Source organism: Salvelinus fontinalis, chromosome 38 (genome assembly GCF_029448725.1).
Source record: "Salvelinus fontinalis isolate EN_2023a chromosome 38, ASM2944872v1, whole genome shotgun sequence".
NCBI lineage: Eukaryota > Metazoa > Chordata > Actinopteri > Salmoniformes > Salmonidae > Salvelinus > Salvelinus fontinalis.
The window spans coordinates 9714641-10002998 of record NC_074702.1 but is presented as its reverse complement, the minus strand read 5'-3'; the positions used below and the strand labels follow the sequence as shown (position 1 = coordinate 10002998).

The following is a 288358-nucleotide window of genomic DNA, read 5'->3' as shown; positions in this document are numbered from 1 at the left end:
GAAGAGGGAAGCGTACAACAGATTAATTCAAGGACAGAGAATAGGGGATGAAGGAGAGAGGGAAATGTGGAGAGAAAAAAATAGGAGAATTTTCCCTTTTTGTAAACGATAGGTACATTCAGTGTGGTTGTGGATTTAGGTGTGTGTGTGTGTGTGCGTGCGTGCGTGTGAGAGGGAAGGCCCAACATTGGCTGGTGATGGTTCACGAACATCTCTCTCTGATACACCAATGTAATTTCAACACAACACCTCACACATTCTTACATAGCAGCATCCCCAACACACACACACGCACACACACACACACACACACACACACACACACACACACACACACACACACACACACACACACACACACTGAAGGACGGCAGATGAACAACAGAGGTTAATAGGACATCTTCATAATCATAAATCTTATCAGCTAAATGAAATGGAGAGAAGCTCCCCTGATTCAGGCCGGGCCGGGCCGTGCCGGGCTGGGGGGTGGGACCCAATCAAACCTCTGGACTTTATTGGTCTTTTTATTGTCTAAACGCACCGGCACACGGGCCACAGGCAGGAGAGAAAACCATCAGCAATCAACAACAAAACAGACAGCAGTATCAACAGTCAACAAATCTGTGTTCCACATACAATCAATAGTCAACAAATCTGTGTTCCACATACAATCAACAGTCAACAAATCTGTGTTCCACATACAATCAACAGTCAACAAATCTATGTTCCACATACAATCAACAGTCAACAAATCTGTTTTCCACATGCAATCAACAGTCAACAAATCTGTGTTCCACATATAATCAACAGTCAACAAATCTGTGTTCCACATACAATCAACAGTCAACAAATCTATGTTCCACATACAATCAACAGTCAACAAATCTGTGTTCCACATACAATCAACAGTCAACAAATCTGTTTTCCACATACAATCAACTGTCAACAAATCTGTTTTCCACATGCAATCAACAGTCAACAAATCTGTGTTCCACATACAATCAACAGTCAACAAATCTGTGTTCCACATACAATCAACTGTCAACAAATCTGTTTTCCACATACAATCAACAGTCAACAAATCTGTGTTCCACATACAATCAACAGTCAACAAATCTGTGTTCCACATATAATCAACAGTCAACAAATCTGTGTTCCACATACAATCAACAGTCAACAAATCTGTGTTCCACATATAATCAACAGTCAACAAATCTGTGTTCCACATACAATCAACAGTCAACAAATCTGTGTTCCACATACAATCAACAGTCAACAAATCTGTGTTCCACATACAATCAACAGTCAACAAATCTGTGTTCCACATATAATCAACAGTCAACAACACTGTGTTCCACATACAATCGACAGTCAACAAATCTGTGTTCCACATATAATCAACAGTCAACAAATCTGTGTGTTCCTCACACAATCAACAGTCAACACACTGAAAATTGATTTCCAATAGTTTCTGGCCTCCTCTGATTTGTGTGATTGGACGTATGCCTCTCCTTCACCTCACACACTAATCAGACGTTGACCAACACACACACGATGTGCGACCACACACACGCACACAAACACACATAAACGCACATACTCAACCCTCAATCTGTCAATCTGTGGCACCGCGGGATGCCTTGGTGCCCTTTGTGGAGGTCAAGTATGCTTGAGAGAGAGAGAGAGAGAGAGAGAGAGAGAGAGAGAGAGAGAGAGAGAGAGAGAGAGAGACAGAGAGAGAGAGAGAGAGAGAGAGAGAGAGAGGGGGGGGGGGGAGGAGAGAAGGACGGAAAGAGATCGAAAGAGAGAGAGCGACAGAGAGAGAGAGAGAGCAAGAGAGGAGAGAGAGAGAGAGAGAGAGAGAGAGAGGAGAGAGAGAGCGAGCGGTGTAAAATCAGCATGTATGAGTGTATTCCAGGTGATGTGTTGATTAAGAGCCTGGACCCCGTCCGTCTCCCCCCTCTCTCCCCCCTGCCTCACCCCTCTCTCCCCTGGTCCCAGAGGGATAGGTCTGATGAAGTGGCCTGCTCACCCAGTCTCTGATTAGAACTAATGCTGGGATATATTTCAGTGGACACACACACTGACCCACCATACATAGAATACCTTGCTGTGTGTGTGTGTATTATTGTGTGTATGTGTGTGTGGGGGGGGGGGGGGGGGGGGGCCATGCATGTGGGGTGTGTATGTGTGTGTAGGGGGGGGGGGGGCATGCATGTGGGTGTGAGTGTGTGTGTGTGGGGGGGGGGCATGCATGTGGGTGTGAGTGTGTGTGTGTGGGGGGGGGGGGCATGCATGTGGGTGAGTGTGTAGTTGGTGGCTTGACCTTTCCTTCCAGGGAGAAATTCAATACCACTCACTGCTGTTAATGGGAGGACTTCATCAGCATTGGTACTACATTAGTCTGAGTCTGAAACACACACACACACGCACACGCACACGCACACACACACACACACTGCAACATACACACAAGCCCACACACATACTGCATCACACACACAACAAACACAACAAATACTGCAACACACAAGCTGCATTCCCTGTGTATGGTGTACTGTAAATGTTCTTCCCGTGAACAGAGATCTTGACTCAGACATCATCTACTGGGGACAGTGAGTGAGGTTATCCATGTCAAGAGCATCTGTGTGATGCCATAATATATAACTCTGTAAAATCCACATGTCGGGTTTCATTATGACTAGCAGCATTCTGCTACCAGACCAGACTAGAGCACTGCATTACTGACGACTGACTGTGGGCGCATCATACTGTAATCTAATAACGGAACACACACACAGGCAGAGGAAGAGATGGACAGAGGGAAGAAAAGGGGGAGAGAAATGCACTGTACTGTGGAATAGGAAGAAGGGATGGAACGAGAGAAAATTAGAAAGAGAGGGGAAACAAGGAGGCAGGAAGGGAAGCAGAGAGAGAAAGAGCAAGAGAGAGAGAACTTGCTTTGGCAATGTTAACATGTGTTTCCCATGCCATTAAAGCCCTTGAATTGATTTGAAATATAATGTGGAAGGAAGCAGTAGAGAGAGCAAGAGAGAGAGAGGGAGAGAGAGACAGAGGAAGAGAGAGAGAGAGAGAGAGAGAGAGAGAGAGAGAGAGAGAGAGAGACAGAGAGACTGAGAGGGAGATACGCAGAGAGAGAGAGAGAGAGAGAGAGAGAGGAAGAGAGGGAGAGAGAGACAGAGAAAGACAGAGAGTCAGAGAGAGAGAGGGAGAGAGAGAGGCACAGAGAGAGAGATACGCAGAGAGAGAGAGAGAGAGAGACACAGAGAGAGAGCGAGAGACACAGAAAGAGCGAGAGAGCGAGAGAGAGACAGAGAGAGAGAGGCACAGAGAGAGAGATATGCAGAGAGAGAGAGACAAACAGAGAGAGAGCGAGAGACACAGAAAGAGCGAGAGAGCGAGAGAGACAGAGAGAGAGAGAGGCACACAGAGAGAGATATGCAGAGAGAGAGAGAGACACAGAGAGAGAGAGCAAGAGAGAGAGCGAGAGAGAGACAGAGAGGGAGCAGTAGCCTTAATGCTATAGACCATGTTGTATTGACATCTTTCGTGTGTCTATTGATTCCCCATTACGTTCCTAACAAACCCAGGTTGACATTTTGTCATTCGCAATCATGTTAACACTGGGACTCACACACTCCCCTCCACGCTCCAATCTATACACACACGTGCAGGTTTGGACACAGACACACAAGAACAAATGTAAGCATATGCATCGGCCTTCATGCACAATCAAATCATTTCTCATACAGGCACCGGCACCGAACATGTCCCTATACTGTACAGAACCATACAGGATCTTGACACAAATATGAATGGAAAACTATAGCTTGTTAATGAACATACATCATATGAAACAGAAATGCATACACAGCATAGCATAAACAGTAGATATTGCCTACAGCAGTACCTGTGTGCCTGTGGCTTAATGGCTCTACAGCCACGAAGCTATGAAGCTAAATTAGTGGGATTAAGTGTGCGAGAAGGTGTGTGTGAGTGTGTGTAATGGTTTGTCGTGTGTACAAGCGATTAATTGAAGCCGAAACCATACAGAGACAAGTCAAAATTTGCATCAAAGCGGCATCAAAATTTGCACGCCAGAGTTGAGCGCGTCAATTCCCAAACACTGCGTAGCCAACTCAACTGTCATGAGAATCCAGAATAAACAGTTGTACTTATTATGTTCGCTATGTAGCCCTTGTGAATTACTGTGTCTTCCTTTTGACTCACCTTATAGTGTCTGTCCTACAGAGCCATCGCAATGCATCCTGTTATGTTGGCTCATGAAAATGAAGAGAGTTGTAACTAATACACCCTAGCAGTTTATAAAGAATTTGTCTCGTTCTTTCTACTTAACCACATTCTCTCTTGAACACAGTTCCTCTTGTTTCCCAGCCGTAGCCTGCCTAGGCTATATGCCTGGGATCTAAATCAACACAGGTAGACATAAAGTTATTGTTTTCAAATATGTATTATTGGCACTGGCAGCTAAACTTATCAACACTAAATCGACACTTTTTAAATATACACGTCACAATTCCAGACATAACAATACACAAAGTATTTTCTGGCAATTTATCTGCTCACTTTACCTGCATTGTTTCACATAGACGCGAAAAAAATTGACTTGCTTTATAATTTGAGGCGCATGACAACATTGACAGCATTGTCGCTCCTGGCCCGTCTGTTTTCTCTCATTCACTACCGCGCATTCTAATTCTAGCGTGATCGCGCGTGTAACAAAACAACAACACTTTTTGTTTGATTTCGGCTTAAGTGTGTGTGTGTGTGTGTCTGTGTAAAGGAAACTAATGTAAGGCTACAGTTTCAGTCCTATTCCATCATATCAAGCCCGTTCCTCCTACAGCAAGCCTGCCAGTCCTTGTTCGGGCCACAATAAAGTTTCATACAGCGGTTAATGATGATGGTGTCACAAACCACTTTACTCTGTACTAGACTACACAGGGGTGGCAGGTAGCTTAGAGGTTAAGAGCGTTGGACCAGTAAGCGAAAGGGTGCCGGTTCGAATCCCCGAGGCAGTTAATCCCCAACAACTGCTCCCTGGGTGCAGATGACATCAATTAAAGGCAGCCCCCTGCACGCTCTGATTCAGAGAGGTCGGGTTAAATGACACATTTCGGTTGAACGCAGTCAGTTGTACAACTAAGTATCCCCTTTCTTACTATACACTCCTGTCCCAGACACAATACCATTACATATAGACCAAAACCACTATCACTGAATGAATGAATGTCTGCCCAGCTGGAAAACAGTCCAACACGTGTAATATGTTACATGATGGCTAGTGTGCTAGGTGACTTGAGGTGAGGGTCTGAGATGAGGCCTATGTAATGTGGGAGCAAAATAAAAAGTACAGGCTGGTGTCACGTTCCTGACCTGTTTTCCTTTGTCTTGTATTTATTTTAGTTGGTCAGGGCGTGAGTTGGGTGGGTTTGTCTATGGTTGATTTTCTATGTTGGGATTTTTGTGTTCGGCCTGGTATGATTCTCAATCAGAGGCAGCTGTCAATCGTTGTCCCTGATTGAGAATCATACTTAGGCAGCCTGGTTTTCACGTGTGTTTTGTGGGTGTTTGTTTCCGTGTTTGTGTTTTTCACCACACGGTACTGTCTAGGTTTCTGCACTTCGTTTATTTGTTTTGTAATTCAGTGTTCAGTTTTGTTATTAAATCATTATGAACACTAACCACTCCGCGTATTGGTCCGATCCGTCTCGCCTCTCCTCGTCCGAGGAGGAGGAATATGACTACCGTTACAGAAACACCCACCCCAAAAGGATCAAGCAGAGTGGGAACAGACAGCAGCAGCAGCAGAGACCGAGGACACAGGACTCGTGGACTTGGGAGGAGATCCTGGACGGCAAAGGACCCTGGGCTCAGCCAGGGGAATATCGCCGTCCCAAGGCGGAGTTGAAGGCAGCGAAGGCAGAGAGGCGCTGGTATGAGGAGGCAGCGCGGCGACGCGGTTGGGAGCCCGAGAGTCAGACTCAAAAATTTATTGGGGGGGGTCGGGGGGGTGGGGGGGGCACACGCGGAGTGTGGCAAAGCCGGGTAGGATACCTAAGCCAACTCCCCGTGCTTACCGTGGAGTGAGAGGGCGTAGTACTGGTCAGACACCGTGTTATGCGGTAAAGCGCACGGTGTCCCCAGTACGCGTGCTTAGCCCAGTGCGGGCTATTCCACCTCGCCGCACTGGTAGGGCTAGGTTGGGCATAGAGCCGGGTGCCATGAAGCCGGCCCAACGCATCTGGCCTCCAGTGCGTCTCCTCGGGCCGGCGTACATGGCACCAGCCTTACAAATGGTGTCCCCGGTTCGCCAGCATAGCTCAGTGCGGGCTATTCCACCTCGCCGCACTGGCAGGGCTACGGGGATCATTCAACCTGGTAAGGTTGGGCAGGCTCGGTGCTCAAGAGCGCGTGTCCTCCTTCACGGTCCGGTATACCCGGTGCCACCTCCACGTACCAGTCCTCTAGTGGCAGCCCCCCGCACCAGGCTGTCTCCGGTGGCAGCCCCCCGCCGGGTTCTCTCCCCAGTTGCTCCCACCTGTCCAGCGCTGTCAGAGCATTCCTCTTCTCCAGCGCAGCCAGAGTCTCTCATCTGCCCAGCACTGTCTGAGCTGCCTGCCTGCACAGCACCGCCTGTCCGCCTGTCCGTCTGTCCCGAGCCGTCAGAGCTGTCCGTCTGTCCCGAGCCGTCAGAGCTGTCCGTCTGTCCCGAGCCGTCAGAACTGCCCGTCTGTCCCGAGCAGTCAGAGCTGCCCGTCTGTCCCGAGCCATCAGAGCTGCCCGTCTGTCCCGAGCCGTCAGAGCCGTCCGCCAGACAGGAGCAGCCAGAGCCTTCCGCCAGACAGGAGCAGCCAGAGCCTTCCGCCAGACAGGAGCAGCCAGAGCCTTCCGCCAGACAGGAGCAGTCAGAGCCTTCCGCCAGCCATGAGCAGACAGAGCCGTCAGCCAGCCAGGACCAGCCAGAGCCGTCCAGCCAGGACCAGCCAGAGCCGTCCAGCCAGGATCCGCCAGAGCCGTCCAGCCAGGATCCGCCAGAGCCGTCCAGCCAGGATCAGCCAGAGCCGTCCAGCCAGGACCAGCCAGAGCCGTCCAGCCAGGACCAGCCAGAGCCGTCCAGCCAGGATCCGCCAGAGCCGTCCAGCCAGGATCCGCCAGAGCCGTCCAGCCAGGATCCGCCAGAGCCGTCCAGCCAGCATCCGCCAGAGCCGTCCAGCCAGGATCCGCCAGAACCAGCCAGCCAGGATCCGCAAGAACCAGCCAGCCAGGATCCGCAAGAACCAGCCAGCCAGGATCCGCCAGAGCCAGCCAGCCAGGATCCGCCAGCCAGCCAGGATCCGCCCCTCAGTCCGGAGCTGCCCCTCAGTCCGGTGCTGCCTCTCAGTCCGGTGCTGCCCCTCAGTCCGGTGCTGCCCCTCAGTCCGGTGCTGCCTCTCAGTCCGGTGCTGCCCCTCGGTCCGGTGCTGCCCCTCGGTCCGGTGCTGCCCCTCAGTCCGGAGCTGCCCCTTAGTCCGGTGCTGCGTACATGGAGGGTGGTTGTTAGGAGGAGGCCACGGGGGCGAGTAAGTAGGCGGACAAAGACATTGTTAAGGTGGGGTCCACGTCCCGCGCCAGAGCCGCCACCGTGACCAGACGCCCACCCAGACCCTCCCCTAGAATTTATGGTGGTGCGCCCGGAGTTCGCACCTTAAGGGGGGGTTCTGTCACGTTCCTGACCTGTTTTCCTTTGTCTTGTATTTATTTTAGTTGGTCAGGGCGTGAGTTGGGTGGGTTTGTCTATGGTTGATTTTCTATGTTGGGATTTTTGTGTTCGGCCTGGTATGATTCTCAATCAGAGGCAGCTGTCAATCGTTGTCCCTGATGGAGAATCATACTTAGGCAGCCTGGGTTTCACGTGTGTTTTGTGGGTGTTTGTTTCCGTGTTTGTGTTTTTCACCACACGGTACTGTCTAGGTTTCTGCACTTCGTTTATTTGTTTTGTAATTCAGTGTTCAGTTTTGTTATTAAATCATTATGAACACTAACCACTCCGCGTATTGGTCCGATCCGTCTCGCCTCTCCTCGTCCGAGGAGGAGGAATATGACTACCGTTACAGCTGGGGAGAGAGTGTGTGTTACAATAGGTTATGTTGAATTGTATATGATAGAGAATAAACTAAATATGAGAGAGATTGCAGAATTAGCAACATATCATGCATCACTATTGTCACATTGACTCCTAGGCCAACAAACTGTACATGCAGATGCCTTTCCTGCCATAATGACTCTGGTACAGTTTACCCTCACCTCTCCGTCTCAAACTGGGTTTTCCTCTCCAGCCTCATTTTTCACTCTGTCATCTGCTTTTACTTTCACCGGCTTCTCTCTCCCTCTTTCTCCATTTTTTTTATCTCACTCTGACATTCGCCATTTTTCAACGTGCAGATCTCGAAAACTCCTCCTCCCAGTACCCGCTCCCTCTCTCGCTTCTCTGTCCTTCCTCTCCACCCTCTCCTCTATGTGCTAACTCTAGAGATACATCTAGGTAACAGGTCACTCTCATCCCTCTACGCTCCCCTCTGCCCTCTCTCTCTCTCACATCCCCTCATCTTTACATCATGGTGTATAAACACCCTTCTAGTGACAGATAGTAAATGGTGGAGAGAAACTCGCCTTTCTGAAATCAAATGAACTTGAACTGATCTGAAAATTACACATTGGAAAAAGAGAGAAAAATAAAGTCTTACACAGATAAATGTGTGCCTGTCTCTTTAAGAACGCAGACACCTCCAAGGTGCACACCAAGCTGTATTTATGCACCATTAAACCGTGACAGGCAAATATGTGCATGCATTCTGAATGGCTTTAATACATCGGGAGGGTGGAATATAAACGCTCAGTGCATTCATATGGTATTTTCCACCAACCCCCGCCTCTACAGACACATACACACCTAGATCAGGGACATTACGCATACTTCCACTCCCTACTGATGATGAAGAGAAAAGCTGTAAACCGCTGCTGTTTCACGTCGGGGCGGCTGCCTAATTCCAGAGCTAGACGACGCCACAGTGACACACTGGCAGCGACACACGGAAGCCGGGCTGGCTGCTCCCACCATGTGTCCTTTTATTCCGCTTCAGCGCAGATGAAACGCAGACGGCGCCACAGCCGCCCTCCCCAGTCCAGCCTCAATGGTCCCGCCTTCCCCTGCCGGGTTTAGCGACCAGCCACACTGCCACCACACGCAGACAAGCATCTGGACAGACAAACGTGGTCCTGAGAAATCAATGTCTGTCATGTTTAGGCTACTGAAATAAAGGCGTTATCCACACACACATAACCATTGTCTCGAATTGAGACAGAAGAGGCCTATTCGACAAAAATGTCAGTTCAATGTCTGAATCACAACACAGATATACACACACTGTCGAAAATGAGTGAAATAAAACGAAATAAAGACAGTATGCTCCCTTCTCCTCGTTCACCGTCCTTCTCCTTTCACCGTATCTTTGCCTCTTTCTCCCCTCTCCCTCTTTCCACCAGCCCAGGAATCGATCTCCGCAAGATCGATAAGTTGGCATGAATATTCCCTGTCTGCGGAGAGGGTAGTTCGGGAGAGACGGAGGCTGAGCCACAGGCGTACGGAGCGGATGAGAGGGGAAGGATGGAGAGAGGGGACAGAAAGAGAGGGATGCATCACCGGGAGAAAAGGAACGTAAATAAACACAAGATGGACCCGTCGCACATTACGAGCACGTGTTCTTCCAAGGGAATGGAGAAAATTACGTTTACGCGCAATTATTTGCAGTCTAACTATGGACGTATGTGTCTGTTTATTTACACATTTAAACCAGGAGAGAAGAGGAGTGTATTCCAGCCTTCAACACAGAAGTGTGTGAGTGCCCAGAGCACATTCCAGTTCCGAGTGGATAATCGGCACCGAAAAGCGCGCTACATGGGAGTCGTTAAGGTGGGGCGGGTATGCATGACTGAACCTCACCGACATGGCAAGAATAACAGAAAATGTCTTACCGGAGTCGGAACGTAGAGCCAACGGGGACTTGAGACGCCAGGCGTTGAGGTCAGGGGCAGTTCTCTGAAACATGAACGGCACCGGCAAGGGAACAAACATGATCTTCCTCCGTCTTCTGGTTTTGTTTCATATAATTTTTCAGTAATATTGTGACAAGATGTTTCCTCTTCTGTGTGTCTTCGTTCGTTTGAAATATATTTGGTATCGAAAACTTAGAACATTCGTTGTTTAGCTTACCAGTTGATGGCGCGTACACATCTAGGCTATGCTGGATAGCTCTATTTACATTTTTGGATGTCTGTTTCTCTTCCGCAGGATTTTGGGTGTAAATGTGCATAAAATATATATATATATATATGGTGCTCCCTTGAGTGTGCAGCAATCAGGCTAAGGAAACAGACCAGACCAAACACACAGACGGATAGAACCACAACTGAACTCCCACTACTATATCAGAAGAAAACTATCAGGACTAATATAGTAATAATACTTTTATTATAAGCCTGATTTTTGCTCCAGTCTCTCTCGTATGCCGTGGCAAACTGTAAGTAACCATACAATAGTCTAATCGTTCTATTTCTCATGTATGCGTTTATATTAGCACAGTCTCAATGTTAGCCCACTGTTTTCCTATCGACAGGCCTGAGAACAGACACCGTAACAGTCGCTAGTTTCTTAGCGTCACTCACCGGGGTTAGCTTTGGTTTGCGCTGGTAAATAAAATTGATAATATTACAATAAAAACAGACGAACCCCGAGTCACGCTGAAGTGCGTAAAGTCCAACAATTATTGTGGTCTATTTGGATTTGTTATTTTTGGTTAATCTACTTTATTTGGTTTATAGCTGATCGCACTCGCTCACTGTCCCTCACATGTAGGCTATATACACACACATTCACCCATACGCAGACTACAAAGCAGCGAATCGTGTTTAAAATGCATGTAAAATAGCCGCATTACGCTAATCAACAGAAATAAATGAAAATCTGGAAAGGCACCCAACGTGCCCGCTTGGCCTACGCTCCTCCTCCCTCACTCCCTGTCACAAGGCAGTAATTAAAACGCAATCAATCGATAAAGAAATAAATAAAGCCAAATAAATAAATAAATAACGGAAACAACATAAAAAGAAAGCTGAATATCCGTTACGTTTCTGGTTCTTGTCGGAGCACTTGCCTATCTTTCCGTCCATCCGCCTGTGTGTCTCTCTGTCTGCCTGTTTGTCCCAGAGATTTGGGAACCCCAATAGCTCACTCGACCCGGCCCCTCCAGTATTCTAGCGAGCTGCCACTACGCTGGCTGCAACATTGAAGCGAGAGAGCACCCGCTACTCACACATTACCACCACCTTACCCCCCCCCCCCCCATGCTCTCTCTCTCGCTCTGCTCCCTCGCTCCATCCTTCCTCCCAACCGCCTCTCCCTCGTTTTCACCACCGCTGCTAAAGGTATCCTGTATTGATTCCTGTCTTTTTTCCTCTTAATAAGACCATGCTATAATGATGCGAATGGTGATCATTACATTACTGCTTGTCTGGGAGACTGAGATCACAGATAGCTGGAGAAGCCAACCAATAGGCACATACAGTATGTTATTATACTGAACAAAAATATAAACGCAACATGCAACAATTTCAAAGATTTTACTGAGTTACAGTTCATGAGGAAATCAGTCAATTGAAATTAATTAATTAGGCCCTAATCTATGGATTTCACATGACTAATACCTTAAAAATGGGCCTCAGGATCTCCTCACGGTATTTCTGAGCATTCAAATTTCCATCGATAAAATGCAACTGTGTTCATTGTCTGTAGTTATGTCTGCCAATACCATAACCCTACCGCCACCATGGCGGACTCTGTTCACAACGTTGACATCAGCAAACCGCTTGCCCACATGACACCAAACACATGGTCTGCAGTTGTGAGACCGGTTGAACATTCAAAATCTCTGGCAACAGCTCTGGTGGACATTCCTGTAGTCAGCATGGCAATTGCACGCTCCCTCAAAACATGAGAAGTCTGTGGCATTGTGTTGCATAACAAAACTGCACATTTTAGAGTGGACTTTTATTTCCCCCGCACAAGGTGCACCTGTGTAATGATCATGCTATTTAATCAGCTTCTTGATATGCCACACCTGTCAGGTGGATGAATTATCTTGGCAAAGAAGAAATGCTCACTTACAGGGATGTAAACGAATTTGTGCACAACATTTGAGAGAAATAAGCTTTTTGTGGCTATGGAACATTTGTGGGATCTTTTATTTCAGCTCATGTAACATGGGACCAACACTTTACATGTTGCGTTTATATTTGTGTTCAGTGTATAATACGACAAAAGTTGATAGTCTACAATTTTTCCCCATCCCCATGTTAACTATTGAAATGCATTTGTTTAGAAAGATAATACCTATGATAAAATTTAGATTTTAATCAAATCATGTTTGCATTTTCTTCTCTCTCTTATGGAATTGCGTGAGGGAATCTTTGCATTAAGACATCTTTCAGCCTTAAAAATTCAGACAGTTGAACCTTCATTGACTAACGCACTATAAACGCTTTCTTGGTGATTTCTGACACCCATATACAATGTTCTACAATCATTATGACGGTCATATGAATCTAGTCTATACGTTCAGGCAAAGGCATTGTGAGACCAGCTATAAGCATTTCTAACAAATCATGGCTGTTTAAATTCTCCCTGCATCCATGACTTTAACTTCAAAATGACTGACATGTCATGATCTAATTTAATCAACATAATTCCTGTGACTCAGAAGATGCTACTATTCTATGTGGAGAAACGTCATCTGCTACAGGTAAGGCTTGTGTTTGACCATTAGCAAAATCCCACTCCGGTAAGGCCAGCAGAGGCCGTATAGCTACCGGCTTCACGCGGAAGAGCACCGGTTCAACCAACATCTCACCTCCCGCATGCAGGCCACATCTTGGAGTATTGCCGTGCACGGAGCGCGCGCCCTCTTTCTCTACTTCATCGCCTCATCTCCCTCGTGCCAAACCGATATATAACACGCTGTCAATTACCACGCTATACACTAGATTATTGTCGATATAGATTTTTAAAAAGTAAGATCCATACAAACATCTAAGTCAATACAGGCAAATCAATAGCATTGAGTAAGACCTCCGCCCCGCACACACACGTCACAGTCTATAGGCCTCTTGCTACCAGTTAAATATGAAATGTTAAACGTTATGACTGATTCATAAAAAACACATAGTCCTATCGATATAGTCATACAATATATTTATTATTATTATTTGTATTATTATGATGATGATTATTATCATTATTATTCCTTCGCCGTTTTGGTTTCCCTGCAGGCCAGGGATATGTGCTAGTTCCTAATTATGAGAAATGTGTCCTATTTCCAGCTTTCATCTCTATCTCTGAATACACCACAATACAACACGGTTTACTGTCCCTCTCCCTCCGCTCCACGTATGACAGATGACATCCGCAAGTCCAACGAGAGGAAGGAGGGATGTGATTGAGGAGAGGATGGAGGGAAGGTGAGAAGCGACTAGTTGTCCTTCACGCACCCCCTTTCCGAACAGAGGTAGCCGCGCGCGCCCCGATCCTTCCTCCTCCCCATACTCCTTCCAGACAAAAGCAATTATTTCTTGTAGAATGTAGTGTGGTTGTGCGCGTCTGTGGGAGAGGGGGATAGAGGTAGGGTGTGTGAGATTGAAGGAGGGGAAAATAAGATGGTGTTGGAGGGGATGGGAGGATGAGGGGGGCTCTAACACCTCCAGCATCCCCCCATCCTCCTCGCACACCTCCATCCAACTCTTCTCTTTCCTTTATCTGCAAATGTCATCGGATGTCATCTGTCATAAGTGGAGCTGACAGCCAACCAAATAAACTCTGTGTCCTACCCAAAGCTGTACCCCAAATACCCACTCCCATATGCACCTTACTAAAACGTTTATCTCATTTTTTAAACATGGTGTTACATTTGGGCACTTGATTGTTCAGTATTTACCTGCAAAAAACTTTGGCAAAAAAAATTATACAGATGCAAGTAGCCAGCCAGCCAGCCATACAGATACTAATTTCCTACTTTGCAATTCATCTAAGAACTATACTGTGTATTGTTCTTGCCATGGAAAACAGTAGTCAAGCCTCAGGGCTATACCCAACCATACTATACACCTGGTCCAGGGCTATACCCAACCATACTATACACCTGGTCCAGGGCTATACCCAACCATACTATACACCTGGTCCAGGGCTATACCCAACCATACTATACACCTGGTCCAGGACTATACCCAACCATACTATACACCTGGTCCAGGACTATACCCAACCATACTATACACCTGGTCCAGGGCTATACCCAACCATACTATACACCTGGTCCAGGACTATACCCAACCATACTATACACCTGGTCCAGGGCTATACCCAACCATACTATACACCTGGTCCAGGGCTATACCCAACCATACTATACACCTGGTCCAGGGCTATACCCAACCATACTATACACCTGGTCCAGGGCTATACCCAACCATATTATACACCTGGTCCAGGGCTATACCCAACCATACTATACACCTGGTCCAGGGCTATACCCAACCATACTATACACCTGGTCCAGGGCTATACCCAACCATACTATACACCTGGTCCAGGGCTATACCCAACCATACTATACACCTGGTCCAGGACTATACCCAACCATACTATACACCTGGTCCAGGGCTATACCCAATCATACTATACACCTGGTCCAGGGCTATACCCAACCATACTATACATTTGGTCCAAATACAAAGCTCCTCTCTTTGCAAGTCTTTGTGGCTCCCCTCTCTCTCTATGTGATAATGCCTAGGCAGGGAGCCTACAGGGAGGCTGCTCCAGACCTCCCCTCCCCAGTGGCCTCCATGGACCCCTGGAGCCCAGAGAGAAAACCCCTGGGGGACCTCACCATCCAATAACCCCTGCTGCTCTGGACCATTCTCACCAGGGGCCCAGACGGCCTGGGACAGATTTTCCACTGATGGGACTGGTACTTCGTCAAACAGAGGAAATAGAGAGGCTCTTCTCATCCCCTTTTTTAATGAAGAAGGAAAGGGGGACACCTAGTCAGTTTTACAACTGAATGCATTCAACTGAAATGTGTCTTCCGCATTTAACCTAACCCCTCTGAATCAGAGAGGTGTAGGGGGCTGCCTTAATCGACATCATCGGCATAACAACATATTTGTACCTTGTCAGCTCGGGGATTAAATCCAGCAACCTTTCGGTTACAGACCCAACACTCCTACCCACCAGGCTACCTCTGAGATGGAGATGGAAAGGAGTCATTGTCACTGTTAATATTCTGTAATGTTATGTTATTGCATGGTACTGTATAGTAATGGCTATATGGATGCCAATTTCAATATTGGGGATTACATTATTATTGGCCCCATTGTCATAAAAACGGGATCTCAGATATGTTTAATTTCATTACAATTGTGACAATGACAATGTTATTACAAATACATAGATTTAATTTGTGCAAAAATCTTACATGTTCTCTCCATTTAAATAGGCAGTAAAGGATAGAAATAAAATGCCCAGGCTGATTACAAGGTCGTTGTTTTTTAATAGATGTTGCACACTTTATTGTGTGTGATAACATGTTCTGATTAACGGTTAGTTCATCTGCCATTTTCTCTGTAGAACGATATATTGCTATTTATAATCTGGATTTTGATTTACTAAAAATAAATTAGATATTTTTGACAATAAATCAAAGCTTCATCTATGCATTCAGGAAAAACAAATAATATCCAACAAAATTGACAGCAAATTCTATCAATCATCAATGACATTCATAGAATGCAGAATGTTCCTAAAAATGTCATACTGGTATATCCTTCTTGAAATATCAGTATATTTAATCATATTAACTTAGACGTAATGGTTACACATTCAGCACATATAGTCTGGTCATCCTGCCCCATCTGTCCTTTAGTCTAGTATATTACTGGTCCTCGTAGTAATAGCATGTCATTTTCATCTTCAAAGAAAGCAAGAAAAAACACTATGGCAATTACGGCAGAAATAAGGAATAGGAAGCCGTGTGGTTAGAACCCATGAGCCTTCCAAAAGAAGTGTTTAACTAGTACGAGCTGTGTGTGAGTGTGTACTGCATGTGTGCATGATGTGTGTGTTTGACTAATTATTTGTCTGTGTCTACTGTCCATGTGCATGCCATGTCATGGTTATTGTTAAATGGTCATGTCACACTGACAAATGAGCTGGTTGAATTCAATTCTTACTCATCAATAACACCCATGTCCCCGAATCAATATCAGGCAACAGCTGTGTTACTGTCGCCGTCAGAGTGGTAACAAGACCACATTACAATGAACAATACTCTCTCACTGTGACACTGCCTAGATTCAATCCAATACCACCTAGCACCACCCCAGACCTCTCACATCCTCTATCACTACACTTTCACTCCATTACCACCAACACAGACTTCTCACATCCTCTATCACTACACTGTCACTCCAATACCACCTAGCACCAACCCAGACCTCTCACATCCTCTATCACTACACTTTCACTCCATTACCACCTAGCACCAACCTAGACCTCTCACATCCTCTATCACTACACTGTCACTCCAATACCACCTAGCACCACCCCAGACCTCTCACATCCTCTATCACTACACTGTCACTCCAATACCACCTAGCACCAACCCAGACCTCTCACATCCTCTATCACTACACTGTCACTCCAATACCACCTAGCACCACCCCAGACTTCTCACATCCTCTATCACTACACTGTCACTCCAATACCACCTAGCACCAACCCACACCTCTCACATCCTCTATCACTACACTGTCACTCCAATACCACCTAGCACCAACCCATACCTCTCACATCCTCTATCATTACACTGTCATCCAATACCACCTAGCACCAACCCAGACCTCTCACATCCTCTATCATTACACTGTCACTCCAATACCACCTAGCACCAACCCAGACCTCTCACATCCTCTATCACTACACTGTCACTCCAATACCACCTAGCACCAACCCAGACCTCTCACAACCTCTATCACTACACTGTCACTCCAATACCACCTAGCACCAACCCATACCTCTCACATCCTCTATCACTACACTGTCACTCCAATACCACCTAGCAGCAAGCCAGACCTCTCACACCCTCTGTCACTACACTGTGTAGGACATACACACACAAAATTAGGAGTTCAACAAGGGTTCTTCTAAGATCCTCAAAGTTATTTGAAGAACCTTAGGGTTGGCACTGAAAATGGCTCCCAAAAGGTTCTTCCAAGAACCCCATAGGAGTTGGGGTTCTTCGAGGAACCTCCTTAGTTTGTGGGGTTTCTTGCCGGAACCTAACTGCCCAATTTGAAATGACAACAGGTGCAGGCACTTAACTGAAAAATGTAAAGATCTCCTCCATTTAAGGTAAGGTTTGTCCCTTGTATGATCTAAATTGATATTGTCTTATAATGATACCATCTATCTTTTCATATTTTTGCAAATCTTTCTAAAACAGAAAATGGACACAATTCAATGGATATCAATCAACAAAGAGGTGAGAATATGTAGGCTATAAGAATATGTTGAAGGCTAGCTGTATTGGGTGCAGATGACTGAACTGCTCACTTTTGTGTCTGTGTCTGCAGGTATACAGACAAGGAGGCATACAAAGGTATGTCAATTGGTATTGGTATGTAATACAGATCACATGTACCATCCTCCTCCCTTACCTCTTCAATGAATATCCCAGAGGCCTCTACATTATGGACAAGGTATGTGTTTGAAAACCATTATCAAAACTGTTTTTATCATTCACATTCACCACAAAAACCAAGGTATGAATTCTGTCATGTCATATTTTGTTAATCATCTGTATAATTACACATTTTTGGATTCACAGACTTCCCCCTCTCTACACCTCTGATGAATATAACAGGAAACCTGTTCGATCCCCATGCACTGCTAAATCATTCTGTCTATGGATACAGAGAACATCAACACATGAACATCAACAGGACAGAGGATAAACCCATTAGACTTGGGGGCTGCTGGGAGTTTACCTCATATTGAGATCTTTATTCTGCTTTGCCACTAAAATCATAATAAACACTGAGAACTAAAATATTGTTGTTATTGTTACGTGTATTATTATTAATAATAATAACAGAGGAGGGGGTACAATAACAGAGAGAAGATGCAAAATTCACACAAATCCATATGCTGACCTGATGTATAGATTTATCAAGATAATATGGACATGATGGATGGTGTTATGTTGTGTGTGTGTAGGTGGGGTCCATGTGTTGATCTACAGTATCTAGCGTTAGTGTACCATGCAGAACTGAAGACACAAAGCAAACACTGGGAAAGAAATAATGTGTGAGCATACAGCAGACTTACATACTCCATGTAGACATACACACGCATGAAAGTACACACACGCAAACACACACACACATCCCACACACACACCCACACACCCACACACACACACACACACACACACACACACACACACACACACACACACACACACACACACACACACACACACACACACACACACACTCATGAAAGTACACACACACACACACACACACACAAGCATGAAAGTGCACACACACACACACACACACACACACATACACACACACACACACACACACACACACACACACACACACACACACACACACACACACACACACACACACACACACACACACATACACACTCCTGATCCCTATCTCTGTCTCCCCTCCTCCTTCTATAGTGAATAAGCAGCCAGTCCATCTTAAGACCTTGTTCTTCCTGTATTTCTTGTCTTTTTTTATTAGTTTTTATTAACTTTGCCTCCCTCTCTCTGTCAGCACTTTCAATAATCAATGCTGATATATTGCCAATATCCAGCAAAGTCCCTGGTGTCATCTTTCACTAAGGCTGCGTTATTGGGGGAGATTGGCCCAATAATAATGATATTTATTACAGATATTTATTATCTGGATCTTGGCAGTACAGAGGGCCACACCCTGCTGCTAACTTACAAACACACACTCTCCTCTCTGACTCCACACACACTCTCCTCTCTGACTCCACACACACACTCTCCTCTCTGACTCTACACACACACGCTCCTCTCTGACTCCACACACACACTCTCCTCTCTGACTCCACACACACACTCTCCTCTCTGACTCCACACACACACTCTCGCTCAGACTCCACACACTCTCTCTCAGACTCCACACACACACTCTCCTCTCTGACTCCACACACAGACTCTCCTCTCTGACTCCACACACACGCTCTCCTCCCTGACTCCATACACACTCTCCTCTCTGACTCCACACACACACTCTCCTCTCTGACTCCACACACACACTCTCTCTCAGACTCCACACACACACTCTCTCTCAGACTCCACACACACACTCTCCTCTCTGACTCTACACACACACTCTCCTCTCAGACTCCACACACACACACTCTCCTCTCTGACTCTACACACACACTCTCCTCTCTGACTCCACACACACACTCTCCTCTCTGACTCTACACACACACTCTCCTCTCAGACTCCACACACACACTCTCCTCTCTGACTCTACACACACACTCTCCTCTCTGACTCCACACACAAACTCTCCTCTCAGACTCCACACACACTCTCCTCTCTGACTCCACACACACTCTCTCCTCTCTGACTCCACACACACTCTCCTCTCTGACTCCACACACACACACTCTCCTCTCTGACTCCACACACACACTCTCCTCTCTGACTCCACACACACACTCTCTCTCAGACTCCACACACACTCTCCTCTCTGACTCCACACACACTCTCCTCTCTGACTCCACACACACTCTCCTCTCTGACTCCACACACACTATTCCTCTCTGACTCCACACACACTCTCCTCTCTGACTCCACACACACATTCTCTCTCAGACTCCACACACACACTCTCCTCTCTGACTCCACACACACTCTCCTCTCTGACTCCACACACACTCTCCTCTCTGACTCCACACACACACTCTCCTCTCTGACTCCACACACACACTCTTTCTCAGACTCCACACACACTCTCCTCTCTGACTCCACAAACACTCTCCTCTCTAACTCCACACACACACTCCTCTCTGACTCCACACACACACTCTCCTCTCTGACTCCACACACACACTCTCTCTCAGACTCCACACACACTCTCCTCTCTGACTCCACACACTCTCCTCTCTGACTCCACACACACACTCTCTCTCAGACTCCACACACACACTCTCCTCTCTGACTCCACACACACACTCTCCTCCCTGACTCCATACACACTCTCCTCTCTGACTCCACACACACTCTCCTCTCTGACTCCACACACACACTCTCCTCTCTGACTACACACACACACTCTCTCTCAGACTCCACACACACACTCTCTCTCAGACTCCACACACACACTCTCCTCTCTGACTCTACACACACACTCTCCTCTCAGACTCCACACACACACTCTCCTCTCTGACTCTACACACTCTCCTCTCTGACTCCACACACGCACACTCTCCTCTCTGACTCCACACACACGCTCTCTCAGACTCCACACACACACTCTCCTCTTTGACTCCACACACACTCTCCTCTCTGACTCCACACACACACTCTCCTCTATGACTCCACATACACACTCTCCTCTCTGACTCCACACACACACTCTCCTCTCTGACTCCACACACACACTCTCTCTCAGACTCAACACACACACTCTCTCTCAGACTCCACACACACACTCTCCTCTCTGACTCTACACACACACTCTCCTCTCAGACTCCACACACACACTCTCCTCTCTGACTCTACACACTCTCCTCTCTGACTCCACACACGCACACTCTCCTCTCTGACTCCACACACACGCTCTCTCAGACTCCACACACACACTCTCCTCTCTGACTCCACACACACTCTCCTCTCTGACTCCACACACACAATCTCCTCTATGACTCCACATACACATTCTCCTCTCTGACTCCACACACACACTCTCCTCTCTGACTCCACACACACACTCTCCTCTATGACTCCACACACACTCTCCTCTCAGACTCCACACACACACTCTCCACTCTGACTCCACACACACACTCTCCTCTCTGACTCCAGACACACACTCTCCTCTCTGACTCCACACACACACTCTTCTCTCTGACTCCACACACATTCTCCTCTCTGACTCCACACACACACTCTCCTCTCTGACTCCACACACACTCTCCTCTCTGACTCCACACACACACTCTCTCTCAGACTCCACACACACACTCTCCTCTCTGACTCCACACACACTCTCCTCTCTGACTCCACACACACACACTCCTCTCTGACTCCACACACAATCTTCTCTCTGACTCCACACACACTCTCCTCTCTGACTCCACACACACACTCCTCTCTGACTCCACACACACACTCTCCTCTCTGACTCCACACACACACACTCCTCTCTGACTCCACACACACACACACTCTCCTCTCTGACTCCACACACACACACTCTCCTCTCTGACTCCACACACACACTCCTCTCTGACTCCACACACACACTCCTCTCTGACTCCACACACACACTCTCCTCTCTGACTCCACACACACTCTTCTCTCTGACTCCACACACACTCTCCTCTCTGACTCCACACACACTCTCCTCTCTGACTCCACACACACTCTCCTCTCAGACTCCACACACACACTCTCCTCTCAGACTCCACACACACTCTCCTCTCTGACTCCACACACACACTCTCCTCTCTGACTCCACACACACTCTCCTCTCTGACTCCACACACACACTCCTCTCTGACTCCACACACACACTCTCCTCTATGACTCCACACACACACTCTCCTCTCTGACTCCACACACACACTCTTCTCTCTGACTCCACACACACACTCTCCTCTCTGACTCCACACACACACTCTCCTCTCTGACTCCACACACACACTCTCCTCTCAGACTCCACACACACACTCTCCTCTCTGACTCCACACACACACTCTCTCTCAGACTCTAAACACACACTCTCCTCTCTGACTCCACACACATTCTCCTCTCTGACTCCACACACACACTCTCCTCTCTGACTCCACACACACACTCTCCCTCAGGCTCCACACACACACTCTTCTCTCTGACTCCACACACACACTCTCTCTCAGACTCTACACACAAACTCTCCTCTCAGACTCCACACACACACTCTCCTCTCTGACTCCACACACACACTCTTCTCTCAGACTCCACACACACACTCTCCTCTCAGACTCCACACACACACTCTCTCTCAGACTCCACACACACTCTCCTCTCTGACTCCACACACACACTCTCTCTCAGACTCCACACACACACTCTTCTCTCAGACTCCACACACACACTCTCTCTCAGACTTCACACACACACACACACTCTCTCTCAGACTCCACACACACTCTCTCTCAGACTCCACACACACACTCTCCTCTCTGACTCCACACACACACTCTCTCTCAGACTCCACACACACTCTCCTCTCTGACTCCACACACACTCTCCTCTCAGACTCCACACACACACACTCTCCTCTCAGACGCCACACTCTCTCCTCTCTGGGGAAAGTTAGACAGAGAAGGCAGGGAGATATTAGTAGTTCACTAGCTGTTTCTATCCTAACCATATACAGTGGCATTTTTCTATAACACTTCTATATTGGCCTATTTTGGACCAGCAGTTCATCTGTGTAGTTGGTCCTGGTAGTGATACACATTTGAACAACTAAAGGAAAGACAGAGAGAGGAACGGTGTACACTGGGACCTGGTCTGAGGACTTGAGGCTGAGGACTGTACATCTTGCCCAATTTGTCTCCCCCCTCCCCATACCTTAGGTCGCCCAACCTCAAATCTCCAGTCCAAGGCCCCCAAAGCACCCCCCCCCCCCCCCCCCCCCCCAAACCCCCCTGGCCTGCTTGACCCCCTGACGTTAATCCAGCCCAGCCCAGCGCCCCTCATCGTTTCAGTTATTGATTTCCTCTCCAGCGCCATGGTTACATGTCGCACCACGTCATTGGTCCAGGCTGCTGCTCCAGCCAGCCCCCCCTAACCTAACCTATCCACACGGGAACCAGGGAATGGGAGAGAGAAGGGGGAGAGGGAGAAGGAGGAGATGGGAGAGGAGAGGGCAGCGTCGTTGGACAAAATCGTGAATGGGAGAGAGGGGAAAAAAAGAGAGAGATGGGGAAGAGAGGACACAAAATGGGTAAGAGACGAGGGGGAGAGAGAAGGGGGAAGAGAGGGCACAAAATGGGTAAGAGACAGGGGGGAGAGAGAAGGGGGAAGAGAGGACACAAAATGGGTAAGAGACGAGGGGGAGAGAGAAGGGGGAAGAGAGGAGGAGAGAGGGGGAGCCGTAATAAACACTGCAGTATTTCAGCAAAGCAACCAGCGTTTCACAGGGATAGAAACAATCGGAAGCAAGGAAATAAAAAATCTGCCCGGGGTGTTGCAGGAGAAATTGTGGAAATGATCAGAATGCGACACTAGAGTTCAGGGCGACAGATTTGTCTTGGGAAATGTATAACTGTTTGTCTTGCAGTTGTATACACATAATTATAAACTGGCTGGTTTGAGCCCTGAATGCTGATTGGCTGAAAGACATGGTATATGAGACCGAATACCACGGGAATGATAAAACATTTATTTTTACTGTTCTAATTATATTTGTAACCAGTTTATAATAGCAATAAGGCTCCTCAGGGGTTTGTGGTATATGGCCAACATACCACAGTTAAGGGCTGTATCCAGGCACTCCGGGTTGCGTCGTGCATGAGAGCACATACTACAAACCACAGAGATGCCTTAATACTTAATTACACAGAATGAAAACGTATTGTGCTGCATGTAAGTGCATATATGCAAAGACAGGTATATTACTATGAGTGTCTTTATTAGTGTGTTTGTGTTTTGAGGCTGTTTAAATGTGTGTGTGTGTGTGTGTGTGTGTGTGTGTGTGTGTGTGTGTGTGTGTGTGTGTGTGTGTGTGTGTGTGTGTGTGTGTGTGTGTGTGTGTGTGTGTGTGTGTGTGTGTGTGTGTGTGTGTTTGTTGTAATCTTGGCAGCAGAGCAAACAGAAGTCCTGTCACCATCACCACAATGTAAAAGGCAGCTACAGCATTCTACACACCTCTGATGATATAAATACAGACTGACTCCATGCCACAAAGACAAACTGACTCGATAAAGACAAACCAACTCCATGCCACAAAGGCAGACGGACTCCATAAAGACAGACCAACTCCATGCCACAAAGACAGACGGACTCCATAAAGACAGACTGACTCCATGCCACAAAGACAGACTGACTCCATGCCATAAACACAGACTGACTCCATCCCATAAAGACAGACTGACTCCATGCCACAAAGGCAGACTGACTCCATGCCACAAAGAAAGACTACCTCCATAAAGACAGACTGACTCCATGCCACAAAGACAGACTGAGTCATGCCATGAAGACAGACGGACTCCATAAAGACAGACTGACTCCATACCCCAAAGACAGACGGACTCCATAAAGACAGACCAACTCCATGCCACAAAGACAGACGGACTCCATAAAGACAGACTGACTCCATGCCACAAAGACAGACTGACTCCATGCCATAAACACAGACTGACTCCATGCCATAAAGACAGACTGACTCCATGCCACAAAGGCAGACTGACTCCATGCCACAAAGAAAGACTACCTCCATAAAGACAGACTGACTCCATGCCACAAAGACAGACTGAGTCATGCCATGAAGACAGACGGACTCCATAAAGACAGACTGACTCCATGCCACAAAGACAGACTGAGTCATGCCATGAAGACAGACGGACTCCATAAAGACAGACTGACTCCATACCCCAAAGACAGACTGACTCCATAAAGACAGACTGACTCCATGCCACAAAGACAGACTGACTCCATGCCATAAAGACAGACTGACTCCATGCCATAAAGACAGACTGACGCCATGAAGACAGACTGACTCCATGTCATGAAGACAGACTGACTCCATACCACAAAGACAGACTGACTACATGCCACAAAGACAGACTGACTCCATGCCATAAAGACAGACTGACTCCATGCCATAAAGACAGACTGACGCCATGCCATGAAGACAGACTGACTCCATACCACAAAGACAGACTGACTCCATAAAGACAGATTGACTCTCTGCCATTAAGACAGACTGACTCCATATCATAAAGACAGACTGACTCCATACCACAAAGACAGACTGACTCCATAAAGACAGACTGACTCCATGCCATAAAGACAGACTGACTCCATAAAGACAGACTGGCTCCAAGCCATAAACACAGACTGACTCCATACCATAAAGACAGACTGACTCCATGCCATAAAGACAGACCGACTCAATGCCAAGAAGACAGACTAACTCCATGTCACAAAGACAGACTACCTCCATAAAGACATACTGACTCCATACCACAAAGAAACACTGACTCCATAAAGACAGACTGACTCCATGCCACAAAGACATACTGACTCCATACCACAAAGAAACACTGACTCCATAAAGACAGACTGACTCCATGCCACAAAGACAGACTCACTCCGTGCCATAAAGACAGACTGACTCCATGCCATAAAGACAAACTGACTCCATGCCATGAAGACAGACTGACTCCATGTCATAAAGACAGAATGACTGCATGCCACAAAGACAGACTGACTCCATGCCACAAAGACAGACTACCTCCATAAAGACAGACTAACTCCATGCCATTAAGACAGACTGACTCCATATCATAAAGACAGACTGACTCCATACCACAAAGACAGACTGACTCCATAAAGACAGACTGACTCCATGCCACAAAGAAAGACTGACTCCATAAAGACAGACTGGCTCCATGCCATAAACACAGACTGACTCCATACCACAAAGACAGACTGACTCCATCAAGACAGACTGACTCCATGCCACAAAGACAGACTGACTCCATGCAATAAAGACAGACCAACTCCATGCAATAAAGACAGACTGACTCCATGCCAAGAAGACAGACTGACTCCATTCCATAAAGACAGACCAACTCAATGCCATCGAGACAGACTGACTGCATGCCACAAGGACAGACTGACTCCATGCCACAAAGACAGACTACCTCCATAAAGACAGACAGACTCCATGCCATATAGACGGACTGACTCCATGCCATAAAGACAGACTGACTACATGCCACAAAGACAGACTGACTCCATAAAGACAGACCGACTCCATGCCACAAAGACAGACTGACTCCATGCAATAAAGACAGACTGACTCCATGCAATAAAGACAGACTGACTCCATGCCAAGAAGACAGACTGACTCCATTCCATAAAGACAGACCGACTCAATGCCATAAAGACAGACTGACTCCATGCCACAAAGACAGACTACCTCCATAAAGACAGACTGACTCCATGCCATAAAGACAGACTGACTCCATGCCATAAAGACAGACTGACTACATGCCACAAAGACAGACTACCTCCATAAAGACAGACTGACTCCATGCCATAAAGACAGACTGACTCCATGCTATAAAGACAGACTGACTCCATGCCATGGAGACAGACTGACTCCATGCCATAAAGACAGACTGACTACATGCCACAAAGACAGACTACCTCCATAAAGACAGACTGACTACATGCCACAAAGACAGACTGACTCCATGCTATAAAGACAGACTGACTCCATGCCATGGAGACAGACTGACTCCATTCCATAAAGACAGACTGACTCCATACCACAAAGACAGACTGACTCCATGTCATAAAGACAGACTGACTCCATAAAGACAGACTTAATCCATGCCATAAAGACAGACTGATTCCATACCATAAAGACAGACTGACTCCATGCCATAAAGACAGACCGACTCCATGCAATAAAGACAGACTGACTCCATGCCAAGAAGACAGACTGACTCCATTCCATAAAGACAGACTGACTCCATGCCATAAAGACAGACTGCCTCCATACCATACATGTTTTTCAGGTCCATGCAGGACAGACTTCACTAAGTGAAAAGCAGCAAATTACTTTAGAAAAAGGTTACCACAATTTTGGTCAAGTACTGTAACTGTAGCTAAATAGAGAAACACTATCAACTGAAGGATTTGAGCCCAGGGCCAAAAGACAAGCAAATGTCACACACGCACGCACACACACGGAGACACACGCACACGGCTGATTAGTGGCACCACCTTCACTAACAATGACACAGTAATATCCATGTAATGTAATCTATCTATCTATCCATCCAACTATCCATCTATCTATCTAACTATCTATCCATCTAACTATCTATCTATCCATCTAACTATCTATCCATCTAACTATCTATCTATCTATCTATCTATCCATCCATCCATCCATCTATCTATATATCTATCCAACTATCTATCCATCTAACTATCTACCCATCTAACTATCTATCCATCCATCCATCTATATATATATCTATCCAACTATCTATCCATCTAACTATCTATCCATCTAACTATCTATCTATCTATCATCTCATTGCCAGCAGCATACCACCCTGCATACCACTGCTGGCTTGCTTCTGAAGCTAAGCAGGGTTGGTCCTGGTCAGTCCCTGGATGGGAGACCAGATGCTGCTGGAAGTGGTGTTGGAGGGCCAGTAGGAGGCACTCTTTCCTCTGGTCTAAAAAATATCCCAATGCCCCAGGGCAGTGATTGGGGACACTGCCCTGTGTAGGGTGCTGTCTTTCGGATGGGACGTTAAACGGGTGTCCTGACTCTCTGAGGTCATTAAAGATCCCATGGCACTTATCGTAAGAGTAGGGGTGTTAACCCCGGTGTCCTGGCTAAATTCCCAATCTGGCCCTCAACCATCACGGTCACCTAATAATCCCCAGTTTACAATTGGCTCATTCATCCCCCTCCTCTCCCCTGTAACTATTCCCCAGGTCGTTGCTGCAAATGAGAACGTGTTCTCAGTCAACTTACCTGGTAAAATAACGGTAAAATAAATAAATAAAAATCCATCCATCCATCCATCTATCCATCCATGTCACGACTTCTGCTGAAGTTGGTGCCTCTCCTTGTTCGGCGGTCGACGTCACCGTTCTTCTAGCCATCATTGATCCATTTTTCATTTTCCATTGGTTTTGTCTTGTCTTCCTACACACCTGGTTTCAATCCCATTCATTACCTGTTGTGTATTTAACCCTCTGTTTCTCCTCATGTCTTTGTCAGAGATTCTTTTTATGTCAGTGTAGTATATTTCTGTATAGGTGTGCGACGGGTCCTCGTACCCACTTTTGTTTTGATGTACTTTTAGTGTTTGGAGTATGTTTATTGGACTTCTATTAAAAAGACTCCATTTCACTCCATTTGACTCTCCTGCGCCTGACTTCCCTGCCACCTATACACACGACTCTGACAATTCATCTATCCATTCATCTATCATCCATCTATCCTTGCATTTCACTCCATTTGACTCTCCAGCGCCTGACTTCCCTGCCACCTATACACACGACTCTGACAATCCATCTATCTATCCATCTATCCTTCCATCTATCAATCTATCTATCTTTCCATCTATCTATCTATATTTCCATCTATCTTTCCATCTATCTATCTATCTATCTATCTTTCCATCTATCTATCTATCTTTCCATCTATCTACCTATCTTTATCTATCTTTCATCTCTATCTATCTCTCTATCTATCTATATTTCCATCTATCTATCTATCTTTCCATCTATCTATCTATCTTTCCATATTTCCATCTATCTTTCCATATTTCTATCTATCTTTGCATCTATCTATCTATCTTTCCATCTATCTATCTATCTATCTATCTATCTATCTTTCCATCTTTCTATCTATCTTTCCATCTATCTATCTATCTATCTTTCCATCTTTCTATCTATCTTTCCATCTATCTATCTATCTTTCCATCTTTCCATCTATCTTTCCATCTCTATCTATCTATCTTTCCATCTCTATCTATTTATATTTCCATCTATATATCTATCTTTCCATCCTTCCATCTATCTAACTATCTATCTTTCCATCTATCTAACTATCTATCTTTCCATCTATCTAATTATCTATATTTCCATCTATCTAACTATCTATCTTTCCATCTATCTAACTATCTATCTATCTTTCCATCTATCTAACTATCTATCCTTCCATCTATCTAACTATCTATCTTTCCATCTATCTAACTATCTTTCCATCTATCTAACTATCTATCCTTCCATCTATCTAACTATCTATCTTTCCATCTATCTAACTATCTATCCTTCCATCTATCTAACTATCTATCTTTCCATCTATCTAACTATCTATCCTTCCATCTATCTATCTATCTTTCCATCCATCTATCTTTCCATCTATCTAACTATCTTTCCATCTATCTATCTATCCTTCCATCTATCTATCTATCTTTCCATCTATCTAACTATCTTTCCATCTATCTATCTATCTATCCTTCCATCTATCTATCTATCTTTCCATCTATCTATCTATCTTTCCATCTATCTATCTATCTTTCCATCTATCTAACTATCTATCCTTCCATCTAACTATCTAATAGTTGTGCCCACCCATGAAATGTCGGTCTCTAGGTTAAATGGAATCTCTCTCATTCTCTCTCGTTTCCCAGTTCATCCTCACATTCTCTCTCTCTGTTTCTCTCACTTTTAATGCACTGTAGTGTCTCTGGCCAGTGTGTGTACCTAACCCTCTCTCTCTTCCCCTCTCTCCTCTCTTCTTCACTCCTTCGTTCCCTCTGCGAGCAGCCAGGCTGTGTGTGGGAGACTTAGAGCGGGGATCAATAAGAAATGTAAAAATCAATGCACTTAGTGCCAGGAAATCAATGGGACTAATCGGGATGCCAATCAGCCCAGTCAAAACAATTAGGGGGAAGAAAAATGTTTAACAACCTCCTCTCTCTTGCTTACACACAGAGGCAGGAAGAGAGGGATGGAGGGGAGAGAGGAATGGGGATATCAGAGGCAGACAGAGAGGGATGAGATGAAGTGATAGATGGGAAGGAAAGGATCAGGAGGGAGAGACCCAAGCTTAGTCTGGGGGAAGAGAGGAGAGAGGGATGGGTGGAGCGAGGCTGGGAGGAGTGAGGGATGGGTGGAGCGAGGCTGGGAGGAGTGAGGGATGGGTGGAGCGAGGCTGGGAGGAGTGAGGGATGGGAATGGAAATAAACAGAAGTCAACAGGGAACAGATGAGGTGGTCACACCAAAGACAACTGGGTTCTGGCATGCATCAAGTATCAGTCTTTTACGATGAATTCATGTTAAATGTATCTTCTTGGCTTTTTCTAACTCTCGTGTAACGCTAGACGAAACCAAACAATAAAAATATGATCATAAAAGCTGATGCTTTTATCCAAAGCAAATATCCAGAATACTGTATGTGGCCAATGTCAGACACAAACCCAGAACTGTGGTGTAGTCAGAACCAAGCACAGGGCTCCACAGTGTCATCAATGGGATCATTCTCTTATCAAATGGTTTGATTCGTAAATCTGATCACAACCTGATCCCCCAAGTCATCAAATACAGTCAGAGTGGAGGAAGGCAACAACATACACGACTGGTTGGATTCTGACATACAGACAATTCTGACTTTCATTCAGTTGAGTCAATCTTCCAGGAAATCCAGAAATTCCCACTGTCTTTAATCCAACACAACAACACATTGAACCCCATGACACGATCCATCAACAATACACTGAACCCCATGACACGATCCATCAACAACACACTGAACCCCATGACACGATCCATCAACAACACACTGAACCCCATGACACGATCCATCAACAACACACTGAACCCCATGACACGATCCATCAACAACACACTGAACCCCATGACACGATCCATCAACAACACACTGAACCCCATGACACGATCCATCAACAACACACTGAACCCCATGACACGATCCATCAACAACACACTGAACCCCATGACACAATCCATCAACAACACACTGAACCCCATGACACGATCCATCAACAACACACTGAACCCCATGACACGATCCATCAACAACACACTGAACCCCATGGCACGATCCATCAACAACACACTGAACCCCATGACACGATCCATCAACAACACACTGAACCCCATGACACGATCCATCAACAACACACTGAACCCCATGACACGATCCATCAACAACACCTGACTCACCTCCAAAAACAACCAGCTCTTTACAAATCTGGTAGATCCAACCAAGAAACTCTACCTCACTGAACCGTCCAATCAGATTGAGTGTTTTTCAGGCCAGACGTCCAATAAGGAGGCAGGAATTGAGCGAGGAGACATTGATGGGGGGGTGGGGGGTAATTTGGGGTCAATCAATAGAGCTGGCCTCCCTCTATCTTGTGGCTGCTCACCGTGCTAAAATCAATAGGGAGCCAATAGTTCCCAGGCTGGGTCTAGATTAGTGAGCACACAACTAATCAGGCAGTCTGTGACACTGACACCACGGCTATTAACCTATTGATACGCCAGGAGACACCAGTTGAAAATACACAGATGCGCCAACACTGACACACGCATTCCACCACAGATTGACATTCTGTCAGACTCTGATTCCCTGTAAGAGAACTTCATACAATAGTTCAGTTTAAAGTGGCACTCCGGTCTCCTTTTCAGTTCATTTAACACCTGATCTTCTTAACAAAAGGCACATCTCAATAGGTGGTACAGGTAAGTCATGACATGGTACAAGTGGGGGGGGGGCTTTCCTCTTTTGTTCTCTATTGTTCCTCTATTATTCCTCAAGAAAGGGGGGAGGCTGATGACATCAGAGGGCTTCATCAGACAAACTCCTTGAATGGCCTAATCCATAAAGTTAACACTTTCCTTGCTCAACACTATTTTACACCCCTGGGTGTGTGTACATTACTGTATTTACACGCGAGATAGTGTTTTTCAACAAGAAAAGTTCCAAAATAGCTGGAGTGCATCTTTAATACAGGTCCCATGTGGCTCAGTTGGTAGAGCATGGTGTTTGCAACACCAGTGTGGTTTGTTTGATTCCCACAGGGGACCAGTATGGGGGGAGTAAGAAAATGTATGCACTCACTACTGCACGTTGTTCTGGATAAGAGCGTCACCTAAATGACTGAGATGTTTAAGTAGATCTAATGTATGTCTCCAACCCCCCCACTGCTGTGCTCTGTATTCAGGCCTCATTGTCTGTCTAGTCAGAAACAGGATAGCATGGATGTTACCTCTGGAGCTAGACCGCAGGGTCAGAGAGAGGACTCAAAATGGCTGTGAATAGATGGCAGTTTCACTCTAATGCAGGTGTCTCTGATTGGTGCACTGGCCTCCATTAAGGGGAGTGAGTGTGGACCGTAAGTGTCTTCTCATAAATAGATATCCATGGGTTATATTTCTATGGTAGTAACTCTATCAATGGTAATTCACATAGACCACTGAAATAAATATTTAGACATTAATTATGTAATTGTCATTGACCATCATACCACATAGACCTATATTTTAATCAAACGGATAGAAATGATGGTCATGACATACAAATTGGTCTTAAAAACTGGAAAAATAGCATGTTTCAAATGTGTTACTACTGTGTTATTCAGTCTTCAGCCAAAACTAGCCACAGTGTTCTCAAGTAACAAAACATTATGTACCACTACCTGTCTCTTTAGGGCTGCACCACACAAGGATCATTTGTCAAAAATAACAGCCGGACTAGCTTCCATCCTTTACTTTTGAAAGACCTCTTGTTTTTATAGATTGCCTCTCCTTCCTCTGTTCCTCTCCCTCCTCTCCTCCCTCTGTCTTTCTCTCCTCTTTGTCATGTTTTAGTTTTCATATGTTGCTTTTGTTCTCTTCCTCATTTTCCCCTTGTGTAAAAAATGAAAGGCTGAAAACAGGATGAGTTACAACAAACACAGCAGCTAGCCGCAGTACATCAGTGAGATCGCTCTGACAGACAGCTACAGGCTACATCTAACAGTACAGCCCTGAATCAAACTCATATACATGATATTTAAAAAGCTCAATATTGATGTGCATGATATTTAAAAAGCTCAATTTTGATGTGCATGATATTTAAAAAGCTCAATATTGATGTGCATGATATTTAAAAAGCTCAATATTGATGTGCATGATATTTAAAAGCTCAATATTGATGTGCATGATATTTAAAAAGCTCAATATTGATGTGCATGATATTTAAAAGCTCAATATTGATGTGAATGATATTTAAAAAGCTCAATCATATTCATATGCATGGTATTCAAAAGGCTATCTATCTCCAGATAAACAGGGTTCATTTATGAATTAGTTTCAATCTACTGCATGATATACATCATACATGTCATATCTTCAAAGCTAAGTAGGATTCATGCATGTTTGGAAATAGATTTTCTACAGATCCGTCAAATCATATTGATATTCATGATAAAGACAAACATAAATCATATTAAAACATGATATCTCCATAACGCAATAGGATCCGTGCATGTGTTTGGAATTTGATAATCATCCATACACATTGCTCTGTGACAGCTCAGCCAAAGCACCCAACAGAACTCTCTCTCTCTTTCTTTCTGATATTCTTTTCACCAATCCCTTTTCACCAATCCCTTTTCAGACGTTTAACACACAGGGAAAATGAAAGTGAGAGGCGTATGAATTGAACTGGATTTATTTTCCAGTCAGATATACTTCCATGGTGTTGTCTATCCAGCATAGGTCCATCATGGACAGCATGCAGCCAGGGCATAGCAAACATGATTCTGCTTTACAGCCTAATCATAACCCTTCCCTCTACGCTGCCATGGCTATGATGGGGAAGGAGACATCAGGGAAAGGGGAAGAAGGAGAGAGAGAGAAAGGAGAGGCAGGGGAGAGAGGGAGAGGGAGAAATGGTGGGGAGGCAGAGAAATGGAGAGAAAGAGAGAGATGGAAAAAGGGCCTACTGAGAGGAAGGGTAAAGTAGTCTGGATACATTGGTTCCGTATAACAGACCTATTTCAGTCTGACAGACACATGTTTCCATTACAAGGAAACGGAATCCAAATTTCTCGCTTTAGGTCCAATATCTGCACCATACAAAGTAGGAGGATATGGGGAAATGATCCAGACTCAGTATTTGGCTCTCTCATCCCTCTCAGAGATATTTTCCCCTTAAGCGTCTTTCTCCGAACCTCTTTCGTCTCAAGTCTTTCATTGCTTGCTTTACACAATGAAATGCTGCACTATTGAAACCATTGACAGATTTTAAAAACAACATTCCATTTTGATTTGATAACCGACTGACAGAGCCACGGATCCCACCGAATCAATTTAAAAAGAGCTGAGGTATATGTTTAAGTCCAGTGTATTGCCACTAAGCATAACCCTAACCCTTTTGAAGTGGCCATTTAGAAGAGTGTAGACATTTAATCCCAATGACACATCTCTTATGTTCACATAATTGATTATATAAAGGTAAGAACACTGTAATATCAATAGTTACGTATCTTTGTACCACAACAGAATCCAAACACAATAGAAAGCAACACTGGCCAACTGGAGAGACTGACGACTGCAGACAAATCACAGAAAATTTAACACATTCTACAAAATGGCTGCAGAGTCTAAAATGGGTGTGAGCTCGATATTTCCACGCCAAGATAAGAACACTCTCCCCTAGCAGGTACACTGAAGAGAATGAGGTTCAGACTGTGGTAACAAACTCTATAATAATTTATAAATGTTATAATTGGTATGATTTAATTCACTTAAATAGCAACTGAGTCAATGGTGATTGAGGCAATTTGTCACAGCCTAACAGATTAATATGAACTACACATAGAGAAACAGAAGAATACGAGAGGTAAGCAGCGGGTGAGAAGAGACCAAAACAGTATGGATGGATGATGACAAAGAAGAAAATAAAAGACTGAAAGGAGTAGACAGTAGAAGAGAGAAAGAAAAATAAAGCAATATGTAAAAAATAGACAAATGAGTTTAGTACAGCAACATTAACTGCTGCTACACTACTAGTACAACTACCACACAAAAAACATCATAATAACATATATGCAGTACTTGTACTATCCAATCATCAGCATCACTATATCTGAAGTGTTTAAAAGGGGTTATACTGAGAGGTGGCATGTTTGGGAGTGATAGAGGAGGAGTAGAGAAAGGTAGAAGCAGAACAATTGAGAGAGGGGTGGTGAGAGAGATATATTTGGGATTAAGGAACAAGTGCGTGGAAAAGGATGAGGATTAGGGGAGTGGGAGAGAGAAGGACAGTGAGAGGAGGAGTGAAGGATGAGACAGACAAAGAGCTTTGACAGAGAGGGCAGGGATAAAGTAGGTATTGTTCTGCTTCATCTATTTTCCTTCCTCTCCTCTGTGCTGCTCCCTACCTCTTTACTCCCTTCCTCCTCTGTCTAACTGGGAAGATCGTTAGGAAACCTAACCGAGCCAGACCACCTGCTCTCTACTGCCACTCACAGGTCAGAGGCAAGTACTGCACCATGTAATGACCGAGGGACCATTGGACTGTTTATCACACAGTGTAACCATCAGTCCAGCAGAAGACAATGAGGTTAGGAGACTGGACTGGGGCTGGGGTTGGAGCAAGGGCATATTGGACCCAGGGCTAGAGCAAGGGACGGGACTTGGTGGAGTTGCGTGGAGATAAGACTATTATTTCATGGTCATTATGGTCTAAGGCAGTGACACTGAGATCTCTCAGGATTGTGACTGTGGGATTAGAAGGGAGAATCTTGCGGTTGTGACTGTGGGATTGGAAGGCAGGATCGGGGGGGTTGTGACTGTGGGATTAGAAGGCAGGATCGGGGGGTTGTGACTGCGGGATTAGAAGGCAGGATCGGGGGGGTTGTGACTGTGAGATTGGAATGCAGGATCGTGTGGGTTGTGACTGTGGGATTGGAAGGCAGGATCGGGTGGGTTGTGACTGTGGGATTGGAAGGCAGGATCGGGGGGGTTGTGACTGTGAGATTGGAAGGCAGGATCGGGTGGGTTGTGACTGTGGGATTGGAAGGCAGGATCGGGTGGGTTGTGACTGTGGGATTGGAAGGCAGGATCGGGGGGTTGTGACTGTGGGATTAGAAGGCAGGATCGGGTGGGTTGTGACTGTGGGATTGGAAGGCAGGATCGGGGGTGTTGTGACTGTGGGATTGGAAGGCAGGATCGGGGGGTTGTGACTGTGGGATTAGAAGGCAGGATCGGGTGGGTTGTGACTGTGGGATTGGAAGGCAGGATCGGGGGTGTTGTGACTGTGGGATTGGAAGGCAGGATCGGGGGGTTGTGACTGTGGGATTGGAAGGCAGGATCGGTGGGTTGTGACTGTGGGATTGGAAGGCAGGATCGGGTGGGTTGTGACTGTGGGATTGGAAGGCAGGATCGGGGGGTTGTGACTGTGGGATTGGAAGGCAGGATCGGGGGGTTGTGACTGTGGGATTATAAGGCAGGATCGGGGGGTTGTGACTGTGGGATTATAAGGCAGGATCGGGGGGTTGTGACTGTGGGATTGGAAGGCAGGATCGGGGGGTTGTGACTGTGGGATTATAAGGCAGGATCGGGGGGTTGTGACTGTGGGATTATAAGGCAGGATCGGGGGGTTGTGTGTAAAGAGAACATCTTCTCAATCCACTTCCTCATATATTCACTATATAATTCACTACACAGTGTGCTTGTAAGCGTGTGTGTGTGTATGTGTGTGTATGTGTGTGTATGTGTGTGTGTGTGTGTGTGTGTGTGTGTGTGTGCGTGCGTGCGTGCGTGCGTGTGTGTGTCCAGGCTAGATAACACACATTTGCTGCTGCTGCTGGGGGTAGCTGTGTGTAGCAGTGGGAAGGGGAGTGGGGTCAGAAGCCAGGGTCAGGTGTTAATTCACTGCATCTAGCAGCAGGAGCAGGAGGGACCACATCCAGACCAGACCGCTGCTGGAACATACATGGACAAACCAAGTTATATTCAATGATCATCCCTGTGGGTGGATCTATCTGTCTCACCTCTCACCTTCAACTCCCCATCTCACTTCTTCCTCCCTCTCTCACCACCTTTCAGTCCCTAACTCACTCCTTCTTCCCCCCGCTCTCCTCATCTCCTTCACCCTGTCCCTCGGTCTCCTACCCTTTCCTCCTTCTCCTGTCCCTCTCTCCTTTCCCTGTCCGTCTCTCCTTCCCGGTTGTCCTCTCTCTCCTCCCCCACCCCAGTTTAAACGCAGAGGTCACTCTGTCTCCCAGGGTCCTGTCTGTCTGGGATGATCCTGAACTCTGACCCCAGGCTTGATCATATTCTAACCACACACAGACCACAGACACACTCACAGAAAGGGCATGTGTGTCCTCACAAGAGCCTTTTCATTGTGGTCATTGTTGATCAATTTATCACTTCTTTCCTGTCACCTACTGAAAACCTATATTGTCAGATAAAGCTGGTTTGGCAAGAAAGTCAACGCTTTTGCCAATGCGAAAATGTCGGGTGATTACAAGGATTTATCAAGCCAATCGATCGAGCAATGATCGTGATTTAGTCATGAATTTGCTCGGAATCGGATACTATTCAATAGCAACCGACGCTGGAAACTTCATGACATTTATATCATGTGGTGTGGAGTGGGAAAATAACGAGCGATATCTTGAACAACCGCAGCATCAAAGTATCACAAAAACAAAAGCATCACGATCAATTACATTAACATATATTACAATAGGCTAATAGCCTACATTCCACCCAAAAATGTGCGTAATATTTCCACTGTTATTCATTCATCGACTTTATTTATTTAATATTTCCCGAAAAATATTTCCAACTAAAAACAATGATAGCCTACTGACTAGGGTATGTAGCAGCTTTTATAAAGGCATAACCTACAACTTCTAACATATATGCCTCTCTACATAGGCCTACTGCAGACATTTTATATTGCTAAATTACTTAAAATAAAATATGGGCTCTATATGTTAAATACAATCCAACAAAAGGAATTGATTTAACCCATGTTATAATGCATTTTTAAGTCGAACAATGTGGAGAAGTATGGTGGGAAAAACGTAGAGCAAAATGGCACATATCCCGAAATATGGTCCCTTCTTGTCGCAGAAAGGCTGCAACGTGCAATTGCAATTTTTCCGCTTTAATTGAGGGACTGGCCAAGCGGCCTTTGACCCGCGGGTCATTACTGCATTGTGCTCCGGGCCGCGGAGAGACCCAACACCATTTGCTGGGAGAATCGTGCGCAGAAAATTGATTCATTTTAAACGGCCTGTGGTGCTGATAATGACTGGAACTATAACGAAAAATCTATAGACAATGTATCCTTGTTTTATAAGTTATCTTAGCCTATGACTTGTAAAGTTGAGACACTGAAAATAGTTGGTGCAATAAACCTATGAGGATTTGTGAAGTACACCTGCCAACTGAGCTCTAACAAGGTCCCAAGAAACGATTTAGGACTTGGTTTCAGATATTAGGCTACATTGCATAGCCCAATCCTTTTAGCCTGTTCGGTTGCATAAAAATATCCTATATAGGCTACTCATCAACCACAACCACCATTTTAGATAAATTGAGGGTTTTATTTTGCAACATCACAAAATAACTTATGACTATACAATTGAAAGACAGTTTAAAAACATGTGTAACCTCTAACACAACAGGCTACGTTTACCCTATATTTGGATAGGTAGCCGAAGTATTCTCTGACATACAGTAAGCCTATAGAACATATTTACAAAAGAACAGTCCAGGAAAATAGATTAACAACAGTTTGTTTCACATCAGTTTGATTGAATATTTAATATCGTATGGTATGTATGACGACGTAGACTTGTAGGCTACACAGCTTGTGCTTATTGGAATTATAATATCGTAGTTCATTTAATTCTGATCATTAGTTCAATTTCAAAAACTTTTGGTCCGATAACATCTATTGTAAACGACTTATCAACACATTTTAGTTAATATTTGAGGTATATGGAGTTTGTGTATAATTTAAAACTCCTCCTAATCTCAGAGATATGTTTAGATCGATTGACTAAGAGAATGAAGACTCTCTGATATTCCTTCTGAAAATTGTTATTATTTTTAAAAATCTATATGCAAGTTTCATTGCGAAGTGGTTCAACTTTGTCCCGTTATGCATGGTGTATATCTTGATATTCGAGCAACAATAAATGAGTACAGCCTGTGTACATGTCCCCATGAATTTGCAAGTGGGCAATATAAAATAAAAGCATTTAAAATATATATATATGTAGATTTGAATATTATGTATGAACAATTCTCCATTCATCCTCCAAAAATGCTTTCTTTGAAATATCTCTCCTGTGTCATTATGCTAAACTAATGCAGATCCCTTCCGACATGTTATAAGCTTTTTCACACGTTATAAGCTTTTTGCAGCATCTGAGCTTCATGCAATAATTTACGTCATGCAGGCTAAACTTTATAATTATAGGGTAGCCTATGTGAACAATCAGTTTTTTTTAAGAGAAGTCCAATCTCTTTGAACGCGTGCGAAAGAATGCACACCAACAAATGGTGCAAAACACCTTCTTGCAGATAGTGTCAAAGTTACAAAACGCAAATGAATAAGCAGAATGAAACGTAATGTAGCCTAGTGCACAAGAAGACATACATATAAATATACAAAATGAATATAGGCCTACATAGCTAATGCTAAGGAATATATATTTCACATGACAGAAATAACATCGTTAAAGTCTTGTTTCATGGTTTTTAAATATTCCAGATATAGGCATAAAAACACTGAATCTCAGAACAGCCATACTGTGGTTGGAATCACTCAGAACAGCCATACTGTGGTTGGAATCACTCAGAACAGCCATACTGTGGTTGGAATCACTCAGAACAGCCATACTGTGGTTGGAATCACTCAGAACAGCCATACTGTGGTTGGAATAACTCAGAACAGCCATACTGTGGTTGGAATAACTCAGAACAGCCATACTGTGGTTGGAATAACTCAGAACAGCCATACTGTGGTTGGAATAACTCAGAACAGCCATACTGTGGTTGGAATAACTCAGAACAGCCATACTGTGGTTGGAATAACTCAGAACAGCCATACTGTGGTTGGAATAACTCAGAACAGCCATACTGTGGTTGGAATCACTCAGAACAGCCATACTGTGGTTGGAATCACTCAGAACAGCCATACTGTGGTTGGAATCACTCAGAACAGCCATACTGTGGTTGGAATAACTCAGAACAGCCATACTGTGGTTGGAATAACTCAGAACAGCCATACTGTGGTTGGAATAACTCAGAACAGCCATACTGTGGTTGGAATCACTCAGAACAGCCATACTGTGGTTGGAATAACTCAGAACAGCCATACTGTGGTTGGAATAACTCAGAACAGCCATACTGTGTTTGGAATAACTCAGAACAGCCATACTGTGGTTGGAATAACTCAGAACAGCCATACTGTGGTTGGAATAACTCAGAACAGCCATACTGTGGTTGGAATCACTCAGAACAGCCATACTGTGGTTGGAATAACTCAGAACAGCCATACTGTGGTTGGAATAACTCAGAACAGCCATACTGTGGTTGGAATAACTCAGAACAGCCATACTGTGGTTGGAATCACTCAGAACAGCCATACTGTGGTTGGAATAACTCAGAACAGCCATACTGTGGTTGGAATAACTCAGAACAGCCATACTGTGGTTGGAATCAGGGAATTGAATCACATTGCCTAAGCATTTGAAGACATGCTATAAAAATGTAATGTAGGGCTGTTTAAAACGCAATATCGTTCCATATTCACAGAAACATGGCCATTTTACATGTCTGCATTCGGAAATACAGCCTATTATAAAAGCATGAAAAGGAAATCCTAACGTTCTCTGGTTAAGGGTTAGTTCGTCATTTTAGAGAGGCCTACTTTGTTCCTATGACTTTCCTAAAACCACAATAATATGAACATTCTGAAAATTACCTCTGGAAGTTCTGAGGGTTCTTGAAACTATATTACATTCAATGACTTTCCTTGTCTTCTCTCTCATTTGCGTTCAAATAGGCCTATCGTATTAAGAGCATGAAATTCTGCATTCAAATATTATTATTATTATTATAGGGTAGTGCAATTGTAAGACTTTCCTTTCGTTTTTTGATAATCAACTGAATGTTGAATGCAAATATGCATATGCTATTACATAACCATATTCAGGAAATCGTGTTTATTTGCATTCCAGTGCACATATTCAAGTGCTTTAACACACACACACACACACACACACACACACACACACACACACACACACACACACACACACACACACACACACACACACACACACCACCGTTTTTCACTTGACGTTTAAACTTCACATATTGTATTCTTACTAGTTAAAGAGAGATGTATAGCCTAATCATACAACCAACCCTCGAATTATCATCGTTAGTCAATTGACTGGATTAAGAACAGAGCAGAGTGGGTTTCCCCTTTACCGAATTTAAAAGAGATTGAGGGAAAACGCTAACCAGACTTGCTTCATATGCTTATTGAATACATAGCCTATGTATCTGCAGGCTAACTGAATACTTTTAAAACTCATCACCATCACGACTTTGAAATGTAAAAATGAGAGAGCTATACAGTATAGGCCTACTTTATGTGGAATGTATTAAATCACATTGGAATATTTTAGGTGCACACAATTCTTTCACAGTTTTTACAAAATAATTAATACGCACGGCACTACACACGAACATACTATATATTTTAAACCACATTATTAGATAATATTGGAGGCCTATGTAGGCAGATATAGAGATGTAAGCCCATAATATTAAAATAGCCTACACTGGACTGTACACCTGTGTATTGTGTGGACTTTAACGAAATATAGCCCATAGAAGCAAGATCGTTCATATTTAAAAATTATATTCCAGCTAACAAACTATCACCCAATATCGGATTAAACGTGTGTTTGCGTGGTTAACAATTAGACCTATCAATGGCCATAACTAATAATATGATATTGCTTCTCTCTCTGTCTCAGCTTAAACCCTGTCTGAAACATCTGCCTCTGACCACTGACCAGTGTCTGTTGCTTTTTAACCAGTGGACTACGGTTTGGGGGGCTGCCGGGGGCATATTTCGTGTATCATGTCTTCGGGGGCATATTTTGTGTATCATGTCTTCGGGGGCATATTTTGTGTATCGTGTCTTCCTGTACCTTTTCTTCTCGTGCCTGTCTGTCTGTCGCTCCAAGTCCTTAGTCCCTCTATTTACACCGCACGTTGTCCGTGAATCAACCACTGCACGTGGAGCCACATAATGACCTCTAAATGGCAATAGGTTCTCGGAATGTTAGCGGCCCAACACCAGTAATATATGGACACTTGCACATGCACGCACACACATAGCAACTGTGCAGCAGAGGTGTGGTGTGTGTTGTAGGCACACACTGCTGCCCAGTTCCTGTTATGTGTGAGAAGAATGTGTTTCAAATAGCAACGATTCCCAGGATGATACAATCCTTAATATTACATTACATTAAAACACAAAACACAACTAGCCTACGTGACAATCATCATTTCAACACAGTGATCAATACTGTATTTCATGAATAGATTTTGGTTAAAAGAGATAAGATCACATTGCCTTTGTTCAATTACATCACATGGAACGCTCAGTTTCCTAGAGTCAGGAGCGAGATGGAAAAGCAGAGCCGGGCAGACAGAGGATGAACCTCCGCCAGCCCTGCAGCCTGAGTGTGTCCGCCCGTCCCCAGCTCTCCTCTGCGGGTGCTCTGTCTCAGTGCTCGGCCTTATAAAGGCTCAATCCCCTCCTCTTAATTGATTTTCTCATAATTAACTCACTCTGTCCATCGATTTCCCTTCTGCGGTCTATCTGCCCTACAACGGCACTAACACTCTTACTGGCCGTGTAGGGGCCGTGTTATTGTGGAAGGTAGCCTATTATCTGCGGCGATCGGGCAAGCTGCCGAACAAATATCGACCACATTGATTAACAATCCCACCCAATAACACTAAATACACATAGTCTTTATACTGTCACAGTCAAGGGCAAATAATAGCCTATTCGTGTCCACTGAGTGGGTGAACATATAGGTTTTCTCTCATGGCAGACATTTGAAGACTATACACAATTAAACAACAAACGGCTCATAGCGGCATCAAGGGATTCCACTGAATTGGGGTTGTAGCCTATTTAAAAAACGACTTTAAATAACCACTCATTGTTATGCAACGTTCCGGCTGGATATCTGAATCAAATGACTCATCGCAAACCCCAGTCATGTACTCTTGCTATGTAAATAGACATATGACATTATAATCAAAACACACAGCATATCATATCAATAAACGATAAGAGGAAACATTCTGTGCGTAATGTTCGCATTCAACGAATGCAAGCACAGACAGACACATGATGCACGTGCATACATAATGTAGAGCGAACTCATATTCCAAATCAAATATTCGCGCGATTCACAACCAGAAATACAGCATGCAGAGCAGGTGAATGACAGCGCCATTCGCCCACCGAGAGAAGGAAAGCGGGGGTATGAGAGGGACAGAGGGAAAGGGTTGCCATGAATTTATTTATTTTCTAATCAATAAAAAGAAAATCACTGTCCGCGCAAGAAATCACTAAGGCCGTTATTTCTCTGTCCATCGCCTTCTCTCTCTCCCTCTCTGCAAGTTGGCCTCGAAATTGGACTAAAGTCTTTCTGGTTGTGGATTGAAACAGAAAAGCAATATACTTGAGAAGGTGGAGGGTTTAGAGAGGATGGGGAGAGGCAGAGGGGAAACATGGGAAGCAGAATGCAAAGATAAGTTATCACTATGCAAAGTTGAGCCCTTATATGAAATCTTTATCTTTTTTGGAGGTGAAAATTTACCAGAGCTTCCATCGGTGAACGTCTCTATCCCCGCCATGCGAGCTGCCTGTCTGAACACGAGAGGGATGGAGTGCAAAGATGGGGAGAGGTGTGTGTATGGGGGGCCAGGGAAAAAGGGAGGAAGGGCATAAGGGTAACACAATCTGGGGTGGGGGCTGTGAATTAGAAATTGGGAGAAGGTTAGAGGTGAAGGCTGGGTTTTGGGGTGCGGGGGTTGGGAGCACGCGTCCGCCCTGTTATGGTAGGTAACACCCTAACCTTTCATGTCTCCCTTGCTGTCCTAATTGTGCCCCCCTCTCCTCTGCTCTCCTCTCTCGCTCTCTCTCCACAGCTCGCGTTCCCTTCCCATCTTTCACTCTCGACGTCTCTCAGCGGTTTCCATGGCGACGTGGTGTTTGTGGTGCTGCTGCTGAGGAGAAAGAGGCGCGTGCATGTGAGACCGGGGGAGCAAGAGGAATAGTGTGTGTGTGTGTGAGAGAGAGAGAGAGGCAGAGATTGTCATTTAAGAGAGTGTGAGGACAGATTTCGAAATTTCGAAGAAATCAAATTCAAAATGGACATGTCATAATATGGTAATAACACACAGTAAAATCATCAGTGTTGGCTGTATTCTGTATTCTGCGGAATATATGATTTCATACAGTATAAAGAAGGCATATAGAATAAAAGGTATACGAAAAAGGTGTCCTGACATGCTTATGAGAGGTGACACATTTGTTGTCACAGATCATTTTGAAGGGTCAGTGGCTGTTGTAAGCTGATTAATTAATAGACAATAGCCTCTTAATAGCCTAGCAATCAATTAACATTAAATGGTCAATATTCATGGTCCATCAATTCCTAAAACGCAATGACCTGGAACAGAAGTTAGATCCACAGTTCCTAGACCGGACATATAGGCCTAACTCTGGATATTCAGTGAGGCTTTTTCTATATGCAGCTCTCTTCAAATGGACTATTCACCTCATGCTGCCATCTGCAGGCCAGAAACAGTGTTATTTAACAGAAAAAAAGAATGAATGAGAACCTTGTTTTTGGTGGATTTACTTATTTGTGTAACATATTCCTTGATGATAATGGTAGACATCTGTGTGCACGAACATAGACACAGCAGAATTTACCGCACAAACAGAATGGGAGATAGCCTAGCCTGCTTCAGGTGGACATACAGTAATCCCTTCCCCAGAGAGCTCCAGCTCTATTATCTTTAGACCGTCGAAGACCTAGCCCCCAACAATTGTGAGCGCGGTGTAAAAAAAGCACACCTGTCCTTTCCGGAGATGAAAAGCGGGGACCAGGGTGGACAGACCAAGCATAATGTCCAGAATAAGACCAAGATGTGAGTTGTGAAATATGCATATAAATGTATGTTTATGTTTAGCTAATCCTTATCCTTTTTTATGCATTGTAACCCTATGGTGGAGGTAGCTACCAGGCCTGTTGGCTCCAATTTGCATGCATCTAGTCTCGGACCAAACATGTCCAGAACTGATGAAATAACCGAGCAATGCTTCCATTTCAGTTCAAGGTTGCCTCGTATGAAATTATATAGAACTTCGAAAATGCCAAGTTTTAGGAAATTGTAGCCCACATTCATGTTTTTAAGAATGCCCTGATGAATTGAGGCCGTTCTGAGGGCAAAAGGGGGTGCAACTCAATATTAGGAAGGTGTTCCTAATGTTCTGTACACTCAGTGTAAATCATACAGTATAGAAACACACAACAGATAGAAATTGAATTTAAAAAACGAATACTGCTTTTTATTCATTGCTCTGTTTTGCTCGACATGCAAGAGAAGAAACAGCACCCTTCACTCCAGCAGCGTCCAGGCTTCTCCTTCTTCTTCTCATCCCCCTCTTCCTCTCTCACTGCATTCTCTGGCTGTTCCATCACCAGCTGGCAGCACGACGACTGGGGCGCCATGGTCATCAGGCTCTGAAGCTCCTCTGCCTCCTCTCCTTCCACCTCGGTCACCATGACAACCACCTCATTGACCCCGGTGACATGGATGTGGATCTGGCCGGCGTCCCTGGTGCTCATTGACAGAGGGCTGCTGGGCTGGGAGAGCAGAGTGGTGGTGTCAGTGGGTTCCATGGGGTCGGAGAGATGCACGGTGGTGGGAGCCTGGGGGGTAGCATCAAACTTCACCATCTGGGGCCAGAGGTGGGATGGGCTAAACCCTGGCTCAAAGATGTAGTCTCGGCAGAGCTGAAAGCACTGAGCCTGTTCCACCTGTGGCAGGGCATGCTGGGATAGTAGCGGTGTTATCGGGGCTGAGTTCGTGTCCAGACTGAGGTTGTTCATAGAGCCCCTGTTGGGTCCATCATCACCCTGGGTGGATCCACAGGCTGGTGAGTAACCAGGAGGGGGTGTGCTGGTAGGCAGCAGCAGGTCAGTGCTACTTATACCACAGCCTGGTCCGAACACTTCAGGGAACATCTGTGGCTGGAAGAGCTCCTGAAGGGAAGGGGCAGTCTCAGCGGCCAGGTCCACAGGGAAGACAGTTGGCGGTTGGCTTGGAGAGCCAGGCTCAGGGGTGTTGGTCTCCAGGAGCATGGTGTTGGTCACAGCAGGCTGAGGCTCCTCCATGGTTGAACATGTTGCCCCAGAGTTCTCCAGGCCTAGATCCCCTAACTCTTTGAAAAAAACATTTTTTAGAGAGACAGGGTCTTCATTAAGGAAGTCACTGCTCAGAGCTGGACCATCAAAGCAGCCTTTCAGTTGACCCTTCAATTCTCTGCAGAAGTCAGAGTTGGTGCGCATGAGCCTGGGTGTCCCTGGTTCCTGGCTTTGTGTTGAGAAGGACAGGCCTCCAAACATCCCTCGGTTCATCAAGGGATACCTCTGGCAGTCTGGCTGGCCATCAAATAATACCGCCTCTTAGAAAGGCAGTGAAGGCCCAATCAGATTTTTCTCTGGGGGTTGGTCCCCCTTGCTGTTCTCCATGTCTGCTGATCAAACTATGGAGACATTTGAAAATTCCTAGGCTTTATTAAGGGTGGGCGTGGTCAGAACGCAACATTATTACCCATAACATTGTTACATCAACGTTGTGATCCACACTAAAACAAGGTAGTCATCATAACTGTGAACCGCGAAACACGTAATAATGTGTTTCACGGTTCTAAGACTTTTACCGTCATGGTGGAAATTGAGAGAATAGGAAAATAATTCATGTTTTCACCGCTGCAGAACACACACAACATAGCCTACCTGTTACCCAAATTGCCAGAATAAATGTTAATGTGGTAGCCTAGGCTATTTTCGTAGCTTCATACTATAACTAAATGCTACTTTGGAACAGGCACATAGAAAGGTGGTTTTAGGCAAAATCAGGAGCTGTGGGTCTTTATTTATATGTAACCAAATTTGCACCACATATTTTTGGTACAGTAAGTTTACACACAAAATGGATGGATCTTCCTACCTTTTCAAATTCACTAGTCACTCGCACAATGACCACAGGCCCACCTGGAAGAGATGGGTAGATTATATTTTAACCTTGGTTGTTTATATTTGAACTGTGCATAATAAAGATTTCAGTACATTGAGTTAAGAATACTGCAATGTTATTTTAGTCTTTCTAACTTTAGATAGTAGCCTATGTTGAACATTAGAAACGCCGTGGAACTAATTTACCAACATCAGTGAGTCAGCGCGCGGATTAATTGTATCGTTGTTGGACATCGGATATTATTCCTGCTGGCACCAGTCGAAAACCTAGACCCCAACTATTGTGAGCGCGGGCTGAAAATGCCCACGTCCTTTCTGGAGATGAAAAGCGAGGACCACAGTGGACAGACCAAGCATAATGTCCAGAATAAATCCAAGAGGTGAGTTATGAAATATACATATACATGTATGTTTAGCTTATCCTTTTTTATGCATTGAAAAGCTGTTAGCTCCAATTTGCATGCGACTCGGCTCGGACCAAGCATGCCCAGAACTGATTAAACAAAAGAGCAACACTTCCATTTCAGTTAAAGGTTGGGTATGAAATTAGAATTTAGAAAATGCCGAGTTTGTAGGAAATTGCAACCAACATTCATGTTTTAAGCACATCTGCTATTTAAGAAGACGTTTGGACACAGGCGCTCTGGATCCTCTGACGATATCTCATCAAACAGTGGATGCCTTGACACTAAAGAGTTTCTGTTTTAACTAAACGAGTTACGATTAAAGACCTTCACATTTAGGTATACTCTACACATGTATCTAAATCTATTTACTTTGTTTTAGTCCAAAAGTCACCAGACGACTGAAAAGGTGTCTTTGGCTTTTCCCACCTCTTGACCTGTGAGTAAATGTGAATTAATAGGCTACACGTGCCTGTACTGTACTGTTTTCTATATAAAAGGTAGACTCAGCGAAATGACGTTGCCACAAGCAGCACCACAGATATTGAGATGAGCCAGATGCAAGACTTTCCTCCCCATAGACATCAAAACCATTAGATAGCACCGACGTCATCCTCGTATCCCTATGGAAAAATCCCGATGGCTCATGAAGTCGGAAATATTTGAATTTGAAACGCCCCATATTGCTGAATGGGTCAAGACAAGATGGTATCCAGCTTTTGTCAAATTAACATCAAAAGTTGAATCTTTTGGGATTTTAGATAACTCTAACCATTTTCCTAACCTTACTTTAACCATATTATCCTAACCAGCTATTAATTATCCTAACCTGCTTTGTAATTTTTCCTAACCTGCTACGAAGTAAAATCTGATGTTAATTTGTCAGAAGCTGGATCCCTTCTAGTCATGACCTGCCTATATGCAACCTTTATTTAACTAGGCAAGTCAGTTATGAACAAATTCTTATTTACAATGACGGCCTACCAGGGAACAGAGGGTTAACTGCCTTGTTCAGGGGCAGAAGGACATATTTTTACCTTGTCAACTCAGGGATTCAATCCAGCAACCTTTCAGTTACTGGCCCAACACTCTAACCACTAGGCTACCTGCCGCCCCATTGGGCTGAATGGCACCAACATTGCTAAGGATCATCGAGAAAGTGGCCAAAATCAGCAAAGGATAATGTTCGATGTAGTCATTTTCATCCTGCATGAGAGACACGTGCATGAGGGCGCACGCCTCTTCGTAGCCTGCCGGCCTGTGATTAGTCTGTGTCAGTGCATTGGTCTGGTCTGTGTCGGGCTCCCGATTGGTTCAGCGGTCTAATGCACTGCATTTCAGTGCTAGAGGCGTCACTACAGACACCCTGGTTTGAATCCAGGCTGTGTCACAACCGGCCGTGATTGGGAGTCCCGTAGAGTGGCGCACAATTGGCACAGCGTTGTCCAGGTTTGTCTGGGGTAGGCCGTCATTGTAAATAAGAATTTGTTCTTTACTGACTTGCCTAGTTAAATATTGTTTATTTATTTAAACATGGTCATGTGTGAGGACTAGTAGTCAAAATGGATCCGTATTTAATTTCATATATCGTTTTGTATCGAATTTTTAAATAATTCACTGTGGGATCGAACTTGATCATAGTAAACACATTTTAGAGGCAAAACCAGCTGTTAAAAAAAAAATGTTAGGCCATTCTAGCTATCATACTTTATATAGACTTTCTAAGTCAGACCAGGGGATTTGGCACCGCTAGGTTGCTATGCAGTAGCTGACCAGCAGAGCACTTGGCTTCACGCTCTCACACAGTCACACAAAGTCACACAGTATCTGCACATGTGCACAGGTTTGCTTCACACTGTTACAGCGTGGTAGCCAGGGGGCCAAAACAGCAGAAGAAGTTGAGCCTTGCACTTCAACGCTTAGTTGTTGTAGAAATTGACGTACTATGCTGTTTACTTTCTGTATCTACATCATATCGCTGAGTCTACCTTTAACTCAGTTCTTGTAATACATGTCCTCTCTCAGGGAAGAGGACGCAGCTCCGGTCCCTGTGTCTGACTCCACCAGAGAACCACCAGAGACCAGGATGTCAAAGAAGAAGACGACTTTCCCCAGACCACCTGTCTCACAGGATGCAGAGAAGTTTCATGATGGCCCAACTGACACCAGTAGGCAAGTCTCAAACATTCTAAATGCTCAGTTCTCGTTTTTTGTTATAAAAAATCGGATTAACACATCTGACATGCATCTAAACCCATTTCCATTGTTTTAGCCCCAATACCATCCCAAAGAGAAGGTGCCTTTTCCCAACCCTGTGAGTAACAGAGTTACATGATTCAATTAAATGAACAATTCATGATTTGTGAGTGTGACTGCGCATTTGACCACCTCCTTCAGGATGTCTGAGCCAGACCCAGTCCCTCTCTCTGAGCCAGAGCCAGTCCCTCTCTCTGAGCCAGACCCAGTACCTCTCTCTGAGCCAGCAGAGACCAGCGAGCCCCAGCAGAAGGCAGGAATCTTCAACCCACCTGCCACAAAGCGACTGAAGAGGACCAGGTCAGGTTACACTTTAGTCATAGTTATTTCATACTATATTCACACCATTAGTTAGTTGAATCCCAATTTCTAATTCCACATTGTCAATATTGTTTTCTGTTCTAAGATTTTCTTTTGTGTCACTTCTACCTCAGAAAGTTGGAGCCAGCCCCAGGCCTCTCTGAGCCAGCCCCAGGCCTTCTCTCTGAGCCACCAGAGAGCATGAAGTCAGCGGAAATGGAGATCCCAGGTCCACCTGCCACAAAGAGACTGAAGAGGACCAGGTCACTCTCTAGTTCTCATATTATAGTCACACTATTATGTAGTCAGTTGAATCTCCATTTCTTATTTTCAGATTCTATTGTCCACATTGTTTTCTGTTCTAAGATTTCTGTTTAATTTGTGTCTGTTCTATCATGTTCTACTTCAGGAAGTTGGAGCCAGCCCCTCTCTCTGAACCTCCAGACACCAGGAAGTCAAAGAAGAAGAAAATAATCCCTGGCCCACCTGCCACTCAGCAAGTGAAGAGATCCAGATGTCCTCCCAGCCCCTGGACCCCTAACCTAGTGGAGATTAGACGTAGGCCACCTACAGCCACACCCCCTACCTGTGAGATAGGTGTAACTACATTTACCTTGAGATCTAAGGTAGCGACAAGCCCTACCTTGAAGTCAGGTGTAGCCACATCCCCATCTAGTGGTGAAGCCTTTTCCACATCCCCTGAGAGGAAGAAGATGAGGAAGAAGAACAGGAAGAGAGCCAGGTGCAGTGGTGCGGCCGTTCCCACCCCCCCTGAGAGGAAGATGAAGAAGAGGGCGAGGTGCTGCCCTGTCCCGCTGAACAACCCCTTGTCTGTCTGTCGGTCGCAGAGGGCCACCCAGGGCAGGAAGGCCTGTGTGTGGTGTAAACAGGAGAAAGAGTGGATGAAGACCATCTGGCAGTGTGAGGCCTGTCAGGTGGCCCTCTGTCTCATACCGGGCAGAAACTGCTTCAGGGCCTGGCACAAGACTCACAAGTGGAACGATGAAGTCATGTTCAGTCTGTTTTCTTAAATGTTGTCAAATATGTGGGTCTGGAGCCTCAGCATGAGATGTTAGTGGTTTGTGGTCAAAAAAGCCCACGTTCAGTTCCTAGTTCATATGGTTTTAGTAGAATTCAGGCATACATGCATTAAATAAGAAATATTTCCTTTCTGGGTGTTTTTGCAAAAAAAGGAAGTTAAAAAGTTTGCTACATTTTCTTCAAAGCCCTTTTCCTCATGTTGTTTAAGTTGACGTATTAAATACATTGCTAAAAAACAAATATGCCTCTTTCAAATGTGTGCACTTTGTACATTACTTTACAGTTCTTGTTCTTACAACAGTGGTCCAAACAGTATCTTTCAATGCTACTTACAAAGACAGATGAACCAAAAAAACAACCATGCACAGTGCCTTAAGTATTCATACTCCTTGACTTATTCCACATTTTGTTGTTACAGCCTGAATTCAAAACGTATTAAATACATTTTTCTCACCCATCTACACACAATGCCTCATAATGAGGAAGTGAAAATGTTGTTCTTAACTGACTTGTCTGGTTAAATAAATGTATATAAGTATTCACACCCCTGAGTCAATACATGTTAGAATCACCTTTGGCAGTGATTACAGCTGTGAGACTTTCATGGTAAGTCTAAGAGCTTCGCACATGTGGATTGTACAATATTTGCACATTATTCTTTAAAAAATTCTTCAAGCTCTGTTAGGTTGATTGTTGATCATTGCTAGACAGCCATTTCAATCTTGCCATAGATGTTCAAGCTGATTTAAGTTAAAACTAATTAGGCCACTCGGGATCATTCAATGTCGTCTCGGTAAGCAACTCCAGTGTATATTTGGCCTTGTGTTTAAAGTTATTGTCCTGCTGAAAGGTGAATGTCTCCCAGTGTCTGTTGAAAGCAGACCGAACCAGGTTTTCCTCTATCATTTTGCATGTGCTTCGCTCCATTTAGTTTATTTTTATAAGTAAAAACTTGCTAGTTCTTCCTGATAAAAAGCATACCCATAACATGATGCAGCCACCACCATGCTTGAAAATATGATAAGTGGTACTTTGTGATGTGTTGGATTTGCCCCAAACATAACACTTTGTATTCAGGACAAAGTTAATTTTGTTGCCATTTTTACTTTAGTGCCTTATTGCAAACAGGATGCATGTTTTGGAATATTTGTATTCTGTACAGGCTTACTTCTTTACACTCTGTAATTTAGGTTTGTATTGTGGAGTAACTACAATGTTGTTGATCAATCCCCAGTTCTCCTATCACAACAATTAAACTATGTAACTGTTTTAATGTCACCATTGGCCTCATGGTGAAATGCCTGAGCAGTTTCCTTCCTCTCTGGCAACTGAGTTAGGAAGGACACGTATCTTTGTAGTTACTGGGTGTATTGATACACCGTCCAAAGTTAAATGAATATCATGCTCAAAGGGATATTCAATGTCTTTTTTTTTCTTTCTACCCATCTACGTATTGGAAAACCTCCCTGGTCTTTGTGGTTGAATCTCTGCTTGACTGAGGGACCTTACAGATAATGAATTGTATGTGTGTGGTGCAGAGATGAGCTAGTCATTCAAAGGTCATGTTAAACATGTTAAATTGCATAATTATTTTTTAACTCCTGAACTTATTTAGGTCTGCCATAATAAAGGGGTTGAATACTTTGAAGGGGTTGAAGACATTTCCGCTTTTAATTTGTAATACATTTGTAAAAACATTATCCCACTTGGACATTATGGGATATTGTGTGTAGGCCAGTGACACATCTCAATTTAATACATTTAAAATTCAGGCTGTAACAACAAAATATGGAAAAAGTCAAGGGGTGTGAATATGTTCTGAAGAAACGGTTACATCATAGATGCAATAAACCTTTGATAAATCATTTATTTTTATTTGAAATAATTCCAACTTTCCACTAATATATTAAACTAATATACAGCACTTTTGCAGTGCCTAAATAAAATATCCAGCTACTTAAACAAAAGTTCACCCTAAGTTAATGAACTAGAACACACAGTATTTTTGTTATTTTCTCTTATGAACAATACAAAGCTACACTAACGAATCCATATACCAAAACACAGAAAAAGCAAAACACTACTAAGGTTTTCCTGAGTGCCTCCATCCCTGGTCTCATAGGGCTGTGTGAACCAGACACAGTGCTGTAGCAGACCAGGCAGCCTGGTTGCATCAGGAGACTTATCCTGCAGAGGATGAGGCGGCTGTCCAGGAGCTGAAAGGCGGGATGGAGGTGGGGATCCTTCCCCCCTCTCCCTCTTCTCCTACCTCTCCTCTCTTTCTTCTTCCTCTCCTCTCTTTCCCCTTACTCCTTCTCCTCCCACGGTGGTGGTGGAGAGACAGAGGGGGTTATTGATCCCACTCAGAGGAGTTCAGGCATTAGTTCCACCAGGGTGACTAGACTAGAGACAGACAGCGCTCTGTGAGCCACTCTAGTGGGGCCTACAAGGCAGGACTGAGTGGAACTAGGATGTATCCTTCTGATTTTGATCTCCTCCACATCAGTTTTATTGACTGAAGCACTGTCCTGTGCTCCAGTTCCAATGGGAAAGGCAGTGGCCTTGCTGGAAGCCGGGGTGAGCACAGCCTAGTGTGTGTTATCCCAGCTGCTGTTCAACAACTTGTGGTGATGTGATGAGTTCTCCATGGTTGGCTGAGGTTGAGAGGTAATCACTCCCATCATCTCCTGGCATCTGAGATGAGATGGCCACTGACCACAGCTATCAGGCCCTGGGTTAGCATGGCACAGTGATGGGACTACCAGTGGCTTGTAATCATGGTGTGTGTGTGTGTGTGTGTGTGTGTGTGGACTGGAGTTCTCGAAGGACCAGCGATTTGTCCACTACACTGTCCTCAGGTAGTCTTCACTTCGCCATCTATTTCTAATTCTCTCCCAAAAGGTCAAAACATAATCTCATTTTCCCATCATCTCTCCCTCAGTGTCTGAGAGCTGCAGTCTCGCTCATCTTTTCAAAATCATACATTTCAATGGAAACGCAAACTAATATTTAGGCGGGTGAAGTTCGCCTTGCAGGGCATCTCACACGCTCCTCAAACATAACCAGAGATTCTCAGCATTAGCGCACAGTCTAGTTGGTATCTGGGCTGTCACTGTTAGCAAGAAATGTCTCTAGGCTTCAATGAGTCTTACAGGCAGCGCTGATGGTTCATCGTGTGGATGATTTTACAGAGCGTGTATGTTAGATACAGTGGTAGTTTGTGTGTGTGTTACAGTGGAAGTTTAGTTTCTCTCTGTGTGTCTCAGAGGCACTCTCTTCCTCAGTGCCGTGAGGGCATCTAGGCTCTGTGCAACTTGTGTTATCAATTCCAAACAGAACCGTGTGTCAAGTCTTTTAGTCCAGTTTGCCTTCACTTCAAGTTTGGCTGTTTTCACTGGGGACTATTCCCCTGACCTAGGAGTGGCTGTATTCTCTGTTCTCAGCATGAGAGACTTAAAAAGGAGAGAAAAAAGAAAATGTTCCTCTTCATGTTTTATTCTCCTTTTCATTCCTCTATCCTTGGGCTCATGACCTGCAGAGGGAACATAGTGGAGGACGGTGGTTAGAATTACAACTATTATTCATTGTCTCTGAGGATTCTAGAACTGTTGTGTGAACTGTCGTGAGCCGAAAATGATTAACACAACCTCGCACAGCTGCCTGTCTGTCTGTCAGAGCCGAACGTCCATAACCAGCTTTCTCAGGTTGCGTCTAGGAAGTATGACAACGTGAGACCAGGTAGTTGTTATTGGCTCTGATGCCTGTGGGCAAAGTTTGCCATCTAGTGGTTATTGGTGGCATTACATAGCTATTCCAATTCATGACCACCAGTCAAGTCCATATCTATGACCCCCCCCACCCCCTGTAGTGGTCAGCATGGCCCCAGTACATACCACATAACAGATAAGTACTTTAAGAAACCAGCTTACTAACACAGTATAACAGAACCAGAATGGAGAGAGCAATGAGGCTCACCTGTTTCGTCCCCAGCAGCCGGCCTGTTGTTCCTGTGCATCCAGCAGCAGTCTGCGACCCTCCTCGTAGTCATCCTGGTCCACACTGATCAGCAGCCGGACCCCCTCTCTCCCCGCCGCCCTCCGCAGAGAGTCTGTGATGAACACCCCCTTCAGGGCCTCTAGCAGCGCTCCACTCAGATAGTCCCCCCAGAAGGCCTCCAGGTTGTCCAGCTCTGAGAACTTGATGTCGCAGATGATGGAGCCCAGGTCGCGGGCGCGCAGCACGGAGGTGGCACGACTGAACAGCTCAAACTGCCGCTCCAGGGGCTGCTGCTTGTCCGAGGAGACCCCGCCGCGCAGAGCCGACTCATGCTCCCAGTATTCTGCTCGCACACGCAGACGAATGTCTGTAGGGAGGGGGAGGGTGAGGAGATGGAGGTAGGGGAAGAGTGAAGGGAGGAAAGGGGACAGAGAGAGAGAAGAGGAATGGGTAGAAGAGGGAGGGAGAGTGGTGGAGAGGAAGGTGTAGGGGAGGAGAGAAGAGGGGTAGATGTAGAGGAGGCACAGGAGAGGTGATTTTAGGGTGCAAAGAGGTGAAACATATTCAAAAAGGGACAGAGGGAAATTGTAGAAGCAGGAGATTGAGCGGGGTGAGATATATCAAGTACATGTGAGAGTGAAAATCAAATATGAGAAGGAGGGTGGGATCAGAGTCAGAACAAAGGGAAGAGAGAGATAGAGACAAAAACACAAAATAAAATGATAAGAAAACTTTTCAAATAAAGCCGTAATCACAGAATATTATCCCAAAAATTGTCAAGAACAGGCTATGGGAGGGTTGATAGACAAGTGCCAAAGTAAAGAATATTTAAGGGGAGCATACTACATTCAACAGGACTGTATCTGACATTAAACTAGTGATTAGTGTAGGATACCACATAGAAATACTTACTGGTATTAGATTTTCTTAACTCTTCTTGAACTGCACTGTTGGTTACGGTTTTGTTAGTAAGCATTTCACGGTAAAGTCTACACTTGTTGTATTTGGTACATGTGACAAATAAACTTGGATTTGATTTGGTGTAGGACACTGCTGTGTCATTAACTACAGTTGATAACAAAAGTCTGTCTTTAAAAGTGATACAGGCAAGGCAGAACTGAAGACAGCTGTGGAGCACAGAGGTGAATGTAATACCAACCAGGCCGTCTACTATCACTAACCTGACAGTGGGAACAAATATGACCTGGTCCGGTCAAGTAGTAGAGTGAAATCAGAGGATGGATAACAAGCATATTCATCAGGGAAAAACACCACCACACCACTCTGTGCAGTTCTAATAGTCCACCCCCCATCATTATTCGCCCAGGAGATTTCAGCCAGGCACTGTAATCTACACAAAACCTCTACGCACTGAAAGATAGAGCTATAACTATGTAATCCATTTCTCTGAGTAATTACAAAGCTCGTTACACTGTACTAATAATGAGTTATAGGTGGCACAAAACAGGCATAAATAAAATGCTACTTGTTGTGAGGGTTGGAGGATTTTGTTAGGTCACTCTAACACTGTAAACAGCCCTTGAGATGGATAGCAACCTTTCAGTGACATGTTTTTGTTCTGTTTCAGAAACAGAAGAATTAGCAGTCATGCAGCAACAGTACAGTTAGATGGGTCAGGAGATACATACTGTACTGAGCAAAGGCAAGCAGACCTCTGTCTCATCCTCCTCTACTGCCATTATTCACCAAGCGCCCAGCAGAACCAGCGGCCTTCCGACTTCGCTGCAACAAAAAATCCAAACCTTCCCAGTCCCACACTACCCCACCCCACCAGAGATGTAAATAGATTGGCAAACTTTGTTTGAGACTACTTTCACGGCAACATGTTAGCACCAAACGTTCCAAGAAAACAATTATTCAAATTAGAATATTCTTGTCAAAGAATGTTTGTTGCCAACATGGAGGATAATTTGTCAAACTGTGTATCTGGATTTACCCCCACCGATCTTGCTCTCCCCAACTTCATGTAACAGAAAATGGAGGAACGATAAAGAGTAGAACTGGATTTTTTTTTAAGTGTGAGAGACAAGGAATATGGAACGGAAAGGGCAGAAAGGAAAGGATGGGGGGGGGGGGGTAGTAGTACCATACACAAGGAACTGGGTACCTAAACATACCTTGGTCTCTGAAGACACTGAGCCAGGTTTGGGTAAAGGAGAAACTGACAAATAGTTGCTTCCTCTAACGAGGACACAAGACATAAAACCAGACAATTTAAACTGGAATGTTGTACCAAATGAACCAGGGACATGACTGTTCCTTAGAATATGTGATTCATTTGAGTTCTTTGTCTCCATCCACATTATTGTTCAGGGCCATGGGGGACAGCCTCTGGAGGGGGCAGCTTTGGAAAATGCCAACATTAGAAATGCAAATGTTGAATTGATTCTGAATTTCTTAACATTTGTAAGAGAAAACCAAACACTGGTTCCTTCTTTCTTTGCTTGGTTGCAATGAGGAGGGGATAAAAACACATACTACTTGGACCATCGGGGAGGTTAGACATCCTCCGGTTAGACAGATCTCCTACATTTGCTGCCAACATTGAAAACATGCTCTGATGTACAACACAGTAACAATAATGTATCTTAAGATCAACTGCAAGTAGATAGCTAGAATATGTCTTATATCACATTAGGCCAAATATGATAATCATGATCATATTTCATGAAGTTCAACTGTTAGTTTGCACACAAAGAAATCGGATACAGAAGGTGTTTTGAATATTTTTTTTCTCCAGGAGGCAAAGTTATGGTACAAGGAACATTTCTGTCTCTATTGATACAGCAGCTCTTAGGACATTTGTCAATGAGGTTGATAGAGAACAGTAAGACGCATACAGTCCCGAAAATAAGACTAAATGCACACAGCCCTATAATCTGACATGTTGTGAAAAATAGTTGAAGGGTTGCCTTCCCTCATCACTACTCCAATGTCTCACCAACATCTCCCCATTGTTACTCTGGGGAGATGGTTCTGCATGTAAAATCATGGACCCTTTCAGGAAATACATTGTCAATTTGAGGGCATTTTGTATCAGAAAATACATGGTTTGTTCCTAAGGCAGTATTTCCAAACTCGATCCAGGGGACCCTAAGGGGTGCACGTTTTGGTTTTTGACCAAGCACTATACAGCTGACACAAATAATCAAAACTGGATGATTAGTTGATTATTTGAATCAGCTGTGTAGCGCTAGGGCAAAAACCTAAATGTGCACCCAGGGGGGGCCCCAGGACCCAGTTTGGGAAGCCCTGCTTTAGGGGATACATTTATCTCTCCCTGCCAGCAGGGTGTCAAATCAGCTAAAACAGGATGTGCAGCTGACAAGGCACAGTACTGCTCTGAGAGGAAACTGAAAGTCAGCTTCAAACTAATAACATCTGAAAGTTACCTGGACTGCATAATACCCCTGTCAATTGTCGATATGGTAAAACATGTCAGATAAATAATAAACTGAGTAAAACTGTAACAATTGTGCACTTTTGCAATGTACAAGTCTAGCGACATGGGTCACATACTGTGTGGGAACTGTGACATCAACACCTACTACACAATGTCCCCATACTTCTAAATGACTGCTCCTTCCTACCTACTTGTGAAAAATGGACTTGCTGAGAGCACCAGGAAAGGAAGGCCCTTTAAAACAATGGGTACATAGTGATTTTGTTAAGGTTACAGAGTACTTTACGCTTCATCAGAGACAGATAGATCCATTTAGACAGAACATTAGGAGGCACAACTTTCTTTTTCTCCCTTTAAAACAAGGAGTTGGTTAGATTCTCCATTCACCCCACAGAAAAGTACCCATTTACGAGGAGTCACTTGGTGCGAAGAGCTTCAACTCTTTATCGATCCGTTTTTCTGCTGAATGACAGACCAAGAGAGGGAGGGAGGGAGAGAGGTCGGGATAGAGAGAGACAGGTAGATAGACCTCTCTCTATTCCCCTTTGACCAAAGCTCTCTTTCTTTTTTTGGTTTGTGTGGTTTGAGCATTTAGTGTTCGTTCTCTCCCTCTCAGTGTGTGTGAGAGGATGTTTTTTCCTGACACACGAGTCGGTCTGTTTTGAACTGCGAACATAGAGAAAGGAGAGAAAGAGAGAGAAAGAGACAAGCACAGTTGGATTGGATATCTGTCAATTTGGTTGTTTCTCAAGATCAAGCAGGCAAGCTTAACACTGGTTCAAAGGCAATCACTTGGAGTTTGAATTGTTTTTGATGCCTCCAAATCCACTGTTTAACATTACGGTTTAGGTGGACAGTTTTACGTCGCTTCTAAACGTAGGTTAGTTTGGCATGAGAAATTGTAACCACAAATAAGTGAAATACTGTAACTGAAACGTTTGAACTGAGAAAAGGAACTGATTATGTGAAAACAAACTGACTGGTAAGATAGTAGAGGTAGTAATGGGTTTGGTCTGAATGCTGTGAGGCAGCATTGGACTGGACTGTCCCATCTATCTCTGCTCCCCACACTGGGAGCTCATTCAGGGGTCAGAGATGAGATACAGCATGCGGTTACACAGCCCTTAACACAACACTGTTGGGTCATTTTCCTCAGAACTGCTCGAGCAAAGGTTCCAGAGAAGCTGTCATTTTATGTTCATATAAAGGATAGAATTCGAGTTCAGACTGACAAGAGGACTGAGATCAATGGATCTCTGAGACCAGTTTGACATTTTTTAATTGAGATTCCAGAATGGGTTTAGTCTCTTTTTGTTTTAGTAAACCAGAATCAGTTGGGTTGTTTGAATTCTGAGAAAGGTATTTGTGATCACTGACCAGAGGTATCTACTGAAGTTGATGCCATAAGAACCATTGGGACTCAGTTAAAAGGCTCCATTTTGATGGCTGCTTTAGAAGAGTAGTTTACCCCAAAACTAAAGTTAATCAGATGTTTTCGTTATGCATGTAGTGGGATATACACCAGACTAGACAGTGTGGAATATTTAGTTATTCCAGTTATCACTTTTGAGGAAAACATCTGTCAAACTTTGGCTTTGAAGTGAACTACCCCTTTAAGAAAAAATGTTCAGGTCAGTTTGAGCTTTGAGTCATTTGGAGAGTCAGAGCATGGTATTCAGAAGAGGGGTCAGGTTCAAGGTCGCATTACGGTGATTAAGAAACTTCTGGAATATTCTACGCATATTTCCGAGGACACTTTGGTCAGTTCTGTGAAACACTGAGGCCAACACCCCTCTTTAGAGTAATAGACAAATCATGGAACATTCCAGAACACTTTGTGGAAAGCATACTGTTTTTTCTGAATGGTGTAAGGAGGAACAGGATAGCTAGAATAATACACAGGCATTGAACACAGAGCATAGTGGCAGCCCCCCCTCGTTCTGAAGGGGAGGGCCTCTTTACCTTGGGCATCGGGCCAGACTGACGAGAGAGCGAGCGACTGAGGTGAGCACACACTGCAGATCGTACGGACAGAGTGAAAGGCCAGACCAGACTTTTATTTTTGTCCAGCCTTTCTCTCCGCTCTCTAGGTCCGCTCTCTAGGTTACTCGATCTGAGTCACAATCCTGAGTCAACCTGGTGGGGATCAAATGCGGAGTCAAGACAGCAACATGTTCAGAGGCAAAGCAACAACACTGTGTATGGTACATGGCTGGGACTGTGAGGGCAAGGCTACTGCAGAGGGCAAGGGGCAGATATCCCTCGGTAGATTGTTTTGGGTTTGATCACAGGGCACTTAGTGCAGTTGATTTAGAGAAGGCTGTTCTGATCGACGGGGACAAAATGGCACATTTGAAAGGGTTGCAGTGTTATGTTTGAGCGCTACGAAGCCAGTGTAAAATCATAAACATCTTTGTCTCCCTGAAGAAGAGACTTCATGGATTGCGAAAAGTTGTTAAAAATCAGATCATATTGATAAATAAGCAGTATCATTCATTAGTACGTGTCAGGCTGTGGCAGTGGCTGTGTCTGGGATAGCCACAGTACGAGGGGTTAGTTGGCTGTCAGGTAGGGTAGGTACAGCAACAGAACTGGAAGGGCTAAGGGCCTATTGACCTGGGCCCGGTTTCCCGATAGCGATTGAACTTAGGTGTTTCCAAAAACACCGCGCAGAGAGAACGTTCGCCAAGTGTGTCGTTGAGGCTTGTGTCGATACTGATAGTATTGAAAGAAAGGAAACTCTGCTCTCGGATCAGCTTTCTCCATTCAAATCTAACCTTAACATTAGGGGCGGCAGGTAGCCTAGTGGTTAGAGCGTTGGGCCAGTAACTGAAAGGTTGCTGGATCGAATCCCAGAGATGACAAATGACAAAATCTTTCGTTCTGCCCCTGAACAAGGCCGTCATTGTAAATAAGGATTTGTTCTTAACTGACTTGCCTAGTTATATAAAACATTTGATAATCAAGATTTGGCACATCATTGCACACATTAGGCATGAAATATATACAGACAAATTACAAGTAGCAAAATATAACTCCATAAATGATTGAAATAGGCCTACTTATATGTATATTTTAATGTAGACATCTCACGTTTTAATTTCACCAAAATTTGTATAAGCTGCTTGTTTGTATCAATTGCAAAGACATTGTCAACTTTGTATTTGTAGTCGACTTTGTTCGGAAGTTATAAGCGGTCACAGAGGCGGATAAACCATGTGATTCTATGTTTAGCGGAGCTCTTCTGTGTACAAAGTGACGCGGGAGGGCAAAAAATGCATCTAAAGACCCACTTAGCTGTTCTATGAGTGGTCTGAGACAAGCGTTAGATTACAAGTGTAACGTTAATAACGAAGGTTTTGGGAAACAGCTCTGAGATTTAATAATGCTCCTACAAAGATTCTAACAAACTTAGCTTTAAGATGCTTTTGGGAAACCGCACCCTGGTCTGGGAAGATGTCAGCAAGTGTGAGGCTATCAATTCAACTTATATGTTCAGTACACATTCAGAAATTCAGCGGGACTTTCTCTAAACTTTGTTAGGGATAGAAGAAGACAGACAGTACTACCAACATAAGAGACAGGAGACCTACCAGGCAGGGTTCTTAAGAACAGGAGCTGAAAAAAACTGGGTAAGTGCGAGAGAGGGAGATATGTCGGGGGAGATGAAAAGTGAGAGAAGAAAAATGGAGAAAGGGATAGCACAAGCAGTAGTTTTGTAGCCTGGGTACCAGTCAATTTGAGATATCATTCCACTCCTTGTCATGCAAAATGAGTGACAAGGAGTGGCATGATCACACAAGCAGATCTGGGACCAGGCTAGTAGTTATGCTATATGAAGAAGAAAGACAAGCTCGGTTGACAAGTATATAGTGGACGTATAAAGTGAAAGACCGAATGTAGAAGACAGTAAACCACCTAGCTGTCCTTCCCCTGGGCCTCAGTCTGGACCACAGGCTAGTGATTACGAGGCAGCATTCCAACCATGTGTGGCAGCTATGGTATGTAGGTCTAAAGCATACATTTTTCCCACAAGTATTGTCACAAAAGAGCAAGGCAGCTTAACATTATTTTGGTCTGCACAGAACAGACTAAATTGTTCCGTTTAACGAGCTTGTGGGTTGACGCCGAAATGTCCCATTGAAACATTACACGCTTGTGAGTTTATGGTTGAATGCCACATTGAAATGCCATGTCCCACTACTACACTAAGCCTGCTGTGCTGTGTGGAGCTCAGACAGAAACGCTGACTCACACTGCTGTGTGGAGCTCAGACAGAAACGCTGACTCACACTGCTGTGTGGAGCTCAGACAGAAACGCTGACTCACACTGCTGTGTGGAGCTCAGACAGAAACGCTGACTCACACTGCTGTGTGGAGCTCAGACAGAAACGCTGACTCACAATGCTGTGCTGTGTGGAGCTCAGACAGAAACGCTAACTCACACAGCTGTGCATTGGGTGTGTGAATTTCACTGAGGGTGCATCTCAATAGTCTAAAGAGGCTTCCTTCCATTGTGTCCTCCCCATTATCTGAATGGCCAGGATAGGTAAAAGGCAAGTATTAAGGCTGGATGCTTATTCAGTTTGAGACACTAGCGGGTAATGGTGAAGACAATGGCTGACATAGGCCTAGTATATTTGATAGATGGGAGTTGTAGGCGAGCCAACCCAATTCCACTCTGTGCTACGGTCATCACGAAACAACAGACCAGATAGATTTAATTTCATTCAGTTTCAGGTTGTTATTTTTGTTAGTGTGGCAGGGAGCACACAATCAAAGACCCCGGGAGTGTGTAAAACGCTGTCTGAAACCCTGGTGATGTTTGAGTGTGAGACAGTTTCACCACCACAGAGAGCATATGATGACCAGGTTGAGGGGTTAAGTCCGGTCAAACACAGCCAGTCAGTATGGGTTGTATTTACTGATGAGCGGTCACTCATTCACACATGCTCTGCTCTCACAGTAGCGTTACAGCACAGCCCACTCAGTCCAACATGCCTGCAGGGTAGTATTGATCTCCCAGGAGGCCCATGCAAACCATTCTCAAACCAGCAAGGGTGGGACGGTCAGCTTATGGTCAGGGTATAGGCTGAGCAGAGGGAGCAAACTGAAGTCGTTATCTTATGTGAGGACATGAACATGGCACTGACTGACATGGATTCAAGGTTGCTTGATATGGACATTTTAAGTTCAAACTTACTGGTGAAACAAGGTGGTGCCTGGGACATTCTGATATGGCAGAGATTTTTAGTATCATCACTGTTATTAAGGACTGTTGGGGTGATGGTGCTTACAGCTTCTCATTAGAAGTGAGATAGAAAATGGATATAAGCCAGAGAGAGACTCAGACACATGTATAATGGCAAGAGAGGAACCAAGAGAGAGTGTGGTGAATGAGCAAGTGGGTTAAAGAGAGAGATGGAAAGAAAATAGAGAAAGAGATGGAAGGGAAACTAGAGAGAAAGAGAAAGGCATGGAGGCTTGTCTTACCGCAGGTCACTTTCTCAGGTATAGGTGGGGGAGGCGTTTCGGGGATGCCCGTTCTTCTCCTGTGGGCGGTGGGCTTGCTGGTCCAGCGGCGGCCTTTACCCCTCTTCTTCCGTAGGGGGGCGGGCATTGGCCTGGCAGAGTCAACACCTATTGGACAGACACAAAAACCAGCCAATCAGCAATGTTTAACTGGTGCAAATCCAGACAATTTCAGAAACAGTTACTGACATTTCTTAGAGACAAGTTCAGGCATGCAGATTGTGCCAGAGAGTAGCTTACCCCCCCTCCATTGCTGTGTGGCGTGTTCATCATGTGATTCTGTCTGTGCACAGGGGTCAGTCAGTCCAGATGTGCAAACCTGTCTTCTGTCCTCTGTCCCGTAGTCCACTCTGAAACGTTCTGGTGATACTGAGAGGCAGATTAAAGTCAGACACTGTATGCACTCTGCTGTGTATGTACTCAGAGTGCGTATGCACTCTGTATGCACTCTGCTGTGTCAGTGTCTGACTTTAATCTGCTGGGAAAAGTAGGTCTACAGGTGATTAGGCCTACAGGCGAACCCAGTCACTGGGTTCGCGCCCAGGCTGGGCTGGGTTCGCGCCCAGGCTCTGTCGCAGCCGGCCGCAACCGGGAGGTCATGGGGCGACGCACAATTGGCATAGCGTCGTCCGGGTTAGGGAGGGTTTGGCCGGTAGGGATATCCTTGTCTCAGTATGTAAAATGTAATAAAATGTATGCACTCTACTGTAAGTCGCTCTGGATAAGAGCGTCTGCTAAATGACTAAAATGTAAATGTAAATGTAAATTATGACAACATTATCTCTATTACTGCATGTTGGCTTCCAGTTATGAACAGCACTCTGTTAATGTCCCTTACCTGTCCTCCTTTTTTTGCGGGACACCAAAGCCAGGAGGTCGTGTCGTGTCAGGACTCGCAGCAGCTGCAACAGGGGCTCCAGGTTACCCTCACTGAGGTACCCACGTCTCTCCAGCTCCAGCAGCAGTTCTAGACCACTCTTGGGCTTGTGGCGGGCAGCAGTAGGGCAGGCCAAGGCAGGACCCTTGGGCTGTAACCGCCGCCAGGCCTCCAGGAGCACTGGGCTGGGGGAGACTCCTTTACTGGCCTCAAGGTCTTCCTCACTGGGCTCGCTGGTCCAGCCAGCTGGGTCCAAGGGGTGCCCTCCAGCCGGATAGGTCTCATCCAAGAGGAACGACAGCACCTCAACGTCTGTCTCTGTCAGTTGAGAACCGACAACTTCAAACATCTCGTGTAGAGAGAGCATCCCATAGTACGTCAGGCACTCAGTCTCATCCCAGTACAGAGAGTCTCGGAGAGAGTACCTTGGACGACGCATGGTTGCCATTGTTTACAAACTAGCTGGCTATCCTTTCCCAATGCACCTTGGCCAGACGTTTCTATGTGATAAGAATAAAGTTAATTAGACAATGTGAGTAGCAATGAAGTAACGACTCAAAAAGTCAAACTAAACAGGAGGACTGGCTAGGTTTATCAGGTTATGAAATAACAAGCCAGATAGCAGCCACAACGCGAATGGACCATACGATTTTGACATGGACAGTTATAGGCTTTAACATGCAAGCAACTATCTAATAATAAGCGATGTGGAGGTGTGAAACACAAAGCTACTTCGTTTTCGTTGTGGCAACGTTACAGAGCTCGAGATCTCGCCGAGCCACCATACCTTGCAAGTACAAACTGTGTTGACAGTGCAACAAATTACGTTACGTAACAGACGTTCCACTGGAAGAAAAAAAACTGCACTTTAAATTCAGATTGACAGTCCTTGAAAACGGTCCAAAATAGAGATGGTCCCTCATACATAGCTACATTTGTCTCAATTTGATAGCAAGCTAGATGGAAACATCAAAATAATTAGTTGCAGCTGGAGGAACCATTTGGGTAGCTAGATAGCTAACGTTAGCTACGAAATTATCGCTAGCTAGCAACAACAACAGCTGACTATACCATGAAGATGAATCAAGACGTTCAAATACATGTAAAGACTAAAGGCGGTAATTCATTGTCAATATAATATTGTTAATCGTTGCAACAATCTAAATAATGTGTTATTTTGTGAAACTCGCCTTCGTTGTTCGAAGATGGTCAATGTTGTCAATACAGCGGGGGTGTATTCATTAGTCAGATTCGGTTTTAAAAGTTTTTCCTGTTGCAAAACGGAAACCATTTACTCGAAGAAGCAAACAGAAAAAATGGAACAGGAACGAAGCGGGGAGGGACCTGCCAATAGAAACTCGTTTTCGTTGCAAAACATTTTGCAACTGAATCCACTAATGAATACGCCTCGTCTCGCACGCAGAGTTGGCAGTAAAACATCAACAGGCAGTAACCAATCACTGCACTTAATTTTTAAGACGTGTTGGCAGTGATCTACCGCCATTTGCTAACTACAGTGGGTAGTACTGGGTAGTTAGCAAAGAGACGAAGATGCTGTAGTCAGACCTACTCATTTTATTCATGAAGAATGTGAATGAGGCAGTATTGCTGATTCAAGACAGTATGACATATCAGATCATTTTCCCGGAATATCTAATAAACATCCTGTTTTCACCTTGTACTATGACCAGCACCGCTATGCTATTGCCACAAGAAATTACGCCCCATCGTGAATTAATGTTTTATTTTATTGGAGGATTTTAAGGCTACATATAAATGTGTTCTGTGTGTCTATATGGCAAAAGCTGCAGCGGTCATCCCCCTCGTCAAAGGGGGAGATATTTGTTTCTGTATGATAGGTTGGATTAAGGAATAAAGACAGACACCAATGTTAAGTTCAATAGCCTTGTTAAGCATTATACATATCCCTACGCCTGGGGTCTGGGGAACAGTCCAACTAGTCGATTACTATCAACTAGACTCCGTAACATCATCCTTTTCAATAGAAAGTGCAAACATAACGGCATAACATTGAGTTCTTAACAGTCAAGTCATAACAATTGAAAAGCATGACATTTTCTTTTTACTTCAGCTGTCATCTTCCTTTTTTAAAAATTTTTAATTTTTGAAATATTTTTTAAAATTAACAGACAACAAGTTAAGTCTCTTGCTTACAGAGTAAGCCTGTCCGGTGGCTTGCACAGCCGACCCACCCGTGAGTAAGTATTGGCTCTGACAGGGGTAGGATTAGGGCCACGAGCTGGAGAGTTTGGTGGGGTAGAAGCTTCACCTTCAGTTGGCTCATGTCTCAATTCTGCACCCCTTACCCTTAGGTCTGGACTGTGATCCAGCTCATCTAGGTGAGTGTATGGCATGTTCTGGTTTGTCTGCTCTGCTACGCGCAGATCCACCCGATTGCGACGATAGAGGGAGCCACCAACATCCACCAGGTAAGAACGTGGTGCAACTCTCTGTAGGCATGTGCCCAGCCTCCAAAGTCCTGTGTGGTCTCCCGGCAGCGGTTTCATCCTTATAGTTTCACCCACCTCCAGCTCTGGTAGGTCTCGAGCAGTCCGGTCGTAGAAGCACTTAGCGAGCTGCTTTCTGTGACGCAGTTTGTCCGTGACGCCAACCATGACGCAGGGCTCAAGTAGCTTGTTAGCTACGGGGATAGTAGTCTTCAGAAGTCTGGACAGAAGGCGTTGTGCTGGGCTGCTGTCCATGTTTTCGGTGGGTGTGTTCCTCCACTGTAAGATCGCTTTCCATGGGTCGTTGCTGTCGCGCAAGGCCCTGCTTAACAGGTTTTTTGCAATCTTGACAGCTGATTCTGCCTTGCCATTTGCTTTTGGGTGTCTTGGAGAGGAGGTCACGTGGTCAAACTCCCATTCTGAGGCAAAACGCTTGAACTGTGCAGTGAATTGTGGGCCATTGTCCGTGATTACCTTGTCAGGCTGACCTTGCCTTGCAAACTGCGCCTTGCAGCGCTTTATGACCGTCTCTGCAGACAAGTCAGGGAGCAGTTCAATTTCCCAAAAGTCAGAGTAATGATCAACGAGGAGAAGATAGTCCTTTTGTCTGTGGCTGAATAAGTCCATGCTGATGATTTGCCAGGCCCTTGTGGGCAGTTCGTGTGACATCATGGTTTCCTTTTGCTGTTCATGAGCGTACTCGTTGCATGTGGTACAGTTGCTGACAAAGTCTTTAATTTCTGCTTGCATGTTTGGCCAGTATAATGTTTCACGAGCCTGACGGTAGCATGCGTCACCTCCAACGTGACTGGAGTGTATGCGGGTAAGCATCTCTGGACGTAGTGATTTGGGAATAATGACCTTCTGACCTCTGAACAAGACGCCATTTTGCACACTGATCTCATCTCGAAAGGTCCAGTATTCTCTCACTGTGAAAGGTGTCTCCTCTTTCAGATATGGCCAACTTGCGAGAGCCATGGACTTCAGTGACTGTAGGTGTTCGTCCTTGTCAGTATGTTGCCTGATCTGGGCTAGGCGGTGATCTGTCACGTTTAAGTAGTCTGCCTGATTGATCTGTTGAACATCTTATTGTTCCTGCTGTAGCGAACAGATGGCCTGCCGCTGATAGGCAGTGCCTCTACCTGTACATTGTGCTGTTGCCCTGCTCAGTGTGTCGCTGATGTACATCTCAGGTCCTGGCTTGTAAATGACCTTCAGGCTGTAGTTTTGCAGAGTCAGGAGCATACTTTGAAGCCTCGTGGGCGCGTTGAGGAGAGGTTTACTGAATATGGCAATGAGTGGTTTGTGGTCAGTTTCAGCGGTGACCAGCTCTCGACCATATAAGTAGTGATGGAATCGCTGGCAGGAGAAGACGATGCTGAGGCACTCTTTCTCAATTTGTGCATAGTTTTGTTCGGTGGGGGTGAGCGCTCTCGAGGCAAACGCAACGGGCTGGCCTTCCTGCATAAGGCAGCATCCAAGTCCCCTTTGGCTAGAGTCGCTCTGGATTGTGACAGGCTTCGTGACGTCGTAGTAGCGCAACACTGGCATGGATGAAGCCAGAGATTTAATCTCCTGCACTGCGGCCTCGTGCTTGGGTAGCCAGTGCCATGGTGTGTCTTTGTCCAGCAACCGGCGCAGAGGCTCACAGACTGCTGATAGGTGTGGCATGAACTTTGCAAGATAGTTTGCAAAGCCGATGAGACGCTGTACTCCTTTTGCATCAGACGGGTTTGGCATGTCGAGGATCGCTTGGACCTTGTCTGGGTCCGGCTTCAGGCCTTTTGCCGAGAGAATGTGGCCATGGAAGTGGACGTCTTTCACCTTGAACTGCAGCTTCTTCAGGCCAAGATGAAGCTTAACTGATCGGCAGCGCTCCATCAGTGCCAGGAGCTTCACATCGTGGTCGCGTTCTGCTTCTTCGTCTGTTTCACCACAGCCTACGATCAGGATATCATCGGCGATGGGTTCAATGCCCTTGAGCCCAGCCAGTAACTCGTGCTGCTTGCGTTGGTATACCTCAGGCGCCACTGAGACACCAAACGGGAGCTTGAGCCAGCGTTTCCGACCCCAGGGGGTCCAGAAGGTAGTCATGAAGCTGCTTTCTTCGTCCAGCTTGCATTGAAGGAATGCATCTCGGGCATCCACCAAGGTGAAAATCCTGGCCTTGGGAAGCTTATAGAGGACATCCTCTAGTGTCGGCATGATGTAGTGGGATCGTTTCAGTGCTTGGTTCAGATGCTTTGGGTCGATGCAGACCCTCAGCTTCTCTGTTTTTTTCACTATGGCCATATTGCTGATCCAGTCAGTTGGTTCAGTCACAGATGTCATGTGGCCATCGGCCTCATACTTGTCCAGCTGGGCCTTCACAGCCACTTTCATTGCAATGGGCACATTGCGAGGAGCACACTGGACTGGAGTAATGCTCTCATCCACTTCAAAGTGTACCTCCCCAGGCACTGATTCAACGGGCATGTTGAATATATCGTCATATCTGCTGAGTAGTTGTTCTTTGGACAGGGGTCCATGCTGGACATGATCCACAATGTGCAGGTCATTTGGTACAGTGAACTGCATCAGTCCCAGGCGTTCGCATGTAGAGCCTGAGAGGAGAGGATTTTGACTGGTTTTCACAATCTCAAACTCCAGCTTGTGTTTGCGTCCCCGAATAACACATTCGGTCTCAAAGGTGCCCATAGAGCTCATTAGTTCTCCTGAGTACAGCTTTAGTCTAGAATCGCTGGGAAATAGATGTGTGTCAGGTGCCAGATTGATTTTGTCTTTGTAGCTCATTACGTTGCATGTAGCACCCGAATCCAGTTGACATTGTTGTTGCTTGTTGTGTAATCGTAGTGTCACAAACCATTTCTTCCCTCTTGAGTGTACAGCCCCAATGGATTCATGCATGTAAATGTCACTTTCACTGTTCAGCTCTGAACATTGAGTAACATCATCAACACAGTGAATCTTGCCCTCACGCACCCTTCTTTTGCTTTTGAGACACACTTTTGCAAAGTGATTATTCGTTCCACAAGCTCTGCATGGTTTTCCGTAGGCCGGGCAGTGCTCTTTGCCACGTGTGTGTGTATTCCCACAGTATTTACATGCTACGGGGCTCTCTGTGTTCACCGTTCGTGGTGAATTACTCTGCCTCGATTGGTTTTGTCTGAATGTCTGCCTAGCAACAGCGTGAACAGTATCAATGTCGGAGCGTGGGGTTTCCATTTCCATTGCTCTCATTCTCATGTCAGTGACTTCAGCAGTGCGGCACATTTCGATGGCAGTTACTAATGTTAAGCCTCTCTCTCTCAGTAGACGCCGGCGCGTATTCTCATTTGCAATTCCCAGTACTATTTTGTCACGAATCAGTTCATCTTTCAATCCCCCGTATTCACAAGTGGCGGATTTCTCTCTCAAACGGGTTACAAAGTTGTGTACTGACTCACCCTCTTCCTGTTTGCAGCTTCCGAAAACGAACCGCTCGTAAATTACGTTTCTGGCGGGTTTGAAGTAATTCTCCAATGCATCCAATATAGCCTTTGCATCACACTGTTGTCGTGCCGTGAGGGTGAGATTGTGCCGGTAGATATGCCTGCATTCGCTGCCCATTAAACTCCTCAGAGTTGCCGCTTGTACCTCGTTGGGTTTCTCATGTAGACCGGTCGCCAGCGCATAGTCCTCGAATTCATCCCTGAAGTTGTCCCTATTAGTATTCCAGTCCCCTGTGAGAACCATGTGATTTGGTGGCGGAATGTTCGCTGCCATAGCAATGGAATAGGAGATTTCTTTGCCTTCAGTCATGGAGGTAGGTAGTGATGCTAGCTAGCCAGCTAACAACGAGTTGATCAGTGTTGTGAGTAGGAAACGGCTTGTGTTCGCATATGGAACGTAACTGCGCCTATACTGTACTTAGCTACAAAAATAACAAACGTGTGTTTTCCGAGCCACTTCTGATACCATGTTTCTGTATGATAGGTTGGATTAAGGAATAAAGACAGACACCAATGTTAAGTTCAATAGCCTTGTTAAGCATTGTACAAATCCCTACGCCTGGAGTCTGGGGAACAGTCCAACTAGTCGATTACCTATCAACTAGACTCCGTAACAATATTCTAGAACCAAACTGTTACAGACCTATATCTATCCTACCCTGCCTTTCTAAGGTCTTCGAAAGCCAAGTTAACAAACAGATCAGCGACCATTTCGAATCCCACCGTACCTTCTCGGCTATGCAATCTGGTTTCCGAGCTGGTCATGGGTGCACCTCAGCCACGCTCAAGGTCCTAAACGATATCATAACCGCCATCGATAAAAGACAATACTGTGCAGCCGTATTCATCGACCTGGCCAAGGCTTTCGACTCTGTCAATCACCACATTCTTATCGGCAGACTCAACAGCCTTGGTTTCTCAAATGACTGCCTCGCCTGCTTCACCAACTACTTCTCAGACAGAGTTCAGTGAGTCAAATCGGAGGGCCTGTTGTCCGGACCTCTGGCAGTCTCTATGGGGGTGCCACAGGGTTCAATTCTCAGGGTGACTCTTTTCTCTGTATACACCAATGATGTCGCTCTTGCTGCTGGTGATTCTCTGCTCCACCTCTACCCAGACGACACCATTCGGTATACCTCTGGCCCTTCTTTGGACACTGTGTTAACTAACCTCCTCAATGCCATACAACTCTCCTTCCATGGCCTCCAACTGCTCTTAAATGCAAGTAAAACTAAATGGATGCTCTTCAACCGATCGCTGCCCGCACCTGCCCGCCCGTCCAGCATAACTACACTGGACGGTTCTGACTTAGAATATGTGGACAATTACAAATACCTAGGTGTCTGGTTAGACTATAAAAACTCCTTCCAGACTCACATTAAGCATCTCCAATCCAAAATTAAATCTAGAATTGGCTTCCTATTTTGCAACAAAGCATCCTTCACTCATGCTGCCAAACATACCCTCGTAAAACTGACTATCCTACCGATCCTTGACTTCTGTGATGTAATTTATAACATAGCCTCCAACACTCTACTCAGCAAATTGGATGCAGTCTATCACAGTGCCATCCGTTTTGTCACCAAAGCCCCATATACTACCCACCACTGAGACCTGTATGCTCTCGTTGGCTGGCCCTCGCTTCATATTCGTCGCCAAACCCACTGGCTCCAGGTCATCTATAAGTCTGCTGGGTAAAGCCCTGCCTTATCTCAGCTCACTGGTCACCATAGCAGCACCCACCCGTAGCACACGCTCCAGCAGGTATATTTCACTGGTCACCCCCAAAGCCTATTCCTTCCAGTTCTCTGCTGCCAGTGACTGGAACAAATTGCAAAAATCACTAAAGCTGGGGACTCATATCTCCTTCACTAACTTTAAGCATCAGCTGCCAGAGCAGCTCACAGATCATTGCACCTGAATATAGCCCACCTGTAGATAGCCCATGTGTAAATAGCCCATCCAACTACTGCATCCCCATATTGTTTTGTTTTTTTGCTCCTTTGCACCCCAGTATCACTACTTGCACATTCATCTTCTGCACATCTATCACTCCAGTGTTTAATTGCTAAATTGTAATTACTTCGCCACAACGGCCTATTTATTGCCTTACCTCAATAATCTTACCTCATTTGCACACACTATATAGATTTTTTTCTATTGTGTTATTGACTGTACGTTTGTTTATGTGTAACTCTGTGTTGTTTGTGTCTTACTGCTTTGCTTTATCTTGGCCAGGTCGCAGTTGTAAATGAGAACTTGTTCTCAACTGGCCTAAGGGTAAATTAAGGTAAAAAATATATACACTGCTCAAAAAAATAAAGGGAACACTTAAACAACACAATGTAACTCCAAGTCAATCACACTTCTGTGAAATCAAACTGTCCACTTAGGAAGCAACACTGATTGACAATAAATTTCACATGCTGTTGTGCAAATGGAATAGACAAAAGGTGGAAATTATAGGCAATTAGCAAGACACCCCCCAAAACAGGAGTGATTCTGCAGGTGGTGACCACAGACCACTTCTCAGTTCCTATGCTTCCTGGCTGATGTTTTGGTCACTTTTGAATGCTGGCGGTGCTCTCACTCTAGTGGTAGCATGAGACGGAGTCTACAACCCACACAAGTGGCTCAGGTAGTGCAGTTCATCCAGGATGGCACATCAATGCGAACTGTGGCAAAAAGGTTTGCTGTGTCTGTCAGCGTAGTGTCCAGAGCATGCAGGCGCTACCAGGAGACAGGCCAGTACATCAGGAGACGTGGAGGAGGCCGTAGGAGGGCAACAACCCAGCAGCAGGACCGGTACCTCCGCCTTAGTGCAAGGAGGTGCACTGCCAGAGCCCTGCAAAATGACCTCCAGCAGGCCACAAATGTGCATGTGTCTGCTCAAACGGTCAGAAACAGACTCCATGAGGGTGGTATGAGAGCCCGACGTCCACAGGTGGGGGTTGTGCTTACAGCCCAACACCGTGCAGGACGTTTGGCATTTGCCAGAGAACACTAAGATTGGCAAATTCGCCACTGGCGCCCTGTGCTCTTCACAGATGAAAGCAGGTTCACACTGAGCACATGAGCACATGTGACAGACGTGACAGAGTCTGGAGACGCCGTGGAGAACGTTCTGCTGCCTGCAACATCCTCCAGCATGACCGGTTTGGCGATGGGTCAGTCATGGTGTGGGGTGGCATTTCTTTGTGGGGCCGCACAGCCCTCCATGTGCTCGCCAGAGGTAGCCTGACTGCCATTAGGTACCGAGATGAGATCCTCAGACCCCTTGTGAGACCATATGCTGACACATGCACATTTGTGGCCTGCTGGAGGTCATTTTGCAGGGCTCTGGCAGTGCACCTCCTTGCACTAAGGCGGAGGTACCGGTCCTGCTGCTGGGTTGTTGCCCTCCTACGGCCTCCTCCACGTCTCCTGATGTACTGGCCTGTCTCCTGGTAGCGCCTGCATGCTCTGGACACTATGCTGACAGACACAGCAAACCTTTTTGCCACAGTTCGCATTGATATGCCATCCTGGATGAACCGCACTACCTGAGCCACTTGTGTGGGTTGTAGACTCCGTCTCATGCTACCGCTAGAGTGAGAGCACCGCCAGCATTCAAAAGTGACCAAAACATCAGCCAGGAAGCATAGGAACTGAGAAGTGGTCTGTGGTCACCACCTGCAGAATCACTCCTGTTTTGGGGGGTGTCTTGCTAATTGCCTATAATTTCCACATTTTGTCTATTCCATTTGCACAACAGCATGTGAAATTTATTGTCAATCAGTGTTGCTTCCTAAGTGGACAGTTTGATTTCACAGAAGTGTGATTGACTTGGAGTTACATTGTGTTGTTTAAGTGTTCCCTTTATTTTTTTGAGCAGTGTATATATATTCTGACCGTATGAGCGCTGGGCTCTCACAGATACATCCAGACATGATGCTGCAGGTCTCTTCTCTCCAGCTCCGAGAAGGGTTGGTCTCTCTGAGGGTGGAGGCACACACTCTCTCCTCACACTCACAGCACTCTTTCTACCTGGGGGAGTCCACAGAGATACACTGATTTTTATACATCCAATGCCCATAATCTATGCGTATTATATCCTGTATTACTACCAGAGTAAAGATTGTCTTCGGGCCCAACCACCTTGCACCATAGATCTAACCTACCTCTGCGCATCTCCAATACAAAGTCTCTCACCTGTTCCTCTGGACTGTCAATGACCACCAGATCTCCGCACTGTTGAACACAGTCGACCCGACCGCTGCTCCAGCCCCTCCTCTCAGTGGAGAAGAAGTAACACCTGGAGGAGAAAATCTTCCAACAGCGTCTTTGTGCAAAATGATACGCAGCATCATCTGGATATGTTTGCAACAAAAGTTCAACATTTACCTTCTGCTACCATTTCTGTCGAGCCGTCTAGACATACAGTTTGATGCATGTATTGGATAAATCCAACGTATGCACCACACAGAACGCACTGCAACTGCCTCTACAATGCTGGAAGGCAAACGCAGCATTCCATTGGAAATGAATGTACTTCTGGTGTACCAAAATGCAATGACGCTGTCGGTGTGATCGAGGCGTTAAGCTGCACTGATGTTCAGGTGTTGTCTCTGTGACCGTTCCCTGGTTCATGTGAGATCTTTCATCTCTCTCTGTAGTTGGTTTTTAGATGCCGTCAGGTCTATAGTTTTTTTGCAATTGGTTGTTGGATGTCAGTAGGCCTTCATACTCTCTTTCTAATTGGTTATGAGAAGCAGCAAGGTCTCTATGTTGCCTCTCTGACTGGTCCTTGGTTGCGACAAGTTACATGTAGTCTCTCTCAAGTTGGTCCTTAACCACAGCCACATAGCTGTTCATTTTCTGCAGCTCAGCTTGAGTTGGAGTCAAAGCATCATTTTGGATCCAGAGCTGGTTCTTGGCTGTGAGGACGGTGTCGTTGTTGTCCCTCAGAAGCTGAAATTATGCCGCCAGTAAGGTGCAACTGAGAGAAGCTGTGTAATCTGGTGAGATGGACACAAAGTGTGAGTGTTAACAATTAGTGTACAGCAGATTGTTTTAGTATATGCTGCCTTTAAGGTTATAGTGAGGCACAGAGCAATGTATTTAGATATTATAAATACATGGCTCTGGAGTGGCCAAGGCCCATAAGGATGTGATGAAGAATATGCCTATTGTGTACTCCTGTAATCATAGACCTGAGATGGTTAGGATTGATAAAAGCAGTATCCAGGGGCTTGAGGCATCACTACAGACCCGGGTTCGATCGGGAATCCCATAGGGTGGCGCACAATTGCCCCAGTGTCATCCGGGTTGGGAGAGGGTTTGGCCAGGGGAGCTTTACTTGCCTCATTCCACTCTAGCAACTCCTTGTGGCGGGCTGGGCGCCTATAGGCTGACTTCGGTTGTCAGTTGAACAGTACACATTGGTGGCTTCCGGGTTAAGCAGGCGGGTATTATAAAGCACGGTTTGGCAGGTCATGTTTCGGAGGATACATGACTCGACCTATGCCTTTCCCGGGCCTGTTGGGGAGTTACAGCGATGAGACAAGATCGTAATTGGATTGCAATTGGATATCACGAAATTGGGGAGGAAAGGGGTGTAAATTTAAAAAAAGGAATAATGCTGTATCCAGGGGCAACACTGACCTATTAATATAAGAAGCATTATACAGCTCATTGATTGGAAAAACAAGGTAGCCTAGCTGTTAAGCAGTTGGTCCAGTACCCAAAAGGTTGCTGATTTGAATCCTTGAGCTGGAAAGGTGGAAAAATATGCTGTTCTGCCCTTGAGAAGGGCAATTAACCCCCAACAACTGCTCCCCCCTTACAAAAAATGATTGCAGTTTTGAAAGTGCAGTAACTGCAATTCATTGTGGTATTTTGGATGCAGAATAACTGCAGTTGGACTGTAGTTATACAGCACTCTAACTGCAATTACAGGCAACATTTCTGCAGTAAAAAAAAGCTGTTATTTTGTACGCAGTTTTTGCTGTATACTGCACTCTGACTGCAGTCTTTTTTCGTAAGGGCCCGGTGTCGATGACGTGGATGTCGATTAAGGCAGCCCCTCGCACCTCTCTGATTCAGAGGGGTTGGGTTAAATGGGGAAGACACATTTCGGTTCAATGCATTCAAATGTGCAACTGTATGGGGTCAATTTCACGCCATATGTATTGAATTCAAAATAAAATAAATCGTGAACATGAAAAATAAAGTTGAGAATGTAAACATTATATTTTCGAGGACGGGTGAAATCAAAAACCAAACAATTGAAAGCAAAATGTATAGAATTATAAACAAAAATAAGACATCAAAAGCAAAACCCAAAAACGTGTAAGCAAATAATTTTAAAGCGAGAGCAAAACTCTATGACAAATTATAAAAAATATATATATTTGAAAACGAATGCAAAAATCGTTTTCGGTTAAACTTTCCCTATTGAATACATTTTGCATACGCTCTTGCCTGCATGTACTACCTTTTGGTTACGCTACTTGCATATTTGCTTTCAATGTCTGTTTCTTTGTTTTCACTGCCAGTCTTTTCGATTGCGAGTTTTGGCATTATTTTTCCGTGAAGGGCGTGGTTTAGAGGGGGGCGTAGACAATGAGTCTCCATTGGTCCGCTAGTTTTGGAGCGAAGGTTCGTTTTAACCCAATCAATGAACATGACAGACAGGCTTACCTGTTGGGCAACGTTCAGCGCAGGTGTATGGCGAACCAGTTACCTACACCTACAAGTTTTGGGGGTTTTGCTTTTGATGTCTCTGGACGGCTCTGACTTAGAATACGTGGACAACTACAAATACCTAGGTGTCTGGTTAGACTGTAAACTCTCCTTCCAGACTCACATTAAGCATCTCCAATCCAAAATGAAATCTAGAATCGGCTTCCTATATCACAACAAAGCATCCTTCACTCATGCTGCCAACCATACCCTCGTAAAACTGACCATTCTACCGATCCTCGACTTCGGTGATGTCATCTATAAAATAGCCTCCAACACTCTACTCAACAAACTGGATGCAGTCTATCACAGTGCCATCCGTTTTGTCACCAAAGCCCCATATACTACCCACCATTGCGACCTGTACGCTCTCGTTGGTTGGCCCTCGCTTCATACTCGTCGCCAAACCCACTGGCTACAGGTTATCTACAAGTCTCTGCTGGGTAAAGCCCCGCCTTATCTCAGCTCACTGGTCACCATAGCAGCACCCACTCGTAGCACGGGCTCCAGCAGGTATATCTCACTGGTCACCCCCAAAGCCAATTCCTCCTTTGGTCGTCTTTCCTTCCAGTTCTCTGCTGCCAATGACTGGAACGAACTGCAAAAATCTCTGAAGCTGGAGACTCATATCTCCCTCACTAGCTTTAAGCACCAGCTGTCAGAGCAGCTCACAGATCACTGCACCTGTACATAACCCATCTGTAAACAGCCCATCTATCTACCTACCTCATCCCCATACTGTATTTATGTATTTATCTTGCTCCTTTGCACCCCAGTATCTCTACTTGCACATTAATCTTCTGCACATCTACCATTCCAGTGTTTAATTGCTATATTGTAATTACTTCGCCACCATGGTCTATTTATTGCCTTAACTCCCTTATCTTACCTCATTTGCACTCTCTGTATATAAACTTTTTGTTTTCTTTTGTTCTACTGTATTATTGAGTGTATGATTTGTTTATTCCATGTGTAACTCTGTGTTGTTGTATGTGTAGAACTGCTATGCTTTATCTTGGCCAGGTCGCAGTTGCAGATGAGAACTTGTTCTCAACTAGCCTACCTGGTTAAATAAAGGTGAAATAAATAAAATAAAAAATGTATTATGTTTTTGTTCATAATTCTATACATTTTGCTTTCTATTGTTTGGTTTTTGATTTCAACATCCATTATTTCACCCGTCCTCGAAAATATAATGTTTACATTCTCAACTTTATTTTTAATGTTCATGTTTTATTTGATTTAGAATCAATACATAAGGCGTGAAATTGCCCCCATACAACTGACTATGTTACCCCTTCCCAGATAAGCTTTTTGGACGAGAAAAAAATACACGAATTTGAAAGACCGAAGTCACATTCCGTTCCAGCAGGTGGCAATAGTGCAGCATGTGTTTGCCGCCGTGCTCAAAGGAACGCCCTCCTTTGTTTAACGCTTACGGTGTCTACGCTATGTTGTTGCAAATGTACCTGTGATTATCCGCTAGCAAGCTGCCCAACGTTTCTCCTCTAAAAATGTCTAAAATAGAGTTTTTGAGAGTGTTTCTCAACCAGAGATTGACAATGGCAGCTGAGGAGATATTCGGCGTCGTTGAAGAAACAATAGCAGAGTACCAGGAAGAGAACAGCCGTCTGCGTAGCATGCTGGATATCGTTATTAAACCAGATATACTATTACACAGAATAGGTGTGTGGCTGAGGCTGATAGCTGTTATATTTTAAACGTTCGTTGCATGTGTCAAGTGGTCAATGTCATGATTTATCAACCAAAACCAATGACAATATAGCTAGCTATGTTAGCTACATTGTCATTGGTTTTGGTTGATAAATCATGTTATTGACCACTTGACAAATGCAAAGAACGTTTAAAATATAACAGCTATCAGCTGTGTTAGCTAACTAGGTATTTAGATACTATCTAACTAGAATACTATTCATGTCAACATTTTAGATGTTTTATTTAATTCTCTATCCTTCCCTCCAGACATCCAACAGCCCACTCACCCTGTATCTGAAAAGGAGGTTCTCCCTGAGCAGCAACACTGTGAGCAGGAGTGGAGCCCCAGTCTGGGGCAGGAAGATCCACATTACATACAGATAAAAGAGGAACCAGAGGAACTAGAGTCATCTTTGAAAAATGACTCCAACCACCAGGACCTGACTCAGTCCTCACTTCTTTATGAAACCCAAAGTGAAGACTACGAAGAGACGTACTGTCTTCCTAGCACCTCGACTGCACAGAGGAACTACTCTCTACACAGCACCTCCACTGAACAGAACATGATACAGATCAAACCAGAACTTGATGCAGAAGACAATGGAGTATCAGAACCATCCCGTGAGTCTCAGCCCCTCTTTGCAGAAGATACAGAGTCTTCTGCAGCTCAGAATAAAATCATGAAATGTGTCAAAGGGGTAGAGAGTAGACCTCTTTCAGATTCAAAGCAACTTAAATCAAAGAGATCACAGACAGTAAGAAAACAAAGTGCCTATATCCACTGTAAATTTTGTGGAATGTATTTCTCCTACTTAGCTTCTTTAGTGAATCATGCAAGAAAGCATGCACAGGACAAAGAATGTCTATGTGGTGTGTGTGGAATACACTTCGAGTCCACAGAAAGTATGTTAGATCATATAGAAACCCACGTTGGAGCTAGAGTTTGTCATGTTTGTGGTACATTTTTCCCTGGGAGTGCTGAGCTGAATGATCATATGAAGGTTCACCCAGGGGAGAAATCGTTTCGCTGTCCTGATTGTGGCAAGTGTTTCAGAAAAAATCCAGATCTCACAGCGCACAAGAGGATTCATACAGGGGAGAGACCGTACCGCTGCCAGTTTTGTGGCAAAGGATTCAGTCAGAGTGGAAACCTGGCTGTGCATATGAAGAGCCACTCTGGGGAGAAACCGCATTGCTGCCCTGTTTGTGGGAAATGTTTCAGCAGTAAATCTTATATGAACACACACATGAAGATTCACACAGGGGAGAGGCCATTTTGCTGTCGTTTATGCGGAAAATGTTTCATAAGAAACCCTGATCTGACAGTGCACATGAGGACTCATACAGGGGTGAAACCATATAAGTGCCAATATTGTGGCCAAGGATTCAAGCAGAATTATCACCGGAAACTGCACATGAAGATCCACTTGGGAAAAACCATATCATTGCCATCTTTGTGACATGTATTTCAGCACTAGCACCCAGTCAACAGGCATGAGATTTCACATGGAAGAGAAGGCGTCACTGCCATGACTGGCAGAGGCTTTGCATAAACTGGAAGTTTGGGAATACATAATGACAATGCACAGAATACTTTAGTGTAGAAAATACTGACTGTAGACTTTGTTTGTGATACATGTTTCACTCAGCCGCTTTATTGAGGAAAGGTTTTACTTGCAGTGACTGTTAATATGTGGTTGTTTTACCTGTTTTGAATATACTGACTGTAAGTCACTCTGGGTAAGTGTCAACTAAATGACCAAAATGTAAATGCAAGAAATTAAATTGACACAGGAGAGAAACCGTGTCATTGTTTTATAAAAAACATACATAAGGCAATGATTGCTGCTAAATGCTTAAAATGGATGAACTCCCCTAGAAGATTCTTGTGAATCAACATTCACAAGAGGGAGAAAACATAATGACAACCTGACAAAATACCTCATGACAACATGGCAGTTGTTCCATATAGGGAGAGTCTTTCAGACAATATGAGAAGTGCATAAAAACATCTCATTCCCTAAATCTACTGTCATTCTTTATTTCTAGGAAATATGTCCCTCTTCCTTAATTAATTGCAGACATGAGAATGTTGGATTAATGATAGCAGTATGGTGTATTCTATTTTTAGCGTACTTTAGTGATCTAGGGAGGCATTGATTGATCTAAACTTCAGATTTGCACCAGTAGTGCTGTAGCAGCGCCACCAGCTCTGCAGTCTATTACATTTAGGTCTATTTTCTGTACTAGAATAAAATTATACAGACACTGGAGGACCTCCAAGAATAGATTGGGAAATACTTAGTCAATCTGATCAGTAATTAGTAGTATGAATGACGAGATATGAATTCATTTTGCCCAGTAATCAGTGTCCTCTTCTCAAAAGCAGCAGACTCTGGCGCCACCTGCAGGATCGCCACGACCTGCGTCTTCCGCTCCAGCAGGGGGCGACAGTGCAACATGTATTATGCCGTCCACGCAGAGAATGACAGCGCTCTTTGTCTTCTTGACTTAGTTACGTTGGTAGCTAGCTGGCTAACTTAGCTAGTTAGACAGCTTTCCTTATAAAAACATGTCTAAAATAGAGTACTTGAGAGTGTTACTCAACCAGAAATTGATAGCGGCAGCTGAGGAGATATTTGGTGTCGTTGAAGAAACGATAGCAGAGTACCAGGAAGAGGTTTCTCACACAAAGGAGGAGAACAGGCGTCTACGGAGCATGCTGGATGTCCGCACCAAGCCAGAGATCAAGTTACATAGTCGAGCAGGTGTGTGCTTATTTTTTCAACATGAATTTAATATGAGACATGTTAAGCTATCAATGTGTATTTACTTTTTGAGAGTGTAGCTAGTTAGTTACAAAACCAGTGTCTGTAATACGATTATTATTGTAAGCCTCGCTAACTACGTCAAGTCAGCTCATGAGTTTTTTATTTCATCCTTCTCTCCAGACATCCAGCAGCTCACTGTCGCCGTGTCTGATGAGGTGTTTTCCCCCGAGCAGCAGGAGTGGAACCCCAGTCTGGGGCAGACGGACCCAGAACCCACACAGATGAAAGATGAACAGGAAGAACCAAGGACCAGTCAGGAGGATGAGAATAATTTCAATGAGTTTATCAATTCTTACGGCTGTGTATCAAGTGGCTATTATCAGGACCAAACTCAGTCCTCACATGGAGAGAGATACTCTCTACCCAGCACCTCAACAGAACAGATCAAAACAGAACCTTATGTAGAAGACTATGGTGTATCAGAACCAACCAGAGAGCCTCAGCCCTTCTCTGCAGTAGATAGAGAGTGTTCTGCAGCTCAGAGTGAAAACAGAGGACATATTGACAAGATGGAGAGTGGAGGACCTCTGTCAGGTCTAACGTTAAAGCCACTCAAATCAAAGAGGACAAAGACGGTAAAAGGACAAAGTTCTCATAGTGTTAAGGACAGGAAATTGAGCCATCTAAAATCACACTCGAGACCCAGTGTAAGCTGGGATGCTTCTCCTAGTTGTAAGGTATGTGGAAAGCAATTTGACTCCATGGCTTCTTTATTAAATCATGTGCAAACGCACACACAGGATAAAGAACATCTTTGTGGTGTGTGTGGAAAATTCTGTCAGTCCACAGAAAGTATGATAGATCACCTACAAACTCACATCAGAGCAAAGTGTTGTCATGTTTGTGGTAAATATTTTGCTTGGGATACTTTCCTGAAAAGGCATTTGAGGAGTCATACGGGGGAGAAGCCATTTCACTGTCAAGATTGTGGCAAAGGATTTACTCAGCGTGGACACCTAAACTTACATATGAGGAGCCACACAGGGGAGAAACCACATCAATGCCAGGATTGTGGCAAAGGATTCAGTCAGAGTGGAAACCTGGCTGTGCATATGAAGAGCCACTCTGGGGAGAAACCACATCGCTGCCCTGTTTGTGGCAAATGTTTCAGCAGAAACCCTGATCTGACAGTGCACATCAGGACTCATACAGGGGTGAAACCATATAAGGGCAGTATTGTGGCCAAGGATTCAAGCAGAATTATCACCGGAAACTACACATGAAGATCCACTTGGGAAAAACCATATCATTGCCATCTTTGTGACATGTATTTCAGCACTAGCACCCAGTCAACAGGCATGAGATTTCACATGGAAGAGAAGGCGTCACTGCCATGACTGGCAGAGACTTTGCATAGACTGGAAGTTTGGGAATACATAATGACAATGCACAGAATACTTTAGTGTAGAAAATACTGACTGTAGACTTTGTTTGTGATACATGTTTCACTCAGCTGCTTTATTGAGGAGTTTTTACTTGCAGTGACTTGATATGTGGTTGTTTTACCTGTTTTGAATCCACTGACTGTAAGTCACTCTGGGTAAGTGTCAACTAAATGACCAAAATGTTAATGCAAGAACAGTACTCCAACAGTCCAATTGACACAGGAGAGAAGCCATATACTTGTTATTCAAATGGATGAAGTCCCCTAGAAGGTATGAGAACATACACAAGAGGGAGAAAACATAATGACTACCTGATGAAAATCCTCCTGACAACATGGCAGTAGTTTCCTGTGTAGTGAGAGTGTTTCAGACAATACAAGAGGTGCATTAAAACATGTAGTTCTCTGAGTTCTGTATTCCTATGAAATACATCACTCATCTTCCTTTAATTAATTGCAGACATGAGAATGTTGGATTAGTGATAGCATTATGGTGTATTCTATTTTTAGCGTACTTTAGTGATCTAGGGAGGCATTGATTGATCTAAACTTCAGATTTGCACCAGTAGTGCTGTAGCAGCGCCACCAGCTCTGCAGTCTATTACATTTAGGTCTATTTTCTGTGCTCGAATAAAATTATACAGACACTGGAGAATAGTTTGGGAAACACTTATTCAATCTGATCAATGACAAGATAATAATTTATTTTGCCCAGTAATCAGTGTCTTTCTTGAAATTAGAATCAACTCTGGTGCAAACTGCAGGAGCTTCACGACCTGCCCCTTCCGCTCCAGCAGGTGGCGATAGAGCAAAATGTATTTTGTCGTGCACGCACAAAGAATATATAATGACGAGATGCTCATGTCTCCGCCCTTACAGTGGGAAAGTAGGCGACAACCTTGGGTCAAAAATAAGCCCATATAAACGCATTGGCCTTGTTCCGGACAGAGTTAGGGGAGAGTGAAACACTCTGGCTTTGCCTCAGCGCTCTTTATATTTTTGGACTTGGTAGCTATCTAGCAAACGTTCCTTCATTACAAATGTCTAAAATAGAGTTATTGAGAATGGTTCTAAACCAGAAATTAATAGCTGCAGCGGAAGAGATATTTGGTGTCGTTGAAGAAACGATAGCAGAGTACCAGGAAGAGGTTTCTCACACAAAGGAGGAGAACAGGCGTCTACGGATCACGCTTGATATCCTTACTAAGGCAGATATCAAGTTACATAGACAAGAAGGTGTGTTTGTATTTTCAACATTCGTTTAATATGAGACACGATAAGCTATCAATGTAATAAAATGTTGAGAGTGTAGAAAGTTCCAATGTCTGTAAGAAGATTACTCAATCTTAAACCCATCTAACTACCCGGCTAACAATTCTAGGGTGAGGACTTATATATATATTTTATGTTACCCGTAATCGTCCCAGGTTTGTTTGTCCAGTTTTCCGTTAGTTATGGAAACATATCTATGTTAGCAAAAACATTTTGAGAACCCGTTAGCATGTTTTGGTGTTGAAGTTAGAACATTCCCTTTAATGTCACACATATCTTATCAAGAACGTGGCTACAATGTTATCAGAATATATAACATCAATGTTCTAGGCGCGCTTTATGGGACGTTGCAAAAACATTAATGTGTCCAGTTTTCTGAGGGTTAGGAGAATATTCTAACAACGTCCCACAAATTATACACAGGACATGGTTGCCAAGTTCTCGGAATGTAAGATATTCTAGACACATTTCATGGGAACATTGCAATAACATTTCTGTGTATCAGTTGTCACCAGTCGCCTGATTTGTTCCGAAAGAAACGTTCTACCCCCCCCCCCCCCCCCCCCCCCAAAAAAAAGCATTGCACATCACGTTTCTTTTGCCAAGCCCATCAAGGCCCTGGTTGGTAAACCATTCACAGCTCTTTGTCTGTTGTCAAGGTTAGGGTTACTCACACACCCACAGTGCTTTTAACACACTGTTTTCAACTACCACATTTGACTTACATGATTACATTGTGCATGTTGATATATACAGCGATTATCATGCAACATGTCCTCACCTGGGATTTGAACTCACAACCTATTGGTTCACATCATTCAGATCTTCCTGCTACGCCACCATGTCTGTGTCAGTTATCAGTTAATTGGACTTTTCTCTCATTGATTTGATTGACTTATTTCAACAATTGAAGGGCTTTCTATATTATCTAATGTTTGTGCAGCATATTAACCTGTTTTGATGATACTCCTCAATCACTAGGATCAATCCGTTTTTCTTGAGTGGACTTTTAACAGAACTGAGAGTTACTTCAAAGTTCATTCACCCTATTGCTTACACATATCACGTTGTTTCAGGTCTACACAAGTGTCTAGGGAGGAGGGTTAGGGTTTCTTCTTGACAGGGCCTAACTATTGGTTAGTGTTGGGCCAGTAACAAGAAGGTTACTGGATCGAATCCCCAGCTGACAAGGTAAAAATCTGTGGCTCTGCCCCTGAGCAAGGCAGTTAACCCACTGTCCCTCGGGCGCCGACGTGGATGTCGATTAAGGCAGTCCCCCGCACCTCTCTGATTCAGAGGGGTTGGGTTAAATGCGGAAGACACATTTCAGTTGAAGGCATTCAGTTGTACAACTGACTAAGTATCCCCCTTTCCCAATGAGCACATGCCCTAGAGCAGGGCTGTCCAACTCTTCCTGGAGAGCTACCATCCTGTAGGTTTTCACTCTAACCCTAATCTAGCACACCGACATATCCTAATTAGCTGGTGAATAAACTGAAACAGGTTAGTTACAACTGAGGTTGGAATGAAAACCTACAGGAGGGTAGCTCTCCAGGAACAGGGTTGGAGAGCCCTGCACTAGAAATAACCCTCATTGGGACAGTCGTTAGGTTGTTCGTCATTGGTGCTAGTGGCCTTGGTTTGAGACCCGCAGGAGAGTCGACCTACTCTCACATTCTTAGCAAAATGTTAGTCATTATTTGGCAACAGTTACAACACACCAGTGTTTGAAGTGAATCTCTGTTAAAGTAAACCCAAGAAAATATTTGATTGATCATAGTGATTCAGAAGTATCATTAAAACAGGTTAATATGACCCATCAATATTAGACAACTATAGAGAAAGCCCTTAAATTGCTGGAATAAGAAAATAAAAAATAAATAAGAGAATAATCAGATGAACTGACAGCCTACTTTACACAGACATGATGGCGTAGCAGGAAGATTGGAGTACTGTGAATTAAGGGGGTGAGAGTTCAAATCCCAGGTGTGGACATGTTGAATAATAAGTACTGATTAATTGAACATGCACAATATAATCATGTATGTCAAATATTTGCAAGTTGAAGGCACAGTATGTTAAAAGCATTGTGTGTGTGAGTATCCCTAACCTTGCCAACAGACAAAGAGTTGTGAATCAATCAGGGGTTCACTAATCGGCCTTAATTGGCTTGGCAACAGTGATGTGTAAAATGTTTTTATTTTGTGGACACAAATGTTTTTGCAACGTCCCTATTAAACATGTCTCGAGCATTAATATTTCATGTTCTGAGAACATGGCAACCATGGTCTGTGTATGTTTGGTGGGACATTGATGGAATATTCTCCTAACCAGCAAAAAACTGGAGACATGAATGTTCTTGCAACATTCCCATGAAACATGTCAATAACATTTATATTACTTTCTATTTGACATTAAAGGAATGGTCTCTTGGAAACATGCCTTGCACATCCCGGGAACATTCCTATGAAAACGTTAGTTAATGACCGAATGAGACGCTTAAGGAAATATTCAAATAAAGTTGTGGGAACATTTGTTGTTATCTGCGTATGTCAAGTCAGCTCTTGAGTTTTCTATTTCATCCCTCTCTCCTGTCCAGACCCCCAGCAGCTCACTGTCACTGTGTCTGATGAGGTGGTTTCCCCCGAGCAGCAGGAGTGGGACCCCAGTCTGGGGCAGAAGGCCCCAGAACCCACACAGATGAAAGATGAACAGGATGAACCAAGGACCAGTCAGGAGGAAGATAATAATTTCAATGAGTTTATCAATTCTTACGGCTGTGTATCAAGTGGCTATTATCAGGACCCAACTCAGTCCTCACATGGAGAGAGATACTCTCTACCCAGCACCTCAACAGAACAGATCAAAACAGAACCTTATGTAGAAGACTATGGTGTATCAGAACCAACCAGAGAGCCTCAGCCCTTCTCTGCAGTAGATAGAGAGTGTTCTGCAGCTCAGAGTGAAAACAGAGGACATATTGACAAGATGGAGAGTGGAGGACCTCTGTCAGGTCTAACGTTAAAGCCACTCAAATCAAAGAGGACAAAGACGGTAAAAGGACAAAGTTCTCATAGTGTTAAGGACAGGAAATTGAACCATCTAAAATCACACTCGAGACCCAGTGTAAGCTGGGATGCTTCTCCTAGTTGTAAGGTATGTGGAAAGCAATTTGACTCCATGACTTCTTTATTAAATCACGTGCAAACGCACACACAGGATAAAGAACATCTTTGTGGTGTGTGTGGAAAATTCTGTCAGTCCACAGAAAGTATGATAGATCGCCTACAAACTCACATCGGAGCAAAGTGTTGTCATGTTTGTGGTAAATATTTTGCTTGGGATGCTTTCCTGAAAAGGCATTTGAGGAGTCATACAGGGGAGAAGCCATTTCACTGTCAAGATTGTGGCAAAGGATTCAGTCAGAGTGGAAACCTGGCTGTGCATATGAAGAGCCACTCTGGGGAGAAACCACATCGCTGCCCTGTTTGTGGCAAATGTTTCAGCAGAAACCCTGATCTGACAGTGCACATCAGGACTCATACAGGGGTGAAACCATATAAGGGCAGTATTGTGGCCAAGGATTCAAGCAGAATTATCACCGGAAACTACACATGAAGATCCACTTGGGAAAAACCATATCATTGCCATCTTTGTGACATGTATTTCAGCACTAGCACCCAGTCAACAGGCATGAGATTTCACATGGAAGAGAAGGCGTCACTGCCATGACTGGCAGAGACTTTGCATAGACTGGAAGTTTGGGAAGACATAATGACAAAGCACAGAATACTTTAGTGTAGAAAATACTGACTGTAGACTTTGTTTGTGATACATGTTTCACTCAGCTGCTTTATTGAGAAAATATTTTTCTTGCAGTGACTTGATATGTGGTTGTTTTACCTGTTTTGAATGTACTGACTGTAAGTTGCTCTGGGTAAGACAGTGCAATTATGTTTCACTGTTAGTCTACACCTGTTCCTGACAAAGCGTGTCACAAAAAGGAAATGGATTTGATTGCTGCTAAATGCTTCAAATGGATGAAGTCCCCTAGAAGGTATGAGAACATACACAAGAGGGAGAAAACATAATGACCACCTGATGAAAATCCTCCTGACAACATGGCAGTAGTTTCCTGTGTAGTGAGAGTGTTTCAGACAATACAAGAGGTGCATTAAAACATGTAGTTCTCTCAATCTACTGTTTTTATTTCTATAAAATACTGTGCCTTCAGAAAGTATTCATACCCCTGGACTTATTCCACATTCTGTTGTGTTACAGCCTGTACTCTAAATTGATTTTAAAAAATCACACCCATCTACACACAATACCCCATAATAACAAAGTGAAAACATGTTTTTAGAAATGTATTGAAAATGAAATACAGAAATCTCAATGACATAATCACACTCCTTAGCTCAGGTTGTGACGGCCCTGAATTTGTATGAACCGTCTCAGTGCTTCTCCTTCCAATAGGACGCTTCCCCTTTAATTCCCAATTAAATATCCAGCCTATGCTGCGCAACAGTGGGGTTGTGGTGGAGACACGAACGAGGATGTGGTCAACCCTCAGTTACGAAGCGCGCTATTCCGTTTGTTTTGTAAACTAATAGCAAGTTTACCCAGGATCGGATCCACTCTTTGCTTCCGTTGGACTACACCTCTCGGTTGTTCTTCGTGGCCTTTCTCCGCTGGAGATCTGTTCGCGGATTGGATTGTCTGACTGACCGACTACAAACTTTTTGTATACGGTATTTTACTTGTTTTGGTGTGATGTATACCGTGATGATTTATGTAGTTAGGTGTAGTTGAGGACTTAAGATTTGATACGCTTTATGGTTGTGTGGTAAAATAATTGTTATTTTGATTGTATGATTTGATACTGGGTTTACACTACACTTGTATGAACTGACAAACATTGCGTGACTAAGGTCACTTGTGTTCCCTGAACTCCTTTACCGTGCTGGACTCATTTAGGCCCGAGGTACAGGACCTTTTCTGGAGTAACCATAACTCATTATTTGTTATATTATGTGTGTGGTCATTTTATATTGGTAATACAAGCCACGCAAAATAATACAGTTTTGAAGTTAATTCCAATGTTTTTAGGGTTTATGAAAAGTGTATTTCCATCCTGACTTTTACATGAGTCCTTTGTATTGGTGTAGACTTGACGGACCAGATGGGACTCATTCCCTCCCAAACCAAAAGGAGAAACCAATATTTTCTCTGGTAGGCACAACTTACCTGGCACCACTATAAACAATAACTTCAAGTCAAAACCGTTACAAGGTGCATCCAATTTCCATTGATCATCCTTGATGTAGCTACAACTTGATTGGAGTCCACCTGTGGCCAATTCAATTGTTCAGACATGATTTAGAAACACACCTGTCTATATAAGGTCCCACAGTTGACAGTGCATGTCAGAGGGGGCAGATAGGCAATCTTTACTGAATATTTATCGTACTTTGATGAGATTGTCCAAAGATTATCGGTGCTTTGTATATGGTTCTGTGGATTTTATATCGCTGTTGTCCATTGATAGGATGCAAGTGAGGGCACTCAGGATGTGCGATGGTGCATTTAAAACTACACCGGTTGGGGCTTTACAAGTAGAGACTGAGGAAATGCCACTCCCTTAGATGAGTTAAGCTAGCCCTGGCGTACTGGGCAAGACTGACGGGTAGTATGGTAGATCATCCTACACTGACAATATTGGAAGACTGCTGGGAATATGAAAGATATCAAGAGAGAGAATTGGAAAAGGGGTTTATAAAGATGGACTCAGGGAGCTTGTTATAGGGCCATCTGTGGCAATAGGAAATGTATCACTGGTTTTATACAAGACCACATGTCGATTTTAGCCTGATTGAATAAAATAAAGTGGTGTGAAGCTCATGTAGCAACAATAGTGGATCAATATATTACTAATCAGTTTTATTACTGTCTTGCAGTGCATACAGATGGTTCAAAGGATCCCATGAATGGGAAGACAGCAGCAGGTGCATCTATTCCTGAGTTCAATGTTAATCTATGCAATAGACTAACAAATTATTTATCTGTAGATTCAACAGAAATGGTTGCGTTAGTTGTTGGATTGCAATGGATAGAGGAGGTGCAACCAAGAAGAGTAGCAATATGTTCGGACTCTGCATCGGTTTGTTTAGTTTAAGATCTGGAAAGCATTTCGCTATACCTGCAATAACATAACATGTGCTAAAAGTGTATGTGACAAATAAAATTGGATTTTGTTTTGAAAGTCAGAACATTAGGATTTATGGTTAAAAAAAAGCTGCTGTTGGGCTTACAAAAAAATGGTATTGAAATTAAGTTCTGTTGGATTTCAGCTCATGAAGGAGTTAATGGAACATTTTATAGTAGATATAAAGGCCAAAAAAGTAGTGAAAATAATATTATGTATATACAGGTGCAGTTGGGTTTGGAGGAAATTAAAACATTGATTTGGAAAATGGGTTAGATTGCTGGCAGAGACAATGGGATGAAAGTAGTAAGGGCAGATATTTTTATAGTACAAGGAAATCTGTACTGGAGATGGTGTTATCATGGGAACAGAAGGGATAAAGTTATGTTGTGTAGGATGAGATTAGGGCATACGGGATTTAATCCCTCTTGGAAACATGATACTGGAATGTGTAATGGCTGTATGGTAGAAGAAATGGAACATGATATTATTTTTTGAAATGTGTGACGTAGAAAGGGAGAGGTTGTTTGACAGGGTCAGAGAGGTTGGACGGAAATGGGGAGTAGGTGGTATTTTATGTGGGGATGACGGGAGTAGTGAGGTTTGTAGGGAATTTTATTTTATTAGAAATTCAGGGTTAGTTGAGAGAATATAGTGGTATAGATAGGTCATGACCTGCCTCACACTCCAGAACAGTAGGTGGTGGTGTATGCACCTGCCAGTTGGTTGCGATTCGCCAATAAAAACTTAAAGTAGAAGTGCATGTCAGAGCAGAATCTATACCATGAAGTCCAAGGAACTCTCTAGATCTGAGATAAAATTGTGATGAGGCAAATAGCTGGGGAAGGGTATAAAACAATGTCTAGAGTGTTGAAAGTTTCCCAGAACTCAGTGGTCTCCATCGTTGGGAAATTGAAAAAATTTGGAACTACCCAGACTCTGCCTAGAGCTTGCCTTCTGAGCAACCGGGCAAGAAGGACCTTGGTCAGGGAGGTGACCACGAACACAGTTCCTTGGCTGTGATGGGAGAACCTGCCAAAAAGACTAGTCTCTACAGCACTTCACCAATCTGTGATTTATGGGAGAGTAGCCAGATGGAAGCCACTCCTGAGAAAAAGGCACATGACAGCATGCCTGGAGTTTGCAAAAAGGCATGTGAAAGACGGAGATCATAAGGCAAACGATTATGTGGTCTGATGAGACAAATTGAACACTTTGGCCTGAATGCAAAGCGCTTTGTCTGGAGAAAACCAGACACAGCTCATCACCTGTAAAAAAAAAAAAAAAAAAAAAAAAAAAAAAAAACATCGCTACCATGAAGCATGGTGGAGGCAGCATCATGCTATGGGGATGCTTTTCAGCAGCAGGGACTGGAAGACTGGTAAGGATAGAGGGAACAATGAATAGAGGAAAATACTTAATGAGAACCTGCTTCAGAATGCAAATGACCTTGGACTGGTGTGAAGATTTGCACTGCAACAGGACAGTGACCCTAAGCATACAGCCAAAACAACATTGGAATGGCTTCAGAACAATATAAGTTATTGAGTCGCCCAGCCATAGCCCAAACTTGAATCCCATTAAATCTGTGGAAAGAATTGAAAATTGCTGTTCTTCACCGCTCCCTATCTAACTTAACAGAGCTTGAGAAACTCCCCAAATCCAGATGTGCAAAGCTGATAGACATACCCCTCCAAAGGTGCTTCTACAACATATTGACTCAGTGGTGTGAATACTTATTTAAATGAGATATTTATGTATTTCTAAAAACATATTTTCACATTGTCATTATGAGGTACTGTGTGTAGATGGGTGAGTATTAAATGTTAAATGTATTAAAACATTTTTTTAATACATTTTGAATTCAGGCTAACAACAAAATGTGGAATAAGTCAAGGGGTATGAATACTTTCTGAAGGCATGGTACATCACTCCTCTCATCTTCCTTTAATTAATTGCAGACATGAGAATGTTGGATTAGTGATAGCATTATGGTGTATTCTATTTTTAGTGTACTTTAGTGATCTAGGGAGGCATTGATTGATCTACTTAACTTCAGATTTGCACCAGTAGTGCTGTAGCAGCGCCAACAGCTCTGCAGTCTACTACATGTAGGTCTATTTTCTGTGCTCGAATAAAATTATACAGACACTGGAGGACCTCCAAGAATAGATTGGGAAATACTTATTCTATCTGTAAGATCGCGAGGACCTGTGCCTTCCGCTCCAGTAGGGGGCGACAATGCAAAATGTACTATGCCGTGCACACACAAATACTGACAGCGCTCTTTGTCTTCTTGACTTTGTTTACGTTGGTAGATAGCTGGCTAACTTCGCTAGCTAGACAGCTTTCCTTTTTAAAAAATGTCTAAAATTGATTTCTTGAGAGTGTTACTCAACCAGAAATTAATAGCTGCAGCGGAAGATATATTTGGTGTCGTTGAAGAAACGATAGCAGAGTACCAGGAAGAGGTTTCTCACACAAAGGAGGAGAACAGGCGTCTACGGAGCATGCTGGATATTCGTTCTAAGCCACAGATCAAGTTACATAGACGAGCAGGTGTGTTTGTGTTTTAATAACGTTAATTTCAAATGAGTTACGACTAGCTTTCAATTTAATTAATTTTGTAGTGCATTTACAAAACCAAGGTCTGTAAAAATATAATTATTGTAAGCCTAGCTACGTCTCAAGTCAGCTTTTGAGTTTTTCCCCCCCATTATCTCCAGACCTCCAGCAGCTCACTGTCACCGTGTCTGATGAGCAGCAGGATTGGAACCCCAGTCTGGGGCAGACGGACCCAGAACCCACACAGATGAAAGATGAAAAGAATGAACCAATGACCAGTCAGGAGGATGAGAATAATTTCAATGAGTTTATCAATTCTTACGACTGTGTATCAAGTGGCTATTATCAGGACCCAACTCAGTCCTCACATGGAGAGAGATACTCTCTACCCAGCACCTCAACAGAACAGATCAAAACAGAACCTTATGTAGAAGACTATGGTGTATCAGAACCAACCAGAGAGCCTCAGCCCTTCTCTGCAGTAGATAGAGAGTGTTCTGCAGCTCAGAGTGAAAACAGAGGACATATTGACAAGATGGAGAGTGGAGGACCTCTGTCAGGTCTAACGTTAAAGCCACTCAAATCAAAGAGGACAAAGACGGTAAAAGGACAAAGTTCTCATAGTGTTAAGGACAGGAAATTGAGCCATCTAAAATCACACTCGAGACCCAGTTTAAGCTGGGATGCTTCTCCTAGTTGTAAGGTATGTGGAAAGCAATTTGACTCCATGGCTTCTTTATTAAATCATGTGCAAACGCACACACAGGATAAAGAACATCTTTGTGGTGTGTGTGGAAAATTCTGTCAGTCCACAGAAAGTATGATAGATCACCTACAAACTCACATCAGAGCAAAGTGTTGTCATGTTTGTGGTAAATATTTTGCTTGGGATACTTTCCTGAAAAGGCATTTGAGGAGTCATACGGGGGAGAAGCCATTTCACTGTCAAGATTGTGGCAAAGGATTTACTCAGCGTGGACACCTAAACTTACATATGAGGAGCCACACAGGGGAGAAACCACATCAATGCCAGGATTGTGGCAAATGTTTCAGCCAGAATACATCTCTGATAGTGCACATGAGGACTCACACAGGGGAGAAGCCATACATGTGTCCTGTGTGTAGGAAATGCTTTACCACATCAAGTATGTCGAAGAAGCATCAGACAGCTCACAAACATATAGCTGCCATGAATGTGGCCAATTTCACAATGGATTCAGACCATACAGAGCCACGTCAAGAGGGTTTACAAGAAGGAGAACACATGACTGTGCCCTGTGTGGGGGGAGAGAATCAGACAGCAGACTGAGAGACATGTGAGAGGAGAATCAGGACATAGCCCTCCTCAGGACACTGCTCTCTGATTAATATCATGTTCTAACAGAGAGCAGTTAGTGGGTTTCTGAGAAACAGGAGTCCCTGCTCATTAGTTATAGGATGACACAGAGGACATGATGTGATCCACTGTTCTCTGTCTGTATATAAACCTTGCATTGGTCTTGAGAGTAATATGTCACAATACATCTGCCCTGATGTTGCAAACAGCCTAGTTTTGAGAATTTTTGTTCTCTTCTGTTTAATGTGTCAAGATCTTCCATACACCAAATGTCATACTTACCTCTGAGCCTAATGCCAAAATGCACCAAGGGAAAAAATATATTTAATTTCATGTGTATTTACATGTATAGAGAATTGGTATGATACAGTTACGCTATGTTCAATGGGAACTAAATATACCACCTGAAATGAGAGCTTCTTCTTTCAACCAACCCAGATATTGTACATTCCCAGACATGCATTAAGTACTACAGAATAAATGGCTGATAATGTGTTCATTGAAGTGTCTTTTTTTTCAGCTTCTCTCTTCTCTGGCAGCGTTGCGGGATCATGTTGGGAACACCAACCATGCAACCATTATCTGATGAAATCAATACAAGTGTTAGGAAAATGGCACAGGTTCCAATCTTTAAATAAAAGCTATTTTAATTCTCTGTAAAGGCAGTGGAAATATCTCTGAGCTGTCTATCAAATGGCTGCATCTACACACTAATCATTTAGAGAGTTATACTGGTGTGGACACAGACCCTGTTGCACGAAGAGTAGTTCCATGAGGTAGGGACGTCCCAAGAGGAGTTCGGTCAGCTAGAGGAGGAAGCGCTCGCTTGGAGGTTGTGTTGTGATGCACAAGATTTGAGGTTTGTTTGAATGACTTCGTGCCTGGAGAATTGTGTGGAGTCAGAACTGGGTGAATGAGTTGTTGATGCGTGAGAAGTTTGGAAGTCTGACAGCCGAAAAGGAGGCGAGTAGTGTGGACGAAATGGAGAAACGGTTGGAGAAGCAACAGCTGTGCTGAAATGTGAACAGAATGGGTGTCAGTTCTGATGGTCTGGAGTGGGAGGATGCGGGTCAAGGAATGGTCAGTAGTGGAAAGACGGGGAGAATAGAGCTGACACTGAAAGCAGTAGATTGTGTTTGAGACCACAGGGCCTCATTTACACCCTATCCAACTAACCAATGTAGTACAGAAAGAGATGGTTGAAGTCAGATTAGCCCAGTTCATTGGAAATGGTAGATTGTTCATATTTTGTGGTAGCCTGATGGAAAAGCTTAATGGGGAGAATATTATTAGTAATAACCCTGGTGCTTATGCAAGGTAGAGAAGAGTCATCAATGGGGTCCCAATATCTAGGTCCATAGATGATATTACAGAAATGTGTCAGGAAGCAGAGTGATTGAGGCCAAAAGGGTGATCAGTAGGAAAGAGGGTCAAAGAAGTGAAAGCTTATCAGTGCTGCTGACGTTTGAGAAGGTTTTACCTAGACAAGTACAGAAAAGATTCATCAGTTTCAATGTCAGAGAATTTGTCCCATCCCCATTGCTGTGTTTTAAATGCAGAAGAATGGGACATGTAGCTGCTCAGTGTAAAGGAAAGAAAAGATGTGGGGGACATGATTACGGTAAACGTGAGAGCAATGTGAAGGTAATTCTTGGGGGGGACATAGTGCAGCATTTGGTGGATCCCAGGTGCAGAGAGAGGCTCAGAGGTATATAATCAGTCATGATGTATCTTATGCAGAGGCTGTAAGACAGATTGGTGGAACTACAGTGCAGAATGATGGCGCTTCCATGGCCGCTACTGTACTAAGTGGACCTAATGTCGGGTTGGTTCTACTGGATCTGGCATGGTTTCGAGACCTGTTTAGAAATGTTGTGCTCATAACTGTGCTGTGTCAAAGGACACTTTGATAGTGAATACATTTAACTTCATAGCTTTCATTGGTAACCTTATTAACGCAACTCATGTTGTGAAAAGCAGAAATGCCAAGTTGAAGGTTATTGTGGATACGGCAAAAGTGTTATTTGGGGTAACAGATGTTACTTTTGAAATGGTTGTAGACATGCTGAATAATCTTAAGGGTGGATTGTTTCAGCATGATATAGATAAAGTTTAATGGGTTGTGGTGGCGTGGCAGTTTTTTTGGGGGATAGAAGTTAGTAGGGATTTATTGTTTTATTTAATTTTCTTGGTAGTACAAAATTAAGCAGACCATGCGTGATCACATTCTCCAGCCCAGTAGATGGCGACATGCACTTTAAACTTTTGTTTGCGGACCGCCATGATATTATAGAAGAATAATACGATGTCGCACTCCACTCCAGCAGAGGGCGATAGTGCATAATTTTTTGATGCCCTACACAGAGGGGCATGCTCTTCTGTGTTTATCTTCTGCAGAAGTGCAGGCTAATTTTGCATGGAGGAAAATAAACAATAAAACATGTCGAAAATAGAGTTGTTGAGAGAGTTTCTCAACCAGAAATTAACAGTGGCTGCTGAGGAGATATTTGGGGTCGTTGAAAAAACGATAGCAGAGTACCTGGTAGACGTTTTTCGTACGAAAGAGGAGAACGAACGTCTTCGTGGGCTGTTGATGGTGCATAGAGGAGGTATGTAGCTTCATACAGTCAATTGTTTGTAGCGTCTAACCACATACAAACCGAGAGGGGTAGCTACACGCGTGTCTATCTAATAACGTTAGCAAGCTTTCTACCCAGACTCAAAATGTTTGTCAATGGCGAATCTTCATTGAAAGTGCCAGTTACAAAACCATAATTGATAGTGAAGTCCGGGGAACTGGCCTTAAAGCTGAGATCCTCAGTGTGAAGCAGCGCCACTGCATTTGTTCCTGTTTTGTTTTTAAAAAGGAGACGCGCAACCTGGTCTCAACATTTTGTATTATTCTGTACGTAACTCCGTAACATTCCATTTAATATATGTTACGATTTATATGGTATGTATTAATTTGTGGATGTCCATAATCCATTTTGTATATGTTACGAATTTCAATTTGTGTGATATGTTGGGAATTTGCTAAATGTACAATGTTAGGAATTTGCAAACCGTTGTTACGAATTACAATTTGTTGTGGCTAAAGTTAGCTAGGTGGCTAACACAAATTTTAGCTAGCTGGCTAACATTAGCTAGGTTAGGGGAAGTGTTAGCTAAGTAATTGCAAAAAAGTAGTGTAGTTGAAAAGTTGCTAAAATGCTGAAGTTGTCTGTGATGAGATTAGAACACGCTATCTTTGGGTTACTAGATGTTCGCATTATACGCCCATCCATCCACCTAGACCAACCACCCTCCTTTAATTTTTTGCCTTATGGTTACATAAGACAGGTTACTTACCAAACGTAACATATACGACGTGATACTGTACAGCTGTATTCATCGACCTGGCCAAGACTTTCAACTCTGTCAATCGCCACATTCTTATCGGCAGACTCAACAGCCTTGGTTTCTCAAATGACTGCCTCGCCTGCTTCACCAACTACTTCTCAGACAGAGTTCAGTGAGTCAAATCGGAGGGCATGTTGTCCGGACCTCTGGCAGTCTCTATGGGGGTGCCACAGGGTTCAATTCTCGGGCCGACTCTCTCCTCTGTATACATCAATGATGTCGCTCTTGCTGCTGGTGATTCTCTGATCCACCTCTACACAGACGACACCATTCTGTATACCTCTGGCCCTTCTTTGGACACTGTGTTAACTAACCTCCAGACAAGCTTCAATGCCATACAACTCTCCTTCCGTGGCCTCCAACTGCTCTTAAATGCAAGTAAAACTAAATGCATGCTCTTCAACCGATCGCTGCCCGCACCTGCCCGTCCGTCCAGCATCACTACTCTGGACGGTTCTGACTTAGAATATGTGGACAATTACAAATACCTAGGTGTCTGGTTAGACTGTAAACTCTCCCTCCAGACTCACATTAAGCATCTCTAATCCAAAATTAAATCTAGAATTGGCTTCCTATTTTGCAACAAAGCATCCTTCACTCATGCTGCCAAACATACCCTCGTAAAACTGATCATCCTACCGATCCTCGACTTCGGCGATGTCCTTTACAAAATAGCCTCCAACACTCTACTCAGACTGCACCCTGTTTGCTATCACAGTGCCATCTGTTTTGTCACCAAAGCCCCATATACTACCCACCACTGCGACCTGTATGCGCTCGTTGGCTGACCCTCGCTTCATATTCGTCAGGCTCCAGGTCATCTATAAGTCTTTGCTAGGTAAAGCTCTGCCTTATCTCAGCTCACTGGTCACCATTGCAGCACCCACCCGTAGCACACGCTCCAGCAGATATATCTCACTGGTGACCCCCAAAGCCAATTCTTCCCTTGGTTCTCTCCAGACCTGACTGCCCTTGACCAGCATAAAAACATCCTGTGGCATTCTGCATTAGCATCGAATAGCCCCCGTGATATGCAACTTTTCAGGGAAGTTAGGAACCAATATACACAGGCAGTTAGGAAAGCTAAGGCTAGCTTTTTCAAGCAGAAATTTGCATCCTGTAGCACAAACTCAAAAAAGTTCTGGGACACCAAAGTCTCTGGAGAATAAGAGCACCTCCTCCCAGCTGCCCACTGCACTGAGGCTAGGAAACACTGTCACCACCGATAAATCAACTATAATTGAGAATTTCAATAAGCATTTTTCTACAGCTGGCCATGCTTTCCACCTGGCTATCCCTACCCCAGTCAACAGCCCAGCACCCCCCACAGCAACTCGCCCAAGCCTCCCCATTTCTCCTTCACCCAAATCCAGATAGCTGAAATCTGGACCCCTACAAATCAGCCGGGCTAGACAATCTGGACCTTCTCTTTCTAAAATGATCTCCCGAAATCGTTACAACCCCTAATACTAGCCTGTTCAACCTCTCTTTCGTATCATGTGAGATTCCCAAAGATTGGAAAGCAGCTGCGGTCATCCCCCTCTTCAAAAGGGGGAGACACTCTAGACCCAAACTACTACAGACCTATATACACTGCTCAAAAAAATAAAGGGAACACTTAAACAACACAATGTAACTCCAAGTCAATCACACTTCTGTGAAATCAAACTGTCCACTTAGGAAGCAACACTGATTGACAATAAATTTCACATGCTGTTGTGCAAATGGAATAGACAAAAGGTGGAAATTATAGGCAATTAGCAAGACACCCCCAAAAAAGGAATGGTTCTACAGGTGGTGACCACACACCACTTCTCAGTTCCTATGCTTCCTGGCTGATGTTTTGGTCACTTTTGAATGCTGGCGGTGCTTTCACTCTAGTGGTAGCATGAGACGGAGTCTACAACCCACACAAGTGGCTCAGGTAGTGCAGCTCATCCAGGATGGCACATCAATGCGAGCTGTGGCAAGAAGGTTTGCTGTGTCTGTCAGCGTAGTGTCCAGAGCATGGAGGCGCTACCAGGAGACAGGCCAGTACATCAGGAGACGTGGAGGAGGCCGTAGGAGGGCAACAACCCAGCAGCAGGACCGCTACCTCCGCCTTTGAGCAGGAGGTGCACTGCCAGAGCCCTGCAAAATGACCTCCAGCAGGCCACAAATGTGCATGTGTCTGCTCAAACGATCAGAAAGACTCCATGAGGGTGGTATGAGGGCCCGACGTCCACAGGTGGGGGTTGTGCTTACAGCCCAACACCGTGCAGGACGTTTGGCATTTGCCAGAGAACACCAAGATTGGCAAATTCGCCACTGGCGCCCTGTGCTCTTCACAGATGAAAGCAGGTTCACACTGAGCACATGTGACAGAGTCTGGAGACGCCGTGGAGAACGTTCTGCTGCCTGCAACATCCTCCAGCATGACCGGTTTGGCGGTGGGTCAGTCATGGTGTGGGGTGGCATTCCTTTGTGGGGCCGCACAGCCCTCCATGTGCTCGCCAGAGGTAGCCTGACTGCCATTAGGTACCGAGATGAGATCCTCAGACCCCTTGTGAGACCATATGCTGACACATGCACATTTATGGCCTGCTGGAGGTCATTTTGCAGGGCTCTGGCAGTGCTCCTCCTGCTCAAAGGCGGAGGTAGCGGTCCTGCTGCTGGGTTGTTGCCCTCCTACGACCTCCTCCACGTCTCCTGATGTACTGGCCTGTCTCCTGGTAGCGCCTCCATGCTCTGGACACTACGCTGACAGACACAGCAAACCTTCTTGCCACAGCTCGCATTGATGTGCCATCCTGGATGAGCTGCACTACCTGAGCCACTTGTGTGGGTTGTAGACTCCGTCTCATGCTACCACTAGAGTGAAAGCACCGCCAGCATTCAAAAGTGACCAAAACATCAGCCAGGAAGCATAGGAACTGAGAAGTGGTGTGGTCACCACCTGTAGAACCATTCCTTTTTTGGGGGTGTCTTGCTAATTGCCTATAATTTCCACCTTTTGTCTATTCCATTTGCACAACATCATGTGAAATTGATTGTCAATCAGTGTTGCTTCCTAAGTGGACAGTTTGATTTCACAGAAGTGTGATTGACTTGGAGTTACATTGTGTTGTTTAAGTGTTCCCTTTATTTTCTTGAGCAGTGTATATCCTACCCTGCCTTTCTAAGGTCTTCGAAAGCCAAGTTCACAAACACATTACCGACCATTTCGAATCCCACCGTACCTTCTCCGCTATGAAATCTGGTTTCAGAGCTGGTCATGGGTGCACCTCAGCCACGCTCAAGTCCCTAAATGATATCATAACCGCCATCGATAAGAAACAATACTGTGCAGCCGTATTCATTGACCTGACCAAGGCTTTCGACTCTGTCAATCACCACATTCTTTTCGGTAGACTCAACAGCCTTGGTTTCTCAAATGATTGCCTCGCCTGGTTCACCAACTACTTCTCAGACAGAGTTCAGTGTGTCAAATCGGAGGGCCTGTTGTCTGGACCTCTGACAGTCTCTATGGGGGTGCCATAGGGTTAGATTCTCGGGCCGACTCTCTTCTCTGTATACATCAATGATGTCGCTATTGCTGCTGGTGATTCTCTGATCCACCTCTACGCAGACGACACCATTCTGTATACTTATCTGGTCCTGGTTCAAATTTTTTTTCAATGGGGCATGCTTATTTAAGATGGTGAGGAAGGCACTTTTAAAGAATAACCAGGCATCCTCTACTGAAGGGATGAGGTCAATATCCATCCATGATAAGCATGTCCCAGTTTAGGTCACCTAGCAGCACGAGCTCTGCCCCCCATCTATCTTCAATCAGGTCACATATGGTGTCCAGAGCACAGCTGGGGCAGAGGGTGGTCTTTATTAAGCGGCAACGATGAGAGACTTGTTTCTGGAAAGGTGGATTTTTAAACTCGAATTGTTTGGGTACAGACCTGGATAGTAAGACAGAACTCTGCACGCTATCTCTCCAGTAGATTGCAACACCGCCCCCTTTGGCAGTTCTATCTTGTCTGAAAATGTTATAGTTAGGGATGGAAATTTCAGGGTTTTTGTTGTCTTCCTAAGCCAGGATTCAGACATGGCTAGGACATCCGGGTTGGCAGAGTGTGCTAAATCAGTGAATAAAACAAACTTAGGGAGGAGGCTTTTAATGTTAACATGCATGAAACCAAGGCTTGTACTGTTAACAGAAGTCAACAAATGAGAGCACCTGGGGAATAGGAGTGGAGCTAGGCACTGCAGGGCTTAACCTCTACATCGCCAGAGGAGGAGTAGGATAAGGGTGCGGCTAAAGGCTATAAGAACTGGTTGTCTAGTACGCCCGGAAAAGAGAGGAGAAGGAGCAGGATTCTGAGCGAGATAGAATAGATTCAAGGCATAATGTACAAACAAAGGTATGGTAGGATGTGAATACAGTGGAGGTAAACCTAGGCATTGAGTGATGATGAGAGAGAGATTGTCTCTAGAAACATAATTTAAACCAGGTGATGTCATCACATGTATGGAAGGTGGAACTAAAGGGTTGGGTAAGGTATATTGAGCAGGGCTAGAGAACAGCAATGGACAAGGCATATTGGCATTAAGGAGAGGCATGCGTAGCCGAGTGATCATAAGGGTCCAGTGAGTAGTGAGGCTGGTTGGAGTCACGGCGATTCAGATAGCTAGTGGGCCAGGGCTAGCAAGCTAGCCCCGGCCAGAGGGAGGGACGTTGCGATGGAGGAAGTCTGTTTATAGCCTCCTCGTGCGATTACGTTGGTAGACCAGTCGTGATGGATTAGTAGGGTTCCATGTGCTAAAGGGGACCAGTCCAATTGGCAAAAATAGGTATAGAGGCCCAAGAAATTGTCCGATGGACCAAATCAGCTAAGAGCCGATATGCTCTAGACAGCTAGCGGGCTGCGGCTAGCAGGCTAGCAGATGGGCATTCAGGGGACGTCGCGACGGAGGGGCCAGTTGAATAACCCCCTCGGGCAGATTACGTCGGTAGTCCAGTCGTGAAGGACCGGCGGGGCTCCGCACGCACAGTAAAATGGGTCCAGGCCAATTGGCAAAATAGGTATTGTAGCCCAGGAGTGGCTGATGGAACTCTTCAGCTAGCCGGGAGATGGGCCTAGCATGGGCTAGCTCCAGGCTAATTGGTGCTTGCTTCTGGACAGAGACGTTAGCCAGGAGTAGACAGCTAGCGGATTGCAGCTAGCTAGCTGCGATGATTCAGGTGAAAAGGTTCAGAGCTTGCGGTAGGAATCCGGGGATATGGAGAGAAAATAGGTCCAGTATGCTCTGGTTAGAATCGCGTTGTGCAAACTGGCGAGAGTTTTCCGAGCTAAAGGTTAGCTGATGACCGCTAGCAGTGGTTAGCTGACTACTAGCTAGAATCTAGTCAGCTGGCTAGCTTCTGTTGGGGGTCCCGATTCTGAAGTAAAGAAAAATACTTTAGAAAAAAGCAAATCCACACCACATTGGGTGAGGTGGGTTGCAGGAGAGTATTTTGAAGTTGAGGTTTAGAAAAATATAAAAAGATATGTGAAGATAAAAGATATATACATGGGACACGACAAAGACGTCTGACTGCTACGCCATTTTGGAATCATATGGTCAGCACACTGGTCACCCCAAAAGCCAATTCCTCCTTTGGCTGCCTTCCAGTTCTCTGCTGAGGAATGACTGGAACGAATTGCAAAAATCACTAAAGCTGGAAACCCATATTTTTTGCTCCTTGGCACCCCAGTATCTCTACTTGCACATCTATCACTCCAGTGTTTAATTGCTAAATTGTAATTATTTCACCGCTATGGCCTATTTATTGCCTTACCGCCCTTATCTTACCTCATTTGCACACATTGTATATGGACTTTTCTATTGTGTTATTGACTGTATGTTTGTTTATTCCATGTGTAACTCTGTTTGCGTCGCAACTGCTTTGCTTTATCTTGGCCAGGTCGCAGTTGTAAATGAGAACTTGTTCTCAACTGGCCTACCTGGTTAAATAAAGGTGAAATAAAAATATGATACTCATTTGATCATCCAGTATTTACTTTTACTATGTTACGTCTAGTCTGAGACCAGGTTGAGCAAAGTAATACAAAACAATTGTAGTAGCTACATAGAGTGCTGTTCTATTATGCATGCAATGATGGCTGAGGGAATAAAACATTGTTCGTTGTTTAAAGTGTCATCTTTGTTGTGGCAGTTTTACCAAAACCGATTCCAACTTTAACAGATCTACATGTGCAATTGTTTCTCCTTCCCTCCAGAGTCAGACTGCCATCAGCAGGCTGAAGCTGCTATCACTTTGGTGCAGGTTGCCCCAGAGCAGCAGCAGTCATGTTCTCAAGAGTGGGGCCTCCATCTAAGACGGGAGGACCCAGAGCCCACAATGTCACAGTGTAAAGAGGAAGACGATACCTACTGGATCAGTGAGGTTGAAGAGCACATTCAAATGCTGGAGTCTGATCCCAAAGACCCAGACCAAGTATCCACTCCTGAAGGTGGGTTCACTGACAAGCTCTCAACACATACAGTGGGGCAAAAAAGTATTTAGTCAGCCACCAATTGTGCAAGTTCTCCCACTTAAAAAGATGAGAGAGGCCTATAATTTTCATCATAGGTACACTTCAACTATGACAGACAAAATGAAGGGAAAAAATCCAGAAAATCACATTGTAGGATTTTTAATGAATTTATTTGCAAATTATGGTGGAAAATAAGTATTTGGTCAATAACAAAAGTTTATCTCAATACTTTGTTATATACCCTTTGTTGGCAATGACAGACGTCAAACGTTTTCTGTAAGTCCTCACAAGGTTTTCACACACTGTTGCTGGTATTTTGGCCCATTCCTCCATGCAGATCTCCTCTAGAGCAGTGATGTTTTGGGGCTGTTGCTGGGCAACACAGACTTTCAACTCCCTCCAAAGATTTTGTATGGGGTTGAGATCTGGAGACTGGCTAGGCCACTCCAGGACCTTGAAATGCTTCTTACGAAGCCACTCCTTCGTTGCCCGGGCGGTGTGTTTGGGATCATTGTCATGCTGAAAGACCCAGCCACGTTTCATCTTCAATGCCCTTGCTGATGGAAGGAGGTTTTCACTCAAAATCTCACGATACATGGCCCCATTCATTCTTTCCTTTACACGGATCAGTCGTCCTGGTCCCTTTGCAGAAAAACAGCCCCAAAGCATGATGTTTCCACCCCCATGCTTCACAGTAGGTATGGTGTTCTTTGGATGCAACTCAGCATTCTTTGTCCTCCAAACACGACGAGTTGAGCTTTTACCAAAAAGTTCTATTTTGGTTTCATCTGACCATATGACATTCTCCCAATCTTCTTCTGGATCATCCAAATGCTCTCTGGCAAACTTCAGTCGGGCCTGGACATGTACTGGCTTAAGTAGGGGGACACGTCTGGCACTGCAGGATTTGAGTCCCTGGCGGCGTAGTGTGTTACTGATGGTAGGCTTTGTTACTTTGGTCCCAGCTCTCTGCAGGTCATTCACTAGGTTCCCCCGTATGGTTCTGGGATTTTTGCTCACCGTTCTTGTGATCATTTTGACCCCACAGGGTGAGATCTTGCGTGGAGCCCCAGATCGAGGGAGATAATCAGTGGTTTTGTATGTCTTCCATTTCCTAATAATTGCTCCCACAGTTGATTTCTTCAAACTAAGCTGCTTACCTATTGCAGATTCAGTCTTCCCAGCCTGGTGCAGGTCTACAATTTTGTTTCTGGTGTCCTTTGACAGCTCTTTGGTCTTGGCCATAGTGGAGTTTGGAGTGTGACTGTTTGAGGTTGTGAACAGGTGTCTTTTATACTGATAACAAGTTCAAACAGGTGCCATTAATACAGGTAACGAGTGGAGGACAGAGGAACCTCTTAAAGAAGAAGTTATAGGTCTGTGAGAGCCAGAAATCTTGCTTGTTTGTAGGTGACCAAATACTTATTTTCCACAATAATTTGCAAATAAATTCATTAAAAATCCTACAATGTAATTTTCTGGATTTTTTTTCTCATTTTGTCTGTCATAGTTGAAGTGTACCTATGATGAAAATTACAGGCCTCATCTTTTTTTAGTGGGAGAACTTGCACAATTGGTGGCTGACTACATACTTTTTTGCCCCACTGTATCACCAAGCCATAGTGTTGGTCAGTGGGCATATAGCTATGCCTTTCAGCAAATAATTTATAACACAGGTTGTTGTTAGTTGTATTTTAGGTAATACTCTTCGAAATCAAGGGGCATTTTATTAGTGGAAATTATATGGAAATCGTACAGTCTGTGGCTTTAGGCCCTGCTGACGCTGTGTCCTTTCTTCTCCTTCAGATTTCACATTCCAAATGGAGACAGAAGGGTCAGTAAATGAAGCCATCAAACTGAAAGTCATCCTCAACGACAACAGAATAGAGAAAGTGATTCTGCCCTCTCAACCTGACTCACTGAATGAGCTGATATCAACGCTCAAGGAGAAACTGCATCTGAATTTAGATTTTCGTCTTCTTTATGAAGACCCTCATTTCAACAACGAGCTCTTCAACTTAGAGACCATTGAAGACTTGCCTTCTCCTAGGGCTACGGTGAAAGTTTTGCGAATACGACATGCTACAAACCTCGATTTAACCGGACTCTCAGCCACTGAGTTACAGGACGCCCCACCAGAGCGGCTAGGCAGGTGGCCTGAGGTATTTGTCATACCCACTTTCTCGATGGAGGTTGAGTTTGCTCTGAGAGAGGGCAATTGTGCATATCTGAGACATGAAACGGTGCTGAAAATAACAAGGGATCAAAAACACAACATTCTTGATAGGATGGCTTGGACAATCTTCAATTTCAAAGCGTACCCAAGTGACAGGCAGTTTGCCAAGGCAGCTGAGACCCTTGTAACCAAGCACCCGTGTTTGAAAGAGCCTGGCTCAAAAACAGGCTGCGATGGCTGGAAGAACAGCCTGAAATTCAAAATGGGAAACTACAGGCAGAAGTTACGCCGTGTTGGGTTCCCAGAGGTTGCTGTGAACGGGGGGAGGAGGAGCAAGCATCGTCCTGACAATGAGCACGCTCGGAGCAACATCAAACGAGCACGCCGGGCAGAGGTGAACTTCCTGCCCAACTTCCCTCAAGGAGAAAATGAGGCCAGCCTGGAGAAACAGAGACTGGAGATGGTCCACGAGATGACGAAAGAAAACAGAGACCTGCCACTCATCAATCAACACATGCAGAAGACATTTGCTTTCCGACGCCAAGAAATAGTTAAATCCAGTCCCTCGGTAGAGCATCTCAGAACACGCTGGCCAGCACTCTTCCTCGAAGCCCAGGTTAAGCAGACTAAGAAAAGTTGTCTTTGTCCATTCATGTTCTCATAACAACCTACATTTCCATTGCAGTCCAGACCTTTTTTAATGCATGTCACATGGGCTTCTGGTTGTACTCACAAATCATGGTTATCAGTAACAAAATTCTCAGGGCAGACTCAACTTGCCTGACTGCCATAAATTGGTGTGTTCTGTGTGCTTTGTCTTTTGCTTTAGGTACATGCTGAGTTTCAGAGAATCACCAACCAGAGCCTGCAGCAGACGTTCTACGCTGCCTTGGACCTCCACACACCCCGCCTGCTGACCCTGTTCAGGGAGAAGGAGGGGAAGTCCACCACCCATGGAGGGAAGTTCTCAAGCATCCTGAGAGTGTACAACGAGCAGGTCAGTGGGATTCACTTGATCAGGGATGGACAATCTTGGTGTGGCTGCAGACTCTTGTTTCAACCAAGCAGTGACACACCTGATTCAACTTGATCAACTAATCTTCAACCAAGACTTTGTTTACTGCTTGGTTGGAACAAAAGCCTGCAGCTACACCTGCTTTTTGTGCATAAGATTGGCCACCCATGCGCTACATGGACATGTGCTTCAACTATTATCTGTGACTGGAACCAGATTAGATCACTCCTATGTTGGGGTTGACGAGCTCAATTTACTGGATTATTTAAATGCTAAATGACATTGTGAAATGTGCTCTCTTTAGTTCACTTCACAGGGAGAAAAGAACATCACCGTGGCCCGTTCTGCAGTCCTGGCTGGTCTCCCTTTGTTGTTACGAGAGGATAGTTGTGATGTCTTCAAAATCTGCGAGGTAGCCACCTGGTTTTACAGCCTGTACCATTATCAACGCATTCTTTCCTATTGTGTTTTTTAAACTTCGTTTTTTCCTCTCATTAAGGTGGGAGAACTCAGCAACCCTGGTATTCTGGATGGAGTTTCCATTCTCTCAGTGGTGGGCCAGCACAATGAGGTGGTGGGTGGTATACCCATCAGACCAGCCCATGTATCCATTGTCCTTGAGGATAAGATCGTCATGACTAACTCCTGCTCCTGGCCAGACGCTCTCATGGTTGTTTTTGGGCTACTCTACTCCCTCCATCTGAACTACCCCAAGGCCCTGGGCAGCACCTTTGAGTTCATGCAGAAAGTCTTCCTGAACCTCGACGATGGAAAGCTGAAGCCCAAGTTGCTAGCACTGAAAAATGAACTGTTGGTCTAATTCTGTAGTGATGAGATGGAATGTTACTTTCAGTGACCTCCTATATGCCGAGTGAGTGGTTTGAAAACAATGGTTATTTTTGTTTGGTTTGCTTTTTATATTTTTGTACCTTTTTTGTGAAGGTAATGGATTTGATATTGCATTTCAATTAACTTATAACCCTTTTATGTGCAAAGAAGACACAGGTCAGTAAACACATTAACTTATAACCCTTTTATGTGCAAAGAAGACACAGGTCAGTCAACACATTAACTTGCCACATACAGTAGATCTACGACACAGTTCTCTACCTTTGTTATACAGCTGCAGAAAACCCCCAAATGTATTCTAGAAGATTTCACCTTTTGCACTGAGTACAGCCTCAATTTGTCGCAGCATGGACTCTACAAGGTGTCAAAGCGTTTCACAGGGATGCTGGCCCATGTTGACTCCAATGTGTCCCACAGTTGGCACAATGTCAATTAGGTGGTGGACTATTCTTGATACACACAGGAAACTGTTGAGCGGGAAAAACCCAGCAGCGTTGCAGTGCTTGACACACTCAAACTTCTTTAACCTGTCTCCTCCCCTTCATCTACGCTGATTGAAGTGGATTTAACAAGTGACAATAAGGGATCATAGCTTTCACCTGGTCAGTCTGTCATGGAAAGAGCAGGTGTTACTAATGTTTTGTACACTCACATCCCATGTAGTTTAAAACCATTTTTTAAATTGCTAGGTATTATTGCAATGTTGGAGCTAGAAACACAAGCATTTCGCTGCACCTTTGATACCATATTCAAATATGTGTATGCGACCAATAAACTTGGATTTGATTTTGATTTGTAGTAATGCAAACAGTGGAGAGCCAGGGCTGTGATGGCAGTCAGTAGGAGGGCACACCTCATCACCAGAGTCACTCTAACTGGTCTCAATGTAGGAGAACTAGAGCTCCATCTGCCACTGAGCCCTGGGAGGAGAATAGACACAATACACTCTATATAGCCCTCACAGAGCACACATACAGACTTCACAGAGCATACATATGGACTTCATTTAGCCTTCATAGACCATATGTGAAGACTTCATATAGACCATACATAAAGACTTCATATAGCCTTCATAGACCATACATTAAGACTTCATATAGGATGTATTATGATGGAAGACTATAGCCTTCACATAGCATAACGATGTAACACAGATAATATCCTTCATACAACTGTCAAAATCACACTGATCACAGTAAAGCAACTTTGGCATTATGTACATCAGTCCAGGGTTACAAGCAGAACATTTGAAAAGGTCCCAGCATGTTTGTTCTTAACACTCAATGGAGAGTGAGGCAGCAGGGGGGGGACAGATTCTTACCTTGTTGCACAGCTCCATGTCAACTCGATGCGCACTGGTATCTGTGAGGTGGTCTCTCTGTCAACACAGCTCACTGGTTTGTCTGTCTGTCTGCCTGTCGCTGGTATGTGTGTCTGTGGCTGGTATGTGTGTCTGTCGCTGGTCTGTCTGCCTGTCGCTGGTATGTGTGTCTGTCGCTGGTCTGTCTGCCTGTCGCTGGTATGTGTGTCTGTCGCTGGTATGTGTGTCTGTGGCTGGTATGTGTGTTTGTCGTTGGTATGTGTGTCTGTCGCTGGTCTGTCTGCCTGTCGCTGGTATGTGTGTCTGTGGCTGGTCTGTCTGCCTGTTGCTAGTATGTGTGTCTTTCGCTGGTATGTGTGTCTTTCGCTGGTATGTGTGTCTGTCGCTGGTATGTGTGTCTGTCGCTGGTATGTGTCTGTCGCTGGTCTGTCTGCCTGTCGCTGGTATGTGTGTCTGTCGCTGGTCTGGGAGGTAGTGTTGGTCGCCTTCCGGGTTCTCTCAGACACAAAGGGCTCTGTGTGTGTGTGTTTTTATGTGTGCAAACGTGCAAGTGAGTCTGTGTTCTTAATTACATGGAGCACCATGTCAGCATATTTCTCAGCATGTGTGAGTGGATGAGGGAGTTAATGAGAGTGTGGGGTTATATGTGTGTTTTCCTACGACTAAGGGAGTAGTTATTAGAATTCAGTGTCATGCAGCTTGAGCCCTCCCCCTTTGACTGACACTGAGAATACTTCACCAGATTGGCAAAAACAAGAAACATTGAAACGCCTGTGACTCCAATTAGTATATAATCAAGGCAGCCTGTCAGTCAGTCCATGGCTCTGTGATCACATAAGCAGTTCACTTACCGGTAGAACAGACAGCACCATTGGCAGAAAGTCTTGCCTGATTGAACGCCGAGTGAAGCCTGGTACAGAAATAACAATTTTCTTAGAAATTACGTGATAAAATGGTAATTACACTAACAATTTGTTTGGCAGAACTTCTGTGTGTTAACCAAGCTGCAATGATGGACAGGCCATGTAAAGTGACATCTATTTACCATCTATGCAACCTATTTCTATGTCTTTGACATCATCCTTCTCACTTGCCCTGGTGAAGGATGGCTCTAAGAATATCTCCCTGATGTCATCAGAATGGAATGTCAGGATCGTCCTGTAGATGCTACAATACGGAATGCTGCCGACATACTTATCTAAGGTGACTTTAAACGCCACACAACCAACTTACCATGGAATATCTCAGCTCAACATGTGGGCAGGAGAAGGCTAATAGCACTTGCCAGTTAAACACTGTGACACTAATATACCTGTTTGCTTCTTTACTACTAATGAACTCTTGTTGAATGCATGTTATTCCCATGGTTAATACAGAGTACAGTAGCTTTTCTGAATGGTAACATGGCTGACTATACAGCACTATAAACAGAATATAAGGCAGACACACCCTGTCAGTTCCTATCTGTAAATACAGGTCAAAGTAAAATAGTTTTATGTGAATAGTCAGACCGTAGCATGCTAACATAGTACAGTCCAGCTGCATATGCAGTTACCATGTAAATATTGCATGGTTTTAACTTCACTTGGTATAAAGAGGGAATCGTAAGTCACACCATCACATGTACTGTATGAAGAGGATGAAGTTTCCTCTTAGTGGTTGAAACATTATTAATACAAACTATAAGAGCATTTATTCTAAACAGCACAGAGGCATTTGTCACATTTAGCCTAGAACACATTCAGCCCTGAGCTTCTAACAGCATCGGTAAATCATACGCTTCCAGCTCCTATCAGTTTCCTTCTTTCTTTTACAGTGTGGTCTGGAATGTTGGCTGTACAGGGCTGGTGCTCACTGGTGCTACACAACTTTCATGTCTCACACTCATCCCATACATATGTCTCCTATTAGCTACACTCACCCAGAGGGAGGGAGGAAAGGGAAGGAGAGAGGAGAGGGGGGGGGGGGAGAGGGAGGGAAAGAAGAGAGGAGGGGGGAGAGTGGGAGATAGGGAAGGAAAGATGGGGGGAGAGGAGAGGGGAAGAGGGAAGGAGGAAAGGTGGGGTGAGAGGGAAGGAGGGAGAGAGGAGAGGGGAAGAGGGCAGGGGGAGGAGGGAAGGAAAGATGAGAGGGAGAGGAGAGATGAGGGGGAGAGGGATGGAGGGGGGAAGAGGGAAGGAGAGAGGGAGGGAAAGGTGGGGTGAGAGGGAAGGAGAGGGAGTGAGACAATTGGGTGAGGGAGAAGAGAGGAATTTGATATACAGTACCAGTCAAAAGTTTGAACACACCTAGTCCTTCAAGAGTTTTCTTCCTTTATTTTTTTTATATTTTCTACATTGTAGAAAAATAGTGAAGACATCAAAACTATGAAATAACACATATGGAATCATGTAGTAACCAAAAAAGTGTTAAACAAATCAAAATATATTTTAGATTTCTACAAAGTAGCTACCCTTTGCCTCAATGACTGCTTTGCACACCCTTGGCATTCTCTCAACCAGCTTCATCTGGAATGCTTTGCCAACAGTCTTAAAGGAGTTCACCACATATGCTGAGCACTTGTTGGCTGCTTTTCCTTCACTCTCCTATCCAACTCATCCCAAACCATCTCAATTGGGTTGAGGTCAGGTGATTGTAGTCATCTGATGCAGCACTCCGTCACTCTCCTTCTTGGTCAAATAGCCCTTACACAGTCTGGAGGTGTGTTTTGAGTCATTGTCCTGTTGAAAAACAAATGATAGTCCCACTAAGCGCAAACCAGATGGGATGGCGTATCGCTACAGAATGCTGTGGTAGCCATGCAGATTAAGTGTGCCTTGAACTCAAAATAAATCACAGACAGTGTCACAAGCAAAGCACCATCACACCACCACCTCCATGCTTCACAGTGGAAACCACACATGAGATAATCCGTTCACCTACTCTGCATCTCACAAAGACACAGTGGTTGAAACCAAAAATCACAAGTTTGGAAAAGTTTCCATTGGTCTAATTTTCATTGCTTGTGTTTCTTGGCACAAACAAGTCTCTTCTTTTTATTAGCGTCCTTTAGTAGTGGTTTCTTTGTAGCAATTCAACCATGAAGGCCTGATTCACGCAGTCTCCTCTGAACACATGATGTTGAGATGTCTTTTACTTGAACTCTGTGAAGCATTTATTTGGGCTGCAATCTGAGGTGCAGTTAACTCTAATGAACTTATCCTCTGCAGCAGAGGTAACTCTGGGTCTTCCTTTCCTGTGGTAGTCCTCATAAGAGCCAGTTTCATCATAGCACTTGATAGTTTTTATGACTGCACTTGAAGAAACTTTCAAAGTTCTTGACATCTTTTGGATTGACTGACCTTCATGTCTTAAAGTAATGATGGACTGTCATTTTTCTTTGCTTATTTGAGTTGTTCTTTCCATAATATTGACTTGGTCTTTTACCAAATAAGGCCATCTGCTGTATACCACCCTTACCTTGTCACAACACAACTGATTGGCTCAAACACATTAAGAAGGAATGAAATTCCACAAATTAACTTTTAACAAGGCACACCTGTTGATTGAAACGCATTCCAAGTGACTACCTCATGAAGCTGGTAGAGAGAATGCCAAGAGTGTGCAATGCTGTCATCAAGGCAAAGAGTGGCTACTTTGAAGAATCTCAAATATAAAATATATTTTGATTTGCTTAGCACTTTTTTGGTTACTACATGATTCCATACGTGTTATTTCATAGTTTGATGTCTTCACCATTATTCTACAATGTAGAAAATAGTCTAAATAAATAAAAACCCTTGAATGAGTAGCAGAGTCCAAACTTTTGACTGGTACTGTATATGTATACTGGTACTGACTGGTACTGTATATATATACTGGTACTGACTGGTACTGTATGCTTTATGTGTGTTTTATATAAACACCAAGACAGAGATGCATGTGTTTGTGTAGAGAGAGAGGAGAGAACATACTGTACACAACCACATCAGAGACCCATATATTTTCCCCCAAAAATGATGTCGTTTATCTTCCGTCTTTTTCCTTCATTTGCATCTCGTTTCACAATAAAAAAACGAAAGAAACCGCCATACCATGAAAATGTAATAAAATAACAATACAAATAATATGTAAATAGAATTATAGAATTATCAACAAACAGACATGAATAATAATAACAATACTATTAATCGTTAACATAATATGACACTTCTTAATCGCTGATCTCATGCATACTCATACACCACCCGTCCGTTAGGAAAGAGAGGGCGATTACTAAAAATAGAACCAGGAGTTCAACCAGTTCAGAATAAGGGCCTAGCTACATGCAATGACATAAAAGAGAGCCTCATGTACACATTCTTCCTGGCATAAGGTCATTTACACCAGACTGTACTGCATTATATTGCTGCTCCAACCTAGTATACTGTACAGGGCACAATACAAAACTGGAGTTGAACAACATACGCTGTGATGCGCCCAGAGTCTGGGGCTATGGTATAGTACAGATAACACATACGGTGAGCAACGTTTTCACTCCTCTCATCCCTCTCTCCCTTTTTTCATCTGGTTTCTCAATCAGTTCATTTCTCCTCAGGTTCCTATGGTATGATGCTTCCTTCATTGTTTTAGTGCTTCCGTTTTGTTGTTTTCTTCTTCCTTTGCAGATATTTCTCTCCTTTCTTCCTCCTTTGGGTTTGTCATCCGTGGGCTTGTTCCCCCTCTTTTTCCTCCCTTACAGGGTCTTGTCGCTTTCCTTCTTTAAGTGGCTGAGGAAGAGAGAAGAGACTGTATGAGACAGGGTCAAGGATGATGTGTGCATACACACACACACACACACGTACACACACACACACTCTCTCCCCCACCTCCACCAGACACAGTCTCCCCACACCCCACCCAGCTCCCCTGGTCCCATTAGTAGCTACCTGTAGTACTCGTCCTGGGTAAGGGAGTGGTGGTGGTGGTGGTGGATCCACTGCTGTTCCAGGGCCAGTCTCTGCATCTGCAGCTCTGCGCTCTGGGCCTGCTGCATGGCCTGGAGCTGGTGGGCCGCTGACATGGAACCTGTCAGAGAGGAGGGCTGGGGAAGCTCACGGAACGGAGCACCTGGAGGGGGAAGGAAAAGGGAAGAGGAAAGGGAGAAGAGGTGAGAGGAGGAGCGGAGAAGAGGAGAGACAGGCGAGAGGAGGAGCGGAGAAGAGGAGAGACAGGCGAGAGGAGGAGTGGAGAAGGGAGAGACAGGTGAGGAGTGGAGAAGGGAGGGGCAGGTGAGAGGAGGAGTGGAGAAGGAGATAGACAAGTGAGAGAAGTGGAGAAGGGGAGAGACGGGTGAGAGGAGGAGTGGAGAAGAGGAGAGACGGATGAGAGGAGGAGTGGAGGAGATAGACAGGTGAGAGGAGTGGAGAAGGGAGAGACAGGTGAGAGGAGGAGTGGAGAAGAGGAGAGACAGGTGAGAGGAGTGGAGATAGACAGGTGAGATGAGGAGTGGAGAAGGGATAGACAGTGGAGAAGGAGATAGATAAGTGAGAGGAGTGGAGAAGGGGAGAGACAGGTGAGAGGAGGAGTGGAGAAGGGAGAGACAGGTGAGAGGAAGAGTGGAGAAGGGGAGAGACGGGTGAGAGGAGGAGTGGAGAAGGGGAGAGACAGGTGAGAGGAGGAGTGTAGAAGAGAGAGACAGGTGAGAGGAGGAGTGGAGAAGGGGAGAGACAGGTGAGAGGAGGAGTGTAGAAGAGAGAGACAGGTGAGAGGAGGAGTGTAGAAGAGAGAGACAGGTGAGAGGAGGAGTGTAGAAGTGAGAGACAGGTGAGAGAAGGGGTGGAGAAAGGAGAGACAGGTGAGAGGAGGAGTGTTAAGGGGAGAGAAGGAGTGTAGAAAGGAGAGACAGGTGAGGTAGACAGTGACAGAAAGATAGATAGTTACAGTAGGTATAATATTCATGATACAACACAGACAGACAGACAGACAGGCAGAAAAATAAACAAACAGACTGAAAAAACAAGCCTTTCCTCACCGAAGAGCTGTTGTCGTAGCACCTCGCTTTCAGTGAGGGGGTGTGCCAGGATGGGGGTGCCCAGCGTTGCCCCTGGGTAGGGCAGGCGGGCCAGGGGAGACCCCGACGCCAACGGGTCCATCAGGGGGTGCACCCCGCCCGCCGCTAGGGGCCAATGATGTAACAGGAAACACAAGGAGATATTTAATAAGAGTCACAGAATCAACAACCACGTTAACATCAACATCTGTAACAGACAGGATGAGCTTTCTCAGGCCCAGCTCAAAAAGCACTAAATAGTAGTGTGTAGATCACAGTACAAGATCACAACTGTGATAGTGTTAGCAGCAGTGGTTACCTGTGTCTTGCTGGTGCAGGTGCAGGTGGGAGTGGATGTGTGAGTGCTGGTGATGATGAGGCGTGACGTTCAACATCTGAAGACGCCCCGGAATCTCTCCTCCTCCACTTCCACCACTTCCACCACTTCCATTGCTTCCCCCTCTTTCTCTTTCTCTCTCTCTCTCTTGCTCCCTCTCTCGTCCCCTCTCTCCACCGGCTGGCAGCCCCGCTCTGTCTCGCTCTCTTTCTCTCTCCCTCTCTCCACTCCTCTCTCTCTCAGAGGTGGTGGGGGAGCGAGTAGGAGGGGGGTAGGTCTCAGGAGGGGCGGTCACCGGGGCCGGGGCAGGTGGGGGATGAGATGGGGGGAGGGAACTGGGAAAGGAGTGCGGTGCGGGGTGATGGAGGGATGAAACAGGGTTGGAGGAGGGTGGAGGAGGAGCGGGCAGAGGTGCAGCTGCGGGGGCCGGGGGTGGAGGGGCTGGTGCAGGGTGAGAGGGTAGCGAGGGAGGAAGCAGGGAGAAGGGGGGAGGGTTGGAGAGGGACTGAGGTACGGGAGGAGGGTTAGGGAGGCGACTCACTGGGGCTAACGCTGGGTTCTGGAGGGGCGGTGGTGGGGGTGGAGGAGCCTGGGGAGGGGGGGTGCCGTAAATGGACACCTCACCTCCACCCCCTCCCCCCAGCAGTAGGGAGTGAGCATGTGCATGAGCGTGTGCGTGGGCATGCGAGTGGGAGTGGGCGAGGGCGAGAGCCGTAGGATCTCCCAAGGAGCCCGGCTGGTACACCCTGTCCTCACTCTTAAACTCAAACCCCGGCTTCATGCGCTCACGGTGGGCTGCCACTGCATGGGGAAACCCCATCCCCCCTAACCCTGCACCACCCATCCCCCCATGTCCTCCTCCATGCCCCCCTGGCCCTCCCTCCATACTGCCCCCATAGAGGAAACCCAAGATGGCTGCCGCTGTGGCTGCATCAGCAGGCATGTGATGTGGGTGGGCCAGAGCATGGTTCTGGAACTGGGGGAGGAAGAAGGAGGGGTGGACATGGGGGTGGCCATGAGGGTGGCCATGATGGTGGACATGTGGGTGTTGGTGTTGGCGACTAGCCCCGAGGGGGGACATGGCGTGGGGCCGGGCGTACTCGCTCAGGGTCCGCAGTGCGGGGGTGTCAGGGCCCAGGTACGGCCCTCCTAACCCTATCCCCAGAGCCCCCTGTGGGCCAACCACCGTTGAACCCCCCATTGACTGCATGAGGAGGGAGTGTGGAATGTGTTGAGAGAGGGAGGGGTGGAGGTGGGAGTGGTGGAGGTGAGCGTGGGGGTGAGGGTGGGAGTGGTGCTGCTGGTGGTGTGGCTGAGGGTGAGACCCAGGGTTAGAAGAAGAGGAGTTAGGGTCGAGGAGGATGGAGGAGGAGGAGGGGAAGAAGAGAGAGGATCCCTGGCGTTGTATATTTGCATTGTTATTGTCCTTCTGTTGCTGCAGGGAAAGAGAGCGCATTTAAAGAGACAAAAAGGAGAAGGAAATTGAGCATTGTGTCCCCCTCCCTGCCTCATTATACTCACTTGTAGATGCCTCTCCAGGTCCCGCTCCCTCTCTCTCTCCCTCTCTCGTTCCCGCTCTTTCTCCCTCAGGTCTCTGGCCCTCTGCTCCACCTCTCTCCGGGCTCTCTCGATCACCTCGTTCCTCTTCTTCCACAGTTTGGAGCCGTCCAGGGGGACGAAGAGAACGTCGCTGCGGGCACAGGAGTTTCCACTGCCCCGATCTAGAACCCTGTGGAACCTAGAACCACATCAGCAAAATATAACCAATTTATGCATCGGATTTTGTTCCCATATGATGATACTATCTTTATTATCTGGCAATGTCTTCTGTGATGGGTGTTGTTGTCTTTGATCTACTGTAGGCCTATCTACAAAACATCTTCTGTGATGGGTGCTGTTGTCTTTGATATACTGTAGGCCTATCTACAAAACATCTTCTGTGATAGGTGCTGTTGTCTTTGATATACTGTAGGCCTATCTACAAAACATCTTCTGTGATGGGTGCTGTTGTCTTTGATATACTCTAGGCCTATCTACAAAACATCTTCTGTGACAGGAATACATTTCTCAGCCCCTTTATCTAGAAATAATAGCTGACATATTATGATAAGTGCCAGTGACAAAAACAGAGATAAAACCACATAAGTCAGTTGTTAGAACTTGTTGTTAGAGTGACATATGATGGAGCCCTTCTGTTGCTATGACACCTGTCCCATCTCACCGTGCTGATTGGCTGGCGTGGATCGGAATGTCCACCGGCTTGGGCTCAGGGGAGGGGCTTCTCAAAACAGGAGGTGGGCTTTCACTCTCCTCCCTCTCCTCTATTGGTTCCTCCTTGATGACAGGTGGGGGAGGTAGACCTGTGGACGAATCAGAATGCCCATCTCTAGGAAGTGAGGAGCTACAGCCAGGGGCCGAAGTGCCATTGTTGTTGCCGGGGTTACTAAGAGGTGGGGGTCCTTTTGAGGCGTTTTGAGGTGAGAGGGACTGAGAGAGAGAGTTGGTATGGCTTCTGCCACTGCTACTGTTACTATTGCTGTTAGTCGGGACCAGGTTGTTCCCACTGTTCCCATTGGAGTGGTAGGGGCCGCTGAAGGGGGCGTGGCTGTTCAAAGTGCTGTGAAAAGGTGAGGGCCGACAGCCAGGTGACACACCTGAACCAGGAAGTGACATGTTAGCCCCGGAGGAGGAGCCTGGCAGGTAGGAAGGAAACCCTCCCATCTGATTGGTCGAGGGGCTTAGTAAAGGAGAGAGGGGTGTTGCAGGAGTCTGATTGGAGGAAGAATAATTTGCCGGACGAACGTGATTGGGTCCCAGGCCGGAGGGGGGTTGGGGCTGAGCAAGGGAGGTTTGGGGAGGGGGGAGAGGGGGAGGAGGTGGCGGTGGAGGGTAAGGAGCATTCGGAGGGTGTCCATGAGGAGTGGAGGAGGAAGAGGAGGGAGAAAGGGACGGGGGTTGGGGGGGACCGCCACGGTTTTGGTAAAGAGACGACTCTCGCTGGTTGGTGTCCCTCTCTCGGTCCCTGTCTCTGGGCTGCTGGGCTGGAAAGTGGGGGTGGGGTAGGTGGGGGATCTGAGGTCCACCTGGGTAGTCTCGGCCCAGGTTTGGAGTCATACCGGGAGGGCTGGGGTACTCACGGGCTGGGCCGGTGGAGGGTGGGCCACCAGGGGGATAGTCCTTGGCCCCAGGAGGGTACTCTCTGTGGAAGTGTTCTGGTCCAGAGGGGGGACTGTGCCTTGTCTGTGCCTGGTCCATCGATGGGGTGTAGTCTCGCTTGGAAGTGCTTTGAGGATGTGGGTGGGAGGGTAGAGCAGGGTGGCTGGGGTTGTTTTGGGGTGAGGAAGGGGGGTCGCGGTTTAGCATGGGGGCTGCAGGTAACCCACTGGTCGAGCTTGGGGGGTTTCCTAGGGGGAGGGGGTTATTATTGGGGTTACCATTGCCCCCCACCTCTCTCATCTGGCCCCCAAACTCGCCCCACCGCCCCCCCTCTTTGTCTCTGGGGTGCCCCCTTCCTCCCCCAGCACCGGTGGGTCCAAACTCTCTGTTCTGATTCTCATTACGATTCAGTAAAGGGAACTCCCTTCCTCCTACATCCCTCTCTCCCTCCCTCTCCCTATCTCTATCCCTCTCTCTTTCTCTGAACCCCCCCGGTCCAAATTCTCTTCCCCCAGGACCCATGGGGGGGTCTCTCCCAGAGCCCTGAGGTCCCAGGCCTGGGTACTCCCGGTTCTGACCCCCAAACTCCCTCCCTTGGACCCCATTAGGACCCCCCATCCCACCAGAAGTGCTGCTGTTACTACCACTACCAGCCGAGAAATCCCTACCTATCTCCCTTCCCCCATACTCCACCCTCACTCCCCCCCTCTCCCTCTCGCCGGCCGCCCCCCTCTCCCTTTCCCCTCCCCCGGAAGTGTACCTGGGGAGGTACTCCTTGTGGGGGTGGGGGAGGTAAGGGGGGTGGGAGGAGGACGAATGACGAGAGGAAGGGGGGTTGTAGACGGATGGCAGTTGCTGCTGCTGCACTGGGGGTTGGTGCTGCGGCTGGTGAGCGTGGTGGTTACCAGAGTAACGGGTGTAGCCCCAGCTCCCCTGGCAACCGGTTGCGGTGCCTCCCTGCCATCCAGTGGGGCTGTAGTGGTGGGGGTGGGGCGGGGGCGGGGGCTGGGAGGGTGGTAAGGGGCTGGTTTGGGGTAACAGAGAGGGAGGAGCCGTCTTGTTGTCCATCAGTTTCTCACCTTTCTCCATTTTCTCTCTCTCTACCTTGATTTCTGAGGGCAGGTTCTGCCCCCCTAGTTCTAAGGGTTTCAGCGCTGGTGGAGGAGGAAGAGGTGGTGGAGGGGGGTGTGGAATGTTGGGGTTGCCGTGGGGATAGTCTCCCCCGGCGACAGTTGCCTTGGTCACGCACTGCGCTTTAGCTTTGGAGTTCATTCGATTGCCACTGTGCACAGTGTCAGCGCTGGCCGGTCCATACTCCATCTTGCTCACCAGCTTGTAGTCCTGTGAGAAATAGGACTTCCTGCCACTATTGCTGTCATTGGCTGAATCTCCTGCTCCGCGGAGAGAGGTAACAGGAGCAGAGGAAGAGATGGAGGAGGATGGCAGCTTCAGAGAAGGACTGTCCTCTATTCCTCCATCCTTCCTTTCTCCATCTCCGCAAGACTCATCCCCTCTCCCCTCTCTGGCTGCTCTCCTTTCCTCTCCTCCTGTCTTCCCCACTCCTCCCTCTTTCCTTTTCTCCCGTTCCCCCTCTCCTTGCTTTGGTGAGTCTGGACCATCAGAGTCAGAGTCTAAACTGGCTGGAGGGGAGGCTGAGAGACTCGGGGAGGAAGATCGATTGTCCTGGTCGATGTCCCGCCCACTGCTCAGACTATTGGCCAAGCTCCCTACAACTGAGCTCCTGCTGCCCTGGGATTGACCATCCTCGTTGTCACTGTCACGTGGCTGTCTGGGAGCCGAGGGTGGGGGCGGTATAGTGGGGGGAGTACTGTCAGTTGAATGAGTTGAAGTCGGTGGGTTGGTGGCAGAGGAAGAATCCTGATGACATAAGGTGAATATGAGGAAAGTATATATTTATTAAATGTTGACATTAAAACATCCTAATTCAACCTAGTGGTGCAGTTCAACATCACGTTACACTAACCTGGACTTTCTGCCTCTTTGGTGGAGGCACAAGTTCCTCCCCTTCACTCTCTGACGAATCATGGCCTTGCGATCTGTGATTGAAGCGACTGACAGCCAATTCCTCACCAGCAGCTCTTTGCTAAGATACAGAATATGCATGCGTATCATTTTTTTAAGTAAGAAAGACAAACTCAAAGAGAGATGACACTGCAGGTAAAGCAGTATAAAACACACCACATTGGCACTACAATTGTACATATAAGGCAATCATAGTGGTGATGACTCATACAGGCACGCACACACACGGCTTCATTAAGGCTTACATGTAGATCAATATCTAATGACTGACAGCCTCTTCTCTCACTCACACGCACACGCACACACACACACACACGCACACACACACACACACACACACACACACACACACACACACACACACACACACACACACACACACACACACACAACACACAACACACACACACACTCTTGAACAGTCGTGGCCAAAAGTTTTGAGAATGACACAAATATTAATTTTCACGAAGTCTGCTGCCTGAGTTTGTATGATGGCAATTTGCATATACTCCAGAATGTTATGAAGAGTGATCAGATGAATTGCAATTAATTGCAAAGTCCCCCTTTGCCATGCAAATGAACTGAATCGCCCAAAAACATTTCCACTGCATTTTAGCCCTGCCAGAAAAGGACCAGCTGACATCATGTCAGTGATTCTCTCGTTAACACAGGTGTGAGTGTTGACAAGGACAAGGCTGGAGATCACTCTGTCATGCTGATTGAGTTCGAATAACAGACTGGAAGCTTCAAAAGGAGGGTGGTGCTTGGAATCATTGTTCTTCCTCTGTCAACCATGGTTACCTGCAAGGAAACACGTGCTGTCATCATTGCGTTGCACAAAAAGGGCTTCACAGGCAAGGATATTGCTGCCTGTAAGATTGCACCTAAATCAACCATTTATCGGATCATCAAGAACTTCAAGGAGAGCGGTTCAACTGTTGTGAAGAAGGCTTCAGGGCGCCCAAGAAAGTCCAGCAAGCGCCAGGACCATCTCCTAAAGTTGATTCAGCTGCGGGATCGGGGCACCACCAGTACAGAGCTTGCTCAGGAATGGCAGCAGGCAGGTATGAGTGCATCTGCACGCACAGTGAGGCGAAGACTTTTGGAGGATGGCCTGGTGTCAAGAAGGGCAGCAAAGAAGCCACTTCTCTCCAGGAAAAACATCAGGGACAGACTGATATTATGCAAAAGGTACAGGGATTGGACTGCTGAGGACCGGGGTAAAGTCATTTTCTCTGATGAATCCCCTTTCCGATTGTTTGGGGCATCCGGAAAAAAGCTTGTCCGGTGAAGACAAGGTGAGCGCTACCATCAGTCCTGTGTCATGCCAACAGTAAAGCATCCTGAGACCATAAATGTGTGGGGTTGCTTCTCAGCCAAGGGAGTGGGCTCACTCACAATTTTGCCTAGGAACACAGCCACGAATAAGGAATGGTACCAACACATCCTCCGAGACCAACTTCTCCCAACCATCCAGGAACAGTTTGGTGACCAACAATTTTGCCTTTTCCAGCATGATGGAGCACCTTGCCATAAGGCAAAAGTGATAACTAAGTGGCGCGGGGAACAAAACATCAATATTTTGCATCCATGGCCAGGAAACTCCCCAGACCTTAATCCCATTGAGAAGTTGTGGTCAATCCTCAAGAGGCGGGTGGACAAACAAAAACCCACAAATTCTGACAAACTCCAAGCATTGACTTTGCAAGAATGGGCTGCCATCAGTCAGGATGTGGCCCAGAAGTTAATTGACAGCATGCCAGGGTGGATTGCAGAGGTATTGAAAAAGAAGGGTCAACACTGCAAATATTGACTCTTTGCATCAACTTCATGTAATTGTCAATAAAAGCCTTTGACACTTATGAAATGCTTGTAATTATACTTCAGAATTCCATAGTAACATCTGACAAAAATATCTAGACACTGAGGCAGCAGACATTGTGAAAATTAATATTTGTGTCATTCTCAAAAATTTTGGCCACGACTGTACAGCTAACCTTGTGGGGCCACACAATTCAGTCCCATTCAAAATCCTATTTTCCCAAAACCCGTACCCTAACCTTAACCTTAACCCTAACCTTAACCCAAAAACTTAACCTTAACCCTAAACCTAACACTAGCTCCTAACCCTTAACGTAATTCTAACCCTAACAATAATTCTAACCTTAACCCTAAACCCCCTAGAAATAGCATTTGTCCCCAGTTGGTCCCCACAAGAATAGTTAAACACGTCCACACACACACACACTTTACTACAGACAAATATAGATGGAAAGACTATATGACAAACAAAGCCATAAGGAGAAAGAGACTGCCATTACTAGAGACAGAGGGACAACATAACAAGAGTTTCTTAGGGAGAACACAGGAAAGAACAGACATAAAACATGATAGGCTCTCACCGTCTGCCTGTCGTTTCGTTCTGCACGAGAAGGGCTGGGATGCGGGCGTCTACCCCTCCTCTCCTCGTTGCTTCCCCCCCGCCTCCGCCCACTGCGCATTGGCATCTGAACCGCCAGGGGTGGAAGGGGCAAGAAGGAGGAGGAGAGGAGAGAGGAGGAACAAACGAAGAGAGAGAAGGGGAAATGTGGTATGAGGGGGGTAAAAGGGGGTAGAGGTGGGTAAAGATGGGTAGAGGGAGGTAAAGGGAGGTTGAGGGGTGTAGAGGGGGGTAAATGGGGGTCGAGGGGGGTAAATGGGGGTCGAGGGGGTAGAGGAAGGTAAATGGGGGTCGAGGGGGTTAGAGGGAAGTAAAGGGAGGTTGAGGGGTGTAGAGGGAGGTAAATGGGGGTCGAGGGGGGTAAATGGGGGTCGAGGGGGGTAAATGGGGGTCGAGGGGGGTAAAGGGGTCAAAACAATAAGTAAAGAGAACAGTAGAGGACAAAACCAAGGAGTAGGAGGGGAGAAAGGGAAAGAAAAAAGTGAGGGATGGAGGGGGCAGAAAGGAGGGGAGAGGGGATCAGGGAAGGGTAAGGGGGAACGAAGGATGATGAAATATGGAGGGAGCAGGAATGAGGGAGAAAGGATAGAGGATCAGTGATGGGTGGGGGGGGGGTAAGAGCATATGAGGAGGGAAAGGAGATAGAAGAGGAATTGGGAGGGTAGAAAGCGGCAAGAACGAGGTCAGAAGAGAACAGAGAGGAATAATTATGACATCAATGTCCACACAGAATATACACACAGAATATACACACAGAATATCTTAACTTCAAAAGTCTTATTCATCTTAAATTATGTAAAATATAACATCACAATCCATCTCCGTGCAATATAATACAAGATATTAACAATAAAGACATCTGCAATCTGACCCACACATGCACACTCAGCTACACAGGGGAACAAGGTTGAGATGAAGGAAGCCATTGAAACAGTTCATACCGATTCTTTGTGAGTTCGAGTTTTCATCGTTACTCCTTTATGATGTCCATCCCTCCCCACAGGCCATAGCAGTGAATGAAGTGGTGTCCTTGTCTTTCTCTGTAGGACTGAAAATCACCTCACCACCATCTGAGCTTCTACAACCTGGAAAAAACACCACAATGATGAATTCTCTACCTAACCAGGCCAGTCCCATTGAATTAGGTAGCATCAGAAAACCCCATACAAATAAAATACAATGATACAACAACCATAAAACAACACATTATTTTACAGGACACGTTACAGTGCACCATCAATCATAATAACACATGCTGTACACATATCGAAGGATAATATTGAACAATAACATCAACATTACAACTACAGTTATAGAGAATTCCTTGCAATGGTGGACTGATTAACCAGGCATGGCTTTGAGTGCATGTACAAGTCAAGGATCCTCAACACAGTGATGCTACAGGAAAAACGATATCTGACTCATATCACACTTCAATACTGAATGGATGCATTGATGAGTAATACACCGCAGTTCAGTTCATTCTGAAGAATCACAGTAAAAGGAAAACTCCACCCAAAACTATATTTTGGTATTTGTTTCATTAGTCCATTGTTGATATAGTCCCAAAATTGATATAGTCCCATTTTGATTCATACCGCCAATTCAACAATGGACTACTGAAAAAAATAACAAAATATCGTTTTGGCTGGAGTTTTCCTTTAAGGACATGGAATCTGTACACAGATGTATAGATACTGTTGTGTATCACAATAAACACATTTGAAAGAAAATATTGTGTGCACAGATTATTCCCTTATGTTGATGAACATTGGATAATGTACAGCACCTTCCCAAAGCAATTGGATGCGTGTATGTGTTCTAGTCTTTATCAGCCTATCAGAACCCACTAAGGTGTTGTTTAAACCTGGGTCAGAAAAAGTTTAAGCTGTTATAGCCATCTCCGGGGCTATACAAGAGCCACATTAGCCCCTTACCTACAGGAGCCCAGCCCCAGACCCAAACCTGCATGGGGTTAAAAAGAGCACAGCCCCAGACCATAACCTGCAACGGGGTTAAAAAGAGCACAGCCCCAGACCATAACCTGCAACGGGGTTAAAAAGAGCCCAGCCCCAAACCCAAACCTGCATGGGGTTAACAGTCTGATAATTCATTCATAGATCTAGGGCTGGGAATTGCCAGGGACCTCACTATACGATATTATCATGATACTTAGGTGAAGATACAATATGTATTGCAATTCTCACAATTCTATGTTTTGTGTATCGATACTGTGATTTTTTTGCGATTTGATGTTCCAAAAATATTGCTCACCATATCTCTGCTGCAAAGACACAAGAGAGCATGAGAAAACGTGTTTTGATCAGTCACGGGAAAATAATATTGCAATATTGTCAAAACGATGCAATACGATATATCATCAAAAATAATATCCCAATATGTAACTGATTTCCCCCCATCACTAATAGATACAGGTACTTGACCATGACATGTAACATATATGTTCAACTCATTCACCCCTTCATTCATTAGGGTAGTAGACTATGAAATATGACACAGGTTGTACAGGTCCAACTCATTCACCCCTTCATTCATTAGGGTAGTAGACTATGAAATATGACACAGGTTGTACAGGTCCAACTCATTCACCCCTTCATTCATTAGGGTAGTAGACTATGAAATATGACACAGGTTGTACAGGTCCAACTCATTCACCCCTTCATTCATTAGGGTAGTAGACTATGAAATATGACACAGGTTGTACAGGTCCAACTCATTCACCCCTTCATTCATTAGGGTAGTAGACTATGAAATATGACACAGGTTGTACAGGTCCAACTCATTCCCCCCTTCATTCATTAGGGTAGTAAACTATGAAATATGACACAGGTTGTACATGTCCAACTCATTCACCCATTCACCCAGTCAAGCTCATGTATACTGAATGAGGATATAAATAGAATAGTGACACACTGGGTGAAATGAAGGGATATATTTAGCCAGGTAGTTAGCACTGACAATGAAGGCCCTTGTGTTCAACCCATCGAGCAGTAAACCCACAGATTCAGTGTGTGTGTGTGTGTGTGTGTGTGTTTGAATTATCACAGGTACAGTAAATCCGATGGTGGCACCATTATCACATATATATATTATTAGTGCATATATATGTTGACGTATTCATACACTCACACACTGTATATTAACAGTTACAGCTGTTAGTTACAGATTCACACACAGAGTATAGTCAGTTAGCATGAATTCAATATGAGGCGAGTGTGTGTCACCAACTGGCTTTGAACCTGGACTAAGCTCCACAAGACTGTGTTATCCTGCTGAGCGAAAGCCTAGGCATTAGCCCGGAGAGCTACCACAAGTCCATGTCTCAGACTAGGCTACTCGTCAGTCATCAAGCTATCTTGGTTCACAGAACCCCCTCCTTTACATGTGCAATGTGCATAGCGCTATAGTGACTTTTCCCATAGACATGTTGTCTACTATATTGCAATAGTTAAAGAATTCACAATTCCACACACTCTATGATAAACATTGAGCCATCACTTGTACTACGGAATCAATATTTGGAGAGTGTAGGCCTATGGGCCCAATGTAAAGCAGAGGAGGGAGGCTAAGGATCCCAATGACACAGATACTGTATACAGTCAGTGTATATCTTAGTCACAGGTGGCTGGCTGCTACTATTCATGCATTCATTTGCTGGTCCCTGGCTGTGGTCCATCAACACTAAAAGCAAACAGCATTTACCATAGCTTATAATAATCACACAATGTACAGCAATGGTCAAACACAGACACACACATATGTGCACATTAACTGTTCCTCGCTCTCACACACATGAATGCATTAAAATGAAATATGTGATGCATCGCAGCATGTCTTTGGCCCGTGTAAGTATGCAGTTACACAGCTCACATCACCGACAAGCAGACACCGAGAAGCAGGCACCGCACGCAACGGTTCTCTTTCTTTCTTCTCCCGCTACTGTTATTGATACACAGGCAGATGCGACCGGCTCTACTATTCTGTACAACAAGCGAGCTACATCGGAATAGACTAGACCGACGATGTAGACGCTATGTGTAATAGCACATATAGGCTAACACTGATAATGCAGATTAGAATGGGTCCTGTGTCTATCTATGTCTGTTGTGTTTCTCCCATAGCGTACTGTTTTTTTTCTTCATGTCTTGAAAAAATAATTCGGAATAGAATGGCGAATGCCATTCTTCACCGAGACGCCTTTTCTCGTTGGACTGTTAGTGCGTCTGTTGTGCGTTGTAACCTAACACACATTTTATCCGGGCATGAATTACACATAACGCATGATTATTAACGCACAAAGAAAGGGAAGGGAAGACACAAACGTGGCCAACAAGAATAGCAAAAATATATAAGCATCCATTTTCCCTTCTCCTTACCTGATATCCAGCGATGCGTGTTCCCTTTCACTCTCCCTTTCTTTAACCGTCTCTCTCGGTTTATACAGTACGTTGACATGCACACATAGGGGCAGCACGCGCACCTATAAACAGAGGCTGCTGGATCATATTGCAACGGTTCCGCAAATAATGCAGAATTTTCTCTCTCCTTCCCAAATCGTTGCAGGAAAAAACGGGGTGCCGCTGAAGACTGTACGAATTGATGCGTACGTTTGCCACTTCCCCACCCCCTTCGCCCCCTTCCTCCGTCAAGACGACTTGCACTTTTTGCCGTCGGTACAGTCACAAAATCTACTGAGGGCGAGCAAGAGATGCACTTCGAGGAAGAGAGAAAGAGAGGGAGAGAAGAGCGTGATTTGCATATTTTTAAGGAATGGGGGAGCGAGAAGAAAGGGAGGCAGGGAGAAGGAAGAGGCGCAGAGGGCCAACACTCAGAAGAGGGAGGGGAGGGGAGGAGAAATCCCTTTTTCAGTTTTGTCTTCCCCCACTCCAATGTAGGATCATCTTAACTGTGCATTCGCCTACTATAGGCTACTTTTCCACCTTTAACTGGGCATTGGCCCACTATAGGCTAATTTGCATGGATCCTTTATACACACAATAACTCAACTTACAGAATCTTACCTTTTCTCCCTTCGTTCTAAAACTTCTCCCCATCATTGTATTGATGGGCACATGGCTACAGCATGCAGCCCAACGTGTAGTCAAACACCATCGAACTGCATCATGCCATTATAGCCTAGATAATAGTGCATTCTCAAAGTTTCAGTGTCCATTCTATTCATGCCAAGAACGGGTTCTTCTTTGTGTATAAACCTTTCCCCTAGAACCTAGGCCGAGGCCTACCCCGTTTCTTCTCCTTCCACCTCTATCCCGGTCTACCTCTCTCCTTTACTCTGCCCAGTGTCGGGGGAGCTAGCTACAGTGTGTCCAGTCAAGCGGTTCTGCAACCCCCCTCCCTACTCTCTCCTTTCGTTTTTTCTTCCCCCTTTACACAGCCCCCTGTCCCGTCTCCTATTGTGTAGTAACCATAGTAACCATGTGGAGGAGCGATCTACTGCGCTTGCGCGCCTTTTACCTTCACATAAAAAGGCCACGTCTCGCGCTCCCTCTGCTGCTACATTTAGAACATGCAATGGATATACCTGCAACAATTTATATGACAGTGTAGGTACAGTTGATACATTGTTAATATGATGCAGCTTGTCACTGCATATAGTGCGCATTACACTTGACCGCCACGCCAGGGGCTTATTTAGGAGGATGCAATTTTACAGAGCTTTCAGATATTGAACAAAATTATATATTTAATTAAGAATGGGTAAATGTGGCAGCCCAATGCATTTCTACCTGCAAAGTTCTAAACGTTCCATCGCATTGAATGTGCCCCATGTGAAAGTAGTGACATAGAGAAGATGTAGTAGCCAATATAGCCAGCCTAAAGTAGAGCTTTCATTTTAATGATTAAAACAATATATATATATATATATCCCATAAAAAATACGCAGATACAATTGTGGCTGATGTTTACATCATAAGTGTTCATATCTTTATTGATTGGAGGGTTTCTGTGGTAAGCTTTTACATGTAGGTGGTACAGACAATTATGTGGCAGGCTTTTAGATGAAGTGGTAACTGAAAGGTTGCCAAACATGGAAGGACGGGAGGAAAGGGGAAGGGTTGGGCAATTGAGGAAATTGAGATGAGAAAACTCTTTGAGGTAACGGGGAGAAGAAAAGATTGATGGAAAATAAGTCTTATTCAGTCTGTCTGTCTCTCTGTCCTTCCAAACATATGTCTGTCTGACCTATCTATCTGAAGGATTCATTGTAGGCTGTATATCTGTCTGTGGACATCTGTCAGTCTGTCTGTGCCCTGCAGTGATGTGATGTATGTCTGTGATTCTGTGTCAGTGTCCGTCAGCCCAGAGGAGTCTTAGAGGGCGGCGGGGTTCCGGAAGTTGTGCCCTGCAGTGATGTGATGTATGTCTGTGATTCTGTGTCAGTGTCCGTCAGCCCAGAGGAGTCTTAGAGGGCGGCGGGGTTCCGGAAGTTGTGCCCTGCAGTGATGTGATGTATGTCTGTGATTCTGTGTCAGTGTCCGTCAGCCCAGAGGAGTCTTAGAGGGCGGCGGGGTTCCGGAAGTTGTGCCCTGCGAAGCGAGCCTGGTCCCCTAACTCCTCCTCAATCCTAAGAGAGGATAAATACAAAAAGAGAGAGAGAAAGTGAACGACAGAGAATAATTCAGAGACGAACAGACAGAGAGACAGTTATACAGAGTCATACAGCAACAACCACACACAGTGAGTAGGGTACCAACCTCATGAGTTGATTGTATTTGGCCAGCCGCTCTGATCGACAGGGAGCTCCAGTCTTGATTTGTCCAGTGCAGAGGCCCACCACCAGATCAGCAATGAAGGTGTCCTCTGTCTCACCTGAGCGGTGGCTCACCATCACCCCCCAGCCATTCTCTTGAGCCAGCTTACACCTGGAGGACAGACAGAGAGACAGCGACAGAGAGAGAGAGAGACAGCGACAGAGACAGAGAGAGAGACAGAGAGACAGAGAGAGAGACAGAGAGACAGCGACAGAGAGAGACAGCGACAGAGAGAGACAGAGAGAGAGAGAGAGAGAGAGAGAGAGAGAGAGAGAGAGAGCCTGGTGGATGAGGTGAGTTCTCACCTATAGTGCACTACTTTTGTCCAGGGCTTATATAGCACTATATCAGGAAAAGGGTGCCATTTTGGACACAGTCTAAAATGCGAATCAGATACACACTCCCCTCCCTGACTCACGCCTGGATGGCTTCGGTGACAGAGCCAATCTGGTTGACTTTGAGCAGCAGGCAGTTGCAGGCCCTCTCCTCCAGGGCGCGCTCTATCCTCTTGGGGTTGGTGACGGTCAGGTCGTCCCCCACCACCTGGATCCCCACGGAGGCTGTCATCTGGGACCAGGCCGGCCAGTCATCCTGGTCAAACGGATCCTCAATGGACACCACTGGAGGAGAGAGGGCCAGGAGGAATGTTAGTGAGTGTTTGTGTGTGCTGCAACCATAATGGAGAATAAGGACAGGGGGAGAATGAGGGTAGGCTAAGGGTGACCTGGGGCCATGCCTCTAGACATTGATCTAAGGACAGTTTTGCATTTAAACCCCTAATGGTTAATGTTACAATTTCTGAGCAGTAGATATTCCTAGATCTGTCCCTAAAGGAAATATCTACCTAGAGTGAAGGAAATGACTCTACCATGTTAAGGAGTGTGTATGTGTGTGTGTATATGTGTGTGCTTACTCTAGCGTATTAAGGGGTGTGTGATGGGAGTTGGTTGATTAGCTCAAGACCCACTCATGGCCCACGGTGGATGGGCTCAGAGGTACAGCGTGTCAGTCTTAATGGGGATTTCAATTACTGCCTCTGACTGGACACGCTATACTATCTCCCATTACACTCTACACTCCTCAGAGAGACAGAGAGACAGAGAGAGACTTTGACTTTTGGTCTTTCTTTAATGAAACATTCTCATTTCATTAAAACCTCACCCTCCCCTTAAAACCTCTACCGCTTCTCTCTCCCGGATCCGGGATCCTCCTCATCAAAAAAGCTGACTAGCATAGCCTAGCCTAACGTGACAGGGATATCATATAATATAATTTCATGAAATCACAAGTACAATACAGCAAATGAAAGATAAACATCTTGTGAAGACCTGAGCACACATAGGATCACACATTTCTGCCCTATACAACTCAGTATAAAACTCCACAGTTAACTCCCGCATCTCCCACACCACAGAGGTCACCTGCCCATCAGATAACTGTGGACAATGCATACCCTTGGCTTCACCGCTCTGTCGGTTTTGGCCTTTCTAGGGAGTTTTTCCGAGCCACCGTGCTTCTACTTCTCTGGCTGTGTGTGTGTGTGTGTGTGTGTGTGTGTGTGTGTGTGTGTGTGTGTGTGTGTGTGTGAGAGAGAGAGTGAGTGAGAGAGAAAGAGAGCTTCAGTACAAGACATCAGGGTTATCGTCGGGAGGGGAGTAGCCTAATCAATCATATCATGGAACAATTAACCATGTTAGGGTGACAGGTACACACACACACACACACACACACACACACACACACACACACACACACACACACACACACACACACACACACACACACACACACACACACACACACACACACACCTGGGTAGTCATTGACGAAGCCCTGGTACATGTCGCAGAGCTCTTGGGCGCTGATGTGGCGGTCTGCGTTGGGCGGAGACTTGAAGTCCAGGTCGTACTTGCCCTCTTTGTAGAACTCAGAGGCTGCCACGTCCATCCCGATCACCACCTTGTCTGTGAAACCTGCCTTCTCAATGGCTGTCTTGATCAGCTCCAGGGCTGCACAGAACAGAAGGACAGGACAGAGGGACAAGACAAAGGGACAGGACAGAGGGACAGGACAAAGGGACAGAACAGAGGGGCAGGACACAGGGACGGGACACAGGGACACGACAGAGGGACAGGACAAAGGGACACGACACAGGGAAAGGGGGACACAGGGACACGACACAGGGACAGGGGGACACAGGAACAGAACACAGAGATAGGACAGAAAGACAGGGAAAGGGAGTGTGACAAGAAAGGTGAGCAGGGAGAGGGGGTTGCTATAAAACAGTGAGTGATAAATCCAATGCGGGGGTATTGTGCTTGTCTTGCTCTGACTCTGAAAGACAATGTGCTGTGTTTATTCATGAGCCCAGTTCAAAAACAACCACGGGCTCCCACCCCTTCTATATTTGCAGTAATATTGGGAATCCTGCCTACAGTGCATTCAGAAAGTATTCATACCCCTTGACTTATTCCACATTTTGTTATATTACAGCCTGAATTCAAAATGGATTAAATAGATTTTTGTTCATACCCATCTACACACAATACCCCCAAAATGACAAAGTGAAAACATGTTTTTAGACATTTTTGCAAATGTATTGAGTCAATACATGTTAGAATCACCTTTGGCAGCAATTACAGCTGTGAATCTTTCTGGGTAAGTCTCTAAGAGCTTTGCACACCTGGATTGTACAATATTTGCACTTTATTCTTTTAAGCTATTCAAGCTCCATCAGGTTGGTTGTTGATCATTGCTAGACAGCCATTTTCAAGTCTTGCCATAGATTTTCAAGCCGATTAAGTCAAAACTGTAACTTCAATGTTGTCTTGGTAAACAACTCCAGTGTATATTTGGCCTTGTGTTTTAGGTTATTGTCCTGCTGGAAGGTACATTTGTCTCCCAGTGTCTGGTGGAAAAGCAGACTGAACAGGTTTTCCTCTAGGATTTTGCCTGTGCTTAGCTCTATTTTGTTTATTTTTTATATAATTAACTCCCTAGTCCTTGCCAACGACAATCATACCCATAACATGATGCAGCCACCACCATGCTTGAAAATATGAAGAGTGGTATTCAGTGATGTGTTGTGTTGGATTTGCCCCAAACATAATGCTTTGTATTCAAGTTAATTTCTTTGCCACATTTTTGTAGTTTTACTTTAGTGCCTTGTTGCAATAAGGATTCATGCTTTGGAATATTTGTATTTTGTACAGGCTTCCTTGTAACAGTCCTGACCTATTTATGTTAGTTTTTATGTGTTTTTGGTCAGGGCATGTGTTTTGGGTGGGCAGTCTATGTTATCTGTTTCTATGTTGGTTTCGGTTTGCCTGGTATGGCTCTTGATTAGAGGCAGGTGGTTTGCATTTTCCTCTAATCAAGAGTCATATTTAGGTAGGGCATTCTCACTGTTTGTTTGTGGGTGATTGTCTCCTGTGATGTCTTCGTTATGTTAGATGTATTCACTTTTGGAGCTGTTTGGCTGTTCGTATGTTTCGATGTCCGTTCCTGTTCGTGAGTTTACGTTTGTCCATGTAAGTTTATGTTCAGGTTGCGTGTACGTTGTTTTCTTATTTTGTAGTTTGTTAAAGTGTTTTGTTTCGTGTCATCAGTTTTCGTTATAAATAAAGATGGCATATTTCCCTGACTCCGCATATTGGTCTGAAGATCCTTCTCTCCTCACCTCTTCCGAGGATGAGGAAAGCGACAGCTATTACAGAATCACCCACCAAAATACAGAGACCAAGCGGTATGGGAATGCTCGACGGAGCAACAAGGACTTTTGGACTTGGGAGGAGATCCTGTCTGGTAGAGGACCCTGGGCGCAAACTGGAGAACATCGCTGCTCTCGTGAGAAGAGTGAGGCAGCCACAGCCCAGGAGCGGTGGTTTAAGGAGGCAGCTAGGAGACGTGGATGGAAGCCGGAGAATCAAGCTCGAAACCGGAATTATGAGGGGACACGTCTTGCACGGAAGCCCGAAAAGCCCGTGAGTAACTCCCAAAAATTTCTTGGGGGGGGGGCTAAAGGGTAGTGGGCCAAGGGCAGGTAGGAGACCTGCGCCCACTTCCCAGGCTAACCGTGGAGAGCGGGAGTACGGGCAGACACCGTGTTACGCAGTAGAGCGCACGGTGTCTCCTGTACGTGTGCATAGCCCGGTGCGGGTTATTCCACCTCCCCGCACTGGTAGGGCTAGATTGGGCATTGAGCCAGGTGTCATGAGGCCGGCTCAACGCGTCTGGTCTCCAGTGCGTCTCCTCGGGCCGGCATACATGGCACCTGCCTTACGCATGGTTTCCCCGGTTCGCCTACACAGCCCGGTGCGGGTTATTCCACCTCCCCGTACTGGGCGGGCGACCGGGAGCATTCAACCAGGTAAGTTTGGGCAGGCTCAATGCTCAAGAGAGCCAGTACGCCTGCACGGTCCGGTATTTCCGGCGCCACCTCCCCGCCCCAGCCTAGTACCTACAGTGCCTACATTACGCACTAGGCTACCAGTGCATTTCCAGAGCCCTGTTCCTCCTCCACGCACTCTCCCTATAGTGCGTGTATCCAGTTCAGTGCCTCCAGTTCCGGCCCCACGCACTAAGCCACCTGTGCATCTCCTAAGTCCTGTACACACTGTCACTTCTCCCCGTACTAGTCCTGAGGTGCGTGCCCTCAGCCAGGTGCCACCAGTGCCGGTACCACGCACCAGGTATAGAGTACGCTTTGAGAGTTCAGTGTGCCCTGTCCCTGCTCCACGCACTAGTAGGAAGGTGCTTATCATTAGCCCGGTGCCTCCAGTTCCGGCACCAGGCACCAGGTCTACAGTGCGCCGTATACGGCCAGAGCCATCCGTCTCCCCAGCGCCATCTGAGCCATCCGTCTTTCCAGCGCCATCTGAGCCATCCGTCTCCCCAGCGCCATCTGAGCCATCCGTCTCCCCAGCGCCATCTGAGCCATCCGTCTGCCAGGAGCCTGCAAAGCCGCCCGTCTGCCATGAGCCTGCAAAGCCGCCCGTCTGCCATGAGCCTACAGAGCCATCCGCCAGACAGGAGCCGCTAGAGCCGTCAGCCAGACAGGAGCCGCTAGAGCCGCCCGCCAGACAGGATCTGCCAGAGCCGCCAACCAGACAGGATCTGCCAGAGCCGCCAACCAGACAGGATCTGCCAGAGCCGCCAACCAGACAGGATCTGCCAGAGCCGCCAACCAGACAGGATCTGCCAGAGCCGCCAGAGAGCCATGAGCAGCCAGAGCCGTCAGAGAGCCATGAGCAGCCAGAGCCGTCAGAGAGCCATGAGCAGCCAGAGCCGTCAGAGAGCCATGAGCAGCCAGAGCCGTCAGAGAGCCATGAGCAGCCAGAGCCGTCAGAGAGCCATGAGCAGCCAGAGCCGTCAGAGAGCCATGAGCAGCCAGAGCCGTCAGAGAGCCATGAGCGTCGAGAGCCGTCAGCCTGCCATGAGCGTCGAGAGCCGTCAGCCTGCCATGAGCGTCGAGAGCCGTCAGCCTGCCATGAGCGTCGAGAGCCGTCAGCCTGCCATGAGCGTCGAGAGCCGTCAGCCTGCCATGAGCGTAGAGAGCCGTCAGCCTGCCATGAGCGTCGAGAGCCGTCAGCCTGCCATGAGCGTAGAGAGCCGTCAGTCTGCCATGAGCGTCGAGAGCCGTCAGCCTGCATGGACCTGCCAGAGCCGTCCAAACAGGACCTGCCAGAGTCCTTCAGCCGGGATCTGCCCCTTGTCCCGGTGTTGCCCCTTGTCCCGGTGCTGCCCCTTGTCCCGGTGCTGCCCCTTGTCCCGGTGCTGCCCCTTGTCCCGGTGCTGCCCCTTGTCCCGGTGCTGCCCCTTGTCCCGGTGCTGCCCCTTGTCCCGGTGCTGCCCCTTGTCCCGGTGCTGCCCCTTGTCCCGGTGCTGCCCCTTGTCCCGGTGCTGCCCCTTGTCCCGGTGCTGCCCCTTGTCCCGGTGCTGCCCCTTGTCCCGGTGCTGCCCCTTATTCCAGTGATGGTCCTTATCCTGGTGCTGCCCCTTGTCCCGGTGCTGCCCCTTGTCCCGGTGCTACCCCTTGTCCCGGTGCTGCCCTTTGTCCCGGTGCTAGCTGTTTATTTAGGGGAAGGTAGTGTTAGGGTGGTCAGTAGAAGGGGTAGAAAGAAGAGGGGAGTGACTATGGTGGTGCGGGGACAGCGTCCTGAACCGGAACCACCACCGTGGTCAACTGCCCACCCGGACCCTCCCCTGGACTTTGTGCTGGTGCGCCCGGCGTTCGCACCTTGGGGGGGGGGGTACTGTAACAGTCCTGACCTATTTATGTTAGTTTTTATGTGTTTTTGGTCAGGGCATGTGTTTTGGGTGGGCAGTCTATGTTATCTGTTTCTATGTTGGTTTCGGTTTGCCTGGTATGGCTCTTGATTAGAGGCAGGTGGTTTGCATTTTCCTCTAATCAAGAGTCATATTTAGGTAGGGCATTCTCACTGTTTGTTTGTGGGTGATTGTCTCCTGTGATGTCTTCGTTATGTTAGATGTATTCACTTTTGGAGCTGTTTGGCTGTTCGTATGTTTCGATGTCCGTTCCTGTTCGTGAGTTTACGTTTGTCCATGTAAGTTTATGTTCAGGTTGCGTGTACGTCGTTTTCTTATTTTGTAGTTTGTTAAAGTGTTTTGTTTCGTGTCATCAGTTTTCGTTATAAATAAAGATGGCATATTTCCCTGACTCCGCATATTGGTCTGAAGATCCTTCTCTCCTCACCTCTTCCGAGGATGAGGAAAGCGACAGCTATTAAATTCCTTCTTTTCACTATGTCATTTAGGTTAGTATTGTGGAGTAACTACAATGTTGATCCATCCTCAGTTTTCTCTTATCACTGTCACGTTCCTGACCTGTTTTCTGTTATTTTTGTATGTGTTTAATTGGTCAGGGCGTGAGTTGGGGTGGGTATTCTATGTTTTGTGTTTCTATGTTTAGGTGGTTTGTAATTAGCCTTATATGGTTCTCAATCAGAGACAGGTGTTTGACTTTTCCTCTGATTGAGAACCATATAAAGGTAGGCTGTTCACACTGTTTGTTTGTGGGTGGTTGTCTTCTGTGTCTGTGTATGTTGCACCACACAGGACTGTTTCGGTTTGTTCGTTCGTTTGATGTAGTCTGTTCCTGTTCGTGAGTTCTTCGTGTCTTTATGTAAGTTCCATGTTCAGGTTTCGTCTACGTCGTTTTCTTATTTTGTAGTTTGTTGAAGTGTTTTCGGTTTTCGTCTGTACTTTAATAAACTTCATTATGTCCAAATATCACGCTGCACTTTGGATCCAATCCCTACTCCTCCTCTTCGTCTGAAGAGGAGGATGACAGCCGTTACAATCACAGCCATTCAACTCTGTAACTATTTTAAAGTTTCCTTCCTCTCCGACTACTTACTTAGGAAGGATGCCTGTATCTTTTTAGTGACTGGGTGTATTGATACACCATCCAAAGTGTAATTAATAACTTCACAATGCTCAAAGGGATATTCAATGTCTGTGTCATGACGTTGGCCTGTGGGTAAGGTTTATGACCCCCCCCCATAAATACCTTTCTCCCTTCCCTCTCTCTCTGACTCTACAGAGGGACTCTTGAATAGCCTTTGTTAAACATAGAGAGTCTGGGAACATCAAACAAGTGGAGGGAAAGGAACCATATTTCGGTAATAGAACCAGTTGAAAATATGAGTTGGTACTCAATGAATATGATGTCAGTTCGGTTGTCATCTGAGACATTATGACTGATGACAGGACGACATAAACTGTATCTGGGAAAGCCTACACATTATAGTTATCAGATTCACATGGAATTGTTGTGCAATTTAAATGCAATTTAAATGAAACTATTTGTGAAAAGATTAAATGTAATTCTAGCTTCCAAATGAGAGAATTGGGTTTTCATAAGATTAGAGCTCTGCTCAATCAGTGGCCCGCCCCTGTGAAGAGACATGGGTTATAAACTATGAAACACACCCTTCTCTCCCTCCACTATATAAGCCCTTGATGAAAATGTAACCTCCTGTTCCGGGTACATTAGGATGACGGTCCGATGTCAGAAGGATTCAGATAATAACTACAGAATGAAGCCAACCTCAGCGTGAGCTTTGGTTGCGAATGGTATGAACTTTGAACTCTTATTCGCTACAGAAATGATACCTCCTAGCCGTTGAGTTAGCAGCGGCCGCTGTAAACGTGGGCTAGGAAAGGACGGACAGAGTATTCCATCTACCACACAACGACGACACTACAACGTATCCCGTTCACCACCAGAGACACTCTTCAAAGGACAAAGGACTCTGTTGGGCAACACGGCCTTCCATCTACCACCAACCTATTGAAGCGCAGCTCAGAGTAAATATTTATTGCATTTTCCTTTTCCATGGGCGGTAATTTAGAATGCATAAGATTCTGTATTTACGATGGAGTAGCTGCCTACCGCCCGATAGAGACATAGCTTCTTCCTTTGTTCTTCAGTCTTCCCGCTCTTTCACTCAAACCCAACCCCCTTTTCTTTGTGTAACCAGCTGTCATATCTGTTCTGTCCGCCAGGGACGTTTTCCTTTATGACATAATTTGTAATCAAGGTATGATTCATTCTGTGTATATGTAATTCTGTGTGATTAGTTAGGTATTTAGTAAATAAATAATTAAACCCAATTTTGTATTGCTGATTCAACTTGTTAGCCAGGGTTCGTGAAGATAACCAAGAATTTACAACTTTCAGATGTGACTGAAATAAGGTGACGATTAATATTGACTGCTATTGATGTCAAATATTACTAGGTCTTTAAGAGTTTATTCAGAAGATAACTGCTCTATAAATATTATTTTGTGGTGCTCCATCTTTCTAGTTAATTACATTTACATGATTAGCTCAATCAGGTAATATTAATTACAGAGAAAGGATTTTATAGAATAGCATGTCATATCACTTAATCCGGCATAGCCAAAGACACGACATCTGCTTTTTATATTTTTACCCATCTAGCAGTAAGAGCCCTTCTTTGCGAGTCATTGGGAAAACTCCCCAGTCCTTAACGATTACAAGCATACCCATAACATGATGCAGCCCCCACTATGCTTGAAAATATGGAGAGGGGTACTCTGTAATGTGTTGCATTGGATTTGCCCCAAACATAACACTACATTTTCAGCACAAAACGTGAATTGCTTAGCCACATTTTTTGCAGTATTACTTTATTTAGTGCCTTGTTGCAAATATTTTTTTTCTGTACAGGCTTCCTTGTTTTCACTCTGTCAATTAGTTTAGTATTTTGGAGTAACTACAATGTTGTTGATCCATCCTCTGTTTTCTCCTATCACAACCATTAAACTCTATAACTGTTTTAAAGTCACCATTGGTCTCATGGTGAAATCCCTAAGTGGTTTCCTTCCTCTCTGGCAACTGAGTTAGGAAGGACACATGTATCTTTGTAGTGACTGGGTGTATTGATACACCATCCAAAGTGTAATTAATAACTTCACAATGGTCAAAGGGATATTCAATGTCTGCTTTTTATATTTTACCCATCTAGCAGTAAGTGCCCTTCTTTGTGAGGCATTGGAAAACCTCCCTGGTCTTTGTGGTTGAATCTGTGTTTGAAATTCACTGCTCAACTGAGGGACCTTACAGATTAAAAAATCATGTTAAACACTATTATTGCAGAGTGAGTCCATGCAACTTATTATGTGACTTGTTAAGAAAAGGTTTACTCCTGAACTAATTTAGGCTTGCCATAACAAAGGGGTTGAATACTTATTGACTCAAGACATGTTAACATTTCTAAAAACTTTGACATTATGGGGTACTGTGTGTAGGCCAGGCTGTAACACAATAAAATGTGGAAAGAGTCAAGGGGTGTGAATACTTTCTGAAGGCAATGTAAGCCAATTGGAAGGCTGTTTCCTTCACATCTGAAAACACAAAGCTGAGGGTCTACAGAAGTTGTTTTCGGACCATGCAGTAGTGTCTTTGATATGTCTTTCCTCCTGTCTCTCTCACCTTCAGTGTTCTCTAGTATGTTTGGGGCGAACCCCCCCTCGTCCCCCACGCTGGTGGCGTCCTGGCCATACTTCTCCTTGATCACTTCCCTCAGCGTCTGGTACAGCTCCGCCCCCACACGCACAGCGTCCCTGAAAGACTCCGCCCCTACAGGAAGTACCATGAACTCTTGCATGGCCAGCTTGTTGCCTGCATGAGAGCCCCCGTTGATAATGTTAAATACCTGAGGGAGAGGGGGACCAGGGGAGGAGAGGGAGACATACATCAGTATTTGTCAATACACAGTATTTATTCATTCATTTATCTAGTTGTTCCTTCATTCCTTCATCCAGTTGTTCCTTCATTCCTTTATCCAGTTGTTCCTTCATTCCTTTATCCAGTAGTTCCTTCATTGCTTTATCCAGTAGTTCCTTCATTCCTTTATCCAGTCGTTCCTTCATTCCTTTATCCAGTTGTTCCTTCATTCCTTTATCTAGTTGTTCCTTCATCCAGTCGTTCCTTCATTCCTTTATCCAGTTGTTCCTTCATTCCTTTATCCAGTTGTTTCTTCATTCCTTTATCCAGTTGTTCCTTCATTCCTTTATCCAGTTGTTCCTTCATTCCTTTATCCAGTTGTTCCTTCATTCCTTTATCCAGTTGTTCCTTCATTCCTTCATCCAGTTGTTCCTTCATTCCTTTATCCAATTGTTCCTTCATTCCTTTATCCAGTTGTTCCTTCATTCCTTCATCCAGTTGTTCCTTCATTCCTTTATCCAGTAGTTCCTTCATTCCTTCATCCAGTTGTTCCTTCATTCCTTTATCCAGTTGTTCCTTCATTCCTTTATCCAGTTGTTCCTTCATTCCTTTATCCAGTTGTTCCTTCATTCCTTTATCCAGTAGTTCCTTCATTCCTTTATCCAGTCGTTCCTTCATTCCTTTATCCAGTCGTTCCTTCATTCCTTTATCCAGTTGTTCCTTCATTCCTTCATCCAGTTGTTCCTTCATTCCTTTATCCAGTAGTTCCTTCATTCCTTCATCCAGTTGTTCCTTCATTCCTTTATCCAGTTGTTCCTTCATTCCTTTATCCAGTAGTTCCTTCATTCCTTTATCCAGTAGTTCCTTCATTCTTTTATCCAGTTGTTCCTTCATTCCTTTATCCAGTTGTTCCTTCATTCCTTTATCCAGTTGTTCCTTCATTCCTTTATCCAGTAGTTCCTTCATTCCTTTATCTAGTTGTTCCTTCATTCCTTTATCCAGTTGTTCCTACATTCCTTTATTCATTCATTCAATGACAGAGACAACTGTCTGAAGCCTTCATTGTATCTTTTTTTACAGAGTAGGTTATGGTTTTTGGTCAAATGTATTCTATGACAGTCAACTGAATACAGGTGAAAATGTAACGGTAATGACCTCACAGGAACTGGAAGCACTAGCTCTGTGTTTCCTGCCAGGTCTGCAATGTGACGGTACAGGGGGACACCTTTCTCTGCGGCACCAGCTTTGCATATGGCCAAGGACACACCCAGAATAGCATTGGCCCCGAACTGAGCTGAAGGGAGCAGAACGAATAGGTATGAATTAAGGGAAAGATCAAATTGAAAAAGCACTGGTTAGAATAAAACGTTCACACGCCAGCTCTTGAAACCAGGACTGGTCCAAGCTGGTGTCTCATATGTGATTCATACAGGTTGTTACTTACACTTGTTCTCAGTGCCGTCCATCTCTATCATCATCTTGTCCAGTTTCTCCTGTTCTACCACACTGACCCCCTGCAACACAGCACATCTCAGAGAGCTGATGAGACATCTTTCTCTCTTTCTCTCAGTTACAAATATGCCCAAACAAACACATTGCAACACAGGACACAACCCACACACACACACACACGCTCACGACCGTACTCACCGACTGGATGAGGGCAGGACCGATGGTGTCATTGATGTGACCAACAGCCTTGAGCACACCTAGGAGAAGGAGGGATGTAGCGAAGGATGAGAAGAAACAGGATGAAGAAGGGGTGGTGGAGGAGGACGAGGATACAGAGACAGGACATAAGAATGAAGAAAAGGACACAGAAAAGTAGTTCATTCTGCACCTCACTTAGTGTAGTCATCTTCATTTTCCTCCTCACAGTGCTACCATAAGTCAATATGGCTTACTGCTCATACCTCCCCTAGTACCCATCCATCTCCTAGCACATTTCTCTATCCCCCTTCACCTCCCCTCACACACACACCGACACACACCGACACACGCACCACGCACGCACGCACGCACGCACGCACGCACGCACGCACGCACGCACGCACGCACGCACACACACACACACACACACACACACACACACACACACACACACACACACACACACACACACACACACACACACACCTTCCTCAGCCCTCACCTTTGCCCTTGTAGCGGCTCTTGTCTCCGTCTCTCAGCTCCAGGGCTTCATAGATGCCAGTAGACGCTCCGCTAGGCACAGCTGCCCTGAAGACACCTGGAAGGAGGAGGGAGAGATTTGAGGGAATGGAGGGGTGAGGGAACGAGGGAAGGTAGGGTGAGGGAGAGGAAGACAGATGGGGGAGGGAATGGAAGGGTTGAGAAAACAAGGGAATGGAGGGGTGAAGGATAAAGGGGAATTAACCAGTTGATAATGGAATATCTCAAATAATCACACCATGTAGTGATGATGAAAAATACCAGTCTCTCACCTTTGTCAGTATGCAGGTCCACTTCCACTGTGGGGTTCCCCCTGGAGTCCAGGATCTCCCTGGCAACAATGATCACTATCGACATCCTGTGGGGAACACACACACACACATACACACGCACATGCACAGTCAGAGGCAAATATAATACAGACACAATTAATTCTCACCTCTAACAGGCACGCACACAAATGTACACACACACACACGTACACACACATGTATACACACACACAAAGCACCTTTCATACTCTCTTCTAGCACATACAGTACATGCACCAACCCTCCTTCTAACACAGCCATGTTCTAACACAGCCATGTTCTCACACAGCCTTGTTCTAACACAGCCTTGTTCTAACACAGCCATGTTCTAACACAGCCATGTTCTAACACAGCCATGTTCTAACACAGCCATGTTCTAACACAGCCTTGTTCTAACACAGCCATGTTCTAACACAGCCATGTTCTAACACAGCCTTGTTCTAACACAGCCATGTTCTAACACACCCTTGTTCTAACACAGCCATGTTCTAACACAGCCTTGGTCTAACACAGCTATGTTCTAACACAGCCTTGTTCTAACTCAGCCATGTTTTAACACAGCCATGTTCTAACACAGCAGAGGGATTTCTGCATTATCAAAACAAGCTTTAGAAGAAGGGGGAGAAAGATGAGAGGAGCAAGGGAACGGTTGCAGAGATGCAATAATTATTAAATCCCCCTTTGGCCAGAAATTATGAATATGAGATGGGGTGAGTGATATTCACAGAGTGAGAGATAAAAATGACCTCTTAAATGTCTCTGCCGGAGACATAAACAGAAAATATAGAGACTAACACAGGCAGAATTCTACTCACTCTCTCTCTCACACACACACACACACACACACACACACACACACACACACACACACACACACACACACACACACACACACACACACACACACACACACACACACACACACACACACACACACACACACACACACACACACAGCACACACACACAGCACACACACACACAGCACACTGACGCATAGTCAGGAAGTAAATGCTGTGAAGCAGATGCACTCTAAGCACATACAGCGACACACACCACACCGCAATTGACAGGCCAACCATCAAACACATTCAACACCGAACCATGGACTAGTAGGACACACACACAATGCGCTGTCATTCCTTGACACACACACACCGTCAGTGAGTTTAGACACATACGCTGATGCAATGGTACCTGTTCTGTGAGGTCAAGGACTAATCAGAGCATATGAGCCGGCAGAGGGATGAAATGGTGAGAGAAGAGAGCAGAGAGACAGAGGAGAGGAAACTAAGAAGGATGAGAGCAAGGAAGGAATAGATGTATATTGTTTTTCATTACCTGCAGTGTGTGTGAAGCCTGGTAGGGAAAGTGAGAGAATGTGAGCAAATGAGTGAGAAGGAGAGTGAGAGAGGGGCACAGGGAGGAGGTAGAAAAGGGGAGGGGGTGAGAACGTGTGACAGACGGGGGAGGGAGAACGCGCAAGTTATTGGAAGATGCAGAGGAAAGGGGAGGGAGCGAGAAGGGGTCAAGGAGACAGAAAGAGGAGAGGAGAGAAGGATTCAGCATAGCAGCAGTAGGCACCGAAAAAGAGGGGTTGTGTGTGTTCGGTTTTTGGCTTGAGACCAGAGAAACGTCACAAAATAGAATAGGAGAGAACACAACATGGAATACAAAACACAATCCCCCACAACCCCCCTGTCCCATCCCATGATGACACAGTCAACACACTGCACCACAGCAACAGAGCTACAGCTCTAGGCACTGACGCTCAGTATATTGGCAATCCAAAAAATTACACATTCATTTATGCATACATTTGCTGGAACAATATTTTCGCAGGTGTCATGAGTACTATTCAGTAGTGATGTAAGCCCTGATAAGCTCACATACACAGAGAACAGGAAGAAACAGACGGCAGGGTTGGCAGGAGTGTATGCTGGGACATACTGTGGGATGCATGGGCTTAGCTTGCTGTGTGTATCTGCTAGCTGGAACATACTGGAGGATGCATTCACTTAGTTAGCATTAGCATTCATCTTCTAAAACATACTGCTGGCAGAAGAAATCTGTTTGTATGGCTATCAGCTTTGTATAGATACAGTATGTGGATTGGCCTTGTATAGACTGTTGTGACCAAACTGTAGGTTGTATTTGGCTTAGCCTTTGCATGCACAGTATAGGAGGGGAAACATTGAACTCCCTGTAGTTCAGGTTAGATGGCCATATGGAATAGATTCAGTGCCTTGCAAAAGTATTCATACCCCTTGGATTTCTTCACATTTTATTGTGCTACAAAGTGGCATTAAACTGGATTTAATTGTACTTTTTTTGTCAACAGTCTACACAAAATATTCTGTAATTTCAAAGTGGGGAAAAAAATAAAAAAATAAATAGAAGATTGATAGATATTCACTAATATAGTTGTTGCATAAGTATTCAGCTCCCTGAGTCAAAACATGTTAGAAACACATTTGGCAGTGATTACACCTGTGAGCCTTCTTGGATAAGTCTCTAAGAGCTTTTCACACTTGGATTGTGCAATATTGAATTTCACAATTCTTCAAGCTCTGTCAAGATTTTGGGGGTCATGGCTAGACATCAATTTTCAAGTCTTGCCATACATTTTCAAGCAGATTTAAGTCAAAACTTTGACTTGGCCACTCAGAAACATTCACTGTCTTATTGGTAAGCAACTCCAGTGTAGGTTTGACCTTGTGTTGTAGGTTATTGTCCTGCTGAAAGGTGAATTCCTCTCCCTGTGTCTGTTGGAAAGCAGACTGAACCAGGTTTTCCTTTTGCCTGTGATTAGCTCCATCCTGTTTCTTTTTATCCTGAAAAACTCCCCAGTATGTGCAGATGTCAAGCCTACCCATACCTTGATGCAGCCAGCACCATGCATGACAATAAGGAGGCAGTTACTCAGTGAAGTGTTATGTTGGATTTGTCCGAAACATAAGACTTTGCTGCATACAAGATGGATGTTTTGGAATATTTGTATTCTGTATATTTGTAATTTTCTTTTCACTTAAAGTCATTATTGTGGAGTCACTACAATGTTGTTGATCCATCCTCAGTTTTCTCCCATCAGATCCATTGAACTCTGTAACTGCTTTAAAATCACAATAAATAAAAAGTTATTGTTATCCATCAACCAATCACTACCCTTCTTTGCGGCTTTCAAAAAGATCCCTGGTCTTTGTAATTGAATCTGTGCTTGTAATTCAATATTTGACTGAGGGACCTTACAGATATTTTATGCACGGGGGACAGAAGAAGGGTTAGTCATTAAAAAATCATGTCAACCCCTATTATTTCACACAGAGGGAGTCCATGTAACTTATTATGTGATTCATTAAGCAACATTTTACTCCTGAACTAATTTAGGCTTGCCTAAACAAATAGGCTGAATACTTACGCAACGGACATATTTTAGTTATCACATTTTTTATTCATCTTTAAAAAATGTTTGCATTTTTCTTCCACTTTGACATTACAGAGTATTTTGAGTAGGTTGACAAAAAAAGACAATTAAATCAATAAATTCTAATTCTACTTTGTAACAATAAAATGTGAAGCAATCCAAAAGCTCTGAATAATTTTGCAAGGCACTGTATGTGAATGAAGGCAGGTAATAGAGGACCAGGGCCAGCTATCTAGTGATGTGTAGCATTTAACAGAATACAGAGATGAAAGATAGAGAATGAACAATAAATCACACAAGGCAGCTATAACATATAGAGGGAACCTCAGCGATGAAGGTGACAATTATGGAAGAGAGAGGGGGGAGAGAAATATCCAGACGGAATGGGCGGTGGGCAGGGATGATTTTGATTGGCTTCTTCTCTGGTGTGTTCCATCTGGATGTCATATGACCATCTGCAGCTATTCTGACACTAGATAGTGAGAGCACGAGTTCACACACACGAGAGAGTGAGTGTGTAGGGATGTGAATGTGTTTATTTGTGAGGGAATATGTATGAAGGGATGGACTGTGCCATAGGACACACTATTTACTGTGGCATTTATATTATAAACAAAGTGTTGGGATGGAAAGGCATGCTGAATATTGAACAGATTCAACAGCAAAACAAAAATACAACCAAGTAACATTTTCACATGTACCAGGGTTGGGATCAATTCCTCTTCAATTGTGCCAATTCAGGAAGTAAACTGAAATTCCAATTCTCATGGGTTTACAACAAATGTATATTGGAATGTCAGTTTACTTCCTACATGGAAATGGGACTCCGTTTCTCCAGTACCACCTTTAGTAATGGCAGTCCTCAGGTCAAAACCTGTTCTAAAAACATAACCCATCCCCTCACTATTCCATGACAAACCACAACACAGTGTGCAATTATCTAACAATATTTAATGTTTGTTTTCATTAATTATTTTAATTAGTCAACAGTATACAATTCAATTCACAGACACACTAGTGTCTACACAAACATATATGGACTGTACAGCACATGTGTAGTATGTAGTGTGGCAATTTATATATATTTATATAGTGAGGTGGGCAATTAACGCATGTAAAGTTGGAGGGTGGCTCTATATACAACTTGAGTGTGTGTAATCATGTGTGTACATGTGTATGTGAACGGTAAAAGCAGAGAGGTTGAACCATAATTGCAGGTATTGAGTGTGTTGGGTTCTGATGTGTGTATGTGTGTGTTAAATGTATAGTTTATATATAGACAGTTCCATCATATCAAACATCTTGACGATCAGTAGTGACCCTCTTCTCCCTTCTTCGTTCACAGCATCAGGCAGATCCCCTCGGTATCCTCTCCTCCATCCTTCTGCTCACCTTTCACCCTTGACCCCTGGCAGGAGAGAACACATCATCAGTGGGTGATGTGGATCTTGACTGTCATAGTGGCTTCTTGTCTCCTCTCCTACACTGATCTGAAAACACTGGTTATGTCAAAAGCAATATGGAGGATTCTTACTGAGACTGAGCTTTTGCATGTCCACTTGTTTAATGTCAGAGCAGATGGAGGAGTGGTGTAACGTAAACCACTGTAGACTATTGAGATACACCCATTGACCCCAGACAGGCCAACAACTGGGACAGGCCCAGTTCCAGACTGATCTCATCTGTTCCCTGGACCTTATTGACTCACCTAGTGGATTTGAAAGGACTGGATCGGGATTGGCGTAAGCAAAGACCCTATATCAGGGTTGATACCTATCCATTACTTTCAGATCAACAAAGGGTACAGGAATTGATTTGGAACTGTGCCGTGCTGTCCACGGTACACACACTTTTACAAACACACAGACATACACAGGTCATGCTCCTCCTACCTCTCACCAGTCGTAGCGGGGGCGAGTTGCGGGTGGGAGGTGCCTGGGAGACTCATGGCGAGGGGCGGGCGGAGACGAGGAGCTGGGTGGGGCGGCGAGGGCCAGCTGTTGCCCACCTGCCCTCCTGTCCCGGCCGTAGTCTATCCCCCGTGCGTTTGGGGGAGGGTACCTTCCGGCTGTGCTCCTCCACTCCTCATCGAAGGCAGCAGCCTCACCTGAGAGAGAGACAGGGGAGAGAGGGGGGTCAGAAACCGGGACAGGGGAGGAGGGGGTCAGAAACCGGGACAGGGGAGGAGGGGGTCAGAAACCTGGCCAGACGTAACTAACCAGGCAAGTCTAGCAATGGAAACAAACAGTTGCAAATACAGCCATTAAGCATTCATGTGCTTTTTTTACCCAAGGCAAATGGTTTATTATTCATTGGTTTTTAAAAATGATTATTAAATGGTTTATTATTGGGGGTTAGGGTCATACTGATTCTGGAGAACGAGTAGCGAGTAGCACATGTAGCTCCGTGACTTACTCTCCTCCAGGTTGATGTAGTCCTGCCGTTCTTCGCGGTCGCCCGTGTGGCGGTTTCGGGAGCGTTCCATCACGTGACCGCGGTCCCAGATGTGGTGGCCAATGGCCAGGCGCTCCAAGCCGCTCTCGCTGTCACGCATCGATTGGCGCGTCTCACGAATCTGAGGGGAGAAGGTAGTGTTCAGCAGGGAGCTGGTAGTAAAGGCCAGTAGCTCTGGAGGACTGGCATTGTAAATCCCTACTGAAAAATGTACATGCAATCACAGTAGTAAATGTAATTTGGCTTGCTCTCTTACCCCTCCAGGTGCAGTCCTCAATTCGCTGGTCTGCTGGTAGACTTTAGGGGCTCCCATGTCTGAGGAGGAGTAGGAGATGACTGTGGAGGAAGAGAACGTCTGACAGTTTGGCGAACCCGACATTCTGTCCTAAAGGGAAAGAAGATAACACATCTTGTCTAGCTGGATTATTTTTAAGTTTCAACCACTGAACTCATGTTGGGTCTTTGCTTTAGACAGAGTTGTTGCTGGGTCACAAAACGTTAACTCTAAAATTTGTTTTTTTCTGGATGCAGAGAATCTCCATCTTGGGTGTTTTTTAGATCAGGCACATGTTTGATCTGGATCTGGGAAAGCAGGTGATGGAATACCTCTGGAAATACTCACCATGTTCTCCATCATTCCTCCCATCATCCCAAACATGTCCATGAAGCCTCCCCCCTGGGGAAGGAACACATGAGGAAGTCAGTTATCTGATTCTGAAATTGAGAATTAGTTTTGAATGTATTGGAACAGGGCCTTGGGTGCTTTTCTGTGCTCTAAGAGGCAGAGTTAACATCTTAACACACAGGGACAAGGACTCACCATTCCCATCATTCCAAACGGCTGCAGTGCTCCAGCCTGAAAAGCAGTAGGAGGTTATTTAACAGCAGACAACAAATATGCAGTAACAATGCAGTATGGCATGAAGTACTATAAAATTAGAGTCTACACTACATATAATCAAAGGGGAAATAGCTATGGTGTGTTGTGCTGTATACATACCAGGATTGGGTCGATTCCATTTTAATTAGTCAATTAAAAAAAGTTATCCAATTCAAATTCCAATGTTTACTCATTGAAGAGAGTTTGAATTGTAGTGTACTTCCTAAATTTGAAATGGAATTGAACCCAACATCACACACTTACTAGAGATACTCAGAGTAGTGACACTCTCTCTCACACACACACACCTGAAGGTGGGGTGCACGGGGAGGCTGAATCTGAGGGCTGAGGGGGAAAGGTTCGTAGCCAAACGACCCAAACAGACTCCTCATCTGTTGCCTCTGGGCTGCGAATGGATCCCTTCAAAACAGAAACAATTTATCTCACTGAGGATACATACCATGAAAAAAAACAGCAGTGACTAAGGAAAGGGATTGCTGACATTATGAAAACTCAGGTGAGAAATCCACCTGTTTCCAGGTGTACTCTTGACCATGGTTACACATCATGGAATGAGAATATAAGGGGTAACCACATACTTATGGGAAAAAAAGAAGAAGAAGCTAGAGATAACTATATAACGGCTTGTATGGATCATGGTTAACTATGTGGTGTATGTAGTTAACTAATATATTCTGGCTGCCTGCCTACACATGGTGGCAGGAGATTAGGCCTTTAAATCTCAGAACAAACGACAACGACTGGGTTGATTCATTCAAGTGGGTATAAAAGCAAGACATGCAGTTCGCTTGGATAAAAGGCAATACGATACTCACATCATGTAAGGGTTGTCATCCACGTCATTTAAATATCGAAACATGGTGTTTTGGCTAGCTAATTAAGCTAGCTGGGGCTAGCTAAAAACGTAGTTTCTTGGGGCCTCAGTACAAAAAATTATGTAAGAGGACAGTAAATTTACGACCTCTCATTCGGGTATTTCGACACTTCTAGTACAGCGTACCGACGGACAATAGTGAGAAATGTGCAGCAGTATTGTTAGCAAGCTAGCTATCCTTGCTAGCCACCTAGCATCCGTGTAAGGAAACTAGCCTGAAAACTAGCTTGCAAACCAACGTAGGAAATTACCCCCTTAAAGCAGACTTATTTGCAGATATAAAGTCTTATTGTTCACGCCTAAGTACAACTTAAAACATCGACTATGGTTTTCCTAGCAAGATAGCTAGCTATTTTTCCACTGTTGATTGCACATGAAAACGGAAGTCAAGCTGACAAAGGAAGCCAAAACGTCAGGAATCCAAAGGAAGAAAGATGTTGATGTCTCCACAATTTTCCAACAACCAGCCACCTACAAACGCCTATATTTTGTGCAAAACATGCACCTATCCGTTCAGAAGCCGTGGTGCTAAATGTCACCGAATAAAAACCAAATGACCCTGCAAAACGCCTGTAGCCCGCAAGCTAGAATTAAGCGAAATGTCAATAAAAAAAAGGGGGAGGCAACATCCGGAAATGACGCAAGCTCGTCGTCAATGAGGATAGAATGCAAAAGGGCCAACATGCCTTACCCTTGCTAATGTGTAATATCTGTCAACCAATGTCACTTCTTTGGTATCTATTTACATAAAAAATGTATTTTTTTTGTATTGAATGTCACTAAAAAGAGCTGGTGACAGGGTGTCAATATATGTCACTGGGTGACATAAGTTATATAGAGCTTAAAATCATAATCAACTATATTTTTTTCTAAAGCTTTGTCTTGATATGACTGTAAAAACAGAACATTTTAAAACAAGACTCAGAAACAACTTTAGGAATCAAAATATTGCCAAAAGTTACAGAAATGTGAGAACACTGCTCTCTACAGGCCTTGCTTTTGAGGATCAAACTGCTGTTGCATGCATGCATGCTCAAAAGTTGTGCCAACTGTCAAATATGTTTTTGAAGTTAAGTTTTAATGTCACATGCACAAGTATAGTGAAATGCCTTCTTGCAGCTCCAAACCCAACAATGCAGTGATCAATATCAAAGTAGCACTAAAGATAACACAAGCTAGAACAAAAACACATGAGAAATAAAAAGAAGAACACAAGGTAATAAGCTATATACAGGGTCAGTTCCAATACTATATTTACAATGTGCAGGGATACTGGAGTGATAGAGGTAGACACAGTGCATTCGGAAAGCATACAGACCCCTTGACATGGATAGTCCCTGCTGCTGAAAAACATCCCCGCAGCATGATGCTGCCACCAGCATGTGTCACCGTAGGGATGGTGCCAGGTTTCCTCCAGACGTGACGCTTGGCATTCAGGCCAAAGAGTTCAATCTTGGTTTCATCAGACCAGAGCATCTTGTTTCTCATGGTCTGAGAGTTCTTTTGGGTGCCCTTTGGCAAACTCCAAGCGGGCCATCATTTTCCTTTTACAAAGGATTGGCTTCCGTCTAGCAACACAACCATAAAGGTCTTTGTGGAGTGCTGCAGAGATGGTTGTCCTTTTAGAAGGTTCTCCCATCTCCAAAGAGGAATTCTGAAGCTCTGTCAGAGTGACCATCGGGTTCTTGGTCACCTCCAAGACCAAGGCCCTTATCCCCCGATTGCTCTGTTTTGCCGGGCGGCCAGCTTTAAGAAGAGTCTTGGTGGTTCCAAACTTCTTCCATTTAAGAAAGATGGAGGCCACTGTGTTCTTGGGGATCTTCAATAATGCAGAAATGTTTTGGTACCCTTCCCCCCCAGATCTAAGCCTCGACACAATCCCGTCTTAGAGCTCTACGGATAATTCCTTCAACCTCATGGCTTGGTTTCTGCTCTGACATGCACTGTCAACTGTGGGACCTTATATAGACAGGTGTGTGCCTTTAAAATTCATGTCCAATCAACTGAATTTACTACAAGTTGTAGAAACATCTCAAAGATGATCAATGGAAACAGGATGCACCTGAGCTCAATTTTGAGTCTCATAGCAAAGGGTCTGAATATTTATGTAAATAAGGTATTTGTATTTTTTTTCTCCATTTTTCATCAAAACCTATTTTCGCTTTTTCATTATGGGGTATTGTTTGTAGATTGATGAGGAACATGTTTTATTTATCCATTTTAAAATAATGGGCAAAAAGTGAAGGGGTCTGAATACTTTCCAAATGCACTGTATGAATAGGAGTAAGGTGAATAGGTTGTATGACTGTCTAAAGTCAGTATAAATGTGTGTGCATGTTATGTGTGTGTTGGAGTGTCAGTTAGTGTGTAGAATACTGTGACTGTGCATAGAGACAGTGCAAAACAAATTTTTGAAAATACAAGGTTCAACTCAGATAGTCCGTGCAGCCATTTTGTTAGCTATTTAGCAGTCTTATGGCTTGGAGATAGAAGCTGTTCAGTAGCCTGTTGGTGTCAGACGTGATGCACTGGTACCATTTGCCGTGCGGAAGCAGAGAGAAAGGTCTATGGCTTATGTGGCTCGAGTCTAACAATTTCCCGGGCCTTCCTTTCACACCAGCTGATATAGAGGTCCTGTATAGCAAGGAGCTCGGACCCAGTGATGTACTGGGCTGTCCGCACCACCCTCTGTAGCGCCATGCGATCGAGGGTGGTGCTGTTGTCATACCAAGCGGTAATGCAGCCAGTCAAGATGCTCTCAATGGTGCAGCTGTAGTGCTTTTTTTGTGGTTTTAGATGGTGTGTATTTCCACTTTACTGCTATCCTCACGTGGTTCAGTTTTCACTCCAGTCCATTCCACCCATTGGATTGTCACATTTATGAAGTTGATTTATTTGTTGTTGATATTATGTTTGCAATTCACTGTCATACACACTACTGGCTAGATGCCGGCTACCACCCGGTCATTCAATCCTGCACCTTAGAGGCTGCTGCCTTATGTACATAGACATATGTTTAGAATATTGTTCTACTGATTTCTTATGTATATATTGAATTGTACTGTATTCTAGTCAATGTCACTCCGACATTGCTTGTCCTAGTTTTTATATAATTCTATTATTTTACTTTTAGATGTGTGTATTGTTGTGAATTGTTAGATACTACTTCACTGTTGGAGCTAGGAATATAAGCATTTCGCTATACCCGCAAAAACATCTGCTAAATAAGTGTATGCGACAATACGATTAGATTTTATTGTATTTATTACTCTATTGTGTCGGTAGATGGCAGTACTGTCACAAGGACCGGGGAGGAAAAACCTAAGAAAAAAAATCCTCGCTCGCAGTTGCGCAGAAGTGGTCTAGTCAAACCCGGATGTAACCAACGCCTAATTGCCGGAGAAAAACGGTGAGTACTTTTCTGAAAACGGGCATAATGAATTTGTGTTAGTTGAATAAATGTGAAGAGTTGTAGTGTAGATTCGTCCAACCGTTATATATTAGTGCCTACTCACGTAAGAAACGTTGAATTGTTATATTGTCGTTAACGACAATAAGCGACTTTTTAGGAAATTAGCAATCACAGGCTAACCGAGGGGCAATGCTTGCCAGCCAACCCACATTGTCATAACTTTGAGAAGTTTCATGATATGCTGCCAGTCTCGAATGTTTTGGACTGTACAAAATAACCAACTATCGGCAATGCTTTATGACAATCTAACTTTACCCAAAATTATTTGGCTAGCTATATGCTTCACGTTAGTGTCTCCCGAATAGCCGGTAGCTAACGTTTGGTATGAAAGTATTGTTACATTTTTGCCTGACACTTCATACAGTGTAGAGTAAATTGTAAGGTTTAACTTTCACATTTATTTTTAGACTAACAGACTTTCATGGCTAGCTACAGATTGTTACACAAGATAATGTGTGAAACCAAATATTGTTGGTATCCATTACTGGGAGGTACAGGTTACTTACTGTATGCTGTAACGTTAGCACAGAGAATTTGACCAACCATAATGATATAATCTTTACAAACTTCGTTGTCAATTCGGTCAAACATGTATATTCTAAAATAACTGTGTCCAGTTGCAGGTGGTGCGTTTGAATTTAGAAAATGTTAAGTTATTAAAATAATGTGTATGGCGCAATCTTAGTGTTTCCAAAGTAAGGTTGGTCGAAAATTCTCTGTGCGCCAAATAGTACCTAACCTGTAACTCCCAGTAATGGATCCCCCAAATCTATGGTTAAATCACATTATCTGGTGTAACAATCTGTAGCTATGCAATGGCATGCTTGCTGTCCTTGCATTTTTTGGGGAAATATGAGTGCATTTAGACAAGCAGGTCCACAGGTTTCCTCTACTAATTGGTCGTTTGACCAATCACATCAAGTTTTTTTTCTTCATAGTTGATCTGATTGGTCAAAATATCAGAATTAGTCAACCAGTCTAAGCGCAGCCTATGTCCGGTGCCCCCCAGTCCAGTTCACTTGCTGTCTGACAAAGTTAGTTAAGCAATAACTCTAGAGGCGATTGTTTATTCATAAGCGATGCCATTTCCTTTCACATGTTTAGGTATAGACTAGCTTCTTTTAGCAACGCTAGTATTTACACACTAGCGTTGCTGGGAATTAGCTTGCAAAAAAACCTGACTAGTCTGCCAGAAGATAAATACTGTAACGACCCGGTATTGTGTTCTGTGTTTGTGGGTGTGTTATGGTTCTCATGGCTACTAGCAGGGGTTAAATATGTCAGGACAGATGGAAAGGTTGGGGGGGTATGATGGGTAATCCCGCGGGATTTGGAAATGCATAAAGAGGGATGAGTGTCTCATATCTCTCTCTTCTGTTCGGGCCTTGATCTGTTCCTATTAGAGTGACCTTAACTCGACATGTATAGTTGTGTACGTTCGGCATTAGCGGCGTGGGCTGTGGCCTGAACAATAGCCCAGTTTAGGAATAAACCTGTGTTCTGACCTGTACACCTGGAGTCCGTCTCTTTTCTCTTTAATGACCCAGCCGGGTCATTACATTGGTGTCAGAAGTGCTTTCGAACTAAGGGATCGAGACTAGGCGAGTTAGCTGTTCAGTATAGGCCGGGTTGGCTTTAGCGTGACTCGCATCTACGGTCATGATGCCTGGGGCGAGGCGGAAAATTAAGGAAGAGTCGGACAAAGTGTCCGTTGTGAGCTCGGGGGTACCCGGTCGGGAGGGTCAGGCGGCGACTGCCGTGGAGGGGCTTGAGAGCCACTTGGCGGGAGTTAAATTGTCAGTCAGCAAGATGGCAGAACTGGCGGGTTTTCCTTCACATCGCTCGAGAGCAGACGTCACGGCGACGGGGATATCGACGTCACCGGGTGCGGAAATGGCTGGGCCTGCTTATGTAAACAGAGATGGCGGCGACCTATTGCCATTAGCCACGGTAGCGGCTAAACTACCAAAGTTCAATGGACAAGGTAAATGGGAAGTTTTTTTCACTCAATTCGAGTTGTTGGCTAGAGCCGGGAGGTGGTCTGACGAGACGGAAGCGTTACAGCTTGCCCTGAGCCTGGCGGAGGAGGCGTCGGAATGCCTGCTAACGCTAGCCCCGGGCGATAGGGGCGACTACGGTGCGCTAGTGGAGGCATTGGGGGGCCGTTTCGGCAGCGACGCGCAGCCCAACATGCTGCGTATTGAACTGTGTAACAAAAAGAGACTTCAGGGGGAATCATTAAAGGCGTTGGCAAGTGGTATTCTGAGCCTGACCAGGCGGGCTTATGCAACTATGCCGATTGGGGTGCAAGACGAGCTGGCACGGGACAGTTTTATTAGAGCGCTCTCTTCCACCGAACTGGGTAAGCATGTTCAGATGGCGGACCCACCATCTCTGCAGGCTGCAGTGGAGATAGCCAGGAAGAGGGAGCTGATCTGGGGTGAGGGAGTGAGAGTGGAAGTCACCAGTCAACCAGAGGTGAGAGCAGCTGTGGCTGGGGTGCCAGGGGTCACAAAGCCAGAGTGGGTTGACGAGTTGGGCGGGCTAGTCAAGACTGCTTCGCTTGTCATGGAGAGGGGCTCCAGGCAACGTCGCAGTGTCAGCTCAACTCCTATTGTCTGCTGGGGTTGTGGCCAACCTGGCCACATTCAGCGGGAGTGTGGCAGATTCCCCCGTCACCAGGGAAACGACAACGGGTTCTCGCGCAGGGGGCAGCGCGGGCCCACCCCCCCGCCCCCGAACCCACTGTAAGCAAAGGAGGTACCCAGCAGCGCAGACAAGAGGGTGGGGACCTGCTCCCCCAGGGTGTAGCTGCCGCCGTGTTTCCTAGTCCGGTAGTTGTGGTGGGACGTACCACCGTTGGGGACTTCTGCAATGTCGTCGTCAAGGTAGAGGGGGTGGAATGTTTGGCCCTGGTCGACACGGGCTCTACAGTAACCCTGGTGAGACCAGACATACTACCTGTTGGGGTGCGGGTGGAGCCGACCCATGTCCAGCTACGGACTGTCACGGGGGAGCTAGCCCCCATGTTAGGGAAGTGTCAGCTATCTGTGACTGTGGGGGGGAGAACTGTGGGGTGTCCGGTGTGGGTAGCAGCGGTGCAGGACCCCTGTATACTGGGAATGGACTTTTTGAAAAACTGTGGGGCTCAGTTGGACTTAGCGTCAGGTACTTTGAGGCTGTTGGGGGGGCCCACAGTGGGAATGTTGCCTTCGGGAGGGCCAGCAGGGGGCAGGGCTGTTCCTCCGTCTTCCTCCAAGCTTGCAGAAACTCCACCGGTCATCCCGGCTGCTCCCTTGGTCGTTGTGCCATCCCAGCAGCTGTCTCCGGCGGCGACGGCCTTCACTCCCCATCATGGTGCAAGCACAGGCAGCCCAGTAGCCCAAAACACACTGTTCCCTTCAACCCATCAGCCCGACGGGGGGAAGGAGGAAGCTATCGACGCCGTCGAGGCTGTGTGGCTGAAGAACTGTCACGGTCTGGATGAGGGACAACAGAGACAGTTAAAGCAGCTGCTGTTGGACTTTAAAGATAGCTTCGCTTGGGGGGAAGATGAGGTAGGACAAACGCACCTAGTTCAGCACGAAATAGACACTGGGGACGCCCGACCCATTAAAATTCGGCCCCGTCGTATTCCCCTTGCCAGGAGGGAAGCAGCAGACACAGCTATTGTTGACATGTTGCGGGCTGATTTCATTGAGCCATCAGATAGCCCATGGTCCGCGCCGGTCGTCATGGTGCCTAAGGAAGGGGGTAAACTTAGGTTTTGTGTTGACTACAGGGGCCTAAATTCTGTCACCACTAAAGACTCTTATCCCCTACCGAGGATTGATGAGTCGCTAGACCACGTGAGAGGGTCCTCGTGGTTCTCCTCCCTTGATCTGCGCAGTGGCTACTGGCAGGTGCCCCTCTTGCCAGGGGCACGTGAAAAAACGGCCTTCTCCACAGATAGGGGCCATTGGCAGTTCAAGGTGCTGTGCTTCGGGCTCTGTAATGCTCCTGCCACCTTTGAGAGGCTCATGGACAGAGTGCTGGCGGGGGTTCCGAGAGACGAGTGTGTTGTGTACCTAGACGACATATTGGTGCACGGCACATCGTTTGAGGGGGCACTGGGGACAATTAGGCGAGTGTTGGAGAGAATCTCGGGGGCGGGGCTAAAATTACATCCGGGAAAGTGCCATTTCATGCAAAGGGAGGTGGCGTTCCTGGGGCATCAGCTGGGTGGTGAGGGCATCAGCACGATGCCAGACAAAGTAGAGGCTGTGAGGGGGTGGCCAGTTCCAGGGGGAAAAAAAAAGGTTAAGAGCTTCCTGGGGCTGGCATCCTACTATCGTAGGTTTGTGAAGGGGTTTGCGGGGGTAGCGGCTCCTTTGAACCAGCTACTCAAGGAGGACACTGTTTTTCAGTGGACCGAAGAGCACCAGCGGGCGTTTGAGGCCCTCAAACGGGCCCTGATGGAGGCCCCTGTCCTGGCCTCACCAGACCAGACCCGAACCGTCCGTTCATCCTGGACACCGACGCAAGCAATGAGGGGTTGGGGGCTGTGCTGGCTCAGCGGGGTCCTGATGGGGAACACGTAGTAGCTTATTACAGCAGGACTTTTGATAAGGCTGAAAAACGCTACTGCGTGACAAGGAGAGAGCTTTTGGCTGTCGTGGCAGCAGTACGCCATTTCAAGTACTACCTGGGGGGCCTGCCGTTTGTGGTCCGGACGGATCACTCCGCCCTGCAGTGGCTTCTCTCCTTCAAGGAGCCAGAGGGTCAGATTGCCCGCTGGCTGGAGGAGCTACAACCCTACGACTTCCAGGTGGAGCACAGAGCCGGCCTTCGCCACAGCAATGCAGACGCCTTGTCCCGCCGCCCGTGTGCTGAGGATGGCTGTGGGTACTGCGCCAAACGGGTGGAGCGAGAGAGAGAACTGTGCAGGGAAGAGGGAGTCACCGCCACGGTGAGTCAGCTGAGTGTGACAGAGTGCCGGGAGCTTGAGGCTGTGGATGTTGGGGAGTGGAGGCGTCGCCAAGAGGAGGACGCAGAGCTGCGTCCTGTGCTGCGGTGGGTGGAAGAGAGAAGACGACCGCCGTGGGGGGACGTAGCCCCTCTATCACCAGTCACCAAAGGACTGTGGGCTAAATTCACAGTCCTTAGAGTGGCTGAGGGAGTGCTCCAGAGGGGGTGGAAAAAGCCAGCGACTGGAGAAATTACGTGGCAGGTAGTGGTGCCCAAAAGGCTGCAGGGGAGCGTGTTACAGCAGCTTCATGGGGGAGTAGGCGCAGGGCATTTTGGGGTCTCCAAAACGTTAAAGCGCATGCGTAAAGGCTTCTATTGGGCCAGGCACAGGAGGGATGTTGAGGACTTTTGTAGGCAGTGCGATGAGTGTGCTGCTAAAAAAGGACCTCCAGGTCAGTCACACGCCCTCCTACAACAATTCCCAGTAGGGGAGCCCATGGAGAGACTGGGGGTAGACATAGTAGGGCCGTTTCCAACCACAGACAGCGGTAACATGTGGATTCTAACCGCTATGGACTACTTCACCAAGTGGCCGGAGGCTTACGCTCTCCCAGACCAGGAGGCGGGGACAGTAGCTGATGCGTTGGTGGGGGGAATAATCAGTCGGTTCGGGGTGCCACAGTCTATTCACAGCGACCAGGGGAGAAACTTCGAGTCACGGGTGTTCACAGAGTTGTGTAGACGGTTAGGTGCGGAGAAGACGCGCACTACTCCGCTTCACCCCCAGAGTGATGGGTTGGTGGAAAGATTCAACAGAACATTAGCACAGCAGCTGGCCATCGTTACCTCAAAACACCAGAGAGATTGGGACACCCACTTACCGTTTATTCTTATGGCGTGTAGGTCGGCTGTTCAAGAATCGACTGCGTGCTCCCCAGCACTACTAATGTTAGGTCGTGAGTTGCGCACCCCAGCCGAACTGACGTTTGGCCACCCTCCTGATAGTGGCGACCGGGTTTTGCCTGGCCCGGACTATGTGTGTCGTCTGCAGAACCGGTTAGAAGCGGCTCACACCTTCGCAAGAGAGCAACTCGAGAACGCAGGGGTGCGCCAAAAGCGCCACTACGACTCGCGCGCTAGGGGGAGGCACTTTGGAGCGGGAGAATGTGTGTGGCTTCACAACCCCACGCGCAAGAAGGGGCGGTGCCCAAAGCTGGACAGTGCATGGGTGGGGCCGTGTCTGGTGATAGAGAGAGTGGGGGAGGTGACGTACCGGGTGGAGGTCCCTCCACGGAGCAGGAAGGTGGTGGTCCACCGGGATCGATTGGCACCCTACAGAGGGAGGAAAACGGTAGGGAATGGGAGTGAGGTCTCTGATGTGAGCCCACGGGAACAGTCTAACGAGGGGACTCTAGCGCAACCTGAGCCTGGGGAGGGGGCTGCTTCTTCGGAGGGCGCTGGAAATGACATTGGGGCAGAGGAGTGTTCTGGGGGTTCACCGGGGAGAGTCACGGGGAGGCCCAAGAGACTGATGCGACCTCCGGGTCGTTTTAAGGATTTTGTTGTGTAACCCTAGGGGCTAGGGTTTAGAAAGGGGGGGGCTATGTAACGACCCGGTATTGTGTTCTGTGTTTGTGGGTGTGTTATGGTTCTCATGGCTACTAGCAGGGGTTAAATATGTCAGGACAGATGGAAAGGTTGGGGGGGTACGATGGGTAATCCCGCGGGATTTGGAAATGCATAAAGAGGGATGAGTGTCTCATATCTCTCTCTTCTGTTCGGGCCTTGATCTGTTCCTATTAGAGTGACCTTAACTCGACATGTATAGTTGTGTACGTTCGGCATTAGCGGCGTGGGCTGTGGCCTGAACAATAGCCCAGTTTAGGAATAAACCTGTGTTCTGACCTGTACACCTGGAGTCCGTCTCTTTTCTCTTTAATGACCCAGCCGGGTCATTACAATACAATTAATTTAAATTTACTCTGTCGATTGTCTGTAGGCTTGGTCCTTATGCAGGGGGTGAATTTGTGAGAGAAAAAAATCATCTATTGGAACGTATAATTAATCAGCATTTCCAAACGTGGGTCTGTTGTAGACCCATGTCGTTCCTCAGCGGGGTCAGTTCCTCTCTGCTTACATGTCAAAATAAAAATCCCCAACAAGATCTTGCTTTTTTTGTGCATGTATGGCACAAGTGCAGGACTTTTATTTCGACATGAATTAAGCGCAGAGGAAGTGGGTCTACAACAGACCCACTTTTGGAAAGTATGTTTAATTTGTTCTATTAGATGTTTTTTGTCAATTTCCCCCAGCATAAAGTTTAACCCTAAGGACAATCGGCAGGGTAAGTTTAAATATAATTTTATTTAACCTCTGGCTTCCAGCGGACTATCAATGAAATGTCTTTATAAAGCCCTTTTTTACATTAGCCGATGTCACAAAGTGCTGTACAGAAACCCAGCCTAAAACCCCAAACAGCAAGCAATGCAGATGTAGAAGCACGGTGGCTAGGAAAAACTCCCTAGAAAGGCCAGAACCTAGGAAGAAACCTAGAAGAACCAGGCTCTGAGGGGTGGCCAGTCCTCTTCTGGCTGTGCCAGGTGGAGATTATAACAGAACATGGCCAAGATGTTAAAATGTTAATAGATGACCAGCATGGTCAGATAATAATAATCACAATGGTTGTAGAGGGTGCAACAGGTCAGCACCTCAGGAGTAAATGTCAGTTGGCTTTTCATAGCAGAGCATTCAGAGTTAGAGACAGCAGGTGCGGTAGAGAGAGAGTCCAAAACAGCAGGTCCGGGACAAGGTAGCACGTCCAGTGAACAGGTCAGGGTTCCATAGCCACGGGCAGAACAGTTGAAACTGGAGCAGCAGAATGACCAGGTGGACTGGGGACAGCAAGGAGTCAAAAGGCTAGGTAGTCCTGAGGCATGGTCCTAGGGCTCAGGTCCTCCGAGAGGAGAGAATTAGAGGGAGCATATTTCAATTCACACAGTACACCGGATAAGACATGAGAAATACTCCAGATATAACAGACTGACCCTAGGCCCCCGACACAAACTATTGCAGCATAAATACTGGAGGCTGAGACAGGAGGGGTCGGGAGACACTGTGGCCCTGGCCAAACAGGCAGGATATAACCCCACCCACTTCGCCAATGCACAGCCCCCACACCACTAGAGGGATATCTTCAACCACCAACCTACTACTCTGAGACAAGGCCAAGTATAGCCCACGAACCCGAGGGGGGCGCCAACCCAGACAGGAAGGTCACGTCAATGACTCAACCCATTCAAGTGACGCACCCCTCCTAGGGACGGCATGGATGAGCACCAGTAAGCCAGTGACTCAGCCCTTGTAATAGGGTTAGAGGCAGATAATCCCAGTGGAGAGAGGGGAACCGGCCTTGGCAGAGACAGCAAGGGTGGTTCGTCGTTCCAGTGCCTTTCCGTTCACTTTTACACCCCTGGGCTAGACTACACTCAATCATAGGACCTACTGAAGAGATCAGTCTTCAATAAAGACTTAAAGGTCGAGACAGAGTCTGCGTCTCTCACATTGCATAAAATTGGAGCTCTATAGGAGAAAGCCTTGCCTCCAGCTGTTTGCTTAGAAATTCTAGGGACAGTAAGGAGGCCTGCGTCTTGTGACCGTAGCGTACGTGTAGGTATGTACGGGAGGACCAAATCGGAAAGATAGGCAGGAGCAAGCCCATGTAATGCTTTGTAGGTTAGCAGTAAAATCTTGAAATCAGCCCTAGCCTTAACAGGAAGCCAGTGTAGAGAGGCTAGCACTGGAGTAATATGATAAAATGTTTTGGTTCTAGTCAAGATTCTAGCAGCCGTGTTTAGCACTAAGTTTATTTAGTGCTTTATCTGGGTAGTCGGAAAGTAGAGCATTGCAGTAGTCTAATCTAGAAGTGACAAAAGCATGGATACATTTTTCTGCATTTAATTTTGACAAAGTTTCTGATTTTTGCAATGAAAAGGGCTGTCCTTTTAAATATTCTTTATGTTTGTCAAAAGAGAGATCAGGGACCAGAGTAACGCCGAGGTCCTTCACGGTTTTATTTGAGACGACTGTAGAACTATCAAGATTAATTGTCAGATCCAACAGAAGACCTCTCTGTTTCTTGGGATCTAGAACTAGCATCTCTGTTTGTCCGAGTTTAAAAGTAAAACATTTGCCGCCATCCACTTCCTAATGTCTGAACCACAGGCTTCCAGGGAGGGCAATTTTGGGGCTTCACCATTTTTTATCGAAATGTACAGCTGTGTTTCGTCCGCATAGCAATGAAAGTTAACATTATGTTTCCGAATGACATTACCAAGAGGAAAAATATATATATATAGTGAAAACAAGTGGTCCTAAAACGGAACCTTGAGGAACACTGACATTTTCAGTTGATTTGTCAGAAGACAAACCATCCACAGAGACAAACTGATATCTTTCCGACAGATAAGATCTAAACCAAGCCAGAACTTGTCCGTGTAGACCAATTTGGGATTCCAATCTCTCCAAAAGAATGTGGTGATTGATGGTATCAAAAGCAGCACTAAGGTCTAGGAGCACGAGGACAGATGCAGAGCCTCGGTCTGACGCCATTAAAAAGTAATTTGCCGTCTTCACGAGTGCAGTCTCAGTGCTATGATGGGGTCTAAAACCAGACTGAAGCGTTTCGTATACATTGTTTGTCTTCAGGAAGGCAGATGTGGTCACTAGTGTAACCAGGAGGAGAGGCCTTATTTAACACAATAAATTAATCAGGCTTAAGCCATGTTTCAGTCAGGACAATCACATCAAGATTATGATCAGTGATTAGTTCATTGACTATAACTGCCTTGGAAGTGAGGGATCTAACATGAATTAGCCCTATTTTGAGGTGTGAGATATCACAATCTCTTTCAATAATGACAGAAACGGAGGAGGTCTTTATTCCAGTGAGATTGCTAAAGTGAACACCGCCATGTTTAGCTTTGCCCAACCCCCCCTAGATTGAGACACAGGCACGGTCTCAACGGGGATAGCTGAGCTTACTACACTGACGATGTTTCATCCTTTCCTACATTTAAATGACCATTGCCTAACGATTGCGTCTGAAGCTGGGTTTGCAGCATGGCTATCCTCGCCATAAGGCGACTGTTCTCCTGTATATTATGAGTACAGCGACTGCAATTAGAAGGCATAATGTTAATGTTACTTCTTAGCTTCGGCTGGTGGAGGTCGTGTAGAACCATGTCCAGTTAAAGCGTCCGGGGTGAAAAAGCTGAATGAAAAAAAAGTCGAACAAGGAAAAAATATAAAACGGTACTTAAAAAGTAAAAGCCATAAAGTTGGCAGGCAGCAAAGAAACGTTACCAACAAACCGCACGTAAACAAGTCTACAAGTTGTGACCGGAAACTATAGCGTTTTTGTGCAAGTTAATTCCTAGCATCACTAGTGTGGAAATACTAGCGTTGCTAAAAGCAGCTAGGTATAGACTACCCGTTTCTAATGTGTTAATCTACTTATTCAGCAGAAGTAATGATTTGAAATTAGAATCTTAAATCAGGCAAAACGCAAGAAGTAGTAATGGCTACATCATGTCGCTTCCCCTTCCCTGCCATGTCTTTGCTATGCAAGTATGCGGAAGTTAACGTTGTCTAGCAGGAACCGGAAATAACTTTTTGTTACATAACACCAAGTTTGTCACAGAGACACACTTTTTTGGGGTAGTCCAGGCATATTTTGATTTGTCTGGACCCCTGTCTGTTTACCTGTCTGTCTCTACCTCTTTCCGTTGACTAGTAGAAGTTCCGCCCCCCATAAAGGATCCATTAGTGACAATCAACATGTTTCAAATGCGGTCAAGCATCGTTTGTGGTTTGATGATCAATAGATGCCCATGTTTTGAGCATTAGCCTAACACACCATGAACATCACCTGTCTGTACATCAATATACTGCAGGCAAGGCAGACAGTGTTATTGCTAATCGCGGTGCTGTTGTCATCGCCACTCTGTCTGGTTATGTTGTTTTTAGTTTCCCAGTTACTGTTATTATGTGGAGTTACAAGCAAGGTCTCAATTATGTCCTTCATAAGATATTAACTCTACTATGTTATGACTGGTGTATGTGTGTCCTGTCTGTCTATCTGTGTCTGTCTCTCTCGCCGAGTAGATGCAGACAATAAAGTGTGTAGTGGTGGGGGACGGAGCTGTAGGAAAGACCTGTCTACTTATCTCCTACACAACCAACAAGTTCCCCTCAGAATACGTGCCTACGGTAAGAGGTGGGCAGGGGAGGGTGTAAGTAGGGTCAGACAAGTCACACCCTAAACACTGTGGAGGTCAGTGGGGTGATGTCCAGAGAGCTGAGTGGGAGGGTAGAATGGGCTTTAACACCATAACCAGCCTGTTGGGGTAATGTTTGATTTTTTTACATTTAGCTTATTAATTTACATTTGCTTCATGAAATAATTAAAGATGGGTAACATCCCTTGAACTTTTGTACTCATTTTTTTGTGTGTCTCATGTGTGCAGGTGTTTGATAATTATGCAGTGACGGTGATGATCGGAGGGGAACCCTACACACTTGGGCTTTTTGACACAGCAGGTAATCTGTCTTTGTCTGTGTCAATTTATGCTTTTATGTCTGTACATCCTTCTGTTAAGCAGTCGCTGTGCTACAACTCAATTATAGTCTGCCTTTGTTAATTTTTGAGAACATATGATGCCTTGTAAATGCAACTCAACCAGTTGAATCGTTCAATATCACATTAGTTTCATTGCCACAGCGTTCTCTTCCTCTGATTGATCGTCTCAGGTCAGGAGGATTACGATAGGCTGCGACCTCTCAGCTACCCGCAGACGGATGTCTTCCTCGTCTGTTTCTCCTGCGTCTCACCCTCATCCTTTGAGAACGTCCGAGAGAAGGTCAGTGTTGGTCTCTGAGTCGACACACCTCAACTTTTTACCTTGTATTATTACCCATAGAGAAACTTCTAGATGACGGTCTGAACCCTTTCCTTAGCCTCTACACCTTCTCTTATGGCAGAAGATCTCCCAAAGCCCATTGGAAGTGCTATGTGAAGTCCTCCTCATATTGCTTACATCAGGAATGGGCAACTTTGATCGGGTCGCAGTGGCACATGGGTCTGTGTACCCACATCCATTCCCACACATGCAGTCAGAGCCAGCCATAGCCTTTCGGGGGCCCTAAGTTGTCTTGCGAGCAAAACATTGAAGTTTTAGTTAATTTCCTACAATTCTACACATTTTGCCATGGAGTGTAGAGAAAATGTTGCAGTTTTAAAGTAAGTTTGCTTCAATTCTATACATTTTGCCATGGGGCAGAGAGAATAGTTTACAATTTTTGAACTCATTTAATGTAATTCTACTAATTTTGCCATGGGGTGGAGAGAAGAATGTGTAGTTTCACAGCAAATGTTCTTAAATTCTACACACTTTGCCTTAGTGTGGAGAGAAATGTTTGCAGTTTTTAATATGATATCTGAGTGAGCGTGACAAAATTTAACGGGGGCCTCCCGGTCGGTAATTCGACCATGATTACTACAGATGGCTAGACTAATTTACCAATCTAAAAATTCTTAGCTAATTCAGTGACTGTCAGTGACTAACATAACACAATAAACTAATGATTCACAACCACATTTCATAATTGCAAATTGTATTATACTATTGTAACTCTCAATAGTAAGTTGAGACCCCGAATGAGTTCCTAAAAAAACATATATTTTTTAAACTAATTTTGGGAAATTGATCCGCGGCCCTCCAGTTGCCCATTCCTGGCTTACATCTATCTCTGTTGATATCTGCAAACATAATGGCTAAGGGCTAGCTCAGGGTAAAAAGAAAAGAAAGAGCATGTACTTGTCTTTTCCTACTAGCACTCACTTTGCTGAAAAATGTACTTACTACGACTGAGGTGTGTGGTTGTCTCACCTTGCTATCTTAAGATGAATGCACTAACTGTGTGTGCTGAATGACTAACATGTAAAAATGATTTTGAATTGAGCATATGAACTGATACTGTACACACTCTGACTTTGTGTATCCTTCGACCCCTGTAGTGGGTTCCAGAGATATCCCATCACTGTCCTCGTACACCCTTCCTGTTGGTGGGCACCCAGGTGGATCTGAGGGACGACAGCAACACTGTGGAGAAGCTGGCCAAGAACAAACAGCGCCCCCTGTCCCCTGAGAGCGGAGACAAGCTGGCCCGGGACCTCCGGGCCGTCAAATATGTGGAGTGCTCCGCCCTCACGCAGGTAAGGGGCCAAGGATTATGATGATGTTACATTGTTAGAGGGAAAAAGAGCTGATAAGGACCCATGGTGGCTGAAACATTGCTGTACTTCACAAAATAGGTTAGAATACATTTATAAACCATGAAAAGTCAATGCAAACTCCCTCTCTCCTCTCTCTCTCTCAGAGGGGGCTGAAGAACGTGTTTGACGAGGCCATCCTGGCCGCTTTGGAACCTCCTGAGACTAAACCCAAGAAACGCTGTGTCCTGCTATAAAGGGAGGAGGAGAGAGGGAGCGGTAGAGGGGCAGGGTTAAGAATGGGCGAGTTGGTTACAAATAAGAGAAGCAGATCAACAGCTTGAAAAAGGACAAAAAAGAGTGAAAAGGAAGGCGATGAAATGGCATCGAGACTCCAATACATTCACGCACTGTGCCTTCTTAATATGTATTGAAAAATGGAAAGGAGAGAGAAAGCAATTTGGTCTTTCAAGTGAAGAATACAAGAGGGGAAGGAATCAACAGAACTTTCATCTAGTCTCCTTCTCCAGATACACTTTAGACATCTGCAGTGTTTACCCTAACATTACTTCTGTGGGGCGGACTCTCCTACCTGCCTGTCATGTAGCCTTTGTGCCTAGCTTAAATGAAATAAATACCTTGGGGAAACACTTAATTGACACTATTTTCTTTTGTTGCTACTTTGAGGAGGGAGGGGGAGAACACAAGATTTGTTTCCACTCCCGACCAGGCTAGCATGCTAGAATGGTCACTTTTCCTTTTGGGACACACCAAGTGCATTTTCGCCTCAGATTTTACTGCCTTCTGAAGGCGACAGAACTGAATATATATTATTTTTTATCTCTTTTTGTGTCATCTATGATGTAGTAATTTTATCATTTTCTTTTGGGAAATTCTTAGTATATATTATTTTGGGAGTAATTAAAAACTTTTTTTTTGCTTGACTACCATCTTGATTGTGATTGGTTGATAGTATAACACATTAAGCTGTAGTATTTTGAATAGCTGATCTTAATCTTGATAATAACAATGATGGTGAGATTATAACCTTTTCCTAGTCAACTTCTGGATGTTTGTAATTGCAGAATGTTTGTAATAAAATTGTTTAACTGACCCATAGTTGGTGTGTAATTGTTATTTTTCTATATATGTTTCACGTGACGTATACAGCACACATCATAGAAGAAACTGTGGTCAAAACAAGTTTATTTGACCAAGTCAACTGTGCAGAACACTAGCAACATGCATGACAATTGTTTTATCAGCGTTGGACAAAAGCAATATGGATGCAGACGGACTGGGGGGAAAGGACAGGTATTCTCACTGGTAGAATCTGAGGGGTAGGAGGAGGCCACAGGATGATTGATGTACAAATAAATAAAAGACAGAATTGTGGCAAAAGACTCATAAATACAGTACATGTATAAAGACTGCAACTACTTACTACACTGAAATCAAAAGACTCATAAATACAGTACATGTATAAAGACTGCAACTACTTACTACAGTGAAATCAAAAGACTCATAAATACAGTACATGTATAAAGACTGCAACTACTTACTACAGTGAAATCAAAAGACTCATAAATACAGTACATGTATAAAGACTGCAACTACCTACTACACTGAAATCAAGAATCATAAATACAGTACATGTATAAAGACTGCAACTACCAACTACACTGAAATCAAGAATCATAAATACAGTACATGTATAAAGACTGCAACTACTTACTACAGTGAAATCAAACGCATTTAAGAAAAGGGCTGTAATAATTTCCTTGTTAGTTGTGGTTAATTTCGGCTTTAAACGCTTTGTCAGTTTAAGTTAATTATGTGTGTGTGTGCTCGCTGTAGGCTGTGTGCCATTGTGATCTAGACAATCACCTACACAGTGTTGGACGCTGGCTTGCAATGCTGCATTATAGTTCCTTTTTGGTTGAAAGAGTACATCATGAGTGTAATATGTTCCATGGGAGTGTGAATATTGCTCTATGCAGTGAGTTTCCTTCCTTCCATGCTTGTTAGTATATCTCTCTACTTTCTGGCATTAGAGGTAATGGGAGAGGTCATTCCACCCTTTCTGCCTTCCCTTGCAGAGGTTTCTGTCATGCGTAGGTCCTCACTCTTATAATGCACTGGCTTATACTATCCACACGGTTCTTGCCAGAGTCTTAAAGTGTATGTCAGGTCAGTTTTGTAGAACATGTCATCAAAGTGTTGTTCTACAATGTCTGGACAGTGTTCTACAGCAGCGGTTCCCAACCTTTCCCCCAGGGCCCCACTTTTCACATTTGAAAAATGTAACTTTGTTTAATTTCAGGGACCTAGGATTTTAGGTAGGCTATTTAATGATTATAATAATAATGCATAAGGAAAATAAAGTCTTGACCCGATTTTCCACAATGTTATTCCGCTACCAAATATGTTTTATTAAAATGTATATCAACCTCAATTTAATTATACATATTATATTTTACAGAAAGTGAATAGATCAATTGATAGCGAGAGAGTCACACATTGTATAAGATTACTTCCCAAGCAAAGTCCAATTTCTTTGACTCCTTGACTTTAGGTCATAACTCAGATTCTGAATGTCATAGAGACAAAGCAAAGATATTCCCAGAGTCGCATCTTCCTCGGGCATTTTACCGTTTGTTTCTAGCCTAAAGCTTCACAGATTTATGTGTTGTTTTAGATCGGTATAAACAATTAAAAAAAATATAACCCTCAAGTCAAGGAAGGTCCTGCCCCCCCAAAAGAAACGTTGGCGCCTCCTAGGTTGGGAACCCTGGTTCTAGAGTGTCTGGTACACAGGAGGTTGGTGGCACCTTAATTGGGGAAGACGGGCTCGTGGTAATGGCTGGAGCGGAACTAGTGGAATAGTATCAAACACATGCTATTCCATTTACTTCATTCCAGCCGTTATTATGAGCCGTCCTCCCCTCAGCAGCCTCCACGGGTCTGGTCGTTGTAGTGTTCCAGAATGTCTGGGTAGTGTTGTGTTCTAGAGTGTCTGGGTACTGTTGTGTTCTAGAGTGTCTGGACAGTGTTGTGTCTGGGTAGTGTTCTGGAGTGTCTGGGCTGTGTTCTAGAGTGTCTGAGTTGTGTTCTAGAGTGTCTGGACATTGTTGTGTCTGGGTAGTGTTCTGGAGTGTCTGGGCTGTGTTCTAGAGTGTCTGAGTTGTGTTCTAGAGTGTCTGGGCATTGTTGTGTCTGGGTAGTGTTCTGGAGTGTCTGGGCTGTGTTCTAGAGTGTCTGGACAAGTGTAAGGTTCTTGCGTGTCTGCTCTGGGTTCTGCATAGACTGGGTTCACTCTCGGCAGGTGTGGATCATCACTGTGTTTTTGCACTGCTGGCAGCGGACCGAGCAGCACCAGGAGAACTTACAGGAGCAGCGCTGCACCACCTCGGCCCGGCCTGCCCGGTACCCTGGCCCACAACACACCAGCTCACAGCCATCTGGGGCCAGCCGGGAGGTGCCTGGGAGGGGAGGATGGAGACGAGGTAGAGGAAAGGAAATAAGGATGTGAACATACAAAACAGCCTGATCACCTAATAAAACGTAAATGCTTTATCCCAGTGCTGCTGATGTGACCGAATCTCACCGTTACAGCGTCGGCCGGCCGTCCCGGGGATCCCATTGTCGGGGTCGAGACGGCAGAAGTCTGGAGAGACAGCGAGGTACACCAGGTCCCTGGCGGCGGGAGGTTTGACCTGGGGGTCCCGGGGCAGCAGGGCTGTTCTGGAGCCGATACGGGATAGACGCACCTGGGTGAGTGGGGGTATTTGTTGAACGTTAGAGATTTTGAAAAGACTGGAAGCAGTAAAAAACACTAATTTCCAATGGTTTGTCACCTATTAAATGAATAATGAAGATGATATCCCAAATATATGGCTGTACCTCTGTGGCTCCATCAAAGCGTTCCTTCAGCACGGCGCCAACGCGCCGAAATGGGGGCATGACTTTCCAGCAGGTCCTCAGCTCACAGGATCCCGAGACACCATGGCACTTACACTCCACCTGCATGTTATGGAGGATAGCCTGGGGATGGAGGAATGTAAAAGAACGATCAGGAAGTCAAAGGAAACGAGGAAAAAATATGATAGAAGTGAAGATTGATGATGTCATCAGAGTGCCCCACCGCCACCAACCTTCCGTCCAGCCTCGTTGTTATGGACATTCATGAGGGGTCGCCCTGCCGACATCCCCTTGGCACGCTCCGTCTCATCCACAAAGGTCTGGGAGAAGGCCACACCATAGGAAAGGTTATCACTGCACCCAGACCACTGGAAACCTGCGGGACAGAAAGAAAGATGTTGATAGCATCTGCACATTTTCCAATTATGTATTTCAAGACAATAGAGACAAAGTTTAACTGACAGACAGCAAGAGAGACAGACATTTAGACCGATGTCTAGACACAAGCGTAGACAGAGGATCAGAGGCCCACACCCCAGACTCACCCTCGGGACTGACCCCTCTGACCTTTCTGTCGCAGCCACACCGCTCTAGCTCCCCCCGGCTGCAGCCTCGCGTTACTGCAACCGCTACCGCCGCCGAGGACAGGGCGTGCACAAAGGCCGCCTCACGGGTGCCTGGTTTATAGAAGAGTTCAAGACAGCAATTGAGTCATTTACCATGTCATCACATGTCCTTAGTCCTTCTGACTTCAGCCATGTGGAATCAACGGCCAGCATGTTACCAGCATGTTAATGACTGTGGTACAACCACAGAGTTCCACTGGTAACTAGAGAGGCCCTGCTGTCCTCACCTTGGCTCATGACTCTACCGAACACGTTGACTCCACGCGGGGTGGTGGAGCAGTTCCAACGCCGATTACGAAACTGGTGCTGGCACTGATCCGACCAACAGCCAAGCCAATGGGACCAAGGGTTCGGGGTTCATATAGACAGGCAGATAGACATTTTACATAGGTGCTGAGGAGAGTGAACTTTGGTCAAACTGGTGCAATTGTTTAATACTTTACTGAGTACAGATGAGGGGGATGTTAATGATGCTGGTTAAAGAGGAAGAAGAAGATGATCATAATAATAATAATAAATACAAATGATGAGGATGATTGAGGAGGTTAATGATGACACTCCTCCACACTGATTGATATGGATATCGGTTGAAGAAGAGGATTTTGGTGATGATGATGTTGAAGATGACTGTAACAACAGCGCTGATGATGATGTTGAAGATGACTGTAACAACAGCGCTGATGATGATGTTGAAGATGACTGTAACAACAGCGCTGATGATGATGTTGAAGATGACTGTAACAACAGCGCTGATGATGATGTTGAAGATGACTGTAACAACAGCGCTGATGATGATGTTGAAGATGACTGTAACAACAGCGCTGATGATGATGTTGAAGATGACTGTAACAACAGCGCTGATGATGATGTTGAAGATGACTGTAACAACAGCGCTGATGATGATGTTGAAGATGACTGTAACAACAGCGCTAATGATGCTGATTGAAGATGATTTTGAGAAAGACAATGGCTGATCTTAAAGAAACTCTTCCACATGGACTTCACTACTTTTGTAACACAACCGATGACAGTTCTGCCCCAGGCTCATACCTCCTCTATGACCATCTCGGCTGCCTTGCGCACAGACTCCATGACTTCTCCCCGCGCCCTGCACACCCCCACCTGCCCCACGGACAGTCCCCTCAGCCGCCCACAGGGGGCAGCACCCGACACGGGCCGCGAGCGCGGCATCCTCGCCAGGGAGCTGAGAGGGAAAGGGGACGATGCAGGAGAGAGAGGGGAGGGGCAGAGGGGGAGATAGAGGAAGAGAAAGTGGGGGAAATGGGGATTGAGGGAGAGTGAGGGGGTAAATGGTGAGATAGAGGATAAGGATAGAGGGAGAGGAAGAGAAGGGGCGAAAGAGCCAATGATGGGTGAAATAGGAGTGAACACAGGGAACAGGGTTTCAGAGAGAGAAAGAGAAGGATGGAGAAAGACCGGCAGATAAAAGGGACAGAGAAGACACAGTGAAGGGAGGGAGAGAGAGGACAAGAGAAAGACCAGCAGACAAAAGGGACAGAGAAGATACAGTGAAGGGAGGGAGAGAGAGGACAAGAGAAAGACCAGCAGACAAAAGGGACAGAGAAGACACAGTGAAGGGAGGGAGAGAGAGAGAGGACAAGAGAAAGACCAGCAGACAAAAGGGACAGAGAAGATACAGTGAAGGGAGGGAGAGAGAGAGGACAAGAGAAAGACCAGCAGACAAAAGGGACAGAGAAGATACAGTGAAGGGAGGGAGAGAGAGGACAAGAGAAAGACCAGCAGACAAAAGGGACAGAGAAGATACAGTGAAGGGAGGGAAAGAGAGGACAAGAGAAAGACCAGCAGACAAAAGGGACAGAGAAGATACAGTGAAGGGAGGGAGAGAGAGGACAAGAGAAAGACCAGCAGACAAAAGGGACAGAGAAGATACAGTGAAGGGAGGGAGAGAGAGGACAAGAGAAAGACCAGCAGACAAAGGGACAGAGAAGATACAGTGAAGGAAGGGAGAGAGAGGACAAGAGAAAGACCAGCAGACAAAAGGGACAGAGAAGATACAGTGAAGGGAGAGAGAGAGAGAGGACAAGAGAAAGACCAGCAGACAAAAGGGACAGAGAAGATACAGTGAAGGGAGGGAGAGAGAGGACAAGAGAAAGACCAGCAGACAAAAGGGACAGAGAAGATACAGTGAAGGGAGGGAGAGAGAGGACAAGAGAAAGACCAGCAGACAAAAGGGACAGAGAAGATACAGTGAAGGGAGGGAGAGAGAGGACAAGAGAAAGACCAGCAGACAAAAGGGACAGAGAAGATACAGTGAAGGGAGGGAGAGAGAGGACAAGAGAAAGACCAGCAGACAAAAGGGACAAAGAAGACACAGTGAAGGGTGGGAGAGAGAGAGGACAAGAGAAAGACCGGCAGACCAAAGAGACAGAGAAGACACAGTGAAGGGAGAGAGAGAGAGGACAAGAGAGAAAAGGTCAGCAAGGGAGAGACAAAGAGTGAAAGGGGAGCGACAGAAAGAGATTTAGAGGCACGTCACCATCTTTTAAAAGTTATAGCATGACAAACAAACTCTCTCTTTCTCTTCCTCCCGGAACGCCAGACTTACAGCCAGTTGGTTGCCATGGTCGGGTGGGTTGCCCATAGCAACAGCAGGAGGAGTTGTGCCGTGAGATTGACAGCAGAGACAGTTGGCATCAGACTGTCTGTCTGTCCGTCTCCGTGGGTCAGTGAGTGTACTTGGGCGGCAGTCTGCCCGTTTCCACGGTTATGCCTCGTTGTCCGTCAGTGTGTCAGTTAGTTCTATGTTTCTGGTTCCGAGCTTGGGGATGATCCCCTCATATCTGCAGTTCGGAGAAGGTCGACCTGGTTAGTTAAGTAATGTGTTCTGTTGGAGAAGCTCATCTCTCCCTCTTACAGCTTATTCACAACCATCAGGTCTGTGATCAAGACTGTAGATGAGGGAGCTATTTCATTTTCTTTGAAAAATGCTATGTATAATACATAACAAGTTCTCTGGGTGAGTACAGCTTAGTAATAAACGTGGGTTCTTACCAGTTCATGTCCAGCACTGTCCAGTAGTTTTTCTCTTTGGAAATGTGTCTGACCAGATTGAAAATGAAATCAAATTCCTTAGTGAACGGTATCAATCTTATAGATGAACAATTTGCACCTCTGTGATAGCAGAAACATGCCTATAGGAAGGTATTGTCATGTCAAGTTATCCAGGTACACGTCTAAACAAACTCAATTAGAAAATAAAAATGGTCAAATCCAAATAGTATCGTTCTGGACCAAATAAAATTACTTTTTAGAATAATTTGGCAGACAGTGATCAAATTATGACACTTTTTGTTTGTCTGATTCCCCTCTATCTTTCTTTCTATCTCTCTCTCACTCTTTCTATCTCTCTCTCTATCTCTCTCTCTCTAGAAAATGTTTGAGAGAGAAAGAGACTAATATTATAACACAAAGAACAAAAGTGAGGGAAACTCAACATCCAAAAAAGACCCTAAAATTTTGATAGGTAAATATGTAAAAAAGCATTTTTCATCTCTGCTGTTTGTCCCTTGGTTGCTTCCCCTCGTTAAGAAAAATAATGTGTGTCCAGTCCCGTAAAAGACCGAAAGAAAGAGTGAGAATGGTGAGATGGGAGTGATGGGTTATAAAGGAGAGAGAGAGCAAGGGAGAGAGGGAGGGCGGGAGAGAGAGAGAGAGAGAAGAGATGTAGGGTGGCAATCAGAGGGAGGGGACACTGTGTAATGGTTACACTACAGTACATTGACACTGATGAATGGCATGGGTTCCATTGTGCATGTTAAGCACAAGACATAATATGTGACCCGGACCGGAGAGAGGGAGAGCTAAACAGAATTCTGCTGAATGGTTCATTTAGAGCCTGTGTGTGTGTGTGTGTGTGTGTGTGTGTGTGTGTGTGTGTGTGTGTGTGTGTGTGTGTGTGTGTGTGTGTGTGTGTGTGTGTGGTGTGTGGTGTGTTGTGTGTGTACTCACCAGTTTCCAAGAACATTAAAAGCACCTGTCAGAATATGTCTCTGTTCATTCAGTGGCCCTAGCTACAGGTTCTCTCTGATACCACATTGTGTGTTTGACTGAAACGTGCAGTGGTTACTGTGGCCTGTATGAAATACCCAGCAGAAGATGAAGGACCCTGGGACTAAACACCTCCCTCTGCAACTGGATCTTTGACTTCCTGACAGGCTGCCCCCAGGTGGTAATGGTAGTTAACAACACATCCAACACGCTGATCCGCAACACTGGGGCCCCTCAGGGGTGCGTACTCAGTCCCCTCCTGTACTCCCTGTTCACTCATGACTCCACGGCCAGGCCCGACTCCAGCACCATATTCATTAAGTTTGCTGATGACACAACAGTGATAGGCCTGATCACCGACAACGATGAGACAGCCTATATGGAGGAGGTCAGAGACCTGAATGTGTGGAGCAAGGACAACAACCTCTCGCTCAACGTGATCAAGACAAAGGAGATGAATGTGGACTACAGGAAAAGGAGGACCGAGCACGCCCCCATTGTCATCGACGGGGCTGTAGTGGAGCAGGTTGAGAGCTTCAACTTGGTGTCCACATCACCAACAAACTAACATGGTCCAAGCAAACAAAGACAGTCGTGAAGAGGGCACGATAAAACCTATTCCCCCTCAGGAGACTGAAAAGATTTTACAGCTGCACCATCGAGAGCATCCTGACGGGTTGCATCACTGCCTGGTTTGGCAACTGGTCGGCCTCCGACCGCAAGGCACTACAGAGGGTAGTGCGTACGGCCCAGTACATCACCGGGGCCAAGCTTCCTGCCATCCAGGACCTCTATACCAAGCGGTGTCAGAGGAAGGCCCTAAAAATTGTCAAAGACTCCATCTACCCTAGTCATAGACTGTTCTCTCTGCTACCACAAGGCAAGCAGTACCGGAGCGCCAAGTTTAGGTCCAAGAGGCTTCTAAACAGCTTCTTCCCCCATGCCATAAGACTCCTCAACAGCTAATCAAATGGCTACCCAGACTATTTGCATTGCCCCCCCACGCTGCTGCTACTCTATTATTATCTATGCATAGCAACTTTAATAACTCTACCTACATGTACATAATTACCTCAATTACCTCGACACCGGTGCCCCCGCACATTGACACATTGACTCTGTACCAGTGCCCCTTGTATATAGCCCTGCTATTGTTATTTACTGCTGCTCTTTAATTATTTGTTATTTTTATCTCTTACTTTTGGGGGGTATTTTCTTAAAACTGCATTGTTGGTTAAGGGCTTGTAAGTAAGCATTTCACTGTAAGATACCTGTTGTATTCGGGGCATGTGACAAATAAAATTGGATTTGAAATAGAGATGACTACACCCACCCCTCGTCCAGGAATTGCGACACTAAGCTTTTTTGTGTATATATGTGAGAAAGTGTCTTACCTAATGTTTAATCTTCCCAAACTTTGTTGCTCTTTTTACGAGTTCCCCCCCTCCCTCCTCTATCTCCCCCGTACTTGCCCTCTCCTTCGCTCTTTCTCTGCCTCTCTATATTGTCTTAGAAGAAGGGGTGACATTTAGACAAGGGGAAGAAAACACACTGGCAACAAATATTGGAACTGAGGCTAATAAATCACGAAAGTGGAGGGGAGGGAGGGATGGATGGAGTGAGGGATGAAGAGAGAAACTACTGGGGTGTTAAACTGAGGTTAAGGGGTAAAGGGAAAGGGGGCAGAAAGGAAAATTCAGGGATGTAGAGTACAGCACTGTGTGTGCGTGCGTGCGTGCTTAGGGATACCCCTGCTGCTGGGGTGTGTTCCGGCCCAGCACTGGAACATCTGAGTGAACTAATTTATTACTTGTGTTAGGTCTCCAATAGTTGATTTAGGTGTTTTAGTGCTAGGTATGAACAAAAACCTGCACACTTTGGCTGTCCAGGGATGGGATTGGTGACCTATGCCCATCACTTATAGGCCTATCTAATTAATGTAATAGTGCTGAACAATGTTTGGTTAACTCGTTGAAAGAGGTGTATGAGGCCCTTGTTGCTCTGCTGACCCCTGCCCTACGACCTATAATGATATCACTATCTGATGGCATACCATAGTCTACCTGAACCCAGTGACACGAGGCCCTCTCCAAACAAACAAATAAATAACCTAATTCTAGGTTGGCTCCACCTCCCCCCTCCCACCTCCCCAAACCTTTCTCTCTCTCCGTTTGAACAGTCCCTCTCTCGGTTTCCCTCCTCCCTTTAACTCTACTCCATGTCGTATTCCTCCTTTGTGTCCATCCATTTCTCTCAGTGACGTCTTCTGCTGTATCCCCCAGCAATGCCATGGCGATGGGCTCGCCACTGTCACGTCCGGGGCCTCCGTTGTGCTCATCCCTCCGTCCCTTCACCTCTCTCTCGTAAATAACATCCCCTCTTTTTTTATCTGTCTTTCCTCCTGTTGGAGCCTTTTTTATCATCCTAGATGGCCTCACTTACGCTCTTACGCTCTGATTGTCTATAGTCACGTTGCAGGTGTGAACTAGCTACCCCAACACCTGTGCCTATTTAGTAGTTTGTGTAACTTCTTAGAGGTTTCCTAACGTCCAGGTGGGGGGTGCAGTCAGAGGTGTTATGCACGGCGCACCTCAAAGGGGCAACTGTGGCCAAATTCAATATCTTTGAATTAATTCTGTGTATAAAAAATGATATCTTGATATTTTTATCCTACAAAGAAATATAACTGATGGGGCACGAGTACACATTGGTGGTGGATACTGTCGTGAGTTCCAGTGCTTTGAGCATTGAAAAAGTGCTATATAAATTCAGCCCTATAGCCTTATGATGTAGCTAGTTTAACAGGTAGGGCTGCACTGCCACTCCATCCAGATATCTCTACTGTATTGTTATATCATAGTGTGCTGATTATTACTGGATGGCCAGCTGACCTCATTCTCCCATGGTCGCCCTTGGTAACCATCAACTCTATTGCAAAGCCTTTTCTTAGGTTATTATGGAAATTTGATCCCTCCTTTTTTCGACCCTCTGGTGGTAACTCTCTCTCCTTGTCTCTTGCTCTTTCTCGGATGGTATCTCTCTCTCTCTCTCTCTCTCTCTCTTTCTCTCTCTCTTTCTTCCCCCCCCCCCCCCAGGGTAAATGCTAGCTGTTTTCTCTGCCTGAGTATGAACAAAGCAGTCATATCTGACTTAGACACTACCATATACTGTAAAGGCACACCCACCGGGGAGAGAGGTTTCTTCTGAAGCTACCCATTTCCATTGTAAGGACAGGGGCTGAATAGTAAATTAGTACTGCTGAATGTACTACCACATGGAAGTGTGCTTGCACTCATAGCATGTTTCTGTGTATGAGAGGTGGTGATGGGAGCTGTGAATATTATGGGATGGATGTGATAAGATTGGAATGGGTGTGTGTGTGTGTGAATGTGCATGTGCATGTTTGTGTGTATGGTGCTATGAATACTATGGGATTCAGGTGTTATGAAATGGAAGGGGGGGTGCATGAGTTTGGGGGGGTAACAGAGCATCCAATTGCAGACAACAGACAATGGCTTGACATTGGGCTTGGGGTCATGGCGAGGGGAAATGTTATGTGGTGTGCAGTCAGAAAGACAGAGAGCGTAATGGCTCACTACACCTGGGCTGGACACACTGGCAGACAGGTGTAGAGAGACATTGGGTTCCCTCCAGGTTCGGTGTGGCAACTCCATTTGAACAATAACAGTCATACCTGGAAGACATACTCTTTACAGCTAAACAATAAAAACAATCTGAATTTCAATTGACCATTACCCCAGTAGAAACATAGCTAATTAAACCCCACCCAGGCAGAGATTATTCTGGTGTAGGGCCTCTTGCATCCAGGGCACAATCAGTGCACTTGACCTGTAGAGGGAGTAGGATCCCAGGCTATTTAGTACAGCACCAGAAGACATATCTACTGGACAGGTGTTTGTTCTATGTTTTTAAGGATCTGTCTGTCTGTCTGAATGCCTACCTGTCCCTTTTTCTCTGGATGCCTTTGTGTGTGTGTGTCGTGGGTGTGTCTAACCCCACCCCCCCCCCCCGTCTAGAGGTGTATTCCTTCATTACCCCACCTGTCATCACTTGTCTGTCTACCTGTCTGACTTCAGACCGCCTCCTTTGCCCCCATTCCCTCCCCAACCTTCATCTCCAGGGGTTGGCTCAGAGGGCTACTATACATGGGTGCATCTCAATAGTCTAAAAAGGTCTCCTCTCCTAATCTCTGCACTGACCTGAAAACACAGGATAGGTGAAAGCAATGTACTGTAGGTGCATACTAAGGAGTTTCTCTCACCTGTCCATTTCTTGCACATCAATGCAGATCAAGGAAAGAAGACAAAGACAAGAAGGCACACTAGACTATTTACATGTTCCCTTTTATGGTCAGCAGGCTCCTGTTACAGAGACATAGTATTATGGGATGTTGTGCCGCTGTGATTCAGAAGGGGGGGGGGGGATATGGAGAGGGAAGGACAGAGGAAGGTTTACCCCCAAATTTTCATAGTGACAGAGCACAGGAGAGAAAGAAGGTGAGAGTGAGTTAATTCTGTGGGTTTGGCTCAGTAGCTTTTAGGAACTGATTTACTAAGCATTTTCACCTGTAATTATCAGGGGAATAAAACATGAAAGGTAGAACAAAAAGATACAAGTGTAAATAGCAACAATTGAATTTTCTTCGTCTGCTTATTCACTCTGAAAAAAAGCAGACACACACACACACACACACACACACACACACACACACACACACACACACACACACACACACACACACACACACACACACACACACACACACACACACACACACACACACACACACACACACACACATTCACAACAACAACATGATACCATTCTATTGTCTGCCATCTAGAAAATGCCACCCCATAAGGACAGAGTCCAACCATTCAGAGTGATGCATGACAGTCCACAGTCCATCCATGTAAACAAAATGCATCCATCACACATATCCCAGATGAGTTGATTCTTATCACTGATTCAGTAATAACACATTAGGGTATAAATCAATTGATCAATCGATCAAATCTAATTGATAAAGCCCATTTTTTTACCTCTGCAGTTGTCAAAAGATGCCACAAGGTGCCACCCCATAAGGGTCACTACAGACCCTGGTTCAATTACAGGCTGTATCACAACAGGCCGTGATTGGGAGTTCCATAGGGCTGCGTACAATTGGCCCAGCGTCGTCCGGGTTAGGGTTTGGCTGGGGTAGGCCATCTTTGTAAATAAGAATTTGTTCTTAACTGACTTGCCTATCATCTGTGCATAGTCACTTTAATAACTCTACCTTCATGTACATATTACCTTAACTAACCGTTGCCCCCGCACATTGTCGCTGTACCGGTACTCCCCTGTATATAGTCTCGCTATTGTTATTTTACTGCTGCTCTTTAATTACTTGTTACTTTTATTTCTTATTCTTATTTTTCCGTATTTTTTTAAACTGCATTGTTGGTTAGGGGCTCATAAGTAAGCATTTCATTGTAAGGTCTACACCTGTTGTATTCGGCGCATGTGACTAATAACATTTTATTTTATTTGATAGTTAAATAAAATACAAAATAAAAACATGCCAATGCTGTCAGGTAGTGTGTTTGCAAACACGGCATCAAAACGTTAACATCCCTGGTCAATGCAATCTATTGACCATCTGTTGCCCAATTCAAGTCTGAATGCATCTGTGTATACTTTAGATCTGTGGTTTCCAACCTGTTTCAGCTACTGTACCACCAGCTGAATTTTGCTCTGCCCGGAGTACCCCTGAAGTACCCCCTCATGAGCATTTTTCCAGTAGGCCTATGGTCTGATGAGTCTTCTTAAGTACCCCCTGTGGATAGGCCAGGTACCCCCAGGAGTCCTAGTACCCCTGGTTGGGAACCACTGCTTTAGATTATTTTCCAAATGGTTGAATTCTCTGTGGCGGTCAATACAATGTTGACCCTGTTTCACATTCTAGTTTCCTCTACCCTGTCCACAGCACTGCATGCAAAAGGTAGGCTGTGAAGGCTATGTGGACAATATACCCCAACTGCACTGTGCCATCCCATAAGTTGTTCTGTTGAGTCCAGAGACAGATACCTAACATGTGACACAGCGGGTCGATCATTAACACAACAGTACATGTTTCTGGTATCCCTGTGGGTCCTGAACAATCACATGTGTGTGGCAAACCTGTTGTGTTGTGTTGATGTGTGTATTTAAGACTAAGCCATGTGTACCCTGTACTTCAGTACAGTTAGCCTAGAGTTATTCCCATGCAAGTGTTATAAAGCAGTCCTATACTGTGAGTGCAGTCTGTAAGTACGCACAGTGGTAGCCTAGCCTACCTGTGTGCTTCCATAGGTCTTCTGTGTGCAGTGGTAGACATGCCAGGAGGACAGTCTGTGAATATTATGGTCTGTCACCAGTGGCCTAGAGTTTCCCTGGAGACCATGTGACTGGTATTTTTTCTCCTGTCTTTTTAGGAGTTGTGTTTATTATGGGATGTTGGTGGCTGGAGTATTATGGTCTGTCAGAGAGAGGGCGGGAGGATGAGTGTATCCATGACAACGGGGTTTCTAAGGAGCTGGGAGGAAGGGTGTGTGTGCAGTAGAAATGTATGTGCATGAGCATGTGTGTGTGTGCGTGTGTAGAGGGGGGAGGTGCGTGCAAGCTGAGTATTATGGTCTGTCTGTTGCGAGGTAACTATGCAGAGTTGTGTGAGTCCGAGGGAGGGGGGAGGATTATTCTGGGATGTCTGCCCCCTTTGTGTGTTTGTGAGGATGTTAGCTAAGCTCTACTAGCCACTGAGGCTGGGGGAGAGAAGGGGGACGGAGTGTGCAACGTGTTTTGTGGGGTCATTAACGACATATTTTACTGGATATTGTTTCTCATTAATTTATATTAAAGACTAATACAATTGCTGAGAGACAATTATTACACGAAGGAAACCCATCTCTAACAGGGACTACAGTAAGTTTCTCACAAGTCTTAGGGGTTTCACTTGAACCCTGACTGTAACTGTAAGTTTGCCTAAATTGAGTTTGTATCGCGAGTGGGGCAGTATTTCAGAGAGTACTATAATGTACCTTTCTATTCAATACACGATGATTGACGGGTGTCCATTGCTACAGCTTCCTGTGCGGTGTGGACAGGCATGCCAATTGAAAACAAATGTTTTTCGATGTAATAAGATAGTTAACATGTCACACCGTGACCTGTCACTGTAATAAATACTTCTTATTATTCGAGAAATACCAATAGGATTGCTAATTCAAGCAAAGGTTTTTTTTCTTCTTACAGCGACCCTCCCCTACCCAGGACACCCCCGATCCATTCTCCACCACCCACACGTCATTTGCCCTCCTCCCTCACAAGATCGGGCAGGGTTCGGTGGAGGGATTAGCTCGCTTTAAATTTAAATTCATTATTATTGAAATATGTCGGGAAGCGAGGACGAGAGGGAAGACTTGGAACCTACGGCACTTGCACATGGTAAGACAGCAATCAATTTTTTCAGAACAGGCTTGCAGGTTGGTAACGTTAGTTAACGTTACATTAGCTAGTTAGCTAGCTGATTTGCTAGCTACTCTAGTCTGGTTACTAGTCGTGACAATTTACATTAGGCAGCCCAGTTAGCTAGCTAGCCGAATGTTTTGCTTCTACGCTAGTTGGCAAACTTGATAGCACGCTAGCTAGCTACCAATAGAGAGTGCGTAAATATTTACACTGTCAATGCATGCGTGTTGTTGTTAGAAGTTGCGTCCAAGACCATTTGCTGGCAGTCACACGAGTCATGCCTCTGTTTGGTAATGTACTGGCAACTGGCGTTCAGTGCGTTCTTTATATCAAAATGTATCCAAAACACTGTCAATAAAGCTTGTCTGGAGTTGACAGTTTTAGAATTGTATACAAATCCCTCAGTAATTTGAATATATTTTTATGAATATAATTATCGCGTAATTTTCTCAATCAATTACGCATTTTATTCAATCAATTTCTGTACCCTTTCCATCGGCAGATGAGGAGGAACCACAAGAGGCTGTGTCTGACGTCGAGGTCCCCACCAAGTCAAAGAAGAAGAAGAAAGCCAAGAAGAGCCGTGAGAGCAGGATCAACAAGAGACCAAGACCTGTCAGAGAGGTAGGATGGGCATCATCCTTCCTTACATGAAGTATCCTAGTCAATGATTTCAGGGATTTCTCCAAGGAAGTTGGGAGGGAAGAATGCATTTTGAAGTATAATAATAACAATACGGATAGCCCCTAGCCTTTGACCCTTTTGACCTGTCCTTAGTATACATTTTCAGCATTTGTGAGATTTCTTTCTTCATATTTGCATCTATGTTGACTCATTTTGTTTCCTCTCAGGAGGTGCCAGTCAGCTCACCAGAACCCTTCTTAGCAGTAGAGCAAGTAGCGAGGGAGGAGGAAGAGGGAGGAGGAGGTAGAGCCAGGTCAGAAAGCGAGGGAAGTGATTACGCCCCGAGGGGGAAGAAGAAGAAGCGCTCCAGCTCCTCCAAAGACAAGAAGAAGGGAGGGGGGGCGAGTGGAGAAAAGGAGAAAGGTGGAGGCTCATCCAGCTCCAAGAGTAAACGCAAAGAACCAGAACTAGAGAAAGATGAAGATGATGATGAAGATAGCCAGGTGAGGATGAAGGCTAAGAGGATGTGGGTGGTGCGGGTGGGGTGAACAAGGGAGACGTTGGAGCTGTTCTCTGTTTGGATTTGAAGCAGCCCCTGCAATGCACTTAATGACCCTGTTAGCTCAGTGACCCTGAATGTAATGATATCCTCACTCCGCCCACTCTCCAGGAGCCCAAGAGCTCGACTCAGCTGCTGGAGGACTGGGGCATGAAAGACATCGACCATGTCTTCACTCAGAAGGACTACACCACCATCACCAACTACAAGGCCTTCAGCCAGTTTGTCAGGTTAACACACCTCTCTCACATCTCATGTTTTCTACTTTCTCCTTCTGTTTCCACTGTAGCACATTTCCGTACCACTTCACCTGGGTAGCACAGCGTTTGTGGACCGGGGGAGAAAGTTACTTCATATCGGTGTGTGACTGAGCTAGCTACGACCAGTCTGAAATTGCCCCTACTTCTACCCCGAACTTAAACTAACAGCAGGCGTTAAAAGACGCTTGAACGGAGTCCCCACATCTGTTTTTCAGAGCAAATGGAAGTTATGTTGAAAATACTGTATCCCTGAAAACCGCAAACATCCGCTTTCTGCTGGCTTCCCGTAGAGTGCCCCAAACTTAACCTCTGCCACTCCTTTGGCCTTTCTTCCCCAGACCCCTCATCGCAGCCAAGAACCCCAAGATTGCTGTGTCCAGGATGATGACTCTGATGATGGCCAAGTGGAGGGAGTTCAGCACCAACAACCCTCTGAAGGTAACACAACCCAATACAAGGCAGTGCTATTACATTACATTGCTATAACATGACATTACATTGCAATTACATAACATAACATTGCTAATACAATACATTACAAATGTATTTTGACTATGATTGCATGTTCTTTATAGCAACGGTCCTGATTTCCATCCTGCCTTGTCTAACCCTCTGTAGGGCTGTGCCAGTGCCAACGCAGCCCTGGCAGCTGCCAACGTGGCTGCGGCCGTGGAAAGCATGGTGGTGGCAGGAGGGGATACAGGTGCGGGGGGTAGTGCCACTAAAGACTCCCCTCCAGCTACACCTGCTTCCGTACCTGTAGCTGTACCCGCTGTGCCTGCACCCCCACTCCGCAAGGCCAAGACCAAAGAGGGCAAAGGTGAGGAACAAGTTAAAGGAGTGCAGATGGAGGGCGCATGTATAATATTATTGTTGGCTATTCATTGTAGAATAAGGGAATAATTTAACTCCATCTCCCTCTGCAGGACCCAATGCTCGCAGGAGGTCCAAGCCCAACCCTAAGCCTGCCCCCAAGCCCAAAGCCAAGAAGGTGGCTCCGCTCAAGATCAAACTGGGAGGCTTCAACAGCAAGAGGAAGAGATCCTCGGTAAGAACACTAACTTGTCTGAGAATCAACTGAAATGCAGTAAGCCTTGCCATACTTCTGTCCCACAATTCTATCATTGTATCTTTGTCTCTCTTTCCCTGTGTTGTTGTCAGAGTGAGGAGGATGAGCTTGACGTGGAGAGTGACTTTGACGACGGGATCTTTGAAGTGTCGGACGGCAACAACAGCCACAGCAGCCGCTCCAAGAAGAAGGTCAAGACCGCCAAGAAGAAGAAGAAAGGTTGGCATGGGAGTGCAACTGTCATCTCTTGACCTCTTATTCTATGTAATGGAGGTGTCTAGCTTGGGCTATAGCATGTAGACTAGTGGTCAGTCACATACCTTAGATCAGGAGAGCTATAGGGGGTGCAGGCTTTTGTTCCAGTCCAGTACTAACACACTTGATTCAACTAATTGTGTTGCTGATGATTGTGTGACTAGAGGAATCAGATGTAGTTGCTCTGGGCTGAAACCAAGGACCTGGCTCTCAGCCAATCCTCTGATAATATTAGATGTTTTTAACAGGAACATCATCATGTACCATCTCCCTCCCTCCTAACTCCTCCTCTTCCAATCCCAGTTGAGGAGGATGGTGACGGCTATGAGACAGACCACCAGGACTACTGTGAGGTGTGCCAGCAGGGAGGGGAGATCATCCTGTGTGACACCTGTCCCAGGGCCTACCACATGGTCTGTCTGGACCCCGACATGGAGAAGGCCCCCGAGGGCAAGTGGAGCTGCCCCCACTGTGTAAGTACACAATGTACCCAGTCTGAAGTTGGCCCATAGTCCAACCCGTGGCTAGGTAGAGTTAACACCATATTGCTTGTATACACTGTATGTATTTTCTCTTTAATGACTAAAGATTGGTGTGATATCCTATTTTTGATGTTGACCTTATTCTGTCCTGGTCCTTCTCTCTTTCACTCCTATCTTTCTCTCTCCTTCCCTTTGTCCTTCATCACCTCCCCCTTTCCCCAACTCTCGCTTCCCCTCCATCATTCCACTCCTCTCTCTTACCATTTCCTCTCAACACCCCCCCCCCCCCCCCCCCACCTCTTCCCTCTCCCTCCTCACTCCCCTTCCTGCACTCTCACTACCCCTTCCGCCACACCCCTCCCACATTCTTGTTCCCCCCCGCTCTCTCCTCCCACTCTCTTTTTGTTCCTCCCTCCCTGCAGGAGAAAGAGGGGATCCAGTGGGAGGCCAGAGAGGAGCTGTCTGAGGGAGAGGGGGAGGACGAGGAGGTGGTGAGGGATGAGGGATGGGTAGAGGAGGAGGATGACCATCACATAGAGTTCTGCAGGGTGTGTAAGGATGGAGGAGAGCTGCTGTGCTGTGACACCTGTACCTCCTCCTACCACATCCACTGTCTCAACCCCCCCCTCCCCGAGATACCCAACGGGGAATGGATCTGCCCACGCTGCATGGTGAGCCCTGCCACCCTGTGTATGTGTATGTCTGTGAGAGAGAGAGAGAATTCATCTCAACGTATGGGTGTTGGATGTACATGATTATTAAAGAACATGTTCTGTTATACATGTGTGGGTGGCTACACCTACATCATATGGAATTCTTGATTTGAGTTGAGTCAGCTATACAACTGCAATTTAACTCTCATTTCTGATCTCTCCTCGTATACGCTGGCATTGGTTTTTAAATGTATAATGACGGAAGATTGCAGATATAAATGCAATATGTAGTGTTGACATGATTGACAAAGAAGGTATTTTCTACACAAGCTATTTCTTTGTGAATGTATATCTGATTGTTCCTGAATTTCCCTCAGTGCCCGGGCATGAAGGGTAAGGTCCAGAAGGTTCTGACCTGGAAGTGGGGTGAACCTCCGCCCCCTACACCTGTGCTCCGCCCCCTGGACCTCCCAGCCGAGGCCCCAGACCCTGTCCCATTGGCCGGCCGACCAGAGAGGCAGTTCTTTGTCAAATGGTGCAACATGTCTTACTGGCACTGCTCCTGGGTCCAAGAGCTACAGGTAACACGCTCAACCAGCAATATGCCACTGTAATATGCAGGCTTAATTAGGGCTGTGGCGTCCATTACATTTTGTCAGACGGTTATTGTCATGCAAAAGACTGCTGGTCTCATGGTAATTGACCGTTAATTAACATAAACACGTTAGGGGACAGAATGCGGTCGGACCCTCACATAATTGCCATATATATTACTCTTACAGAATTTCCATGTGGGCGAGGATATTGGAAATGTAATCAAAGTCTATTGGATGATAACTTGTTTTTAACTAGGACAGAATAATAATAACTGACTAAACACCTCCCTCTGCAACTGGATCCTGGACTTCCTGACGGGACGCCCCCAGGTGGTGAGGTTAGGTAGCAACACATCTGCCACGCTGATCCTCAACACTGGAGCCCCTCAGGGGTGCGTGCTCAGTCCCCTCCTGTACTCCCTTTTCACCCATGACTGCACGGCCAGGCACGACTCCAACACCATCATTAAGTTCGCAGACGACACATCAGTGGTAGGCCTGTTCACTGACAACGACGAGACAGCCTATAGGGAGGAGGTCAGAGACCTGGCTGTGTGGTGCCAGAATAATAACCTCTCCCTCAACGTGATCAAGACAAAGGAGATGAATGTGGACTACAGGAAAAGGAGGACCGAGCACGCACCCATTTCTTATCGACAGGGGCTGTAGTGGAGCAGGTTGAGAGCTTCAAGTTCCTTGGTGTCCACATCACCAACAAACTAGAATGATCCAAACACCAAGACAGTTGTGAAGATTGCACAAAAAAAAATTGGCATGGGTCCTCAGATCCTCAAAAGGTTCTCCAGCTGCAACATCGAGAGCATCCTGACTGGTTGCATCACTGCCTGGTACGGCAATTGCTCGGCCTCCGACCGCAAGGTACTGCAGAGGGTAGTGCGTACTGCCCAGTACATCACTGGGGCTAAGCTGCCTGCCAACCTCTCTTTTACGCTACTGCTACTCTCTGTTCATCATATATGCATAGTCACTTTAACCATATCTACATGTACATACTGCTTGTATATAGCTTCGCTACTGTTATAGCCTCGCTACTGTATATAGCCTCGCTTCTGTTATTTTTCATTGTCTTTTTACTTTTGTTTTTATTTCTTTACTTACCTATTGTTCACCTAATACCTTTTTTGCATTGTTGCTTAGAGCCGGTAAGTAAGCATTTCACTGTAAAGTCTACACCTGTTGTATTTGGCGCACGTGACAAATAACCTTTGATTTGATTTAAGTCTGGGAAAACTCCGGCTGGATGGCATACCAGTGGAAGTATACCAAACTTTTTTTTATATACTCAGAGGACCATTATTAGCATGTTTTAACCACTCCTATATAAATGGTAGATTATCAGATACTCAACAAGAAGGTGTGATATCATTATTACTGAAACAGGATCCAAGTGGTAAATATAAAGATCCAGTCCATTTAAAAAATGGAGGCCTCTTACACTTCAGTGTTGTGATAGAAAAATTCTAACTACAGTTGAAGTTGGAAGTTTACATACACCATAGCCAAATATATTTGAACTCAGTTTTTCAAAATTCCTGACATTTAATCCTAGTAAAAATTCACTGTCTTAGGTCAGTTCGGATCACCACTTTATTTTAAGAATGTGAAATGTCAGAATAATAGTAGAGAGAATGATTTATATCAGCTTTTATTTATTTCATCACATTCCCAGTGGGTCAGAAGTGTACATACACTCAATTAGTATTTGGTAGCATTGCCTTTAAATTGTTTAACTTGAATCAAACGTTTCGGGTAGCCTTCCACAAGCTTCCCACAATAAGTTGGGTGAATTTTGTCCCATTCCTCCTGACAGAGCTGGTGTAACTGAGTCAGGCTTGTAGGCCTCCTTGCTCACACACACTTTTTCAGTTCTGCCCACAAATGTTCTATAGGATTGAGGTCAGGGCTTTGTGATAGCCACTCCAATACCTTGACTTTGTTGTCCTTAAGCCATTTTGCCACAACTTTGGAAGTATGCATGCTGTCATTGTCATGTTGTCAAGATCCATTTGCGACCAAGCTTTAACTTCCTGACTGTTGTCTTGAGATGTCGCTTCAATATATCCACATAATTTCCCATCCTCATGATGCCATCTATTTTGTGAAGTGCACCAGTCCCTCCTGCAGCAAAGCTCCCCCACACCATGATGCTGCCACCCCCGGGCTTCACGGTTGGGATGGTGTTCTTCGGCTTGCAAGCCTCCCCCTTTTTCCTCCACACATAAGGATTGTCATTATGACCAAACAGTTCTATTTTTGTTTCATCAGACCAGAGAACATTTCTCCAAAAAGTACGGTCTTTGTCCCCATGTGCAGTTGCAAACCGTAGTCTGGCTTTTTTATGGTGGTTTTGGAGCAGTGGCTTCCTTGCTGAGTGGCCTTTCAGGTTATGTCGATAAAGGACTCATTTTCCTGTGGATATAGATACTTTTGTACCTGTTTCCTCCAGCATCTTCACAAAGGTCCTATGTTGTTGTTCTGGGATTGATTTGCACTTTTCGCACCAAAGTACGTTCATATCTAGGAGACAGAACGCGTCTCTTTCCTGAGCGGTATGACGGCTGCGTGGTCCCATGGTGTTTATACTTGTGTACTATTGTTTGTACAGATGAACGTGGTACCTTCAGGCATTTGGAAATTGCTCCCAAGGATGAACCAGACTTGTGGAGGTCTACAATTTTTTGGGCTGATTTCTTTAGATTTTCCCATGATGTCAAGCCAAGAGGCACTGAGTTTGAAGGTAGGCCTTGACATACATCCACAGGTACACCTCCAATTGACTCAAATTATGTCAATTAGCCTATCATACGCTTCTAAAGCCATGACATATTTTTTTTTAATTTTCCAAGCTGTTTAAAGGCACAGTCAACTTAGTGTATGTAAACTTCTGACCCACTGGAATTGTGATACAGTGAAATAATCTGTCTGTAAACAATTGTTGGGAAAATTACTTGTCATGCACAAAGTAGATTTGCCAAAACTATAATTTGTTAACAAGAAATTTGTGGACTTGTTGAAAAATGAGTTTTAATGACTCCAACCTAAGTGTATGTAAACTTCCAACTTCAACTGTATATGTATGAATGTTTATGTATATATATATTTACCTCAAAAATATATGGGGGATTGGAAATGATGCGGACAGTTACATTGATGGAAGCAGCAACCTATCAACAATATTAAAGCTGATCCACAAAAAAAAAATCATCATACATAAACCACTTTAGCATCTCCAGGCCACCACGCATACAAGCCGCTCTTGCGCGCCTTTGGAACATCTACATTTAAAAAAGTATAATAAACCAATTTTATGTACACCATCACAATACATCCGTTATTTATTTTAGTCCGGTACCCGGATGTGAAAGTGACCGTAACCCCCAGCTTCTCCAAAAAGGCTTTCCAGACCGCGACGTGAACTGGGGACCAAGGTCAGTAACGATGTAGTACTGGAATAGTGCCTCAGTGACCTTGAGAGCAGTAGGTAGACCAGAGAGAGGGATAAAATGGCAGGATTTAGGGAATCCGTCAACATCAATAATAGTGGTAAAACCATCAGAAAGGGGGAGATCAGTTACAAGGTCTATGGACAGATGTGACCAAGGCCACTGAGGCACGGGAAGGGGAAGTAGTTTCCCTGCTGGAGCATGAGTTGACATATTGGGCGATGTCCTGCGCCAAGGTGGGCCACCAGTACTTCTCGGAGATGGATTGGATTGTGCGGGTGATACCTGGGTGTCCAGCGGCAGAGGGATGTGTGTGCCCAGGTCAACAGTCAATCTCCCACCCCCATGGGGACGTAGATGTGTTCTGGAGAGCAGGTAGCAGGAGCGGGTCCCCTCTCCAGAGCCTTGCGGAGCCTACTCTGCTGTGGAGAGGTGTGTGGCCTCTACCTCCATATGTTCAGGCTCTGCCTCAGGACAGCCAAAGGTGGGAGGCGAGTAGCGAGGTGGACACAGGTGCTCCCAAAGAAGGTTATCCAGACGGATGGCCATTGAGATGGGAGCGTCGAAGGATATGTTGTCATCCCGACATGCCAACTCCATCTGAACCTCCTCGCGCAGTCCACTACGGAATAGAGTGCGGAGCGCCAGCTCATTCCATCTACTGGAGGCTGCCAAATTCTGAAAGGTGAGGGCGCACTCCGCAGTGGTCTGGGCACCCTGCTGGAGTTGGAACAGTTGCTCACCTCCCTCTCTGCCCCCTGGAGGTTGGTCGAAGACTGCCCTGAACAGAGCCATGAACCTCTCATAGTAACCCAGCTCCTCCTCTCCTCTCTCCCAGGCGGCCGGAGCCCACTCCAGAGCCCGTGCGGTCAGCAGGGAAGTGACCGTGGCAACCTTGGACATCTCGATGATGGGGTATCCCGTCTGATAGGCGAAATAGAGTGAGCACTGGAGTAGGAAGCCACTGCATTTCGATAAAGTTCCCGTCATACTTCTCCGGAAGGGATAGTCGGGCATTGCTGACCTGGGCGGACGGCTGGGGGACTGGCTCACTGTGATGATCCGTGGTAGGGAGGCCCTCTGATAGAGGTCTGGAGAACCTCGCTGGTGGTGTCGAGGCAGTGGAGAACGCGGAGGACCTCCCTCATGGTCGTACCTCCCTCATGGTCGTACCCAGTTGCGCCAGTTGGTCGTGGTGTTGGTGGAGTAGATGACCCTGTTCGTTGACCGTCTAGAAGAAGGTTTTATCTTCTGCTGCTTCCATATTGTGAGGTGGTATTCTGTACCGTATATGCCGGGAGTCAGGAAACCGATGCAGAAGGTGAGTTTAATAATCACATTTTATTGGTCACATACACATGGTTAGCAGATGTTTATGCGAGTGTAGTGAAATGCTTGTGCTTTTCACACAGCCCAATGAAGTTCCTTGAGGGCTGTCGTGTTGTCTGCTTGAGGGGGTATATACACAGCTGATAACTGACTACAATTCTCTTGGGAGATAATATGGCCGGCATTTGATTGTAAGGAATTCTAGGTCGGGTGAGCAGAAGGACTTGAGTTCCTGTATGTTGTTATGATTACACCATGAGTAAGTCATGAGGCAAGTCATGAGGCATACAGTCGTGGCCAAAAGGTTTGAGAATGACACAAATATTAATTTCCACAAAGTTTGCTGCTTCATTGTCTTTAGATATTTTTGTCAGATGTTAATATGGAATACGGAAGTATAATTACAAGCATTTCATAAGTGTCAAAGGTTTTTATTGACAATTACATGAAGTAATAAATACATGAAGAGTCAATATTTGCAGTGTTGACCCTTCTTTTTCAATACCTCTGCAATCCGCCCTGGCATGCTGTCAATTAACTTCTGGGCCACATCCTGACTGATGAGAGCCCATTCTTGCGTTATAAATGCTTTGAGTTTGTCAGAATTTGTGGTGTTTTGTTTGTCCACCTGCCGCTTGAGGATTGACCACAAGTTCTCAATAGCATTAAGGTCTGGGGAGTTCCCTGGCCATGGACCCAAAATATTGATGTTTTGTTCCCCGAGCCACTTAGTTATCACTTTTGCCTTATGGCAAGGTGCTCCATCATGCTGGAAAAGGCATTGTTGGTCACCAAACTGTTCCTGGATGGTTGGGAGAAGTTGCTCTCAGAGGATGTGTTGGTACCGTTCTTTATTCATGGCTATTTTCTTAGGCAAAATTGTGAGTGAGCCCACTCCCTTGGCTGAGAAGCAACCCCACACATGAATGGTCTCAGGATGCTTTACTGTTGGCATGACACAGGACTGATGGTAGCGCTCACCTTGTCTTCTCCGGACAAGCTTTTTTCCGGATGCTCCAAACAATCGGAAAGGGGATTCATCAGAGAAAATGACTTTACCCCAGTCCTCAGCAGTCCAATCCCTGTACCTTTTGCATAATATCAGTCTGTCCCTGATGTTTTTCCTGGAGAGAAGTGGCTTCTTTGCTGCCCTTCTTGACACCAGGCTATCCTCCAAAAGTCTTTGTCTCACTGTGCCTGCAGATGCACTCACACCTGCCTGCTGCCATTCTTGAGCAAGCTCTGTACTGGTGGTGCCCCGATCCCGCAGCTGAATCAACTTTAGGAGATGGTCCTGGCGCTTGCTGGACTTTCTTGGGCACCCTGAAGCCTTCTTCACAACAGTTAAACCGCTCTCCTTGAAGTTTTTGATGATCCGATAAATGGTTGATTTAGGTGCAATCTTACTGGCAGAAATAACCTTGCCTGTGAAGCCCTTTTTGTGCAAAGCAATGATGACGGCACGTGTTTCCTTGCAGATAACCATGGTTGAAAGAGGAAGAACAATGAGTCCAAGCACCACCCTCCTTTTGAAGCTTCCAGTCTGTTATTCGAACTCAATCAGCATGACAGAGTGATCTCCAGCCTTGTCCTTGTCAACACTCACACCTGTGTTAACAAGAGAATCACTGACATGATGTCAGCTGGTCCTTTTGTGGCAGGGCTGAAATGCAGTGGAAATGTTTTTGGGGGATTCAGTTCATTTGCATGGCAAAGAGGGACTTTGCAATTAATTGCAATTCATCTGATCACTCTTCATAACATTCTGGAGTATATGCAAATTGCCATCATTCAAACTCAGGTAGCAGACTTTGTGAAAATTAATATTTGTGTCATTCTCAAAACTTTTGGCCACGACTGTACACCCCACCCTTCTTCTTCCCAGAGAGGTGTTTATCTCTGTCTGCGCGATGCATGAAGAAGCCCGGTGGCTGAACCGACTCCGACAACGTATCCCGAGAGAGCCATATTTCCGTGAAACAGAGGATGTTACAGTCTTTGATGTCTCTCTGGAAGGCAATTTTGTCTACATTGTTGTCAAGAGACTGGACATTGGTGAGTAGTATACTCGGAAGTAGTGGGCGGTGTGCACGCCTACGGAGCCTGACCAGGAGGCCGCTCCGTATGCCTCTAATGCGGCGATGTTGTTTTGGGTCGGCTGCTGGGATTAGATCCACTGTCCCGGGTGGTTGTCCGAACAAAGGATCCGCTTCGGGAAAGTCGTATTCCTGGTCGTAATGTTGGTAAGTTGACGTCGCTCTTATATCCAATAGGTCTTCCCGGCTGTATGTAATAACACTTAAGATTTTCTGGGCTAACAATGTAAGAAATAATACAGAAAAAAACTAAATACTGCGTAGTTTCCTAGGACTCGAAGCAAGGCGACCATCTCTGTCAGCGCCATCTTCATGAAACGATACAAAAGAACAAACATGAGAAGCGTACTGAACACGAGAGATAACAATACCACCTAATGACTGATGACAACTGAGGGCGAAATAAAGGGGGCGTAATCAAGGAGAAAATTGTGACCAGGTGTGTGTAATGATGGAGAACAGGTGTGCGTAATATAATAGCCAGTTCCGGTGGTTAGTAGACAGGCGACGTTGAGCGCTGTTGGGAGCAGGTGTAGGTGTGACAATATGCTTAAGTCCCGTGCCATTATTTTATTTTACATGATTTTATAGTAATAAGAATATAATTGAAAATAGCTGAAAAAAATAGAAAGGATATTTTTCCCATTGCGAGCATATGGGTGGCTATGTTGAGCATAAAAGTGATTACTTGAAACAGGTCCTATATGCTAGATTTGAGAGTTATTTGGCAACTTTAGTTGTGAGTGATACAAACCATAGAATGTCTTAGAAATCAGGCTGCTTGGGTTTTATGGCGGAACATGTGCTTAATATGAGCAGCTGAGAAAGAAATATAACAACACTTATTTCACTCAACTCGGCAGGTAGCCTAGTGGTTAGAGTGTTGGGTCAGTAACCGAAAGGTTGCTGGATCAAATCCCGAGCTGACAAGGTAAAAATCTGTCGTTCTGCCCCTGAACAAGGCAGTTAACCCACTGTTCCCCGGTAGGTAGGCCGTCATTGTAAATATGAATTTGTTCTTAACTGACTTGCCTAGTTAAATAAAACATTTTAAAAGAAGAATAATGCAGTCCATACTCAAAGGCAATTACTGAAATGTATTATGCTTGACCCATTATGTACCAAAGACATCTTAAATCAGTTTTGTTCTATGTTTAATATGCAGTATTAAATGTATTGTAAAGACACAATATCATCTTAAATCAGTTTTGTTCTATGTTTAATATGCAGTATTAAATGTATTGTAAAGACACAATATCATCTTAAATCAGTTTTGTTCTATGTTTGATATGCAGTAGTAAATGTATTGTAAATACACAATATCATTTTAATTCAGTTTTTTTTCAGCTTGGGGTAATAAGCCTATGCATAAACTCATATGCGTTTGGTTGTTTTGAATTAGTCATCACCTGAGAAAGCGCTGTCCATTTTGTTATGTCATAGTGGTTAGAGGGACAGTAGAGCCCTGAGTACCTGGCCATTAAGAACCTGATGGAGGGACAATAGAGCCCTGAGTACCAGACCATTAGAACCTGATGGAGGGACAATAGAGCCCTGAGTACCTGGCCATTAGAACCTGATCGAGGGACAATAGAGCCCTGAGTACCAAACCATTAGGACCTGATGGAGGGACAGTCAAGCCCTGAGTACCAGACCATTAGGACCTGATGGAAGGACAATCAAGCCCTGAGTACCAGGCCATTAGAACCTGATGGAGGGACAATAGAGCCCTGAGTACCAAGCCATTAGGAGCTGATGAACGGACAATAGAGCCCTGAGTACCAGGCCATTATGACCTGATGGAGAGACAATAGAGCCCTGAGTACCAGACCATTAGGAGCTGATGGTAGTTGGTAAGTTGGGTACTACCAAAGCATGTCCAGAGTGCATAAAAGGAGATTACCGTAACTCAACGGTCAAGTGGAATTTTACTGCCGTCATGACTGCTGGTGTGGCGGTAATACGGTCACCGCAACAGCCCTAGGCTCAATGTCTTCATCCTTATGTACTAAATAGAGTAGACTCATCTTTTACCCTCTTCACTCTTTTCCCTCCATCCAGTTGGAGCTGAACTGCCAGGTGATGTTCCGTAACTACCAGAGGAAGACGGACATGGACGAGCCCCCACTGGTGGACTTCGGAGGGGAGGGGGACGATGACAAGAGCACTAAGAGGAAGAACAAGGACCCCCTGTACGTCCACATGGAGGAGGAGTTCTACCGTTACGGAGTCAAGATGGAGTGGCTCATGATCCACCGCATCCTCAACCACAGGTAGCGCACACACAGGCACCTGGGATACACACGCTAACACACACGCACACACCTGGGATAAACACGCTAACACACACGCACACACCAGCGATACACACGCTAACACGCACACACCTGGGATACACACGCTAACACGCACACACCTGGGATACACACGCTAACACGCATACACACCTGGGATACACTAGCTAACACGCACACACACCTGGGATACACACGCTAACACACACACACACCTGGGATACACACGCTAACACACACACACCTGGGATACACACGCTAACACACACACACCTGGGATACACACGCTAACACACACACACCTGGGATACACACGCTAACACACACACACACACACCTGGGATACACACGCTAACACACACACACACACACACCTGGGATACACACGCTAACACACACACACACACCTGGGATACACACGCTAACACACACACACACACATCTGGGATACACACGCTAACACACACACACACACACCTGGGATACACACACACACACACACCTGGGATACACACGCTAACACACACACCTGGGATACACACGCTAACACACACACCTGGGATACACACGCTAACACACACACCTGGGATACACACGCTAACACACACACACACACCTGGGATACACACGCTAACACACACACACCTGGGATACAAACGCTAACACACACACACCTGGGATACAAACGCTAACACACACACACACCTGGGATACACACCTGGGATACAAACGCTAACTCACACACACCTGGGGTACACACCTGGGATACAAACGCTAACACACACACACCTGGGATACACACGCTAACACACACACACCTGGGATACACACCTAGGATACACACGCTAACACACACACACACACCTGGGATTCACACGCTAACACAACACAGCATGGGTAACATACTACCTCCTAACACAGGCATGTCAAAGTCAGTTCTGTAAAGGAAATAGCTGTTTATTTGTTGTAAAAATTGCAATAATTTGTTTAACACCTCTGCATCCTATTTGTATCAATACAGATGTAAACCATAATATCATCATTCTCCTTCCCCTCTCCTCCTCTCTCCAGTGTGGATAAGAAGAACAACGTGCACTTCCTGATCAAGTGGAGGGATCTGGCCTACGACCAGGCCTCCTGGGAGAGTGAGGAGATGGACATCCCAGAGTACGACCAATACAAGCAGACCTACTGGAACCACAGGTGCACACGCACGCACGCACGCACGCACACACACACACGCACATACTCACCCATGCATGCACACAAAACTCTGACATTTCTGCCTATATCAACCTAGAGTAACCTGAAGCAATAATCTAATCCTCTTCATGTCTTCCATCTTTCTCTACCTACCAACTCTTCCATCTCTCTCTCTCAGAGAGTTGATGTTGGGAGATGAGGGCAGGCCTGGTAAGAAGCTGAAGAAGATAGCTAAAGTGAAGAAGAGTGAGAAACCCCCTGCTAACCCTGTGGTGGATGTAAGTACGGCTACTTCCTTGTTCCTTTTCATGTGAATCTTCCAAATCTCCCATTCACATTGATTCATGATTCTGTGATGTAAATGAAGATGTTTTTCTTCCACTTCCCCTCCAGCCCACCATCAAGTTTGACCATCAGCCAGACTACCTGGACACTACACGGGGAACGCTGCACCCCTACCAGCTGGAGGGCCTCAACTGGCTGCGTTTCTCCTGGGCTCAGGCCACTGACACTATACTGGCTGATGAGATGGGTCTAGGCAAGACTGTCCAGACCGCTGTCTTCCTCTACTCACTCTACAAAGAGGTGTGTTGTTAGGGTCTGTATTGGGGTCTGTGTGTGCTGGATAGGCAAAAGGATGTGGTCATCTGATTCCACAGCGATGTGTTTCAGCGTGTGTGTGTGTGTGTGTGTGTGAGTGAGATATATATATAGTGTTTGTGTCTCTCGTCCAGTCTGCTTTCCCTTGTCAATAATTTCAGTAGGGGTTCTGCCAAACCTTGGACAAACAATAAAACCGCCCATCAAAGGGAACTAGTCCAAAAAGAGGGACTCTGTCCTAAAGGCAGGCTGGGACAAATACAAGCAAAAGTCCACGTAGTCTTATCAGAAGGCTAGGTTGAGTTATTACCCAACTGCTAAATACCTAGCGACGTGAATGATCAGTTCAGTGTTAGGGGATAAGGGCAGAGCATCTAAATCGGACTTAGGCACTTCTCTTTTCTGATTCACCTGAAGTGTTTTACTCACTCACCTATTAACCCCTGACCTTCCACCTCTCCAGGGTCATTCAAAGGGCCCGTTCCTGGTGAGCGCCCCCCTGTCCACCATCATTAACTGGGAGAGAGAGTTTGAGTTGTGGGCTCCGGACATGTACGTGGTGACCTACGTAGGAGACAAGGACAGCAGAGCCGTCATCAGAGAGAACGAGTTCTCCTTCGAGGGCAATGCCATCCGGGGGGGCAAGAAGGCCTCTAAGATGAAGGTGAGAGACAAGAGGGATGGGAGGATGGGGAAAGACTGATAAGGTGCGGTCATGGTTGTTATTGTTTTGTTTTTTTCTATCTCCCTCATTGTATCTTTATTGTTACCCCCTAATCCTCTGCCTACTCTCTCTCTCCCTGTCCCCCTGCAGAAAGACTCATCCGTGAAGTTCCATGTTCTGCTGACGTCCTATGAGCTGATCACTATAGACCAGGCTGTGCTGGGCTCCATAGACTGGGCCTGTCTGGTGGTGGATGAGGCCCACAGGCTGAAGAACAACCAGTCAAAGGTCAGACACACACCAGTACCATAACCATTATAGTCTTAACCAGTACCATAACCATTATAGTCTTAACCAGTACCGTAACCATTATAGTCATAACCATTATAGTCATGACCAGTACCATAACCATTAGTCATAACCAGTACCATAACCAGTACCATAACCATTATAGTCTTAACCAGTACCATAACCATTATAGTCTTAACCATTATAGTCATGACCAGTACCATAACCATTATAGTCATAACCAGTACCATAACCATTATAGTCGTAACCATTATAGTCATAACCATTATAGTCTTAACCAGTACCATAACCATTATAGTCATAACCATTATAGTCATGACCAGTACCATAACCATTATAGTCATAACCAGTACCATAACCATTACAGTCATAACCAGTACCATAACCATTATAGTCTTAACCAGTACCATAACCATTATAGTCTTAACCATTATAGTCTTAACCATTATAGTCTTAACCATTATAGTCATGACCAGTACCATAACCATTATAGTCATGACCAGTACCATAACCATTATAGTCATAACCAGTACCATAACCATTATAGTCATAACCAGTACCATAACCATTATAGTCATAACCAGTACCATAACCATTATATTCATAACCATTATAGTCATAACTAGTACCATAACCATTATAGTCATAACTAGTACCATAACCATTATAACCATAACCAGTACCATAACCATTATAGTCATAACTAGTACCATAACCATTATAGTCATAACCAGTACCATAACCATTATAGTCATAACTAGTACCATAACCATTATAGTCATAACCAGTACCATAACCATTATAGCCATAACCATTATAGCCATAACCAGTACCATAACCATTATAGTCATAACCAGTACCATAACCATTATAGTCATAACCATTATAGTCATAACCAGTACCATAACCATTATAGTCATAACCAGTACCATAACCATTATAGTCATAACCAGTACCATAACCATTATAGCCATAACCAGTACGATAACAATTGGTCATAACCATTATAGCCATAACCAGTACCATAACCATTATAGTCATAACCATTATAGTCATAACCAGTACCATAACCATTATAGTCATAACCAGTACCATAACCATTATAGTCATAACCATTATAGTCATAACCAGTACCGTAATCATTATAGTCATAACCAGTACCATAACCATTATAGTCATAACCAGTACCATAACCATTATAGTCATAACCATTATAGTCATAACCAGTACCATAACATTATAGTCATAAACATTATAGTCATAACCAGTTTCATAACCATTATAGCCATAACCATTATAGCCATAACCAGTACCATAACCATTAGTCATAACCATTATAGTCATAACCAGTACCATAACATTATAGTCATAAACATTATAGTCATAACCAGTTTCATAACCATTATAGCCATAACCAGTACCATAACCATTAGTCATAACCATTATAGTCATAACCAGTACCATAACTATTATAGTCATAACCAGTACCATAACCATTATTGTCATAACCAGTACCATGACCATGACCATTATAGCCATAACCAGTACCATAACCATTATAGTCATAACCAGTACCATAACCATTATAGTCGTAACCATTATAGTCATACCCAGTACCATAACCATTATAGTCATAACCATTATAGTCATAACCAGTACCATAACTATTATAGTCATAACCAGTACCATAACCAGTACCATAACCATTATAGTCATAACCATTAGTCATAACCATTATAGTCATAACCAGTACCATAACATTATAGTCATAAACATTATAGTCATAACCAGTTTCATAACCATTATAGCCATAACCATTATAGCCATAACCAGTACCATAACCATTATAGTCATAACCAGTACCATAACCAGTACCATAACCATTATTGTCATAACCAGTACCATAACCATTATAACCATAACCAGTACCATAACCATTATAGTCATACCCAGTACCATAACCATTATAGTCATAACCAGTACCATAATCATTATAGTATGACATATCCTTGCATACTGAATACAGTGTTTATTAGTATAGTTATGGTTATAACCAGTCAAAGATGAGCGATCACCCTGTTTAGTGAAGAGGACAGCTGAAGTATAAAACGCTGTCTCTCTCTCTCTGTGTAGTTCTTTAGGATTCTGAATAACTACCCTCTCCAGCACAAGCTGCTGCTGACTGGTACACCTCTACAGAACAACCTGGAGGAACTCTTCCACCTGCTCAACTTCCTCACCCCAGTGAGATTCAAGTCAGTATGCCTACACTACTGTGTGTGTGTGTGGGAGTGCTGCTATTGCTTAGTGTTTTGTAGTCCTGATGTTTCTTTTTGAACAAATCCAAAAACAATAACAAAAGTCCCCCCCCTATTCTCTCCCTCTCTGCTCTGCAGTAACCTAGAGGGGTTCCTGGAAGAGTTTGCTGACATCGCCAAAGAAGACCAGATCAAGAAGTTGCATGACATGCTGGGACCACACATGCTCAGGAGACTGAAGGCCGACGTCTTCAAACACATGCCCACCAAGACAGAGCTCATCCTACGGGTGGAGCTCAGCCCCATGCAGAAGTAAGTGATGAGGAGGACGAGGGGAGGGTGGGGAGGATAGTGGTAGCAATCAAATCAAATTGGATTCGTCACGTACACAGTTTACAGCAGGTCTAAAAGGTGCTGTGAAATGCTTACTTGCTATCTCCCTCAACAGTGCAGTACAATCAGTGCTAGCACATGCTAATGAGAGGAGAAGTATAGAGAATAAGGAAATAGAGGATTGAATGTCAGTAGTGTAGTGTTGCAGAAGTCTCATGTTGGATTCTATTTCTTGTTTTCTGGTATTAATTGAATTGTGTGATGCAGGAAGTACTACAAGTTCATCTTGACGCGTAACTTTGACGCCCTGAACACCCGCGGAGGAGGAAACCAAGTGTCCCTGCTCAACGTGGTCATGGACCTCAAGAAGTGTTGCAACCACCCCTACCTCTTTCCCGGAGCCGCAATGGTATGATCCCAACCCATTCTCTGAGACATGGGCCATACCATTGATTCGGTGCTTGAAGGAGGGCATCAATCTGTGTCTGTGTGTTTGTATAACAGAAAATGTTGTATTTAATGTATATGATTTTGTTGGTTATATTTCTAAACCTAACAGACTAAACAGAATGTGTTAAGATGCTTTGATCTGGATGCAGTCTACTTGATGATGAGCTTTAATTCATTAATTGACTGATGTTTGATTGATTGATCTCCTGCAGGAGGCGCCAAAGATTCCAAACGGAATGTACGAGGGCAGTGCCCTCACAAGGGCTTCTGGGAAACTGACTCTGCTGCAAAAGATGATGGTTAAACTCAAGGAGGGAGGACATAGAGTGCTCGTCTTCTCTCAGGTACACACACACACACACACACACACACACACACACACACACACACACACACACACACACACACACACACACACACTAACTGTCTCTGTCTCCTGGTAGATGACTAAGATGTTGGACCTGCTGGAGGACTTCCTGGAGAACGAGGGTTATAAGTACGAGAGGATTGATGGAAGTGTAACGGGGGGCATGAGACAGGAGGCCATCGACCGCTTCAACGGTGAGACACACGCATGGGTTCATGGATACACTAATGACAGCACAATTGGAACAGTAACTTTAACTTTGAAAAAATATGAAATGGAAGTAACTATTTGTCTTTTGTCTCCTCCCTCTTTCTCTCCCTTCCCCTCTATCTCTCTCTCTCCTCAGCTCCTGGCGCCCCTCAGTTTGCCTTCCTGCTCTCTACCAGAGCGGGAGGTTTGGGCATCAATCTGGCAACCGCCGACACCGTCGTCATCTACGACTCCGACTGGAACCCCCACAACGACATCCAGGTACACACACACACACACACACACACACACACACACACACACACACACACACACACACACACACACACACACACACACACACACACACACACACACACACACACACGCGCACACGACGCACACCTCCTGCTCACCTCTCCTCTTCCAATCTCTTCCCCTCTCTTTCTCTCAGGCATTCAGCAGAGCTCACAGGATTGGTCAGAATAAGAAGGTTATGATCTACCGCTTCGTTACCAAGGCGTCTGTGGAAGAGAGGATCACTCAGGTATACCAAGGCCTACCAGACTCATACAGAGTGGTAGGTAAAAGACAGACACTAACTCTCCTCTCATCCTCCCCTCCTCTCCTCCAGGTGGCTAAGAAGAAGATGATGTTGACCCACCTGGTGGTACGTCCTGGGCTGGGCAGTAAGACAGGTTCCATGTCTAAACAGGAGCTGGATGACATCCTCAAGTTTGGAACAGAGGAGCTGTTCAAGGACGAGCTGGGAGAGGGTGAGTCACTAACTACTAACCATAACCAGATCAGTCCACTCCAAACAGGTAGTCATTCCCGTTGTCGGGGGCCGTAATGTCCGCTGGTTTTCCTTCAAACTAACAACCTGGAAACTGTGTGTGGCCTCTCCAGTCTTTCTTTCTTACACACTCTTTCATTGTACGCCACTCCCTTTCCTTGTCCCTTTCCGTCTCAGGGGACAACAAGGAGGATGACAGCCAGGTCATCCACTATGATGACAAGGCCATAGACAGACTGCTGGACAGGAACCAGGAGTCAGAGTCCACTGAGGACACAGAGATCCAGAGCATGAACGAGTACCTCAGCTCCTTCAAAGTGGCCCAATACGTCGTCAAGGACGAGGAGGAGGAGGTGTGTGTGTGTGAGAGATACTGTGGAAGGTGATGAACAGGAGAGATGACCCATACTTCTGAGTCTGTGTTATTACACTTGTATATGTTTGTATACGTGTCATTCCGTCATTGCTAACCTGTGTGTGTGTGTGTGTGTTAGTATACGAGTTCTTCTATCATTGCTCACCTGTGTGTGTTAGTTAGTACACAAGTTCTTCTATCATTGCTAACCTGTGTGTGTGTTAGTATACGAGTTATTCCGTTATTGCTAACCTGTGTGTTAGTTAGTATACAAGTTCTTCTATCATTGCTAACCTGTGTGTGTGTGTGTGTGCGTGCGTGCGTGCATACAGGTTCTTCCATCATTGCTAACCTGTGTGTGTGTTAGTTAGTATACGAGTTCTTCCATCATTGCTAAGCTGTGTGTGTGTTAGGTAGTATACGAGTTCTTCCATCATTGCTAACCTGTGTGTGTGTGTTAGTATACGAGTTCTTCCATCATTGCTAACCTTTGTGGGTGTGTTAGTATACGAGTCCTTCCATCATTGCTAACCTGTGTGTGTGTGTCCAGGAGGAGGAGGTGCAGCGTGAGGTGATTAAACAGGAGGAGTCAGTAGACCCAGACTACTGGGAGAAACTGCTGAGACACCACTATGAGCAGCAGCAGGAGGACCTGGCCCGTAACCTGGGAAAGGGCAAGAGGACCCGCAAGCCTGTCAACTACAACGACGGCTCTCAGGAGGAACGAGGTAGTAGACGGGGTACAGAACAGCGCTGCACAATGCAACCTTTTTTTACCTACTCTGTGTGTGTGGATGTGGACGTGTGTTTATGTGTGTTGTAGGTAGGGTGTGTGGGATAGGAGTGTGTATCTTTCATGTTATATTTGAGTGTGTGTTTGTGTTCGTACTACATGTTTGTCCATGTCCCATCTCTGTCCTCTGTGTTTTTTAGCTGTTTCTACTAGTATTCTAGGATTAAGCATGGGCATAATGTTTACTTCCTACGGTCTCAGTACTCTCTCCTATCTCTAACAAGATTGGGGTCAATTCCAATTCAGGAAGGGAATTGAAGTTCAATTCATGTTTGAAAAATGCCCATTGACAAGAAAGTGACCCCAACCTTGTTAATGACTTTGGTATTGACTAGTTTAGTTTTCTTGTGAAGTTGGTTGAAGTGAATTTCTGTCTATGTGATTGCATCTGTTCTTAACTCTCTCTTCCTTCTCCCCTGAAAACAGAGCGGTCTGTGTCCTAAAACTCTCTGATTGGCTAATCCTTTCTCTTCCCCTCCCCTCTCTCTCCATTCTATAAGCAGATTGGCAGGAGGATCAGTCTGACAACAACTCAGATTACTCTGTGGCCTCAGAGGAGGGAGATGAGGACTTTGATGAGCGATCAGAAGGTAACAAACACTATTGTCATGAATTCATATTGGTTACAGTACATTCAGAAAGTATTCAGACCCATTCACTTTTTCCACATTTTGTTACGTTACAGCCTTATTCTAAAATAGTTTTTTTCCCTCATCAATCTACACACAATACCACATAATGACAAAGCAAAACAGGTTTTCATTAATTTTAGCCAATTTATAAATAAAAAAAACTGAAATATCACATTTACATAACTATTCAACCCTTTGGCAGCGATTACAGCCTTCAGTCTTCTTGGGTATGACGCTCCAAGTTTGGCACGCCTGTATTTGGGGAGTTTCTCCCATTCTTCTCTGCAGATTCTCTCAAGCTCTGTCAGGTTGGATGGGGAGCGTCGCTGCATGATCGGACTTGAACCCGATTGAACATCTCTGGAGAGACCTGGAAATAGCTGTGCAGCGATGCTCCCCGTCCAACCTTACATAGCTTGAGAGGATCTGCAGAGATGAATGAGAGAAATGCTCCAAATACAGGTGTGCCAAGCGTGTAGCGTCATAACCAAGAAGACCCAAGGCTGTAATCGCTGCCAAAGGTGCTTCAACAAAGTACTGAGTAAAGGGTTGAATACTTAAGTAAATGTGATTTCCATTTTTTATTTTTAATACATTTGCAAAAATTTCTACAAACCTGTTTTTGCTTTGTCATTATGGCATATTGTGTGTACATTGATGAGGGGAAAAAACAATTTAATCTGTTTTAGAACCAGGCTGAAATTTTAACAAAATATTGAAAAAGTGAAGGGGTCTGAATACTTTTCCGAATGCACTGTATGAGTCTGTGTATGTGTCCGTGCAAATAAATGAATCTCTGTATGTGCCAGTTCGAATTAGTGTTTGCTTGTGTGTTTTTATGCAAAGGACAGAAAGTGAAAGTGTGCATTTGTGTGTGAGAAAGAATCCGTTGCTCTCTCTCGCGCTCAGTCAGCCAGTTGTAACAGGCCAATTAAAATATAATAATATGAAACTATTCCACACATCAAGTGTAAGTAAGCAGAAGCACAAACCCAATACTTAATGGCCAACGGCAGTTAGAAAGGGCGGTAAAGCACTGATACTGATACAGGTTTAGATATTTGTTCATCCCTCTAATAGTTAATTTAGAATTGGGGATAGAATAATCTGATTATAGATCTGTGGTTAAGGTCAGTTCTACCTGGAGTGTTACGAAGCTGTGTCCCATGCTAACGTCTTTCAAACGGCCGCTACAGATTATACAGAAACAGACTAACTCCTGCATCGACTTGTAAGACAGGGCAGCAAAATGTACAGAGTATATCAATTCTGTACAGTGAATCATCCATGTTCTTTTTGAGGATCGGTTAAAATTCTTATTTTGAATTTTATAGTGTGGTGCTCATACATAGAATTAGAATAAACTGTTGAATGCACTTATGATGACATCCATTCTTTGAGTTTATGGATATCCAATCATTGTTAAGTTAATATATGATTGTGGCCAACATGACATTTGGTTAAACTACACGTGTTTTGAAATGGAAGGGTTGCAGGTAAAATGCTGGTGTGGAATACCTTTTACTTTACATTGTTGGAACAACGTTTCCATTGATGAAATTCACACAAAAATCAACCAGGACATTTGTATTATGTAAGAAATACAATATATATTCTATATAAAGAAGCGTTTTGGTGGCAAAACAATAATTAATACGATGTTAGTCAGAAATGTGACATGCTGTGCTCTGCGTTCGAACCATTGATCTGTTGATTGAACGGCAGATGAGTTACCGATTGCGCCGCCGTGGTAAATATAAATAATAAAGACTTCAGATTTCTCATTGAGTGAGCGACTCTAAATCCTGTCATAATCGTAAATATTTCCAAGCTAAACGGTAAACACGTTGACAGAAGATTAATCGGAAGATGTTCACTTGCCTCAGTTGACGTTTGCGTCACAGAACATTCAGAGCGGATTTTATTACAGCGCGACAGATACAGTAGCTACTCGCGGTTACGTTTTTCGTTATTGAGGTGTTCATTTCGATCATCCGCCCGTTTCAATTGCGACAGTCAGTGAGTGAGTGCTCTTTCAATATCAGATATAGCGAGGAGTAGCTGCATGTACGCTAGCTACTAATTCAATTCAAAGGGCTTTATTGGCATGGTAAACATATGTTTACATTGCAAAAAGCAAGTGAAATAGATCATATACAAAAGTGAAATGAACAATAAAAAATGAACAGTAAACATTACACTCACAAAAGTTCCGATAGAATAGAGACATTTGAAATGTAATATTATGGCTACATACTGTGTTGTAACGATGTGCAAATAGTTAAAGTTAGCTATTAGCTAAATTTCGCCAATATCAGGGATGTATTCGCTAGGAACAAAACGTGTAAGGACCTACCTGATTTTTTCCCAATATAAATGATTTTCTGTGCTTCATTGCAAACTGTTTACCATTTGCAACTGTTTGAGACCGTTTTCTGAGGTGTGAACTAATGATACACACAGTTTCCTCCTTGCACTGAGTTTTTCCAGCAAGTTCACTGATGATGCAGCAACAATGTATGTCTTTTTGAATCCCTTATCATGTCATATTTTATGGTACGCTATTTCAAATAGGTCTGTCTGCAACTTTTATCTGCAATTGGTTGTAAAAAAATTGCAAAGGCTTTACCCCCGGTAGAGGGGTAAAATAGCACACAATTCCATGCTGTTTTGAGGGGTCATTCAATCAAAATCTCATATAGTGATGTAGGGAGTTTACCCCAACTCTATTGCTGGATGAATTGTGTGTGTCAGTACACATTAATATGTGTGTATTTTCTGTGTGTGGGTGTAGTGTGTGTGTGAGACTAACATGACATGACCTGTGTTTCTCCCTCCAACCAGCCAACTCCCGCAGGCCAAGCCGCAAGGGGCTGAGGAACGAAAGGGACAAACCGCTGCCCCCCCTGTTGGCCAGAGTGGGAGGCAACATTGAGGTCAGACTGCAGCTTCTATCAGTCTCTCTCACCGTCTGTCACTCAAAAGAAAAATCGACATTGTTCTCTTCATATCTTCCTCTACAAGCAGTCTTTTCTTTCGCCATGTCTACTTCTGCCTGCACATTTTCCTCTCTCTTTTTACCACTTGTCTTTTGTCTCTTTCAGTGTGTATGTTGCTCTAACCCCCCCCCCCCCCCCCCCTCTCTCTCAGGTGTTGGGCTTCAATGCGCGCCAGAGGAAGGCATTCCTGAATGCAGTGATGCGCTATGGGATGCCTCCTCAGGATGCCTTCACCACCCAGTGGCTGGTCAGGGACCTCAGGGGGAAGTCTGAGAAAGAGTTCAAGTGAGTCTGTGTGTTAATGTCTATGGTCTATCTATTTGTGTGTGTGCAGTCTTTATGTGTGTGTGTGTGTGTTAATGTCTATGGTCTATCTATTTGTGTGTGTGCAGTCTTTATGTGTGTCTGTGTGTGTTCCCAGGGGTCCGTATAACAGTATTCTCTCTCCCTCTCAGGGCGTATGTCTCTCTCTTCATGCGTCATCTCTGTGAGCCGGGGGCTGATGGAGCGGAGACCTTCGCTGACGGAGTTCCACGGGAGGGGTTGTCACGACAACATGTCCTTACTCGCATCGGCGTGATGTCATTGATCAGGAAGAAAGTAAGCAATGTCGTTTGTTTACATCATTTGGTATTTTTTCTGATCGGTCATTAGTGTTATCAGTTGATCATTTGTTGTTTTGTTTTCATTTAATTGATGTATGTATTGATTGTATTGATGTCCAGGTGCAGGAGTTTGAGCATGTGAACGGCCAGTGGTCCATGCCCTGGATGATGGAGCTGGAGGAGAACAGGAGGCTGGCAGCCATCGCTGCTGGAGAAGACGTCAAAACACCTTCTACTGGAACCCCCGCTGACACACAGCCCAACACCCCCGCCCCAGGTACACACACACACACACACACACAGACAGCCCAACACCCCCGCCCCAGGTATTCACACACACACACACACACACACACACACACACACACACACACACACACACACACACACACACACACACACACACACACACACACACACACACACACACCTACACACACACACACCTACACACACACACACAGAGAGAGACAGCCAAACATCCCCGCCCCAGGTACACACACACACACACACACACACACACAGACAGCCCAGCATCCCCGCCACAGGTACTCACACAGTAAAATGGAAATATACTCAATCATTCTCACGCTCTCTCTGCCGCAAACAGAGGACCTCACTAAGTCTGAAGACACTGGCAAGGAGACGGAGGTAAAGAAGGAGGGAGAGGTAGAAAAGGACAGCAGGGTGCACAGCAAGACAGAAGACCCAGAGGTGAACATTCTTTATTACATTATACTGCACCCTCCGCTCAGATTGTGATGTCATCCCATCACTACCTTAATCCTCACCCCTTTTTCCTCCTCACAGATTATTGAAATCGCAGACGAGATGGAAAAACGCTCTGAAAGGAAAGCGGCAGAGGGAGAGTCCTCCACCACAGAGAATGACAAAGAAAAGGACAAAGACACAGAAGAGAAGGAGGATAAAGAGACTGAAGAGAAGGAAACCCAAAAGGAGATGGTAGACAATGAGAAGGATTCCCCCACTGAGGTCAAAGGTGAAGGGTCAGAGGCCACAGCAGTGTCACAGGAGGCCAAGCCTAAAGGTCAGTCAGGAAAGTCAGGGTGACACAGATATTGTATTAAGGTCATGTCTCCTGTGGTTGTGACCCCTGACCTGTGTTCTCTCTGTTATAGTGGAGGAGAGCAAAGAGGAGAAGATGGACACCAGTTCTCCTGCACAGGACAAGCAAGGTAGGTTCTTCTGTTCCATACACACATTTATGCACACACACACACAAACAAACATATGGTGCTAACCCAGTATTCTTCCTCCCTTCAGAGCAAAAAGAGGAGAAAGATGGTTTGAAGACCGAGGAGTCTGGCAAGTTGCAGAATGGAGAGAACACTAAAGAAGGAGTGGCAGCAGCAGCGGTGAATGTGAGTGAGGAGAAGAAGAAGGCTACCAAGCAGAGGTTCATGTTCAACATCGCAGATGGAGGATTCACAGGTACACACACAGATCTAGGATCAGCTAACCCTCCCCAACTCCCTAACCTTAACTAGTAATCATTGGGAGGCAGGGGGATGCAAAACTGTCCTTTGTTCATTTTCAGTCTCTCTTAACATCTCTCTCTCTCTCTCTCTCCAGAGCTCCACTCTCTGTGGCAGAACGAGGAGAGGGCGGCAACCGTCACCAAGAAGACATTTGAGATCTGGCATCGTCGCCATGACTACTGGCTGCTGGCTGGCATCATACAGTATCCTTTCACTCTGTACCAACGTCTCTCTGTACCAACGTCTCTGTACCAACGTCTCTGTACCAACGTCTCTGTACCAACCTCACTCTGTACCAACCTCACTCTGTACCAACCTCACTCTGTACCAACCTCACTCTGTACCAACCTCACTCTGTACCAACGTCTCTCTGTACCAACGTCTCTCTGTACCAACGTCTCTCTGTTCCAACGTCTCTCTGTACCAACGTCTCTCTGTACCAACGTCACTCTGTACCAACGTCTCTCTGTACCAACGTCTCTCTGTACCAAGGTCTCTCTGTACCAACGTCTCTCTGTACCAACGTCTCTCTGTACCAACGTCTCTCTGTACCAACGTCACTCTGTACCAACGTCACTCTGTACCAACGTCACTCTGCTAATCAAAGTGTGGAGGAGTAGGTTATTAGTTGGATCAGGTATGTTAGTGCAGGGCTGGAACTAAAACCTATAGGACCAGGGTTGGAGACCACTACACTACTCAGCAGGATGACAGAGGTTTGGTGGGATCATTATGATGTCATGACCTTTGACCGTGGCGCCTCTCAGACACGGTTACGCTCGCTGGCAGGATGTGCAGAGCGACGTGAAGTATGCTATCCTCAACGAGCCCTTCAAGGGGGAGATGAGCAGAGGAAACTTCCTGGAGATCAAGAACAAGTTCCTGGCCAGGAGGTTTAAGGTGCGCTGGGCTGGCGGGATGTTTCTGGCTGCTTCTGTCTATTGAACCACTCTCTGTGTTCTGTTGAGACATCCCTCTCTCCCACTCTCTTCCTTTCTGTTAATCACTCTGTTTACCTCTTCCCGCTCTCCTCCTGTCATATCCCTTCCTTCTCTCTCTCTGCCTCTCTCCTCCTCATATCCCTCTCTCATCTCTGTAACCCCCCCCCCCCCCCCTGACTCTAGTTGTTGGAGCAGGCGTTGGTGATTGAGGAGCAGCTTCGCAGAGCAGCCTACCTGAACATGTCTGAGGACCCGGCCCACCCCTCCATGGCCCTCAACACCCGCTTCAGTGAGGTGGAGTGTCTGGCTGAGTCCCACCAACACCTCAGCAAGGAGTCCATGTCAGGGAACAAGCCTGCCAACGCAGTACTGCACAAAGGTAGGGTTCTGTCTTTACTATTGATTAAGTGATATATGACATACTATTGTATCAAATCAATTCTCTGTCATTAATATTACCTGATTAAACTAATCATAGAAATGTAATTAACTAGGAAGTCGGGGCACCACGGAATGATGTTTATAGAGCTGTTGTCTTCCGAGTAAACTCTTAAAGACGTGGTAATCTTTTATATCAATAGTAGTCAATTACTCATCGTCACCTTATTCAGTCTCATCTGAACGTCGTAAAATTCTTTGTTATCTTCATGAACCCTGGCTAACAAGTTGAATCAGGGGTGGCACAGTGGTCTAGGGCACTGCATCGCAGCGCCAGCTGTGCCACTAGAGACTCTGGTGCCACCAGGCTCTGTCAAAGCCGGCCGCGACCTGGAGGTCCGTGGGGCGACGCACAATTGGCCTAGCATCGTCCGGGTTAGGGAGGGTTTGGCCGGTAGGGATATCCTTGTCTCATCACGCACCAGCGACTCCTGTGGCGGGCCGGGCGCAGTGCGCGCTAACCAAGGTAGCTAGGTCCACAGTGTTTCCTCCGACACATTGGTGCGGCTGGCTTCCGGTTTGGATGCGCGCTGTGTTAAGAAGCAGTGCGGTTGGGTTGTGTTTCGGAGGACGCATGGCTTTCGACCTTCGTCTCTCCCGAGCCCGTACGGGAGTTGTAGCGATGAGACAAGATAGTAATTACTAACAATTGGATACCATGAAATTGGGGAGAAAAGGGGGTAAAATTAAAATAAATAAATATATACGGATCATACATATATTGATGACTAATTATGTCCTAAAAGAAAACGTCCCTAGTGGACAAAACTGATATGACGGCTGGTTACACAAAGAAAGGAGGTTGGGTATGAATGAAAGCCCGGGAAGACTGAGGAACAAAAGGATTGGATCTCTATCGGACCTTATGCTATCATGCTATCATAAATACAGAATCTTATGCATTCTAAGTAACCGTCCATTTGGAAAAAGAAATTGCAAGAAATATATTTACTCTGAGCTGTGCTTCGATAGATTGGTTGAAGATGGAAGGCTGGGTTGCCCAGCAGAGATCTCCCTGGTCCTTTGAAGAATATTTCTGGGAAGATACGTTGTAGTACCCTGTCGTTCTGAAGAGATTGTTCGTCCTTTCCTAGGTCACGCACGTTTACAGCTGCTCAACGTCAAGGATGTATCACTTCTTTACTGAATAAGAGTTCAAAGTTCATACTATAAGCTCATGCTATATTCTGGCTGATGTAGTCACATTCATCCTTCCAGCGTGGCGATCGTCACCTCCACGTTGAAATTTACCCTTCCAAACGTATGGACATCAGTCCTCACGTCATCGGGACACAATGTTCATTTCGTTAGGTTGTAGTCGTTCAAACATTCGCAACCAGAGCTCACGCTGAGGTTGGCTTAGTTCGCCGTGAATTGGGTCACCGGGGCTCTTATAAAAATGTAGAAAAGGGGTTGGTTCATAATTTCCAACCAATGCCTATTCACGTGGGCGTGGCCACTGATTGAGCATATTTTATTTATGAAAAGATTCTCTCATTTTAAATACTAAAATTAAATTTAATATTTTCACAAATAGTTTCATATTTAAACATTTAAATTGCACAACAATTCCATGTGAATTTGATAACCAGAATGTGTAGACTTTCCAAGATACAGTTTATGTCGTCCTGTCATCAGTAATAATGTCTCAGACCACAACTGATCTGACATCATATTCTTTAAGTACCAACGGATACTTCCAACTGGTTGGATTACAGGAATATGTTACGTTCCCAACCTTTTGATGTTACCAGACTCTCTCTATGTTATAAAAGGCCTTTCCAAGAGTCCATTCTGTAGAGTAGAGAGAGAAAAGAGGGAAAGGTATTTATGGGGGTCATAAACCTCACCAACAGGGCAACATCATGACAGTAGGCTACACACACACATACAGACTCGCTCTCTTTCTTTCTCATTGTCTCTTTTCTGTCTGCTGTTCTTACCCACTTCCATCATCTATTTTTCTTATTTCTCTCCCTCCATTGTTTCCTAAACTCTGTCAGTTGGACTTTGGTGGTGGTAACTCTGTCTCTCTCCTTCAGTTCTCAAACAGCTTGAGGAGCTTCTGAGTGACATGAAGGCCGACGTCACCCGTCTCCCGGCAACCATCGCCCGTATACCACCCGTCGCCGTGAGGCTGCAGATGTCGGAGAGGAACATCCTCAGCCGATTGGCCAGCCGCGGGTCCGAGGTCACCGGCCAGAGCCAATCACAGACCACGCAGCAGATGCAGGTGCCACGCTGACCAATTCCGCCAGTCCTCCCCTAGGCGTTCTCCCACCCGTGTTTTGGAATCGGAGAGTGACCCTCATCTCACCCCGCTCTGCAGCTCTCCTGTCCCCAAACCAAAACTCACACTCTGGACAGTAGAGGAAGGTCTATACCCACCAACACATCTTCTCCGGACACACAGCAGACTACAAATGTTCTGCTTCCTCTTCACCCAAAGACACCTGGAGGAACACAGTCTGTTCTCCACTGGGAACTCCCACCTTCTCTACAGTATCTACCTAATGAACTGCAGCACTGTCTCTGTGTCTGTCTGTTATGTGTCTAACTTTCACACAGAGGTTGTTTTCACTCTATCTTTCCCCAAGCCTGTCTCTAAAATAGACAGCCTTGTACCTGGCTCTGTCCCATAGAATTAGGGTTAGGGTTAGTAAAGATTCTATAATATGTGGACTCGTCGTTCTATGGGTGTGCAGAATTAAATTCGATATGCAACATGTACAATTCAATTCGGTAAATATGAAATCATGTGGAATTTAGAACTATGTCTGTTCTGCCCATTCCATTTCTGGGTGTGTACCTCTTCTCAGTGTGTGTGTGTGTGCGCTTGTGTGTGTGTAGGTGGGCACACTGCTCTATACTTCCCACAGAGAGACTGTTAATAACTATCAACTGATGAGGATGCTTTAGTAGAATAATATTGGTTCTGTGTTACACTCCTGCCCCTCCCCCCTCTTCACTGCTCCCTTCACCTGTACACTCAGGTGGTCCATAACACTAGCCTGTTATTGGCTCTCCCCGCTCCTCAGCCACGCCCTGCAGCTCTACATTCCTGAACGATCGCGTCACAAATGTTCCCGGAGGCCTCGCCCACTTTTTGCCCAAATAAGGACATGCAATAGCTCCACTAGTGTAGACACACGGGGCTGCATGGAGAATGATGGCAAGCTCTAAATTAATTGTCTTAGTCTAATGTTTTGTTCTTTTACATTTTGGAATATTATTATGGTTACCAGCTTGTTGTTTTTATCGTTACAGTTTCTTCTGAGAACTCCAATAAAAAGGGTAACAGTTTGTGAAGCTTGTTTCTTTGCCCTTTATTATGTGAGGGCATTATTACCTGGGCACAGTATTATAATCTGGGTGGGGTCGAGCCCTGAATGCTAATTGGTTGACAGCCGTGGTATATCAGACCGTATACCACGGGTATGACAAAACGTGTATTTTTACTGCTTGAATTATGTTGGTAACCAGTTTATAATAGCAATGAGGCACCTCAGGGGTTTGTGGTATATTGCCAATATACCAAGGCTAAGGGTTGTGTCCAGGCACTCCACTTTTCGTCGTGCTTAAGAACAGCCCTTAGCCATGGTATATTGGCCATGTACCACACCTCCTCGGGCCTTATTGCTTAAATGATCAATGGTACGTGTCATCATTTGACCTACAAGGTCTGTAGAAGGACATCATCTGATTTAACTGCATCTATAAAGTAATAAAACCATAGAACACAGGTGCAGGAAGAGGAGGGAGTGTGGCTGTAAATGTATGCCGGAAAAGGTGAAAGCTCATTTCCTTTTGCAGGAGAGGGAAGGAGAACAAGTGGACAGTTAGAGGGAGTCGAGCAGACAGTTAGAGGGAGAGAAGAAGAGAGAGACAGGAACAGACTTGTTTTCCCAGACAGAGAGAGGTGCAATTAAAAGAGTTGGGGGAAATTCCAGGGCGGGACAAAATACTGCGTTGTAATAGAGCCCGCTGATAACTTATCAGGACAGAGACAGGGACGGAGGGATAGAGAGAGAGGGAGGGAGGGATAGAGAGAGGGCAGTCGGAGGAATTGTAGAGAGGGGGAACAACAGGGAGAGACAGGGAGGAAATGAGTGAGAAAGAAGAGGTAGATAGAGAGAAGCAGCTGGAACAGCATAGTATACGCTAGTTAACTGGACAGTGGACAGACCACACTGCACTAACCTCTAGCTCATCTCCGTTCTGTTGTAAAGACTGGATCTATGAGACTGGACTGCTGTCTAGAACACCTGAGCAAAAGTCCATTCAATGTCTTGTGGGTAAGTACTATCTATAGACACAGTTAGCATGTGAAGCTCACAGGTGTGAAAGGGGAAGAGAGCCCAACTCAAACTGCTGCAGGTGTTTTGTTTCACTAACCTGTATGTTTGTGTGTCTGCAATTCCTGGTGTTAACCACTGTTCTAACACCTGCAGTACAAACGTCTGTTAGTCTGTTTATGTGTGTGTGTGCGTGCTCGCTCGCATGCTTGTGTATGTGTGTATGTTCTGTAATGTATGTATTTTAAGATATTTAAAATCATACATGGGAGAACTAATCATTGTTCTCATTGGCTGATCATTCTGAGTGTACACCTTCCTATTTTTGAGTTGCACCTGCTTTTGCCCTCAGAAAAGCCTCAATTGGACTCTAGAAGGTGTCGAAAGCATTCTACAGGGATGTTGGCCCATGTTGACCTCCCACAGTTGTATCAAGTTGGATGGATTTTCTTTTGGGTGGTGGACCATTTTTGATACACACAGGAAACTGTTGAATGTGAAAAATCCAGCAGCGTTGCAGTTCTTGACACAAACCGGTGCGCCTGACACCTACTACCATACCGAGTTCAAATGCACTTCAATCTTTTGTCTTGTCATTCACCCTCTGAATGGCACACATACACAGTCCATGTCTCAATTGTCTCAAGGCTTAAAAACCCTCCTTTATCCTGTCTCATCCCCTTCATCTACACTTCAAGTGGATTTAACAGGTGACATCAGTAAGGGATCATAGCTTCACCTGGATTCACCTGGTCAGTCTATGTCACAGAAAGCTTTTGTATACTCAGTGTATTTACATACATTTAAATCTCACTGTTAAATGTCCAGGCAAGAGAAATACGATTTGCAAGCCAAAGTGATAGCCCTGGAAGATTCTTGTTTTGACAATAGTTACTGTCAGACAGGGCTCTTACTTTGGTATCATTTATTAGTATTTATTTCAAACCCGTCCCCCACCAGGCTGCTGAGGGGAGGACGGCTCATAATAATGACTGGAACGGATGTGTTGGAAACCATGTGTTTGATGTTGTTGATACCATTCCACCGATTCTGCTCAGCCATTACCACGAGCCCAAGGTGCCACCAACCTCCTATGTCCCACACCCCTCCCTTCAGAGGACCAAAGCAACCTTGTTATACACACTTTTCCCCCAGATATTTTTCTACGTACATGCCACTTTTCCCACACATGACAAAAATACAGTTCAATATACACTGAGTGTACAAAACATTAGGAACTCCTTCCATGATATAGACTGACCAGGTGAATCCAGCTGAAAGCTATAATTCCTTATTAATGTCCACTTCAATCAGTGTAGATGATGGGGAGAAGACAGGTTAAAGAAGGATTTTCAAACCTTGAGACAATTTAGACATGGATTGTGCATGTGCGCCATTCAGAGGGTAAATGGGCATGGCAAAATATTTAAGTCCCTTTGAACGGGGGATTGTAGTAGGTGTCAGGCGCACCGGTTTGTGTCAAGAACTGCAACGCTGCTGGGTTTTTCACGTTCAACAGTTTCCTGTGTGTATCAAGAATGGTCCACCACCCAAAGGACATCCAGCCAACTTCCAGCCAACTGTGGGAAGCATTGGAGTCAACATGAGCCAGCATCCCTGTGGAATGTGTTGTCCTGTAGGGCTGGGAATTGCCAGGGTCCTCACGATACGATATTATCATAATACTTAGGTGATGGTACGATTATTATTGCGGTTCTTACGATTCTCATGATTCTATATGTATTGCGATTCGATACTGTGATTTTATTGCGATTCGATTTTCCAAACATATTGCTCACCAAATGTCTGCTGTGGAGGGATGAGAGAGAGCCATGAGAAAACAACATGTTTTGATCAGTCATGGAAATAAATGTGCTTAAAACACAGTGACTCCTTATTTAAAAAGAAGATGGAGAACAAGATATGAAAGGAAAATAATGGAGTTTTGGTGCAAGTACAGCCTACTAAAGCAAAAATAGTATTGCAATATTGTCAAAATGATACGATATATTGTCAAAAATAATATCCCAATATGTAACTGTATCAATGTTTTCCCCCATCACTATTAATCAGTGTGAGAGTGTGTTCTTTCATTAAAGGCAAATCATCATCACTTAGACTTTGGGTGCGAGAAAAACACACGTGTGTATGTGTGTTAGTTAGTGTGTGTGAATCTTTGTGGAAGGTGGTCATCACTTTTGGGTGTTAGAAATGATACACAACAGCAACATGACTGAACAGGGAAAGCCATTCTCACCATCAGCTCTCAGCTCTGTACATGTATCATCAGAGCCTGAAAAGCAGAGAGAAAGATGGACAATTTCACAGCTGTCTTCCCGTGTAACAAACTTCACAGGCTCATCAGCCTCCACCTCTCTGCCTCTACAGTGTGAAAAACACAATGGGGTTCTGACGTTCCTCTCTCAGCTCCTACATCTCAGATTTAATCAGTCCCCACAAACCCCAGAAAAGTGGGTTTGTCTCTGTCTCTCACTTCCTCCAGGTCTTCTCCCCTGGGTGGGGTTCTGTCCAAAAAACAAATGTATTTAACCTTTATGTGGTATTATTTGATAATAATGCATATTATATATAACTCACACCACACACAAAAAGGCATTCAGACATATGTGGCACACAAGATACATGGTGCTCTATGCCCCAGCTACTACAGATCAGGAGCTTTAAATCGTACCTCTCACCTACTCTCTGCTGCTGATACATGGTGCTCTATGCCCCAGCTACTACAGATCAGGAGCTTTAAATCGTACCTCTCACCTACTCTCTGCTGCTGATACATGGTGCTCTATGCCCCAGCTACTACAGATCAGGAGCTTTAAATCGTACCTCTCACCTACTCTCTGCTGCTGATACATGGTGCTCTATGCCCCAGCTACTACAGATCAGGAGCTTTAAATCGTACCTCTCACCTACTCTCTGCTGCTGATACATGGTGCTCTATGCCCCAGCTACTACAGATCAGGAGCTTTAAATCGTACCTCTCACCTACTCTCTGCTGCTGATACATGGTGCTCTATGCCCCAGCTACTACAGATCAGGAGCTTTAAATCGTACCTCTCACCTACTCTCTGCTGCTGATACATGGTGCTCTATGCCCCAGCTACTACAGATCAGGAGCTTTAAATCGTACCTCTCACCTACTCTCTGCTGCTGATACATGGTGCTCTATGCCCCAGCTACTACAGATCAGGAGCTTTAAATCGTACCTCTCACCTACTCTCTGCTGCTGATACATGGTGCTCTATGCCCCAGCTACTACAGATCAGGAGCTTTAAATCGCACCTCTCACCTACTCTCTGCTGCTTTGCATGTTGCTTGTATTGACATTTGTAACTAACTTGAACAGGCAGTCACGCTGTAACATCAAGCTGTTAACTTATACAGCCCTGCTTTGTTGCTATGCCGCTTCCGTAGCCACACCAGCTGGCTGTTGCATTATGGGAAGAGTAGTTTCAGTTTCAAGCTCTAACAGACTTCTGTGGACAAGCCTTTAGTATACATGTAGCCCACCTCTTCTTGTAGCATGCTCACATGTCTTGTATTGCTGCTCACATGAACAGTGTTGTGTAGTTGCTATCATGACTGTAGTTATGTGTGTGTGTTACTTGTTGTAAGTTTATAAGTTTGTTGTCATGACCTCACAGTTGTAAATGGTTTGAGAGCGACACACGGGGGGAAGGTCGCACTCTGAAAATAAGGAAGTGTAATGTGAGCATGACCTTTGTGCATCAAACACAAACGGCACACAAAAGGTTAGACACACACACACGTGCACACACACAGCTGAAAGAAGATAACAGACACTCAGAAGAGGGGAGGAGGGGAGGACAGGTGGGTTAGAAGGAAAGAGAGAGAATGAGAAGGACAGAGAACAATGTATGATTAGTTTAACCAGTATATACTGGAGGGACTAGTGTGTTTTTCATTCCTGATAGTGGTGGTGTGCAGATGTGCAGCTCCTTAGTTTACCTTTTAAAGGTTCTCTCTCTCTCTCTCTCTCTCTAGTTCATTATCTCACCGAGGAACAGTGTTTGGTATGACATATTCAGAGTAATCTCACTGGACTGTGTCTGTTTGCAAAACCCTAGTGGTGCTTTGATCATTCTGAGGGGATAGAGATGTGACATTAGATTGAGGCAAGGAGAGAAAGAATTATAGTTTAATTTTAAAGATGAATACTAAGCTTTTTTTATTGCGTTGACATTTATAAAGTATCTCTCAGTCAGAGATTCCGGCCTGTCAGCTTTTTTTTGTTCCTGTCTGTCTCTTGCTTTCACTGTTTTGTGAAAAGAGCCACAAAAAGGAAGGAAGGAGCGAGAGAGTGTCACAGAACGACAGAGAGAAAAAGAAAAAAGAAGGGAGGGACGGAGGGTAAGACAGACAAGCCTGTCAGCAAGAGTGTCGCTTGTTTTCAGAAGGAGCTGAGAACAGTAAGATTGTTTACTTATCTACCCAACGTGAGATATATAGAAAAGGGTAAGGGAGGAAAGAGGGTTTGATGAACAGATGAGCGTGGGTGTAAAAGAGGAAGAGAAGACAGGTTGTTTAGATGGGTGGTCTTTGCGTATGTGATGTTGAATGAGAGAAATGGAGGAAGAAATACAGCAAACTAATGTGTGGAGGAGGGCAGTTAGAGAAAGGGATGATAATGGAAGTAAAACATGATTTTTAGAAGTACATTTGTAGTTAATAACTGGCAAGATTTGCAGATTTAGAAAGGGCATGAAGATGCGTCAATTATGTACAGTATTTGTTACATTACCATGTATCATCATTTGCTAGCCTTGAGGTTGTACCTGTAAGTGTACCCTCACTATCCTGTCTCCTTCTCTTTGGGCCCAGAAGAAGTGAAGGTGAAAATGGTTCGGTGAGTTGAGCTCCCCCCTCTCAAGACTCTTACACCCAGTTGCTCAACCGTGGTCTGGATCTGCCTTTACCTAACGCGTGATGTCAACTTCTCTCTTTCTTTTACTGGTTCTCTCTGTTTCTTTACCATCAATACTTTGTTCTTTAGTCTTTTCTGCTGTCTTGTGTGTTTGTAGTTCACGCGTAACGTTTTGTTTTTAAACTCTAGGAATTCCCAGTTATTTTGCAGTAGTTTTTCAAATTCTTGAAATGTTGCCCAATTCTGATTGATTCTACCTTTGCATCCTACTCTTAGTCTATCAATAGCTTTACCATGCCGTGTGTAGCAACTACACAACTACACTGAAAATCGGCATCAGATATCAAAGTGATGGTCCACTTGTTAGTGAGAGATTGTCGAAAAGAAAGATAATAGATTGTACAATTACAATCATCAATCATTCCCTTTAGTTTAGAAAGCATTATCAGTCCGACCTCTCAGATGTGTGATACAATCGTTAGCAGCAGGTTGTTCTGTAGAATAGTATCCATTGAATGAATAGTTGGTGCTTTGTGGTGAGGTGGGTTTGTGGGTAGGTGGTCTGTTTGTCATCTCTTAGGCCTTAGTCAGACTTTACCATTCAAACATTATGCTAGTTCTTTGTCTTGAAACAATATTGTATACTTGTATACTAGCGTATACTTAAAAAAGGTTGCAATAATGCTGTGTAGACTGCTCTCTACCTAGTACTGTGTTAATCTATGACCTGGTAATGGAATGCAGGGTTTTGAAATGGGATTTACATACACATTGGGATTTAACTCATCTTTATTTCCACGTCTCATATAATTTCCCATTGAGGGAAGAAACTGAGTATCAAAGAGATGATGTGGACAGGGCCAGATGATAACCATTTGTGTGCATGTGCTTATGTGCGTGGCCTGATCTGTGTGTGTGTGGTTTGTATATACTGTATGTATATGTGTTTAATGTGTTTCTCTCTGTGTATCCAGGTGGTTCCACAGGGATATCTCTGGCTTGGATGCTGAGTCTGTTTTGAAGAGCCGGGGCGTCCATGGCAGCTTCCTGGCCCGACCCAGCAGAAAGAACCAGGGAGACTTCTCTCTCTCTGTCAGGTAGGAATACACTCTCTTTCTTTGTCCTTCTCTTTCTCTGTCAGCTAGGATATCCTCTACCTCTCTCTCTCTCTCTCTCTCTCCATCAGCTAGGACATCCTCCATCTCTTTCTCCTCCTTTCTCTCCATCAGGTGGAGATACACTCCATCTCTTTCTCTCCTTCTTTGTCTCTCCTTCTCTCCTTCGCTCAACCTACAGTGCCTTCGTAAAGTATTCAAATCCCATGACTTTTTCCACATTTTGTTGTGTTACAAAGTGTGATTAAAATGTATTTAATTGTAATTTTTGGTCAACGATCTACACAAAATAATCTGGGATATCAAAGTGGAAGAACATTTTCGTAAAAATGTGTAAAAAAATAATATGAAAAGTAAAACACTAATACACTGTATCTTGATTAGATAAGTATTCAACCCCCTGAGTCAAATTCATAATTACAGCTGTGAGTCTTTCTGGGTAAGTCTCTAAGAGCTTTCCACACCTGGATTGTGCAACATTTTTGTGCAAAATTCTTCAAGCTCTGTCATATTGGTTGTTGATCATTGCTAGACAACCATTTTTAGGTTTTGCCATAGATTATCAAGCAGAATTAAGTCAAAACTGTAACTAGGCCACTCAGGAACATTCATTGTCTTTTTGGTAAGCAACTTTAGTGTAGATTTGGTCTTGTATTTTAGGTTTTTGAAAGCTGAATTAATCTCCCAGTGTGTAGTAGAAAGCAGACTGAACCAGGCATTCCTCTAGGATTTTGCCTGTGCTTAGCTCCATTCCATTTCTTTTTTATCCTGAAAAACTCCCCAGTACATAACGATTACAAGCATACCCATAACATGATGCAGCCCCCACTATGCTTGAAAATATGGTTCTCATTGGATTTGCCCCAAACATAACACTACATTTTCAGCACAAAACGTGAATTGCTTAGCCACATTTTTTGCAGTATTACTTTATTTAGTGCCTTGTTGCAAATATTTTTTTTATGTATAGGCTTCCTTGTTTTCACTCTGTCAATTAGTTTAGTATTGTGGAGTAACTACAATGTTGTTGAGCCATCCTCCGTTTTCTCCTATCACAACCATTAAACTCTATAACTGTCTTAAAGTCACCATTGGCCTCATGGTGAAATCCCTCCTCTCTGGCAACTGAGTTAGGAAGGACACATGTATCTTTGTAGTGACTGGGTGTATTGATACACCATCCAAAGTGGAATTAATAACTTCACAATGCTCAAAGGGATATTCAATGTCTGCTTTTTATATTTTACCCATCTAGCAGTAAGTGCCCTTCTTTGCGAGGCATTGGAAAACCTCCCTGGTCTTTGTGGTTGAATCTGTGTTTGAAATTCACTGCTCGACTGAGGGACCTTACAGATAATTGTATGTGTGGGGTACAGAGATGAGGTAGTCATTCAAAAATCATGTTAAACACTATTATTGAGTCCATGCAACTTATTATGTGAATTGGTAAGCACATTTTACTCCTGAACTTATTAAGGCTTGCCATAACAAAGAAGTTTAATACTTATTGACTCAAGACATTTCAGCTGTTTATTTGTAATTAATTTGTCAAACATTTGAAAAACATAATTCCACTTTGACATTATGGGGTATTGTGTGTATTCCAGTGACCAACAAAATCAAAATTTTATCAATTTGAATTTCAGGATCTAACAACAAAATGTGGAAAAAGTCCAGGTGTGTGAATACTTTCTGAAGGCACTGTATGTTAACCTACAGCATTTCACTACACCTGCAATAACATCTGCTAAAAATGTGTATGTGACCAATAACATTTGATTTGATTTGAAAATGTAATTTGATCAAATTTGATTTAAGTATATCATCTCTCCTCACTTGTCCTTTCCTCTCCTTTTCTTGTCCTCTGTCAGGTACAGATACACTGCATCTCTCTTTTGCTACTTTAAAACATTTATTTTACTTAAAACTAGTTTAGGTGGAATTGTCTACTGTCACTGACTGGCCCATGAATGTCCCCTCTCCCCTGATCTTTGACCCCAGGGTGGGTGAGCTGGTGACCCACATCCGTATACAAAACACAGGGGACTTCTACGACCTGTATGGAGGGGAGAAGTTTGCCACGCTGTCCGAGCTGGTGGAGTACTACACTGCAGAGAACGGGATCCTGCAGGACAAAGACGGCACCATCATCGAGCTTAAATACCCCTTCAACTGCTCTGACCCCACCACCGAGAGGTCAGTGCACTCTAACCTTTAACCTTTACCCTTTACCCCTAACCCTTAATTCCACCAGAGTCAGTCAGTCAAGTCCGTGTACTCTTGCCTCAAATCTTTTACCCTTAACTCTGCTTTCACTGTTCTGCTGAATTTCGTTGCATGTTTATCAATATGAAGCAGATCATATAAAATGCTCCTGAGACATCCAGACATTTTGTAATTTCATACTTTCTTCATCTAAACGCTTTATGTTGAGGATCATAAAGCTTTCAGAAGGAAAGGTCATTCTATGGCCTTTACTTTGAGGAGTGCGTGCGTGCGTGCGTGCGTGTGTGTGTGTGTGCGTGCATGTGTGTGTAAATCCCTCATGTTCTACCCTCACTGCCCCTCCTTTCCCCGCTCTATTTTCTCTCTCTCTCACTGTCAGTTTAACTTCCCTTTCTTGCTGTGGTTGGAAACTTTAGGTTTTGACACATTTGAAAACAGTGACCAGACCCTCAATACCTTCCTCTCTCCTAACCTCCATCTCACTCTTGCTCTGTTTCAGTCTTTCTGATCTCTTTCTCGATACCCATATCACAGGTACTGCTGTGATGGTATGCTTTATAGTCTAATTTTAATACATAGGTGTCATTCTATGATGTTTATGCCTCTGTAACTGTCTCACTCATCATTATTCACAATCCATTCATGATTATCCGTTATCATGGTAGCATCCAAATTAATGTAGAAGTATTTAGAAACATACATTATTTACCATTAATTTCTATTGGGCACAAAATAATCTGAAACAACCAAAACAAACTGAAAATGCATCCAAAAAGTTAGTAGAGTCACAAGCTAGATGTAGTCATTGTGGGCTAGGAATATGGAGCCAAATATTTGGGGGGACTATGGGGGGGGGGGGGGGGGGGGATATGGGGTGAGGAAGGGGCGGGGTTGGTGATATGGGGTGAGGAAGAAGAGGGGGGTAGTTTGTGTGGGCTCAGGCTATAAATATCATGCTGTCTTGAGCCACGAAATCTTGTCATCAGAATTTTCCGACCGCAAAGCAGGAAGTTCAGATGAAGAAATCGAGAACTGCCCCTAAATTTAAACAGCAGGCAGCACTCAGAGACGATCCCCATACCAATGAGTGTAAACTCCCCCAGACACACAGACGCATGCACGCAAACACACACTCACACACACTATACTCGCAGGACAGAAATACCTTGCATAAACCCACATACAGTGCATCTGTACAGGCCGTAAATACACATTAGTTACCAAAATGTCCTCAAACGTTTATTAAAGTCCTCTACCAAGTCTTCTTTCCATTCTCACGAAACACAGTCACAGTACATTATATTTACACTCACTTTCGCTGTCTGTCCGGTAGCACTGAACAAGCTGCAAACCATACTTTTACAGAATAGTACTATACAGCCCTGTTATAACACACTGGCTTCTGCTTTATGAGCTGCTTATTACAACCATGATTAGCTAAATCAGATGTGTTAGAGCAGGGCTGGAGCAAAAGCCTGTACACATAGCAGCTCTCCAGTAGGAGGGTTGGCCAGCCCTGGTGTAGGGCATAGTGATGTTTCCATTAGAGCTTCATTGACCCCTTCTCTGTCATACACCATACAGGTGGTATCACGGACACCTGTCAGGCCCCAACGCAGAGAAGTTGCTATGGGAACGGGACGAGCCGGGCACCTTCCTGGTGCGGGAGTCTCTGTCCAAACCTGGAGACTTTGTTCTGTCTGTTCTGACTGAGGAGAAGAGCAAATCAACCAGCGGAGGGAGGAGGGTCTCACACATCAAGATCATGTGCCAGGTGTGTGTGTGTGTGTGTGTGTTTGTGTGTGTGTGTGTGTGTGTGTGTGTGTGTGTGTGTGTGTGTGTGTGTGTGTGTGTGTGTGTGTGTGTGTGTGTGTGTGTGTGTGTGTGTGTGTGTGTGTGTGTGTGTGTGTGTGTGTGTGTGTGTGTGTGTGTGCGTGCATGAGTGTGTGCGAGCATGTGAGAGTGTTCGTGTGTTTTTCTCTCTCTAACTCACATTCACACATTCACTCACGATCACTAATGTAATTCACATTGTAATCTTTGCTATAGTTTTTCCCATATGTGAGTACATCTTGTTATGAAACCAGACCAATTTTCAGTTTCCCCAAAATGTTAATTCTTATGCAAAGAATGACCATCCTGCTTCCAACATCTAGGAGAAAACCTGACAAACATCAAACACACCACCACTACTGTCTCAGCACAGAAACAGTTATGCAAAGTCCAGTCAATATGAACATGGGGGTTTGAGTTTGATAGATATCACTGTCCACATCCTGGTTACAAAAGTATGCCAAGCGGTTATGTTTTAATTAGTTAGTTATGTATTTAATTTGGACCCTTAGGTGATGTGTGAAAATGTGTATACGATTCCAATAACATACATGAGAATTGGTATTCACAATTAATTACTTTATAATCATGTGTGTACAGTAACTACCACTATAAATAAATATAGCATAGTTATTTCCGATTGCAGAGCTAGACTGTAACTAACTGCATTCATCCCCAAACCTCCTTTTCGTAGATTCAACATTATTAGCAGCACCATCATGGTTAGGTTATTTTTAGCTGTGGTTCATCTCATTGCAGACATGAGGCGGATTTGAATGAGAGGCATTGTAGGGCTGGAGTCTGAAGAATTCAGGGTCAGAAGATTATCACAGAGGTCATTGAGTCATGGCACAGGCCCTACCAGGAGCAAGCATCAGGTGCATTTCTTAATAGCTAACCGGAAGTACATTAAAGATATTTTCCGGTACTTTTGAACCAGTGGTTCTTAAAGTAGCGCCCACGAGCCAAAAGTGGTCCCTGAAAATTGCATACTATGTCACAAATGGGCAGATATGTTCACCTCTCTCTCCCCCTTTCTGATTTTCTCTATTTTTACATATTTTTGATATTGAATGCTATCAGATCTTCAACCAAGACCTAATATTAGATTAAGGAAACCTGAGTTTACAAATTAGAAAGCAAATTGAACCTTATTTCATTTATTTAATTGACATAGTTATGCAACACCCTTACACTCAATAACTGGTTGTGCCACCTTTAGCTGCAATGACTGCAACCAAATGCTTCCTGTAGTTGTTGATCAGTCTCACATTGCTGTGGAGGAATTTTGGCCCACTCTTGCATGCAGAACTACTTTAACTCAGCAACATTTGTGGGTTTTCAAGGATGAACTGCTCGTTTCAAGTCCTGTCACAACATCCAAATTGAGATTTGGTCTGGACTTTGACTAGGCCATTTCAAAACTTCAAATTTGGTGCTTTTTAGCCATTGTCATGTAGACTTGATTGTTTGTATTGGATCATTGTCTTGCTGCATGACCCAGCTGCGCTTCAGCTCACAGACGGATGGCCTGACATTCTCCAGTAGAATTCTCTGATACAGAGCAGAATTGATGGTTCCTTCTATTAAGGCAATTGGTCCAGGTCCTGAGGCAGCAAAGCATCCCCAAACCATCACACTACCACCACCATGCTTGACTGTTGGTATGAGGTTCTTGCTGTAGAATGCAGTGTTTGGTTTTCGCCAGGCATAATGGGACCCATGTTGTCATATATTTATATAAATAGAATGACCGGTACACGGTGGGAGGCACAGAGATGTTTGACACCCTGGCTGACCTGATGGAGCACTACAAACGCAAAGGCATCGAGGAGATGTCTGGAACCTGGGTGCACCTCAAACAGGTAAAGACTTACAGGACTTACAGTTGTAACCCCATACAGGTCACAAAGTCACCGTGAGTGTTGCAGTCAAGTTACAACCTTACACAGGTCGGAGATACGGTATCTTATAATGGGTTAAAGATCACCTGAATGACAAGATAGAGCCATATCCGAACAAATCTTGACTTCTTCTCCTCTCCTCTTTCCTGTCCACTCCATCCTTCTCTCCTTCAGCCCTACTTCTCCACCAGAGTGAATGCAGCAGACATTGACAGCAGAGTGAGGCTGCTGGACCAGACGGCTGAGAGAGAGAACGAGGGAGACAAGAAGAGCAAAGCAGGATTCTGGGAGGAGTTTGATGTAAGTCGATGAAGTTTTTGATGGAAGGAAGATGTGCTGTTTTGAACAACCCTTCTTATCCTCTTCCTCTCTTTACTCAACCTGCTCTCAGAGCATTTCAGATTATTATGGATGTCAATTCCAGACACTCCATTTAGTATGATATGTTAAGTTTCTTATTTTATGTATTCATTTGTGGATGACCATCACCCATTTTATATGATATGTTATGAATTACAATTCTTATTATATGTTACAAATTTGCAAAACCTACTACATGTTCCGAATTTAAAAAAAGTATGATATGTTATGAATTCTAGCAAGGTGGCTAACGTTAACTGCTTGGCTAATTTTAGCTAGGCTTGGGGTTAGGGTTAAGCTTAGGGTTAAGTTTAGGAGTTAGGTTAAAGGATTAAGGTTAAGGTTTAGGGGAAGGGTTAGCTAACATGCTAAGTAGTTGCAAAGTAGCAAAAAATTTGTAAGTATTTGAAAAGTAGCTAAAATGCTAAAGTTGTCCGTGATGAGATTCAAACTAGCCGCCTTGGGTTGCTAAGTGTTCGCGTTATACACCCACGGATCCACCCCGAACAACCCCCCTACTTTTGTTTTGCCTTAAGTAACAATCTATCTTATGTTACCAAACCAAACGTAACATATACTAATTTGATTGTCTCGGATTTACATTTACTATGTTATGTCTAGTCTATGAGAACAGGATGCTTTACTCTACTGTAGGTTTTCTGAGGCCTAATTTCTTACATGCTGACCACACCAGCATTGCAAAATAAATGTACAAATACATGTTATTCAATCATTGCATCGAAACTGCTCGCTCGCGGCAACGAGCGTCTGCGTAGCCAGGTGCTAAAATGGAACTTGGTTATATTTGTGACGCTTGACGAGCTGCAAATCCAATCTCTCCCATCTCCTCATTGGTTTTTAGGAGCATATACCCATGTAGGTGATTGAAAAATTAACTGAGGTCCACACTCCAGTCCAGTTGGTGGTGGTAATGCACCTCAAAGTTGGTTAGCACCTGCCATATAAAGTCCAAAGAAGAAGCCTGAAGGAGGAGAGATTACTGGAAACTAACTCTGTTTACCCTTTTTATCTGTGGATTAATTGTCAGAGTAGAGGACCTTGTGCATTTCAGGTAAAATAACAACCAAATGTTTATATCCCAGGACAAATTAGCCAGCAACAGCAAGCTATCTAGCTAAATTGCCATGAAGGTTTAAGGCTTTTCGACCTGTCCCCAAATGAATATAGCTGGTTCAGAGTTCCTTTTGATATTTCAACCTGCGTGTCCTGATCTCGTCTGGTGTGGATGGACAAGATCAACATGCGCGCCCGGTGTAGTCAGCATGAAACTGTGTCTGTGTTTGATGCTTTAGTTGGTCATATAAGCTGTGTATGTAATGTGCCTTTACTCTTGTGCAACATGGTGAAATATGTTCCGTTAGACAAGTCAAAGTGAGAGTGTTGCAAGGAAAAACTATAATCAAATGGTTAAAGGTCTCACTACTACAGCCATAGGAAATAAACTGCAAGAACCAGAACCACATTTTTACTACCACCATGTGGTAGCATGTGGTACTGCTATTTGAGGTCTCAATTGTCTAATCTCAGAAACCCACAACTTAAACCTTGCATAATTGCGTTAGATGCTAAATAGTCTGGCCACGAGAGATTCGAAATTGTCTAACATTAATCCCAATCTGCTTTAACAGTACATTAAAAATAACTTTTCAAATGGTAAAGAAAATATGGGTAACGAATGTACATTATCTGTATGTTCATAAAGCATACATAACACATCCATGATCACATAATAAACATGCCATATTTATAGAGCATTCGTGAATGTATTCATAGTAATACAGTATGTCAGTATTCCACAAATACTGGGAATGGGGATTCGCATGTCTTTAAACATTAACTCATTCTTCTGAAGGTATTCCTGAAAAGATTTTGAGTTGTCACAGCTGGGTTGAGTGAATCTATGTTTGGGATTTTTACAGTCAATCCCTTCCCTCAAGACTGTGAGGTTAGGCCAGGGGTTGGGTTACTCTGGTCCTGGAGTACACATGCAGGCTTTTGTTCTAGCCCAGTGAAATAGTAAACACTGTATGTATGTGTAACCCCAATCCTTTAGACCAATTAGAGTTCACCTGAGCTGACACAGGCTAACAGGCAGGATGAGAGGGGATGATGATGCTGATTAGGAACCTCACTGAAATTCCCCTCATAACCAGGGGACTGGATGAGCACTAGCAGCAGCTTCCACCAGGGGTCAGGGGTCAGGACAGGTTATAAGGCAATACAGGTTGTACACACAATACCCCATAATGACATAGCAAAAACATTTTTTGTGTGCAAATGTATTACAAATAAAAAAACGTATCACATTTACATAAGTATTCAGATCCTTTACTCAGTACTTTGTTGAAGTACCTTTGGCAGCGATTACAGCCTCGAGTCTTCTTGTATGACGCTACAAGCGTGGCACACCTGTATTTGGGGAGTTTCTCCCATTCTTCTCTGCAGATCCTCTCAAGGTCTGTCAGGTTGGATAGGGAGCGTTGCTGCACAGCTATTTTCATGTCTCACTAGAGATGTTCGATTGCGTTCAAGTCTGGGCTCTGGCTGGGCCACTCAAGGCCATTCAGAGACTTGTCCTGAAGCCACTCCTGCGTTGTCTTGGCTGTGTGCTTAGGGTCATTGTGCTGTTGGAAGGTGAACCTTCACCCCAGTCTGAAGTCCTGAGTACTCTGGAGCAGGTTTTCACCAAGAATTTCTCTGTACTTTGCTCCGTTGATTTTTCCCTCGATCCTGACTAATCTCCCAGTCCCTGCCGCTGAAAAACATCCCCACAGCATGATGCTGCCACTACCATGCTTCACCGTAGGGATGGTGCCAGGTTTCCTCCAGAAGTGACACTTGGCATTCAGGCCTTAAAGTTCAATCTTGGTTTCATCTGACCAGAAAATCTTGTTTCTTATGGTCTGAGAGTCTTTAGGTGCCTTTTGGTAAACTCCAAGCGGGCTGTCATTTGCCTTTTACTGAGGAGTGGCTTCCGTCTGGCCACTCTACCATGAAGGCCTGATTGGTGGAGTGCTGCAGAGATGGTTGTCCTTCTGGAAGGTTCTCCCATCTCCACAGAGGAACTCTGGATCTCTGTTAGAGTGACCATCGGGTTCTTGGTCACCTCCCTGACCAAGGCCCTTCACCCCCGTTTGCTCAGTTATGCCGGGCGGCCAGCTCTAGGAAGAATCTTGGTGATTCAAACTTCTTCTATTTAAGAATGATAGAGGCCACTGTGTTCTTGGGGACGTTCAATGCTGCAGAAATGTTTTAGTACCCTTCCCCAGATCTGTGCCTCGACACAATCCTGTCTCGAAGCTCTATGGACAATTCCTTCAATCCCATCGCTTGGTTTTTGCTCTGACATGCACTGTCAACTGTGGGACCTTATATAGACAGGTGTGTGCCTTTCCAAATCATGTCCAATCAATTGAATTTACCGCAGTTGGACTCCAATCAAGTTGTAGAAACATCTCAAGAATAATCATTGGAAACAGGATGCACCTGAGCTCAATTTTCGAGTCTCATAGCAAAAGGTCTGAATACATATGTAAATACGATATTTCTGTTTATTATCTGTAATAAATTTGTTTATTATAGATAATAAACAGTTTTTGCTTTGTCTTTATGGGGTATTGTGTGTAGATTGAGTATTTTTTATTTATTTAATCAATTTCAGAATAAGGCTCTAACATAACAAAATGTGGAAAAAGTCAAGGGGTCTGAATACTTTCCGAATGTACTATATTTATCCCGGGAAAAGGGAGTGGTTTTGTGCGGTAAATCACTGTAAATCTCGGTATACGAGTTCCAGCCATTCAACCCTACTATAGATACAGTGGTTACCGTCAAAGATACTGTGAGCTAACTTGGATGTGAGTTAGATAGTGATCTATCTGGTGGGGTATGAACTTAAACGCTCTCTCCAACGTTAACCAAAAAGTATAATTTCTGGCTAAGAAAATCAAGATTTCTTGGTACTAGTACCTCTTGGTATAGTAGTTCTCTCTAGGACATCAAGAACTAGACCTCTCATAATCAGATAGTCAGGATTACTTCAAGCTACCATCCAATAGTCAGGATTACTCTCAAACTCCTATCCTGCAGTCAAGATCACACCCAAGCTCCTATCCTGTAGTCAGGATCACACCCAAGCTCCCATCGTGCAGTCAGGATCACACCCAAGCTCCTATCCTGTAGTCAGGATCACACCCAAGCTCCCATCGTGCAGTCAGGATCACACCCAAGCTCCTCTCCTGTAGTCAGGATCACACCCAAGCTCCCATCGTGCAGTCAGGATCACACCCAAGCTCCTCTCCTGTAGTCAGGATCACACCCAAGCTCCTATCCTGTAGTCAGGATCACACACAAGCTCCCATCATGTAGTCAGGATCACACCCAAGCTCCCATCATGCAGTCAGGATCACACCCAAGCTCCTCTCCTGTAGTCAGGATCACACCCAAGCTCCTATCCTGTAGTCAGGATCACACCCAAGCTCCTATCCTGTAGTCAGGATCACACCCAAGCTCCTCTCCTGTAGTCAGGATCACACCCAAGCTCCTATCCTGTAGTCAGGATCACACCCAAGCTCCCATCGTGCAGTCAGGATCACACCCAAGCTCCTATCCTGTAGTCAGGATCACACCCAAGCTCCCATCGTGCAGTCAGGATCACACCCAAGCTCCTCTCCTGTAGTCAGGATCACACCCAAGCTCCCATCGTGCAGTCAGGATCACACCCAAGCTCCTCTCCTGTAGTCAGGATCACACCCAAGCTCCTATCCTGTAGTCAGGATCACACACAAGCTCCCATCATGTAGTCAGGATCACACCCAAGCTCCCATCATGCAGTCAGGATCACACCCAAGCTCCTCTCCTGTAGTCAGGATCACACCCAAGCTCCTATCCTGTAGTCAGGATCACACCCAAGCTCCTATCCTGTAGTCAGGATCACACCCAAGCTCCTCTCCTGTAGTCAGGATCACACCCAAGCTCCTATCCTGTAGTCAGGATCACACCCAAGCTCCCATCATGTAGTCAGGATCACAACCAAGCTCCCATCATGTAGTCAGGATCACAACCAAGCTCCCATCATGTAGTCAGGATCACACCCAAGCTCCCATCATGTAGTCAGGATCACAACCAAGCTCCCATCATGTAGTCAGGATCACACCCAAGCTCCTATCCTGCAGACAGGATCACACCCAAGCTCCTCTCCTGTAGTCAGGATCACACCCAAGCTCCCATCATGTAGTCAGGATCACACCCAAGCTCCCATCATGTAGTCAGGATCACAACCAAGCTCCCATCATGTAGTCAGGATCACACCCAAGCTCCCATCATGTAGTCAGGATCACACCCAAGCTCCCATCATGTAGTCAGGATAGACAAGAGACTCGTCCGAGATTCCTAAAGACTGGAAAGCTGCCGCGGTCATCCCCCTCTTCAAAGGGGGAGACACTCTAGACCCAAACTGTTACAGACCTATACCCATCCTGCCCTGCCTTTCAAAAGTCTTTGAAAGCCAAGTTAACAAACAGATCACTGACCATTTTGAATCCCACCGTACCATCTCCGCTGTGCAATCCGGTATCCGAGCTGGTCACGGGTGCTGCTCAGCCACGCTCAAGGTACTAAATGATATCATAACCGCCATCGATAAAAGACAGTACTGCGCAGCCGTCTTCATCGACCTGGCCAAGGCTTTCGACTCTGTCAATCACCGTATTCTTATCGGCAGACTCAACAGCCTTGGTTTCAAATGACTGCCTCGCCTGGTTCACCAACAACTTCTCAGATAGAGTTCAGTGTGTCAAATCGAATGGCCTGTAGTCCGGACCTTTGGCAGTCTCTATTGGGGTACCACAGGTTTCAATTCTTGGGCCGACTCTTTTCTCTGTATATATCAATGATGTTGCTCTTGCTGCGGGTGATTCCTTGATCCACCTCTACGCAGACAACACCATTCTGTATACATCTGGCCCTTCTTTGGACACTGTGTTAACTAACCTCCAGACGAGCTTCAATGCCATACAACACTCCTTCCGTGGCCTCCAACTGCTCTTAAATGCAAGTAAAACTAAATGCATGCTCTTCAACCGATCGCTGCCAACACCCGCCCGCCTGACTAGCATCACTACTCTGGACGGTTCGGACTTAGAATATGTGGACAACTACAAATACCTAGGTGTCTGGCTAGACTGTAAACTCTCCTTCCAGACTAATATTAAGCATCTCCAATCCAAAATTACATCTAGAATCGGCTTCCTATTTCGCAACAAAGCCTCCTTCACTCATGCTGCCAAACATACCCTCGTAAAACTGACTATCCTACTGATCCTCGACTTCGGCAATGTCATTTACAAAATAGCCTCCAACACTCTACTCAGCAAACTGAATGCAGTCTATCACAGTGCCATCCATTTTGTTACCAAAGCCCCATATACCACCCACCACTGCGACCAGTATACTCTCGTCTGCTGGCCCTCGCTACATATTCGTCGCCAGACCCACCGGCTCCAGGTCATCTATAAGTATTTTCTAGGTAAAGCTCCGCCTTATCTCAGCTCACTGGTCACCATAACAACACCCACCCGTAGCACGCGCTCCAGCAGGTATATCTCACTGGTCATCCACAAAGCCAACACCCACTTTGGCCGCCTTTCCTTCCAGTTCTCTGTTGCCAATGGCTGGAACGAATTGCAAAGACCACTGAAGTTGGAGACTTATATCTCCCTCAGTAACTTTAAGCATCAGCTATCTGAGCAGCTTACTGATTGCTGCAGCTGTACACAGTCCATCTGTAAATAGCCCACCCAACTACCTACCTCATCCCCATATTGTTTTTATTTACTTTTTTGCTCTTTTGCACACCAGTATTTCTACTTGCACATCATCATCTGCACATCTATCACTTCAGTGTTAATTTGCTAAATTGTAATTACTTCGCCACTATGGCCTATTTATTGCCTTACCTCCTTACTCCATTTGCACACACGGTATATAGATTTTTCTATTGTGTGATTGACTGTACTTTTGTTTATCCTATCTGTAACTCTGTGTTGTTTTTTGTCGCACTGCTTTGCATTATCTTGGCCAGGTCGCAGTTGTAAATGAGAACGTGTTCTCAACTGTCCTACCTGGTTAAATAAAGGTGAAATAAAAAATAAATAAAAACACCCTCTAGTACTCCACTAGAGGGAGCTCTACTGACTTTATTCCCTGTAGATTCAAGAGCTCCATGGGGAAAAACTATTTCCTCTAGTCCAGTGGTTCCCAAACTGTGGGTTCGACATGGGGGGGCGTGGGGTCCCCCCGAAAAAACATTAATATATATATATATATTTTTTTTTTGAACTCAGTCCTGTTTCAAAATTCCTCTTGAAAGTTGTAATAGTAGAATGCACAAGGTGCAATTTCGAAATTGGGTAGCGCATCATCAGTTCCTCTTGTCGTGTCAGTTATTGCAGACCTTAGAGCTTAGAGCTATATGTCAGAAATGTCCAGATCAACTAGCCCATGTCAGATGTTTTTTTAATTTCGTTTTATTAGCCCATAGATATTGTTGTAATTGTTTTTGTCACTCAAATATCACATAAATATACAGTGTAGAATGCAAGAAAATTTGCTTTAAAACTGCTACATTTTCTTTGTACCCCATGACAAAAGGTGTAGAACTTCAGGATATAAGCTTTAAACCTGCAAAATTCTCTTGAACAGTTTGTGTCATGAACAGTGCTTGTGCCCATAGAAATAGACGTGGTGTGCGCGCGGGGCCCGGGATGTTCCCCAATGCTGGAAGGGGGGCCCAGAGTGAAAAAGTTTGGGAACCCCTGCTTTAGTCTGTGGCAGTACTGTGGAACAAATTAAACACTTGTTAATATGGGGGCGGCAGGTAGCCTAGTAGTTAGAGTGTTGGACTAGTAACCTGAAGGTTGCAATATTCAATCTCCGAAATGACAAGGTAAAAATCTGTCATTCTGCCCCTGAACAAGGCAGTTAACCCACTGTTCCTAGGCTGTCATTGAAAATAAGAATTTGTTCAAAACTGACTTGCCTAGTTAAATAAAGGTAAAAACATTTTTAAATTTTTTATTTGAGAATAGCTTTAAGGTGTCACTTAAAAATGGTTGAGAAATGTCATGGCTGTTTGAGGGTATTTCTATTTTCAAGAAGTGACCCATTTAAAGGCCCCTCTATACTGTTGGTTAAGTAATTGAATGCTTGTTGATGTTTTTAAAATTGTATTGAGCTTACAATGACTATCCTTCTCTTTCTCTCCTTCTCTCTCTTTCTTGTTCTTTTCAGGCCCTTCAAAAGCAGGAGACAAAGGTGAAGAAGAGCAGAGAAGAAGGGATGAGACCAGAAAACAAAAGCAAAAACCGATATAAGAACATCCTTCCCTGTAAGAGCATCTACTTCTGAAGTGCAATGATATAGCCTCTTATCTTTTACACATCTTCTTTACATTTTCTCTTCCATTTATATTATCTCTGTCTGATACATCCCCTCATCTCTCTCTCACATCCTTCCATCTCTACACTCATCCTATTCTCCTTCCAGTTGATGAGACCAGGGTCATTCTGTCATCTGGAGACCCCAATATCATTGGCTCAGATTACATCAATGGCAACTATGTGACAGTAAGTACATGTTATGTCACCTTGTAGTCTCAACATCAAATGATAAACCACTGTTATGAATCCATAACAAGTCTAAACATGAATATGTTTTAATTAATATGATCAAAGACTATAATTGCAATGGGCTTTGTCTCCATGTAGACAATATTTGACATATTTTACTAACTTTCTCCATCTCTCTGTAGAATAAGCTGCAGGAGTCCGGTGACCCGAAGGTATACATTGCCTGTCAGGGCTGCCTTGCAACAACTGTTAATGATTTCTGGCAGATGGTGTGGCAAGAGAGGACAAGTGTCATCGTCATGACAACCAGGGAGGTCGAGAAGGGACGGGTTAGTAACTTTTACAGAGAATTTGAAAGCATTTTCTTTTGCATTGTATGATTTTAATATTATAACATAGTATAAACTACCCATCTCATTTTCCTCAAACAATTTCTCCATGTTTGTTTATGCAGAATAAATGCGTGCCATACTGGCCAGAAATGCAGGGCTCCAAAGAGGTGGGGCCGTATGTGGTCACTTGTGTCTCTGAGAGAGATGCCACTGACTACAAGATCAGGGTTATGGAGATCTCCCCTCTGGATCAGGTAGGTACCACCTGCTGGCTCCACTCATCATCACCTCTTCTACCTCTGTTACCACTGTCATCATTGTTTTCTCTGTCATCACTGTAGTCACTGTTACCTCCGCCATCACTATCATCACTACCATCATTGTCATTACTGTTAACACTTTTTCCTCTGTCATCACTGTTATCGCTATCATCACTATCACTGTCACCACTGTTACCGTTATCTTCACTGTCATCACTGTTACCATTGTCACCATTGCATCACTGTTACCGTTATCATCACTGTCATCTCTGTCGTCACTGTTACCATTATCATCACTGTCATTACTGTTACCTCAGTCATCACTGCAGTCACAGATTAGCTGAGTTAACAGTATTACTCATGTCTCTCCTCTTTGTCTCTTTCCTCTCTCCTCCTCACCTCCTCGTCTGTCCTAGTCGGATTCGGTCCGTACTATCTGGCACTACCAGTACCTGAGCTGGCCCGACCATGGAGTTCCCGAGGAGCCAGGAGGGGTGCTCAGCTTCCTCACTCAGGTCAACTCAAAACAGGCCGAGTTCGCCAACGCCGGGCCAATGATCATCCACTGCAGGTATATTCTAGCTATCTTCCAGCTGTAAACTTGGTATATTCCAGTTGTATTCAGGAAGATAAGTGTCAGTTCTATCCATTCTCCATTGTCTAGAATACATGATAAGAATTTCAGATTATGTTGTTTTTCCAGGATTAAGATTAGTTGTTAAGAATAGTTGCGGTACTCAGCATTTTAAGTCAATTGACAGTTTATCCTATAGGAATCTTGTGATATCAAGAATAGGGAGGGTTCTTGTAGTCTTGTATGTTGTTGGTCCCGTGACTATTTGTTATGTAAGCAGACATAAGTACAGCACAATAGTGTATAGAGTGTTTACAAGGCTGTTGCAGTACAGTTTAATGACAAAAACTATTTCCTTTGCTTCTTTACACTGAAAGACATCCATAGGGACAAAGTTCTTCTCCAATCCACTGGTCTTTATAATATAACCAAACTGTCACAGTCACGTGTGTGTAAAGTGGTCATCCCCTGGCTGAGACATCTGTTAGTGTGACAACATGACAAATCCCTCTCCATTTGTCCATGAACACTTTACACCTCCGATCACAGAATGACTTAGATGATCAATACTGCTTTAGAAAATCTGTTTCAATACAGTTCATTCTTTTCAGTGAATTGCATTGAGTCCAATCACATTGTAGTGTACTGCCAGTTGTCCCTCCAACCACTCTGTTTGTGTTGTGTTTCTGTGTAGTGCTGGAATAGGCCGAACTGGCACCATTGTGGTGATCGACATGATCATCGAGACCATCGACACTAAAGGTGAGTCTCTTTCATTACCAAAGTTCCTGCATTTCTTCACATCTTCATGATTTATACTGTATTTTATTATGGCTCTTTTGTCCCATGATCCTTGTAATGCCTGTCATCACTGTAGAATGACACTGTTTTTTTGTTGATTGTGATTCTAACTTCCTGGTTGTCCATAGGTCTGGACTGTGACATAGACATCCAGAAGAGCATCCAGATGGTGCGAGACCAGCGGTCAGGCATGGTGCAGACTGAGGCCCAGTACAAGTTCATCTACCTGGCCGTCTCTGAGTACATAGAGGCATCCAAGACCTACAACAAGGTGAGGGAGAGGGGGGGGGGGGGGGGGTTGCAATAGAAGGGAGAGGAATATGGGTAATATGGAATCAAATATATATTGTTCTCCTCTCCCAAGTGCACTGGCTACAGTATATGTCTATTGACAAACTGTGTTGAAAAACCACATTCCAGAAAATAACAACAACAAGACAGCAGAGAGACTCAGATATCAGCTGACACAGTGTCAATATATACTTTCCACTGTTGTTGTGCATGTTCTTCTGTTCTCCAGACAGATGTCTTATCAGACACTGCTTTGTAAAATATGAACATTGACAAAGGTTGAAATTGTTTACGAAAATTGCTAATGTTCTGGGAAATTGTTAATAAGACTATGACTTAATTCTGCACATTGACTCACCTTATACCACCCATCATGTCTAACACTCACTGTCCTCTTCTCCCCTTTCTAGGGAGCTGAGACAGAGTATGGAAATCTGCAGTTCAAACACCAGCCTGCCAGCCGCAAGGTCTCCAAGTGAGTTTGTACAGTGTGTGTCTGTGCACATACATTACATTTTACATTACATTTAAGTCATTTAGCAGACGCTCTTATCCAGAGCAACTTACAAATTGGTGCATTCACCTTATGACATCCAGTGGAACAGCCACTTTACAATAGTGCATCTAAATCTTTTAAGGGGGGGGGGGGGGGCAGAAGGATTGCTTTATCCTATCCTAGGTATTCCTTGAAGAGGTGGGGTTTCAGGTGTCTCCGGAAGGTGGTGATTGACTCCACTGTCCTGGCGTCGTGAGGGAGTTTGTTCCACCATTGGGGTGCCAGAGCAGCGAACAGTTTTGACTGGGCTGAGCGGGAACTGTACTTCCTCAGTGGTAGGGAGGCGAGCAGGCCAGAGGTGGATGAACGCAGTGCCCTTGTTTGGGTGTAGGGCCTGATCAGAGCCTGAAGGTACTGAGGTGCCGTTCCCCTCACAGCTCCGTAGGCAAGCACCATGGTCTTGTAGCGGATGCGAGCTTCAACTGGAAGCCAGTGGAGAGAGCGGAGGAGCGGGGTGACGTGAGAGAACTTGGGAAGGTTGAACACCAGACGGGCTGCGGCGTTCTGGATGAGTTGTAGGGGTTTAATGGCACAGGCAGGGAGCCCAGCCAACAGCGAGTTGCAGTAATCCAGACGGGAGATGACAAGTGCCTGGATTAGGACCTGCGTCGCTTCCTGTGTGAGGCAGGGTCGTACTCTGCGGATGTTGTAGAGCATGAACCTACAGGAACGGGCCACCGCCTTGATGTTAGCTGAGAACGACAGGGTGTTGTCTAGGATCACGCCAAGGTTCTTAGCGCTCTGGGAGGAGGACACAATGGAGTTGTCAACCGTGATGGCGAGATCATGGAACGGGCAGTCCTTCCCCGGGAGGAAGAGCAGCTCCGTCTTGCCGAGGTTCAGCTTGAGGTGGTGATCCGTCATCCACACTGATATGTCTGCCAGACATGCAGAGAGGCGATTCGCCACCTGGTCATCAGAAGGGGGAAAGGAGAAGATTAATTGTGTGTCGTCTGCATAGCAATGATAGGAGAGACCATATGAGGTTATGACAGAGCCAAGTGACTTGGTGTATAGCGAGAATAGGAGAGGGCCTAGAACAGAGCCCTGGGGGACACCAGTGGTGAGAGCATGTGGTGAGGAGACAGATTCTCGCCACGCCACCTGGTAGGAGCGACCTGTCAGGTAGGACGCAATCCAAGCGTGGGCCGCGCCGGAGATGCCCAACTCTGAGAGGGTGGAGAGGAGGATCTGATGGTTCACAGTATCGAAGGCAGCCGATAGGTCTAGAAGGATGAGAGCAGAGGAGAGAGAGTTAGCTTTAGCAGTGCGGAGCGCCTCCGTGATACAGAGAAGAGCAGTCTCAGTTGAGTGACTAGTCTTGAAACCTGACTGATTTGGATCAAGAAGGTCATTCTGAGAGAGATAGCAGGAGAGCTGGCCAAGGACGGCACGTTCAAGAGTTTTGGAGAGAAAAGAAAGAAGGGATACTGGTCTGTAGTTGTTGACATCGGAGGGATCGAGTGTAGGTTTTTTCAGAAGGGGTGCAACTCTCGCTCTCTTGAAGACGGAAGGGACGTAGCCAGCGGTCAAGGATGAGTTGATGAGCGAGGTGAGGTAAGGGAGAAGGTCTCCGGAAATGGTCTGGAGAAGAGAGGAAGGGATAGGGTCAAGCGGGCAGGTTGTTGGGCGGCCGGCTGTCACAAGACGCGAGATTTCATCTGGAGAGAGAGGGGAGAAAGAGGTCAGAGCACAGGGTAGGGCAGTGTGAGCAGAACCAGCGGTGTCGTTTGACTTAGCAAACGAGGATCGGATGTCGTCGACCTTCTTTTCGAAGTGGTTGACGAAGTCGTCTGCAGAGAGGGAGGAGGGGAGGGGGAGGGGGAGGAGGATTCAGGAGGGAGGAGAAGGTGGCAAAGAGCTTCCTAGGGTTAGAGGCAGATGCTTGGAATTTAGAGTGGTAGAAAGTGGCTTTAGCAGCAGAGACAGAAGAGGAAAATGTAGAGAGGAGGGAGTGAAAGGATGCCAGGTCCGCAGGGAGGCGAGTTTTCCTCCATTTCCGCTCGGCTGCCCGGAGCCCTGTTCTGTGAGCTCGCAATGAGTCGTCGAGCCACGGAGCGGGAGGGGAGGACCGAGCCGGCCTGGAGGATAGGGGACATAGAGAGTCAAAGGATGCAGAAAGGGAGGAGAGGAGGGTTGAGGAGGCAGAATCAGGAGATAGGTTGGAGAAGGTTTGAGCAGAGGGAAGAGATGATAGGATGGAAGAGGAGAGAGTAGCGGGGGAGAGAGAGCGAAGGTTGGGACGGCGCGATACCATCCGAGTAGGGGCAGTGTGGGAAGTGTTGGATGAGAGCGAGAGGGAAAAGGATACAAGGTAGTGGTCGGAGACTTGGAGGGGAGTTGCAATGAGGTTAGTGGAAAAACAGCATCTAGTAAAGATGAGGTCAAGCGTATTGCCTGCCTTGTGAGTAGGGGGGGAAGGTGAGAGGGTGAGGTCAAAAGAGGAGAGGAGTGGAAAGAAGGAGGCAGAGAGGAATGAGTCAAAGGTAGACGTGGGGAGGTTAAAGTCACCCAGAACTGTGAGAGGTGAGCCGTCCTCAGGAAAGGAGCTTATCAAGGCATCAAGCTCATTGATGAACTCTCCGAGGGAACCTGGAGGGCGATAAATGATAAGGATGTTAAGGACTGTTAAGTCCCGTGCATATTCCCATCTCTCCTCAAAACTACATTGGGTCAAAGTTCTCTGACGCAGGCTACACAGAGAGAGAGAGGCACACACACACTCAGAGAGAGAGAGATAGAAGAGAGAGAGAGAGATGGGAGAGAGAGAGATGGGAGAGAGAGAGAGAGATGAGAGAGAGAGAGACGGAAGAGAGAGATGAGAGATGGGAGAGAGAGAGAGAGAGAGATGGGAGAGAGAGAGAGATGGGAGAGAGAGAGAGACGGAAGAGAGAGAGAGAGATGGGAGCGAGAGAGAGAGAGAGAGAGACAGAAGAGAGAGAGAGAGATGAGAGAGAGAGACAGAAGAGAGAGAGAGAGATGGGAGAGAGAGAGAGAGACGGAAGAGGGAGAGAGACGGAAGAGGGAGTGAGACGGAAGAGGGAGTGAGACGGAAGAGGGAGAGAGACGGAAGAGAGAGAGAGACGGAAGAGAGAGAGAGAGATGGGAGAGAGAGAGAGAGACGGAAGAGAGAGAGAGAGATGGGAGAGAGAGAGAGAGACGGAAGAGAGAGAGATGGGAGAGAGAGAGAGAGAGATGAGAGAGAGAGAGATGGGAGAGAGAGAGAGAGACAGAAGAGAGAGAGAGAGATGGGAGAGAGAGAGAGAGACGGAAGAGAGAGAGATGGGAGAGAGAGAGAGAGATGGAAGAGAGAGAGAGAGACGGAAGAGAGAGAGAGAGAGAGAGATGGGAGAGAGAGAGAGGGACGGAAGAGAGAGAGAGAGATGGGAGAGAGAGAGATACGGAAGAGAGAGAGAGAGAGATGGGAGAGAGAGATGGAAGAGAGAGAGAGACGGAAGAGAGAGAGAGGGAGAGAGATGAGAGACGGAAGAGAGAGAGATGGGAGAGAGAGAGAGAGACGGAAGAGAGAGAGAGAGATGGGAGAGAGAGAGAGAGACGGAAGAGAGAGAGAGAGATGGGAGAGAGAGAGAGAGAGACGGAAGAGAGAGAGATGGGAGAGAGAGAGAGATGGAAGAGAGAGAGAGAGATGGAAGAGAGAGAGAGAGACGGAAGAGAGAGAGAGAGATGGGAGAGAGAGAGAGATGGGAGAGAGAGAGAGACGGAAGAGAGAGAGAGAGAGATGGAAGAGAGAGAGAGAGATGGGAGAGAGAGAGAGATGGGAAAGAGAGAGAGAGACGGAAGAGAGAGAGAGAGAGAGATGGGAGAGAGAGAGACGGAAGACACAGAGAGAGACGGAAGAGAGAGAGAGAGACACGGAAGAGAGAGAGAGAGACACGGAAGAGAGAGAGGTTAGGTAGAGAGACATGGAAGAGAGAGAGGTTAGGTAGAGAGACACGGAAGAGAGAGAGGTTAGGTAGAGAGACACGGAAGAGAGAGAGGTTAGGTAGAGAGACACGGAAGAGAGAGAGGTTAGGTAGAGAGAGACAGAAGAGAGAGATGAGCGGATGTGGACTTTCTCTCTCAGCTCTGTCTCCTAATGAGCCTAGCTCCTATAAGCCATATTGAAAATGGGACCATTGTTTATCATCGACGTCCCCCATGTCTCTCCTTCCCTCTGTTGTCCAATTTAGCTGATTGGGCACGTTCGTGTAACCTTTGGAGGCGATACATTTGACTAGGTAGCCCTACTGTACTCTCTCGCTCTGGAAAGAATGGACCAATTTGGAAAAAACTAAACTGGACAACAAAGGAGAGGAGGAATCACTTGACCTGTTTGGAATATCCGGACTGACCAAACTCTGTAAACTTCCACTCGATCAACCAGCCCATTCTCTTGTCAGGGTTCAAATTACACTCTGATTCCCAGGGATGCCTTGAAAATAGTTAAGACAATGTTAGCAGTGTTAACTGCTATGAGAATGTAGGAACACAGGTTCTTCTTGACCAGGAAACACTTTGGACCCTGATTATACAGCTGGCTATAGGGGTCACCCTGGTTATACAGCACGATTTACCCTGGTTATACAGCTGGCTATAGGGATCACCCTGGTTATACAGCACGATTTACCCTAGTTATACAGCTGGCTATAGGGATCACCCTGGTAATACAGCACAGTTCACCCTGGTTATACAGCTGGCTATAGGGATTACCCTGGTTATACAGCACGGTTCACCATGATTATACAGCAGGCTATAGGGATCACCCTAGTTATACAGCTGGCTGTAGGGATCACCCTGGTTATACAGCAGGCTATAGGGATCAGAGTTCTTCCTGGTTGGATGACATGGTCAGGAAAGACTCTGGGCCCTAGTAATGAAAGAGCCTCTGAGGCACCTACCTCATGTATAATCAAAGCCCTGTCTCTAGTACAGTATACTACACCACAGTGTAACTCCTGTCTCTAGTGCAGTATAATACACCACAGTGTAACCCCTCTCTCTAGTACAGTATAGTACACCACAGTGTAACTCCTGTCTCTAGTACAGTATAGTACACCACAGTGTAACTCCTGTCTCTAGTACAGTATAGTACACCACAGTGTAACTCCTGTCTCTAGTACAGTATAATACACCACAGTGTAACTCCTGTCTCTAGTACAGTATAATACACCACAGTGTAACACCTGTCTCTAGTATAGTACACCACAGTGTAACCCCTGTCTTTAGTGCAGTATAATACACCACAGTGTAACCCCTGTCTCTAGTACAGTATAATACACCACAGTGTAACACCTGTCTCTAGTATAGTACACCACAGTGTAACCCCTGTCCCTAGTACAGTATAGTACACCACAGTGTAACACCTGTCTCTAGTACAGTATAGTACACCACAGTGTAACACCTGTCTCTAGTATAGTACACCACAGTGTAACCCCTGTCCCTAATACAGTATAGTACACCACAGTGTAACACCTGTCTCTAGTACAGTATAGTACACCACAGTGTAACACCTGTCTCTAGTACAGTATAATACACCACAGTGTAACACCTGTCTCTAGTACAGTATAGTACACCACAGTATAACACCTGTCTCTAGTACAGTATAATACACCACAGTGTAACCCCTGTCTCTAGTACAGTATAATACACCACAGTGTAACACCTGTCTCTAGTACAGTATAATACACCAGTGTAACACCTGTCTCTAGTACAGTATAGTACACCACAGTGTAACTCCTGTCTCTAGTACAGTATAGTACACCACAGTGTAACACCTGTCTCTAGTACAGTATAATACACCACAGTGTAACCCCTGTCTCTAGTACAGTATAGTACACCACAGTATAACCCCTGTCTCTAGTGCAGGATAATACACCACAGTGTAACTCCTGTCTCTAGTACAGTATAGAACACCACAGTATAACCCCTGTCTCTAGTACAGTATAATACACCACAGTGTAACCCCTGTCTCTAGTACAGTATAGTACACCACAGTATAACCCCTGTCTCTAGTACAGGATAATACACCACAGTATAACACCTGTCTCTAGTATAGTACACCACAGTGTAACACCTGTCTCTATTACAGTATAATACACCACAGTGTAACACCTGTCTCTAGTACAGTATAATACACCACAGTGTAACCCCTGTCTCTAGTACAGTATAGTACACCACAGTGTAACTCCTGTCTCTATTACAGTATAATACACCACAGTGTAACTCCTGTCTCTAGTACAGTATAATACACCATAGTTTGAATCTGGCACTGGGCTGACACGGGTGGCTCAGCGCCCTAAGTTGTGTTGGAAAAGTTGTTGATTGGTTCATCCATTTATCTAATTACAGTACAGTATAATGTTCTCCCCACTGGCCTCTGGTGCCCGCCTGGCCAAGGCTACGGCCACTCAAACATGTGGGTAAGCTCACAATCCAGTGTGGTGTGGGTAAACTCACAATCCAGTGAAGTGTGGGTAAGCTCACAATCCAGTGTGGTGTGGGTAAGCTCACAATCCAGTGTGGTGTGGGTAAGCTCACAATCCAGTGTGGTTTGGGTAGGCTCACAATCCAGTGTGGTGTGGGTAAGCTCACAATCCAGTGTGGTGTGGGTAGGCTCACAATCCAGTGTGGTGTGGGTAAGCTCACAATCCAGTGTGGTGTGGGTAGGCTCACAATCCAGTGTGGTGTGGGTAGGCTCACAATACAGAGTTCACTGGAGAGCTCTGAGCTGGCTATGTACAGCATGAAGGGAAGCGTGTCACTGTCACCACTTCTGAGTCTCCTAAGCTAGGCCATACCAGTTTTTATTTTTAATATTACGTTTGTGAACTATCCTTGTATTGTTAACCTGTCAAGGTACTGTTTGGTAGGGTCGGGGTACTGTCAGGGTAGTGTTGGTAGGGCCAGGGTACTGTCAGGGTACTGTTTGGTAGTGTCAGGGTACTGTCAGGGTACTGTTTGGTAGGGTCAGGGTACTGTCAGGGTAGTGTTGGTAGGGCCAGGGTACTGTCAGGGTAGTGTTGGTAGGGCCAGGGTACTGTCAGGGTAGTGTTTGGTAGGGTCAGGGTACTGTCAGAGTAGTGTTTGGTACAGTCAGGGTACTGTCAGGGGAGTGTTTGGTAGGGTCAGGGTACTGTCAGGGTAGTGTTGGTAGGGCCAGGGTACTGTCAAGGTAGTGTTTGGTAGGGTCAGGGTACTGTCAGGGTACTGTTTGGTAGGGTCAGGGTACTGTCAGGGTGCTGTTTGGTAGGGTCAGGGTACTGTCAGGGTACTGTTTGGTAGGGTCAGGGTACTGTCAGGGTAGTGTTGGTAGGGCCAGGGTACTGTCAGGGTAGTGTTGGTAGGGTCAGGGTACTGTCAGGGTAGTGTTTGGTAGGGTCAGGGTACTGTCAGGGTAGTGTTTGGTACAGTCAGGGTACTGTCAGGGGAGTGTTTGGTAGGGTCAGGGTACTGTCAGGGTAGTGTTTGGTAGGGTCAGGGTACTGACAGGGTAGTGTTCCATAGGGTCAGTGTACTGTCAGGGTAGTGTTTGGTACCATCAGGGTACTGTCAGGTACTGTCAGGGTACTGTTTGGTAGGGCCAGGGTACTGTCAGGGTAGTGTTTGGTTGGGTCAGGGTACTGTAAGGGTAGTGTTTGGTAGGGTCAGGATAGTGTTTGGTATGGTCAGGGTACTGACAGGGTAGTACAGGGTACTGCTTGGTAGGGTCAGGGTACTGTCAGGGTAGTGTCAGGGTACTGTTTGGTAGGGTCAGGGTACTGTCAGGGTACTGTTTGGTAGGGTCAGGGTACTGTCAGGGTACTGTTTGGTAGGGTCAGGGTGCTGTCAGGGTACTGTTTGGTAGGGTCAGTGTACTGTCAGGGTAGTGTTTGGTAGGGTCAGGGTGCTGTCAGGGTAGTGTTTGGTATGGTCAGGGTAGTGTTTGGTACATTCAGGGTACTGTCAGGGTAGTACAGGGTATTGTTTGGTAGGGTCAGGGTACAGGGTACTGTTTGGTAGGCTACTAAGTGAAGATCTAAAGAGTGCTCCTTTTCCTACACACAAAGAAGCCTACATTGTTATCTCTCAGCTATTTGAAGCTGCAGGTTTCTAACATGATGTCCTCTCTCTTGTACTGTATCTCTTTTAGGAACAAGGAACAGGAATTGTATGGAAACCTGGCCAAAGGAAAGAAAGATGTGAAGAAGCAGAAGTCAGAGGAGAAGAAGAGTGGCTCCGTGAGAAAAAGATAGAGGATGAGAGAGCTGTGTCCTGATGATTTAATATTGAGTTTGATATTAACTTTTTATTTTAAAAGATTTATTTTTGTGTTTTTTGATATCAAGCGATAAAGTTGATGTCTGTGATATAATTAAGATTATAAAGCAAAGTACTGATAGATTTGGGCCCTGGGCCGTGAACCATGGAACCATTCTGCACCCATGCAAATTGTAATGTATTGACATTTTTGCTGACAATAAAGGCTCAGAGTAATATGCATTAATTTCTTTCTTCATCACAAGTGTATTGTATCCATGGGTGCAAAGCCTATAGAATATTCTACAATGAATATATTATAATGCCATGACAACGGGATCTAGCACAGCGGGGACACACTGCCATTCCAGTGAACGTTTTAGATAAGACATATCTCTATAATGAGCTATTATGTTTATAGACTAACTTTGGCACCATCACTGGGCTCCCCCAGAGTCGCCGACGACCCCAAGTGACTGCCCCGAGTGAGAGGAAAACATTGAGCGAGATGAATGAACTTTCCCCGGTCTCCCTCTTCCTCTTCTCCGCATGTGGTACAGAACACAGTCTACTCTCCAAACAGTGATAGTGAAGGAGAGCGAGAGAAACGTTGAAAACGTTTGTGTGTGTAATGTTTACTGTTAATTTCTCATTGCTTATTTCACTTTTGTTGAATGTTTTTCACGTTTTGGCAATGTAAGCATGCAAATAAAGCAATTGTGAATAGAGAGAAGGTCGGTTAATTAACGCGGAAAGGGCACAGACCTACCCAGTTCCCGCTTTAGGAAGAGGATTAGTGGAACAAAAACTGTTTGCATAAAGCTCTGTAAGGAAGAGTTTACACTTTCCGAAAGGAGGTAAGAGGGAGCGAATAGGGAACTTAAAAGGGTTGTGCAACGTCTGCATCAACAATCGATACCCGGGAATTGAAGGAGTGAAGAGAACAGAGGACAGTCATTGTGGATACTGCTGCCACTCTGTTAAAAAACATTCCAGCAGCTCAATCATTTCATTATCCCGTTGCCGTTTTGCGTAAAACCGCATACCTTCTGACTGACACTAGCAGATAGAGGATTAGCTCACAGTATAAGTGTTATTATTATCGAACAATACGGTAGTGGTGAGAGCAGTGAAAAGAGCAGAGAAGGATAACATCTGTAGAGAAGAGGCAACACTGTAGGTTACAGTTTTCTTTGTTGAGTTCCTCTGCAAAACTAAAGGCTAAAAGATGTCTAAACCAAATTACACAGGAACATTTCACATGGTGTCTCAAGATAACTTCGAGAACTACCTCGCAGCTTTGGGTAAGATTATATGAATCGTAATGTCTTTGTCTGTTACCACATATATTAGCTGCAAATGCGTCATTGTTAAAAAGTGTCCAATTCTGTAGTTGTAATATGTAAAATGACACGTGTTAAGAGCTTACTGTACCTCTGCAACTTGCCTCCTTTCATTTTAATTTAACACGATTCATTCATTCTATTTTACTGAACTTACATTTTTTTCCTTTGTTTGCCTGCTGCTTTGAGATTCATTTTAGGGGTAGTGACTCATCCAAAGGCTTGCCATCTCTTCCCAGAGCCGTGTGATAGATCATCATGGCGCCTTAGCCTGTAAATGACCCTGGACACAGACAGGGGTGTGTGTATGTGATATCTGTAAACATTAACAGGAGATGTAAAAGGACAGACACAGCTGTAGGCCAGAGATGTTGCCTCAGAAACACTACCTCATTACTAGAATGGCAAGGTGTTATGTTTGGTTGATTCATTCTCTCTCTCTCCATCAGATATTAATTTTGCCCTGCGGAAGATAGTGTGTATGTTGAAGCCCACTAAACAGATAGTCCATGACCCGGCCACGGGCAGTATGAAGATCCGCACACTCACCACCTTTAAGGACTGATATGGATTTCGTACTGGGTCAGGTCTTCACCGAGGACCTGGGACCTGTGGATGGACGAGTCTGTCAGGTGTGTGTGTTTACAGTTCTACATGTATGGTTGGGTGGGGGGTCTCTGTGTTCTTCATCATGTGCTGTTGATAAAGACAGTGGCTAAATGTATTTCTGCTATCTGGTGATGTTTTCCCTTATGTTTGTCTGTTTCATGGCTTGCTCAGACTTGTACAAATTCTCTCTAATTGGCTTCATATATGTGTACTTGTCATACTACTTTGCTTTGTTTGGGTGAATAGACTTTATGCAAGCTGTGTGTGTGTGTGTGTGTGTGTGTGTGTGTGTGTGTGTGTGTGTGTGTGTGTGTGTGTGTGTGTGTGTGTGTGTGTGTGTGTGGTGCTATTTTGGCCCGTCTGTGAGAGTGTACCTCCTGTTGTTTTCCTGTCACCCCCCCCCCCCCCCCCCCCCCCCATTGCTTGTTTTCTGACGGAGCCAAACTGAGAGGCAATGGTTGTGTGTGTGTGCTTTCATGTTTTTTTGCAGACCTGTGTGTGTGTGTGTGTGTGTTAACCCTGTTTTTAGACCACAGTGGACTGGGAGGGTGATAAGCTGGTGTGTGTTCAGAGAGGAGAGAAAGAGGGAAGAGGATGGACACACTGGCTGGAGGGAGACAAGCTACACCTGGTGAGAATGGAGGGATGGTTTAACAGAGAGGGATAAAGATGGGAAGGGAATAGGAATAGAGGTGAACACAAGGCCAGAGAAAGGGAGGAGAGCAGGACAGATTTGGGAGGAAAGAAGATGCTGGGATTGATATACCATTTTCGAAGTGGGGGATATGCAAATCAGATTTGGTGATGGAAGTTATTCACTGCCTACGTTGTATGTCCGTGCACGTGTCCGTGCACGTGTTTGTGTGAGAACAAATGACGTCCTTCTAAAAAAAGAGGGGGTGTATGGCCCTCAAACCTCCTTACTTGTTGCCTGTACATGGGAAAGAAATGTGTGGGGCCCGAAGAAGGAGAAAGAAACAGAGGAAAACACTTAAGAGTCTTCAGGGTGAAGGAATGGGCAGCAACAGGAAGAATAAGAAAAGGTTATTGCTTGTTACCATTTTAATGAGCTAAATACAGACTTCAACAAGACTCTTCATAGTGAAGGGATTGGGAGGAGAATCACAAGCTGCTGTTTAGGCCTGTGCTTGAGATGGACTTTAGTTTGGCAATCTGTTTTTAGAAGCATTTGGGAGCTGTTGAATAAAACAATGCTGATTGTTTGAAATCGTAATCAGCATTTGCATGTAATCACAAGCAAAAACAGATTTCCCAGCTAAAGTCCATCTCAAGCACAGGCTTAAACAGCAGCTTGTGATTCTCCTCCCAATCCCTTCACTATGAAGAGTCTTGTTGAAGTCTGTATTTAGCTCATTAAAATGGTAACGAATTCACCTTTTTCCACCCACCCATTCTCACACACACTCTCCCACACTCACCCACGCACCCACTCACTCATTCTCACACAATCCCACACTCACTCACCCACCCACCCACGCACCCACTCACTCACTCTCACACAATCCCACACTCACCCACCCACCCAAGCACTCACTCTCACACTCACCCACCCACTCACTCTCACACACACACTCCCACACTCACCCACCCACCCACTCACTCTCACACACACACTCCCACACTCACCCACCTACTCACTCTCACACACACACTCCCACACTCACTCACCTACTCACTCTCACACACACACTCCCTCACTCACCCACCTACTCACTCTCACACACACACTCCCACACTCACTCACCCACCCACTCACTCTCACACACACACTCCCACACTCACCCACCCACTCACTCTCACACACACACTCCCACACTCACCCACCCACTCACTCTCACACACACACTCCCACACTCACCCACCCACTCACTCTCACACACACATTCCCACACTCATCCAAACTCCTCCCTCTTTTCTCTTTCTCCACCCTCTTCTCAACCCGTCCTTTTTTGCCCTTTAGGAGATGAGAGTTGGAGATGTGGTCGCCAGGCAACTCTTCAAGAAGGCAGACTGAAACCACTGCGAAGGATCTCGTTCATCAACTCAACGTTCATGATTCTCATTAGAAAACAGTCTAGGACTTGGTATTTAAGTGCCATAGTTTTTTAAATATGATCATCATTGTTTTAAAACCAGTACTTAATGGACAACATTTAAGATATTTTTAATTAGTGTGCTATTTCACTGTGGGAAATATTGTCAATGGTCTGTTTTAAATGTTGTCATAGTACAGTGCAGGGTGAACTGTGTAAACATTCCAAATGTGTTTCCTCACATAGCACTACCAATGTTCCCTTTTGTGTTGTATGTGGCTGTTCTGTGTCCAAATATACCACCTGATGCTCCACACTACAAATACAGATGTTGCCTCTTTATGGGACCCATGTTCTAACTCTTCCCTTCAATGTGTATTTATGTATATGCTGTGATCGAAAGTCAGTTCAGCGTTTTTCACTCCGATTAGTTAGGATTTGGGGAAGGTGTGCTTACCCTTGGTCTGTGCCTAAAGGGCTGCGTTTACACAGGCAGCCCAATTCTGATCTTTTTGTTTTACTAATTGGTCTTTTGACCAATTCGATCAGCTCCGAAAATGATCTGATGTTATTGGTCAAAAGACCAATGTAAAAAAATATCAGACTTGGGCTGCCTGTGCGAACGCATTTAGCGGTAAATGCTAGCTGATAACACTAGAGGGCAGGGTAAAGCAGTTTGAAGTATGGTAGCCGCTGCTACTCCTATCCTACAGGGGGCGAGAAACAATTAATCGGTGTCCACTCTGGTGTTGTCTACATTTAGATTCTGCACTTTGCTAAAGTGTCAACTGTTTTGACAGAATTTTCAATGCTGTGGTTAAAACATCATTGAACAGATGCTGTGATGTCAAAATGAATATCTATATATATACATCTACTTCATCAATCTCTTTTCCACCACAGTGATGTTCATATCAAGCTACTGACAACAACACGTCTTCGTTAGGGAAATTCCAGCTGCCCTGGGCTTTGAAAGTTCCTTAGAAAAATGTAAAATAGAGAAGCTATGATGACATTTGACCTCAGTGGTTACACTTTATTTAAGCCCTCCCCAACAGTTTTTTTTTCAATGACCTAAGAAACAAAGAATGTTCATAGGATGTTTATAGTTCAGTATATTTATATTTCAGAGATGAGACTTAAAAAAAAGGGATCGTATCCAGGAACCTTCAAGGAGGAATCTGCTCAGTTATTTTCCCATGTGGGTCTTGTTCATTGAAAAAAGTAATACAAAAAAAAATATTTAGTTGAAAATCAGAATTAAGTCCCTGGCCACTCATCTTCCTGTGGCTCTGATAGGTAGCGGGAGGGTCTGATGTCATTTCCTCTCATTCCATTACTGTGATCTGATTGGCTGAATCGCTCTGATGTTGTCATTGTTGTGGTGGTGCCATCAGCCTCAGCTTCACAGTCTGACGTATAGCCGTTTACCTGAATAACAGCTGGGATGCACAATGGAAATAGTATGAGCACACAACAATAACCCTCCTCCAACGTCACGTAGTACTGCATTTCTCATTCATGAAGCCTACACAGGCCCCATCTCATCGTGGCCATAGAGGTAACAATACATCTGTATTTAAATGATTTGATTTAGGCTCTTGCAAATGGAGAAATAGCTCATCCTGATGGTTGATTATATGGGCAGCCTCAGTTTAGATTACATTACATCTGATCCATTCTATGTGAGGAGAGCCATCGCATTATTGATCATTGCATCACATTATTGATCATTGGGAAGCTGCAGAACTACTATGAGTGATGGATATGGTGTAATATAGACTAATGAACAGGTTTATCACATATAGCGACTGCACATGGAAACAATGTGTTTTTGGTGATGCGATTTGTCGGAGATGATTTAAAAGGGTAGTTCATCAAAATGTCTAATTTAATTTATCTTATGGATACCTTTCACTCGATTCTATCCATATTGTCGAAGTTCAGTACTATGGCGCTGAATTACGTGCTTGAAATTGAAAGGTAATTTCCAATTGAGCCGACATATACAGCGCTTAGGGGAACGTTGCCTTTAAATTTCAATCGCTCTATAAAGCTGAACCTCAGCGATATGGATTGAATCGAGCCCTTAAACCATGGTAACCAGGGTCCCATCACTCATATTGTTCTGCACTCTATGATGCTAATGCTAACCTGTAGCTCAGTAAACAAACCCAACCTACTCTGGGTGTACTGAATACCTCCTTTCTTGTGCACTAGAGGAGGTACATTTGTAATTGTGGTGAACTATTCCAACTACCACTGAGGGACTTTCACCTGTGTTGATGAAGAGTGGCTCAGTGGCTTTCTGGTCCAGGCTCCAATGGCTGTTGCACTCCGTGGGGAACTTGAGCTCAGCTGGAGCGAAGGAAGGAGGTGCAGGCTCTACAGGAATACCAGGACCACTGGAGTTGGCTACAGACAGACAGGCAGACAGACATGAGATCACTGAGTAGCACTATCAACATTCATATACTTGCTGTATCTGACTTTCTGTTATTTTGGGTAAGTCCAACCGCCACTGGTGAAGCATTGATAAAAAGGACAGTCACGAAATGTGTCAACTGGTGACGCCACTGTACTTTACACAATGCTTTCTTGCTATGAGTTAGCTGGCTGTGAAACGTGTCATGTGGTTTTCCAACAACCGTGTCAAGCTCAACATAGAACAGGATGTGGTTTTGTCCCCAAGTCTCACAAACTCAAGAAGCTACAGTAGAAGCTTGTTTCATGCCTACTATAGTTTCAGAACTGATAATGAGTCGATGTACATGGAATCCGGAGGCAGTTGTTCTTATTTCTACCTTCACAGGGTAGTCCAACTGGTTATTTCTTATTTCTACCTTCACAGGGTAGTCCAACTGGTTATTTCTTATTTCTACCTTCACAGGGTAGTCCAACTGGTTATTTCTTATTTCTACCTTCACAGGGTAGTCCAACTGGTTATTTATTCGGTGGAACCTACATTTAGTTTTATTTGTATTAAATATATATATATATGATTGAAATGTCAATGTCAAATAACCTTTAGAAATAACATTTCAAAAAACATTTTTCAAAAAGAGGAGATGAGTTTGAGATCACAGATATCATCTGTGGGCCTACAATGTTCTCTCAATTTCCCATTTTATGCTCAGTCGTTTCTCAACAAACATCTGTTTGTTTGAGATATTAGGCTGAAACATAAATGTTATAACCAGAAGCCAATAGCAGTGTCCCCCCTTATATAAGCTCCTGTGACTTTTAGCTGCACTTGGACTCATATTGGTTGATGTGCTGTGCTCTCAGCTCCTGATCGAGCATAAACATGAGCAATGCATGCAAGTTTCACTATAACTCATATTGTCTTTGATCTGATTCATCTCTAGAGGAAGTGGCGAGTTCCTACGTCTGACGGTGAAAAGCAATGACCTTGTTTCCTTTCATTCAATCCAAATTACGTCTAGCACCTTGACACCTAATTATTTTACAATGTGATGCATATTGTTGCTGTGTAGGAGAGAAAATACACACTAAGAGTTCTCATTGCCTCTGCATCTGTCACCAGATAATATATACTGTACATGATCTGAAATCTGCTGGCTGGGAAATCACACAGAGAAACGAAAAGAGCATTTACTTAACAATTGGTAGGCCTAACTATCAAATGGGACCAAGAGTGGGGCTTTTTGAATGACCCCCGAAGAAACAATCAAGTTGTTGATATGTTATAATGATGTATGTACACCAGCCCTCAGAGTGGAGTAGCATACAGCTGAGCTGGATTTGATCAGGCAAGTTGATTTCACCTGTTGACTCGCTCATGCAATCACACACCTGTCAGTAATTATCAGAACTGCCCTGATACGCTCGTTCACACTTGTTGTTTGTATTTAAAGCCTGTCAAGCCATAGCTCAGTTTCTTTCAAGTTGTGTCTTTTAAGAGTACGTTTGTTTCCTATTTCCTTATTTCAGATGTATTGGTTTAATAGGTTTATCTGTATCACCTTGTATGTTCTGCAACCTGCTCATGATGTCTCTCCTTCGTTGCAGAACCCCACAAATCCAACTTTATGTCCAATCACAAGTCCTCAATAAATAGGTGAACTTTTCTGTCATTTGCGAGTACTCCTGGTGACATCTATCCAACCAATGACCTATCTAGGTTCCTTAGCTTATTTTTCATGGTCCTTCAAGTTGGAATGGGTACATCGAAACAACATCCATGGCACATGGTTTATGAATTGATACGCAAAACAACGCCGGATTCAAAACTTCGAATCTTTCAATTTAAATTATTGTACAAAATTCTTGCAACTAATAGAATGTTATATATATGGGGGATACAATCTTCCCAGCTCTGTAGATCCTGCTGTGAGGAGGCAGAGTCATTAGACCATTTATTTTGGTATTGTCCCGCATGTAGCTCGTTTTTGGTCACAGGTCCAGGAATGGTTGAAGAATTGCAACATTTGCGTAGAACTAACGCTACAGGTAGCAATACTGGGGGATTTGAAAAGCCATAGTCAATCAATCAATAATATAATAATTATTTTAGCAAAAATGTTTATTTTTAATTTACAATCCGTGGAAGCTATGAGAATAGGAAGATTCAAATCTTTTGTGAAACAGCACAGTTGAAAAATATATGGCAAATAAAAATCCGAAATGGATGATGTTGGAAGATAGATGGGAAAGGTTGAGTGGAGCTGAAGGGTGGGACTAATAACAAGATAAACAATATAGGGCATACGGGATCTGTGAAATGTGTATAGGTGCGGAGCTATTGTGAAATAGCACAGTTACAAGTGGAAATCAAACTGGATGGACAACAGAAATAGAGGAAGGACTAAGAACAAACAAGAGAGAACTATTATAAAGTAGACTGTGTCTGTAAAATGTGTATAAGATGTATAAATTGAAGGTAAAAACAGAAATGTTTATCAGTTTACTCCAATTGGGGGATCGGTGGTAGGGTTTGCGGGGAATAATAATAAAGGTATACTCTTTAAAAAAGTATGTATGTCTATGTAGGTATGTGTATGTATATATGTGTATATGTATGCATACGTGAATGGATATATATATTTACCCAAAAAAATATGGGGGATTGGAAATGATGCAGACAATTACATTGGAAGCAACATTCTTTCCGCAATATTAAGCTGATCCACACCCCCCCAAAAAAAAAAAAAAAAAAATAGTTGGATGTTGTTTACCAGGTGTACTGCAGTAGATTTCCATCTACCACGGCAGAAAAAGCGTTTCCTTCTCATGTGAAGGACTGTGTAGTGGGTCACTGTAGGGAGTGTCGGAGTGGTTGGTCACCCATCAACCGGACCGGGCTCTAACAGCATGACTTTGTCTCCATTCATCACGTCTTTGGGCTACCAACATAAACAAGCGCCATTGTGGGAAATGGCGGCGCGATGCTCCAGTGCTCTGACAGCACTACACCACCACTTCCCCCAGCTACTCATATCTACTGAACCTGTAATGTCACCACTGTGGACCAGCCAAGGGCCTCGTCTAACTCTCAACCGCACTGGACACAAAGCATCAGCTGGCAGTTGCCTTGGAGTTGTCACACGCTTCCCAAATGGAGCCTCAGCGACGCTGTTGCCGTGGCATCTCCTTCCGCACCCCCCTTGGTGCCACACCCTGCTGTGCTGTAAAGTGTGTCCACCTTTCTTGGCGCCCTAGGCCTTGGCTAATCCATGTCACAGGTTTTCAACATGACCCTGCGCCCGTCCAAGGGGCCAACCTGTGCTAATCCAAGGAGCCATCTCGCGCCTGCCTGAGGGGCCGACCCGTGCCCGTCAAAGGGCGGCCTACCCCGTGCTCATCCTAGCGGCCAACCTGTCTGTCCAAGAGGTGGCCTACCAGGTACCCATACAAGGTGTCTCACGTGAGCCTACCACACCTACATCGCTCCTGACCAACCACCCTATTTTTCAATATTATTAAAATGTTTCACTAAAGTCTTAGTAAATGCCTACAAATTGTTCTACAGTACAAAGAGTCCCTGGAATATGGTGGGAACTCTAGCCAATACTTACATCAAATCCACACTTTTGGGTGTTGGCAGTGATGATATACGCACCTGGCATGTATGATTGACGCTTGGTCCTCCAATAGATGCAGATCAGGATTATGATGAGTGAGGTCACCACTAGTCCCGCCCACAGACTGGTAGGTAGTATCCAGTGACACCCTGAGAGGGAGGCAGAGCGATAGAGGATCAATCAAAACAACCTCAAACCCAGACAATCTATATATGAGGTTCTATCTGAACCATTTCTGAGGGAGGACGCAATGTGCTCTAATCTTGTTTACAATATTAGATGTACATTATGTCAAATCATTCAATGAAGAGAGAAAGAGGGGAGGTGGAAGAAATATTGTTAAAACGCTATATATACCATCTAGTTTTCTATATATTCTATACTACTGTGCAATAAAAGGAGATGCTATTAGACCTACGAGATATGAAGGCACCACACACAGCATCGGTCGTCTCAGTCCCAGCACTTTTCACCTCCTTCCCTAGGTCCCCACACCTGAGGAAAGAAAGTGATTGTGAAACAGAGAAAGGAGTTTAACGCCACAGTTAACCCCACTGTCCCACAATTGTATAAAAATGTCAAATGTTTTGTGTCAACCAAATGCACCTACTGAGTTGACTTTCGATAGAAATCAGAGCCACTTTGTGTGAAGGGTTCTGACCTGGTGTGTGATTGGCAGTGTGTGATGGCATCGTTGACACTATTATAGGTCCCAGGTAGGCACGGGGCACAGACTGTGTCATTCTGGAGGGTGGCTGGGGGATTTAGGAACAGGTGTCACATGTCAGCTGCTCAAAGTAAAGTACACACATCCAGCAGATTATACAAGCACCGTATAAGATGTTTTGTACTGCCAAAGGCCCACAGTAGTTTAAACATTGACCCTGAGTGCATCTTATTAGACTACAGACTCTGATTTTCTTGTCAGGTGTCTTTTCAATACCAGCCTTAGTATCTCCAACTCATGATCAGCTCATCAGAGGCAATGGTCTGTCATATTAGAACAGGGTGTAGAGGTGAGGAGGCTGCTGAGGGGAGAACGGCCCTTAATAACGTCTGGAACGGAGCAAATGGAATGGCATCAAACCATCATTCCACTGATTCCGCCAGAGGCATTATCACGAGCATGTCCTCCCCAATTAAGGTGCCACCAACCTCCTGTGGGGTAGAGGTGATGAGGCAGTTCTCACCTTGATTCACGACACCTGAACCCAGAGGGCACAGCTTCACGGGGAGGCAGTGTTCACATCCATCGTCTGTACAGTAGTAACCAGTCTTACACACACATTGCCTGTCACTGCTGGCTTCACACTCCCTCAATACCCTCTGGTTACTGCCTGAGAGAGAGACGGAGAGAAAGAGTGGGAGAGAGGATGGTAGAGGGAGGGATGGGGTATTGAGCGGGAGAGGCAAAAAAAAGATGAAGTGAGGTGAAAATAATAAGGTCAAGAGGTGGGATAGAGAGAGGGGATGTAAAGATGAGGAGAGAGGTGGGATAGAGGGGATGTAAAGATGAGGAGAGAGGTGGGATAGAGAGAGGGGATGTAAAGATGAGGAGAGAGGTGGGATAGAGAGAGGGGATGTAAAGATGAGGAGAGAGGTGGGATAGAGAGAGGGGATGTAAAGATGAGGAGAGAGGTGGGATAGAGGGGATGTAAAGATGAGGAGAGAGGTGGGATAGAGAGAGGGGATGTAAAGATGAGGAGAGAGGTGGGATAGAGGGGATGTAAAGATGAGGAGAGAGGTGGGATAGAGAGAGGGGATGTAAAGATGAGGAGAGAGGTGGGATAGAGAGAGGGGATGTAAGGATGAGGAGAGAGGTGGGATAGAGGGGATGTAAAGATGAGGAGAGAGGTGGGATAGAGAGAGGGGATGTAAAGATGAGGAGAGAGGTGGGATAGAGAGAGGGGATGTAAAGATGAGGAGAGAGGTGGGATAGAGGGGATGTAAAGATGAGGAGAGAGGTGGGATAGAGAGAGGGGATGTAAAGATGAGGAGAGAGGTGGGATAGAGAGAGGGGATGTAAAGATGAGGAGAGAGGTGGGATAGAGAGAGGGGATGTAAAGATGAGGAGAGAGGTGGGATAGAGAGAGGGGATGTAAAGATGAGGAGAGAGGTGGGATAGAGAGAGGGGATGTAAAGATGAGGAGAGAGGTGGGATAGAGAGAGGGGATGTAAAGATGAGGAGAGAGGTGGGATAGAGGGGATGTAAAGCGAGAGGAGGGTCGGAGGGAGCGAGAGAGAGAGAGCGAGAGAGAGCAGGGGTGGGGAGTGAGAGAATGAGTCGGATCAGAAAATGATTATTTTAAGGAGACAGGAGAACAATGAGTGGAACTGTCAGAACAGGGGAGAGGGAGGGGGGGGACTTACTGGAATAGCAGACCCTACAGGGTAGACATTGTTTCAAGAAGTTTAGTTCAGCAGTGTAGTATTCATGTTGACAGGTTTCACACTCTGTTTTTGTAGACTTGCCACAGTCGGTGCGAACATACTGTCCTGGAGTGAGGTTGGGAAAGAGAGAATGACAGAGAAACGTGATCATCCATACCCCCATATATAGGCCACAGTATTATGCTGTCCATAGTAACATGTTCATCACAGGAGGTTGGTGGCATCTTAAATGGGGAGGATGGGCTCGTGGTAATGGCTGGAGCAGAATGAGTGGACTGGTATCATCAATATCAAACAAATGTTTTCCATGTGTTTGATGCCATTCCATTTGTGCCGCTCAAGCCATTATTATGAGCCGCCCTCCCCTCAGCAGCCTCCTCTGGTGTTCATGTAGTGTTGTAGAGATAAAGGGACTGCTGTTTTCCCCTCTATACTACAGTTCATCATTTGATAATATGGTCATGTTGCAGACAAACAGTTATTACATATAATATGTGTATATGTGGCGCATGTATAACTCTGATCTTTTAGACATCTTGCTCCAACAGCCACCTGAACAACAGAAACACACCAGTAGTCACTGACCTTTACGACAACAGAAACACACCAGTAGTCACAGACCTTTATGACAACAGAAACACACCAGTAGTCACAGACCTTTATGACAACAGAAACACACCAGTTGTCACTGACCTTTACGACAACAGAAACACACCAGTAGTCACTGACCTTTATGACAACAGAAACACACCAGTAGTCACAGACCTTTATGACAACAGAAACACACCAGTTGTCACTGACCTTTACGACAACAGAAACACACCAGTAGTCACTGACCTTTATTACAACAGAAACACACCAGTAGTCACTGACCTTTATGACAACAGAAACACACCAGTAGTCACTGACCTTTATGACAACAGAAACACACCAGTAGTCACTGACCTTTATGACAACAAACACACCAGTAGTCACTGACCTTTATGACAACAAACACACCAGTAGTCCCTGACCTTTATGACAACAGAAACACACCAGTAGTCACTGACCTTTACGACAAGAGAAACACACCAGTAGTCACAGACCTTTATGACAACAGAAACACACCAGTAGTCACTGACCTTTACGACAACAGAAACACACCAGTAGTCACTGACCTTTATGACAACAGAAACACACCAGTAGTCACTGACCTTTATGACAACAGAAACACACCAGTAGTCGCTGACCTTTATGACAACAAACACACCAGTAGTCACTGACCTTTATGACAAGAGAAACACACCAGTAGTCCCTGACCTTTATGACAACAGAAACACACCAGTAGTCACTGACCTTTATGACAACAGAAACGCACCAGTAGTCACTGACCTTTATGACAACAGAAACACACCAGTAGTCACTGACCTTTATGACATCAGAAACACACCAGTAGTCCCTGACCTTTATGACAACAGAAACACACCAGTAGTCACTGACCTTTATGACAACAGAAACACACCAGTAGTCACTGACCTTTAGGACAACAGAAACACACCAGTAGTCACTGACCTTTATGACAACAGAAACACACCAGTAGTCACTGACCTTTATGACAACAGAAACACACCAGTAGTCACTGACCTTTATGACAACAGAAACACACCAGTAGTCACAGACCTTTATGACAACAGAAACACACCAGTAGTCACTGACCTTTATGACAACAAACACACCAGTAGTCACTGACCTTTATGACAACAGAAACACACCAGTAGTCACTGACCTTTACGACAACAGAAACACACCAGTAGTCACTGACCTTTACGACAACAGAAACACACCAGTAGTCACTGACCTTTACGACAACAGAAACACACCAGTAGTCACTGACCTTTATGACAACAAACACACCAGTAGTCACTGACCTTTATGACAACAAACACACCAGTAGTCACTGACCTTTATGACAACAAACACACCAGTAGTCACTGACCTTTATGACAACAAACACACCAGTAGTCACTGACCTTTACGACAACAGAAACACACCAGTAGTCACCGACCTTTATGACAACAAACACACCAGTAGTCACCGACCTTTACGACAAGAGAAACACACCAGTAGTCACTGACCTTTACGACAACAGAAACACACCAGTAGTCGCTGACCTTTACGACAACAGAAACACACCAGTAGTCACCGACCTTTATGACAACAAACACACCAGTAGTCACTGACCTTTACGACAACAGAAACACACCAGTAGTCACTGACCTTTATGACAACAGAAACACACCCGTAGTCGCTGACCTTTACGACAACAGAAACACACCCGTAGTCACTGACCTTTATGACAACAGAAACACACCAGTAGTCACAGACCTTTACGACAACAGAAACACACCAGTTGTCACTGACCTTTATGACAACAGAAACACACCAGTAGTCACAGACCTTTATGACAACAGAAACACACCAGTAGTCACAGACCTTTACGACAACAGAAACACACCAGTTGTCACTGACCTTTACGACAAGAGAAACACACCAGTAGTCACAGACCTTTATGACAACAGAAACACACCAGTAGTCACTGACCTTTACGACAACAGAAACACACCAGTAGTCACTGACCTTTATGACAACAGAAACACACCAGTAGTCACTGACCTTTACGACAACAGAAACACACCAGTAGTCACTGACCTTTACGACAAGAGAAACACACCAGTAGTCACTGACCTTTACGACAACAGAAACACACCAGTAGTCACTGACCTTTACGACAAGAGAAACACACCAGTAGTCACTGACCTTTACGACAAGAGAAACACACCAGTAGTCACAGACCTTTATGACAACAGAAACACACCAGTAGTCACAGACCTTTACGACAAGAGAAACACACCAGTAGTCACTGACCTTTATGACAACAGAAACACACCAGTAGTCACTGACCTTTACGACAACAGAAACACACCAGTAGTCACTGACCTTTACGACAACAGAAACACACCAGTAGTCACTGACCTTTACGACAACAGAAACACACCAGTAGTCACTGACCTTTACGACAACGCTCACAGCACCTTTTCACCCCAGAAGCATCATGAAGGTATTCCTCAGTTTTGCATCCCAATCCAGCCATCTCTAGTCCATTTGATGATAGTCTCTTTGTTAAAATGTTGACTATCATAAAGTTTGTGTTTTTCAGTAATTCTCCTCTGTAAAATCGTTACTATTCAAGTAAAAACATTCTTCTTCACCATTAATGTTGTTGATCCACTGGTCTCAGTTGAATGTATATCCTTTCACACTCCGCCTCTGTCTCTAGCTCTCTCTTGTTCTCTATCACTATTTCTGACTTTTACTTCTTTCTTCCGCTGAAGTATCACTCACTCTTTGTCTTCTCCTCTGCTGTCTCCTTCGTTCTCTGTGAGAATATAGAGCTGCTTCCTCGCCTCTCACCCACCTCTTTCCGCCTCGCTTGCCCTCCACAGCGGAAAGCCCCGATGCCCCTCATCTGCCTTGTGCGTCTCTCTCTCTCCCCCCCTTTCCTTCCTGCCCTCCCTCTCTGGTACGAGGTGTACTGTTCTGGACCGTGTAAACTAGCTGTAGAGAGGAGGATTCTAGAGGCTGCTTTTGGCACTGTCTCCAGATCAGTATGTCCAGATGTGGCACACAATACACACCAACACAATAAGATACTTCCCCTGACCACTCCACCCCTTCCCGTCACTCTCTCTCCCTTTATTGCTTTACTGAACCTTCGTTCTGATAGTGTTGTAATGCTGCTAATATGGAGCTGTTGAGAGATGTGTTTAGATGAGATGAGTAGATAAAGACAGAAATATATACCTCTGACTCTCTCTCTCTTCCTTCCTTTCTTCTCTCTCTCTCTCTTTCTGTCAATTGAATTCAAAGGTTTCTTTGGGCATGGGAAACATGTTTACATTGCCAAAGCAAGTGGAAAAGATAACAAACAAAAGTGAAATAAACAATCCAAAATGAACAGTAAAGTTCTCTCTCTCTCAACATGGAATAGACGTTGAATTGACGTCTGTGCCCAGTGGGAGGGGTTAGAGGGAGAGAGTCAAAGCGAAATAGCAAGAAAAGACAGTGAGTTTGTTAATTTACTGAGGCAGAAGTGATCACTTCCTCACCATGCTAGGTGTGAGGTATGTCATGATTTTTCATAATCTCTTATCAAACAGAATATACATATAAGTATAACGTGTAAGTTCTCCTTGCATTTATACAACACTGTGTGATATTAAAAGGAAGAAAACAAGCAACACATTTTAAGACGGCCTTATGCAGTGATCGTGATTCACAGTTTCCTTCTTGGGATATGTGGTGTAATTTTCTTCTTCCTCAATGGATGTGATTGTGTGAAATTAACCCAGCATTTGTTAAGGATCCTCCCCTTTTTTTTTTTACATTTTCGCTGTAACGGTCGTCTTTTGGACAGTTAGTAGACCAAGGCGCAGCGGGTGATGAATACATAATACTTTATTGTAAGACGAAGACAGACACGAAAACACTTGACTAAATATACAAAATAACAAAACGAACTAGACAGACCTAAACTACGAACTTACATGAAACGAAGAACACATGAACAGGAACGACCGAAAGAACGAGACAGTACCGTGTGGTGCAAAGAACACAGACACAGCGACAATCACCCACAAACAAACAGTGAGAACAACCTACCTTAATATGACTCTTAATTAGAGGAAAACGCAAAACACCTGCCTCTAATTAAGAGCCATACCAGGCAACCCAAAACCAACATAGAAACAGAAAACATAGACTGCCCACCCAAAACTCACGCCCTGACCATCACACACATACAAAACAACAGAAAACAGGTCAGGAACGTGACAGAACCCCCCCCCTCAAGGTGCGAACGCCGGGCGCACCAGCACAAAGTCCAGGGGAGGGTCTGGGTGGGCATCTGACCACGGTGGTGGCTCAGGCTCCGGACGCTGTCCCCACACCACCATAGTCACTCCCCGCTTCTGTATCCCCCTCCCAATGACCACCCTCCAACTAAAACCACGTAAATGAAGGGGCAGCACCGGGATAAGGGGCAGCACCGGGATAAGGGGCAGCACCGGGATAAGGGGCGGCAGGTCCTGGCTGAGGGACTCTGGCAGGTCCTGGCTGAGGGACTCTGGCAGGTCCTGGCTGAGGGACTCTGGCAGGTCCTGGCTGAGGGACTCTGGCAGGTCCTGGCTGAGGGACTCTGGCAGGTCCTGGCTGAGGGACTCTGGCAGGTCCTGGCTGAGGGTCTCTGGCAGGTCCTGGCTGAGGGACTCTGGCAGGTCCTGGCTGAGGGACTCTGGCAGGTCCGGGCTGAGGGACTCTGGCAGGTCCGGGCTGAGGGACTCTGGCAGGTCCGGGCTGAGGGACTCTGGCAGGTCCGGGCTGAGGGACTCTGGCAGGTCCGGGCTGAGGGACTCTGGCAGGTCCGGGCTGGGTGACAGCTCCGGACTGGATGGCAGCTCCTGACTGTAGGGCAGCTCCTGACTGTAGGGCAGCTCATGACTGTAGGGCAGCTCATGACTGTAGGGCAGCTCATGACTGTAGGGCAGCTCATGACTGTAAGGCAGCTCATGACTGTAGGGCAGCTCATGACTGTAGGGCAGCTCATGACTGTAGGGCAGCTCATGACTGTAGGGCAGCTCATGACTGTAGGGCAGCTCCTGACTGTAGGGCAGCTCCTGACTGTAGGGCAGCTCCTGACTGTAGGGCAGCTCCTGACTGTAGGGCAGCTCCTGACTGGCTGGCGGCTCTGGTAGCTCCTGACTGGCTGGCGGCTCTGGCAGCTCCTGACTGGCTGGCGGCTCTGGCAGCTCCTGACTGGCTGGCGGCTCTGGCAGCTCCTGACTGGCTGGCGGCTCTGGCAGCTCCTGACTGACGGACGGCTCTAGCGGCTCCTGACTGACGGACGGCTCTAATGGCTCGGGACAGATGGGCGGCTCTAATGGCTCGTGGCAGACGGATGGCTCAGAAGGCGCTGGGCAGACGGATGGCTCAGAAGGCGCTGGGCAGACGGATGGCTCAGAAGGCGCTGGGCAGACGGATGGCTCAGAAGGCGCTGGGCAGACGGATGGCTCAGAAGGCGCTGGGCAGACGGATGGCTCAGACGGCGCTGGGCAGACGGATGGCTCAGACGGCGCTGGGCAGACGGATGGCTCAGACGGCGCTGGGCAGACAGATGGCTCAGACGGCGCTGGGCAGACAGGCAGTGCAGAAGGCGTTGGGCAGACGGCCGACTCTGCCCTGCTGAGGCGCACAGTAGGCCTGGTGCGTGGTGCCGGAACTGGAGGTACCGGGATGACGGCACGCACTTCAAGGCTAGTGCGGGGAGCAGGGACAGGGCACACTGACCTCTCGAAGCGCACTATAGGCCTGGTGCGTGGTACCGGAACTGGAGGTACCGGGCTGAGGGCACGCATCTCAGGGCGAGTGCGGGGAGAAGGAACAGTGCGTACAGGGCTCTGGAGATGCACAGATGGCTTAGTGCGTGGTGCCGGAACTGGAGGCACTGGACTGGAGACACGCACCATAGGGAGAGTGCGTGGAGGAGGAACAGGGCTCTTAAAACGCACTGGAAGCCTGGTGCGTGGTATAGGCACTGGTGGTACTGGGCTGGGGCGAGGAGGTAGCGCCGGAAATACCTGACCGTGTAGGCGTACTGGCTCCCTTGAGCACTGAGCCTGCCCAACCTTACCTGGTTGCATGCTCCCCGTAGCCCGTCCAGTGCGGGGAGGTGGAATAACCCGCACTGGGCTGTGTTGGCGAACCGGGGACACCATGCGTAAGGCTGGTGCCATGTAAGCCGGCCCAAGGAGACGTACTGGTGGCCAGATATGTAGGGCCGGCCTCATGACATTTGGCTCAATGCCCAATCTAGCCCTACCAGTGCGGGGAGGTGGAATAACCCGCACTGGGCTATGCACCCGTACAGGAGACACCGTGCGCTCTACTGCGTAACATGGTGTCTGCCCGTACTCCCGCTCTCCACTGTTAGCCTGGGAAGTGGGCGCAGGTCTCCTACCTGCCCTCGGCCCACTACCTCTTAGCCCACCCCCAAGAAATTTTTGGGTAGTACTTGCGGGCTTCCAGCCTTGCTTCCGTGCTGCCTCCTCATAACGTCGCCTCTCCGCTTTAGATGCCTCCAGCTCCGCCTTGGAACGGCGACACTCCTCTGGCTCTGCCCAGGGTCCTTTACCGTCCAGGATCTCTTCCCATGTCCAATCCTCCTTTTCCCACTGCTGCTGTCGTTGCTGTCCGTTAACCCGCTGCTTGATCTGGGTTTGGTGGGTGATTCTGTAACGGTCGTCTTTTGGACAGTTAGTAGACCAAGGCGCAGCGGGTGATGAATACATAATACTTTATTGTAAGACGAAGACAGACACGAAAACACTTGACTAAATATACAAAATAACAAAACGAACTAGACAGACCTAAACTACGAACTTACATGAAACGAAGAACACATGAACAGGAACGACCGAAAGAACGAGACAGTACCATGTGGTGCAAAGAACACAGACACAGCGACAATCACCCACAAACAAACAGTGAGAACAACCTACCTTAATATGACTCTTAATTAGAGGAAAACGCAAAACACCTGCCTCTAATTAAGAGCCATACCAGGCAACCCAAAACCAACATAGAAACAGAAAACATAGACTGCCCACCCAAAACTCACGCCCTGACCATCACACACATACAAAACAACAGAAAACAGGTCAGGAACGTGACATTCGCCTAAAATGACATACCCAAATCTAACTGCCTGTAGGTCAGGACCTGAAGCAAGGATATGCATATTCTTGGTACCATTTGAAAGGAAACATGTTGAAGTTTGTGGAAATGTGAAATGAATGTAGGAGAATATAACACAATAGAGCTGTTAAAAGATTATACGAAGAAAAATAAAAACATTTGGTATATTTATTTGTTCCATCTTTGAACTGCAAGAGAAATGCCATCATTTATTATTCCAGCCCAGGCACAATTTAGATTTGAGCTATTAGAGGGCAGCAGTGTATGTGTTAGGTTTTAGACTTATCCAATGAGCCATTGCATTTCTGTTCAACATTTTGTATCAAGACTGCTCAAATGTGCCTAATTGGTTTATTAATAACTTTTCAAGTTCATAACTGTGCACTCTCATCAAACAATAGCATGGTATTATTTCACTGTAATAGCTACTGTAAATTAGAGTTAGTGCAGTTAGATTAACAAGAACTTAAGATTTCTGCCAATATCAGATAAGTCTAGGTCCTGGGAAATGTTCTTGTTACTTAAAACCTCATGCTAATCGCATTAGCCTACGTTAGCTCAACAGTCCCGTTGGGGACCCACCTATCCTGTAGAGGATAGCCTGGAGACTCCATCCACCCCAAGAGCATCGACATGGCACAGAGGGGCAGAAGGAACAAACAGAGGCTGGGGGAGAGGACGAAGACAGAAAGAGAGAGGGGGGGGGGGGAGAACGGAGAGAAAATGAGAAAGAGAGAAAAGGGGGGCAAAAAGGGGGAGCGATAGAGAGAGAAAGGTGGGACACAAGATTAATAGAGAAGGAAAGTATGAAGAGAAAGAGCGAGTCAATAATATAAACAAATAGACAGAGAAACAGTCAGACAAACAGAAATTACAAGTGTGAGAGAACAACAAATCAAATGTATTTATAAAGCCCTTCTTACATCAGCTGATGTCTCAAAGTGCAGTACAGAAACCCAGCCTAAAACCCCAAACAGCAAGCAATGCAGGTGTAGAAGCACGGTGGCTAGGAAAAACTCCCTAGAAAGGCCAGAACCTAGGATGAAACCTAGAGAGGAACCAGGCTATGAGGGGTGGCCAGTTCTCTTCTGGCTATGCCAGGTGGAGATTATAACAGAACATGGCCAAGATGTTCAAATGTTCATAAATGACCAGCATGGTCAAATAATAGTATATCAGTTCAGACTTACAGTACATATACTATAATATTACCGATTACTATCCCCATGGTTACCCACCTGATGCCAGTCTGAACTGGAGCAGGTGTGCCCCTCCCGGCCACACCCTCGCCCTCAGGCTGACACACCTGGACATGGAGGACAATGATGGCTGCGAGAACGACGCCCTGGAGGTCAGTGTGAAGGCTTAAAGGTAATTATTTATATATACACTATATGACTGATAGGAGGTGCTGTGTTGAAGCCTCCATCTTGGCACTTGGTTATTTTGTCCTTTAAACATGAAATTGAAATACTGTAGAATTCCATTCATTCATATAGAGTACTGCTTCCTCTGGGGAGTGCCATTATGGCCGACAGGTAGCTTCAAGCCTCTCATTGGCCAGTACATAGCATCAACAATCCATTGGTTAATGTCAGGTGTCAGTGATTCTACGATATTTACTGTAATGTAACATACTTTGAGATATGGCATTAAGTTGTCTAGTATTCCTTTTCTTAGGGTGGGAAGTGGAGGGATATTAGATCTCACAATTAGAAATCCTAATGTGTCCATGTGTTTTTTTTTTAAACAGGATAGAAGTTTCCTATTCTCTCATCCTTCTGTTAGATCTTTGCAGATGGAATGCAGATAGCTATTCAATGTGGTGAAATGTCGTTTGAGGACCTTGACTCTACCGTCAATCCCTCACTCCTCTCCTCCGTGGAGGGCTGCCTCTCTCTCATTCCACTCTGATTACTCCAACAACAAGAGACACACTGGCTTCAGAGGGTTTTGCAAGGTGAGGAGGAGAAAGGAAGCATTGTTTCATCGAGCATTGTTGTATTTCTCTTAGACTATGATGACATTTTTAGTTGTTGTTGTTGCGTTACCTCACGTGACCATTCGTTGGTACCTTAGTCAGACCTCTGTTGTCTTTCTGACAGATTTTAATGAGTGTGAGGAGGACCCAGATAATGGATGTACCCAGTTCTGCCACAACTGCATTGGAGGCTACCTCTGCTCCTGTCGCCTTGGTTACTACCTGGACACAGACGGACACACCTGCACAGGTATGGAGAGCCAGAGACAAGAGAGAGAGCGAGAGAGAGAGATGGGCAAAGAGAGACAGGAAGGGACAGGGAAAGAGGAAGTGAAAGACAGAATGAGCAGAGGAGAGCAAGAAGGAGAAGCACTAAGGGGAAATGGAAACAAAGAGAGACTGATGAAGAATTCTGTATTATGATGATGATGATGCCAATTGTAATAATGAGAAAGATGCGATGGCGTTACTACTTGTTGCTCATACAGCTACCGACTTCATGATACAACACCATCCCTCTATGATAATGATGATGATGACAATGAGGGTCATGTTATTAATCATACGTCTCTACCACAGTGAGTTGCACTGAGGACCTGTCCGGCTCGCTGCGTGATGTGATATCCAGTTCATTTCGGCCCGGCCCGTATGCTGAGCATGAACACTGCTCCTACATCCTGTCAGTAGAGGACAACCTGGAGCTGCTCCTACACTTCACTGGGGAGTTTGATGTGGAGCAGCCAACCCGGACAGGAAGATCACGTCAGTAACTCAACCCACTCAAGTGACGCACCCCTCCTAGGGACGGCATGAAAGAGCACCAGTAAGCCAGTGACTCAGCCCCTGTAATAGGGTTAGAGTCAGAGAATCCCAGTGGAGAGAGGGGAACCGGCCAGGCAGAGACAGCAAGGGTGGTTCGTTGCTCCAGAGCCTTTCCGTTCACCTTCACACTCCTGGGCCAGACTACACTCAATCATATGACTTACTGAAGAGATAAGTCTTCAGTAAAGACTTAAAGGTTGAGACCGAGTCTGCGTCTCTCACATGGATAGGCAGACTATTCCATAAAAATGGAGATCTATAGGAGAAAGCCCTGCCTCCAGCTGTTTGCTTAGAAATTCTAGGGACAATTAGGAGGCCTGCGTCTTGTGACCGTAGCGTACGTGTAGGTATGTACGGCAGGACCAACTCGGAAAGATAGGTAGGAGCAAGCCCATGTAACGCTTTATAGGTTAACAGTAAAACTTTGAAATCAGCCCTTGCCTTAACCTGTTTGGGCTGCAGGGGCAGTATTGAGTAGCCAGATAAAAGGTGCCCATTTCAAACGGCCTCATACTCAATTCTTGCTCGTACAATATGCATATTATTATTACTATTGGATAGAAAACACTCTCTATTTTCTAAAACCGTTTGAATTATATCTGTGAGTCAAACAGAACTAATTTGGCACAAACTTCCTGACCAGGAAGTGGAAAGTCTGAAATCGAGGCTCTGTTCTACTTCCTGCCTATAAATGGGCATGATACGTATTAGTATACGTGCACTTCATAGACCTTCCCCTGGATGTCAAGAGGCGGTGAGAGAAGAAATTTAGTGTTTATCTTGGTCTGAAGTGGAATACAAGCTCTTTGTATGACGTGTCCCCCATGTCTTGTTTTCTGGAGAGCGCGTCAAGGGACCTGGATTTGCCTTCTGTTTAGCTGCCGTTATAGGTGACTAATATCTCCGGCTTTGATTTTATTTGATACATGTGACCATATCATTATAAAGTGTGTTTTTTCAATATAGTTTCATCAGATTATTTCAAAAAATTCGGGAGTTTTGCCGTGTTCCGTTCTCTTCCGTTTGTTGACATGGAGAGATTCGCGCCACTTGGCTAGTGTGCTTGCTAATTCAAGAGGGAAAATGGACGTTCTAAATCCAAACAACGATTGTTCCCGACAAAGGACCCCTTGTCCAACATTCTGATGGAAGATCAGCAAAAGTAAGAAACATTTTATGATGCTATTTCATATATCTGTCGTACATGTGAACTAGTCGCCGGTGCCCAACTTTGGGGTACTCTAGCTATACCGAAGCTGGATGTCGTAATGAAGTTATTTTTTAGAATTCTAACACTGCGATTTCATTAAGAACTAATGGATCTATAATTTCCTATACAACATGTATTTTTTAGTTATGTTTATGAATAGCTATTTGGTCAGAATATGTGTGTCAGAAAAAGTGTCAGAAAAATATCGTTGCTGTTTAGACGTTGTGGAAAAAGTAGCTACGATAGCAACATGTATAACCACTGATTTCAGCTCTAAATATGCACATTTTCGAACAAAACATAAGTGTATGTATAACCTGATGTTATAGGACTGTCATCTGATGAAGAATATCAAGGTTAGTCAAAAATTATATATCTTTTACTGGTTTGTTACGATCGCTAAATTTTACTGCTGGGAAATGGCTTGTCTTTCTGGCTATTGTGGTAAGCTAATATAACGCTATATTGTGTTTTCGCTGTAAAACACTTAATACATCGGAAATATTGGCTGGAATCACAAGATGCCTGTCTTTCATTTGCTGTACACTATGTATTTTTCAGAAATGTTTTATGATGAGTAATTAGGTATTTGACGTTGGTGTCAAATACCTAATTACTCATCATAAAACATTTCTGAAAAATACATAGTGTACAGCAAATGAAAGACAGGCATCTTGTGATGTCAGACAACATTTCCAATTTATTAAGTGTTTTACAGCGAAAACAAAATGTAGCGTTATATTAGCTTAGCACAATAGCCAGAAACACTTGGGCGCCGGCAACTACGACAGATATATGAAATAACATCATAAATTGGGTCTTACTTTTGCTGATCTTTCATCAGAATGTTGAACAAGGTGTCCTTTGTCCAGATGAGTCGTTGTTTGGATTCAGAATGGCAACTTTCTCTCTCCATTTAGCAAGCGCGCTAGCCGGGTTGCACGGATCTTTCCATGTAAACAAACGGAAGAGAACGGAACACGGCAAAACTCCCAATTTTTTTTAAATAATCTGATGAAACTATATTGAAAAAACATACTTTACGATGATATGGTGACATGTATCAAATAAAATCAAAGCCGGAAATAATAGTCGCCTATAACGTCAGCAAAACAAAAGGCAACCCCACTGTCCAAATCGCGTTCTTCAGAGTACCCGGAAATGGGGTACACGTCATTCCAAGAGGATTTATTCCTTCCCAGATCAAGATAATCACCTCATTTCTTCTCTCACAGCCTTATTGACACCCAGAGGAAGGTGTATGACGTGCATGTATACTAATAGCTCTTGTGCCCATTTATAGGCAGGAAGAGGAAGAGAGCATCGATTTCAGACTTTGAACTTCCGGGTCAGGAAAAGTGCTGCAGAATGAGTTCTGTTTCACTCAGAGAAATAATTCAAACGGTTTTAGAAACTAGAGAGTGTTTTCTATCCAATAGTAATAATAATATGCATATTGTACGAGCAAGAATTGATTACGAGGCAGTTTAATTTGGGAACAAATTTTTACAAAGTCGAAATAGCGCCCCCCTATTGAGAAAAGGTTTTAATGGGGAAAACCGGTTGAAGATTTCTGTCGGCTGAATGAGCGACACCAGTTGAGCATTCCTACAGCATTTCCTTCCAGAAGCCATGAGAAAGTTGTCCGGCTGCGGCGACTGTGCGGGGGAGATTTATACTACTATCTGTACTTACTGGTGGCACAGACACTGTTTCATCCTTTCCTACACTGAAATTACCCTTGCCTAACGATTGCGTCTGAAGCTGGGATTGCAGCACAGCTATCCTCGCCGTAAGGCGATCGTTCTCCTGTATATTATAAGTACAGCGACTGCAATTAGAAGGCATCATGTTAATGTTACTACTTATCTTCGGCTGTTGAAGGTGCTGACGAACCATGTCCAGATAAAGCGTCCGGAGTGAAAAAGTTGAATGAGGGAAAAAAGTTGTGAGGGAAAAAACAAAAATATAAACGGAAAGTAAAAAGTAAAAACCGTAAAGTTGTCAGCTAGCAAAGTAAGGTTGGCAACAAAACGCACAGCAACACGTGTGCAAGTTCAATGACAGCACGCGCAGAATGACAGATTTTTACCTTAACAGCTCGGGAATTCGATACAGCAACCTTTCGGTTACTTGCCCAACGCTTTAACCACAAGGCTACTTGCCGCCCCAAAGCATAAGAAAGCATTATCATTCATTATTATTATCATTCTTCCAAGATGGCATAGCAGTCAGACGTCCTTTGTCCTCATCTTGTCCCGTGTATATATATATTTACATCTTTTCTTCGCATATCTTTTTATATTTTTTTCTTCTAAAAACTCAACTTCAAAACACTCTCCTGCAACCCGCCTCACCAATAAAAAATAAAAAAATAAAGTATTATCCACCTCAAATCTGAAATCCACAACAGAAGCTAGCCAGAAGCTAGCCAGTTCACTGGCTAATGTTAGTATTCAGCTAACCACGGTTGGCGGTCGTCAGTGTAAAGGGTTGCATCAATCAAATCTGGTATCAGGATAAAATGTGATTCAGAATCACCGAATATACTTTAAGTATTTATTTAACACAAGTGATAAATGATAAATGCAATTTTCGTATATACGGGTTCACTGTATCACCACGCAGGGTAAAGCAGAGAACTGACTGAAATAGTACAGACATCTTCTTTTATACTGTGACAGAGGTAGTTCCAACTTTAGAGTTGGCCTGTCACAGTAGAGGCTTAGTGTGGTTTAAACTTGCTAGCCTATCGGTGGTGCCCAGGCTGGTCCCAGCCCTACAGCACTCAGGATTCAGATGTCCGGAATGGAGTTTGTGAAGATTGAGCTGAGTTGTCGGTTTCTACACATTCCTCAGTTCCTGTTTTCTTGTTATTCAGCATTTTTCCATCTTGTCTCAACCTTCTGGTTAGCACAGTCGACACCCTAGATTAACAACAGCTTTTCTGCAGTCACGCTATGTTTTGTGATTAACATGTCCTATTTCTATACGGCATATATTTTTGTTAAAAAAAGAACAAAACCATCCTTCACATCAGCTATCCTTTAGCTCGAAAAGCTATCGCCAGTTTTGTACAACGCGACTCAGACCAGAGCATACCGAACCTATTTTCTCTCCATATCCTCGGATTTCTACTGCAAGCTCTGGACATTTACACCTGGATCTTGCAGCTAGCTATGTGCTATCCGAGTGACTATTGGCTTACGTCGGTCCTGGGGCAAACATCAATTATTCTGGAGCTAGCCAGCTGAAGAGTTCCATCAGCCACTCCTGGGCTACAATCACCTATCCGGACCCGTTTTACTGCCGATGCGGAGCCCCACCGGGCCTTCACGACTGGACTACCAACGTTATCTGCCCGAGGGAGTTATCCAACTGGCACCTCCATCGCGACGTAACCTGAATGCCCATCTGCGGCCCGCTAATCGTTAGCCGTCTTATCGGCTGCTATCTGAATAGGTCTATCGGACAATTTTCTTGGGTCACTATAACTATATCTATTTTGCCAATTGGATTGGTCCCCTCTACCACACGGAACCCCACTAATCTACCGATGGAAACGCACGAGGTGGCTAAAAACAGACCTCCATCCTCTGTCAGCTTGCTACCCATGGCCCGGCTAGCTGTCTGAATCGCCGTGACCCCAACCAACCTCACTACTCACTGGACCCTTATGATCACTCGGCTAAGCATGCCTCTCCTTAATGTCAATATGCCTTGTCCATTGCTGTTCTGGTTAGTGTTTATTGGCTTATTTCACTGTAGAGCCTCTAGCCCTGCTCATCCAACCTTTCAGTTCCACCACCCACACATGCGATGACATCACCTGGTTTCAATTATGTTTCTAGAGACAATATCTCTCTCATCACTCAATGCCTAGGTTTACCTCCACTGTATTCACATCCTACCATACCTTTGTCTGTACATTATATCTTGAAGCTATTTTATCGCTCCCAGAAACCTGCTCCTTTTACTCTCTGTTCCGGATGTCCTAGACCACTAATTCTCATAGCTTTTAGCCGTACCCTTATCATACTCCTCTGTTCCTCTGGTGATGTAGAGGTGAATCCAGGCCCTGCAGTGCCTAGCTACACTCCTATTCCCCAGGCGCTCTCTTTTGATGACTTCTGTAACCATAATAGCCTTGGTTTCATGCATGTTAACATTAGAAGCCTTCTCCCTAACTTTGTTTTATTCACTGCTTTAGCACACTCTGCCAACCCGGATGTCCTAGCCGTGTCTGAATCCTGGCTTAGGAAGACCACTAAAAACTCTGAAATCTCCATCCCTAACTACAACATTTTCAGACAAGATAGAACGGCCAAAGGGGGTGGTGTTGCAATCTACTGCAGAGATAGCCTGCAGAGTTCTGTCCTACTATCCAGGTCTGTACCCAAACAATTTGAACTTCTACTTTTAAAAATCCACCTCTATAAAAACAAGTCTCTCACCGTTGCCGCCTGCTATAAACCACCCTCTCCCCCCAGCTGTGCTCTGGACACCATATATGAACTGATTGCCCCCCATTTATCTTCAGAGCTTGTGATGCTAGGTGACATAAACTGGGACATGCTTAACACCCCAGCCATCCTACAATCTAAGCTTGATGCCCTCAATCTCACACAAATTATCAATGAACCTACCAGGTACCACCCCAAAGCCGTAAACACGGGCACCCTCATAGATATCATCCTAACCAACTTGCCCTCTAAATACACCTCTGCTGTTTTCAACCAAGATCTTAGCGATCACTGCCTCATTGCCTGCATCCGTAATGGGTCAGCGGTCAAACGACCTCCGCTCATCACTGTCAAACGCTCTCTGAAACACTTCAGCGAGCAGGCCTTTCTAATCGACCTGGCCCAGGTATCCTGGAAGGATATTGACCTCATCCCGTCAGTAGAGGATGCCTGTTTTTTTTTTTTTTAAATGCCTTCCTCACCATCTTAAATAAGCATGCCCCATTCAAGAAATTTAGAACCTCTCTCCCGGATCCGGGATCCTCCTCATCAAAAAAGCTGACTAGCATAGCCTAGCCTAACGGGACAGGGATATAATATAATATAATTTTCATGAAATCACAAGTCCAATGCAGCAAATGAAAGATAAACATCTTGTGAATCCAGCCATCATTTCCGATTTTTAAAATGTTTTACAGCGAAAACACTATGTATTTCTATTAGCTAACCACAATTGCCAAACACACAACCGCATATTTTCACCATGTTTCCACCGCATAGGTAGCTTTCACAAAACCGACAAAATAGAGATAAAATTTGTCACTAACCAAGAAACAACTTCATCAGATGACAGTCTTATAACATGTTATACAATACATTTATGTTTTGTTCGAATGTGCAAATTTGAGGTATAAATCATAGTTTTACATTGCAGCCACCATCAAAAATAGCACCAAAGCAGCCAGAATAATTAGAGAGCAACGTGAAATACATCAATACTCATCATAAAACATTTATGAAAAATACATGGTATACAGCAAATGAAAGATATACATCTTGTGAATCCAGCCAATATTTCCGATTTTTTTTAAAGTGTTTTACAGCGAAAACACAATATAGAATTATATTAGCTTACCACAATAGCCAAACACACAAACGCATTTATTCACTGCAAAGGTAGCTTTCACAAAAACCAGCAAAAGATATCAAATGAATCACTAACGTTTGGACAACTTCATCAGATGACAGTCTTATAACATGTTATACAATACATTTATGTTTTGTTCGAAAATGTGCATATTTATAGCTACAAATCCTGGTTATACATTGTCAATACGTAGCAACGATTCACCAGAATCTCCGGAAAAATTTTGGACACTCACCTAATCTGACCAAAGAACTCATCATAAACTTTACATAAAAATACTTGTTGTATGGCAAATGAAAGATACACTGGTTCTTCATGCAACCGCTGTGTTAGATTTAAAAAAATAATGCGTTATTGTGAGACAGCACTCACCAACACGGCAGAGAATAGGAGTCAACATTTTACACAGAAATACGAAATAACACCATAAATGTTTTCTTACTTTTGCTGAGCTTCCATCAGAATGTTGTACAGGGAGTCCTTGGTCCAGAATAAATCGTTGTTTGGTTTTAGAATGTCCATTCCTTCTGTCGAATTCGTGCCACAATGCTAGCCAAGGTTGCTAACATTCCCATCATCTCTTGGCGCAAAGAACGTATAATTCCAAAAGTCCCAATAAACGTTGAATAAACTGATAAAACTTGGTTGAAAAAACCTACTTTATGATGTTATTATCATATGTATCAAATAAAATCAGAGCCGGAGATATTCGCCGTGTATACCGAACGCTTTTCAGAAGACAATGTCGAGCTCCTTCGAAGACAAAGAAAATACCGGACCTGTCACTCCAAAAGCTCTTATTCGACCTCAGATCAAGCTAGACACCCCATTCCACCTTCCACTGCCTGTTGACATCTAGTGGAAGGCGTATGAAGTGCATACATATCGATAAATAAAAGCCAGTTGAATAGGCAGGCCCTGAAACAGAGCCTCGTTTTCAGATTTTTCACTTCCTGTATCGAAGTTTGCTGCCAAATGAGTTCTGTTTTACTCAAAGATATAATAATAATATGCATATTGTATGATCTAGAATAGAGTACGAGGCAGTTCAATTTGGGCACAATTTTTTCCAAAGTGAAAACAGCGCCCCCCCTATTGACAAGAAGTTTTAACCAACACAAAAACATCCTATGGCGTTCTGCATTAGCATCGAACAGCCCCCGTGATATGCAACTTTTCAGGGAAGTTAGAAACCAATATACACAGGCAGTTAGAAAAGCCAAGGCTAGCTTTTTCAAGGAGAAATTTGCTTCCTGCAACACAAACTCAAAAGTTCTGGGACACTGTAAAGTCCATGGAGAATAAGAACACCTCCTCCCAGCTGCCCAATGCACTGAGGATAGGAAACCCTGTCACCACCGATAAATCCACTATAATTGAGAATTTCAATAAGCATTTTTCTACGGCTGGCCATGCTTTCCACCTGGCTACCCCTACCCCGGTCAACAGCACTGCACCCCGCACAGCAACTCGCCCAAGCCTTCCATTTCTCCTTCTCCCAAATCCAGTCAGCTGATGATCTGAAAGAGCTGCAAAATCTGGACCCCTACAAATCAGCCGGGCTAGACAATCTGGACCCTTTTTCTCTAAAATTATCTGCCTAAATTGTTGCAACCCCTATTACTAGCATGTTCAACCTCTCTTTCGTGTCGTCTGAGATCCCAAAGATTGGAAAACAGCTGCCGTCATCCCCCTCTTCAAAGGGGGGGACACTCTTGACCCAAACTGCTACAGACCTATATCTATCCTACCCTGCCTTTCTAAGGTCTTTGAAAGCCAAGTCAACAAACAGATTACTGACCATTTCGAATCCCACCGCACCTTCTCTGTTATGCAATCTGGTTTCAGAGCTGGTCATGGGTGCACCTCAGCCACGCTCAAGGTCCTTAACGATATCTTAACCGCCATCGATAAGAAACAATACTGTGCAGCCGTATTCATTGACCTGGCCAAGGCTTTCGACTCTGTCAATCACCACATCCTCATCGGCAGACTCGATAGCCTTGGTTTCTCAAATGATTGCCTCGCCTGGTTCACCAACTACTTCTCTGATAGAATTCAGTGTGTCAAATCGGAGGGCCTGTTGTCCGGGCCTCTGGCAGTCTCTATGGGGGTGCCACAGGGTTCAATTCTTGGGCTGACTCTTCTCTGTATACATCAATGATGTCGCTCTTGCTGCTGGTGAGTCTCTGATCCACCTCTACGCAGACGACACCATTCTGTATACCTCTGGCCCTTCTTTGGACACTGTGTTAACAACCCTCCAGACGATTTTCAATGCCATACAACTCTCCTTCCGTGGCTTCCAACTGCTCTTAAATACAAGTAAAACTAAATGCATGCTCTTCAACCGATCGCTGCCTGCACCTGCCCGCCCATCCAGCATCACTACTCTGGACGGTTCTGACTTAGAATATGTGGACAACTACAAATACCTAGGTGTCTGGTTAGACTGTAAACTCTCCTTCCAGACTCACATCAAACATCTCCAATCCAAAGTTAAATCTAGAATTGGCTTCCTATTTCGCAACAAAGCCTCCTTCACTCATGCTGCCAAACATGCCCTCGTAAAACTGACCATCCTACCGATCCTCGACTTCGGCGATGTCATTTACAAAATAGCCTCCAATACCCTACTCAATAAATTGGATGCAGTCTATCACAGTGCCATCTGTTTTGTCACCAGAGCCCCATATACTACCCACCGCTGCCACCTGTATGCTCTCGTTGGCTGGCCCTTGCTTCATACTCGTCGCCAAACCCACTGGCTCCAGGTCATCTACAAGACCCTGCTAGGTAAAGTCCCCCCTTATCTCAGCTCACTGGTCACCATAGAAGCACCCACCTGTAGCACGCGCTCCAGCAGGTATATCTCTCTGGTCACCCCCAAGCCAATTCCTCCTTTGGCCGCCTCTCCTTCCAGTTCTCTGCTGCCAATGACTGGAACGAACTACAAAAATCTCAAACTGGAAACACTTATCTCCCTCACTAGCTTTAAGCACCGGCTGTCAGAGCAGCTCACAGATTACTGCACCTGTACATAGCCCATCTATAATTTAGCCCAAACAAATACCTCTTCCCCTACTGTATTTATTTATTTTGCTCCTTTGCACCCCATTATTTCTACTTTGCACATTCTTCCACTGCAAATCTACCATTCCAGTGTTTAACTTACTATATTGTATTTACTTCGCCACCATGGCCTTTCTTTTGCCTTTACCTCCCTTATCTCACCTAATTTGCTCACATTGTATATAGACTTATTTTTCTTCTGTGTTATTGACTGTATTTTTGTTTTACTCCATGTGTAACTCTGTGTTGTTGTATGTGTCGAACTGGTCGCAATTGTAAATGAGAACTTGTTCTCAACTTGCCTACCTGGTTAAATAAAGGTGAAATAAAAAAATAGGCCTACAGTGGTGGAAAAGGTACCCAATTGTCATACTTGAATAAAAGTAAAGATACCTTAATACATTTAGAAAATGACTCAAGTAAAAGTGAAAGTCACCCAGTAAAATACTACTTGAGTAAAAGTCTAAAAGTGTTTGGTTTTAAATATACTAAAGCATCAAAAGTAAATGTAATTGTTAAAATATACTTAGGTATCAAAAGTATAAATGTAAATAATTTCAAATTCCTTATATTAGTAAGCAAACCAGACGGCACGATTTGCTTGTTTTTTAAATTTACGGATAGCCAGGGGCACACTCCAACACTCATACAAACAAAGCATTTGTGCTTAGTTAGTGTCGTGGATAATCGTTTCAAAATATAACACTTACAAGAACTTGTGAAATCAATATAGGCTTTTAATACAAAATATCAGAAGCCGGGATGGTCCGCAGATCACACACTTTCCCAGAGCTGGTTCTGTATTTATACCCATACAGCATATGAGTCCATCCTACATGTAAATTAAGTTACTTCCCTTAGGTCATCTGCCACCATTATCTTTCATTTCAGGCTTCCTGCTTGTTTACGCCCAATAACGCCTGTATCCACTCTTGATTAGATTACAATGGTGGCAGGACCTCTCGTGTCCTAAAATTAATACATGTCTATCTTACCCTAAGCACTTATGGCCTTTACCCTAAGCACTTATGACCTTTCCTCTCTATTAATCCCCATAATGGTGTCCTGCTCTTTCCATAAATGCACTTTAAGTGTCACCTCCTCCTTTTTACCCTAAGCAGTTATGCACTTTAAAGCACTTATGCCTTCGGCCATTATACTATCTGTTTAATCTTTGGTTTCCTGTTTTTACCAGAGTGGCAAATGCACTCACGTGTTGCCTTCTCCTCTTGTAGTCTAATGTACACCTGTCTTTGCTCAATAGTGTCATATCTGTCTCTTATATGTCTAAGCACTTACTCCTACAAATCCCCCCTCTTGAGGCTAATTAGCCTCAAAAACTACACTAAAAGGACATATAGAGAGTGGAGGCCAATACCAAAGATGGGCAAAAAGATTATCAAATGTGAATAAAGCATATAGGTCAACTGGACCAAACATCTCCAAACGTTAATACAGATAGGAGTAAAAGATCCAATTGGAACATAAAAACATTTACAAAACCCAACTAGACCAAACATCTCCAAACTAACTTAGATACGAGTAAAAGATCTAGTCTGTAAAAAATAAAACACTTATCAATCATTATATTGTGAAGAATCAATGAGTATGTAGCCTAGCCTGAGGTTATCTCAGTTATGTGGAATAAAAATAATACAATGAATATCATAATAAAAGTAGCCTTCATGCAGTTTAAAAATAAAATTGACACGACATCATTCTAAAATCAAGCATTTCAACATGGTCCTCCCTTGCAGACACCTCTCTATCAAAGTAATATCAATGATACCAACCCTTGTTAGAGGATTTAGGACATGGTCCGTAGACACTTGTAACCGGAATACCCTCTGTTACCTAACATGTTTTTAAATGATCCTATTTTTAGAAGGCAAAACTAACTTTAATTAAAAGAAAATATATATATATTCATAGATATACATATCTAAAAAATTCAAACAAACATACAAAAACTCAAAGCATTAGGCTAAACAGATATGCTAAAAACTACATAGGAGCACAGTTCTCATCCTTACAGATACGACAATCTCCTCTTTGACACTTAGCACAGAAAAAAGGCTCTGGGTAATGGTCATGACCATCCTCACGAGTTTTTGTACACCACTTGCAATAGCGACGCAAATTACATTTTTTGTGGACATGTATGAGTAGACATTCATCTGAACTTGGTAATTTAACATATACAGGCAAACCATCCATACGAAAATCGTGGCACGCATAACCACCTCCCCGAATCACTCCATAGAGACAGTTTGGATTACCGAAGGGGCAGTCAAGAGGTCCTCCGACCGCATTCCAAGGCTTTTCATACTCGTTGGTATAATACTTGTTGGCCAGGGCTTCCAGGTACAGGATTAATTACCACAGGAGGGTCAGCTCTCCTTACAGACATCTGTTTAACTGTTGTCTGAACCACAAGGGATTTTACCAAGGGTAAAACACAACAAAATACAATACCCAGAGCCAATAACCCTCCTCCCAGCATGATGGCCATCCTAGCAAACACAGCTCCCCACTTTCCTAATGCTAGGTCCAACCAATCCCAAACATGAGAGTCAAACCCGGCATTAGCCTTTACTTCTGCTCGTAATCCTTTTAAGTTTGGCCATAGCAATAGCAAAGGATCCATTAGGTGCAGTGTTATTGGGAATAAAGGTGCAACAGTCATCTCCAAACATGACAGAAACTTCCCCCTTCTCCGCTAAGAGCCAGTTAACATGTTGAGGACAGAGGGCGCTGTTTTCACTTTGGGGGAAAATCGTGCCCAATTTAAATGGCCTCGTACTCAATTCTTGCTCGTACAATATGCATATTATTATTACTATTGGAAAGAAAACACTCTCTAGTTTCTAAAACCGTTTGAATTATATCCGTGAGTAAAACAGAACTCATTTTGCAGCAAACCTCCTGACAGGAAGTGGAAAATCTGAAATAGATGCTCTGTTCTAGGGCCTGCCTATAAATGTCCCTGATATTTATTAGTATACATGCACTTCATACGTCTTCCACTAGATGTCGACAGACAGTGAGAGAAGAAATGGAGTGTATAACTTGATCTGGGGTCGAATAAAAGCTCTCGGCATGACGTGTCACCAGTTTCCTGTTTTCTGGAGAGTGCGAGAAGGGACCTGGTATTTCCTTCTGAAAAGCTGTCGTTATAGACGACTAATATCTCCGGCTTTGATTTTATTTTATAAATGTGACAATATCATCGTAAAGTGTGTTTTTTCAATATAGTTTTCTTAGATTATTGAAATTTATTCGGGGCGTTAGGCGTGTTGTGTGACTTTGTTCAGGAAGGAGAGCTTCGCGCTACTTTGCTAGCTTTCCGTGCTAATTGACTGGAGAAGAGGACATTCTAAAACCAAACAACGATTGTTCTGGACAAAGGACCCCTTGTACAACATTCTGATGGAAGATCATCAAAAGTAGGACCCATTTTATGATGCTATTTCATATCTGTCGAACATGTGAAATAGTAGTTTGCGCCCAGATTTTGGGCACGCTCTCGCTATAACTAAGCTGGATGTCGTAATGAAGTTATTTTTAGAATTCTAACACGGCGATTGCATTAAGAACTAGTGTATCTATCATTTCCTATTCAACATGTATTTTCTAGTAACGTTTATGAATAGTTATTTGGTCAGAATAGTTGAGTGCCATAAAAATATCCGCACATTCTGGGAAAAAGATGCTACGTTAGCACAATGTATAACCACTGATTTCAGCTCTAAATATGCACATTTTCGAACAAAACATAAGTGTATGTATAAGATGTTATAGGACTGTCATCTGATGAAGGTTTATGAAGGTTAGTGAAAATTAATATCTTTTGCTGGTTTATTCTCTATCGCTAACGTGCCTATTGCTATCGCTAACGTGCCTTGATGAATGAATGCGGTAGTGTGTTAGGCTATTGTAGTAAGCTAATATAATGCTATATTGTGTTTTTGCTGTAAAACACTTAAAAAATCGGAAATATTGGCTGGATTCACAAGATGTTTGTCTTTCACCTGTCTGGCTCTGGCGTTCCGCCAGCGGAACTCCTCCCACATTCCACTGAAAAGGCAGAGCACGAAATTCAAAAGATATTTTTTAGAAATATTTCACTTTCACACATTACCAAGTCCAATACAGCAAATGAAAGATAAACATCTTGTGAATCCAGTCAACATGTCCGATTTTTTAAATGTTTTACAGCGAAAACACCACATATACACTGCTCAAAAAAATAAAGGGAACACTTAAACAACACAATGTAACTCCAAGTCAATCACACTTCTGTGAAATCAAACTGTCCACTTAGGAAGCAACACTGATTGACAATAAATTTCACATGCTGTTGTGCAAATGGAATAGACAAAAGATGGAAATTATAGGCAATTAGCAAGACACCCCCAAAAAAGGAGTGATTCTGCAGGTGGTGACCACAGACCACTTCTCAGTTTCTATGCTTCCTGGCTGATGTTCTGGTCACTTTTGAATGCTGGCGGTGCTCTCACTCTAGTGGTAGCACGAGACGGAGTCTACAACCCACACAAGTGGCTCAGGAAGTGCAGTTCATCCAGGATGGCACATCAATGCGAGCTGTGGCAAAAAGGTTTGCTGTGTCTGTCAGCGTAGTGTCCAGAGCATGGAGGCGCTACCAGGAGACAGGCCAGTACATCAGGAGACGTGGAGGAGGCCGTAGGAGGGCAACAACCCAGCAGCAGGACCGCTACCTCCGCCTTTGTGCAAGGAGGTGCACTGCCAGCGCCCTGCAAAATGACCGCCAGCAGGCCACAAATGTGCATGTGTCTGAGGGCACATGAGGGCCCGACGTCCACAGGTGGGGGTTGTGCTTACAGCCCAACACCGTGCAGGACGTTTGGCATTTGCCAGAGAACATCAAGATTGGCAAATTCGCCACTGGCGCCCTGTGCTTTTCACAGATGAAAGCAGGTTCACACTGAGCACATGAGCACATGTGACAGACGTGACAGAGTCTGGAGACGCCGTGGAGAACGTTCTGCTGCCTGCAACATCCTCCAGCATGACCGGTTTGGCGATGGGTCAGTCATGGTGTGGGGTGGCATTTCTTTGTGGGGCCGCACAGCCCTCCATGTGCTCGCCAGAGGTAGCCTGACTGCCAATAGGTACCGAGATGAGTTCCTCAGACCCCTTGTGAGACCATGTGCTGACACATGCACATTTGTGGCCTGCTGGAGGTCATTTTGCAGGGCTCTGGCAGTGCACCTCCTTGCACAAAGGCGGAGGTAGCGGTCCTGCTGCTGGGTTGTTGCCTTCCTACGGCCTCCTCCACGTCTCCTGATGTACTGGCCTGTCTCTTGGTAGCGCCTCCATGCTCTGGACACTACGCTGACAGACAC

The 288358-nt window shown here is 45.0% G+C and overlaps 14 protein-coding genes, 1 long non-coding RNA gene and 2 pseudogenes across 32 annotated transcripts; 10 read left to right on the top strand and 7 right to left on the bottom strand.

The window, feature by feature from the left end:
* Window positions 1-8369: 8369 nt before the first annotated feature.
* On the bottom strand, window positions 8370-10142 carry LOC129837548 (uncharacterized). Its single transcript, XR_008756727.1, has 2 exons — window positions 10057-10142; window positions 8370-9650 (listed from the first exon to the last, which is right to left on the bottom strand). It is a non-coding gene; the product is annotated as an uncharacterized LOC129837548 (long non-coding RNA).
* Window positions 10143-46756: 36614 nt separating this feature from the next.
* Window positions 46757-51983, top strand: LOC129837989 (uncharacterized). 2 transcript variants are annotated; one of them, XM_055904599.1, is made up of 7 exons: window positions 46757-47965; window positions 48372-48428; window positions 50015-50161; window positions 50262-50303; window positions 50387-50545; window positions 50680-50808; window positions 50955-51983. In XM_055904599.1, exons 1-7 carry the CDS (start codon window positions 47886-47888, stop codon window positions 51574-51576), a joined length of 1236 nt encoding a protein of 411 aa, XP_055760574.1. In that variant the 5' UTR covers window positions 46757-47885; the 3' UTR covers window positions 51577-51983. The 2 variants fall into 2 exon arrangements, with proteins under 2 accessions (XP_055760574.1, XP_055760575.1); XM_055904600.1 differs by lacking the exon at window positions 48372-48428 and having other exon boundaries at window positions 46758-47965.
* A 1255-nt stretch (window positions 51984-53238) lies between these two features.
* Window positions 53239-66698, bottom strand: LOC129837990 (DNA-binding death effector domain-containing protein 2-like). 4 transcript variants are annotated; one of them, XM_055904601.1, is made up of 7 exons: window positions 66606-66698; window positions 65377-65915; window positions 64779-64907; window positions 64500-64646; window positions 55562-55949; window positions 55234-55297; window positions 53239-55118 (listed from the first exon to the last, which is right to left on the bottom strand). In XM_055904601.1, exons 2-6 carry the CDS (start codon window positions 65861-65863, stop codon window positions 55258-55260), a joined length of 1191 nt encoding a protein of 396 aa, XP_055760576.1. In that variant the 5' UTR covers window positions 65864-65915; window positions 66606-66698; the 3' UTR covers window positions 53239-55118; window positions 55234-55257. The 4 variants fall into 4 exon arrangements, with proteins under 4 accessions (XP_055760576.1, XP_055760577.1, XP_055760579.1 ...); XM_055904602.1 differs by lacking the exon at window positions 66606-66698 and adding an exon at window positions 66203-66599; XM_055904604.1 differs by lacking the exon at window positions 55234-55297.
* A 12802-nt stretch (window positions 66699-79500) lies between these two features.
* LOC129837244 (zinc finger protein OZF-like) lies at window positions 79501-81838 on the top strand. Its single transcript, XM_055903254.1, has 2 exons — window positions 79501-79783; window positions 80081-81838. The coding sequence occupies exons 1-2, from the start codon at window positions 79612-79614 to the stop codon at window positions 81271-81273; spliced, it is 1365 nt and encodes a 454-aa protein (XP_055759229.1). The 5' UTR covers window positions 79501-79611; the 3' UTR covers window positions 81274-81838.
* A 431-nt stretch (window positions 81839-82269) lies between these two features.
* On the top strand, window positions 82270-84437 carry LOC129837243 (zinc finger protein 45-like; annotated as a pseudogene).
* A 102-nt stretch (window positions 84438-84539) lies between these two features.
* LOC129837248 (zinc finger protein 426-like) lies at window positions 84540-89496 on the top strand. The gene is made up of 2 exons (XM_055903256.1): window positions 84540-85264; window positions 87900-89496. Exons 1-2 carry the CDS (start codon window positions 85069-85071, stop codon window positions 88916-88918), a joined length of 1215 nt encoding a protein of 404 aa, XP_055759231.1. The 5' UTR covers window positions 84540-85068; the 3' UTR covers window positions 88919-89496.
* Window positions 89497-93774: 4278 nt separating this feature from the next.
* Window positions 93775-95905, top strand: LOC129837247 (zinc finger protein with KRAB and SCAN domains 8-like). Its single transcript, XM_055903255.1, has 2 exons — window positions 93775-94064; window positions 94232-95905. Exons 1-2 carry the CDS (start codon window positions 93869-93871, stop codon window positions 95377-95379), a joined length of 1344 nt encoding a protein of 447 aa, XP_055759230.1. The 5' UTR covers window positions 93775-93868; the 3' UTR covers window positions 95380-95905.
* Window positions 95906-97762: 1857 nt separating this feature from the next.
* Window positions 97763-110149, top strand: LOC129837057 (sterile alpha motif domain-containing protein 3-like). 2 transcript variants are annotated; one of them, XM_055902951.1, is made up of 6 exons: window positions 97763-98015; window positions 105060-105293; window positions 107124-108109; window positions 108323-108490; window positions 108813-108920; window positions 109008-110149. In XM_055902951.1, the coding sequence occupies exons 1-6, from the start codon at window positions 97847-97849 to the stop codon at window positions 109326-109328; spliced, it is 1986 nt and encodes a 661-aa protein (XP_055758926.1). In that variant the 5' UTR covers window positions 97763-97846; the 3' UTR covers window positions 109329-110149. The 2 variants fall into 2 exon arrangements, with proteins under 2 accessions (XP_055758926.1, XP_055758927.1); XM_055902952.1 differs by lacking the exon at window positions 108813-108920.
* Window positions 110150-114658: 4509 nt separating this feature from the next.
* LOC129837056 (atrophin-1-like) lies at window positions 114659-130039 on the bottom strand. 4 transcript variants are annotated; one of them, XM_055902948.1, is made up of 10 exons: window positions 129707-130039; window positions 125606-125749; window positions 124627-124731; window positions 122166-122285; window positions 119247-122059; window positions 118547-118763; window positions 117008-118460; window positions 116671-116814; window positions 115586-115766; window positions 114659-115426 (listed from the first exon to the last, which is right to left on the bottom strand). In XM_055902948.1, exons 2-10 carry the CDS (start codon window positions 125630-125632, stop codon window positions 115393-115395), a joined length of 5094 nt encoding a protein of 1697 aa, XP_055758923.1. In that variant the 5' UTR covers window positions 125633-125749; window positions 129707-130039; the 3' UTR covers window positions 114659-115392. The 4 variants fall into 4 exon arrangements, with proteins under 4 accessions (XP_055758923.1, XP_055758924.1, XP_055758922.1 ...); XM_055902949.1 differs by lacking the exon at window positions 129707-130039 and adding an exon at window positions 129062-129682 and having other exon boundaries at window positions 117008-118454; XM_055902947.1 differs by lacking the exon at window positions 129707-130039 and adding an exon at window positions 129062-129681.
* Window positions 130040-130603: 564 nt separating this feature from the next.
* LOC129837123 (gamma-enolase-like) lies at window positions 130604-145625 on the bottom strand. Its single transcript, XM_055903037.1, has 11 exons — window positions 145517-145625; window positions 144137-144222; window positions 143827-143922; window positions 143325-143383; window positions 143119-143188; window positions 142835-142968; window positions 141441-141663; window positions 133270-133467; window positions 131877-132078; window positions 131402-131569; window positions 130604-131271 (listed from the first exon to the last, which is right to left on the bottom strand). Exons 2-11 carry the CDS (start codon window positions 144219-144221, stop codon window positions 131202-131204), a joined length of 1305 nt encoding a protein of 434 aa, XP_055759012.1. The 5' UTR covers window position 144222; window positions 145517-145625; the 3' UTR covers window positions 130604-131201.
* A 2908-nt stretch (window positions 145626-148533) lies between these two features.
* Window positions 148534-152462, bottom strand: LOC129837124 (myeloid leukemia factor 2-like). 2 transcript variants are annotated; one of them, XM_055903039.1, is made up of 8 exons: window positions 151770-152462; window positions 151242-151353; window positions 150874-150909; window positions 150676-150729; window positions 150310-150438; window positions 150015-150174; window positions 149499-149706; window positions 148534-149007 (listed from the first exon to the last, which is right to left on the bottom strand). In XM_055903039.1, the coding sequence occupies exons 1-8, from the start codon at window positions 151811-151813 to the stop codon at window positions 148995-148997; spliced, it is 756 nt and encodes a 251-aa protein (XP_055759014.1). In that variant the 5' UTR covers window positions 151814-152462; the 3' UTR covers window positions 148534-148994. The 2 variants fall into 2 exon arrangements, with proteins under 2 accessions (XP_055759014.1, XP_055759015.1); XM_055903040.1 differs by having other exon boundaries at window positions 149492-149706; window positions 151770-152461.
* A 2684-nt stretch (window positions 152463-155146) lies between these two features.
* LOC129838181 (cell division control protein 42 homolog) lies at window positions 155147-169635 on the top strand. 2 transcript variants are annotated; one of them, XM_055904976.1, is made up of 6 exons: window positions 155148-155237; window positions 166410-166514; window positions 166772-166844; window positions 167055-167164; window positions 168322-168519; window positions 168684-169635. In XM_055904976.1, the coding sequence occupies exons 2-6, from the start codon at window positions 166410-166412 to the stop codon at window positions 168771-168773; spliced, it is 576 nt and encodes a 191-aa protein (XP_055760951.1). In that variant the 5' UTR covers window positions 155148-155237; the 3' UTR covers window positions 168774-169635. The 2 variants fall into 2 exon arrangements, with proteins under 2 accessions (XP_055760952.1, XP_055760951.1); XM_055904977.1 differs by lacking the exons at window positions 168322-168519; window positions 168684-169635 and adding an exon at window positions 167262-168315 and having other exon boundaries at window positions 155147-155237.
* Window positions 169636-169705: 70 nt separating this feature from the next.
* LOC129838180 (protein Wnt-4-like) lies at window positions 169706-176700 on the bottom strand. The gene is made up of 9 exons (XM_055904975.1): window positions 176097-176700; window positions 175651-175885; window positions 174114-174267; window positions 173291-173375; window positions 172983-173114; window positions 172671-172813; window positions 172420-172560; window positions 172124-172286; window positions 169706-171998 (listed from the first exon to the last, which is right to left on the bottom strand). Exons 2-9 carry the CDS (start codon window positions 175737-175739, stop codon window positions 171829-171831), a joined length of 1077 nt encoding a protein of 358 aa, XP_055760950.1. The 5' UTR covers window positions 175740-175885; window positions 176097-176700; the 3' UTR covers window positions 169706-171828.
* Window positions 176701-183844: 7144 nt separating this feature from the next.
* Window positions 183845-217022, top strand: LOC129837501 (chromodomain-helicase-DNA-binding protein 4-like). Of its 4 annotated transcripts, none has more exons than XM_055903721.1 (41): window positions 183845-184055; window positions 184386-184577; window positions 185104-185225; window positions 185453-185728; window positions 185896-186014; window positions 186383-186482; window positions 186663-186864; window positions 186971-187092; window positions 187206-187332; window positions 187672-187841; window positions 188273-188521; window positions 188881-189084; window positions 198050-198261; window positions 199354-199485; window positions 199664-199763; window positions 199879-200070; window positions 200549-200749; window positions 200900-201037; window positions 203192-203313; window positions 203455-203628; window positions 203917-204058; window positions 204312-204443; window positions 204543-204660; window positions 204813-204937; window positions 205110-205202; window positions 205290-205431; window positions 205629-205804; window positions 206357-206534; window positions 207103-207189; window positions 210076-210167; window positions 210382-210515; window positions 210686-210830; window positions 210956-211112; window positions 211446-211549; window positions 211646-211883; window positions 211975-212031; window positions 212120-212287; window positions 212429-212537; window positions 213102-213234; window positions 213459-213654; window positions 215756-217022. In XM_055903721.1, the coding sequence occupies exons 2-41, from the start codon at window positions 184523-184525 to the stop codon at window positions 215956-215958; spliced, it is 5946 nt and encodes a 1981-aa protein (XP_055759696.1). In that variant the 5' UTR covers window positions 183845-184055; window positions 184386-184522; the 3' UTR covers window positions 215959-217022. The 4 variants fall into 4 exon arrangements, with proteins under 4 accessions (XP_055759696.1, XP_055759695.1, XP_055759693.1 ...); XM_055903720.1 differs by having other exon boundaries at window positions 207100-207189; XM_055903718.1 differs by having other exon boundaries at window positions 183846-184055; window positions 206357-206546.
* Window positions 217023-217513: 491 nt separating this feature from the next.
* Window positions 217514-250289, top strand: LOC129837502 (tyrosine-protein phosphatase non-receptor type 6-like). 5 transcript variants are annotated; one of them, XM_055903727.1, is made up of 16 exons: window positions 217885-218008; window positions 222872-222893; window positions 223886-224008; window positions 226028-226222; window positions 227837-228026; window positions 229834-229950; window positions 230164-230289; window positions 238660-238756; window positions 238915-238994; window positions 239180-239326; window positions 239452-239583; window positions 240006-240160; window positions 240858-240925; window positions 241093-241235; window positions 241666-241730; window positions 249940-250289. In XM_055903727.1, exons 2-16 carry the CDS (start codon window positions 222886-222888, stop codon window positions 250040-250042), a joined length of 1749 nt encoding a protein of 582 aa, XP_055759702.1. In that variant the 5' UTR covers window positions 217885-218008; window positions 222872-222885; the 3' UTR covers window positions 250043-250289. The 5 variants fall into 5 exon arrangements, with proteins under 5 accessions (XP_055759698.1, XP_055759702.1, XP_055759700.1 ...); XM_055903725.1 differs by lacking the exon at window positions 217885-218008 and adding an exon at window positions 221852-222456; XM_055903724.1 differs by lacking the exon at window positions 217885-218008 and adding an exon at window positions 221852-222456 and having other exon boundaries at window positions 222869-222893.
* A 356-nt stretch (window positions 250290-250645) lies between these two features.
* Window positions 250646-254399, top strand: LOC129837504 (retinol-binding protein 1-like; annotated as a pseudogene).
* Window positions 254400-255062: 663 nt separating this feature from the next.
* On the bottom strand, window positions 255063-266192 carry LOC129837503 (tumor necrosis factor receptor superfamily member 5-like). Its single transcript, XM_055903728.1, has 8 exons — window positions 265537-266192; window positions 262467-262592; window positions 261287-261433; window positions 260758-260851; window positions 260515-260591; window positions 260135-260245; window positions 256330-256467; window positions 255063-255494 (listed from the first exon to the last, which is right to left on the bottom strand). Exons 1-8 carry the CDS (start codon window positions 265664-265666, stop codon window positions 255313-255315), a joined length of 1005 nt encoding a protein of 334 aa, XP_055759703.1. The 5' UTR covers window positions 265667-266192; the 3' UTR covers window positions 255063-255312.
* Window positions 266193-288358: the final 22166 nt, after the last annotated feature.

Excerpts from the sequence above, each read along its gene's own strand:
- LOC129838180 (XM_055904975.1), bottom strand. The coding sequence starts at position 175,739 with ATGCCAACTGTCTCTGCTGTCAATCTCACGGCACAACTCCTCCTGCTG. Across the intron at positions 172,814-172,982 it reads CAGAGGGGTCAGTCCCGAGG|GTTTCCAGTGGTCTGGGTGC; the intron begins GTGAGTCTGGGG and ends TCTGTCCCGCAG. Across the intron at positions 172,561-172,670 it reads ACAACGAGGCTGGACGGAAG|GCTATCCTCCATAACATGCA; the intron begins GTTGGTGGCGGT and ends CTCCATCCCCAG.
- LOC129837247 (XM_055903255.1), top strand. The coding sequence starts at position 93,869 with ATGTCTAAAATTGATTTCTTGAGAGTGTTACTCAACCAGAAATTAATA. Across the intron at positions 94,065-94,231 it reads CAAGTTACATAGACGAGCAG|ACCTCCAGCAGCTCACTGTC; the intron begins GTGTGTTTGTGT and ends CATTATCTCCAG.
- LOC129837248 (XM_055903256.1), top strand. The coding sequence starts at position 85,069 with ATGTCTAAAATAGAGTTATTGAGAATGGTTCTAAACCAGAAATTAATA. Across the intron at positions 85,265-87,899 it reads CAAGTTACATAGACAAGAAG|ACCCCCAGCAGCTCACTGTC; the intron begins GTGTGTTTGTAT and ends TCTCCTGTCCAG.
- LOC129837057 (XM_055902951.1), top strand. The coding sequence starts at position 97,847 with ATGTCGAAAATAGAGTTGTTGAGAGAGTTTCTCAACCAGAAATTAACA. Across the intron at positions 98,016-105,059 it reads GTTGATGGTGCATAGAGGAG|AGTCAGACTGCCATCAGCAG; the intron begins GTATGTAGCTTC and ends CCTTCCCTCCAG. Across the intron at positions 108,491-108,812 it reads TGAGAGTGTACAACGAGCAG|TTCACTTCACAGGGAGAAAA; the intron begins GTCAGTGGGATT and ends TGCTCTCTTTAG.
- LOC129837990 (XM_055904601.1), bottom strand. The coding sequence starts at position 65,863 with ATGGCAACCATGCGTCGTCCAAGGTACTCTCTCCGAGACTCTCTGTAC. Across the intron at positions 64,647-64,778 it reads CACACAGCAATGGAGGGGGG|GTGTTGACTCTGCCAGGCCA; the intron begins GTAAGCTACTCT and ends TCTGTCCAATAG. Across the intron at positions 55,950-64,499 it reads ACCTGAGAAAGTGACCTGCG|ACATTCGTCTGCGTGTGCGA; the intron begins GTAAGACAAGCC and ends CCCTCCCTACAG.
- LOC129837989 (XM_055904599.1), top strand. The coding sequence starts at position 47,886 with ATGCCCACGTCCTTTCTGGAGATGAAAAGCGAGGACCACAGTGGACAG. Across the intron at positions 50,162-50,261 it reads GGCCCAACTGACACCAGTAG|CCCCAATACCATCCCAAAGA; the intron begins GCAAGTCTCAAA and ends CCATTGTTTTAG. Across the intron at positions 50,546-50,679 it reads AAGCGACTGAAGAGGACCAG|AAAGTTGGAGCCAGCCCCAG; the intron begins GTCAGGTTACAC and ends CTTCTACCTCAG.
- LOC129837056 (XM_055902948.1), bottom strand. The coding sequence starts at position 125,632 with ATGAAAACTCGAACTCACAAAGAATCG. Across the intron at positions 124,732-125,605 it reads CTCGAACTCACAAAGAATCG|ATGCCAATGCGCAGTGGGCG; the intron begins GTATGAACTGTT and ends CTGGCGGTTCAG. Across the intron at positions 118,764-119,246 it reads CACGCCAGCCAATCAGCACG|GTTCCACAGGGTTCTAGATC; the intron begins GTGAGATGGGAC and ends ATGTGGTTCTAG.
- LOC129837123 (XM_055903037.1), bottom strand. The coding sequence starts at position 144,221 with ATGTCGATAGTGATCATTGTTGCCAGGGAGATCCTGGACTCCAGGGGG. Across the intron at positions 143,384-143,826 it reads GAGCCGCTACAAGGGCAAAG|GTGTGCTCAAGGCTGTTGGT; the intron begins GTGAGGGCTGAG and ends TCCTTCTCCTAG. Across the intron at positions 131,272-131,401 it reads AAATACAATCAACTCATGAG|GATTGAGGAGGAGTTAGGGG; the intron begins GTTGGTACCCTA and ends ATCCTCTCTTAG.
- LOC129837501 (XM_055903718.1), top strand. The coding sequence starts at position 184,523 with ATGTCGGGAAGCGAGGACGAGAGGGAAGACTTGGAACCTACGGCACTT. Across the intron at positions 184,578-185,103 it reads ACCTACGGCACTTGCACATG|ATGAGGAGGAACCACAAGAG; the intron begins GTAAGACAGCAA and ends TTCCATCGGCAG. Across the intron at positions 199,486-199,663 it reads CAGACCTACTGGAACCACAG|AGAGTTGATGTTGGGAGATG; the intron begins GTGCACACGCAC and ends TCTCTCTCTCAG.
- LOC129838181 (XM_055904976.1), top strand. The coding sequence starts at position 166,410 with ATGCAGACAATAAAGTGTGTAGTGGTGGGGGACGGAGCTGTAGGAAAG. Across the intron at positions 166,515-166,771 it reads CCTCAGAATACGTGCCTACG|GTGTTTGATAATTATGCAGT; the intron begins GTAAGAGGTGGG and ends TCATGTGTGCAG. Across the intron at positions 166,845-167,054 it reads TGGGCTTTTTGACACAGCAG|GTCAGGAGGATTACGATAGG; the intron begins GTAATCTGTCTT and ends TGATCGTCTCAG.
- LOC129837502 (XM_055903723.1), top strand. Across the intron at positions 239,327-239,451 it reads GGGAGGTCGAGAAGGGACGG|AATAAATGCGTGCCATACTG; the intron begins GTTAGTAACTTT and ends TTGTTTATGCAG. Across the intron at positions 241,236-241,665 it reads CATCCAAGACCTACAACAAG|GGAGCTGAGACAGAGTATGG; the intron begins GTGAGGGAGAGG and ends TCCCCTTTCTAG.
- LOC129837124 (XM_055903039.1), bottom strand. The coding sequence starts at position 151,813 with ATGTTTCGATATTTAAATGACGTGGATGACAACCCTTACATGAT. Across the intron at positions 151,354-151,769 it reads GATGACAACCCTTACATGAT|GGATCCATTCGCAGCCCAGA; the intron begins GTGAGTATCGTA and ends TCTGTTTTGAAG. Across the intron at positions 150,175-150,309 it reads TGAGGACTGCACCTGGAGGG|ATTCGTGAGACGCGCCAATC; the intron begins GTAAGAGAGCAA and ends TTCTCCCCTCAG.
- LOC129837244 (XM_055903254.1), top strand. The coding sequence starts at position 79,612 with ATGTCTAAAATAGAGTTTTTGAGAGTGTTTCTCAACCAGAGATTGACA. Across the intron at positions 79,784-80,080 it reads TATACTATTACACAGAATAG|ACATCCAACAGCCCACTCAC; the intron begins GTGTGTGGCTGA and ends CCTTCCCTCCAG.
- LOC129837503 (XM_055903728.1), bottom strand. The coding sequence starts at position 265,666 with ATGATAGTCAACATTTTAACAAAGAGACTATCATCAAATGGACTAGAG. Across the intron at positions 262,593-265,536 it reads CTGTGAGCGTTGTCGTAAAG|GACAGTATGTTCGCACCGAC; the intron begins GTCAGTGACTAC and ends ACCTCACTCCAG. Across the intron at positions 260,852-261,286 it reads TTCAGGTGTCGTGAATCAAG|CCACCCTCCAGAATGACACA; the intron begins GTGAGAACTGCC and ends TAAATCCCCCAG.